The 288,358-nt window shown below is 44.5% G+C and overlaps 3 protein-coding genes across 4 annotated transcripts; 1 reads left to right on the forward strand and 2 right to left on the reverse strand.

Moving 5' to 3' along the window:
• Positions 1 to 3,871: 3,871 nt before the first annotated feature.
• On the forward strand, positions 3,872 to 40,556 carry MRAP2 (melanocortin 2 receptor accessory protein 2). The gene is made up of 3 exons (XM_040430052.1): positions 3,872 to 4,000; positions 9,983 to 10,082; positions 40,175 to 40,556. The coding sequence occupies exons 1-3, from the start codon at positions 3,874 to 3,876 to the stop codon at positions 40,554 to 40,556; spliced, it is 609 nt and encodes a 202-aa protein (XP_040285986.1). The 5' UTR covers positions 3,872 to 3,873.
• Positions 40,557 to 67,143: 26,587 nt separating this feature from the next.
• Positions 67,144 to 193,466, reverse strand: CEP162 (centrosomal protein 162). 2 transcript variants are annotated; one of them, XM_040428719.1, is made up of 26 exons: positions 193,174 to 193,466; positions 190,142 to 190,277; positions 169,007 to 169,156; positions 166,472 to 166,658; positions 165,886 to 165,947; positions 162,688 to 162,785; positions 156,693 to 156,732; positions 153,820 to 153,933; positions 149,722 to 149,913; positions 145,945 to 146,008; positions 145,571 to 145,847; positions 138,987 to 139,245; positions 138,284 to 138,408; positions 137,363 to 137,620; positions 124,522 to 124,659; positions 96,910 to 97,022; positions 95,076 to 95,169; positions 94,436 to 94,562; positions 86,565 to 86,728; positions 86,259 to 86,363; positions 83,628 to 83,849; positions 79,847 to 80,499; positions 77,808 to 77,949; positions 72,642 to 72,740; positions 70,658 to 70,792; positions 67,144 to 67,408 (listed from the first exon to the last, which is right to left on the reverse strand). In XM_040428719.1, exons 1-26 carry the CDS (start codon positions 193,231 to 193,233, stop codon positions 67,208 to 67,210), a joined length of 4,215 nt encoding a protein of 1,404 aa, XP_040284653.1. In that variant the 5' UTR covers positions 193,234 to 193,466; the 3' UTR covers positions 67,144 to 67,207. The 2 variants fall into 2 exon arrangements, with proteins under 2 accessions (XP_040284653.1, XP_040284655.1); XM_040428721.1 differs by lacking the exons at positions 190,142 to 190,277; positions 193,174 to 193,466 and adding an exon at positions 175,965 to 176,024.
• Positions 193,467 to 238,884: 45,418 nt separating this feature from the next.
• On the reverse strand, positions 238,885 to 262,964 carry LOC120999176 (speedy protein 1-A-like). Its single transcript, XM_040430053.1, has 6 exons — positions 262,945 to 262,964; positions 242,052 to 242,146; positions 239,817 to 239,875; positions 239,510 to 239,592; positions 239,200 to 239,377; positions 238,885 to 239,121 (listed from the first exon to the last, which is right to left on the reverse strand). The coding sequence occupies exons 2-6, from the start codon at positions 242,074 to 242,076 to the stop codon at positions 238,885 to 238,887; spliced, it is 582 nt and encodes a 193-aa protein (XP_040285987.1). The 5' UTR covers positions 242,077 to 242,146; positions 262,945 to 262,964.
• Between the last annotated feature and the right edge of the window lie 25,394 nt (positions 262,965 to 288,358).

The raw sequence follows: 288,358 nt of genomic DNA on the forward strand, positions 1-288,358 counted from the left end.
TGGAAACCTGGAGTAAAACTGTGTGTATGTGGAGACTAAGGGCCTGCGAGCTTCTGTATAAGGTACATGTGACTGTGTGTATGGCAGTTGGGATTTGAAGAGAGAGAGTTGCAGGCTTGTATTGGCTAATAGGGGTCATTTTTTGGGAATATCTCAGGAACGATACGTCCTAGAGAGCTGAGACCTTCCCGGACACCTGATGTACCTGTGTGCCAAATTTGGTGAAGATTGGTTCAGTTGTTTGGTCGCGCATAGAGAACAGAGAGAGACGTCAGGATAGACAAACTCATTTTTATATATATACTAGCAGAAGGACCCGGCTTCGCATGGGTATATTTAATCTATTTCATTTAATGTTTCCGTGTGTCGTAAAAAGATAGCAACAGTATCCCCCCATAATGGTGACCTCTACAGTACCCGCCCCTTTTAACAATGACCTCCACAGTGCCTGCCCCTTTAACATTGACCACCCCTTTAACAGTGACCTTCATAATGGCCGCCCCTTTTAACAGTGACCTCTACAGTGCCCGTCCCTTTAAGCAGTAAAGAAAAATGGCTGGGTTGTTATGGAAACCTGGCGTAAAACTGTGTTTATGGCAGTTGGGATTTGAAGAGAAAGACTTGCAGGCTTCTATTGGCTAATGTGGATCATTTTTGGGGAATATCTCAGGAATTGTACGTCCTAGAGAGCTGAGACATGGTCTAAAACCTTCCCGGACACCTGATGTACCGGTGTGCCAAATTTGGTGAAGATCGGTCCAGTCGTTTGGTCGCGCATTAAGAACGTACAGACAGACAGACAGAAACTCATTTTTATATATATATAAGAGATTAGCAGAAGGACCCAGCTTCGCATGGGTATATTTCATCTATTTCATTTTGTGTTGCCGTGTGTCATAAAAAGATATCGACAGTTTCCCCCATAACAGTGACCTCTACAGTACCCGACCCTTTAACACTGACCTCCACAGTGCCCGCCCCTTTAGCATTGACCACCCCTTTAACAGTGACCTTCACAGACCTCCACGATGCCCGCCCCTTTAACAGTGACTTTCACACTGACTGCCCCTTTAACAGTGACTTTCACAGTGTCCGCCCCTTTAACTGTGAATTTCACTGTGACCGCCCCTTTAACTTTGACTGCCCCTTTAACTGTGACCGCCCCTTTAACAGTTAAAGGGGCTGCCACTGTGAAATTCACAGTTAAAAGGGCTGCCACTGTGAAATTCACAGTTAAAGGGGCGGTCACTGTGAAATTCACAGTTAAAGGGGCGGTCACGGGTTCGATCTGAGTGCCACATTCAGTTTTTTATCACGCACGTGCTCTATGCATTGCACTCGCGCAACAACGCAATCACAGTCAAAACTGACTGAATTGCTTGTGCACTCGCATGGGTTTCCTGCAATGCACACTCAACGCATCCAGAGGAAATCTGGGATGACCGTGTGAAAGAGGCCTTAGTGTAAGTGTAGCGCTGACTATACAGTGCATTGACTATCTTCAAGATCCAGATGGGTCTTGACAAATAAAAAAGAAAAGTGTAAAATAAAAAAAATATAAATAAATTAACTGCTTCCCGACCGCCTAACGCACGGATGCGTCCTGGCGGCGGTCGATTCATTCCTCCTGGACGCATCCGTGCGTCATCTAGCGAGACGCGAGATTTCGGTCTGAGCCGGCCCGCGCATGCGCATTGCGGGCCGGCAAAAGTTAAAGAACAATTTCGTCACCAGCCTGTCAGCCAATGATCGTTGCTGGCAGGCTGGCGATTTTTAAAAAAACCGAATCAGAAGCCATATAACACCTCATATTTATAAATATAAGGTGTTAAATGGCTTCTGTGCTCCTCTGCTGGTCCTTTTCGTCGGTTGGTCCCAGCAGAGGAGCACACATCACAGTGAGTAGCCACCAAACACTACACTTAGCCCCAGATCACCCCCCATCACCCTAATTAACCCCTTGATCACCCCTTGATCGCCCCTGTCAATCACCTAGTGAAAGGGAAAAAAGTGATCAGTGTAAACTGTCACTTTTTTTTTTAACTGGTATTGACTGATAGTTTTAGGATAGTTTAGGCCCCTTGGTTAGGTAGTTAGCGATCGTTTAGCGCCCAGCCCACCGCACCGCAGTCACTGATTCGCTGATTAGTACTTTTATAGTATCTGTAAGTGATCAAAACTGATCACAGTCATATCTATAATAGTATTAGTGTCACCTTAGTTCGCCCTCCACCCAAAATGCAGTGTTTGCCCGATCAGGCCTGATCGGTCGCCCACACGTGCGTTGCCCCGCCGCAGTGACAAAAAATTATTATTTTTTTGATCACTGCACAATCACTTTACAAGCGCTGCGGCGATAAAAAAAATCTGTTTTGATATTTTTTATCAATCGCAGCGGCCTCCGGTACTTCGCTAGCCTCCCATTTGTAAGACAGGCTTGCTTATTTTTCTTGGGTATTCTCAGGGAATACCCCCTAAATTTAGTAGTCCAAATGTCAAACGTGGGGTATTCTTCTGAAGAGGCCTACAGGCTTCTGACCCAGTCGGATGAGGAATGGGAACCCTCATCTGACGAATCCAGCGGGTCAGAATATGAACCTGTAGAAAGCAGTGGCAGTCTGACCCAAAGTTCGGACGAGGAGGTTGAGGTCCCTGATAGCACCAGGCGTACCCGGCCCCGTGTTGCTAGACCACAGGTTGCGCAGGATCCGCTTCAAGGGCAGCAGAGTGGGGCTGGCGCTGTCGGATTACGTGGTGAGGCATACACCAGCAGCGCAGCCCATCCTGGACCTAGTACCAGCACTGCCGTACAACATGGTGAAGTGGCGAGCACCAGAAGGGCAGTTGAAGCTGGTACGGTGGCACGTGCAATAGTTACCCCGTCGCAGCCACTGCACAGACAGGCCCGTAGAGCCCCTGAGGTGCTGGCAAACCCTGATTGGCAGTCCCCAACTTCAGCCGCACCTGTAGTTCCCCCTTTCACCGCCCAGTCTGGAGTTCGGGTTGAGACAGCTCAGATCGGTTCGGCACTGGGGTTTTTTGAGCTGTTCTTTACTGCGGAGCTTTTGGACTTAGTCGTGGCAGAAACAAATCGGTATGCCACTCAATTTATAGCCGCCAACCCGGGAAGCTTTTATGCCCAGTCTTTCCGGTGGAAACCAGTCCAAGTTTCCAAAATTTAAAATTTTTCTGGGCCTTCTCCTCAACATGGGTCTAACCAAAAAGCATGAATTGCGGTCATGTTGGTCCACGAACCCAATTCATCACATGCCCATGTTCTCTGCTGCTATGTCCAGGACACGATTTGAGACCATCCTGCGTTTCCTGCACTTTAGCGACAACAGCACCTCTCGTCCCAGAGGCCACCCAGCTTTTGACCAGCTCATCAAAATTCGGCCCCTCATAGACCACTTCAACAACAAATTTGCAGATTTGTATACCCCTGAGCAAAACATCTGCGTAGACGAGTCCCTTATACATTTTACTGGGCGCCTTGGCTTCAAACAATACATCCCAAGCAAGCGCGCCCGGTATGGGGTCAAATTGTATAAGCTCTGTGAAAGGGCCACAGGCTATACCCACAAATTTCGGATCTATGAGGGCCCTAGGTTTGAATCCGACCAAGGGCAACACCCGCATGGAGTTTGTATGTTCTCCCTGTGTTTGCGTGGGTTTCCTCCCACACTCCAAAGACATACTGATAGGGACCTTCGATTGTGAGCCCCATTGTGGACAGCCTGATGCTAATGTCTGTAAAGCGCTGCGGAATATAGTAGCGCTATATAAGGGCATAAAATAAATAAGTATATAAATTCTGTTAACAGTACGTAATTCAATAAATAAAATGACCTTCCTTGTCTTCACAGGTAAGATATGTCTGAACAAAATGTTAATACCACTAAGATATTTCATAAACAACTATCCAACTCCGACTACAGGTGGGAGTATGAGTATTATGAATATACACCAGTTTCCTTTGAAGGACTGAAGGCTCACAAGTGTAAGTATTGGCTTTTACCTTTTGTGAATGCTGTAAAATAGTAACAAAGCAAGTATCTGTTTTTCTTGCACTTGCCAAACAGCCAAATGTTTTTTTTATTATGGAGATTGCCCTATGAAATATTTCTATATCATATATGTCATATAGCTGCTAGGGTATGCTATACATTCAGTTCAGTAGGGGTTCGACATCATTATTTCCAATGGTGGAAAAATCCATTTAATAAGCCATTATGATGTCTAATAAAATGCATCATGCTTTAGTTTAGTGCAGGGAATAGGTTGATAGGCCCATTTGATGCGTGTTGCATTGGTCTGCCCGTCTTCCCCAATGCTTAAGGCCTAGTTCACACAATAGCTTTTTTTGCGAGTGTACGGGCCATTTTTTTGTGTTCCGTATACGGAACCATTCATTTCAATGTGTTCCGTAAGCATTCCGTTTCCGTATTTCCGTTGCATTGAAAGATAGAAGATGTCCTATTATTGCCCGCAAATCACGTTCCGTGGCTCCATTCAAGTCAATGGGTCCGCAAAAAAAGCGGAACACATGCGGAAATGCATCCGTATGTGTTCCGTATCCGTTCCGTTTTTGCGGAACCATCTATTAAAAATGTTATGCCCAGCCCAATTTTTTCTATGTAATTACTGTATACTGTATATGGCATACGGAAAAACGGAACGGAAAAACGGAAAGGAAACCCAACGGAAACAAAAAACGGAACAACGGATCCGTGAATAACGGACCGCAAAAAACTATAAGGCTCCATTCACACGTCCGTGGTGTGTTGCGGACCCGCAACACACCCACCCGGCACCCCTATAGAAATGCCTATTCTTGTCCGCAAGCTGCGGACAAGAATAGGACATGTTCTATCTTTTGCGGAGCTGCGGACCCAAAGATCGGGGCCGCGCTCCGCAAATGCGGTTGCGGACAGCACACTGTGTGCTGTCCGCATCCATTCCGTCCCCATAGAAAATGAATGGGTCTGCCCCCGTTCCGCAAAATTGCGGAACGGATGCGGACCCATTTGCGGACGTGTGAATGTAGCCTAAAAGCCATATTGATGCATGTATCTTTACAGAGGAAGATGTTCTAAGTTTGCTGTCTAAGGTGAAGACAGATAAGTCACAGGGGCCTGATGAGATACACCCAAAATTATTAAAAGAGCTTAGTGGTGAGCTGGCAAAACCGTTAACAGATTTATTTAACCAATCATTAGTAACAGGAGTCGTCCCGGAAGATTGGAAATTGGCAAATGTCGTGCCTATTCACAAGAAAGGTAGTAGGGAGGAATCGAGCAACTATAGACCAGTGAGTCTAACATCAATAGTAGGCAAATTAATGGAAACCCTATTAAAGGATAGGATTGTGGAACATCTAAAATCCCATGGATTGCAAGATGAAAAACAACATGGGTTTACTTCAGGGAGATCATGTCAAACAAATCTTATAGATTTTTTTGACTGGGTGAATAAAATAATAGACGGTGGAGGTGCAGTAGACATCGCATATCTAGATTTTAGTAAGGCTTTTGACACTGTCCCACATAGAAGACTTATCAATAAACTGCAGTCATTGAGCATGGACTCCCATATTGTTGAGTGGATTAGGCAGTGGCTGAGTGACAGACAACAGAGGGTTGTAGTCAATGGAGAACATTCAAAACAAGGTAATGTTACCAGTGGGGTTCCACAGGGATCTGTACTGGGACCGATTTTGTTTAATATCTTCATAAGTGATATTGCAAAAGGCCTCGCTGGTAAGGTTTGTCTTTTTGCTGATGACACAAAGATATGTAACAGGGTTGATGTTCCTGGAGGGAAACGCCAAATGGAAAAGGATTTAGGAAAACTAGAAGAATGGTCAGAACTCTGGAAACTGAAATTTAATGTGGATAAGTGCAAGATAATGCACCTGGGGCGTAAAAACCCAAGGGCAGAATATAGAATATTTGACACAGTCCTGACCTCAGTATCTGAGGAAAGGGATTTAGGAGTAATTATTTTAGAAGACTTAAAGGTGGGAAGACAATGTAATAGAGCAGCACGAAATGCCAGCAGAATGCTTGGATGTATAGGGAGAGGTATAAGCAGTAGAAAGAGTGAAGTGCTTATGCCGCTGTACAGAACACTGGTGAGACCTCACTTGGAGTATTGTGCGCAGTACTGGAGGCCATATCTCCAGAAGGATATAGATACTCTAGAGAGAGTTCAGAGAAGAGCTACTAAACTAGTACATGGATTGCAGGATAAAACTTACCAGGAAAGGTTAAAGGACCTTAATATGTATAGCTTGGAAGAAAGAAGAGACAGAGGGGATATGATAGAAACTTTTAAATACATAAAGGGAATCAACTCGGTAAAGGAAGAGAGCATATTTAAAAGAAGAAAAACTACCACAAGAGGACACAGTTTTAAATTAGAGGGGCAAAGGTTTAAAAGTAATATAAGGAAGTATTACTTTACTGAGAGAGTAGTGGATGCATGGAATAGCCTTCCTGCAGAAGTGGTAGCTGCAAATACAGTGAAGGGGTTTAAGCATGCATGGGATAGGCATAAGGCCATCCTTCATATAAGATAGGGCCGGGGGCTATCCATAGTATTCAGTATATTGGGCAGACTAGATGGGCCAAATGGTTCTTATCTGCCGACACATTCTATGTTTCTATATGTTCGTGTGAACTAGGCTTAAAGCTGTATGTTGGCTGAATCTGCCAATTCCAGCAGGATAGGTCCATGTTCTAATGGCCTCCTGACTGTCACATAAACATGCATGTGTATATGGGGGGAGGATAAAGAGAGAGAATTGTTGGCGGGAGAAGCGACTTTAGAGTCAAGGTTGTGGGGCATTGTAACCCAGCACTTCTAACATTAAGATTTTTATTAATTTTCTATATATGTTAAAAAGAAAAGCAAGGTACAGCAACTGGATGACAGCAATGGAGTCTGATATCAAGCTGCATACATGTGACTGTGGAGTCTGTCAGCAGTTCTGACCATGCTAAACTGCTGACAACACTAGTTACTACCTGGAGAGCACAGTACAAACATACATTTTGTGAAGCTTTTATCATCAGGAGTAGTGAGGATATGAAATTTTTTTTCTACTAGATTTTCCTCCTCACGTGCTCTGGAGACAGAGCTTCACTGTGAAGTGCACACAAATCCGCAACACACCCGCCCGGCACCCCTACAGAAATGCCTATTCTTGTCCGCAAGCTGCGGACAAGAATAGGACATGTTCTATCTTTTGCGGAGCTGTGAAACGGAAAATCGGGGCCGCACTCCGCAAATGCGGACAGCACACTGTGTGCTGTCCGCATCCATTCCGTCCCCATAGAGAATGAATGAGTCTGCACCCGTTCCGCAAAATTGCAGAACGGATGCAGACCCATTTGCGGACGTGTGAGTGGAGCCTTAGACTGAGGAGAAAACCACTTTTGTTGGGAAAGGTTGCAACTCTAACAGCACCCCCGCTCAAGGACCTCTAATTAAAGGGTTGTCCCACGAAAAATATTCTACAGTTTTCAAACCAGCACCTAGATTTGAATACTTTTGTAATTGCATGTAATTTAAATTTTCCTATAGCCACTGAGTTATTCAATAAAATGTATCTGTATAGCGCCACCTGCTGCCACCCTTTAGCTGCCTCCTGAGCTGTGATAGGGAGAGCTGAGACACGCCTCCTTAACTGCAGCAGAAAAGACACTCCCCTTGAGCTGTCAGCTTGATATAAATCTAGCAGAGCAATGAATGGGGAGATTTATAGATCCATGTGAGGTACAGGGCTGGTTCTAGCTTTGTTAGAAAGAGATCACCGTGTACTACACTCACCTAAATAATTATTAGGAACACCATACTAATACGGCGTTGGACCCCCTTTTGCCTTCAGAACTGCCTTAATTCTACGTGGCATTGATTCAACAAGGTGCTGATAGCATTCTTTAGAAATGTTGGCCCATATTGATAGGATAGCATCTTGCAGTTGATGGAGATTTGAGGGATGCACATCCAGGGCACGAAGCTCCCGTTCCACCACATCCCAAAGATGCTCTATTGGGTTGAGATCTGGAGACTGTGGGGGCCATTTTAGTACAGTGAACTCATTGTCATGTTCAAGAAACCAATTTGAAATGATTCAAGCTTTGTGACATGGTGCATTATCCTGCTGGAAGTAGCCATCAGAGGATGGGTACATGGTGGTCATGAAGGGATGGTCATGGTCAGAAACAATGCTCAGGTAGCCCGTGGCATTTAAACGATGCCCAATTGGCACTAAGGGGCCTAAAGTGTGCCCAGAAAACATCCCCCACACCATTACACCACCACCAGCAGCCTGCACAGTGGTAACAAGGCATGATGGATACATGTTCTCATTCTGTTTACGCCAAATTCGGACTCTACCATTTGAATGTCTCAACAGAAATCGAGACTCATCAGACCAGGCAACATTTTTCCAGTCTTTAACAGTCTAATTTTGGTGAGCTCGTGCAAATTGTAGCCTCTTTTTCCTATTTGTAGTGGAGATGAGTGGTACCCGGTGGGGTCTTCTGCTGTTGTAGCCCATCCGCCTCAAGGTTGTGCGTGTTGTGGCTTCACAAATGCTTTGCTGCATACCTCGGTTGTAACGAGTGGTTATTTCAGTCAACGTTGCTCTTCTATCAGCTTGAATCAGTCGGCCCATTCTCCTCTGACCTCTAGCATCCACAAGGCATTTTTGCCCACAGGACTGCCGCATACTGGATGTTTTTCCCTTTTCACACCATTCTTTGTAAACTCTAGAAATGGTTGTGCGTGAAAATCCCAGTAACTGAGCAGATTATGAAGTACTCAGACCGGACCGTCTGGCACCAACAACCATGCCACGCTCAAAATTGCTTAAATCACCTTTCTTTCCCATTCTGACATTCAGTTTGGAGTTCAGGAGATTGTCTTGACCAGGACCACACCCCTAAATGCATTGAAGCAACTGCCATGTGATTGGTTGACTAGATAATTGCATTAATGAGAAATAGAACAGGTGTTCCTAATAATTCTTTAGGTGAGTGTATATGATGTGTGATTTTTTATTTTTTGCAATAATCATGGGATAACCCCTTTAAACTAATGAAGACAACACAGTTTAGTCGGCCATTAATAATGCAATCTGACTATATAGCAGGGATCAGCAACCTTCGGCACTACAGCTGCTGTGAAACTACAACTCCCAGCATGCACATGTACTTAGCTGAGAGTCAGGCAGGATGCAAAAGGACAGAGACTCAGCACTGGTGCAACCTTCAATATGTTGATATATGGTATTTCTATGACAGTACATTAGAAAATACATTACTATAAATAAATTCATTAATATCTTAAGTTATTCATAAACCATTCTCTTTTCTAGGAAGTAAACCCTAAAAGGTTTTTCTGAGATTTTAATACTGATGACCTATCCTCATATTTCATCAGTATCTGATCGGTGGGGGGTCCGACACCTGCTGTCTGAGAAGGCACCAGCTCCTCCTATGAGCGCTGCAGCCTTATCGCAGCTCACCAAGCACAGCGCTGTACATTGTATAGCGGCTGTGCTTGGTATTGCGCTCGGCTTCATTCACTTCAATGGTGCTCAGCTGCTCCTAGGCCACGTGACCAATGAACATGTTGCATTGACCTAGGGAAAGCTGTGAGAAGGCCACAGCCCTACTTCGAATGCCACTTCCTTCTCAAACAGCTGATCAGCGTGGGTCCCGGATGTCGGACCCCCACCAATCAGATACTGATGACTTATCCAGAAGATAGGTCATCAGTATTAAAATCTCTGAAAACCTCTTTAAGTTAATGGTGCTGCATTAATGCCAGCTTTGAGTTCTGTGGATATATTTAAAAGATCTTTTTAAAAAGGCATACATAGTTGCAGTTCTAGACTCGAATACATAAAGTGAAATATCAAATAGCTTGTTTTCAACCCACACATTAACTTCATTGTATATTTTTTTTACAGATTCTATTGTGATTGGATTCTGGGTTGGCCTAGCTGTCTTTGTTATTTTTATGTTTTTTGTTTTGACTTTGTTGATGAAGACAGGAGCTCCACACCAAGAGTAAGTCCATCTGTATATACTATATTTATTATGCTAATTTAAAATGTAGCATAAGATTTTCCATACTAATTTAAAACCTAATAATACTGAGCATCCCCTTCAGGACCAAGCCATTTTCAATTTTTTTTTTTTTTTTTACTCCCAGCCTTCTCAGAGCCTTAACTATTTTACTTTTCCATTCACATAGCCAAATGAGGGCTTGTTTTTGTGGGAGAAATTGTGCTTTCTAATGGCACTATTTACAGTTGCATACAATGTAATGGGAAGCGGGGCAAAAAATTCAAATGGGGTGGAATTATAAAAAAAAAACGAAAAAAAACCCCACAATTCTGCCACAGTTTTAATTGCTTTTGTTTTTACAGCATTTTCCATGCGTTAAGGCTACTTTCACACTTGCGTTAGGTGCGTATCCGTCTGGTATCTGCACAGACTGATCTGCACCTATAATGCAAACGCTTGCATCCGTTCAGAACGGATCCGTCTGCATAACAGCTTTTTCAGATCTGAGTTTTCACAATCGGGAAAACTCAGATCCGACAGTATATTCTAACACAGAGGCGTTCCCATGGTGATGGGGATGCTTCAAGTTAGAATATACTAAAAAACAATCAGACTGGCTCACAGTATTTTTGCATTTATTAAAATTATTGACCCAATACAATGTTACACATATCCTAGTTAATTGTCAACATAACAGCATATATAAATAGGTACTTTAAATGCGGAGCTCTCGCATATACCTAAATGACAGGAGTACTCCAAATATGACCTCGGGTTTTGCTATGTGGTGTCCGTCTGCTACGTATTGAGATAGAATATCTCTAATGTTCAGATAGTTTATCTGTTGATTTGCCTTGATCTAAACATAGATTGTTCAGCCACTATTCCGTTAGCGGTCGGTGATAGATAGTCTCAGCAACTATGTTGCTTAATATTGCGGTTAGTTTCCTACCTCCTGCCACGAGGTAGTCACTCTGCTCGTTCTTCGCGGCGTCTCACGTGATCCGACCAGAGAGTGGTTTGCTGGTCGGTGATGTTATCCACCTGCGCCGGTCGAAGTAGCGGAAGTTGATGTAGCAGAGCCGCGCCGGTGTATTCGGCAAAAACTTCAATATTAGCGCACCAATAAGTCAGTCCACTATAATAGTGTTAAACCGTTTGCACCGCTTGAGGTTATGGCTGATATCGTGCTCACCCTTTTCAAACTGCATCCAGATGAGATGGTCAAGGCAAAAATCTTTTTAAAAGAAGATGAAAGCAGAAGCAAAAATAACGCACCACTAGCTGGGTCAGGTTCACACTAGTTCGCACTAGACGCGTTTCGGAACCGTAGTTCCCTCCTCAGTAGGCAAATGTGTAATGCTGAATGTGGACAAACTAGACACGTCTTTATATCCCCTTGTTGGGTCAATTAGAAAATATGGTCTGGATTCCTGGTTTTGCAGCTGCCGGTCATTTGCAGACTGCACTCTCCTGAATCCCTCTTTAGACCAAAGGTGCTTATATAAATATATAATAATTTAATAAATCATGAATATAAACAATATATAATACGAAGATATATATAAAAATACATATAAAATACAAAATCTATAAAAATGATGTTATGCCTATTAAAAATGGATCTCAGGTTCATGGATCTGTATGTACTGATGGCGTGGATCTGTGAACATCAGCGGAATGGGGAGAGGGGAGGAGGGCCGCAGGGAAAGCCAGCGTGTCGCTGAATAGCCCAACACTGGCTATCCATGTGGACCTGCCCACCTCTCCTATAAGAAGCCGAAGATTTCAATCTCCGAGTTCAATCCTAGGGGCATTAGAGATCCAAATTCAAAAATCTTCTTGGATTCTTGTCTGGACATTTTTGCTAAAAAAATCACCCCCTCTCCAGTCTTGTTTGACTGATTGGATGGCACAGAAACTCATCTTACTGGGATCTCCTGTATGATGTAATTTAAAATGTTTTGACAGGGGATGTGTTTCTGACTGTTTTTTAATATTGTTGATATGTTCTGCGATCCTAGTTTTAAATACTCTTTTTGTACGCCCTATATATTGTTTTGGGCATGGGCATTGGATGACATAGATGACTGCTTTACTATTACATGACAGAATTTCTTTAATTTCCCACTTGAAATTATTGGACGTTGATGTTATAATATTTGTATTTCTATCAAAATGTGTCTGTCTGCAATTTTGACAGCAGCCACATCTGAAAAAACCTTTTAGGTTGGACCATGGAGTTATCATTGGTTCCATGATCTTCTTTCGTATTGTCGGAGCTACCTGGAGTCCTAAATTAGGAGCGCGGGTATAGACTATTGGGGGATTAGCTGGAAGTATGGGACCCAAAGTTTTATCACCTTTTAATGGATGCCAATGTTTATATATAATGTTATTCCCCATCCGATAGTCTTTATTGAATGGTAGAATAATTTTTGCCATTATATCATTTTCTTGGGTGGTATTGGATGTTTCCTTGGATTTAAAAAAGGAAGTTCTATCCAATTGTCTCACTTTTCCTATTGCATCCTCCAATAGTCCATTGGAATACTCTTTAGCCAGGAATTGCATTTTCATTTGTTCTGCCTCTACCTCAAACTGATCTTGTTCAGTACAATTACGTTTTAGGCGTCTGAACTGAGAAAAAGGGACATTCAGAAGCCACCTAGGGAGGTGGCAGCTTGTACTTAAAATAAAACTATTTTTGGCTACATCTTTTTGGTACGTACTACAAACAAAAGTTTCCTGTTTTTTGTGTATATGTAGGTCTAAAAATTCAACAGTTTGAGGATCGATATTTGCTGTAAACTTCAGATTGAACTCATTATCACTGATCTCTTGTATGAACTGTAATAATGTAGCGTGTGGACCTCTCCACACTAATAAAATGTCATCGATATAGCGCCGCCATAGGACCAGGTCCGCCCCGAGTCTGGGAGTGATGGTATCCTGTTCCCATGCTGCCATAAATAAATTGGCATAACTCGGGGTGAACCTGGTACCCATGGCGGTGCCAGTGGTCTGTAAATAATATCTGGACTCAAACTGGAAGTAATTGTGACTCAGCACAAAACTGATCCCATCCAGTATGAATTGCAATTGTTCTGCAGCTAGATTATCGTTCTGAGATAAAATTTTTGATATTGCTTGTATACCCTGACTGTGATTGCCTATATTTTATTGTATCCCCAAGATACATAAGGATTCGGTCAACCCTCCTGGAAGACCAATTGTCTCTGGCATAGGATCACTAACATCAAACTTGTCTCAATATTTAGACAGGTTCCTCCAGCCCTATGTCAGAGACACTCCTTCGTATCTTGGGGATACGTCAACAGTTGTTGCTCTTTTGGAAAATATGTATTGTCATCCAGATTGGCTACTCGCTATGCTAGACGTAAGTTCCCTGTACACTAGCATTAATCACAGTCAGGGTATACAAGCAATATCAAAATTTTTATCTCAGAACGATAATCTAGCTGCAGAACAATTGCAATTCATACTGGATGGGATCAGTTTTGTGCTGAGTCACAATTACTTCCAGTTTGAGTCCAGATATTATTTACAGACTACTGGCACCGCCATGGGTACCAGGTTCGCCCCGAGTTATGCCAATTTATTTATGGCAGCATGGGAACAGGATACCATCACTCCCAGACTCGGGGCGGACCTGGTCCTATGGCGGCGCTATATCGATGACATTTTATTAGTGTGGAGAGGTCCACACGCTACATTATTACAGTTCATACAAGAGATCAGTGATAATGAGTTCAATCTGAAGTTTACAGCAAATATCGATCCTCAAACTGTTGAATTTTTAGACCTACATATACACACAAAACAGGAAACTTTTGTTTGTAGTACGTACCAAAAAAATGTAGCCAAAAATAGTTTTATTTTAAGTACAAGCTGCCACCTCCCTAGGTGGCTTCTGAATGTCCCTTTTTCTCAGTTCAGACGCCTAAAACGTAATTGTACTGAACAAGATCAGTTTGAGGTAGAGGCAGAACAAATGAAAATGCAATTCCTGGCTAAAGAGTATTCCAATGGACTATTGGAGGATGCAATAGGAAAAGTGAGACAATTGGATAGAACTTCCTTTTTTAAATCCAAGGAAACATCCAATACCACCCAAGAAAATGATATAATGGCAAAAATTATTCTACCATTCAATAAAGACTATCGGATGGTGAATAACATTATATATAAACATTGGCATCTATTAAAAGGTGATAAAACTTTGGGTCCCATACTTCCAGCTAATCCCCCAATAGTCTATACCCGCGCTCCTAATTTAGGACTCCAGGTAGCTCCGACAATACGAAAGAAGATCATGGAACCAATGATAACTCCATGGTCCAACCTGAAAGTTTTTTTCAGATGTGGCTGCTGTCAAAATTGCAGACAGACACATTTTGATAGAAATACAAAAATTAATATCAACAATATTAAAAAACAGTCAGAAACACATCCCCTGTCAAAACATTTTAAATTACATCATACAGGAGATCCCAGTAAGATGAGTTTCTGTGCCATCCAATCAGTCAAACAAGACTGGAGAGGGGGTGATTTTTTAGCAAAAATGTCCAGACAAGAATCCAAGAAGATTTTTGAATTTGGATCTCTAATGCCCCTAGGATTGAACTCGGAGATTGAAATCTTCGGCTTCTTATAGGAGAGGTGGGCAGGTCCACATGGATAGCCAGTATTGGGCTATTCAGCGACACGCTGGCTTTCCCTGCGGCCCTCCCCCCCTCTCCCCATTCCGCTGATGTTCACAGATCCACGCCATCAGTACATACAGATCCATGAACCTGAGATCCATTTTTAATAGGCATAACATCATTTTTATAGATTTTGTATTTTATATGTATTTTTATATATATCTTCGTATTATATATTGTTTATATTCATGATTTATTAAATTATTATATATTTATATAAGCACCTTTGGTCTAAAGAGGGATTCAGGAGAGTGCAGTCTGCAAATGACCGGCAGCTGCAAAACCAGGAATCCAGACCATATTTTCTAATTGACCCAACAAGGGGATATAAAGACGTGTCTAGTTTGTCCACATTCAGCATTACACATTTGCCTACTGAGGAGGGAACTACGGTTCCGAAACGCGTCTAGTGCGAACTAGTGTGAACCTGACCCAGCTAGTGGTGCGTTATTTTTGCTTCTGCTTTCATCTTCTTTTAAAAAGATTTTTGCCTTGACCATCTCATCTGGATGCAGTTTGAAAAGGGTGAGCACGATATCAGCCATAACCTCAAGCGGTGCAAGCGGTTTAACACTATTATAGTGGACTGACTTATTGGTGCGCTAATATTGAAGTTTTTGCCGAATACACCGGCGCGTCTCTGCTACATCAACTTCCGCTACTTCGACCGGCGCAGGTGGATAACATCACCGACCAGCAAACCACTCTCTGGTCGGATCACGTGAGACGCCGCAAAGAACGAGCAGAGTGACTACCTCGTGGCAGGAGGTAGGAAACTAACCGCAATATTAAGCAACATAGTTGCTGAGACTATCTATCACCGACCGCTAACGGAATAGTGGCTGAACAATCTATGTTTAGATCAAGGCAAATCAACAGATAATATCTCTAATGTTCAGATAGTTTATCTCAATACGTAGCAGACGGACACCACATAGCAAAACCAGAGGTCATATTTGGAGTACTCCTGTCATTTAGGTATATGCGAGAGCTCCGCATTTAAAGTACCTATTTATATATGCTGTTATGTTGACAATTAACTAGGATATGTGTAACATTGTATTGGGTCAATAATTTCAATAAATGCAAAAATACTGTGAGCCAGTCTGATTGTTTTTTACGGATTTACAGTCAGGTCCAGAAATATTGGGACATCGACACAATTCTAACATTTTTGGCTCTATACACCACCACAATGGATTTGAAATGAAACAAACAAGATGTGCTTTACCTGCAGACTGTCAGCTTTAATTTGAGGGTATTTACATCCAAATCAGGTGAACGGTGCAGGAATTACAACAGTTTGCATATGTGCCTCCCACTTGTTAAGGGACCAAAAGTAATGGGACAGAATAATAATCATAAATCAAACTTTCACTTTTTAATACTTGGTTGCAAATCCTTTGCAGTCAATTACAGCCTGAAGTCTGGAACGCATAGACATCACCAGACGCTGGGTTTCATCCCTGGTGATGCTCTGCCAAGCCTCTACTGCAACTGTCTTCAGTTCCTGCTTGTTCTTGGGGCACTTTCCCTTCAGTTTTGTCTTCAGCAAGTTAAATGCATGCTCAATTGGATTCAGGTCCGGTGATTGACTTGGCCATTCCAGAACATTTCACTTCTTTCCCTTAAAAAACTCTTTGGTTGCTTTTGCAGTATGCTTTGGGTCATTGTCCATCTGCACCGTGAAGCGCCGTCCAATGAGTTCTGAAGCATTTGGCTGAATATGAGCCGATAATATTGTCCGAAACACTTCAGAATTCATCCTGCTGCTTTTGTCAGCAGTCACATCATCAATAAATACAAGAGAAGCAGTTCCATTGGCAGCCATACATGCCCACGCCATGACACTACCACCACCATGCTTCACTGATGAGGTGGTATGCTTAGGATCATGAGCAGTTCCTTTCCTTCTCTATACTCTTCTCTTACCATCACTCTGGTACAAGTTGATCTTGGTCTCATCTGTCCATAGGATGTTGTTCCAGAACTGTGAAGGCTTTTTTAGATGTTGTTTGGCAAACTCTAATCTGGCCTTCCTGTTTTTGAGGCTCACCAATGGTTTACATCTTGTGGTGAACCCTCTGTATTCACTCTGGTGAAGTCTTCTCTTGATTGTTGACTTTGACACACATACACCTACCTCCTCGAGAGTGTTCTTGATCTGGCCAACTGTTGTGGAGGGTGTTTTCTTCACCAGAGAGAGAATTCTTCGGTCAGCCACCACAGTTGTTTTCCGTGGTCTTCTGGGTCTTTTGGTGTTGCTGAGCTCACCGGTGCGTTCCTTCTTTTTAAGAATGTTCCAAACAGTTGTTTTGGCTGCGCCTAATGTTTTTGCTATCTCTCTGATGGGTTTGTTGTGTTTTTTCAGCCTAATGATAGCTTGCTTCACTGATAGTGACAGCTCTTTGGATCTCATCTTGTGAGTTGACAGCAACAGATTCCAAATGCAAATAGCAGACGTGAAATGACCTCTGGACCTTTTATCTGCTCATTGTAATTGGGATAATGAGGGAATAACACACACCTGGCCATGGAACAGCTGAGAAGCCAATTGTCCCATTACTTTTGGTCCCTTAACAAGTCGGAGGCACATATGCAAACTGTTGTAATTCCTGCACCGTTCACCTGATTTGGATGTAAATACCCTCAAATTAAAGCTGACAGTCTGCAGGTAAAGCACATCTTGTTCGTTTTATTTCAAATCCATTGTGGTGGTGTATAGAGCCAAAAATGTTAGAATTGTGTCAATGTCCCAATATTTATGGACCTGACTGTACTTGATTTTCAGTTGGTAACTGAAAGACTGGGCTCCAGTAGGTTGCTGGTGCAGCTTCTCTATATTGTTATAGAATATACTAAGCCTGAAGCCAACTACCTAAAACATAACTTTTAATATGGATATAATAAAAAGTCTCTGAGCCCCTCACATGGGGATTAATATACATACAGACAGATAGTAAGAGGCTATTGAGGACCAGGTAGGGAAGGGGAGGTGTTAACGGTGGTGGACAGGGGGCAAAACCATAGGGGTCCCTAGTATGTCCCTAGGGCAGTGATGGCGAACCTTTTACAGACAGAGTGCCCAAACTGCAACATAAACCCACTTATTTATCGCAAAGTGCCAACACAGCAATTTACCTTGAATACTACAGTCCAATATAGAATATCTTCCATGTACTTTATAATTTATTTACAATATCCCGCCTACATTCAGTGCGCTGCCTGTGCTGTTCATAGTGCGCCCTGCGCTGCTGAATGGCAGGAAAAGTCTAAGGCATATTGGTACACCATAGACTTTTTCCAGGGTGTGGGTGCCCACAGAGAGGGCTCTGAGTGCCGCCTCTGGCACCCGTGCCATAGGTTCGCCATCACTGCCCTAGGGTGTCCCTAACCTGTTCTCTGCCCAGAGATGCACCCAGATGGTAGGAGCACTCTGTCCCCGTACCTAACCTATCTGCCCTTAAAGCGTCCTTACAACAAAAATGGACCCATATGGATGCCTGGGTCGTTCAATATTATTCAAAATATATATGTTGATTGTCTGTCTTAATATGTGGTCCTCGTCTCGACGCGTTTTCCCTTATTAGCAAGGTTCGTCAGGAGACAACCAGTGGACAACCAAGTAGGTCGCTGCCAATACACAGCGAATACACATCAACAATCAAAAATGAAAAATCAAAATCAAACCAAAATACTGGAGCACCCCCAAGACGGTGTTCAGCTGTCAGACACAGAATGAACTTTGCAAAGATAATGCAGGTAGAAGAAACCAGTTCTATATTCATCTGGTGATGTACATCCCTTCTGGACAGCGGACTGCGGCTTGGGGTGCTCCAGGGGGCATTAAGATAGGGCTCTATACATCCCTTATGGACAGCCACAGGCTAACAACCCCCCCCCCTCGGAGTCCCAGTTTAATCGCTGGGGCTCCGATCGGTTACCATGGCAGCCAGGACGCTACTGCAGAATATATATAGAAACCACGGCACTCGATATATCGTTTTTCAAAGTTAATTCATTTATTTATTGTCCATCCCAAATAGGATCTTTTTTAGTTGCAAGTGGCCAATGTTTCGGTCAACTAGGACCTTGATCACGGCCTGGATGCAGGAGATCGGAGATCGTAGTGCATCCACTACAACCATTACAGGACGCTACTGCAGTCCTGGCTGCCATGGTTACTTAGCTTATACTTACCTGCGCTGTCTGTGGCCGGCCGGCGCTCCTCCTACTGGTAAGTGACAGGTCTGTGCGATGCGCCGCACCGACCTGTCACTTACCAGTAGGAGGAGCGCTGGCTGGCCACAGACAGCGCAGGTAAGAATATTTTTTGTGGTTCCCAGCTATTTGACAGTTTTTGGCTCTACTCCCTGTCGGACTTGTGGAGGGAAGCACACTTTTCTGCCTCACTGCAAAGTTTTGGCTCCTTCTATCCATTGCTACATTTGTCTCGCTCCTGTCCCTGCTTGTAAACTTCCGGCATGGACAGGGATCGCATGTAGCGATGTAGCCAAGGACTGGCCGCAGCGGTGATATGTGCCCCCAAGCGGTGGTACACAACTGGCTCATGTTCTGTTGTTTCTGGTGTCTTCTTATGTGGAAGAGGAAACTTTGGCCTTGAGGGGGAGCAGGGGGTGTAAAGGTTGGGGGGGGGGAGTTTACTCTTTCACATGGTTACTTAGCTTATACTTACCTGCGCTGTCTGTGGCCGGCCGGGCGCTCCTCCTACTGGTAAGGGACAGGTCTGTGCGATGCGCCGCACAGACCTGTCACTTACCAGTAGGAGGAGCCCCTGCCGGCCCCAGACAGCGCAGGTAAGTATAAGCTAAGTAACCATGGCAGCCAGGACTGCAGTAGCATCCTGGCTGCCATGGTAACCGGTCGGAGCCCCAGCGATTAAGCTGGGACTCCGATCGGAAATGCCGCTCCGCTGCCACCAATGATGGGGGGGAGGGGAGTTGTTAGCCTGTGGCCACTGACACCAATGCTTTTAATACTGGGGAGGGAGGGGGGGAGCTGCACTGGCCACCAATGCTTTTAATACTGGGGAGGGAGGGAGGGGGGATGGCCGCACTGGCCACAAATGCCTTTAATACTGGGGAGGGAGGGAGGGGGGGCCGCACTGGCCACCAATGCTTTAATACTGGGGAGGGAGGGGGATCTGGCCCCTGCTGCCTGGCAGCACCCGATCAGGGGGCTGAGATCCGCACAATTAACCCCTCAGGTGCGGCACCTGAGGGGTTAATTGTGCGGATCACAGCCCCTTGTAAGAGATCAGGTGCTGCCAGGCAGCAGGGGGCAGTTATGTACACAGTTCTTAGTATATTCTAACTTGAAGCGTCCCCATCACTATGGGAACGCCTCTGTCGGATCTGAGTTTTCACGATCTAACTCAAATCCGATAGTACAGTCGTGGCCAAAAGTTTTGAGAATTACATAAATATTGGAAATTGGAAAAGTTGCTGCTTAAGTTTTTATAATAGCAATTTGCATATACTCCAGAATGTTATGAAGAGTGATCAGATGAATTGCATAGTCCTTCTTTGCCATGAAAATTAACTTAATCCCCAAAAAAACTTTCCACTGCATTTCATTGCTGTCATTAAAGGACCTGCTGAGATCATTTCAGTAATAGTCTTGTTAACTCAGGTGAGAATGTTGACAAACACAAGGCTGGAGATCATTATGTCAGGCTGATTGGGTTAAAATGGCAGACTTGACATGTTAAAAGGAGGGTGATGCTTGAAATCATTGTTCTTCCATTGTTAACCATGGTGACCTGCAAAGAAACGCGTGCAGCCATCATTGCGTTGCATAAAAATGGCTTCACAGGCAAGGATATTGTGGCTACTAAGATTGCACCTCAATCAACAATTTATAGGATCATCAAGAACTTCAAGGAAAGAGGTTCATATCTTGTTAAGAAGGCTTCAGGGCGTCCAAGAAAGTCCAGCAAGCGCCAGGATCGTCTCCTAAAGAGGATTCAGCTGCGGGATCGGAGTGCCACCAGTGCAGAGCTTGCTCAGGAATTGCAGCAGGCAGGTGTGAGCGCATCTGCACGCACAGTGAGGCGAAGACTTTTGGAAGATGACCTGGTGTCAAGAAGGGCAGAAAAGAAGCCACTTCTCTCCAAAAAAAACATCAGGGACAGATTGATCTTCTGCAGAAAGTATGGTGAATGGACTGCTGAGGACTGGGGCAAAGTCATATTCTCCGATGAAGCCTCTTTCCGATTTGTTTGGGGCATCTGGAAAAAGGCTTGTCCGGAGAAGAAAAGGTGAGCGCTACCATCAGTCCTGTGTCATGCCAACAGTAAAGCATCCTGAGACCATTCATGTGTGGGGTCGCTTCTCATCCAAGGGAGTGGGCTCACTCACAATTTACCCCAAAAACACAACCATGAATAAAGAATGGTACCAAAACACCCTCCAACAGCAACTTCTTCCAACAATCCAACAACAGTTTGGTGAAGAACAATGCATTTTCCAGCACGATGGAGCACCGTGCCATAAGGCAAAAGTGATAACTAAGTGGCTCGGGGACCAAAACGTTGACATTTTGGGTCCATGGACTGGAAACTCCCCACATCTTAATCCCATTGAGAACTTGTGGTCAATCCTCAAGAGGCGGGTGGACAAACAAAAACCCACTAATTCTGACAAACTCCAAGAAGTGATTATGAAAGAATGGGTTGCTATCAGTCAGGAATTGGCCCAGAAGTTGATTTGAGAGCATGCCCAGTCGAATTGCAGAGGTCCTGAAAAAGGAGGGCCAACACTGCAAATACTGACTCTTTGCATAAATGTCATGTAATTGTCGATAAAAGCCTTTGAAACGTATGAAGTGCGTGTAATTATATTTCACTACATCACAGAAACAACTGAAACAAAGATCTAATAGCAGTTTAGCAGCAAACTTTGTGAAAACTAATATTTTTGTCATTCTCAAAACTTTTGGCCACGACTGTATATTCTAACATAGAGGCATTCCTATGGTGATGGGGACGCTTCAAGTTAAAATATACCATCGGATTGGAGAAAACTCCGATCCGATGGTATATTAATAGGGACTCCTGACTTAACATTTAAAGTCAATGGGGGACGGATCTGTTTGCAATTGCACCATATTGTGTCAACGTCAAACGGATCCGTCCCCATTGACTTGCATTGTGAGTCAGGACGGATCCGTTTGGCTCCGCACGGCCAGGCGAACACCAAAACGCTGCAAGCTGCGTTTTGGTGTCCACCTCCAGAGCGGAATGGAGGCGGAACGGAGCCGAACTGATGCATTCTGAACGGATCCTTATCCATTCAGAATGCATTGGGGATGAACGGATCCGTTCGGGGCCGCTTGTGAGAGCCCTCAAACGGATCTCACAAGCGGAACCCCAAATGCAAGTGTGAAAGTAGCCTAAAACTGACCTGTTACTTTCATTCTCCAGGTCAGAACAATTAGAGCGATACCACATTTATATTGTTTTTTTGCACTTTAACCACTTAAGGACCACAGGTTTATACCCCCCTAAAGACCAGGCCCTTTTTTACAAATCGGCACTACACTACTTTCACCGTTTATTGCTCGGTCATGCAACTTACCACCCAAATGAATTTTACCTCCTTTTCTTCTCACTAATAGAGCTTTCATTTGGTGGTATTTCATTGCTGCTGACATTTTTACTTTTTTTGTTATTAATCGAAATTTAACGATTTTTTTGCAAAAAAATGACATTTTTCACTTTCAGTTGTAAAATTTTGCAAAAAAAACGAGATCCATATAGAAATTTTGCACTAAATTTATAGTTCTACATGTCTTTGATAAAAAAAAAAATGTTTGGGTAAAAAAAAAAAATGGTTTGGGTAAAAGTTATAGCGTTTACAAACTATGGTACAAAAATGTGAATTTCCGCTTTTTGAAGCAGCTCTGACTTTCTGAGCATCTGTCATGTTTCCTGAGGTTCTACAATGGCCAGACAGTACAAACACCCCACAAATGACCCCATTTCGGAAAGTACACACCCTAAGGTATTCGCTGATGGGCATAGTGAGTTCATAGAACTTTTTATTTTTTGTCACAAGTTAGCGGAAAATGATGATTTTTATTTTTTTTTTTCTTACAAAGTCTCATATTCCACTAACTTGTGACAAAAAATAAAAACTTCTATGAACTCACTATGCCCATCACGAAATGCCTTGGGGTCTCTTCTTTCCAAAATGGGGTCACTTGTGGGGTAGTTATACTGCCCTGGCATTCTAGGGCCCCAAATGTGTGGTAAGGAGTTTGAAATCAAATTCTGTAAAAAATGACCTGTGAAATCCGAAAGGTGCTCTTTGGAATATGGGCCCCTTTGCCCACCTAGGCTGCAAAAAAGTGTCACACATCTGGTATCTCTGTATTCAGGAGAAGTTGAGGAATGTGTTTTGGGGTGTCATTTTACATATACCCATGCTGGGTGAGATAAATATCTTGGTCAAATGCCAACTTTGTATAAAAAAATGGGAAAAGTTGTCTTTTGCCAAGATATTTCTCTCACCCAGCATGGGTATATGTAAAATGACACCCCAAAACACATTCCCCACCTTCTCCTGAGTACGGCAATACCAGATGTGTGACACTTTTTTGCAGCCTAGGTGGGCAAAGGGGCCCATATTCCAAAGAGCACCTTTCGGATTTCACAGGTCATTTTTTACAGAATTTGATTTCAAACTCCTTACCACACATTTGGGCCCCTAGAATGCCAGGGCAGTATAACTACCCCACAAGTGACCCCATTTTGGAAAGAAGAGACCCCAAGGTATTCGCTGATGGGCATAGTGAGTTCATGGAAGTTTTTATTTTTTGTCACAAGTTAGTGGAATATGAGACTTTGTATGAAAAAAAAAACAAAAAAAAAACAGCATTTTCCACTAACTTGTGACAAAAAATAAAAAATTCTAGGAACTCGCCATGCCCCTCACGGAATACCTTGGGGTGTCTTCTTTCCAAAATGGGGTCACTTGTGGGGTAGTTATACTGCCCTGGCATTTTCCAGGGGCCCTAATGTGTGGTAAGTAGGTAAATGACCTGTGAAATCCTAAAGGTGCTCTTTGGAATATGGGCCCCTTTGCCCACCTAGGCTGCAAAAAAGTGTCACACATGTGGTATCGCCGTATTCTGGAGAAGTTGGGGAATGTGTTTTGGGGTGTCATTTTACATATACCCTTGCTGGGTGAGAGAAATATCTTGGCAAAAGACAACTTTTCCCATTTTTTTATACAAAGTTGGCATTTGACCAAGATATTTCTCTCACCCAGCATGGGTATATGTAAAATGACACCCCAAAACACATTCCCCAACTTCTCCTGAGTACGGCGATACCAGATGTGTGACACTTTTTTGCAGCCTAGATGCGCAAAGGTGCCCAAATTCCTTTTAGGAGGGCATTTTTAGACATTTGGATACCAGACTTCTTCTCACGCTTTGGGGCCCCTAGAATGCCAGGGCAGTATAAATACCCCACATGTGACCCCATTTTGGAAAGAAGACACCCCAAGGTATTCAATGAGGGGCATGGCGAGTTCATAGAAATTTTTTTTTTTTGGCACAAGTTAGCGGAAATTGATATTTTTAATTTTTTTCTCACAAAGTCTCCCGTTCCGCTAACTTGGGACAAAAATTTCAATCTTTCATGGACTCAATATGCCCCTCACGGAATACCTGGGGGTGTCTTCTTTCCGAAATGGGGTCACATGTGGGGTATTTATACTGCCCTGGCATTCTAGGGGCCCTAAAGCGTGAGAAGAAGTCTGGAATATAAATGTCTAAAAAATTTTACGCATTTGGATTCCGTGAGGGGTATGGTGAGTTCATGTGAGATTTTATTTTTTGACACAAGTTAGTGGAATATGAGACTTTGTAAGAAAAAAAAAAATAATTCCGCTAACTTGGGCCAAAAAAATGTCTGAATGGAGTCTTACAGGGGGGGTGATCAATGACAGGGGGGGTGATCAATGACAGGGGGGGTGATCAATGACAGGGGGGGTGATCAATGACAGGGGGGGTGATCAATGACAGGGGGGTGATCAATGACAGGGGGGTGATCAGGGAGTCTATATGGGGTGATCACCACAGTCATTGATCATGCCCCTGTAAGGCTTCATTCAGACGTCCGGATGCGTTTTGCGGATCCGATCCATCTATTAGTGGATCCGTAAAAATCATGCGGACGTCTGAATGGAGCTTTACAGGGGGGTAATCAATGACAGGGGGGTGATCAGGGAGTCTATATGGGGTGATCACCACAGTCATTGATCACGCCCCTGTAAGGCTTCATTCAGACGTCCGGATGCGTTTTGCGGATCCGATCAATCTATCAGTGCATCCGTAAAAATCATGCGGACATCTGAATGGAGCTTTACAGGGGGGTGATCAGGGAGTCTATATGGGGTGATCACCACAGTCATTGATCATGCCCCTGTAAGGCTTCATTCAGACGTCCGGATGCGTTTTGCGGATCCGATCCATCTATCAGTGGATCCGTAAAAATCATGCGGACGTCTGAATGGAGCTTTACAGGGGGGTAATCAATGACAGGGGGGTAATCAATGACAGGGGGGTGATCAGGGAGTCTATATGGGGTGATCACCACAGTCATTGATCACGCCCCTGTAAGGCTTCATTCAGACGTCCGGATGCGTTTTGCGGATCCGATCCATCTATCAGTGCATCCGTAAAAATCATGCGGACATCTGAATGGAGCTTTACAGGGGGGTGATCAGGGAGTCTATATGGGGTGATCACCACAGTCATTGATCATGCCCCTGTAAGGCTTCATTCAGACGTCCGGATGCGTTTTGCGGATCCGATCCATCTATCAGTGGATCCGTAAAAATCATGCGGACGTCTGAATGGAGCTTTACAGGGGGGTAATCAATGACAGGGGGGTGATCAGGGAGTCTATATGGGGTGATCACCACAGTCATTGATCACGCCCCTGTAAGGCTTCATTCAGACGTCCGGATGCGTTTTGCGGATCCGATCCATCTATCAGTGCATCCGTAAAAATCATGCGGACATCTGAATGGAGCTTTACAGGGGGGTGATCAGGGAGTCTATATGGGGTGATCACCACAGTCATTGATCATGCCCCTGTAAGGCTTCATTCAGACGTCCGGATGCGTTTTGCGGATCCGATCCATCTATCAGTGGATCCGTAAAAATCATGCGGACGTCTGAATGGAGCTTTACAGGGGGGTGATCAATGACAGGGGGGTAATCAATGACAGGGGGGTGATCAGGGAGTCTATATGGGGTGATCAGGGGCTAATAAGGGGTTAATAAGTGACGGGGGGGGGGGGGTGTAGTGTAGTGTAGTGGTGCTTGGTGCTACTTTACTGAGCTACCTGTGTCCTCTGGTGGTCGATCCAAACAAAGGGGACCACCAGAGGACCAGGTAGCAGGTATATTAGACGCTGTTATCAAAACAGCGTCTAATATACCTGTTAGGGGTTAAAAAAAAAACATCTCCAGCCTGCCAGCGGCGATCGTTCGCTGGCAGGCTGGAGATCAACTCTCTTACCTTCCGTTCCTGTGAGCGCGCGCGCCTGTGTGCGCGCGTTCACAGGAAATCTCGGCTCACGCGAGATGACGCCTATTGGCGTTAGCGTAGCCTGGGGGAGCCGCCGCAATGACGCCTTTCGGCGTTACAGTTGCGGGAAGTGGTTAATACTGGAAAAAAAAAAAAAAAGCTTTGGGAAAAACTATTTTGCATCAAAATTTTAAGACTCCCATACATTTTTGTATTTTTATGTGTACGGAGCTGTGTGAGGACTTCTTTTTTTCTCATTTCATTTCGCAGGACGAATTTTTTTGGGGAGTTGAAGTGCCAAACAAAATTGCCAATTGGCGTTTTTTAGTTTTTTTCCATTATCAATCAATCCCAGACATACTGTAGAAAACTTACCTCATTATATGCCACATACGGCCGTCAAAAGCCTTTTCTACGGTATGACTAGGATTGATTAAAAATACCACATTGATAATGTTTGCTCTTTGGGTTAGGGCTCATGCACACGACCGTTGTTGTTTGTTTTTCATGGGTCTATTGTTCCATATCTGAGGTTTTTTTGTTTCTGATTTAAGTCCTCTTCGGTTCCGTTATTCCACAAAACATATCCGTATGGGATCCATTTTTTGCGGCTTGGAAACGGGAGCAGTAACTTATTAATCACCAAACACATGAGCAATATGGGCTGGGCATAGCATTTCTACAGTATGGATCCGCAAAATACACATGGATGTGTTCTGTGTGCGTTACGTCTTTTTTGCGGACCCATTGACTTGAATGGGGCCTCGGACCGTGATTTGTGGACAATAATAGGACATCCACTACTTTTTTGCGGAACATAAATACGGAAACGGAATGCACACGGAGTAACTTCCGTTGTTTTTGCAGACCCATTGAAGTGAATGGTTCCGCATACGGTCCGCCAAAAAAAAAAACTGAACGGAAGCGGAAAGAAAATACGTTTGTGCTCGGATCGGCTCATGCTGAGAGGGTACCCTACCTAAGCCTATACTCCACCCCCCCAACCTAGAAGCAGCAGAGTTATGCTGGAACTGCTTATCGAAGGGTAGCCTAAAGGGGGTTACCCCAATGATGAGACCTGAAAGAAGAGAGGGCTCCTGGGTGGGTTGAAATCGTTCGAACCGACAAGTGGGGGGAGGAGGGCCAGGTTCAAATAGTGAACCCCTCACACAAATGCGGCACTCTTAATTGCCTACCACTTGTGCTCGGATCGGCTCATGCTGAGAGGGTACCCTACCTAAGCCTATACTCCACCCCCCCCAACCTAGAAGCAGCAGAGTTATGCCGGAACTGCTTATCGAAGGGTAGCCTAAAGGGGCCAAAAGAACCATGCATAGGAGTTTGAAAACTTGATAACAGAAACTACAGACCAAAACTCGAAAGCCAACGATATTTCGTATAAGGATCTGGGATATTACGCATGGAACACGCGGAACTGCGACGACCCAACCGTTTGATGACATGCACTGGCACCTTATGCATGGACACCGCCGCTGCCGCGCCCATGCGGAAGGAATGTCCTGTGATCCAGCGAGGACCGACCCGATAACCTGTCAACTAACCTGAATGTACGTAAGAAAGGCCGCGGTGGTTAGCCGGGCATTGCCTAGTTCGAGTACGGGAGAACCTGCCGCTTGGACTAAATACTACGCAGCCAAGCCTCCAAGGCCTGCACCGGACACCATCTGCTGTCCGTGGGAAAGTATCTGACCGCCACTGATTGCCCCGGCCGTGACGTCTTGGACGAGGCCAAGGTGAGGACATAGATGGACCCGCGCCGGATGAGCTGACCTTTCCGCAAGCACCCAGCCAGCGTATTGGTGCCCATGAGCTCGTCTGACCTGAGGAATCCATGGAAAGCCAGGTACAAGGCTGTTTCTACCAGAGCGCTAACCTGCGGCCCAAACGGTTTGCCCCTGCAGTTTGCCTGTCACGGCCTGAACAAGCTACCGGTAAATGGCTGACGCCCATGTCGTTTCACAACAGACATCTTGCGCAAACCCTTCAACGCCGCTTTGATCGGGTGGGCGGAGAAGAGTGACGGTAGGTCCGGATGTAGCCTGTACCAATGGTGCTGAATACCTGCCATGTACACTGCGTGCAGAATTATTAGGCAAATGAGTATTTTGACCACATCATCCTCTTTATGCATGTTGTCTTACTCCAAGCTGTATAGGCTCGAAAGCCTACTACCAATTAAGCATATTAGGTGATGTGCATCTCTGTAATGAGAAGGGGTGTGGTCTAATGACATCAACACCCTATATTAGGTGTGCATAATTATTAGGTAACTTCCTTTCCTTTGGCCAAATGGGTCAAAAGAAGGACTTGACAGGCTCAGAAAAGTCAAAAATAGTGAGATATCTTGCAGAGGGATGCAGCACTCTTAAAATTGCAAAGCTTCTGAAGCGTGATCATCGAACAATCAAGCGTTTCATTCAAAATAGTCAACAGGGTCGCAAGAAGCGTGTGGAAAAACCAAGGCGCAAAATAACTGCCCATGAACTGAGAAAAGTCAAGCGTGCAGCTGCCAAGATGCCACTTGCCACCAGTTTGGCCATATTTCAGAGCTGCAACATCACTGGAGTGCCCAAAAGCACAAGGTGTGCAATACTCAGAGACATGGCCAAGGTAAGAAAGGCTGAAAGACGACCACCACTGAACAAGACACACAAGCTGAAACGTCAAGACTGGGCCAAGAAATATCTCAAGACTGATTTTTCTAAGGTTTTATGGACTGATGAAATGAGAGTGAGTCTTGATGGGCCAGATGGATGGGCCCGTGGCTGGATTGGTAAAGGGCAGAGAGCTCCAGTCCGACTCAGACGCCAGCAAGGTGGAGGTGGAGTACTGGTTTGGGCTGGTATCATCAAAGATGAGCTTGTGGGGCCTTTTCAGGTTGAGGATGGAGTCAAGCTCAACTCCCAGTCCTACTGCCAGTTTCTGGAAGACACCTTCTTCAAGCAGTGGTACAGGAAGAAGTCTGCATCCTTCAAGAAAAACATGATTTTCATGCAGGACAATGCTCCATCACACGCGTCCAAGTACTCCACAGCGTGGCTGGCAAGAAAGGGTATAAAAGAAGAAATAGTTTGATACATAAAATTTAATTAAATCACAATAACAATAGTACACCGCGTATGTAATCAATAAAATCCACAAATACCTAAAAAGTACATAGACATAAAATACTGAATGCCATAAACGAAGTGGGGGTCCCTTAGTATCCGAAATCCTTAATGTACATATATCTAAACCACAATTGCAATATAAAACCTGGGGCTGCTAAGGATAGCAGATAGTGGCGCACTGGTAGTATACTTCCAAGTCCTATGCGTGTGTAGATATAGCAATCAGGTTGTAGATCTCAGATGGCTGCACTAAAGTCCAGTGCGCACACTGAGGTTGCTGGAAGTAACAAATACTAGTACGCTATTGATATCTTCCCAAGTTCAATATATATTAAATAACAATGAAATTGTACACTGTTGCGCACTGGTAGTTGGCGGTAGATTCAAACACGTTTCTACTTGCGCACACTGAGGTTGCTGGAAATAACAAATACTTGTACGCTATTGATATCTTCCCAAGTTCAAAATGTATTAAATACCAGTGAGATTGTACATTGTTGCGCACTGATAGTTGGCGGTAGATTCAAACACGTTTCTATTTGTGTGACAGTTCGTACCCTCAAGTACAGGTTTGTGCAATAGATATTTGCTTGTTCACATAGATTGCCCGTTACATAAGAGATCTCGACCTGAGTCTTCCTACCTTCCCATCGGTACGCCTCGGAAATACCTCTATGGATGTACACAGTAGATGGGCGGCGTGGGACGCTCTCAGGCTCTCGCTTGTGGTTCCTGTCGTTTGTTAGTCCCAAATCTCGCGGTATCTCAAACGTGATCTCTATCCGGGCGTCGGGGAGCAAAATTGGTAGATTCTATGCTCTGCGTGTTAGAAATCCAACTTCATCTGTTAAGATATAGTTTGCATGGCCATGCTTAAGGTGCGGAGGTGCTGTTTCAACAGGTGTGCGGTCCAGACGCGTTTCGGGAACCCTATTCCCTTCGTCAGTGGACTGTCCACTGACGAAGGGAATAGGGTTCCCGAAACGCGTCTGGGCCGCACACCTGTTGAAACAGCACCTCCGCACCTTAAGCATGGCCATGCAAACTATATCTTAACAGATGAAGTTGGATTTCTAACACGCAGAGCATAGAATCTACCAATTTTGCTCCCCGACGCCCGGATAGAGATCACGTTTGAGATACCGCGAGATTTGGGACTAACAAACGACAGGAACCACAAGCGAGAGCCTGAGAGCGTCCCACGCCGCCCATCTACTGTGTACATCCATAGAGGTATTTCCGAGGCGTACCGATGGGAAGGTAGGAAGACTCAGGTCGAGATCTCTTATGTAACGGGCAATCTATGTGAACAAGCAAATATCTATTGCACAAACCTGTACTTGAGGGCACGAACTGTCACACAAATAGAAACGTGTTTGAATCTACCGCCAACTATCAGTGCGCAACAATGTACAATCTCACTGGTATTTAATACATATTGAACTTGGGAAGATATCAATAGCGTACAAGTATTTGTTATTTCCAGCAACCTCAGTGTGCGCAAGTAGAAACGTGTTTGAATCTACCGCCAACTACCAGTGCGCAACAGTGTACAATTTCATTGTTATTTAATATATATTGAACTTGGGAAGATATCAATAGCGTACTAGTATTTGTTACTTCCAGCAACCTCAGTGTGCGCACTGGACTTTAGTGCAGCCATCTGAGATCTACAACCTGATTGCTATATCTACACACGCATAGGACTTGGAAGTATACTACCAGTGCGCCACTATCTGCTATCCTTAGCAGCCCCAGGTTTTATATTGCAATTGTGGTTTAGATATATGTACATTAAGGATTTCGGATACTAAGGGACCCCCACTTCGTTTATGGCATTCAGTATTTTATGTCTATGTACTTTTTAGGTATTTGTGGATTTTATTGATTACATACGCGGTGTACTATTGTTATTGTGATTTAATTAAATTTTATGTATCAAACTATTACGGTCCAGGTGTTGAGTGCTCGCCCTAACTTTGAATTTTGTTACAATCACTATTACTATTAGAGGTTGGGTGTTCCTCTTTTGGGGCTAGAAGCACCTGTTCCAGAACCCTGCTTGAAGTGAGCCACCATTTTTGAATTTGTGGATTATAAAAGAAGAAAATCTAATGACACGGCCTCCTTGTTCACCTGATCTGAACCCCATTGAGAACCTGTGGTCCATCATCAAATGTGAGATTTACAAGGAGGGAAAACAGTACACCTCTCTGAACAGTGTCTGGGAGGCTGTGGTTGCTGCTGCACGCAATGTTGATGGTGAACAGATCAAAACACTGACAGAATCCATGGATGGCAGGCTTTTGAGTGTCCTTGCAAAGAAAGGTGGCTATATTGGTCACTGATTTTGTTTTTGTTTTGTTTTTGAATGTCAGAAATGTATATTTGTGAATGTTGAGATGTTATATTGGTTTCACTGGTAAAAATAAATAATTGAAATGGGTATATATTTGTTTTTTGTTAAGTTGCCTAATAATTATGCACAATTATAGTCACCTGCACACACAGATATCCCCCTAAAATAGCTAAAACTAAAAACAAACTAAAAACTACTTCCAAAAATATTCAGCTTTTATATTAATGAGTTTTTTGGGTTCATTGAGAACATGGTTGTTGTTCAATAATAAAATTAATCCTCAAAAATACAACTTGCCTAATAATTCTGCACTCCCTGTATAGTTAACAATGCTATAGGACAGGTTTAATTAAGAGTGGCAAAAACCCAGACAAAGCCCAATAGGTGAGTGATAGGCCCCCAGCCAGCGGCCGGGTAGGTGTTCTCATATCTCTGAAACAGGCGCCAAGCTGTCTTGTAAGCCCTCAGAGTATTACTGGCCAAGGAATTGGCCATCAGTCTCTTAGCTATGGTGAGATGAGAGACTAGTCCCAGCGCAGCTGGGCCTGGTGAGGAATTTATTTTTTTTTTTTTTACCTCCATGCGTTAGAGACTCTAATGGCGGAGTCCTGTGTGTAAACCTAAAGCGGAGAAGCCATGCGCGAGAGACTAATGGCGGAGCCATGCGTGAGAGACTAATGGCGGAGTCATATGTGTAAAACTAAAACGGAGAAGCCATGCGTGAGAGACTCAGATGGCGGAGTCATATGTGTAACCTAAAACGGGGAAGCCATGCGTGAGACTCTAATGGCGGAGACATATGTGTGAACCTAAACGGAGAAGCCATGCGTGAGAGACTCTAATGGCGGAGTCATATGTGTAAACCTAAAACGGAGCAGCCATGCGTGAGAGATTCTAATGGCGGAGTCATATGTGCCAACCTAAAACGGAGAAGCCAGGCGTGAGAGACTAATGGCGGAGTCGTATGTGTAAAACTCACACGGAGAAGCCATGCTTGAGAGACTCTAATGGCGGAGTCATATGTGTAACCTAAAACGGGGAAGCCATGCGTGAGAGACTCTAATGGCGGAGTCATATGTGTAAACCTAAAACGGAGAAGCCATGCGTGAAAGACTCAGATGGCGGAGTCATATGTGTAACCTAAAACGGGGAAGCCATGCGTGAGACTCTAATGGCGGAGACATATGTGTGAACCTAAACGGAGAAGCCATGCGTGAGAGACTAATGGCGGAGTCATATGTGTAACCTAAAACGGAGAAGCCATGCGTGAGAGACTCTAATGGCAGAGTCATATGTGTAAACCTAAAACGGAGCAGCCATGCGTGAGAGATTCTAATGGCGGAGTCATATGGCCAACCTAAAACGGAAAAGCCAGGCGTGAGAGACTAATGGCGGAGTCGTATGTGTAAAACTCACACGGAGAAGCCATGCGTGAGAGACTCTAATGGCGGAGTCATATGTGTAACCTAAAACGGGGAAGCCATGCGTGAGAGACTCTAATGGCGGAGTCATATGTGTAACCTAAAACGGAGAAGCCATGTGTGAGAGACTCAAAAGTTTTTTTTTTTTTTTTTTTCACTAGCAACCACTTAAGCAGCTCCCGTATGGGCACAGCTCTGAGTACGAGCATGAAGAGCATGGTATAACGCAGATCACCTGCACGGACTAACTAACATCCTGTGCCTAAATAACCCCCTTGGAACCTTATGTACGGCCGGCAGCAGGAAGCCAGCCACCGCCTATGATCTGCTCCCTCTGACCGAGCCTAGTACTCCTTCCCCTGATCCCTGCCTACCTAACGGCACGGCGGCCCGTGCCAGACTTTATTGAAGATGAGGAGCCTTACCCCTCAGCCGCGTGGGGAGCTCACGCTGCTCCCTGGCAGAATGCACCAGTGCGGGGGAGCCCCCCTCAGCTAGGGCCGACCCACCGCCGGCTGGACACTCGTACCGCGTGGGGAGCAGCGCCACTCCCTGGCAATGTGCACCGGATCAGAGGGAGCCCTTCCTTTACCGTGGGCCCCGGCCCCCGCTGGTTTGAACCGTGTGCCGCGTGAGGAGCCGCACAGCTCCCTAGCATTGTGCGCCGGTGCGGGAGTGCCCCCCCCCCCCTCACCTAGGGGCTGGTTATTGTGACTGGAACCCTCTGGGAGACTGAAGCCTAACTGGACCTACCTGTGACCGTGAAGGCTGACCTCCCAGGCCGTGGCTGACCCACGTGTGTAGTCGTGGCGCAAGTACCCGTAGATGCCCACCCAGTGCCTGTAGTTAACGGGAGTGCGACCGAGTCTGTGGATGTGACCGACTAGCCCCTGTAGTCGTGAGGGGACCCTACATCGAGAGTAGCGGTAACGGACCATCGCCTGTAGACGTGGTAGTATTACCTCATGAGTCTGTTGACATGAGACTAATGCCTGCAGTCGTGGCCGGTCTTAATAATGAGTCTGTAGTCATAATGGATTTGTGCCTGCAGTCGTGGCAGGGCTTTAGAGCGGGTCTGTAGTCATGACAGACTGATGCCTGCAGTCGTGGCAGGACTTTATAACGAGTCTGTAGTTGTGACAGACTGATGCCTGCAGTCGTGGCAGGGCTTTATAACGGGTCTGTAGTCGTGACAGACTGATGCCTGCAGTCGTGGCAGGGCTTTATAACGGGTCTGTAGTCGTGACAGACTGATGCCTGCAGTCGTGGCAGGGCTTTATAACGGGTCTGTAGTCGTGACAGACTGTTGCCTGCAGTCGTGGCAGGGCTTTAGAGCGGGTCTGTAGTCGTGACAGACTGATGCCTGCAGTCGTGGCAGGGCTTTATAAGGAGTCTGTAGTCGTGACAGACCTGGCAAAGCAACATTCCTATCTATACCATTTTATTTTATTTTTTTATTATTATTATTATTTTATTTTTTTATTTGCCCCCCCACCAAAGGCCACGACTGTAGGCGCCACCCTGTAAGAGATGCGCCAGAGGCCTGGACATAATAGTCCACCATCCCCCGTCCCCCAAGCCTATGCAGGAGAAAAGAGGGGGTTGGCCCCCGCATGCACCACCCCTGACTCACCTGGCGGCCATGACAGCCACGAACCCCACAGTATCGTAAGTTAGCCCACCACCTGTGGACCTGAATAACCAAGTACAGACGAGTGAGTGAGCGCACGCCGGCTGGGCGACCCTTCACTCATGCCACCGCTCCCTAGCTAACCACCGGATTATTGTGACTGCGCCCGAACCAACCCCCTGACTGACCGTATGGGCTTACGGGCGGCCCGGCTGCGTGCGCAAAGTGACGTGGCCAGCCCCCCTCCTTGAAGCCCTCTTTATATTTGATCCTTGAACATATTCCAAATTTATTTAAATATTATTATTTTTTATTTTTTATTTTATACTCCTGCCTTAGTACCTAGCCACTGTGCCTGAGCAGAGGAGCCCTGCACCTGGACTGCAGTACCAGTATGGGCCTGTAGGTGTCGCCCTCTATCAAGCCAGGACCTGCTGGAGCGCAGCAAGCCAGTGATTCCCTTCTAGGTTAGAATTAACCATTGAAATCATAACTTGTTATACAGTGCACATGTCTGAGTATCTGCTTATCTTGTCTTGCCTGAGTTTGGCCCAGTAAAGAAGACGTTTGTTCTGCAGCGGATTCCTAGACATGACTGAAAGTCACATAAGCATGTCCACCTTCACTGCCTCACTAATTGTAATTACCAGGAGAACGTACATCAGGATCGGCTGTGAGGGATTTGCGCTCCGCCATGTGGAACATTGCCTCCCGTGCCCACCGCTATCGACTATTTGTACAGGGAAAGCCGCGGCGTATTAATCGCCTATAGGTTTCGGCTTCCGCCCCCTGATCCTGCAGCTGGACCTCCACTTACTGATTGCAGCTGATGAATAGATCCCTGTGTGAGCGGAGGCGTTTTACTCTACGGCGGAACGAATGTTTGTTCTGATACGGGAGTGAGTGATATATAACGCTGCGTCGTGGAGCCGACGGCCGGCGTGACCGATGCTCAGGGTATGCGAGCGGACGTCGTGACCCGTCGCTGCTGAGCCACAGGTGAGGGGTGCCCGCCTGGGGGACGCTGCATGTGGGAGCGGGGCTGCTTAGCGCAGGGCCTGGAGCGGATCCGGGTGCCTGTCTCGGGGTGCCGGAAGTGATCAGGAGTGCGGGCAGTCTCCAGCGCAGCTGGGGACCGGCGGCACGCTCGGCAGCCCCACATGTTATACATAGCGAGACGGGTGTGCAAGCCACCCTGCCTACCTAATCACCGTAGCGACGAGCCCGACGCAGCCGATCCTCCAGTGACGCACGCCCTTCTCTGGCACCAACCCACAAGCCGATTCGAAATAGTTCGAACCGACAAGTGGGGGGAGGAGGGCCAGGTTTAAATAGTGAACACCCCGCCTCCCCTCACACAAATGCGGCACTCTTAATTGCCTACCACTTGCGTGCATGAGCCCTTAAGCTGATAATTTTCAATTATTTTTCAGGACTTTTAAAGGGAACCTGTCATGTTGAACATGGTGTTTGAGCTGCAGGAGGAGCTGAGCAGATTGAGTCCCTCTATGACTGTGTATACAGGGATAGCTGTCAATCACTGACAGGACCTCCTCCATGACTTTAAAGCTCAGAATGAGCAGGAATGTAAATGTATTAAAATACAAGTTAGGGCTTATGCACACGATCGTATGACCTCCGAGACATATGGTCCGTGAGCGGGCCATATGTCCCGGAGCGGCATACATCGTGCGCATGGGAGCGCACAGCGTCATAGGTTAATATGATACTGTACACATCAGGCCGCCCGCTGGACTATTGTCCTGCACTCATATGAGTGCAGGACAATAGTCCGGCGGGCGGCCCGATGCACACAGTATCATAGTAACCTATGATGCTGTGCGCACGATGTATGCCACTCCAGGACATGGCCCGCTCACGGACAGTATGTCTCGGAGGGCATACGGTTGTGTGCATGAGCCTTTATACTGAATCTTTTCCCATAAACCTATATACCAATCTGATTAGCTCCTGCTTTCTAACATGCTGCTTGCAGATTACATAGCATTTTCATGGTGATAGGTTCCCGTTGTGTGTAGATTATTAAAATAATTTAGCATTTGAGTTCAAAGAGAGAGAGTGTCCTTATGACGTACCTCACTACTTTTCCCATATAAAGTAACTTGCTTTCATTACATATTTCATTAGTTGCTCATAATGGAGTATGAGTGAGGTGCCTATTATATAATGTCAAAACAATAAGAAAATATAATTCTAAACAGTTTAAGTAGAGAGGGCGCTGAGGAAAACCCCTGTGTATTTTAGTACTCACAAAAACTCACTGAAAAAAGTGGGCTAAACGGGTGAAAATGCTCCAAACCCAGACACTGTAGCGTGTCTATAACCTGGGGAGCAATTCCTCCGCATGCGGTCCGCAGACAGCGGCAATCCCCAGCAAAAAATGTGTACAATGGAGGATGCCGGGGCGGACCGCATGCACCACCAGAACATCTTACACAAAATGATACATTGTGCAGATGAAAAAATATACATACAGAAATCACTGCAAAAAGTGCACCAAAATGATACGCAACTTACAATACTAGCTAATTCCTCAGGCCGATGTTAAAAGCTGAGAACTTTGCCAATATCTTCCAGTCAGGAAGATATCGGAGCCCCTCATGCACCACGTCACGGTGTCTCAGCACGCATGGGGTCCTACCACTCAACTGCCGGTGGTGTGTGAACAGGGTCTGAACAGTGCTAGAAACCAACTCACAGGGTCTGGCTGTTCGTTGGTTACTAGCACTGTTCAGACCCTGTTCACACACCACGAGCAGTTGAGTGGTAGGACCCCATGCGTGCTGAGACACCGTGACGTGGTGCATGAGGGGCTCCGATATCTTCCTGACTGGAAGATATTGGCAAAGTTCTCAGCTTTTAACATCGGCCTGAGGAATTATCTAGTATTGTCAGTTGCGTATCATTTTGGTGCATTTTTTGCAGTGATTTGTGTATTTTAGTACTCAACCTAAAAGTGGCTATATACAATCAATAGCTGTCAGCCAAATGACTGTTTGGCCAATAGCTATGTCTTCAGACTGTCTCATACACACAGACATTCAAATAGAACATAATAGTTTTCACTTCTTCATGCTTCCGCTGTGCTCTATTGTTTACAACTTGAACTTCTAGGTTGTGGGCATAGACAAACAGCAGCCACGCTACTTCCCATAGTGCTGTAAGACCAGCCATAAATGTAATCTCCCACTGCACCCTTCCATGAGCCAAAAACTCCACACTTCATCATCCCTTTGCTGCCTCCTCCTAATGTTTGCTCCCTAACAGCCTCCATATGACAAGCAGTGGACCCTGCCCACCCTGCTTGTGGACAGAGGCTGTCGACCAGCCCAAGATCACATGGGTCTGACATCACAACCATTCTGGTCGGAATTCTGATGAAGGGCATCATGGGAGGTCTGGTCATGACATCAGAGGAAATACAGTCTCCACAGAAGGCACTGTCATCTGACCACTCTCCCTATGTCTGGAGTGAGTGCAAGTACATTAGTAAGTTGCAAAGCCTGGAAGCACAAGGACAATAATATATATTTTTTTTTACCCGGATAACCCCTTGGTGACCACCAACACACCTTTTTACGGCAGTCACCAAGAGGCCTTTGGTTGTGCCACCACCTTTTTACAGTCTAAGCTCTGCATGGGTCTCCTGTGCAGCAGTGAGCCAGGGCTCAGCTCTCCCATGTGAGCTCTAATGCCTGGACTAGCAGGAGCATTGATCCAGGCTGTTTAACCCCTTACATGCTGCAGGTAACAGAGACCGTGGCATGTAAGTGGTTACAGAGGGAGCAGACTCTAAATGACTGAACTCCCTCTATCTCCCATCAGCACCCCACAAATGAGATTGTGGGGTGCCGATAGTGAGTGCAGGAAGGCTAAGGCCTAGGGAAGGCCCGAAGCTTGCCTCCAGAGATTCCCAGCAGGCCGTGACTCTCCAGTCTGCTGGTGAATGTCGGTAATTGCATTGCATTTTAGAAGCAATCAAAATATCTCCTGTTATAGTCCCCTTGTGGGACTATTAAATGGTTAAAAAATGTAATAAACTTTAAATGAAAAAAATTTCAAGGAAAGAAAATACACTTTTGCAAATTGCAAAAATTAAATCTCCACATATTTGGCATTGCCGTGTCTGTACCAAAAAGTACTAGGCAATTATTGTGTCATTTATCGCGTACGGTGAACGCCGTTAAGAAAACAAAAAAAATTCCAGAATTGCTTCTTTTTGCTTATAATAAAAAAAGGAATAAAAAGTGATCAAAAATGTTATGTACCCAAAAATTATACCAATGACAATTTCAACGCTCCCTGCAAAAATCAAGCTCTCACGCAGCTCTGTAGAAAGAAAAATGAAGTTATGGTTCTTGGGATGCAGTGATGCAAAAACATTTTCTTAAAAAAAAGAAATAAAAAAATGGGTTTTTATTGCGCAAAAGTAGTTAAACGTAAAAAATAATATATGTATATATCACTGTAATTGTACTGACCCAGGAAATAAAGTTGTCATGTTATTTGTGCATAAGAAAATTTATAACGTAACAAATCTGTGGCAGTATTGCAGTTTTTTCCTATCCATCTCCCAGAAAGAGTTAATAAAAGTTAATCAGTAAGTTATATGTACCGCAAAATGGTGCCATTAAAAACTACAAGTTTTCCCACAAAAAACAAGCCCCCATATGGCTACATAGATGGAAAAATAAAAAGGTTATAGCTCGTAGGCTGTTTCACATTTGCGGTAAACAGATCTGGCAGAAACAGCCTTCCAGATGCATGAATGCCATTTACTAATCTATTTACTCCACTTTTCTGGCAAAAATAGGTTGTAAAATTTGTGACTTTTTTGGTGGTGAGAAAAGGGAGTGCAGCATGGATGGGGACTTTGGTAAGCCTGCAGGCCTGGTTCATTTTCCACGCTGGTTTTTGATGTGGAAAGTGGCTTAAATCTACACCAGCAAGAGGGCTGGCGTAGGGTTAAATCTGTTGCATGACCTGCCAGACAAAGCCCAAACTTGTGTAGAGGCCTGCGCTTCTACATAATTTTGGTGCTTCCTCCAACAGTGCAGAGGGACTTGAGACCTGCATTGAAAATGCCAGTCTTAATAAGTGAGCCCCTTAATATAAAGTTGTATGTGTGTTTAGAAGTCACTGAATGATGTGAAATGAAAGTATTAATATAATATTTATTCCACATGTACAAAACTGACACCTTATGGATCTTTTTTTTTTCTCCTCCTGAATATTAGAAATGTGGATCCATCTGAAAAGAGATTCCAAAAGAACAGCTTTAAAACAAATTTTGGTAGAACATTAGAAGATGATAGAATCTTCTCCCAGCAAGGAGTAGAAGACCCTAGGCCACTATTTCATTGCTTTACAAATGAAGTTGATCAGTCAGACAGAACAAAAACTAACCTATCAATGGACAACAGTATTCTCATTCATCAGACTGTTAGAAACTTGACAGTTGAGGAGGATCTGAACGGTCTAGCAAAATTCAGCATACCAAACTTTGTGAACACTGACCAAAACTCATCCTCAGCTGATGAGGAGCTCCTGATTTATGACCCACCAATTATTTTAGAAAATGAACCAGCTTGTTCAAACCAGCCTAACATCATAAACTGATCGGACTCCTCTTTCCGATACCAGTCTGGAAGTACTTGTCTAGCATTGGGAAATCAGCTTTTATAATCTGCATTTCATCCTCTTAAAATGTCCCTGAGAACATGAACAAAGGTCACTTTCTGTGATTTTTATTGAAGAAATAGGAGAAAAATCGGAACCTCTATATTGGCGCTGTCAGCAGGGATGCAGTACCAGGTGAGTATTGGTGAAAGCAGACTAGTTGGGCCAAATGGTTCTTATCTGCCGACACATTCTATGTTTCTATTTACAGTCAACGCATTTCAAGGGCAGAGTGCCCTATTCATCAGGACAGTAGTACAAGTGATATACACATACAGGGATTTAAAAAAACACTTTAGGCGCGTAGATTCAGACGTGAGAGGGAAGGGGAACAAACAGGGGTGTGTTTTTTTTTAATTATATATGTTAATCATATACTAAAATATTTTAAAGGGAGTCTGTCACCTCCATATGGCCATATACAGTGCTTACATGGCTCTTTAGCACACCTATACAGGATTGTAACAGTACCTTTGTCTTTGTCTTTAGACTTGCACCAGCAGGAAAAACGAAGTTTAATTCATATGCAAATGAGAACTCGCAAGTGCCCCAGGGTTCAGTGTGTAGGTGCCCAGGCTGCCCTGCCTTCTTTTCACTTTACTCCTCCCAGCCTCTGCCCGCCCTCCAAGTCCGAACCTATCGATGAGGCAAGAGACTTGGAGGGCGGTCAAAGGCAGAGGCTGGGGAGTAGTAAAGTGAAAAGAAGGCAGAGCAGCCTGGGCACCTACACACTGAACACCGCCCCTGGGCACTTGCGAGTGCTCATTTGCATATGAATTAAACTTCGTTTTTCCTGCTGGTGCAAGTCTAAAGACAAAGACAAAGGTACCGGTACAATCCTGTATAGGTGTGCTACAGAGCCATGTAAGCACTGTATATGGCCATATGGAGGTGACAGACTCCCTTTAACATGTTTAAAAATAACCTCATTTTGTCAGGGGTGCTTTATAAACATCCAACATAATCAGTTGGCTTTTCTATTTAGTTTTAAATTCGGCGGTATGCTCTCCTGAATGACAAGCGCGATACGTTGCCTCATTCATTCAGCAGGAGGCGTTTGAGATTGGCTGTGTGCCGGAGTTCTATTTTAATTGTTGGATTTGTGTTATGTTAGTATTTGTCTCAAGAACATTACTATGTTAAATAGAGCCGTATAAGAGAGGTCAAACTAAGCGCTGGATCTCTGGAGCGCTGGATTTAAATCGCTGGCGTTAAGCAGGCGGCTCTTAGATGAAAGCGGGACCTAGCTTATGAGATCTATGCGGGGGAGGGGGGGGAGGTCTATATAGAGAAAGTGGGGTAAGATATCCCCTTTTTATGGTGTGTATGTTTGGCATGTTAATATGAACCGAACTATAAAGGGACTTATGTGGCTATACCGCCGGCATCTGGGTAAAGCGAGTATGGATAGATAGGGATGTGGATGTTCGTGGAGGGGGAGTTAAATGTGAGATGTATGCATATATATAAGAATATATATAAAAAAAATTATTTGTTTTACATAGGAGCATTAAAATGTCACAAATTCCCTGTTATTAAAAATAATTATCAAAAAGAATAAAATGTATAAAGGAGCAAAGAATTAATTTAAAAGGCATAGTGGGTGGTAAACAACTGTGTGTGTGTGTGTGTGTGTGTGTGTGTGTGTGTGTGTGTGTGTGTGTGTGTCTATACATTAATTTTGGGTCAAATTTAAGATGTCTTAGGATTGGTTAAAATAGAAGCATCAGATATTATAGACAGTTCATATTTCAGTATGAATAATTATAGCATTCTTAGTTTCTCGGGCTAACATCAGACATAATTAAAAAAAATATTGATTTTCAGCTGGTAGGCACATCAGGTGATATAAAATAGTTCATATACAGTATGAATAATTATAACGTTATTCATCTTGGGCTCTCACCAACCATAATTGAAATTATTAGTAGATAATAGGTAATTAAAGAAATCAATTCATGGATGGATGAATGAATAAATAAATGGAAAAAAAAATTGGGGATAATCAAATGGCAACATTTGTATTAAAAGATAGTTTTGCTAATTTCCTTCAACCCGTGTGGTGTAAGGTTATCCAATTGATAGATCCAGTACACCTCTCGTTTTTGGAGGTTACTGAATCTATTAAAAAGGTTTTCGGGTATATAATCAATAGGGGTCATTTTTAATGGATGTCTCTCTTTTTAGGGCATGGACGCGGAGTGTCTGGAGAGGCTGTGTTTTTGGTAATGTCTCGGGATGTTGTACCTATGTTGGTTCACACGACAATGTAGTGCACTACATTGTCGTATGTTTGTTTTTTTTTTTTTATATATTCTTATATATATATGCATGCATCAATACATCTAACATCAGGGTGGATTTGATTTAAATCAAAATGATTTAAATCACGATTTAAATCACTAGTCAGTAAGGCTTGATTTAAATCATAGTTTTCTACATAAAGACTAATTCTTGCTGGTATAACTTATAATATGCAAGTAGATGAAGATTTTTAGAATAACAACTTTTCATATTAGTTTGATTAGGTTGATTCTGCATTCATAGGTTTGTAGAAGTTAGGATTAAGGTATTTTCCTCAACTGTTCATGTTATAAAATTTTTGCTGTGAAGAAGAGGCATGTGATCTCTGCTGAGTCAAATTCAGTTTTGAGAACTGCAAAAGTAAACCAAGCATCTGTGATAATATCTTGTAGGCAGAGAAACTGACCAATAATCTTACAAAAATCTCTGGAAGAGCATGACATTGTGAATGGATTAATGGAATTTGTTTACCAAAAAAATTACACATATAGAAACATAGAATGTGTCGGCAGATAAGAACCATTCGGCCCATCTAGTCTGCCCAATATACTGAATACTATGAATAGCCCTTGGCCCTATCTTATATGAAGGATGGCCTTATGCCTATCCCATGCATGCTTAAACTCCTCCACTGTATTTGCAGCTACCACTTCTGCAGGAAGGCTATTCCATGCATCCACTACTCTCTCAGTAAAGTAATACTTCCTGATATTACTTTTAAACCTTTGCCCCTCTAATTTAAAACAATGTCCTCTTGTAGCAGTTTTTCTTCTTTTAAATATTCTCTCCTCTTTTACCTTGTTGATTCCCTTTATGTATTTAAAAGTTTCTATCATATCCCCTCTGTCTCGTCTTTCTTCCAAGCTATACATATTAAGGTCCTTTAATCTTCCCTGGTAAGTTTTATCCTGCAATCCATGTACTAGTTTAGTAGCTCTTCTCTGAACTCTCTCCAAAGTATCAATATCCTTCTGGAGATATGGTCTCCAGTACTGAGCACAATACTCCAAATGAGGTCTCACTAGTGTTCTGTAGAGCGGCATGAGCACCTCCCTCTTTCTACTGGTAATGCCTCTCCCTATACACCCAAGCATTCTGCTAGCAATTCCTGCTGCTCTATGACATTGTCTGCCTACCTTTTAAGTCTTCGGAAATAATAACCCCTAAATCCCTTTCCTTAGATACTGAGGTTAGGACTGTATCACTGATTTTATATTCTGCTCTTGGGTTTTTACACCCCAGGTGCATTATCGTGCACTTATCAACATTAAATCTTAGTTGCCAGATTTTTCACCATTCCTCTAGTTTTCCTAAATCCTTTTCCATTTGGTGTATCCCTGCAGGAACATCAACCCTGTTACAAATCTTTGTGTCATCAGCAAAAAGACACACCTTACCATCGAGGCCTTCTGCAATTTCGCTGATAAAGATATTAAACAATATGGGTCCCAGAACAGATCCCTGAGGTACCCCACTGGTAACAAGACTATGGTCTGAATATACTCCATTGACTACAACCCTCTGTTGTCTGTCCCTCAGCCACTGCCTAATCCATTCAACAATATGGGAGTCCATGTACAGCCTTAGGCCTATTGCACACGACCGTATGGCTTTTTCAGTGTTTTGCGGTCCGTTTTAAACGGATCCGTTGTTCCGTTTTTTGTTTCCGTTGTGTTTCCGTTTCCGTTCCGTTTTTCCGTTCCGTTTTTCCGTATGGCAAATACAGTATACAGTAATTTCATAGCAAAAATTGGGCTGGGCATAACATTTTCACTAGATGGATCCGCAAAAAACGGAACGGATACGGAAGACATACGGATGCACTTCCGTATGCATTCCGTTTTTTTGCGGACCCATAGACTTTAATGGAGCCACGGAACGTGATTTGCGGCCAAATATAGGACATGTTCTATGTTAAAACGGAACGGAAAAACGGAAACGGAATGCATACGGAACACATTCCGTTTTTTTTGCGGACCCATTGAAATCAATGGTTCCGTATACGGACCGTATACGGACCGCAAAAAACGGCCAGTAAACGGGAAACAAAAAACGGCCGTGTGAAAGAGGCCTTATTCTACATAATTAAAAAACTAATCTTTATTTCATGATGGAATAACCTTTGAATGGTAATATATTTTCAGATTTTAATTTTTTTTTGATTTTTAAAAAAATCAGTTTTTTTATCCACCCTGTCTAATATTTAACTCCCCCTCCCCGAATGTTAAAATTTTAGTATATGATTAACATATATAATTATGCAAAAACACACCCCTGTTTGTTCCTCTCCCCTCTCACTTCTGAATCTTCGCGCTAAGTCTTTTTTTAAATCCCTGTATGTGTATGTCACTTGTACTACGGTCCTGATGAAGGAGGCGCTCCGCCCTTGAAATGCGTTGACTGTAAATAAACTCTCTGCTTTCACCAATACTCACCTGGTACTGCATCCCTGCTGACAGCGCCAATATAGGTTCCAATTTTTCTCCTATTTCTTCAATGACCACTTCACCCTGACAGCCGCATCCCTGGCACTGGTAGGAAACAAGGCAGCAGCGCAGAAACTCTGTGTGTTGGTCGGACAATACCAGCAGAGCGAGATATAGCTGTTGTGACTTCACAACAGTAGCGGGTAGGCACAACTATTTTAGATATATTCTAATATAAAATAGCACCACACATGAGGCGCTGCCTCCTGCCTTTTTTTCCTCTTTTGCTTTTTCTGTAATTTTCGTGACAGTAAATTCCCTAATTTATAAGTTTGTTATAATTTTTTACCTGACTGGCTTGTTTCCAGATTTGCATACTTTTGCAGTTTTTAGCATTTTGCAATTAGTTTTTTCGTCTTATGCAATGCTGCTGATTAAATGAGGAACAGTAAAACCTGGAGAAGTAAACACCGTGAGAATTACATTGAAAAACGGATGCAGAGTTTGACCATCATAGCTAATCAGATTTTAGCTTTTATTTTCCAGTGCAGATTAGTCCATGATCTGATTAGTCTCTACCACCAACTTCTCTTTAAAGGGAGTCCATCACCTACTTTGAGCATTTTAGACCGCTGATTGCATTCTAGAACATTCCCCCCCCTCCCATTAAAATAGTACCTCTCGTGTTATGTACCGTTATGTGCACAGATGACCATTTCCCCTTGCAGTCCCCTGGCCCACCCTCCTCTGCTACTTTGTCCTCCTCTGGCTTGGAGATCTCGTGTGAGCGCTGATCACCACCGGGCCCGCGCAGTGTTAAGATCAGTGCCTCTGCCCATAGTGGGCAGAGCAGTGCTCACGTGTGGGCCCGGCAGTGACTGGGGCTCACGTGAGATCTCTAAGCCATAGGAGGAGGACAAATTAGGAGAGGAGGGCGGGCCAGAGAACTGCAAGGGGGGGGGGGGGGGGTAGTTATCTGGGTATATAGCTGAGGGTCCTGGGCACTTGCGGCTGCTAATTTGCATAACTTTATAAAGTACCTTTTTTAGAATCTCTACGTGGGACAGACGAGAGATACTACTTTAATGGGGGGCAAACGTTCTATAATGCGATCTGAGCAGTCTAAAATGCTCAGAGTAGGCGACAGACTCCCTTTAAATGTGAAGCCTATCATGCTGCATTAAGGCCTCATGCACACAAATGTATTTTCTTTCAGTGTCCGTTCCGTTTTTTTTGCGGCCCGTATATTGAACCATTAATTTCAATGGGTCCGCAAAAAAAATAGAAGTTACTCCGTGTGCATTCCGTTTTCGTATGTCCGTATTTCTGTTCCTCAAAAAAATAGAACATGTCCTATTGTCCGCATTACGGACAAGGATAGTATTGTTCTATTAGGGGCCAGCTGTTCCATTCCACAAAATATGGAATGCACACTGACTTCATCCGTATTTTTTGCAGATCTATTTTTTGCGGACTGCAAAATACATACAGTCGTGTGCAAGAGGCATAAATGTGATGCCTTTCATGTTGTATTTGGTTGATGGACTAAATTTATACTGGTATTATCTGCCATTGTTTCACAGAAAAGGCCTCCATCCATCCAATACTCTGTGTAGACTGGCATATTTCCATTCTCATTTAATGCCACTTGGATTTACTACTTGTAACCCCTACTGTCTACAATAAGAACACTAGTTGCTTCACTACTATACATTACTTATCTCTGATACATACAACAATCATCATTTTTCCTTGTCCCCATTTGCATGCCTAGCCAAGGTTTGTTACAGGAATTGCTTGATGAAGTCAGGAAGAATGGAACCATTTATACGAAATTGGGTCGCCTTCCTTATAAACACCCAGTGACACCTGTATTCTATACCACCGTGTCTGCCAATTGTGGCATCGGTGGTTTTCATCCTCTTTCCCCAGCTGTCTTCTTGAAGAAAAGTGTTTACACATCTAGAGTGTAACGGTCATGTTTCCATAAAAAATCAATGTTAGCATATGTTACCGCTGCTGCAGCATTATGCATAAAGCAATCTTTAGTTTCTTCACATACTACTAGTTTCCGTGAGCTTTTCCCTTAGTTATGACTGTTTTGAACCCTACAATATGAGAATCTTCTCAAGATGGCTTCTCTGCCAGTTCTCTGAGGCCAAAACTGCCTTCCCTCACTTCATATACAAACTTGCTGTAGCCAGCAGCTCCCTGCCAGCCAATCAGATTGGTTGACTGAGAGACACGCCTCCTCACTCTGAAGCCTGATGCAGGCATGCAGTGTGAAGGACCGCCCCTCTGTCTTCTGTTTACACTAAAAGGAAGACCAGACAAGCCCTAGCAACGGTCTTTTAAGAAACCAGTGGAAAGGGACAGGGTACATAAATTAAAGCTGTTATTATAAGGTAATTACAGATCTTTTGACAATCATTGACAGATTGACTCAGATATGCATGCCTAGCTCTAATAAACTGGCAAAAAAATAAATAAAAATATGACAGTTACACTTAAACACCTTCATGTCTGCTAGGCATGGGGCATTTTCTTAATGAGTTAAAGTGGATTGGCCTAGAAGGGAATTGTTTATTGGCTACTTGTTTATAGCCTATATACATCTATACAGCATGAGATGGGAATTAGGACAGTAAGATGGTTATTAGAGCAGAGTACTGATGACGATAGAAAAATACTTTTTTTTTGTTTATTGACCATTGTTTTACAACAAAATTACGTTTAATTTCAAGATTTATTTAAAGGTTATGTACACCTTGTATTGTACTCATGCACTCGCATGAGATCTAAACCAGAGGAGGATAAATAAAAGGAGATGAGAGCGGGCCAAAGGAATCCAAGGGGAGCGGTTATCTGGGCACATCCGAGAGGGGCCTGGGTACTTACGGCCATAACGCCGCCAAGCCTTAGCATATGGTCATAAAGTGTTTTTTTTCCGTCTGGACATGTGAAAGACACAATACAGGTACTATTTATGTTGGGCAACTGTGCTAAATCGTAATATGAGTGGTCTAAAACGCTCAAAGTAGGTGACACTTCCTTTAAAGACACTTTTTCAGCAGCAATGTGGGAACGCAATGGGTTCGAATGTTGCACTGCCATACTCAAATTGCTGAATGGCTTGGTTTGGAAAGGAATTTATCTACTCCAATAAACTGTGTGTCACTTTATCGACGACATATTTTGCAAATGCCAGGACGACATTCGAACCCTATTGAAATTTTCTGACTTCCGGAACTCAATATGAGGGAAAACTACAATTCACTGGGGTAACAATAAGATCAACTTACTGGATACCTGGGTCATTAAGGATTATATCAGTGTTTATATGGATCTTTAGGTCAAGATAATGAATTATTAAATGATCAGACAGTTAAAATTAGGACAGCAAAATAAAACAATCATGGATCCCATTTAAAGGGGTTTTCTGAGATTGTTATACTGATGACTTATCCTCTGGATAGGTCATTAGTATCTGATTAGTGGAGGTCTCACACCGGGACCCCTGCCAATCAGCTGTTTGGGAAGGCAGCACGCTTCTGTGAGCAGCAGTGGCTCTGCTCAGGGCCGTCTTTTCCAATGGGCACGCTGGGCAGTTGCCCGGGGGCCCCACTTGCCTGGGGGCCCGCCTGCCCAGTGAACCCACCACCCGCGGGAACGGCCGCCTAACACACACAGGTTGCCCCCCCAGTTGAATACTAATGAGCGCTTCCATTATGGAAGCGCTCATTAGAACCGAGAGACCAGGAAGTGGTGAACGCTCTGTACTCACCACTTCCTGGTCCTCGGCTGTCGGCTGTGCAGGGCTGCGCACAGCGTGAGGGCGCTCTGTGACCTCACGCTGTGCGCGCCAGTTCAGAGCACAGAGTCGACTGAGGAGAGGCAGGCGGCGTCCAGGAGCAGGAGAGGTAAGTGATTTTTTATTTTATAAGAAAATGTGGCTGCTGGGGGCATAAGGGGGCTAATGGAGAGGCATATGGGGGCTAATGGAGAGGCATATGGGGGGCTAATGGAGAGGCATATGGGGGGCTAATGGAGAGAGGCATATGGGGGGCTAATGGAGAGAGGCATATGGGGGGCTAATGGAGAGGCATATGGGGGCTAATGGAGAGGCATATGGGGGCTAATGAGGCATATGGGGGCTAATGGAGAGGCATATGGGGGCTAATGGAGAGGCATATGGGGGCTAATGAGGCATATGGGGGCTAATGGAGAGGCATATGGGGGCTAATGGAGAGAGGCATATGGGGGCTAATGGAGAGGCATATGGGGGCTAATGGAGAGGCATATGGGGGCTAATGGAGAGGCATATGGGGGCTAATGAGGCATATGGGGGCTAATGGAGAGGCATATGGGGGCTAATGAGGCATATGGGGGCTAATGAGGCATATGGGGGCTAATGGAGAGGCATATGGGGGCTAATGAGGCATATGGGGGCTAATGGAGAGGCATATGGGGGCTAATGAGGCATATGGGGGCTAATGGAGAGGCATATGGGGGCTAATGGAGAGGCATATGGGGGCTAATGAGGCATATGGGGGCTAATGGAGAGGCATATGGGGGCTAATGGAGAGGCATATGGGGGCTAATGAGGCATATGGGGGCTAATGGAGAGGCATATGGGGGCTAATGGAGAGGCATATGGGGGCTAATGAGGCATATGGGGGCTAATGGAGAGGCATATGGGGGCTAATGGAGAGGCATATGGGGGCTAATGAGGCATATGGGGGCTAATGGAGAGGCATATGGGGGCTAATGGAGAGGCATATGGGGGCTAATGATGAGAGGCATATGGGGGCTAATGATGAGAGGCATATGGGGGCTAATGAGGCATATGGGGGCTAATGATGAGAGGCATATGGGGCTAATGATGAGAGGCATATGGGGCTAATGATGTGAGGCATATGGGGGCTAATGATGAGGCATATGGGGGCTAATGATGAGAGGCAGCATATGGGGGCTAATGATGAGAGGCAGCATATGGGGGCTAATGATGAGAGGCAGCATATGGGGGCTAATGATGAGAGGCAGCATATGGGGGCTAATGAGAGGCATAATAACACTGTCATCCACAGATGCCCCCATAACAGTGTGTCTTCCACAGATCCACCATAACAGTGCGCCTGCGCACTGACGAGAGACAGAAAGAAGGGGAAAGAATCCACGGAAGCAAGCAGAGGACGGCACAGCAGACGACTGAACAGCTTCTTTTGTAAGTAAATAGTTTTATTATAAATGTATCCCTGCATACCGCAATTCTCTCATATTTTGTAATCTTATTTATATATACTTATTTTGTTTTTGCCCCCCCATTTTTGACTGTGGTATCTTTGTGCCCCCCTATATATTATTCCTATATTAAACACTGATTTTGTTGAAAGTACCAATAAATATCGCCTTATTGATAATTTGCATTTTTATTCTAGTGCGTGATTGTGTAGACAGGGCCCCAGTGCACTGTATTGCCCGGGGGCCTATAATGCTCTTAAGATGGCACTGGCTCTGCTCTCTGCTTTTCCTATGCCGAGTGAACGTTCATCGACCATGTGGCCTAGGAAGAGCTCAGCCAAGCACAATTGCTATACAATGTATGGCACTGTGCTTGGTAAGCTGTGAGAAGGCAGCGACGCTCACACTCAAAACAGACCCCCCACCATTCACATACTGAATTTGGAAAGCCCTATTAAGCACCATCCTTGGGTCAACAAATTTAGGTTAGTGATTAACAATAATTGGAGAATTATAGCCAGGGTGTATCCAAAGACAGAATTTTAAAGGATAATGGGGGGCTTTGGAAGAGGTCAAAGAACATTAGTAACAAAATAGTGAGGGCAGACATTGTAAGAATAAAAGATAAAACAAACAGTGCTTTCTACAACTACAAGGCCCCTTGCAGCCGAGCGTGTGTCACGCTGCGAGTCAGCAGCTCAGCTCCCGGCCTGACCTCCTAGCACTGACGGGTTAAATAGCATTATATTGATTTATGATGCTACGTATTCCTCAGAGGTCTGGAATGTATCGGATAACACTGGCAGCATTATGTCAGTGTCATCTAATAAATTCCAGAACTGTAAGGGTCCATTTTACACGTCCGTAAGTGTTCTGCTGATCAGCAAATTACGGACGCTGGCAATGTGCATTCCGCAATTTGCGGACCGCACATCGCCGGCACTATAATAGAAAATAGGACATGTTCTATTTTTTTGCGGAAACTGAAGCACGGATGCGGAAGTGCGGATCCGGACAGCACATTCCGGCCCCATTGAAAATGAATGGGTCTGCACCCGTTCCGCAAAATTGCGGAACGGATGCTGATACATTTTGCGGACGTGTGAATGGACCCTAAGGGTTATATAGCATCATAAATCAATATAATGGTATGCGACCCCGGCAGTGCTAGGAGGTCAGGCCGGGAGCTGAGCTGCGGACTCGCAGTGTGACACACGCTCATCTGCAAGGGGCCTAAGGGTACTTTTCCCTGCCTAAAGGGCATTCATTGTTTAAAGCCGATCACCCACATGCAGGTGAAAAATTTCTGATACAAGGTTTCTTTACAGTAACTTACTAATATATATCTTGAACTGTGCATGCAGGCCATTATATGTGGAAGAAAGATCTATACATATGAAAGACAGGTTTTCCAAGCACAAGTCTACCATATGACATAAAAACTACTCCCTATCCTCACCATTTTAATCTGTTTAGACACACTGTAGCACAGCTACGTTTTCAAATAATAGAAAATATACTTCAACCACACAGAGGAAGAGATTGTATTAAACCTATAAAAAAAAAATACAAGAAGCCTATTGAATTTATAGGCTCCAAAACTTGATGATTTCATACATTAAGTTGGATTCTTACTCCTTGACCTGTGGATTTCAACAGTACTTTCTGTCCATTTGTTTATGTAGTTGCTATGACAACATGAAGTCATTACCTGGTGTTGGGTGGGCTATTTAAACACTGTTTGGCAATGGGGTTACACATGTTTTATTGCATAACTCCATCTAGTACGCATAACAATCATTTTTCCTGTCCCAGTCAAAGGCCTATCCTCCTGCAGAACCTGTCCACAGCCCCTCCCAGAAATCATCTATACGTTTGCTCATACTGTATGTCACACCAGCTGCCGTTACAGACAATGGACCTTTTGACCTCATAATACTTCTTGGGTTGTGTTCCTCTTACATGATCCTGTGTCTTCATTGTTTCCCCATTTCCTTGCTGAACCTTTAGGCCTCTTTCACATGAGTGTGACGGATTGGCTCAGTGAAACTCGCACCATTTTGCGAGCAAGTTCAGTCAGTTTTGTTTGCGATTGAGTTTAGTTGTTCAGTTTTCTCCTTGTGGGTGCAATGCATTTTGATGCGGTTTTCACGTGAGTGATAAAAAAAAACGGAAGGTTTACAAACATCTCTTAGCAACCATCAGTGAAAAACGCATTGCATCCTCACTTGCTTGCAGATACAATGCGTTTTTCACTGAAGCCCCATTCACTTCTATAGGGCCAGGGATGCGTGAAAAACGCTGAATATAGAACATGCTGCGTTTTTCACGCAACGCACGACTGATGCGTGAAAAAAAAAAAAAAACGCTCATGTACACGACCCATTGAAATTAATGGGTCAGGATTCGGTGTGGGTGCTATGCGTTCACGTCACGCATTGCACCCGTATAGAAAACTTGCTCGTGTTAAGGGGCCTTAGGCTAATTTCGCACTGGCATTTCACAGATCAGTTTAAAACAGATCTGTCTTAAGAATTGCAAAACTGAAGCATATAGGGACCTTTTAGACGGATCCGTTTAAACGGATCCGCCTGTAAATCGGATTCCTTCTTTCAGTTTGCCTTAGTTTTGGCTTCCGTTCAGCGGATCAGTTTTTTTATAAAAAGGTGCGTCTCAGAGTCCACCCACTTTTAAAGAGAATTAAAGCAGGTACACCTCTATTCAGGCTCATTGTAGTTTGGAAGCATGTTGCCTGCACACTTGCGTCTGCGATTGAGGTTTCTAATCCTGAAAGTGAGATGGAGAAGAGACCAGGAAAGAAGAAGACGTCTGTATTGGATCCACCCGATAACTTTCAAACGGATGACCAGAGTTTTTTTTTTTTTTTTTAAGTACTGTATTTGGAGCTATGTGCGAATCCAGAAAATGTTTTCAATTATATGCGCATGACGGTTGACAGTTATGACCAGCTCCTGCAGCGCATTTCATCTAGCATCGAAAGACAGGATACCTGCTACAGAAGGGCAATTTTCCCGGCAGAGCAGCAAATGGTGACAATAAGGTAAAAGGTTTGTCCTTTTTAGATTGCGTTTTATATATTATATAATTTATTATTATTATTTTTTAATTGTATTCTTTTTTAAAAGGTTTCTTGCTACTGGAGAAAGTCTGACATCGTCACATTACCAATATCGCATTGGAATTTCTACAATCTCCGGAGTAGTCAAAGATACTTGTCGTGCATTGTGGGCAATATTGCATGAGGATTTCATAACACAACCAACAACAGAAAGGTGGATTCAAATAGCAGACAAGTTCATGGAAACAATCCAATTCCCTAATTGTGTAGGAGCTGTGGATGGCAAACATATACGGATTGTAAAACCTTCCTTAAGTGGATCTGAATTTTTTAATTACAAAAAATATTTCTACAGATGCGGATTATCGATTTTGTTGCAGTTGACATCAGAGCGTATGGACGGACAAATGACTCGGTCTTTCAAATCCTCCTCTATGGAACGCCTCCTATATTCTAAGCAATTTGGATTACCACCTCTAAGACCATTGCCAGGTACAGATGGACCTCCCATGCCATTTGTGGTAGTAGGGGACGAGGCGTTCCAAATGTGCGAGAACCTAATCAAGCCGTACTCCAGCCGTGAATTGAACTCTACAAAGCGTATTTATAACTATAGACTGACACAAGCTAGAAGACTGGTGGAGTGCGCATTCTAGTTGCCAAATGGCGTATTATCAACAAAGCCATTAACCTCAAAATGGAAACCATAGACTATGTAGTGAAGGCTTGTGTAGTTCTACATAACTATCTTTTATCTGAAAAACCACTGCCCCTGGACCCGCAAGAGGTTGATTGTACACTCACCAGGATGCAACATTTGTCATATCGCTCAACCCTTGCCGTCGCCCGAATGAGGGACTGTTTTCCCGATTACTTTTTCTGTTGCGGGTAGAGTGAATTGGCAGAATAATGTTTTGTAAATGTTTTCTCGTATATTAAAAAAATTGTAATGTATTACACCTGTCTTCAACTTTATATAGTTAACCAGCCAGGGTATTGTCATTAGGGAGAAACACATACTGTGTGCTCCATAGTGCTGCCAGGCGTTGGCCTGCGTCCATTTGTGATTGCCGTGCGATCACCCGCACTATTGGGCCAGCTGTAGCCCTGCCATAGCCTGTCAAACTGCTATGACATGGCTACAGCTAGGCGTTCACAAACTATGAAATATACAAACACTGTTTGTAGGAATTCTCCGCCAAGCAGTGTGTTATTGTTAGCCCTTTCTCTGCGTGAGCCAACGCATAGCAAGGGAGAGCATTCCAGCTTGAACTGCTGAGTTCTTTGGCTGGGTGCAGTTCCATATTTGGCTCTGAACCCGGACAAAAACTGACAGCATTATGTTCCTTTCCTGTCCCTTGTGGTAATGACGCTACTTTCTGTGCCAGCTTCATCTTTGCTAAAGAGCAAAATATAATTTTTTTTGCTCTCTAGTAAATATAATTGTTGATAGGGCCGATTCACATGTACCGTGACTCCCACAAGGGTTCATGTGGATTTGCACCAGATTGGCTGATGAACATGCTTTTGCTTGTTCATGAGCCAATCAGCCAGAATATGATCAATAAGGAGCTTTATTGATCGTGCTACATCAAATATTTTCCTACCTTTGGGACTTCAGGAGTGGGGAAAATAAAATTCCTATAAAACAATATTTTTAGTTAAACTCTAATTATATTTTTCCTTGGAATTTTACATTCCCCACAGCTGGAGTGGACACAGTTGATATAGAAATAAAAAAAATTACACACAGTAATGTAAAGAAAACCTATTTTTTTACATAAAGAAATATTTTAATTTAACCAAAAAATAAGATTATAAAAATATAAATTTGAAAAACAGCGAGGGGAGGTGGAGCGTTGAGGGGTGGACGTATGCGAATCGGCAGCAGAACCCCTGTCTTTTGTTGAGGACTGAAAACGACGGGCCACAGGAAACTGGATTGTTCCCAAGCATGTGTAGAAGAAGGAGTAGGAAAAGAAGTTGGAGCCCGATAGTGAGGAGGAGAAGGTGAAGGTGTGGAAGTGAAAGATGGCAGATTGTACACATGCTCAAGGGGGTTGGCAAAGGGATGGATGGTGGAAATGGGAAGGTTGGCGGATGGGGTCAGGTTGAAAAGAGTGGGATGAGGGGGGGGGGGGGTTCAAAATTTCCCACAACCCGTTCATCAAATTTCTGAACTCATGCACCTGCTCAGAAGTCATTTGGTCCATTAGGGGGACAAAAGTTTGCAGGTAATGTTAGTTCGCTGTGAGTTGACGCACCAACTTCGCCCCCTCCACTCGGCGTGCCAAGTCATCTGATACCTGTAGGCTGTTCGGGCATACTGGGAGTGGTAGTTTTGCAACAGCTGGAGGGCCGTAGTTTATAGATGCCTGTTCTAGAGCAGCGGAAACGATCTCTACAAGGTCCCCATAGTCCTCCCGACAGCTCCTTGTATTACTGCTTACAGTATATGATATGGTCTATTTCATAATGTAGGGGGCTGCATGAAACAGAGGTGTCAAACCATCCTTTGTCTCAGACAGCTCTTTGCAGACAGAAGTGGAGAACAATTGTCCCTTCCGACCATAGGGGGCTGCATGAAACAAAGGTGTTAAACCATCCTTTGTCTCAGACAGCCCCTTGCAGACAGAGGGGCCAAATAATTTAAAAATTGAAAATAAAAATAAAAATTTACCTTCTAAGTGCCAGCGTTCGTCTTAACCCCTTAGGGAAAGGGCTCATTTTCACCTTAAGGACCAGGCCATTTTTTGCAAATCTGACCAGTGTCACTTTATGTGGTAATAACTTTAAAACGCTTTGACTTATCCAAGCCATTCTGAGATTGTTTTTTCGTCACATATTGTACTTCATGAAAATGCTAAAAATCCGCAGCACTCGCCAGTGTAGTAAATCCAGTGGTGATTTATTCACAGAACACCATGCTGTTGTGAATAAATCACCACTAGATTTACTACACTGGCGAGTGCTGCAGATTTTTTGCATTTTCTAGACGTTGGGACCATAAGCCAAGATCCCCATCTGCGTGCACCACCTCTACCTTAAAGGTACCTTTAATGGCCTTTCCTATCATGGGACCAGTAGTGCTGCCAAAATCTCTGACACTGGTAAAATGGAGTCAAAAAATCTAATTTTTATTTATAAAAAAATACCAAAATGACAATTTTTTTTAGAAAAATTAGCAAATTTTCAAAGTTTCCATTTCCCCATATGTCTACTTCAGGTTAGGATCATTTTGGGAATGACATTTTATTTTTGGGGGACGTTACAAGGCTTAGAAGTTTAGAAGTAAATCTTGAAATTTTTCAAAAACCCACTTTTTAAGGACCAGTTCAGGTCTGAAGTAAATTCGTGAGGGTTACATAATAGAAACCACCCAAAAATGACCCCATTCTAGAAACTACAACTTGCTGGACAGTTTTTTTTTTTTTAACACCATGTCCCATTTGAAGCCCCCCTGATGCACCCCTAGAGAAGAAACTCCATAAAAGTGACCCCATCTAAGAAACTACACCCCTCAAGGTATTCAAAACCGATTTTACAAACGTCGTTAACCCTTTGTGTTCCACAACAGTTAATGGCAAATGGAGATAACATTTCAGAATTTCGATATTTTTTGTTTTTGTGTGCAAATTTTCCAGTAACAAAGCAAGGGTTAACAGCCAGAAAAAACTCAATATTTATTGCCCTGATTTTGTAGTTTATAGAAACACCCCATATTTGGTTGTAAACTGCTGTACGGGCGCACGGCAAAGCGCACAAGGAAAGGAACGCCATATGGTTTCTGGAAGGCAGATTTTGATGGCCTTTTTTTTTGACACCATATCCCATTTGAAGAACCCCTGATGCACCCCTAGAGTAGAAATTCCATAAAAGTGACCACATCAAGAAACTACACCCCTCAAGGTATTCAAAACTGAGTTTACAAGCTTTATTAACCCTTTAGGCGTTCCATAAGATTTAATGGAAAATGGAGATAAAATTTCAGAATTTCACTTTTCTGGAAGATTTTCCATTTTAATAATTTTTTTCCAGTAACAAAGCAAGGGTTAACAGCCAAACAAAACTCAACATTTATTACTCTGATTCTGCAGTTTACAGAAACACCCCATATGTGGTCATAAACTGCAGTACGGGCACACAGCAGGGCGCAGAAGGAAAGGAACGCCATTTGGTTTTTGGAAGGCAGATTTCGCTGGATTGGTTTTTAGACACCATGTCCCATTTGTAGCCCCCTGATGCACCCCTAGAGTAGAAACGCCAAAAAAGTGACCCCATTTTGGAAACTACGGGACAAGGTGGCAGTTTTGTTGGTACTATTTTAGGGTACATATGATTTTTGGTTGCTATATATTACACTTCTTGTGAGGCAAAGTAACAAAAAATAGAAATTCTGAAATTTCATCTCCATTTGCCATTAACTCTTCCTTTCCTTCTGCGCCCTGCCATGTGACCATACAGCAGTTTACAACCACATATAGGGCATTTCTGTAAACTACAGAATCAGGGCAATAAATATTGAGTTTTGTTTGGCTGTTAACCCTTGCTTTGTTACGGGGAAAAAAATGGAATAAAATGGAAAATTTGCCAAAAAGTAGATATTTTGGAACCATTTTTATTTTTTATTATTTACAATATTCATCTGACAGGTTATATCATGTACTATTTTTATAGAGCAGTTTCTTACGGATGCGGCGATACCTAATATGTATACCTTTTTTTAAATTTTTTTATTTAGGTTTTACACAATAATATCATTTTTGAAACAAAAAAAAATTGATTTAGTGTCTCCATAGTCAGAGCAATAGTTTTTTTTATTTTTTGGGCGATTGTCTTATGAAGGGTATAATTTTTTGCGGGATGAGGTGACGGTTAGATTGGCACCATTGTGGGGGCATACGCCTTTTTGATTGCTTGGTGTTGGACTTTTAGTGACGTAAGGTGACAAAACAAATGGTTTTTTAGCACAGTTTATTTTTTACAGTGTTTACCTGAGGGGTTATGTCTTAGGATATTTTTATAGAGCCGGTCGTTACGGACGTGGCGATACCTAATATGTATACTTTCTTAATTTTTTTTTTTTAAGTTTTACACAATAATATCATTTTTAAACAAAAAAAAAAATCATGTTTTAGTGTCTCCATAGTCTAAAAGTCATAGTTTTTTCAGTTTTTGAGCGGTTGTCTTAGGTAGGGTATCATTTTTGTGGAATGATATGACTGTTAGATTGGCACTATTTTGGGGGGCATACGACTTTTTGAACGCTTGCTATTACACTTTTTGTGATGTAAGGTGAAAAAAAAATGGCTTTTTTGACACAGTTTTTATTTTTTACGGTGTTCACCTCAGGGTTTAGGTCATGTGGTATTTAAATAGAGCAGGTTTTTACGGACGCGGGGATACCTAATATGTCAACTTTTTTTTTTTTTTTACGTTTAACAAAGCATTTTTGAAATATAAAAAATCATGTTTTAGTCTGAGAGCCATAGTTTTATTTTTTATTTTTTTGGGCCATTGTCTCATGTAGGGGCTCATTTTTTGCAGGATGAGGTGACGGTTTTATTGGTACTATTTTAGCGTACATACAACTTTTTTGATCACTTTTATTACCTTTTTTGGGACGTAAGGTGGGCAAAATTTCAATGTCATCATAGTTTTTATTTTTTTATGGCGTTCACCATGCGGGGAAAGTAACATGACCGTTTTATAGATCAGGTAGTTAGGGACGCGGTGATATCAAACATGTGTAGGGAATTTTATTTTTTTAATCAGTGATAAATGTGTTTTTTTATTTTTACTTTTTTTTCTTGACCCAGACCCACTTGGTTCTTGAAGATCCAGTGGGTCTGGTGTCTGTATAATACAGTACACTATATAGTGTACTGTACTGTATTTTCACTTTACAAAGTCTGGTCAGACTTCCGCCTTTAGCAGAAGTCTAATCAGCACCATGGACAGCAGGAAGCCTGTGAAGGCGTCCGATTGCCATGGTAACCATCACTCGCTGCCACAACAGAGCAGCGGGGGATTGGGGGCCCCCTCCCTCTCCCATCGGGGGCTGAAAAGGTACAGCAGCCCCCAATGGGAGAGGGAGGGAGCTGCCTCCCTGTTAACCTCTTCCATAGAGCGGTCCCTATGGACCGCAGCATGGAAGGGGTTAAACGGCTGACATCTGTGCCAGCACAGATGTCAGCCGTGGGGGCGGGCGGATGATCGCACATCTGCCCGCCATCCCCAGCTCCTTAAGTACCAGGACATCATGATTTACCGTTACGTCATATGTCCCAAGAGGTTAAGCACCCCAAGGCCGCACTGTAGACATATTGCGGCCTTGAGGTTGCTCCAGATCAACTCTGGGCCTGAACTTCCTTGTTGTAGTCCCTCTTAAAGCGGTCCCGCATTGACCGCCGAGTGGTAACCTTGTCAACTGTGAAAAAAATATGAAAAAAGTAATTTAACAATATTATCATGGACTTAGGTGTACATTATAAATGAGGAAGTGCTGTACTTACCACATTCTTTTTGATCCGCCCGCATTAAGATCCTCCCAGCCACTGAACAAAGAGTCACAGATCTGCCTCCAGAGTCGCTGGGTCAGATGATGGTCTGCATGGTCCCATAATGCAAGAAGCGCCTCCACCAGCTGGATAAAGGAGTTCGTTGTCTATGAGGGACAACAAACTCCCTATCTTTCCCGGTGGAGACTCTGGAACCCTGGAAGAAAAAAGGAAAAGAAAAATTATAGAATGTACAAAAGAAAAATTCTAATTAAGACTAAGTATTCGATACTTACACGTCCCCGACTGCCTGGCGGATCTAGTAGAAGGTTCCTAATAAACCATTAAAAAAATGGTTAAAACTAAAAATATTTGTTTAATATAGATATATAGAAATATACTTATTGCTGTCGGTCTTGGTCCATGCTATCTCCACCTCCCCTCAGTGACTCAGAGGCCCCCCGATGACCGGGCCCCAGCAGATGATGGTGCTGGCGTGGCGGCAGAGCTGGTCGATGATGAAAAAATTAAAATAATATTTAATAAAAATAATGTAATTGCAATATAAATAACTATTGTTGCGTGTACTTACCGGTTCTTGGATGCGACGTTGCCTTCTTGGAGGCCAACGTCTACCATGTTCTGATTCGGACATCTGTAGAGATATAATACTAAAGTATAGTTTAACATGTGAAACAACATAATTGACATAGATATCCCAAATTTTTGTTACTTACTTTTGGATACTTTTCTGACAGATGTCACAATTTTTGTTTTGGCTTGTAGATGCTAAAAAAAAAATATTATAATAAACATATATATGAAATTGTTTTAGATTCCCCACCTCAATGCCATCTGCCATCTGCCCACCTCAGTGCCATTGGCTGCAGTGCATTGCCATCTGCCCCACTCCAAGTGCCATCCATCCCCCCCATACCATAAACTGCCCACATGCCGACAGACCCACCATTGCCATCTTCCCCCTTACCATAAACTGAAACCCCCCCTTCCATAATCTGCCCACATGAATCGTGCACCAAATCAGTGCCTCTTCCGCCCCCCCTGCGATTACCCACACCTGTCATCAATCTGCCCCCAATCGGTGCCGTATTTGACCCACCCCACACATGCAATAATCTGGCCCCTATTCAATGACCTAACCAAAGTGCGTTGTTCATGCCCCCAATTGCCATCAGCCCAAACTCTGAGCCATCTAACCTAGAGCACCCCCTCAACCTTGCAAAAAACAGCCCCCTATTCAATAACTGCACAAATAATAACCCCCCACCCCCGCGATTGGCCACACCTGTTGTCAATCTGCCCCCAATCGGTGCCATATTTGCCCCACCCCACACATGCAATAATCTGGCCCCTATTCACTGACTAAACCAAAGTGCGTTGTTCACGCCCAAAATTGCCATCAGCCTGACCCCTGAGCCATCTGCCCAACCCCCCCCCATCGCCTGTCAGCAATCGGCCCCCTATCCCATGACGGCATCGAAATTTCATAAACCACCCCCCGCACACCAAACCCCCCCCATCAGCTACACTGCTCTGAAATCTGACCCCTCTGACATCTTTCCCACCCCTGCAATAATCAGGCCAATGCTCAATGACACAAACACCCCCCCATCTTGCCATTACCCCCACACCACTTCGGTGACATCTGCCCAAGCACCCCCATCCAAGTGCCATTATATGCCCCCATGACAGATAGAAAGATTATAGGAAAATGTACAGAAAGAGAGAAAGAAAGAAAGATAGAAAAATAGAGAGAGAACTTTTCTATACATACCTGTTTGAGACTTGTGCATCCAAGATGGCCGCTGTGTTTGCAGGGGGAGGTTACATACATTCTGAGCATGGATCCGTCCTTATTGACTTCAATTGTGTGTTCGGACGGATCCATTTGCCTCCGCATCGTCATCGTCGTTTTGGTGTCCGCCTCTAGAGCAGAATGGAGGCGGAACGGAGGAAAACTGATGCATTCTGAGCGGATCCTTATCCATTTAGAATGCATTAGGGCAAAACTGATCCGTTTTGGACCGCTTGTGAGAGCCCTGAACGGATCTCACAAACGGAATTCAAAAAGCTAGTGTTAAAGTAGCCTTCGTCCTCAAGATCAAGATACTTTTCTTAACCAAAGATCTCACAAAACTCATTACTGGGAGATCACTTCACTCTAGTGTTTACTTGCCTAAGTACTAATAGAGAACAAGCTTAAAGCATAACTGTCATTCTATTTTTATTTTTGTAATGTGTTGGGGCAATGATACTGTCTATTTTGGTAATATACTTTAATTACTGAAATTATACATTTGTATTAGAAAAATAGCTCTAAAGTCGCCCATTCTGTTTAACAGAAGAGTATTGCGAAGGCTCAAAATGGGCCACTTTAGAGCTATTTTTCTAATAGAAATTAGTAATTAAAGTATATTACCAAAAAAGACAGTATCATTGCCCCAACACATTACAAAAATAAAAAAAGAATGACAGTTACACTTTAACCACCTCAGCTCCCCTAGCTTAAACCCCCTTAATGACCAGACCACTTTTTACAATTCTGCACTACACTACTTTCACGGTTTATTGCTCGGTCATACAACTTACCACCCAAATGAATTTTACCTAATAGAGCTTTCATTTGGTGGTATTTCATTGCTGCTGACATTTTAACTTTTTTTGTTATTAATCGAAATTGACCGAAATTTTTGCAAAAAAATGACATTTTTCACTTTCTGTTGTAAAATTTTCCAAACATTTCTACATAAATTTTTCTCTAAATTTATTGTTCTACATGTCTTTGATCAAAAAAAAATGCAATAAGTGTATATTTATTGGTTTGCGCAAAAGTTATAGCGTTTACAAACTATGGTACAAAAATGTGAATTTCCACATTTTGAAGCAGCTCTGACTTTCTGAGCACCTGTCATGTTTCCTGAGGTTCTACAATGCCCAGACAGTAGAAACACCCCACAAATGACCCCATTTCAGAAAGTAGACACCCTAAGGCAGGGGTACTCAACTGGCGGACCGCGGTCCAAATACGGACTGCGGCCGCCAGTTGTCCGGACCCCGGCCATCCTTTAGAGCGCTCCTCCTCTCCTGCACACTGTACCGTGCACGAGGAGGAGCTTACCGGCGCACTTCCTCCTGTCCCAGAGCGCAGTGAGACAGGGCTCCCTCCACATGTAGCGCTCCTCTTCTCCTGCACACTCTGGTACGTGCAGGAGGAGGAGCTTACCGGCGCACTTCCTCCTGTCCCAGGGGCGCAGTGAGAGACGGCTCCCTCCACATGCAGGCACCAGCGCTTTCATCCGGCACCTGCACATGGAGGGAGCTTTCTCCCTCAGTGCGCTCACAGGTCCTTCCTCCCCTGCAGCAGCGGCAGCACGTAAGGGAGCTTTAAGCTCCAAAGGACACTTACGTGCTGCTGGAGAGGGGAGGGACATCACCACTGCCACCAATGAAATAAATGTCACATTTGGGAAGGAAGGGGTGCGTGGAGAGGGCTACAGAGAGGCGGGAACACGTCACTGACTGCAGGAAAGGACTCCAGTCAGTGTCGTGTTCCCATCTCTCCTGGGTCATCTTCTGTAAAATTAAAGGTAACCTGGGGCATTGGATGCGGACCCCTTAGTTTCAATGGAGCGGAAAAAGATGCAGACAGCACACAGTGTGCTGTCTGCATCTCTTGTGGCCCCATTGTAATTAAGGGGTCCGCATCCAATCCCCCAATAATGGTAATTGGATGCGGAACAAAACTATCATATGTCTGTTCTGTGGCTTGGGTTGCCACCCGGCCAGTAGTTCACCAGCAAAGATGGTATTTTAGTTCCCCTGCCGGTGCCAGAATTTTCCTGTAAGGACTGTTAAGGTACTTTCACACTTGCAGTCCGGCGAAATAGCGGCAGGACGGATCTGACAGGGTGAACAGCCTGTCGGATCCGTCCTGCCGCAACTCCCCACTGACTATAGCGGATGTGGAGCTACAGCGCAGCATGGCAGTGCACGGCATGAGGCCGCCAGACGAAAAAGTCGGACATGTAGTACTTTTAGTCTGGCGGCCTCTCACCGTGCTGCGCCGTAGCTCTGCCCCCATCCCTATTATAGTGGATAGGCACAGAGCAGCGGCACGGCGAAGTAGTGGCAAGATGGATCTGACAGGGTGAGCAGCCTGTCGGATCCGTCCTGCTGCAAGTGTGAAAGTACCCTTACTAATGAACGCTTCCATCATGGAACGCCCATTAGTACAGCCTTTACCTCCACCGCTACTTGTGCTAGTAAAAAAATAAATAAAATTACAGTACCTCCACCTCCATTTGCTCACGCTGTGGAGAACACTCCCTGCTGACTAGAAGCTCAGGACAGGACCTACAAGACGTCATCACGTTGGAGCACCGGTCCTGAGCTTGCAGTCAGTAGCGAATGTTCACCGCAGCCAGGTGAATGCAAATTTTTTATTTTTTTTTTGCAAAAGCAGAGAAGGGGGGGCACTAATGGGGACATTATTCTTACTGGGGGCATTATTCTTACTGGCCACTAATGTGGCCATTACTAATTCTGGGACTTACCCGGGGCGCTCCACTATAACTTCAGAGCGCCCCACGCGCATGGATCACATGATGGCATGGCATCTTTACTGTTGGCATTCAGCTCGGACCTTCACCTGACTGCAGACCCAGGTATGTGGACCTTTAATAAAACTAGTTGAGTACCCCTGCCCTAAGGTATTCGCTGATGGGCATAGTGAGTTCATGGAAGTTTTTATTTTTTGTCACAAGTTAGCGGAAAATGATATTTTTTTTTTCTTACAAAGTCTCATATTCCACTAACTTGTGACAAAAAATAAAATTTTACATGAACTCACCATACCCCTTACGGAATACCTTGGGGTGTCTTCTTTCCAAAATGGGGTCACTTGTGGGGTATTTATACTGCCCTGGCATTTTAGGGGCCCTAAAGCGTGAGAAGAAGTCTGGAATATAAATGTCGCATTTGGATTCCGTGAGGGGTATGGTGAGTTCATGCCCCTCAAAAGTGATCTTTATAGCGCCGCAGCGATTTTACGGTGTTTTTGCAGTGATCAGAAAAAAAAAATTTCTGTCACTGCGGTGGGGCGGACTGAACGCAAGTGTGCGCACAAGATCAGGCCTGATCGGGCGAACACAACGTTTTTTGTAGAGCCTATAGAACATGTCCTATTCTTGTCCGCAATTGCGGACAAGAAAAGGAATTTTCTATATAGTTCTGGCAATGTGCGGATCCGCAAAATGCGGAAAGCACATTGCCGGTGTCCGTGTTTTGCGGATCCGCGGTGTCCGTATTTTGTGGATCCGCAAAACACATACGGATGTCTGAATGGAGCCTTACAGGGGGGTGATCAATGACAGGGGGGTGATCAGGGAGTCTAATATGGGGTGATCAGGGGTTAATAAGTGACTGGGGGGGGTGTAGTGTAGTGTAGTGGTGTTTGGTGCTACTTACAGAGCTGCCTGTGTCCTCTGGTGGTCAATCCAAGCAAAAGGGACCACCAGAGGACCAGGTATATTAGACGCTGTTAACAAAACAGCATCTAATATACCTTTTTGGGGTTAAAAAAAAAAATCGCATCTACAGCCTGCCAGCGAATGATCGCCGCTGGCAGGCTGTAGATCCACCCGTTTACCTTCCGATCCTGTGAACACGCGCGTTTACAGGAAATCTCGCGTCTAGCGAGATGACGCGCCGAAGCGTGAAGGAGGAACAAATCGACCGCCGCCGGAACGCAATCCTGCGTTAGGCGGTCCGGAGGCGGTTAAAGCCCACCCCCATTCAATAAAAAAATAAAATCTATATATTTTTTTTACATTACCTGGGGAACAAACAGACCACTTACCTGATGCCATTCTTTTCATCTGATGCCTGATGTATAATGTGCATTTGGTAGCCCAAGGCACTTCCTGTTCTTGGATTGGCCAGCACTGCTTAAAGGGGTTCTGCAGTTTGTTTAAACTGATGATCTATCCTCTGGATAGATCATCAGCATCTGGTCGGCGGGGGTCCGACACCTGGCGGGGGTCTGAACAGAGCTTAGCCCCGCCCAGGCCAGTTGATACTAGTCGTGACGTCACTGGGCCGGCGGTAAACAGTGAGAAGGCAGCGGCGCTCCTGGAATGCCGCTGCATTCTAAAACAGCTGATCGGCGGGCATCCCGGGTGTCGGACCCCATCGATCAGATGCTGATGATCTATCCAGAGGATAGATCATCAGTTTAAACAAACTGCAGAACCCCTTTAAGCAGTGCTGGCCAATCCAAGAGCATGACTGGACAAGTAGAAAGTGGTTTAGGCTAGCAATGTATAGCGTGCACCAGATAGTCTGGAAAGAAGTGTGGCCAATTAGGATGGCAGAAGAGGGTCTGAAAATTTCTGGAACTAAAAGGATGAAAAGGAGGTCACTATGTAAATGATGTGTCCGTTTCCCAGTTAAGGTCAATTATGTTTGTTGAACTGGAATTTTGTTTTAAGAGTAAAGAGAAATCTTCATTGCTATGGGCAAACCTTTCACAATAACTGCTCACAGGAGTCGACAAAATCTCAGACTCTCCTTACTGACTAGCCTGCCATAACCCTCTAAACTAGTTTCTTCATTAGATAAAACACTACCTCTATTTCATGCCTCTATAAAACAGCACTGGGTCAAATTACCACAAACTCCCAACAAATTGCAGAACTCTGCCAGGTGAGAATTAACATGTTGCTTTCTATGCTTCACTTTGTGTTGTACTTTTACTATAGTCATTTGATGTAATCAGATAATTGTGCTTGTTGTGATGTCAGGTTGCTACAGGAAAGCCTTATAAATAATGTCTGGGTGTCATTTCTGTTACACAATTTACATAAAAAGCATGAGTTGTACTATATTGAAATGTTAATATATAAAAACAGAAAACTTGTTTGTAATATTTTGTTTATTAAAAAATTTTTTTTTTTATAAATAAGCTATGTAATAAATTACAAGACACATTAAGAAATTCTCATTGTGCTGTTAAGTCACATTTTAGTAGATTTCAGATGCTTGTGATGCGGAAGTAGGTATAACAACTCCCTGCTTCTGTAACATTCGAAGGACATCTAATATTGCATCTAACTCTGTTCTAAACTTCTCCAGCTCCATGTTCTTTTGTTGCACAAGCCTCTTCCATTTCTCAACTTCTTTGACTTGTGCAGCTTCAGCCACGTGACGTGTTCGGTCAATTATCTGCAAACAGACAGCAGTAAATTTTTCCTACTGACAAATGGTGGCACCGTTTTATAATTTGATAAAGCTCACATACTAGTGAAAATGCTGTAGCTGAAAAGAAAGAGTGCAAGCCAGCCCACTAGATACTCAAGCGAATGGCGAGATGCTGTTGATTCCCAATATATAGTGGAACAGTGATGGACCTAATAACACACAAATAATTAAATGTTACCATGTTTTTATTGAACACACCATGTAAACATTCACAGTGCAGGTGGAAAAAGGTGAACCCTTGGATTTATAACTGGTTGAACCTCCTTTGGCAGCAATAACTTCAACCAAACGTTTCCTGTAGTTGCAGATCAGACGTGCACAACGGTCAGGAGTAATTCTGTTTCAGTTCAACTGTTTCAGTTCAGCAATATTCTTGGATAGTCTGGTGTGAATCACGTTCTTGAGGTCATGCCACAGCATCTCAATCGGGTTGAGGTCAGGACTCTGACGGCAACTCCAGAAGGCGTATTTTCTTCTGTTTAAGCCATTCTGTTGATTTACTTCTATGCTTTGGGTCGTTGTCCCGTTGCAAAACCCATCTTCTTTTGAGCTTCAGCTGGTGGACAGATGGCCTTAAGTTCTCCTGCAAAATGTCTTGATAAACTTGGGAATTCATTTTTCCTTCGATGATAGCAATCCGTTCAGGTCCTGACGTAGCAAAGCAGCCCCAAACCATGATGCCCCCTCCCCCCCCACCATACTTCACAGTTGGGATGAGGTTTTGATGTTGGTGTGCTGTGCCTCTTTTTCTCCACACATAGTATTGCGTGTTTCTTCCAAAAAACTCAACTTTGGTTTCATCTGTCCACAGAATATTTTGCCTGTACTGCTGTGGAACATCCAGGTGCTCTTGTGCAAACTGTAAACGTGCAGCAATGGTTTTTTTTGGAGAGCAGTGGCTTCCTCTGTGGTATCCTCCAATGAAATCCAATCTTGTTTAGTGTTTTACGTATCGTAGATTCGCTAACAGGGATGTTAGCATATGCCAGAGACATTTGTAAATCTTTAGCTGACACTCTAGGATTCTTCTTCACCTCATTGATCAGTCTGCACTGTGCTCTTGCAGTCATCTTTACAGGACAGCCACTCCTAGGGAGAGTAGCAGCAGTGCTGAACTTTCTCCATTTATAGACAATTTATCTTACCGTGGACTGATGAACAGCAAGGCTTTTGGAGATACTTTTATAACCCTTTCCAGCTTTATGCAAGTCAACAATTCTTAATCGTAGGTCTTCTGAGAGCTCTTTGTGCGAGGCATCATTCACATCAGGCAATGCTTCTTGTGAAAAGCAAACCCAGAACTGGTGTGTGTTTTTTATAGGGCAGGGCAGCTGTAACCAAGACCTCCAATATAATATCATTGATTGGACTCCAGTTGGCTGACACCTCACTCCAATTAGCTCTTGGAGATGTCATTAATCACATACTTTTTCCACCTGCACTGTGAATGTTTACATGGTGTGTTCAATAAAAACATGGTAACATTTAATTCTTTGTGTGTTATTAGTTTAAGCAGACTGCGATTGTCTATTGTTGTGACTTAGATGAAGATCAGATCACATTTTATGACCTTTTTTGTGCAGAAATCCATATGATTCCAAAGGGTTCACATACTTTCTTGCAACGGTAAGGTAAAAACCAAGAGAAAATATAATATAGCTCTCATTTTTCTTGCCTATGACTCCGGTCTCAGTAGCAAAAAATAAAAAATCTTCTGAGCTTGAAAATGGTGAACATATGCATATACATTTCTGAAGGTGTGTGAGAAATGTGACACATAAAACAAAGTTTTCAAGTATCTTCTGCATGCGTCATACAGTAACCAACAGATCTTATTTATGCATGTTAGAAAAAGATAGATGTCTCAAACCACTTGTATGCACACAGGGTACATACTGTATAGACGCCAGTTTTAGGTTACATTTACATCTGTGTCGGAGGCTCAGTTCGGGGCCTCAGTCACAGAGGTCGTTAAAAATAGTGGAGAGAAAAGTCCTGCATGCAGGACTTTTTTCTCTTCTAAAAAAAAACCTGTTTTCCCAAATGGAAACCTAACAGACCCCATTCCAGTCAGTGGGATCTGTTTGTGTTCAGGCACTTCCATTATGGTCATTCTTCTGCTCTTATAATAATGAAGGACAACAGTAATAAATAGCGCTGATGAAAACGGAGCCTTAAAAGACATTTCTCAACACAAACGTATGCATTTAAACTTGGCCTCCATGTCTTTCTGTGCTTTTTATGAATTAACTGTTAGGTCTCTTTCACGCGACCGTAGGCCGAATCCCGTATTATTGACTTGAATGGGTCCGCAATATACAGCACGGTGCAGAGCAGAGGCACAGATAGGAAGCACTACAAAGCGCTTCCGTGGGCTTTTGGGTCCGTGCCTCCACAAAACATAGGACATGTCCTATCTTTTTGCCAAATATTGCGGATTGCGGACACATTGAAATCAATGCAATATAGAATTCACACGGCCACTGCTTGTGCATTGCGGACCACAATTTGCAGTCCGCAGCACGGGCATGAATGGCCTACAGTTGTGTGAATGAGCCCTTAGTCTCATAATTGACATTGTGAGACTAGTGGAATCTACAACATTTAATGACTTAAATCATCCATACAATCCCCCACTTAGTCATCAGCTGAGACTTGTCAGCATCCTTCATGTCTTGCTAAAATTTACCTATTCATTAAATATTGTACGAGTGCTTCTAGAGAATGATTTGGTAAAAGTTAGATAATGAAAGCGTGAGTTGCTGTAAGAGAAGCTGCAAACATTCATGATGCTTCCAGTGTTAGACATGCATTAAAGGGAACCTGTCACCGGGATTTTGTGTATAGAGCTGAGGACATGGGTTGCTAGATGGCCGCTAGCACATCCGCAATACCCAAAGCTCTGTGTGCTTTTATTGTGTAAAATAAAACTATTTGATACATATGGAAATTAACCTGAGAGGAGTCCTGTACGTGAGATGAGTCAGGGACAGGACTCATCTCAGGTTAATTTGCATATGTATCAAATCAGTTTTTTTTACACAATAAAAGCACACAGAGCTATGGGGACTGGATATTGCGGATGTGCTAGCGGTCATCTAGCAACCCATGTCCTCAGCTCTATACACAAAATCCCGGTGACAGGTTCCCTTTAACACAAATCACTAGTATTAGCAAGTTAATATCGTTTCAGTTAGAAGTCTGCCAGTCTACCTGTTGGAGTTCTTGCTCCCTTTGCGAATGCCTGATTTCCATGTGTTTGATTTTACTTTCAAGTGTTAAAAAGTGCCTCATTTCTGGACTGTGACATTCCTTGGCCATCTTTAATTCCTCCAACAGGTTTGCCATCTTTTGGACAGAAAGTGGAAGTTATTTTGAGAGATTTTTAATAATATACCTAAGCCAAAAGTAACTGCTTTTAGAACTTTCGGAGGAGCGTAAGCTCTCTGCATAATATGCATACATTATTCTTCGTTAATCAAATATTACTACTTTTGGATAAAACAATGATTATACCAATGATTTACATTAAACCAGACATCCAGCTATCTTAGCTGCGACCAGTGACTCGAGAGAAGCTACAGCGACTATGAAGAAGTCTAAAATGCAACTCTTGTCTCATCAGAGCAGGGAGCGGCAACCTGCGGCAAGCATGCTAGGGTTGTGAGCTTAGGGAGATGGGGGAATGAGCACTGTGACCAGATTGAGGGGGGCGGGAGGTTGGTCAGCCCAAACAAGATTGCTGGGGGATAGGGGAGGCTGGTTATGAAGGGACTCATTTTGGGAATTTCGGGAGGGAGTGATGAGCCTGAAAATGATTTCTGGGGGGATGGGGAACAAGCTAACTGACTACTTTGGGTTGTACAGTGGGGATGGTCAGAATGTGATTAGTCTGTTTGGGGGGGGGGGGGATCTAAGTGTGATTGGTGCATCTCTGTGGGGGTCACAAGCATATGGGGTACTAATGTATGTAGGACAGTGGTGGGGGGAGGCCCTCAGTCACTTAATATGCGTGAGGGCTGCTCTTCCCCACTGTCAGTGTACGGTAGGTGAGGGGGGGGGGGAGTCCCCCATATATTGGTCCCTTAGGAGGATTCCGAGGAGCAGTGACAATCTTTACTATTTTTCTGAAAAGTTGCAAACCTCTTTAAGCCGTGCAGGTCAGGCAGTGTTGTTGAGAATTTTGGGACATAGCTAGTAAATACCTGGTTTATGTCACATATTTGTGTTATATTACATGGCTCGGCACACCGAGAGCTTCAGCGTGGATTTTTTATCGTACAGAAAACGTTGCTGACCCCTGCATCAGAGGCTTAAGTTGCTGTTCTGTTTCTCGCCCATGCTTTGCACTGCAGCTACTTCAGACTGGTTTGTATGTGTTGTGTAAGCACAAGAATTACAACAAGGAAAGAATGATTGGAATCTACAAACAACTATATACTGCTAGTCAAAAAACAGGTAATGGCCACATACATTTGGAGAAAAAGCTCTGTATTATTTGCCATCTTTGTAAAAGATCAGATCTAAACATTAGTAAACACAAAAAAAAAAATATTCTATCATCCTATGGATTTTTGTTAAAGGGGTTGTCTAGGTTCAGAGCTGAACCCGGACATACCCATAAATTTCACTAAGGCAGTCTCCCTGACTTGAGCATCGGAGAAATTCATGCTCCAATGCTCTCCCTTGCCCTGCGCAGGATCGCGCAGGGCAAGGGCTCTTTTATTTACAATAACACACTGCCGGGCAGAAGCTTCCGCCCAGCAGTGTGTTCAGTGACGTCATCGGCTCTGATGGGCGGGCTTTAGCGCTGCCCTAGCCGTTTTACAAAACTCCACAAAATGCCTTTCAGTGCAGGGCAAAGGAGAGCATCGGAGCATGAACTGCTCCGATGCTCAAGTCAGGGGGGCTGGAAATGGGTGAAAATGGGGGTATGTCCGGATTCAGCTCTGAACCCAGACAACCCCTTTAACTTTCGTCTGGTTGGTCTTTACATGCTTCTTGCTGAGCTATTAATTTCCTTTTAGCCCAAAGTAAACTACAACCAAAATTTTATTTATTTGATTAATACAAATTTGTAATGAACTAAGATTGTGTACAATGTGGTTCTTGATAAACGTCTTCCATAATTTCTACAAATTGATGCAAAAGGATGCACATGGCTAATTCTGGGTCAGGTCAAGCACGCGTCACATACCTCTTTTTGTAGAGTTTCCTCCCTGATTCGTGAAACAGCCAGAGTCTCTCTGTCCTTCTGTAGATCAACAACTTGCTTTTGAAGGTGCTTTATAATGATCTGCAGGAATACAGGGAAGTATTTTTTTTTACATTAGGGAAATAACTGGATTATACTTACCGGTAATTTCCTTTTCATGAGTCCTCCACAATGGCACTACACTGCCAGGTAGGGAAGAATACATTTGACCCTTTTCCTCAGTGTCTCGCTAGATGTGGACAGCCTACAAATTCAACAGCACTAGACGGCAAGCAGTGTAACTTATATGTCTTAGATTTTTTTATCCATGGGATCCTGAAATGAACCAATGTCCACAAAGGGCAGCCTGTTAGAATTCTTAACTAGCTTTGCCAGGGAAATGTCCCCCATAGGGCAAGCTGAAAGCACAGACTCATCATCATCATCACTGGAGACCAAAACGGTTCCTATTTGTGACCTTCCATTCCATTTTAATTAAGGCATGAAGGTTTTTATGTACAGGAAAACATGTCTGTTTTTCTGCTCTAGACCACTGAACATCTCATCTTAAACTTTTTTAGCAAGTAAATTTAGAGTTGCCCGTATAGCTTCAAAACCTGCTATGGCTGAACGCATCTCCAGCCTAATAATATCCACCGACTTCGTCTCTCAAAGATAGAACCAAATCTTTAGCTATATGAGGAGATTTCTAAAATATGAGAATATGAACTACTTTTCAATGTAATCCCCTTTGACTTCAACACACTTATTCTGCTTCGCCTCCAGTGATCAGATGCCCTCAGAAAAGAAGAAGACTTCTTGCTGCTGCAGGAATCCTATTACCACCTCTTTTATTTCATTATCATCAGGAAACTGTTGCTCGCGCAGAAATTTCTTCAGGTTCCAAGAGAGAAAGTAATCACTGGGAACCAGGTCTGGACTGTAGGGTGGATGGTTAAGCTCCCTGATAGCAGCTTGTGATTTGTGAGACTTGTAAGCTTGCTTGTTGAAGCACAGGTGTCTCCAGTAATTGTGTGGCATTAATTCTAGTAATAAAATGTCTCCTGTATCCCAAAAACCTGTTCCCATGATCTTTCCAGCTGACTGCTACACACACAGTTTCTTTGGAGTTGGTGACCCCTTGTGCTTCCATTGCATGTACTCTTGTTTCGTCTCAAGATCATGGTGGTGGACCCATGTTTCATCACCTGTAAAAATTTGGGAATAGAAGTCTCCTGGATTTCCTCTAAGCATGTGTAAATTCTTTTGGCTAAATAGATGGCGACAAGTTTTTTGCTCAGGCGTCAACGTTTGTGGTACCCACCAGAAACTGACCTTTGACATAATTAAAACTGAATGATACTGGAAACTGTGCCAACTGAAATGCCTAATTCATGAGCTATAACACCGACTTTGACCCGACGATCTTCCGAAATCATGGCCTTCACTTTATGGCACATTTCCTCTGCAGATGCTTTGACAGGTCGCCCTTTCAATTGATTCCCTACCCCATTTAAACTGCTTGACTCAAAACTTTACTTGGTAGTAAGAAGGTGCATCATCACCATATACAGCAATCATCCTTTCATGGATTTGTTTAGGCTTATTTTCTTCCTTTGCAAGGAATGTATTAACAGAACAAATCTCCAAATCCTTCACTTTCTTGTAGACCTGCACTGTGCTGCACTGGCCACCCTGTCATTACCAGTGCCTTCATCAGACTGAACTGTTACTGTGTGTTTTGCATGTCCAGACATGTCTCAGCCTGCACAGACAAGCTCAGCTCACTGACAGACCATGCATGGGTAGATAACTTATTGAACACCCCTCGTAATTTGTGTATAAAAGTCTCAGATACTTTAGCTAGACAGGCCACATGTTTTTAAAGGGGTTGTCTGGGTTCAGAGCACCCATAAGCAGAGTAGGCCACCGAGTAGAGCGCACTCTGCCTGGGGGCGCCGGCGCTCTGGAGTCCGAATCCCGATTCCCGACTAGCTGCCGCCCGCGCCACGCCCCCTACTTGTGATCCATCCATCTAAGTTCTAACATCTTCTCCTGATTCCTAGCCGCCGCCCCCGTGCCACGCCCCCTACCTGGCTGTCATCCATCTGACTCCTCCTGTTCGGCTGTTCCTGTACTTGCCGGCCGGCCGGTTCATGGTGGATTGTGCTGCCCCTACGAGCCTGCGCGGGCATGCGTTTGTTCAAATGACATAATGGAGCCTGCCTGGCTGGAGTGTGACTGTGCACAGTGTCAGTCTGTGGGGGCAGTTCAGTATTACTTAGTGGGGGCACTGGGGGGCAAATTACGTAATGGGCAGTGTGCAGTTGTGCACTGTCTGTGGGGGCAGTTAGTATTACTTTGTTGGTGCACTGGGGGGGCAAATTACGTAATGGGCAGTGCCCATTACGTAATTTGCCCCCCAGTGCCCCCACTAAGTAATACTGCCCCCACAGACAGTGCACAATGTTGCATGGAATAGGTGTCCGAAAAAGGGGGCGGGTAAAGGGGCGGCAAAATTTGCTTTCGCCTAGGGTGGCAAAAATCCTTGCACCAGCCCTGTGTCCAGACACCACGTACGCGATCACTGTCTGGTGTTACAGCAAATCAGAGGAAGGAGGAGTTATATACCATATCTAAGTAACTACACTGCCTGCATGTGGCAGTTTTCTATGTACACTGACAAACAAAAAGGTAACAATGTTTTGAACTTTTGGCTCTCAGGCTCTATATCTCACCATCCATTGCAGCTTCGAACGTGAGACTATCATCATTTTATAGACAATCATCTTGGCTATCTCATAATTAATTAGGACTTGCAACTATTTAGCATATGATTAGAGTCTTGTCATGTAACCGTATTGTTATTGTTTTGCTCCTAAAATTCAAAATAAAATTAAAATGTTTATTATTTTGTAAATCCATTTTTGGCTTTCAACACTGCCTGAATCCTTCTGGGCAGGCTCTTGATCAGATTCAAGCATGTCTCGACCGAAATCTGTTCCCAGGTCTCTTCTACAAGTTCCCAATGTTGGTGCATACTGGTTGATTCACTTGAGTACAAATAAAGCTTTTTCTTCAACGCTACCTACAAGTGTTCGATTGGGTTGAGGTCTGGGGACTGTGGGGGCTAATACAGCACCTCTACTTCATTGTCACTGAACCATTTCTTTGCCAATCTCGTTGTATGCTTTGGGTCTTTGTCCTGCTGGAACACTACAGGCGAAACTCGAAAAATTTGAATATCGAGCAAAAGTCCATTTATTTCAGTAATGCAAATTAAAAGGAATTGCATTAATGCAGCTTAAAATTAGAATTTTATGAAAAGGTTCAATATTCTAGGATCAAAGTGTCACACTCTAGTCAGCTAATTAATCCATACCCCCTGAGCAAAGGGTACCTCAAAATTGAGACTTTGGGGATTCATAAACTGTAAGCCATAATCATCCAAATTATAACGAATAAAGGCTTGAAATATCTCGCTTTGCATGTAATGAGTCTATCTGGGAGGGAAGAAATGCAAATGAGCTCTTAACAAGCTTTGCGATGCAGATTCCGCACCACAAATCCACTGCAATGGAAGAATACAATATGTGTGGATGGGGTATCCAAAATGCCATCCTTATGGATCAGAAAAATTCTCCATGGAAATATGAGCATATTGTTAATTTTCACTGTCCATTTCAATGTATAGGATCAAATCATCAGCACAACATGGACAATTTCACAATGTAAGTTCCGAAAAGTTCCACACATATGCTGAGGAATATTTTGCCCAACCAGTCATCTACTCTGCAGATACTACAGGAAGGGGAGCGGCATGCTGTAAGGTGCAGCATCCCCTGCCTGTTCCTGCTCCTAGGCAGCAGAGTTAAATGAGAATGCTGTCCGCCAGCAGTCACCACTAGGGGAAGCTTCTAGTATACAGAGTCATACAGCTATCACCGAGTTCAACTGGAGCTGTATAAATACACAGGTAGTGAGCTCCCCATGGTTGCAATATAGTAAAGAAAAAAAAAGAAAAATGTATATGAAATACAAAATTAAGAGGTTACTATGCACTTAGAGGACTGAAATTCTGTGCCTGCTATATCAAGGGGGTTGCCCAGGCTACAATGATTGACTACCTATCCTTAGGATAGATCATCAATATCAGATTGGTGAAGGTCTGAGAACAAGCACCCCTGGTGACCTTCAAGACATCCGCCATACATGTACGGTGGATTTTAAGTCTTTAAAGATGGCACCCGTTCCGAATCAATGCGCGCTCCTAGCTAGCGGGTGCCTGCTGTTTCATACAGCAGACACCCATGGCTAATGTTCGCGAGCGACAGTAATGCCTATTGCAGATATTTAACCTCTCAGATGCCGTGGTCACATTTGAGAACATGGAAACCTGGAAGCGCGTGCTTTACGGGCTTGAACACCTCCCTCCGGCGGAGATAGAGAGCGTTCATTCATAGTAATGAGCCTGTATTAGGCTTTCAGGCTCATTACTTGTATATTACAGTTCATGCCAGTAGGTGTCAGCACTGAACTATAATATACCAATTTCTGTATAGGATAATGGAGAAAATTCCATTACCCTATACAAATTGCATCTAATGATTGCATGTTGTGGTACACTTGGGGATCTAATAAAAAGTACTTTGTGACCCTGCGTCAGAGTCTTCTGCGCTCGTGCAAGCACTACACCTTCTTCATTGTTTACCTGCACGCTGTCTCCTTTGTAGCGGTGGTGAAGGGTAATTACAGCTGCTTATCCCATTGAACTGGATAGGAGAGGAAGCAGTAATTACACTGCACCACTGTAACAAAGGAGATGGTGTGCTGTTAAACACTTAAGAGAATGCAGCGTTTGCATGAGCGCCGTGACCTCTTCAAACATCTAATCAGTGGGGATGTCAGGCACTGGACGCCCATCTATCAGATATTGATGATCTATCTTGAGGATGGGTAATCAATATCTGTAGTCTGTGACAGCCCCTTTAACAAGAGATAAATATCTACAATGAAAATATGATATTTTTGTGACTGCTTTCTAATGTTAACTTGAGTGTTGTAAGCTATAGTCCTAAATGGAAACAAAACCCAACACTCAAATATATGTCATTATGTCAGTAAACTTGGTTTGCATGAATACATGTAAACGCTGCATTGAGCACTTACCTCTTGAGTTGAAATTTTACTGCTTAGCTCAGCCACCCTAGATGAAGAATGCTCTAATGCCTGCTGACAAATAAGTCTTTCCATCTCTCTCTGGTGCGACTGTTTAAGAGCTGCCACCTGTTCAGCCGCCTCTTCTTTTATCCTGCAAATCAACATGAAAATGTACTGGATGTTTTTAATGTCCAAACAGGAAGGTTGAAGGGTATCTTTCGGCAGATTTGTGCCTATGAAACAGGCTGATCTGTTACATGTGCGCTTGGCAGCTGAAGGCATATGTTTTGGCCCCATGTTCATGTGTGCCCCCATGGCTAAGAAAACTACTGGCTTTTCCAGTCTCCTTACTGGCAGAAGAAGGTTCCAGGCCTGAGCTGGTTTGCGGCTCAGTCATCTGCAGGACAACGGTGTCTCTTCTACTAAACACTGGTCACTATCTGCAGACACCTGTGGGCTCTGACTGCTCTACTTTTATACAGTTTGTAAATCATCCAGAACCTTCTAATGGGAGGGGTGGAGTGGAGCATCACAGCCTAACGGTCCATTCACACGTTCCTAAGTGTTACGCGGTCATCAAATTGCAGATCCGCAAAACACGGATACCGGCCATGTGCGTTCTGCATTTTGCGGACTGCAAATGGCCGGCGGTATGATAGAAATGCCTATTCTTCTCCATGATTGCGGTCGAGAATAGGACATGCTCTATCTTTTTTGCGGGGCCGCAGAATGGAACAACGTATGCGGACAGCACACGGTGTGTTGTCCACATCTTTTGAGGCCCCATTAAAATGAATGGGTAAGCAAAATTGCAGAACGGATGCGGACCCAGAAAAACGGACGTGTGAATGGACCCTAAAGGGCTCATGCACACAAAACTTATTTTTTATGAGTTTCTGTGCCATATTTTTTACTGCTCGTATGCAAATCTGTTCACTTCAATGGGTACACATAAAAAAAATGAATTTACTCCGTGGACATTCCGTTTATGTCCGCATGCCCATTCCGCGAAAATATTGAACATGTCCCATTATTGTCCGTATTATAGACATGGATAGGACAGTTCTATTATGGGCCGGACATTCCATTCCGCAAAATGTGGAACGCACACGGCCGGTATTCGTGTTTTACAGATCCATAATTTGCGAACCGCAAAACAGGCAACTGTGCATGAGCCCTAACACAAACAAAGTTGCAGTTCACAGCTGTCATAGACTTGTAGTGTGCCTCAATACAAATCAATGGGAATGAGCAAGCAGTTTCCAGGCGTAAACTAGAAGTTTTAATATGTGCAACTTAGCCTCTAGGAGAAATGGGGGCATTGTCATTACACCTAGAGGCTCCGCTTTCTCTGCAGCTGCCGTGCCCTCTCCACTTTGATTGACAGGGCCAGGCAGTGTAAATGTGATCACAACTGGTCCTAACTACTCAAGAAGTCAAAGTGCAGAGGGGGCAGCAGTTGCAGAGAGCTGAGCCTCTAGGTGCAATGGCAACACCCCCATTGCAACTAGAGGCTCATTTGCATATTTTAAAACTTTTTTTCAGCAATGCAGGCATATATGGGACCAACGCATGCCTTCAGCTGTTATGCACACATGCAACAGGTCAGCTAGTTTTATAGGTATAGATCTGCTGACAGATGCCCTTTGACAGTTTACTAAAACTAGTGTGCCTATTTGTTGTTCTTGAGGGTATCCATAGCTGAGATATCACATTGACGGCTGGGAACAAGTTCACGTGGACTAGGTGCCAGTTCATTTTAGAAAGTGACAAGTAATCCTGTACATGGTACTACTGCTGCCCTGTTTTTACTCCTAGTGTCATCTTTAATAGAATTGCCTTTTTTATCTATGAAAATACAGTAGTCCCACTTTATAAAATTATAGCTTACTAAAATTATAGCTTAAATCTATGAAAAGGTGTTCATTTGTTCAGAAGCATAAAAAAAAAAAAGCACAATTAGAGCTTCCCCACTTGTTTTCTTGGGTGGGTGGGGGTGTTTTTGTGCCAGGAGTAAATCATGAAAATATCAGACCTGGATTAATTACCTTTTTGAATTATATTCTGCATTAACCAGAGACGTTTTGTAATGTGTAATTTGTTGGGTCAGGTCTTGAGATAATTTGAGTACTTCAGCTTCAAGTCTCTTATTTTGCTGTTGCAGATCAGAAATATGAACGTCTGTAAATGTATATGGCTGATATAATTTATCTTCCAATATTGCTGGAAAATTTTCCTTCTCTGTTGTGCTGGGAGGGGGTAAAACACCAGCAGTCCTGCCATTCTCGTTTCGGTTACGAACTGTGCTTGAATGGGTTTTCAAAGAAAGCATCATCATCCTTTCCTTTTGAAGCCGCTCCACTGTTTTTGAAAGCTCCTGAATCTCCTTACTTTTAGAGACAAGTTCCTGGTTAAGTCTTGTCAACCTTGCTTGATCAGGAGTCTCCTCCACGTTACTATTTGACTCAATAGATCCTTCTTTGAGCATCAGTTTATGTTCCAAGACCAAGTTCTTCGCTTTGAGGACTTCAATTTCTTTTTGCAAATTTATTACTGTGGTGTGATGAGCATCCTTAAATATAGAAAGTTCTTGCTCAAGGGCTTTAACTTTTACGGTGTAGTCTCTACTCTTCTGGGGTTTATTTAGTGGTCCCTGAGCCAGTAATTCCTCAAGCTCATTTATTCTACTCTCATATTGTATCTAAATAGAAATGAAAACGGTTAGTCATCCTAAAATCCTGAAATGGTCACACTGGCCACTAAGCCTAATATATGGGACGACACTTTCTGATCTGTGAAGATTACTTTTTAGCAGTCAACTCATTATCATTACAGACAGGATTAAGACAATGACAGAAAAAAAGTTTTGCATAGATAACACAGGATCCACCGTTCACAATAAGCTAATTTACTCCCCCTCCCTGCACAATTACCTCTGCACAGTTCCCACAGAATGCTTAGAAAACTCTCCCATAGAAGTCAATAAGGTCATCTCCAGTTTATTGTGTCTATGGCCCATGTGTCTGTGTCCCCACCACCAGCCAGGGCCGTCTTTGCCGCAGGGCAAAAGGGGCAGCTGCCCCGGGCCCAGTTGCTCCTGGGGGCCCAAGGGAGCTCCGTTTCCCGACTCCCATCCACTAGGTTAAAACATTCGGGGCCTGGGCCCCGGATGTTTTGTCCCAGGCCCCGAATGTCCTGCCTGCCTGCTAGATACAACTGTATTGCCGTACACAGAACGGCAATACAATTGAATCTAATATACACTGTCTGGGAAGAGGTGAAGGACCTGTGGTGACATCACAGGTCATGTGATCAGCAAAACAGGCTGTGATAGGATGACCTGGATGATGTCACCATCATGTGACCAGTGCAGGATTGGACCGGAGTGAAAAGGAGAAGGAGCCTAATGCTGATGTCTGTACATGAGGAGAGGTAAGTAAAGGGAGAGGCAGAGCAATGCTGGGGGTTCTAGTTATTAACTAGGATGTATGTTAGGGCTGAAAGGGAGGGATGTTATTGACATGGAACTGTGTGCTTGAGGTGGCTGGGGGAGGGAGTGATGTTATTTATATGGGACTGTATGTTGAAAGTGGATGTGGCGGGGAATGATGTTTATGTACATGGGACTTATTGTTTAGGCTACGTTCACACTTGGGTTTGGGGATCCGCTTGTGAGATCCGTTTCAAGGCTCTCACAAGCAGCCCCAAATGCATCAGTTTAACCCCAATGCATTCTGAATGGATGTGGATCCATTCAGAATGCATTCGTTCAGCTCCGTACAGCCCCCCGTTCCGTTTTGGAGGCAGACCCCAAAATGCTGCAAGCAGCGTTTTTGTGTCCGCATGGCCTTGCGCAGCCAAACGGATCCGTCCTGACTTACAATGTAAGTAAATGGGGACGGATCCGTTTTCACTGACACAATATGGTGCAATTGTAAACGGATCCGTCCCCCATTGACTTTCAATGTAAGTCAGGACGGATCCGTATTGGGACTTAGAAATTCAAATCTAATACAAACGAATCGGTCCTGAACGGATGCATTCGTTTGTATTATCGGTGCGGATCCGTCCTGTACAAGTACAGGACAGATCCGCACGAACGCAAGTGTGAAAGTAGCCTTAGGGGGTGATGTTTACATAGGATTGTGCGTTGGAGGCGGCTGGGGAGGAGGTGATGTTATTTACATGGGACTGTATGGTGGAGGGAGGATTATAACTGCAGGGGGCACTACAGATCCAGGGGACATTATAGGCGGTCTTATAACTACTGGGGGCTCTATAGGAGGGTCTTATAGATCCGCCTTTTTTTCTACTAAGCGCACTATGGGGGCCTTATTACTACTGAGGGGTCTGTAGGGAGCTTTATTACCACTGGGGGAACAATAGGGGGCCTTATTTCTACTGGGGACTCTGTGAGGGTATTATTAATATGGGAGGGCTCTTCTAATAATGGGGGCATTGTTGAGGAGCATTATCACGGTTGGGGCAGTGTTACTAATGAGGGCATTCTAGAAGGGAATTACTATTGGTGGGACTATGAGGAGCACTATTACTATGGGGGGCAGTAATGTTTCTTCAGGATAGTATTTGGGGGTATTGGGGGGGGCAGGGGCGTAACTAAAGGCTCGTGGGCTCCGGTGCAAGAGTTCAGCTTGGGCCCCCCTTCCCTCAGTGCTTTGTGTGTCTTCTTATGCGGCACAAGTGTCTTTGGGCCCCTTCAGGCGACTGCTACCTCTGCACCCCTGGGGGGGTGGGTTACAGCAAGCAGCAGGATAACACTGTGGGGACTCCAGTTGGGGGATAATGATAGAATGTGAGGAAGCTAAGATGTCTGTGTGTCACACTCTGCAGAGACGAGGAGGCTGAGAGAAGTTGTCCAGACCGAGTGGAGAAGATGATGAGAGAGATCTACAGAGAAGATGAGACGTCACCTGGAGGCCCTGGACGTGACAGGTAAGTTCTGCTGTACAGCAAAGTGCGGGGGGGGGGGGGCCCCAAGTGAATTCTTGCCCAGGGTCCAATCAATATTAAAGACGGCCCTGCCACCAGCAATACAGTAGATGTGCAAGTGAATATTAATATGGGACATAAACTAAGCGTAAAATAAACTGTGACCAATCCACAGCTAAATCCGCCGAGTTACGAGTGGATTTGTTACAGTTTTCAGTGTGGCTTTTGCTCTATGCATTGCAAAATAAAATGACTGGCATGACAGGTTGGTTTTTTTGTCCACAGCGTGTGGGTGAGGCTTGATAACAGCCACTTTGCTGCTAATCTGATATGCGACCGATTTTCTGTCCACACACTGCAGACAGAAAACCCACAGCGTATATGCTCCACGTGAACACACCATTAAGGAGATTTCTAGGAATAAAATATTTGTCAAATACACAAACTTGCACCTTCCACCAAATTTTCCCAACCACCTCTGCAGATTTTACAAATGACAAGAGCCATAAGAGTGCTTAGTAATGACCACACATTGATAAAGGGGTGTTATTGCTGTGGGACACTGCAGTAATTCATAGGGGGTCATTTACTATTAGATATACACCAGTTTTCTGGCGTATATCTGTCCCAATAAATGACACCGATAGAGTCTATACAAGAAAATAGCTACTGTCTGCTCAGGCAATTACAGGCAGGTGGTTCCTAATTTTGCTACACCTTTGATAGCACCATTTCCCTGAAAAATACCTTTAAACTATAGTTTTTTTTTTTAAGCAATTGGCATTAGAAATGCTACCACTTACCTATACTGCAACAGTGCAAACAGGATTGGGTTTCTGTATTCAAAACCGATAGGAACCTGTGACAAAATGAGCTCACCTTGACCTTTTGAAAGTTCTGCTCCATGCTGCGCAGGCTTTTCTTGGCTTCCTCATCTTTGCTTTCAAGGTCATTTTCTAGTTTTTGTATTCTTCTTTCCAAGAAGCTTACTGTATTATTTTTTGATGGCTTGTCCGTTTCAGACACTGATGCAGCTGCAAACATGAGTGCAGGTATGGAGTTGGGGTGTCTTCTCCTAATAATTGCTTCCATTTCTTTAACCTGTTCGCAAACACAGAATTAGAGAAACAAAATGTTAAAATAGCACCGATATGTAGCAAACAAAAGAAAAAGAAAAGCTACAATGGGGTCTGACTTTCCCTGCTCGAGTAACCTGAATATGACATTAGGAGGACAGCGATTGAAGGACTATGGTTTCATTTAGACATACAAAGACCTTACTGTTAGGGAATGTTTTCACACATAAGCAGATTGCATTTCATTATGTCTTAAGGACCCTATTTACCCCTGATGTTGGGGCAGGACAAGCGCCATTTCAGGAAAAACATGGCGACCTATTGCACAGACTGATTGAAAGTGAATGGAGGAGGGCCAATTGCTACCACAGTCAGTTCTAATGATTATCAGCAGCAGCACATACCTGATTGCATAGGGAGATGTACTGCATCTTTCATCCCAATTATCGGGAACGACTTTTCCTATGAATGCTTGTTCCTGATAAAATCTCCAGTCTAAAAAGGGGCTTAAAGCTCATATAGCTTAGTTTATTTCTAGCAATTATCCGACAGTCTTCTTTATCTCGCATCCAATTTTAAAGGCTGCTTGTCATAAGGCAAAGCAGCCTCTCATCACACAAAGCTTCAGGAAGGACTGGAGCAGCAGCCACTGATGAGATAGGAGCTCTCCCTTACAGCTTACACTACCAGGCTGCTACGCTGCTGTCAGGTAAAGGGGTAGTCCCATCTCTGCCATCGTGTCTCAGATTGAAATACCTGTCATATATGACGGACAGAGGTGAGCGGTTTACTGAAACAGTGGAGGGGGATCTGCTACACAGTTTCAATAGCCCCCATAGAATAAAGTGGAGCAAGGGAAACAGCATCGCAAATCTGTTTCTAAAAATAGGACTAGTATTCAGATCTCATGCATGAATGGCTAGGATGAAACCATACCTTTGAAGGGAAGCTGTCACGCTGAATATAGTTTATGAGTTGAAGGCAGAATATTATAGAGCAGGAAGAGCTGAGCAGACTGATACAGGGCCTTGAACAAGTATTCATACCACTTTTCCACATTTTTTCACGTTACATCCACAAACTTAGGCCTCATGCACACGACCGTTGTTGTGGTCCGCACCCGAGCCACAGTTTTTGCAGCTCGGGTGCGGACCCATTCACTTCAATGGGGCCGCAAAAGATGCGGACAGCACTCCGTGTGCTGTCCGCATCCGTTGGTCCGTTCTGTGCCCCGCAAAAAAATAAATAAAATAGCATGTCTTATTCTTGTCCGTTTTGCGGACAAGAATAGGCATTTCTACAATGGGCTGCCCGTTCCGTAAATTGCGGAAGGCACACGGGCGGCTTCCGTTTTTTGCGGATCCACGCTTTGCGGACCGCAAAAAACGGAACGGTCGTGTGCATGAGGCCTAAATGTATTTTATTGGGATTTTATGTGATAGACCAACACAAAGTAGCAAGTATGTGTGAAGTGAAAAGAAAATGATACATTATTTTCAAAATTTGTAATAAATAAAAATCTGGAAAGTGTGGTGTGCATTTGTATTCAGCCCCCTGATTGGACGCAGAGAATCTGAACAGCAATTTTCATGTCTTTCCACAGATTCTCAATGGGTTTTAGGTCTAGACTGACTGGGCCATTCTAACACATGAATATGCTTGGATCTATTCTAAACCATTCCATTGTGACTCTGGCTGTATGTTTAGGGTGGTTGTCCTGATAAAAGGTGAACCTCCGCTCCAGTCTCAAGTCTTTTGCAGCCTCTACCAGGGTTTCCTCCAGGATTGCCCTGTATTTTCAAGGCACTGTATATAGTTTTGAAGGAAAGATTCAGTAAAACTTAAATTTTATTCATTTAAATTCCTGCTTATTCTGAGCTTTGAAGTGGTCTTATCAGTGACTGACAGCCTTCCCTCCATGACTGTGTATACACAAATAGCTGTCAATCTCTGATAGGACTTCAAAGCCCAGAATCAGCAGGAATTTGTATTTAAAATAGATTACAAGTTATACTGAATCTTTTCCCATAAAACTATACATCATTCTGCTCAGCTCCTCCTGCTCTATAACATGCTGCCTGCAGACTGCACCGTATTTTCATGGCGACAGGTTCCCTTTAATGATGTACAGCTAAAATACAATGAAGAATATAAAACACTGAAGAAAATAAATAGCAGGTAAGAATTGTTTAAGTACGGACTTCAATTTAATTTTGCCTTAACTCAAACTTTTTTCTAATCTGATCTAGGTATAAAGAACTCAGATTACAAGAAAAGTGGTAGTAAGATGGTTTCCAGAAATGCTAGTGACTGCAATTTCAAAGAATCATAAACACAGCAAACAGTGATAAAAACCATAACCAAGACAGATCAATTTACAGACACATAAAATGAATACATAAAAAATTGGCTTCCCCCAATAATAAAATCCCACCTGCCGCTCTAGATCTTGAATACGCTTTGCATCTGCAGCTCTGTCCTTTACTCGGTTCTGTTGTGGGACAGATTGACTTCCAGAATCATGTTGTAGCTTTTCAACCTTGAAGAAAAAAAAAAAAGGAGTATGCAATCTGAACAGCTTAGATTTATAGTATACTACTATCGCTGTCCATGTAATATAGTATGACTCCAGCTGGCTCCAGCGACAGCTGCTTCTTGTTGGGGATGTCTGCTCTGCCTCACTGAGCACTTCGCTGGACAGACCTCTTAGTAAATTAGATTTCTACTAAAAAGTAAATACCTGTATCTTCAAACTTTCTATTTGTTCGTATGCATCTTTAAGTCGTCCAGCATCTTTATCCATTATATCTTGGTTTTCTGCAAACCAATGTAATCTTTTATTCAATCGGGCGATTTCCTTCTTGTAGGTCTCTTCCATGATCTTAATTTCGTATGATTTATCATCTATAACAAATAGAGATCGTTACTGACATTTTTTCTGAATAACACAGTATAGTATGCACAAACAATTCAATAGTCAAAGGGTTTCTCCAGAATTTATGGCTTCCAGCAAGTTGTCCTAGAATGTGAATAGCTGCCTGGGGGGCAAGGGGAAGACAGGGCTTCCCTAAACACTGTGCTCCACACCGTTCCTGTCCGGCTGCTCAGCCATGACAGAGTATCTCACACAGTATGGCTCCATTACTGTCTACTGTATAGCAGGATCACAGGAAAGCAACTAAGTGCAGTGTGTAGCACCATCAATTACTTGCCAAGCAAACTCGGCAAATGGACGCAACCCATTCTATTCACATTCTAGGAGGGGTTGCAAGAGATCATCTTGTATACTTCCTGGAGAACTCCTTTTAAAAGGGTTTTCCAGGATTTTGATATTGATGGTCTCGCCTTAGAATAGGCCATCAATATCAAACACCCCTCACCCCCTGCGATAAGCTGTTCCTGAGTAGATCCCGAAACAGACACCAAAACCATACAGCTGTCCACTATATAGTGGACGGAGCTGGTTAGTGCACTGCTGCTCCACTGAAGTGAATGGGAGCACGCACCATTGCTGTAACTAGCTCCGTCCACTACATAATAGACTGAGTTGTATAGTTCCTGCAATACTGAAAAACATCTGATCATGGGGATGCAGGGGGACTGACCACACTGATCAGATATTGATGGCGTATCCTGAGGAGAGGCCATCCACATAAAAACAGGCAGGCATGTTATAGAAAAGCTGAGCAGATTAATATATAGCTTTGAGGGAAAGATTTATTCTAACTTGTAAGTTACTGGTAGAAATCCCTGCTTTTTCTATGCCTAGGGGTCCATTGAGTGGTTCTTTTTGTATGCACATTGATACATGACTTTATGTTTCTGTACAGCATCAAAATGTATTGGTTCCATGCAGCCAAAAGTCCGTATCGGCCTAAGTCGTGCAAGACTTTAGTGAATTACTACTGTACTCCTATCAGCGTATTTAAAAACAATTTTAAATAGGAATTCAAGAAGGGGCAGAGCTTGCCAATGGCCGAGTGAACAGCACACACTCTGAGCTCCTGACTGTCTCCGGCGCATATCCCCGATTCGGGACTCGTACAGCCTACCTACCCCTCATAGAGAACAGGAGGAAGAGGACCTTGTCCACACCGCCACCAGCGGAGAGAGATTTGGGGGCCATAGAGCGCTTCCTTGCCTCCAGCTATCAGCCGGCGAGAAGCGCCATGAGTTCCACGCTCCCCAAGAGGGCGGACGCTACCGGAGTTGAGGAGACCGCGGCACCAACCATCACAGCCGCCTGCCCGAATCCCAATGAATCACCGCTCATCCCGTCAGGGGCACCAACATATGCTGGGGCTGTTAGTAGCCCGTCTTCAGTGGCCCCCTCCTCTCCTGTACTGGCGGGCAGCAGACGCTCCACGCCAAGCTCCTCACCCCAGTCACATGGTTCTTCGGGCCTCCCTGCTAACACAGCCAAACTGGCGGCGTCGACCTCACCTGACGAGGACTGGGACTGGAAGGTCCACCTTAAGGCTCTCCCCACTAAACAGGAGCTGAATGCTCTCTTCTCAAGGCTAGAAGCCTCCCATAAGCAAGACATGGCGGCATTACAGTCGGATCTCAAACAAGTGGGACATAGAGTAGACGAAATTGAGGCCCTCCAAGAACAGACTCTCCAGTCACTTGATTCTCACCAGCAGGTCCTGCAAGATCACACCGAGCAAATTCAAGATATCCTGAATCATTTTGATGACATTGAAAACAGGCACAGAAGGAACAACCTCCGCATAAGAGGTGTACCCGAATCTGTCCTTCCACACGACCTGGAGCACTGGGCCCACAGTTTCTTTGGCAAGCTACTTAATAAAACCACAGACTCACCTGTCGAGGACAGGGTCCACAGAACCCTGGGCCCGAAACCCACGGATCTATCCCGACCACGCGACATTGTTTGCAGGGTCCATTTTTCAAAGAAAAAGAGGCGATCCTTAAAGCCGCGAGGAACCTGTCGCCAAGCCTCCCAGATTACCCTGGCTTACTTATCCTGCCAGACCTGGCCAGGCGCACACTTATGCTACGTAAAACTCTTAAACCCCTGCTGCTCCTTCTCAAGGACAATGACATCGTCTATCGCTGGGGTTACCCCTTCCAGTTATTTGCTAAAAAACACGGGAAATCCGCCTCCTTCAAAACCATCACCGACCTCCAGAGGATGTTGGACACCTTCGACCTTCCGCCTGGGAGCCTTCCTGACTGGCCTAGACAACAGGAGATGACCCCCACGCCGCACAGGGATTCCTGGCAGATGGCGCGTCCGAAACAGCAGAGGCCCTCCAGAAGTTCACACCCTTCCAAGGACTGAACTGTCCAACACTTGATGGGCGTTCGTTCCCAGTTCTCACCACATTTTTGCTATTCTCTTTACATTTACGTCCCCGTCCCCCCTCGTGTTCTTTTCCTTACGTGTAGTCCAGCTTTATAATCCAGCCTCACTCCACTTTTACCTGCCATGACAGGTCTTTTATCGTTTAGCACCTACAATGCTAGGGGCCAATGCAGCCAAATCCTATACCGATTTCATAAAAAAAGAATTATGATAGCTATGATACAGGAGACGCACTTTAAGCTCTCATCTATACCAAGCTGTGTGAACAGATACTACCCCACCTGGTACCACAGTCCCCACCGAGATAAAAAAGCAGGTGGAGTCTCCATAGCTTTCCACAAAGCTTTCCGACCTAAGGTCTTAGTTTCAGATATTGATTCAAATGGCCGATATATCTTCCTTAAGCTCTCGCTTAAGGATTCCATATTCACTGTGGCAAATGTTTATTTTCCCAACCAGGGCCAGACATCCTTTGGGACCAAAATCTTAAGAAGACTGGCAGGCTTCGCCGAGGGTTCCTGCATCATCCTAGGCGGAGATTTCAACATGGTCATGGACCCCGAGCTGGACTCCTCTGTGGGTAAGTCCTCGATCTCTCCCTCGTCACTGCGCATGTTTAAAGCAGCTCTCACATCTCTCAAATTGGTTGACCTCTGGAGGGTCTTGCTTCCGGGTGTCAGAGATTACAGCTTCTATTCTTCTGCCCACAACAGCTACAGCAGATTAGACCATCTCTTCGTGTCGCAGAGCCTCCTGGACCTTGACCCCCGATGCTTAATCGACTCCATGATTTAGTCTGATCATGCCCCGGTATTTGGCCTACTGTCTCCAACCCACACACTCTCCCGTATGTTCACCTGGAGATTAAATGATAATCTCTTGAACGACCCAGTCTGTGTTGCAGACGCGAAAAAAGCCATTGCAGACTTTATCACTGATCATAGGTCAGATAACACTGCTCCGCCTTTAAAATGGGAAGCCCTTAAATGTGTCCTTAGGGGTATCTTTTTGTCGCATGGGGCTAGGCTCAAAAAGGAAAGGGCGCATAAGCTCTCTACACTCCTTACGGAACTGGACGCTAAAGAGGCTAATAACAAGACCTCTTCTTCAGACTCCCTCAAAGCGGAGCTCTCCTCCATCCGACAACAGATCTTAAAAATACTTGACCAAAAATCCCTATGTGGTTATTACGAGTTTGGCGATAAATTCGGCAAATGGTTGGCGAAAGCCCTACACCCGCGTATACCTCTCACGCATATTCCCTCGCTAAACGTGAGCTCGAAAGGCCCGGTCCTCGAAATCGCGCACGAATTCCAGACGTATTACGCCAATTTATATAATCTCGACCAAACGCCTGTAGACCATCGCCACCCGACATACAAAATTACCTCTCCCAATTCGGACCCTCATGTCTTCCAGGTGACGCGTCTTCTGGTATGGAGGACGACTTCTCTGCTCCAGAACTTCTGTCCATCATTAAAGACCTTAAAAACGGGAAGAGCCCTGGTCCAGATGGCCTAACCTCCTGTTTTTACAAAACGCTCAGTGATGACCTGGCCCCCTTGCTCCTAGAGACATTCAACTCGATATCAGATACATGCCCCTTTCCATCTCAGTCCCTACAGGCACATATCACAGTCATTCCCAAGCCGGACAAAGATCATTCCCTTTGCTCAAACTACCGGCCTATCTCCCTCCTCAATATAGACTTAAAAATATTCGCTAAACTATTAGCCCTGAGACTGCTCCCCTACATTCTAAACTGTATTCATAGAGAACAGGTGGGATTCGTCCCAGGACGAGAGGCCCGCGACAACACCATCAAGTCTATTAGTTTGATATCTAAAGCTAAACAGTCAAAGAGCCCTTTATGCCTGCTATCGGTCGACACAGAAAAAGCCTTCGACTGGGTCAGTTGGCATTTCCTGGAGAGAACCTTAACCCATATTGGCCTGGGATCCAAAATGGTGCACAGAATTATGGCTCTGTACACCTGCCCCACTGCTCGAGTACGCGTCAATGGTACACTATCGGATCCCTTTCCTATTTCAAATGGAACGCGCCAGGGTTGCCCACTGTCCTCGTTCCTTTACATACTAGTCATGGTATCTTTAGCTAATGCCCTACGAGCTAACGAACCGATCAAAGGCCTCCGTTTTGGTGACGTAGAACATAAACTCTCACTGTTCGCCGACGATCTACTGTTATACCTAACCTCTCCTAGAATTGGCCTCCTCTCTGTGTTAAAAGAATTTGAGATTCTTGGCTCACTATCCAACTTCAAAGTTAATATCCAAAAATCTGAAATTCTAAATATCACTCTCCCTTCCAGAGAAGTCGCCACTCTCAAGAATTCCTTCCTGTTTAAATGGTCCCCACTCGCGCTTAAACACCTGGGAATACACATATCTCCGGATATTTCCCACCTGTTCAAACTCAACTATTTACCCTTAATCCATACCATCGAAAATAACCTTCGATCCTGGTCGAACTTAAATGTCTCCTGGTTCGGCAGGATCAACACCTTAAAGATGGACGTCCTGCCCAGGCTCCTATATTTATTTCAGACAATCCCTTGCCGGGTTCCCCTCTCTTATTTCACCCGACTCAGAAGAATAGCTTCTCGTTTAGTTTGGGGTAGGTCCAGGGCTAGACTGAACTACAACCTAATGATCCGATCAAAGACCCAGGGAGGCACGGGGTTGCCCAACTTTTTGGCATATTATAGAGCGGCGGTCGCCAATTGCGTAATTGACCTCACACACACAACTTCAACACAAAACTATGGGTCGAGTTAGAACATGCTCTGGCCCCAGGCTTGATTCCGGGTGTCTTCTGGTACCCGAAAGACACCTTAAACCAATTGTCCACCCAACAGTTCTCGCCTTTTCTGTCTTCCATAGTGGATACTTTGGATTGGGTTCGCCTCCAAGGCTAAATTGGCCACGATCCCTGGTCCTCTCACAAGCCTATCTGGTCACCCATCACTACCCCCCAAACTCAAGGCCCTACCCTCTTTTGGGCTACAAGCCAAGCCTCAGGTCAGAGTCAGAGACATACACTCCACTAAGGGGCTAATGGACCTCAAAGACTTGTTGCATCTCATACCTGATTCACCTGGACTTTGGTTCTTTTATTTCCAATTTCGCAACTTTACTAGATCTCTGGCACCTGGATCGCAACTTCAATCCTCCCTATCAGATTTTGAAAAACTGTGTGTTGCGACCTCTGCGCCTGGACACCCTATATCTCTCATATACGCCATACTGAACTCGGGAGAGATCGGGGACGACTCGGAGGAGCTCCCTGCTCCGGCTAAGAAACTCATACAATCCTGGGAGAGTAATCTGGGATGTTCCCTCACATCTGACCAGTGTAAGAGATCCTTACTGTTTGCCCACAAGTCCTCTATATCCTGTAAGATACAACTATAAGATTTGGTCTAGATGGTATAGGACCCCGGATAAGCTACACCAGTTTTACCCCTCCGTACCAGACACCTGTTGGCGCTGCCTGAGTTCAAGGGGCACCATGTTACACATCTGGTGGGACTGTCCCGGGGTTGCCTCTCTGTGGAGGGACATATTCAAGCTTCACGAGCATCCCTATAGGTCCTCCATCTCCCCATCTCCGCAGATAGCTCTCCTATCGGCCTTTCCAGATAGAATCAAATTGGCAGAGAAATGTATTCTTAGATTCTTTATTATAGCAATGCACCAAATCATTCCTCGGGCCTGGCGCTCAACGGAAAGTCTCCATAGAATCACATGGGTAACGGCCCTGGATCACTTGGCGCGAATGGAGGAGCTAGGCAATGAGGACCAGGGAAAGGGTCCTGCACATTCCAAACAATGGGAAGCTTGGTATCAATTCCGTGCATCGGCTAACTTTTCAGGCTGGTTGACCTCAGGTATTCTTGCTTAATCTGCTCGTATTAGACTTATTGCTCTGGATTCTTAATTGGGCTACTAGTCTCTCCTTCTTCCATTTTCCCTCCCTCCCCCTCCCTTCATCCCTATTTCTCTGTCTTGTCTCCCCTTTTTTCCTTTTATCACCTTTTACTAGATTGATGTTTATTGATCTTTACCTGTGTGGAAAATATTGTATATGAGAAACACAAACCTCTTATGTTTCACTGTATCTCCTGCATACTTTGGGTTTCAATAAACACAAATTGAACCATAAAATAGGAATTCAAAATGGGCTTGGTACTGGCTGGTACCTCAGTACCAAAGCCCACTTCGGATTGCAGTTTTAAATTGTCGTCAAGATTGGTCATAAATATCAGATATGTGGGAGGCCAACTCCCGTCACCCCCACTGATTGAAGAGAAAGCAGCGCTCGTATAAGCGCTACCTTCTATTCCTTGTTTACCTGCTCGTCGTGGACATTGCAGCGATGAGCAGTTGTAATTATATCTCAGCCATCCCATTAAGTTCTATGGGATGGCTCCTTCCTGTTCAAATAAATAGGAAGGAGCCGTCCATTTGAAGTGATTGGGATGGTATAGTTGTAATTACACCTACTCATCACTGCCGTTGTGATGGTGAGCAGGTAAACAATGAAGAGAAGGCAGCATTCATACGAGCGCTGCTTTCTCTTCAAACAGCTGACTGGCAGGGGTGCCTGGAATTGGCTCCCCGCTAATCTGATATTGATTAGTTGAAAAAACCACGACACTCAATAGATATTTTTAATTGAACACTTCTGGTTTGATTTATCCATCCAAATTGAGGTTATACAGTGGCCAACATTTCGGTCCTCTCCCAGGACCTTGTTCACGGCCAAAACATGATGTAGTATTCTGTGTTGTTGGATGGTTGCGTTTGAGGAATTAAAATAATCTATTGAGTGCCGTATTCATCCATTTTATCTGATCGACTATCTGATTCATGGGGTTCCAAATTATTCATTGGCCACAAGGTGTATACCCACCTATTGACTACACATATATTTCAGCTCATAACCATGTGTTCCTTATGCTGGAAAGAAACTTAGGCAACTGTATTTATTGATTAAATTTTATTCATTTACAGTATACAGTCCTGTACAGAGATAGTTTTTGCTCTGGGAGCAGGGACCCCAAAGGTGACATGTTAACATGTGTGATGTTGAAGTTTGGGAGAAAATTGAAGTACCCACAACCAATCTACATGAACATGAGGAGAACATAAAAACTACATGCATACTTTGCCCTTGGTACTATTTAAACCCATGACCCCACGTTCCACAAGGCAATGCAAAATGTCACAGCTGTACATTTAAAATGTAAAATCTACCTGAAATGTTGGCTAACTGGCCTTTCAGAAGATCTCGTTCTTTCTTCATCTGCAACAGGTCTACTTCCAACGCCTGTTTGTCCTTCTTGAACCTAGCTATATCTTCTAGCAAATTGCTCTCTCTTTTCTGTTTTAAAACAAAAGGCCAACACAATTTCACCTTAGTGACTAATCTGCAATTTGGGTTACATACAACATTTTGATTGCTTTTTATTCCTTTTTTGGTAGGGATAACAGCATTTCTGGCATTTTTTTTTTTTATGCATTCACCGCGCCGGATAAATTATGTGATAATTGCATAGTACTGGTCATTAAGGATGCGGCAGTACAACATAACTGTAGGGTATATTATTTTTTTCAATTTAAAAGCATGTTTTTGAATGGAAAAAGGCGTGCGTTTATTTTTGTTAATTCATTATTTTACACTTCATTTTACTAAATGAATAACCACTGCAGGAAGCATTAATGTAATGGGAAATGCTTTGGTACAAAGGGTCATTTACCTTGACCAGGGGATGTGCAAGGAAACAATCCATGAGAGACATTTTGTTTTATCTGAATTAGATTACCGTATATTCATGTGAATGTACTTTTCAGGACGGTAAAATAAATGTCTCCTAAGTAGCATGATTCTACTTACCTGTATAGCACTCAGTTCAGCAGCCAGATCTTTAGAACTGTTGGTATCAGTGCCAGCATACTGACCATGCAGTTTCACACTATTCACCTTTTCCCTACAAAGTCAAACATACTTATGAATAATGCCAAATATCCCTTTCACTGCTGTAGAAATGATTTTAAAATTGGCATACAGAAATTACGTTCCACTAGAATTTCCGATTTTTTTCTAGACATAAATATGTCTATTTTACAATTTGCATATGCTGATATCTTGTTTTCCAGATTATGAGGCAATATATTATGAATAGGTAACTTTAACAGTACTACTAAGTAATACATCGTCAGAAGACTTTGGTTGTGTTAAAGCAGTGGTTCTCAACCTTTCTAAAGCCGTGACCCCTTAATACAGTTCCTCATGTGGTGACCCCCAACCATTACATTTTTTTCCTTGCTACGTCATAACTAATTTTGCTACTGTTATGATGACCCACCAAAAACACGCAAATGTTAATTCAAATACACAAGTATTCATTCATAACCACAGAACTTTAGCATAAATACAAAATATTTGTAAACCAAATAAATAACTTTAAAATAAATAATAAACAACAAATAGCCCCTAAAAAATGAATCTGTGGTGCGCACAGTACCCCTCAAATAAATAACTCAGTGGTGCTCACAGTACCCCCCCCCCCCCCCAAAAAAAAACAAAAAAAAAAACAGTGGTGCGCAGGGTACCCCTCAAATAAATAAATCAGTGGTGCTTCAAGTCCCCCCCAAATAAATCAATCAGAAGTGCTCAGGGTCCCCAAATAAATAAATCAGTGGTGCATCAGGTTTCCCCCAAATAAATAAATCAATGGTGCTCAGGGTCCCCCAAATAAATAAATCAGAACTGCTCAGGGTCCCCCAAATAAATAAATCAGCGGTGCTTCATGTCCCCCCAAATAAATTAAGCCTAAATTAAAATAAAATTAGCCAGGCTCAATTAAATCATTGGGGGCAGTGGTGCTCAGCGGCGGTATCATTAACGAAAAAACTCGGACCTCAGCAGACATGGCGGCCCGACTTACCCGTCCAGACGTCAGGCTCCTTCAAGCACAGGCAGTGATAGGACATCACTTCCTGTGCGCGAGGATAAGGGGCCACTGCCGTTGTGCGGGCGACCCACAATAGGAAGCCTCAGACGACCCCCCGGAAAGGGCCGATCGACCCCCAAAAGGGTCGCGACTCCTAGGTTGAGAACCGCTGTGTTAAAGAATCAAGGCATGGCACTGAAAGGAATATGTTCCAGCTAACTGGATAACTGAACAATATTACACACATTTTGAACATGTGAAGATTAAAAAATAGACCTATAGTAGGTCTGCGTGGTGATAATCATTCTGTCTCCATGATTACAGACTACAAACAATTGCTGTGTGTAGTCAGATTCTGCATGTATGTGTTGCCCCCTTCTTGGTAACATACAAACATCAGAAAAGGGACTGACACATTTGGATTTGTTTGGAGTCCAACCATGGAGATGTAGGTCTGCACAGGAGATGGAGACACAAAAACAGAACTATATTTTTTAGCCATTTCTATTTCCAAAATGTATTCAATTTTTATCACCCTCCTACTTTTGTGTTACTGTGCTAATATGCTACATGTCTGTTGCTGCACTTCCATTAAAAATGAAGGTACATAAGATAATAACTGTCATGTTAATACAAGGTTATTTTAAAAATTAACAAGTAAAGTTTTTATTGTCAAACTGCACATAAAGAAAATGTATTAATATAACATGGATTACTGGTACATTTTTAATCGGTTTCATAATACTACACCTATTACTAGATTATGCAGTTTACCTTACTGAAATAAGTTCGGACTTCAAAGCCTGATTTTCTAGAAACATTTGCTCTTCATTTTGTTTGTTTTTAACTTGGAGCTCTTTAACTTGATTATAAAGCCTTTCATTTTCCTGGAAAAATTTACAATAAAATCAGTGAATAATGAAATACCTTAACCCTCCCCCCCTTGTATGCATTTAGTACTTAGTGACCAAGCAATTTTTGTTCATTTTTAATCGTCACGTTCCGATAACGAGCTATAACTTTAATTTTTTCGTCAATGCAGCAATATTTGGGTTTGTTTTTTGATGGACAAGTCGTAGTTTTTAAATGTCATTTTAGGGTACATATACCTTGACTGGAGAGTAAATTAACTGATTAACTTTTTAAAACTTTTTCAAGGGGGGTGGGATGGATAAAAAAAGATAATATTGTTTGTGTTCTAAATTTTGTGGTGTTCATTTTTTGACTTAACTTTCTCTGTGTCAGTATGATCACAGAGATATAAAAAAAAAATGTAGGTTTATTTTACATTTTACTACTATTGCACAATAAAAACCTCCATTTTTTAAAGATGTTTTTTGCATTGCCACATCCCAAAACTCATAACTTTTTTTTATTTTCTACAGAACTGTGTGAGGTTTTGTAAGGGCTGTGTGCAGGACACTTTCATTGGTATCATTTTGGCGTATAACAGTTTTTGATAGCTTTTTATTCATTTCTTTTTTCTGTCGAATAAATGAAAAATAAAAAAAAACAGCAATTGTGCCTTTTTTTTTTACGCCATACACAGTGCAGGATAAATTGCATGATAATTGTGTAGTGTGGATATGGTGATACCAAATATGTGGAGGTTTTTTTTGCAGCTTTTTTTCCTCATTGAAAACAATGCATTTTTAAATAAAAAAAAAACACTTTTTTATTTTTTTTTAACCATTTACAAGTTCCACAAGGGGACTTCAACAGGAGATCTTCTGATCGCTTCTATAATATGCAGTACTACTTATGCACTACAGTGCATTATACAGTTAGTGCTATACTGACTGGCATCATCAAGGTAAAAACATGTATTGGCTGTCATGACAGGGTTAATCTTCTGAAATATCATTATTTAATGCATCACAGAAAGTCTCTATATAATGATTAAATACAAAGAAAAAAAAAACCATTAAATAAAATGTTATGCATACAACTTATTCTTTATTGCACAGGTAAAGTTTTTATTTGAGGCAGGAGATGCAGCGTCGGACAGGGAGACTTGGTTGTTGAGCCAGCAGCACAATGCCCATTAATCATTCCTGCAGTGTGAATTTTATTTTTAATACATTATTGAAAAATCCATTTGTTAAGAGTTTTTTCTTGTTCTTTTACATCATCTTTAACATTACATATTGTTTGAATGAAGGTCAAATATTGATATGTCATAGCGCTTAGACCACCACAGTTCAAAACTTTTGATATGTCCCCGAGACCCCGACTGATGTCTAGAATGAGGGGATAGAATCACTTGGTTGGCGCCCTCTCTCCTCGCTACAGGATAGGAAGCGAGACCGACCCAATAAAAAAATCTATAGGCCCATCTCGCTCAGAGAGGAGAGAGAGTGTGCTAAGTGAGCTAAGAGATAGTGGGGGTCTCAGTGCTCAGACCCCCAGTGATCTAAACTTTTAATATGTCCCTTTGACATATCAAAAGTTTACTACAAAGTACAGTAAAGAGGAATCCCTAAAATGTACTGAATAAGTCAGGCATCCGATAGGTGGGAGGAATTCCACTTCTGGAAGTCCAACCAATCAGGGGAAAAGAAAGAAGAAGAGAATAGAGAGCTCCTGGACCCACACGGTACTAGATGAACATGATCAACGAATCAACATGGCAAATTCAGGGACTTCCCAAAAGTCTGTCACAGGTGCCAAATAGCCAGAAATGTAGACAAGCGCTTATAGACTTCAGCCACCAATTCTTTCATCTTCATAATGCCATGAAGCTCTGAAAGCCACACACTAATGCCGGGGATTACCAGTCAACTGGCAGCTAAAAAGTATCTTATGATGCCTTTCTTAATCTTAATCAATGAGACAGGAATCATAGAAAATAGAGCAATCTGAGGGGTTGAGATTTGTTTCCTGGAAAAAAAAACTTGATATATTCTAAAGACACGTATTCTACCCCACAGCGCCAGCATAACTCTGAAGCAGTAGGAAACATATGCTGGAGTTGAACAAGGCAATAATACCAGCATGAGATGAGATAGTAACATAGTAACATAGTATATAAGGTCAAAAAAAAGACATCTGTCCATCCAGTTCGGCCTGTTATCCTGCAAGTTGATCCAGAGGAAGGCAAAAAAAAAAACTGTGAGGTAGAAGCCAATTTTCCCCACTTAAGGGGAAAAAATTCCTTCCCGACTCCATTCAGGCAATCATAATAACTCCCTGGATCAACGACCCCTCTCTAGTAGCTATAGCCTGTAATATTATTACACTCCACAAATACATCCAGGGCCCTCTTGAACTCTTTTATTGTACTCACCATTATTACCTCCTCAGGCAGAGAGTTCCATAGTCTCACTGCTCTTACCGAAAAGAATCCTCTTCTATATTTGTGTACACGCCTTCTTTCCTCCAGACGCAGAGGATGTCCCCTTTTCACAGTCACAGTCCAGGGGATAAATAGATGATGGGAGAGATCTCTGTACTGACCCCCAATATATTTATACATAGTGATTAGATATCCCCTCAGTTGTCTTTTTTTCTAAAGTGAATAACCCTAATGTTGATAATCTTTCAGGGTACTGTAGTCCACCCATTACAGTTATTACTTTAGTTGCCCTCCTCTGAACCCTCTCCAGCTCTGCTATGTCTGCCTTGTTCACAGGAGCCCAGAACTGTACACAGTACTCCATGTGTGGTTTGACTAGTGATTTGGAAAGTGGTAGGACTATGTTACTATGTTCTCATCACAGGCATCTATGCCCCTTTTGATGCAACCCATTATCTTATTGGCCTTGGCAGCAGCTGCCTGACACTAGTTTTTACAGGTTAGTTTGCTGTTCACTAAAATTCCTAGGTCCTTTTCCATGTCTGTGTTACCCAGTGTTTTACCATTTAGTATGTACGGGTGACTTGCATTATTCCTTCCCATGTGCATACCCTTACATTTGTCAGTGTTAAACCTCATCTGCCATTTATCTGTCCAAGCCTCCACTCTATCCAGATCCATCTGTAGCAGTATACTGTCCTCTTCCGTGTTAATTACTTTACACAGTTTAGAGTCATCTGCAAAAATTAATATTTTACTGTGCAAGCCTTCTACAAGATCATTAATAAATATATTGAAGAGAATAGGGCCCAATACTGACCCCTGAGGTACTCCACTAGTGACAGTGACCCAATCTGAGTGTGTACCGTTAATAACCACCCTCTGTTTTCTATCACTGAGTTTTCTACCGCTACTTCCCCTGGAGGCAGAGACGTGTCACCGGCTGTCCACTAAGTCCCATGCCCAGCGGAAGTTCCAGGGAGGCTGCGGGAATGTGTAGCGTGAGCGGCTGTCCCGTGACTCCCACGCCCAGCCGGAGTTCCAGAGAAGCGATATGGAGACGGCAGAGAGATTGAGGCACCGACCGCTGCTTCCCCTGGAGGCAGAGAACTGTGAGCTGCTGTCCTGTGACTCCCATGCCCAGCGGGAGTTCCAGGGATGCGGCGGGGATGTGTAGGCACCCACCGCTGCTTTTCCTGGAGGCAGAGAAGTGTGAGCGACTGTCCACTAAGTCCCAAGCCCAGCGGGAGTTCCAGGGAGGTGGCGAGGATGTGTAGGCACCCACAGCTGCTTCCCCTGGAGTCAGAGAAGTGCGAGTGGCTGTCTACTAAATCTCATAATTCTTCTCTTTCACAGATTTTCAATATATTTGTATGAGCAAAAGTAATACCCAGATCTGCCTTTATTTTTGGAATTACGAAGCCCTGTCCCCATTACTGCATTTCAGAGGCAACTGATACATATAGGAAACTTTGTGGAACAGAGGAACAGAACAGCAGCTTGTCAAATCCTATTAAAGTAGAAGTGTAGGAAGATCCTGAAAATGTACTGTTAATAAAGGAACTAAGCTGTTGATATTCCAGCCAGGACAATATCCTGTCAAGATTCGGTGTCTGCAGAGCATGCAAGGATGAAGTTGGGCCGGAATCTGGATCTCCAAATAAGGGCTTATGCACACGACCGTATGTATTTTGTGATCCGCAAAAAATACGGATGACGCCTTTGTGCATTTCGTATTTTGCGGAACGAAACAGCTGGCCTCTAATATAACCGTCCTATCCTTGTCCGTAATGCAGACAATAATAGGACCTGTTCCATTTTTTTTTTAGCGGAACAGATGTACGGACATATGTAATGACCCAGAGTGCCATTACCACTTCCTTTTGCACCTTCACTATCTGTATTATGTGAGCCTGTGTCATCTCTCATATTTATTGCCATTTCCTGCAATGTGTGTATGCATTTCCTTACAAATGTAATGTTTACATGTAATGTGCCTGGTTCACCAGCTGGTGGCAGCAAATCTGTGCAGATATTGTTTCTCTGAAGAGGAACCTTCTAGTTCAGGCATGGCCAACTTGCGGCTCTCCAGCTGTTGTAAAACTACAACTCCCATCATGCCCTGCTGTAGGCTGGTAGCTGTAGGCAGTCTGGGCATGCTGGGAGTTGTAGTTTTGCAACAGCTGGAGAGCCTCAGGTTGATCTTCCCTGTTTTAGTTCCTTCCAGCCCTCTTTAGAGATAGAAGAGTTTAGTTAGTCAGTGAGTCAGTCTAGTCCACCCTCCTTAGGGAGAAGTTGTGTGCCGGCTAGCAGAGCACACTGCCTGCTCTGCTAGGCCCAGCCTCTGAAGTCTATATGGTTGCTTGTCCCTTCCTGGGCTTGCATTGCCTTCATCCAAGCTGAAGTTAGAGCTTGAAGTACTCAAAGCCAGGACAAGAAGTTCCTAGAATTAAAGTAAAAGACATACTACAGCTAACCTAAGTTCCAACAGAAGAGGAAAGAGTTTCCTATTTAAGCCAGCCAAGCATAGCAGAGCTGAGAGAGCTACCACATAGCGGAGCTGAGATTGTTGCAGAGAAGGGTTTGCCTGCCAGATAAGCCAATACCTGCTGATGACCAAGATAAAGTTTGGAAACTGTTTGGATTACCGTTTATGCTAAGTAAAACTGTGTTCAACATTACTACAAAGTCTGGACTCCATTTATTCTACTTATTCATCATCCAAGTTCAACTACCCTTTTTGCACTTGCTTCGGACCACATCACATCTCGGATCCACGGATATCCAGGTAGGAACACAGTGACACGTGTATATAACATCTACAGAGAATGTAGGCCACTCTACACCACTCTGGCAATCCTACCCTGGGTACCAACATTACCATCTACAAAGGGGACTCCATGCCCTCGCTGCTTAAGCGCAACTGGCGTCATGATTACTTGCTCTATAAGAGGGACATATTTCGTAGAAACCTCCTATGGGGCAAGGGATACCCCAGATGCTGGCAGTGGTCCGCTTAACATACGGAAACGGAAAGCACACAGTAATTTCCGTTTTTTTGCAGACCCATCGAAATTAATGTTTCCGCATACGGTCCGGAAAAAAAAAAAAAATTTTTAAAAAACAAAACAGAACGGACACTCTGGGTCTGCCACCAGAAAGAAAAATTATCCTGAAGAGAATGAAAAACTTGATCTGCTAAGGATACTTTTAAAGTCTTTGTTTTTGACCGGTTAGCCTTGAAATTGGTCAAACTGGCAAACCTATCGAATTCTCTGAGGGTGGATGGGAGGGAAATGAGGCGAAGTGACATATAGTAATAAATTATTAGTGTAAAACCCAAGCTTGTGGTGGGTCTCCCCAATCCAAACTCCTGTAATATCAGGATCCTTATGAAGTGCCACTGCCAGGTGTATTACTGTAAGTGTATATAGCAAGGTAGACAATGGACAACTGTGCAGAGTGCCATTATTAATGCAAAAAGTCTTGTAAAATGCCACCACTCTTTCCATGATGCTCAGACCCAGGCGAAAATATGTTTCATAGAGGCGGTTTCTTTTAGCCAGTGCACTGTGTCCAACGCTTTTTCAGCAGCGACCAACAGAACGCACATAGGGATTTTACCATGTTGCACATAAAAAATGAGTGAGATGGTCCTTATAGTATTGTCCCTTGCCTCCTTGTCAGCCAGCCTCAAACCTATCTGGTCCCTGTGCATGACTGTTGGAATAATTTGGCCTAGACAGTCAAAATTATGGAATACATTTTTATGTCACAACTGATCAAAGAAATAGGGCGGTAGTTAGAACAGATAGCTGGATCCTTATTGGGCTTGAGCAGAACCACCACATGAGCCTCCAGAGCATGCCTTGGAAATGGCCATGTGGGGGAGACGCTATTAAATACTTTGGTCAGATGAGGCAAGAGGTGTGTGTGAAACATCTTAAAGTCATAATAAGTCAATATCCAACCTTGAGACACGACTTGGATAACAACTAAGCCAGTATTTCATCTGCAGGTTGCTGTTTTGAAGTGATGGCCCCTCACACTGATTAGGCGCTCTCCATAAGGAGATATAGTATCCTCCGAATCCTGATCTAGGCCTCTCACCCAGTTAAGCCATACTCTCTGCTCTGAACAGATGAGGGACAATCATCCTAAAACAGCTGTCTGGAGAAGAGGTGTTGGATTAGTTGTTATCCTTGTCATGTCTCAAGGCATGTTAAAAATGTTAAAACATTGACTTATAGGATATCTGCCTTACATCTGATGGCATTAGAGGCAGAGCTTGCCAAGAGCTGATTTGCAAACCTACTTTGCTTGTCATCATTAACTCAAGCAGGACCTCTGGGGCCAATGATTGCCTAGGGGCCTTATCTAAATCTGTCAGTTTGAGGAGAAGTTGCTGAAAAGTAGTCACCCTTTAATAGGTCTCCTGTAATAGCATACTGAGAGATAAAACATATCCAATCTACTGTGTGATGTATGGGCCGGGGAATAATATGAGTAGCCATTGTCTCTAGGATGTAAAATTTGCCACATATCAACCAATTGATGGCCCCTGCAAAGGTTTTCTCAACCAATTGTATTGCAGAGCATGGGATTGAGGACCTACCAGAAGAGGAATCCAGGGAGGGATCCAAAGCCACGTTAAAGTTCCCTCCTAAAATAAACATCCTCTTAATGAAAGAGCCCACCTTCAGCAATACAGTATGTCCCTGAGAACTCTACCCTAATCTGCATTGGAAAGATAAATGTTACCGATCTTGTACACCTTCAGGTCAATTATGAGCTTCACAAAAGCGAACCTGCCTAAAAGATCAGTCATAGAATCCAGCACGATGTACAGCAGACACTTATGCAGTGCAATAAAGGTGCCTCTAGATTTAGAAGTAGGGTTCGTGCTAGACTTAAAGTGCGGGACACGTTCCTGCTTAAAGTGAGTTTACTCAACCAACTAAGGCCTCTTTCAGATGGGCGTTGCGAGAAAATGTGCGGGTGCGTTGCGGGAACATGCGCAATTTTTCCGCGCGAGTGCAAAACATTGTAATGCGTTTTGCACTCGCGTGATAAAAATCGCGCATGTTTGGTACCCAAACCCGAACTTCTTCACAGAAGTTCGGGCTTGGGATCGGTGTTCTGTAGATTGCTATTATTTTCCCTTATAACCATGTTATAAGGGAAAATAATACATTCTGAATACAGAATGCATAATAAAATAGCGCTGGAGGGGTTAAAATAAAATAAAATAATAATTTAACTCACCTTAATCCACTTGATCGCGAAGCCGGCATCTCTTCTGACTTCTTTCTTTGCTGTGTGCAGCAACAGGACCTGTGGTGACGTCACTCTGGTCATCACATGATCCATCACCATGGTAAAAAATCATGTGATGGACCATCTGATGACCGGAGTGACGTCACCACAGGTCCTGTTGCTGAACACAGCAAAGAAAGAAGTCAGAAGAGATGCCGGCTTCGCGATCAAGTGGATTAAGGTGAGTTAAATAAAACGTTTTTTTTTTTTTTTTTTTTTAACCCCTCCAGCGCTATTTTACTATGCATTCTGTATTCAGAATGCTATTATTTTCCCTTATAACCATGTTATAAAGGAAAATAATAATGATCGGGTCTCCACCCCGATCGTCTCCTAGCAACCGTGCGTGAAAATCGCACCGCATCCGCACTTGCTTGCGGATGCTTGCGATTTTAACGCAACCCCATTCATTTCTATGGGGCCTGCGTTACGTGAAAAACGCACAAAATAGAGCATGCTGCGATTTTCGCGCAAGGCACAAGTGATGCGTGAAAATCACCGCTCATGTGAACAGCCCCATAGAAATGAATGGGTCGGGATTCAGTGCGGGTGCAATGCGTTCAATCCGCGCGGAATACTCGCCCGTGTGAAAGGGGCCTAAGGCTTTCCCTGCAGGCACATGTGAGCCTAGTCATGTATGCATGCTGGGGAAGGGAGCAGCCTAGACAACAGACAAAAGTGTCCAGTTTTGGGCTTATCAAAGGCAGAGGATCGAAAGATCCTCTGCTTGCAGGGGAATGACAGGATGTCGGACTGCCTTACACGCTGTATCTATACCTGTGTGTTGGCACGTACGCAGGTTTGTTCGGCGACGTCATATCACCGTGCCATCCCATGTGAACGGCCTGCAGGTGTGCTCGCTCAGGAGCGCTCCGGGCTGGGTTTAAATAACCTGGCAGTGGAGCACTTGACAGTTGAGCTGAGCGGCCCCCACTGAGAATCATCCCCTGGGGAACGAGTAACCTCCTGGGAAAACGATTAACCCACTGGGAAAAAGAGCAATCCTTGGCTGAGTAGCATTCATTAGCCCTTTCCTTGCCTACATCCCCCCATACAATGAGCAGGTTAACCCTTTCCTTGCCTATTTTCCTCTATACAATGAGCGAGCTAACCTTTTCCTTGCTTACCTTCCCCTATACTACAAGCTAGCTGGTTAACCCTTTTCTCCCCCTATAAAAGAAGCATTAACCCCTACATTGCTATCCCATATTTATTCCTTGTTTTCCCCCTTAAAACAGTAGGAACAGTTAGTGCTAGGTGAAGGAAGGTCTTCCGGAATGTCTCTTGTAATATGTAGATGACTTACTCCTGCACACAGGCAAATTTGGCAAAGGCAACTTTCCTTGGAGGATTTAGCTGCTAAAGGGAAACCTCTCTATGAACTCTTCAGAGGGGAAGAACCTTTGTTCAAGGGCTGGTCAGAAGCACAGGAAGAGGCCTTTTCTATCCTGAAAAGAGACCTCTCCTCTGCCCCTGTATTGGCCACCCACCACCCTGAAGGGGAAATGGCTATTCAGGTGTACACTGGGACAGTCTATCTCAGCGGTACTTCTACAACAGAAAGGATACGAGAGTAGACCGCTGTAATACTTCCTCAGACTCCTGTCTTCTGTTGAACAAGGGTTCAATAAATATGTTAAACAACTGGCTGCCATACATTATGCTGTCAAAACCACTGAGCATATTGTAGGCTTCAGGCCCCTCTTCCTAGAGTCTCCCAGAAGTTCTGGAAGTGGATCATGGACCTCAATGGTCGGAATCTGAAAGTAAGCCACAAAGCAAAGTATGTTCAGTCCCAGTGGTTAAATATGACAGAGACCGAACATTATTGTGGACAACCAATGCAAGTCACTGTACCACATATGCCCAGGACCGACAGGCATCAAGAAGATAGGGTCATTTTCATTGATGGCTCTCGACTAATGCCTGGATGGCACCTATGTGACAGGGTTTGCGGCGTTGGATTAGACCACAGACACCCAGAATCTTGACAGGTTGCTTTGTCACAGGTCAGCACAATGGGCAGAACTGAAGGCCATAAAGGAGGCCCAATTCCTTCAACCCCAAGGGAAGTGAACTATGCTATAAAAAGTCTACACACCCCTGTTAAAATGTCAGGTTTCTGTGCTGTAAAAAAATGAGACAAAGATAAATCATTTCAGAACTTTGTCCACTTTTAATGTGACCTATAAACTGTACCACTCAATTGAAAAACAAACTGAAATCTTTTAGGTGGAGGGAAGAAAGAAAGAAAGAAAGAAAGAAACTGGGGATGTAGCTGCGTTCAGAATTAAGCAATCACATTCAAAATCATGTTAAATAGGAGTCAGCATACACCTGCCATCATTTAAAGTGCCTCTGATTAACCCCAAATAAAGTTCAGCTGCTCTAGTTGGTTTTTCCTGAAATTTTCTTAGTCGCATCCCACAGCAAAAGCCATAGTCCACAGAGAGCTTCCTAAGCATCAGAGTGATCTCATTGTTAAAAGGTATCAGCCAGGAGAAGGGTACAAAAGAGTTTCCAAGGCATTAGATATACCATGGAACACAGTGAAGAGATTAATCATCAAATAGAGAAAATATGGCACAACAGTGACATTACCAAGAACTGGACGTCCCTCCAAAATTGATGAAAAGACGAGAAGAAAACTGGTCTGGGAGGCTACCAAGAGGCTTACAGCAACATTAAAGGAGCTGCAGGAATATCTGGCAAGTACTGCCTATGTGGTACATGTGACAACAATCTCCCGTATTCTTCATATGTCTGGGATATGGGGTAGAGTGGCAAGACGAAAGCCTTTTCTTACGAAGAAAAACATCCAAGCCAGGCAACATTTTGCAAAAACACCTCTGAAGTCTCCCAAAAGCATGTGGGAAAAGGGGTTATGGTCTTATGAAACCAAGGTTGAACTTTTTGGCCATAATTCCAAAAGATATGTTTGGCGCAAAAACAACTCTGCACATAACCAAAAGAACATCATACCCACAGAGAAGCATGGTGGTGGTAGCATCATGCTTTGGGGCTGTTTTTCTTCAGCTGGAACTGGGGCCTTAGTTAAGCTAGAGGGAATTATGAACAGTTCCAAATACCAGTCAATATTGGCAAAAAACCTTCAGGCTTCTGCTAGAAAGCTGAACATGAAGAGGAACTTCATCTTTCAGCATGACAACGACCCAAAGCATACATCCAAATCAACAAAGGAATGGCTTCACCAGAAGAAGATTAAAGTTTTGGAATGGCCCAGCCAGAGCCCAGACCTGAATCAGATTGAAAATACATGGGGTGATCTGAAGAGGGCTGTGCACAGGAGATGCCCTCGCAATCTGACAGATTTTGAGTGTTTTTGCAAAGAAGAGTGGGCAATTCAAATGGTGCTTCAGCAAAGTATTAGTTTAAGGGTGTGCACACTTATGCAACCATATTTTTTTATTATTTTTCTTTCTTCCCTCTACCTAAAAGATTTCAGTTTGTTTTTCAATTGTGTTGTACAGTTTATAGGTCACATTAAAGGTGGAAAATGTTCTGAAATGATTTATAGGTTACAGTCCCCTTAACTGTGACCACCATTCTCAGCACCCTTAACAGATACCTCCACAGCGACTGCCCCTTTAACAGTGACCTCACAGTACCCAGCGGCCCTTTTAATAGTGGCCTCCACAATCCCCTCCATCCTTAACAGCGACCTCCACAGTGCCCGCCCCTTAACAGTGACATCACAGTGGCCGCCCCTTTAACAGTGACATCACAGCGGCCGCCCCTTTAATAGTGACATCACAGCGGCCGCCCCTTTAACAGTGAAATCACAGCGTCCGCCCCTTAACAGTGACATCACAGCGGCCGCCCCTTTAACAGTGACATCACAGCGGCCAACCCTTTAACAGTGACCTCCACAATACCCAGTCTCCTTAACAGTGATTTACACAATAACTTGCCCCCTTAACAGTGACCTCCACAGAGCTCAGTTCTCTTAAAATTTGACCTCCACAACACTCCACCCCCTTAACAGTGACCTCTACAGCACCCCTTCCCTTAACATTGACTTCCATAGCGAACCATCCCCTTAACTGAGACCTCCGCCGTTCCCTGCCCCCTTAACAGAGACCTCCACAGCGCCCACCCCTTTAACAGTGACCTCCATAGCCTCCTGTCCCCTTAACAGTGACCTCCACAACGGCAGCCCCTTTATTAGGGATCTCCACAGTACCTAGTCTCAACAGTGATTTACACTATGCCCCGCCCCCTTAACAGTGGCCTCTACAGCAATCTGCCCCTTAACAATGACCTCCACAGCGGACCACCGCCTTAATTGTGACCTCCACAGCAGCCTGCCCCAGGGTGGCCAGGGGTCCGGTTTTAGGCAGAACAGTCAAGCTTTCAGACTCCCTGTCCTCTATCTGGCACAGGGCATGGATGGACACAAGGATGTCCTTTTGAACAGCTCACTCTCAGACAGCAGCACTGTGCTGTGTGAGCTGCAGGGAGAAAGTCACCCTCCCTCCCACCCCTGCAGCTGACAGAAGTGGATTTTTACCTTTTTTTTTTTTCAATCCCCGTCGACTGTAGAGTGGGAGGGGCGTGTCCTAACCAGGTCAGAGGCGTGTCTTATCAGGACCCGAAGGCGGGGTTTTTAAGCCCATCTTTTGAGGGTGGCCTGAATGGCCACCCTACCTGCCCCCTGAACTGTGACCTCCACAGCACTCTGCTCCCTTAACAGTGTCATCCACAGCACCCTGCCCCTTTAAAGGAAATCTGTCACCAGGATAATCGCTATTGAAGTAAAGACAGGCCTAATAGCACTTAGTACCTTATTTCCAGATGTGCCTTTGTTTCAGCAATAGAGGTTTTCTATCTTCTGAAAATCTAGTTTATTTGGTATGCAAATTAGCCACTAAGGTGCCCAGAGGGGCGTCACTGTTGCAGGAAGGAGCCCTGGCATACCTCCTGCTAGTGCCCAAGCCTGCCCTCATGCTGGGAGCAGGGAAAGGGGGGCAGAGTTATGGCTTGAATGTGATGTAGGAGGGGTGGGTGGACACATTGTGGCAGGAGGTGTGCCTGGGCACCTTCCTGCAAGAATGACGCCCCCCTCTGGGCACCTGACTGCCTCATTTGCATACCAAATAAACTGGATTTTCAGAGGATAAAAAACATCTATTGCTGGAACAAAGGCACATCTGGAAATAAGGTACTAAGTGCTATTAGGCTATGGTTTTACTTCAATAGCGATTATCCTGGTGACAGATTTCCATTAAAGCTAACCTACAGCAGTGAAGATAAATGGCTGGGTGTAAAACTGTGTGTATGTGGAGACTAAGGGCCTGCGAGTTTCTATTGACTGATAAGGGTCATGGGACCAGGCTTCTATTGGCTAATGCATTTTTTGGGAATATCTCAGAAACGGTACGTGCTTGAGAGCAGAGACCTGGTCTAAAACCTTCCCGGACACCTGATGTACCTGTGTGCAAGTTTCGTTATTGTAAATGCGACGGTACAGATTCCTTTAGCGGATATACATACACACACACACACACACACATACACTCAGCTTTATATAATCTCTTTATCACTATAGATATATCTATATCACATATATATATATATATATATTATATAAATCTGAGTGTGTGAATGTGTGTATGTATGTGTGTATGTATGTGTATATGTATGTGTGTATGTATGTGTGAATGTGTGTATGTATGTATGTGTGAATGTGTGTATGTATGTATGTGTGAATGTGTGTATGTATGTATGTGTGAATGTGTGTATGTATGTATGTGTGAATGTGTGTATGTATGTATGTGTGAATGTGTGTATGTATGTATGTGTGAATGTGTGTATGTATGTATGTGTGAATGTGTGAAATGTAATGGTATGTATGTATGTATGTATGTATGTATGTATGTATGTATGTATATCTGCTAAAAGAATCCACACCGTCACATTTACAAACACTAAATTTGTCTCACAGGTACATTAGGTGTCTGGGAAGGTTTTAGACCGGGTCTCAGCTCTCTAGTATGTACAGTTCCTGAGATATTCCCAAAAAATGCAAATATGGCACCATCACATGACCTACATTAGCCAATAGAAGCCTGCAGGTCCCAACTGCCATACACACGGTCACATGACCCTTATCAGCCAATAGAAGGTCGCAGGCCCTTGGTCTACACAGTTTTACACCAGGTTTCCATAGCAACCCAGTCATTTTTCTTCACTGATGTAGGTCAGCTTTAAAGGGGCAGAGCGCTGTGGATGACACGGCAGAGTGCTGAGGAGGTCACATTTAAGGGGGCAGGCTGCTGTGGAAATCACAGTTAAAGGGACCATCCGCTGTGGAGGTCAATGTTAAGGGGCAAATTGCCGTAGAGGCCACTCTTAAGGGAGGGGTGTTGTGGATATCACTGTTAAGGAGATGGGGTACTGTGGAGGTCACTAATAAAAGGGGTGGGCCGCTGTGGAGGTCACTGCTAAGGGGGCAGAGAACAGTGGAGGTCACAGTTAAGGGGACGGTCCACTATGGAGGTCAGTGTTAAGGGGCGGAGTGCTGTAGAGGTCACTTAAGGTGGTGTAGTGTTGTGGAGGTCACATTTTGAGGGAACGGATCTCTGTCGAGGTCACTGTTAAGGCAGCGGGGTACTGTGAGGTAACTTAAGGCAACGGGGTTCTGTGAGGTTACTGTTAAAGGGGCAGTCTCTGTGGAGGTCTCTGTTAAGGGGGCTGAGAATGGTGGAGGTCACAATTAAGGGGACTGTAACCTATGGTCAGTGTTAAGGGGCGGGTGCTGTAGAGGTCACTTATAAGGGGGTGGGACTGTCAAGGGGTGAGCTGCTGTGGAGGTCCCATTTTAAGGAGGCAGGGTACTGTAGATGTCACTGTTATGGGGGATACTGTCGATATCTTTTAATGACACACACAAACATTAAATTAAATAGATTAAATATACCCGTGCGAAGCCTGGTCCTTCCGATATATATATATATATATATATATATATATATATATATATATATATATATATATATAAGAAAGAAAGACACCGCAGCACGTCCGTTGAAGTGAAAAAAGTGGGACCCTTTATTCACCTGTGCGACGTTTCAGTCCGCTTACTGGGACCATTTTCAAGCAATACAACATAGTGCAGACTGTGTGTATTTATGCAGTCAAAGTTAATTAACATACATAAGTGGCAATCAATAAAACATACAGAAATAAAGAATATGATGTGTGTCATAAAAGTACAAATGTGACAATCCCGGAAGGTAGCTAAAATCCGAACCAGAATCAGTATATAGAGCTTCCAGGTATACATATTCATTGGTAATACAATAAAAAGTACAGAAGTGGCAATTAGCTGTGAATCATTATCACCTGTAGATATGTGAAGAAGACAGGACCGAGCGTGGAGTTAGGCGTGCTCAATGGTGGAAGGATAAACTGTTGCGAGTTGCGCCGCATGGATACGGCGTCCCGGAACTGCAAGTGCGCATGTCAGTGACGTCACTATGGGTAACTCACGTGATCTCCCAGTGAGACGTCACATGACAATCGGCTGTACACATCGCTATTATGAGAATGAGTATAGAACCAGCATCGTAACAGAAAATACTAAATTAATTCAAGGATGAAACACCCAGGGTATATAGCCAGGTGACGTGCCATCTTGCGATGCACTATCATCGGACATCTACGAGAGCAAAAAGAGGGGGAGGAGACAGCGGCAGCCATCGACCTCCCACTGAGCTCATCATGATTCAACCCCTTAACGGGTGACAATCCTCCACAGTAGTGTTGCAGATACACTGGTAACAAACATGAATATGTATGATGAGCAATAATTCAGGGATAAGCCGCGCACGTCCAGAATGAGCATCTCGCCTTCCTTTGAGCAAAGCCCTTCCAACATAAGGTCCTGAATGTGAGACAATAAAAAAATATATTATCCAAATATATTCATTAAAAACTAAAAGACAGTTTTTTCAACAACATATACACCGGCAGAGACAGAACTGAAGAAAGTCATATGAAAAGCCAGGGTCTATATTCTACGTTTAAGCCCCTAGGTCGAATGGTTTGTAGTTTAAAGATCCATTCAGACTCGCGTTTCTTTAGCATTTTTATGCGATCATCACCAGTCCGCGGTAACGGAACATGATCAAGGATCATAAACTTGAGATCTCCTTCAGCATGATCCATGTCCGCGAAGTGGTGTGAGACCGGCAAGTCCTTGCGTTTTTTCCGTATGGAAAATCGATGTTGATTAAAGCGGGACTTGAAGTCACACGTGGTTTCGCCCACGTATAATAGTTTACAGGGACACCATAAAACATAAATCACAAAACATGAGTCACAGGTTAAATAAAATTTAAGAGGGTAAGAGATACCAGTTTGTGGGTGAATAAATGCCCGCCCCTTCACCATGTATTTGCAGTTTACACAGTGGAGGCACGGGTAACTGCCATTATTCTTGGGGGCCAAAAATAGTTGACGTGTGCTTTTTTGTGAGCCAATGTCGTTTTTGACTAATTTGTCTTTTATGTTACGGGCTCTCTTATAAGAGATAAGTGGTCTATTACTAAATTCAGGGATGTTTTTGTGTTCAGTTTTGAGAATAGTCCAGTGTTTGTTAAGTATTTTGTTAACATAAGGGCTTGCTTCACAAAAGGTAGAAACAAAGGGTATTCTTGGAGAATGCTCCCGTTGAGTACCTTTAAACAATTCACCTCTCTCTTTTTGATCAGTGCGTTTAAGTTGTTGCCGCAATACAGAGGCTGGATACTGCCTTTGTCTGAAATTTTGTGTCATAGTCTCTAGAGTCGCACTAAGCACCGAGGCAGTATCCAGCCTCTGTATTGCGGCAACAACTTAAACGCACTGATCAAAAAGAGAGAGGTGAATTGTTTAAAGGTACTCAACGGGAGCATTCTCCAAGAATACCCTTTGTTTCTACCTTTTGTGAAGCAAGCCCTTATGTTAACAAAATACTTAACAAACACTGGACTATTCTCAAAACTGAACACAAAAACATCCCTGAATTTAGTAATAGACCACTTATCTCTTATAAGAGAGCCCGTAACATAAAAGACAAATTAGTCAAAAACGACATTGGCTCACAAAAAAGCACACGTCAACTATTTTTGGCCCCCAAGAATAATGGCAGTTACCCGTGCCTCCACTGTGTAAACTGCAAATACATGGTGAAGGGGCGGGCATTTATTCACCCACAAACTGGTATCTCTTACCCTCTTAAATTTTATTTAACCTGTGACTCATGTTTTGTGATTTATGTTTTATGGTGTCCCTGTAAACTATTATACGTGGGCGAAACCACGTGTGACTTCAAGTCCCGCTTTAATCAACATCGATTTTCCATACGGAAAAAACGCAAGGACTTGCCGGTCTCACACCACTTCGCGGACATGGATCATGCTGAAGGAGATCTCAAGTTTATGATCCTTGATCATGTTCCGTTACCGCGGACTGGTGGTGATCGCATAAAAATGCTAAAGAAACGCGAGTCTGAATGGATCTTTAAACTACAAACCATTCGACCTAGGGGCTTAAACGTAGAATATAGACCCTGGCTTTTCAGATGACTTTCTTCAGTTCTGTCTCTGCCGGTGTATATGTTGTTGAAAAAACTGTCTTTTAGTTTTTAATGAATATATTTGGATAATATATTTTTTTATTGTCTCACATTCAGGACCTTATGTTGGAAGGGCTTTGCTCAAAGGAAGGCGAGATGCTTATTCTGGACGTGCGCGGCTTATCCCTGAATTATTGCTCATCATACATATTCATGTTTGTTACCAGTGTATCTGCAACACTACTGTGGAGGATTGTCACCCGTTAAGGGGTTGAATCATGATGAGCTCAGTGGGAGGTCGATGGCTGCCGCTGTCTCCTCCCCCTCTTTTTGCTCTCGTAGATGTCCGATGATAGTGCATCGCAAGATGGCACGTCACCTGGCTATATACCCTGGGTGTTTCATCCTTGAATTAATTTAGTATTTTCTGTTACGATGCTGGTTCTATACTCATTCTCATAATAGCGATGTGTACAGCCGATTGTCATGTGACGTCTCACTGGGAGATCACGTGAGTTACCCATAGTGACGTCACTGACATGCGCACTTGCAGTTCCGGGACGCCGTATCCATGCGGCGCAACTCGCAACAGTTTATCCTTCCACCATTGAGCACGCCTAACTCCACGCTCGGTCCTGTCTTCTTCACATATCTACAGGTGATAATGATTCACAGCTAATTGCCACTTCTGTACTTTTTATTGTATTACCAATGAATATGTATACCTGGAAGCTCTATATACTGATTCTGGTTCGGATTTTAGCTACCTTCCGGGATTGTCACATTTGTACTTTTATGACACACATCATATTCTTTATTTCTGTATGTTTTATTGATTGCCACTTATGTATGTTAATTAACTTTGACTGCATAAATACACACAGTCTGCACTATGTTGTATTGCTTGAAAATGGTCCCAGTAAGCGGACTGAAACGTCGCACAGGTGAATAAAGGGTCCCACTTTTTTCACTTCAACGGACGTGCTGCGGTGTCTTTCTTTCTTCTATATTGTACACCTTGGCAAGGTGTTGTCGCCGCTGGCACCCAACCAACTTTACTAGGAGTGCTGCCTTGACTTTTCCTCTATATATATATATATATATATATATATATATATATATATATATATATATATATATATATATATATATATATATATATCTCTATCTATGTATATACACTGCTCAAACAAATAAAGGGAACACAAAAATAACACATCCTAGATCTGAATTAATTAAATATTCTTCTGAAATACTTTGTTCTTTACATAGTTGAATGTGCTGACAACAAAATCACACAAAAATAAAAAAATCGAAATCAAATTTTTCAACCCATGGAGGTCTGGATTTGGAGTCACACTCGAAATTAAAGTGGAAAAACACACTACAGGCTGATCCAACTTTGATGTAATGTCCTTAAAACAACTCAAAATGAGGCTCAGTAGTGTGTGTGGCCTCCACGTGCCTGTATGACCTCCCTACAACGCCTGTGCATGCTCCTGGTGAGGTGGCGGACGGTCTCCTGAGGGATCTCCTCCCAGACCTGGACTAAAGCATCTGCCAACTCCTGGACAGTCTGTGGTGCAACGTGACGTTGGTGGATAGAGCGAGACATGATGTCCCAGATGTGCTCAATTGGATTCAGGTCTGGGGAACGGGCGGGCCAGTCCATAGCATCAATGCCTTCGTCTTGCAGGAACTGCTGACACACTCCAGCCACATGAGGTCTAGCATTGTCTTGCATTAGGAGGAACCCAGGGCCAACCGCACCAGCATATGGTCTCACAAGGGGTCTGAGGATCTCATCTCGGTACCTAATGGCAGTCAGGCTACCTCTGGCGAGCACATGGAGGGCTGTGCGGCCCTCCAAAGAAATGCCACCCCACACCATTACTGACCCAATGCAGGCAGCAGAACGTTCTCCACGGCGTCTCAAGACTCTGTCACGTCTGTCACATGTGCTCAGTGTGAACCTGCTTTCATCTGTGAAGAGCACAGGGCGCCAGTGGCGAATTTGCCAATCTTGGTGTTCTCTGGCAAATGCCAAACGTCCTGCACGGTGTTGGGCTGTAAGCACAACCCCCACCTGTGGACGTCGGGCCCTCATATCACCCTCATGGAGTCTGTTTCTGACCGTTTGAGCAGACACATGCACATTTGTGGCCTGCTGGAGGTCATTTTGCAGGGCTCTGGCAGTGCTCCTCCTGTTCCTCCTTGCACAAAGGCGGAAGTAGCGGTCCTGCTGCTGGGTTGTTGCCTTTCTACGGCCTCCTCCACGTCTCCTGATGTACTGGCCTGTCTCCTGGTAGCGCCTCCATGCTCTGGACACTACGCTGACAGACACAGCAAACCTTCTTGCCACAGCTCGCATTGATGTGCCATCCTGGATAAGCTGCACTACCTGAGCCACTTGTGTGGGAACTGAGAAGTGGTCTGTGGTCACCACCTGCAGAACCACTCCTTTATTGGGGGTGTCTTGCTAATTGCCTATAATTTCCACCTGTTGTCTATCCCATTTGCACAACAGCATGTGAAATTGACTGTCACTCAGTGTTGCTTCCTAAGTGGACAGTTTGATTTCACAGAAGTGTGATTGACTTGGAGTTACATTGTGTTGTTTAAGTGTTCCCTTTATTTTTTTGAGCAGTATGTATATGTATATATATATATATATATATATATATATATATATATATGTGTATGTATGTATTATATATATATATATATATATATATACACATACACACATACACAGTACAGACCAAAAGTTTGGACACACCTTCTCATTCAAAGAGTTTTCTTTATTTTCATGACTATGAAGGCATCAAAACTATGAATTAACACATGTGGAATTATATACATAACAAACATGTGTAAAACAACTGAAAATATGTCATATTCTAGGTTCTTCAAAGTAGCCACCTTTTGCTTTGATTACTGCTTTGCACACTGTTGGCATTCTCTTGATGAGCTTCAAGAGGTAGTCCCCTGAAATGGTCTTCCAACAGTCTTGAAGGAGTTCCCAGAGATGCTTAGCACTTGTTGGCCCTTTTGCCTTCACTCTGCGGTCCAGCTCACCCCAAACCATCTCGATTGGGTTCAGGTCCGGTGACTGTGGAGGCCAGGTCATATGGTACAGCACCCCATCACTCTCCTTCATGGTCAAATAGCCCTTACTTTCAAAGTTTTCCCAATTTTTCGGATGACTGACTGACCTTAATTTCTTAAAGTAATGATGGCCACTCGTTTTTCTTTACTTAGCTGCTTTTTTGTTGCCATAATACAAATTCTAACAGTCTATTCAGTAGGACTATGAGCTGTGTATCCACCTGACTTCTCCTCAACGCAACTGATGGTCCCAACCCCATTTATAAGGCAAGAAATCCCACTTATTAAACCTGACAGGGCACACCTGTGAAGTGAAAACCATTTCAGGGGACTACCTCTTGAAGCTCATCAAGAGAATGCCAAGAGTGTGCAAAGCAGTAATCAAAGCAAAAGGTGGCTACTTTGAAGAACCTAGAATATGACATATTTTCAGTTGTTTCACACTTTTTTGTTATGTATATAATTCCACATGTGTTAATTCATAGTTTTGATGCCTTCAGTGTGAATCTACAATTTTCATAGTCATGAAAATAAAGAAAACTCTTTGAATGAGAAGGTGTGTCCAAACTTTTGGTTTGTACTGTGTATATATATATATATATATATATATATATATATATATATATATATATATATATATATATATTATATTATATTATATTATATTATATTATATTATATTATATATATATATATATATATATATATATATATATATTATATATATATACACACACACACACACATACACACACACACACACACACACTCACCTAAAGAATTATTAGGAACACCATATTAATACGGTGTTGGACCCCCTTTTGCCTTCAGAACTGCCTTAATTCTACGTGGCATTGATTCAACAAGGTGCTGATAGCATTCTTTAGAAATGTTGGCCCATATTGATAGGATAGCATCTTGCAGTTGAAGGAGATTTGAGGGATGCACATCCAGGGCACGAAGCTCCCGTTCCACCACATCCCAAAGATGCTCTATTGGGTTGAGATCTGGTGATTGTGGGGGCCATTTTAGTACAGTGAACTCATTGTCATGTTCAAGAAACGAATTTGAAATGATTCGAGCTTTGTGACATGGTGCATTATCCTGCTGGAAGTAGCCATCAGAGGATGGGTACATGGTGGTCATGAAGGGATGGACATGGTCAGAAACAATGCTCAGGTAGCCTGTGGCATTTAAACGATGCCCAATTGGCACTAAGGGGCCTAAAGTGTGCCCAGAAAACATTCCCCACACCATTACACCACCACCACCAGCCTGCACAGTGGTAACAAGGCATGATGGATACATGTTCTCATTCTGTTTACGCCAAATTCGGACTCTACCATTTGAATGTCTCAACAGAAATCGAGATTTATCAGACCAGGCAACATTTTTCCAGTCTTCAACAGTCCAATTTTGGTGAGCTCGTGCAAATTGTAGCCTCTTTTTCCTATTTGTAGTGGAGATAAGTGGTACCCGGTGGGGTCTTCTGCTGTTGTAGCCCATCCGCCTCAAGGTTGTGCGTGTTGTGGCTTCACAAATGCTTTGCTGCATACCTCGGTTGTAACAAGTCGATATTTCAGTCAACGTTGCTCTTCTATCAGCTTGAATCAGTCGGCCCATTCTCCTATGACCTCTAGCATCCACAAGGCATTTTTGCCCACAGGACTGCCGCATACTGGATGTTTTTCCCTTTTCACACCATTCTTTGTAAACCCTAGAAATGGTTGTGTGAGAAAATCCCAGTAACTGAGCAGATTGTGAAATACTCAGACCGGCCCGTCTGGCACCAACAACCATGCCACGCTCAAAATTGCTTAAATCACCTTTCTTTCCCATTCTGACATTCTGTTTGGAGTTCAGGAGATTGTCTTGATCAGGACCACCCCCCTAAATGCATTGAAGCAACTGGCATGTGATTGGTTGACTAGATAATTGCATTAATGAGAAATAGAACAGGTGTTCCTAATAATTATTTAGGTGAGTGTGTATATATATATATATATATATATATATATATATATATATATATATATATATATATATATATATATATATATATATATATATATGTCAGGCTTTTGTGATGTAAAAAAATGAGACAAAGATAAATTATTTCAGAACTTTTTCCACCTTTAATGTGACCGATAAGGCTACTTTTACACGGGTGTTTCTGGGTGCGCCTGTGAGATCCGTTTCAAGGCTCTCACAAGCGGCCCAAAATGGATCAGTTCAGCCCCAATGCATTCTGAATGGATAAGGATCCGTTCAGAATGCATCAGTTTGCCTCAGTTCAGCCTCCATTCCGCTCTGGAGGCGGACACCAAAACGCTGCTTGCAGCGTTTTGATGTCCGTCTGAGGAAACTGAGCCAAACGGATCCGTCCTGACAATGTAAGTCAATGGGGACGGATATGTTTTTACTGACACAATATGGTGCAATTGAAAACGGATCCGCCTCCCATTGACTTTCAGTGTAAGTCAAAACGGATCCGTTTGCATTATCATGAACAAAAAATAAAATAAAAAATTAGATATATATTTTTTGTTCATGGTAATGCAAACTGATCCGTCTGTGCATATACCAGACCGATCTGCACCTAAACGCAGGTGTGAAAGTAGCCTAAACTGTACAACTCAATTGAAAAACAAACTGAAATCTTTTAGGTAGAGGGAAGAAAAATATAAAAAAAAATATTAAAAAAAACCAATATGGTTGCATAAGTGTGCACACCCTTAAGCTAATACTTTGTTGAAGCACTATTTGATTTTATTACATCACTGAGTCTTTTTGGGTATGAGTCTATCAGGATGGCACATTTTTACTTGGCAAGATTTGCCCACTCTTCTTTGCAAAAACACTCCAAATCTGTCAGATTGCGAGGGAATCTTCTGTGCACAGCCCTCTTCAGATCACCCCACAGATTTTCAAATCGGATTCAGGTCTGGGCTCTGGCTGGGCCATTCCAAAACTTTAATCTTCTTCTGGTGAAGCCATTCCTTTGTTGATTTGGATGAATGCTTTGGGTCGTTGTCATGCTGAAAGATGAAGTTCCTCTTCATGTTCAGCTTTCTAGCAGAAGCCTGAAGGTTTTGTGCCAATATTGACTGGTATCTGCGCTGATACAAAACGAATCCGCACCGAACGCGGGTGTGAAAGTAGCCTAACTAAGGTCCCAGTTCCAGCTGAAGAAAAACAGCCCCAAAGCATGATGTTGCCACCACCATTCTTCACTGTGGGTATGGTGTTCTTTTGGCGATGTGCAGTGTTGTTTTTGCGCCAAACATATCTTCTGGAATTATGGCCAAAAAGTTCAACCTTGGTTTCATCAGACCATAACACCTTTTCCCACATGCTTTTGGGAGACTTCAGATGTGTTTTTGCAAAAATGTTGCCTGGCTTGGATGTTTTTCTTCGTAAGAAAAGGCTTTCGTCTTGCCACTCTACCCCATAGCCCAGACATATGAAGAATACGGGAGATTGTTGTCACATGTACCACATAGGCAGTACTTGCCGGATATTCCTGCAGCTCCTTTAATGTTGCTATAGGCCTCTTTGTAGCCTCCCAGACCAGTTTTCTTCTCATATTTTCATCAATTTTGGAGGGACGTCCAGTTCTTGGTAATGTCACTGTTATGCCATATTTTCTCCACTTGATGATGACGGTCTTCACTGTGTTCCATGGTATATCTAATGCCTTGGAAATTCTTTTGTACCCTTCTCCTGACTGATACCTTTTAACAATGAGATCCCTCTGATGCTTTGGAAGCTCTCTGTGGACCATGGCTTTTGCTGTGGGATGCGACTAAGAAAATTTCAGGAAAGACCAACTAGAGCAGCTGAACTTTATTTGGGGTTAATCAGAGGCACTTTAAATGATGGCAGGTGTATGCTGACTCCTATTTAACATGATTTTGAATGTGATTGCTTAATTCTGAACACAGCTATATCTCCAGTTATAAGAGGGTGTGCACACTTATGCAACCACATTATTATTATTTATTTTTTTTCTTCCCTCCACCTAAAACAGTTTGTTTTTCAATTAAGTGGTACAGTTTATAGGTCACATTAAAAAGGTGGAAAAAGTTCTGAAATGATTTATCTTTGTCTCATTTTTTTACAGCACAGAAACCTGATATTTTAACAGGGATGTGTAGACTTTTTATATCCACTGTGTATATAATATATATATGTAAAGATGAGTGTATGTATGTATGTATGTATGTATGTATGTATGTCCACTAAAGGAATCTGCACCATCGCATTTACAGTCACAAAATTTTGCACAGCCGCCTTCTGTGACTCGAGGAACGTCACAGACTATGTTTGAGTGGAAATTTTCACCCCGCGATTTCCAATTATTTGCCCAAAAATACGCTTAGTAACCTAACCGCCAAACTACAGGAGCCATTGTCTGTTTGCTGTTGTAGCAGTTAGCCTAGATATTCATCAGGTTGCATATACCAATCACAGCTCAGCTTCCATTTTGCTACAGGTCATTAATATGAGCACTGATTGGTTGCTATAGGCAACAAAGGACATTCTTAGTATAAGACAGCTTAGGTGTTAGTTCATATGACAATAATGCCCCATAAGAAAAGGAATTGGACGATTGTTGTCAGACGCTAAGAGAAAAGCATTATAAGGCGGGTTATTATGGAAATCACTGTTAACGAGACGGGGTACTGTGGAGATTACTGTTAAAGGGGCGGGTGCTGTGGAGGTCTCTGTTAAGGGGTCAGGGAACGGTGGAGGTCACAGTTAAGGGGACGGTCTGCTATGGAGGTCAGTGTTAAGGGGCGGGGTGCTGCAAAGGTCAGTGTTAAGGGGAGGGGTGCTGTAGAGGTCACTGTTAAAGGGGCGGGCCCCTGCGGAGGTCACTGTCAAGGGGGTGTGGTGCTGTGGAACTCACTGTTAAAGGGGCGGGCTGATGTGAAGGTCAAAGATAAGGGGGTGGGCTGCTGAGGAGGTCCCATTTTAAGGAGGAAGGGCACTGTGGAGTTCACTGTTAACGGGGCGGGGTGCTGTAGATGTCACTGTTATGGGGGATACTTTTGATATCTTTTAACGACACACAGAAACATTAAATGAAATAGATGAAATATACCCGTGCGAAGCCGGGTCCTTATGCTAGTACAGGGATGGCCAACCTGCGGCTCTCCAGCTGTTGCAAAACTACAACTTCCAGTATGCCCAGTCTGCCCACAGCTATCAGCCTACAGCAGGGCATGGTATGAGTTGTAGTTTTACAACAACAAAAAAATCCATTACATTTCTGTGATTATTAAATTAGACTTTTGCTTTTATCCCAATCTCCTGGTATACGGAGATGCATCAGTAGATACCAGTGCATTTTACAGGACTACAGTAAAAGGTTTTTAGTTACAGAAATTCCATTGACAAAAAGCTGTGAAGCCTGAGGCTTCGCTAGTAAAGCTTTTGCCTCTGATACAGAAGGTCCCTGGTTCGAGATCCACCAGTGACAATTTGGATATAAGTTTTTAAATACACAGGGGGGTTCTCAATCATTATTATAATGCTCAAGGCCCTAGTTATATGGGTGAATGATTTATTTTAACACTTTCATGACCTCCGCTGTACATGCACAGTCTATTGGAGCAGCATCTTAAAGTTCCCTTAGGGTGACTTAAAACTGTGGCAGTTTTTTTTTGTTGTTATTTCATTTCCCAACAAACTCTATAAAAAAAGATCAAAAAGGCATGTCAAAATTGTTTCAATAAAAACTACCGATTGTCCCACAAAACAAAGCTGCCTACTTGGCTTGGCCACACCTTCTGCCAGTTTGTGTCCCCCCACAACATGGAGCCACTTCTACATTTTTATTCCAGGGTTCCCAATCTGCCCCTGTATAAGAGAATAACCCTCTATCACGTCTTCATCCCGTTAGTGGGGCAGCACAGGGCATTACAACTGTGCACCTGTTCTATGCCACTGCCTCTCCATTATATCAGCTTTGAGGCAGCCAGAGGCAAATACAGTTTACTATACACTCCTCCCAAAATAAAACCCCCCACAAAGCAACATAAGAACAGGAGAAAGCCGCCTCACCAAAGGAACTGGATGCTTAGGCGAGTTTCACACAAGCATGTACTAAAAGAACGCTCAAAAGATTTTTTTATGCTGCATTAATGATCGCATCACCGACAAATGTTTCTATGTCAACTGATCCCTGGCAAACTTATGTTAGTAAATTATTCGGAACGAGTATTTGTTAATAATTGTGCTGCTGATCCACTGAAAAACAAGTAAACTCTCGTTTGTTGACCGATTGGCATTTCTAATTTAGAATGAAAGATGCACAATTATCGGCAGCACGTGTCCTTGTGTAATCAGTGAGGCACTGCCGATTAGAACCGAATGAAGGAAGAATGATTGCAGTAGCAATTGTCCCCCCCTTCCCCATTCACTTTGTATCAGCCAATCTATGTGTCTATCACTGATCGGCGCTCATCCTGTCCAAACAGCAAGCAGTCTAATGGTCTTAGAGAACAGGTCTCAAGATACAACTGTTAATTAAGGAGCTCATAGAAATAAGAAAAAAGTTGGCCAAATCTGCTAATTTTATGGGATCGGCTCGCTGTCTTATGTGTAGGGGGTTGTCCCGACTCAACAGGAGATGTGGGGGGAAATAAGCTGGCTCTAGGTGTCTAGCACAAGCTTGTTCCTCCAATATGGAACAAAAATCATGCAAAAGCTACAAAAGCCCCTCTGACTCCACCTGCTTCCTTTGTCTCCCTGGCACGTCAATCAAAATGGAGAGGGAAGGGCTGCACAGAGTGGTTAGGGCCCACTCCTGATGCACTTAACTGCTCCTTTGCATACAGGTTAAAAAGATACCGTCTCTCTAGAATGAAGCAATAGTTCTCTAAGAGAAACGCATCGCTACAAAGCAGTGTGCCTGGTCTAACAGTGAATTTCCTGATGACAGACTCCCTTTAAGAAAAAAAATGTTTTAACATCTTCTATTTCATGAAAGAATCTAATACTTCCCAATACAGCTGGTATACAGGAGATCCAACAATCAGAAAAACAACCCAGAGGTTTACTGTGCTGCTTAATATAGTACCTGCTGATACCCATGAAGAAGTGTCTCTTGTTCCAAAATTTCTTGTCTTATTTGCTGAATTTTTTCTTCTGTTATAGGCGCATTCTGATCTCCAAGCAGATGGCTCCTTTTCTGGATTTTTCCTTCCCCTGCATGTAACTAAACGGCAAAAAAATAAAGAAATCAGACTGAAACATCAAGCAGATCAAACTGCTTTGAGAGCTCTTTCAAAATCCATCTGGTGGTATAGTGTGTACATTCTTATGTGCTTTTTTTCCCATGGTAGACTGATCCACGGGTGCATTTGGTGGACAATAAAATATATAGCAAAGCAGACAGAATAGGAACAATAACTCCATTTACTTCTGGAGTCATTTTTACTACTATCTCCGTTGTGCCATATATACATTGTGGGGGAAATTTATTGCTTGCTGGGTTTGTGTCAGTCATTAGTCTGCCTTATTTATGAAAAGTCATGCAGTATTAGGGTCCATTCACACATCCGTAATTTGGGTACGTATTTTCGGGATCCGCATCAGTTTTTTCAGAATCCGCAATTGCGGACCAGAAAAGGCATTTTCTATTTTAGTGTCTCTGATGTGCGGTCTGCAAATTGAGGATCGCACATGGCAGGAGTCCGTGTTTTGTTGATCCGCAAAACACTTACGGACGTGTGAATGGACCCTTAATGACTTTGGAGCAAATATGATGTAGTCTACGCCTGGCATGGAGTTGTGACATTTTTGTGACTTTTGAGAATGCCGCAGAAGAGACTTAAAAGTGGTCTAATCTATAAACTTGGCCTTAATCCCAGTCCGCCTTTTATAGTGGTGCGGGGTGGTGCAAATTTTGCAGGAAAAAAATGCAACATTTTAAAGCCAGAAACTGGGGTAAGGCTACTTTCACACTTGCGTTCAAGGCGGATCCGTCTGGTGTCTGCACAGACGGATCCGCTCCTATAATGCAAACGCTGGAATCCGTTCAGAACGGATCCGTCTGCATTATATTTCACAAAAAAATCTAAGTGTGAAAGTTAGTCCGACGGATCCGTCCAGAATTTGCATTGAAAGTCAATGGGGGACGGATCCGTTTGAAAATTGCACCATATTGTGTCAACGTCAAACGGATCCGTCCCCATTGACTTGCATCCGTCCCCATTGACTTGGTGTCCGCATGGCCAGGCGGACACCAAAACGACTTTTTCCTTCATGTCCGTGGATCCTCCAAAAATCAAGGAAGACCCACAGAAGAAAAAACTGACACGGATCACGGACCTACGGACCCCGTTTTTGCGGACCGCAAAAAAAAAAAACGGTCGTGTGCATGAGGCCATCATATAAAAATATGGGAGATATCGAGAAATGAAGAACTATTATTCATATGAAAGATTATTCAATAGAATACAAATACCGGTATCTTATCACCTAAAACAATAAAACTTATAAATTGAAAAGTGACCAAAAGACAACATAAAAAGATAGGATGGAGGATATTCAGATTACTAGGACATATGAGATTATTATATAAAAAAGAATTTAGAGGCATGATGTTTAACAATCAAAAACATGTAAAAAAAAAAATCAGCAAAATATATATAGATAAATCACTGTGAAATATATGAATTGAAAGAAGGATTAAAGTAAAATAAATGATAAATAAATAAAATGAACTAAGTGAATTATATATATATATATTCCACACTAATATAGGAATACATAATAACATTATTATGCACTAACAAACAAATAACCGATGAAGAGGGTATATGAATTGATAAAATGAGCAAAATAAAATGATGCATTAACATGATTATGTATTAGTAATCTGCATGATTTCTTTTCTGATATTATGATGTTAAAGGTATAAATTCATAATTTAATATGGTAGATAAGGCATATAATAAACTGATCCGCTTTATTAAGATATATATATATAGGCTTGAGAAAGGCTCAATTGTAGAGCTGAAACGTCACCACATTATGGGTGAATAAATCTTTTGGATTTTGTTTGATCCTATGCTGGAGTGCTGCTCTCTTTTTTACATATGATAATTGGGTAAGCTTTAACCCTTAGAGCGTGCACCCGGCTATTTCATATCGCATCGGTGCTGCCTCCTGTTTTTTTATATATATATATATATATATATATATATATATACATATACATATATACACACACATATATACACACACACATACATACATACATACATACATACATACATACACACACACACACACTGCTCAAAAAAATAAAGGGAACACAAAAATAACATCCTAGATCTGAGTTAATTAAATATTCTTCTGAAATACTTTGTTCTTTACATAGTTGAATGTGCTGACAACAAAATCACACAAAAATAAAAAAAATGGAAATCAAATTTTTCAACCCATGGAGGTCTGGATTTGGAGTCACACTCAAAATTAAAGTGGAAAAACACACTACAGGCTGATCCAACTTTGATGTAATGTCCTTAAAACAAGTCAAAATGAGGCTCAGTAGTGTGTGTGGCCTCCACGTGCCTGTATAACCTCCCTACAATGCCTGTGCATGCTCCTGATGAGGTGGCGGACGGTCTCCTGAGGGATCTCCTCCCAGACCTGGACTAAAGCATCTGCCAACTCCTGGACAGTCTGTGGTGCAACGTGACGTTGGTGGATAGAGCGAGACATGATGTCCCAGATGTGCTCAATTGGATTCAGGTCTGGGGAACGGGCGGGCCAGTCTATAGCATCAATGCCTTCGTCTTGCAGGAACTGCTGACACACTCCAGCCACATGAGGTCTAGCATTGTCTTGCATTAGGAGGAACCCAGGGCCAACAGCACCAGCATATGGTCTCACAAGGGGTCTGAGGATCTCATCTCGGTACCTAATGGCAGTCAGGCTACCTCTGGCGAGCACATGGAGGGCTGTGCGGCCCTCCAAAGAAATGCCACCCCACACCATTACTGACCCAATGCAGGCAGCAGAACGTTCTCCACGGCGTCTCAAGACTCTGTCACGTCTGTCACATGTGCTCAGTGTGAACCTGCTTTCATCTGTGAAGAGCACAGGGCGCCAGTGGCGAATTTGCCAATCTTGGTGTTCTCTGGCAAATGCCAAACGTCCTGCACGGTGTTGGGCTGTAAGCACAACCCCCACCTATGGACGTCGGGCCCTCATATCACCCTCATGGAGTCTGTTTCTGACCGTTTGAGCAGACACATGCACATTTGTTGCCTGCTGGAGGTCCTTTTGCAGGGCTCTGGCAATGCTCCTCTTGTTCCTCCTTGCACAAAGGCGGAGGTAGCGGTCCTGCTGCTGGGTTGTTGCCCTCCTACGGCCTCCTCCACGTCTCCCGATGTACTGGCCTGTCTCCTGGTAGCGCCTCCATGCTCTGGACACTACGCTGACAGACACAGCAAACCTTCTTGCCACAGCTCGCATTGATGTGCCATCCTGGATAAGCTGCACTACCTGAGCCACTTGTGTGGGTTGTAGACTCCGTCTCATGCTACCACTAGAGTGAAAGCACCGCCAGCAATCAAAAGTGACCAAAACATCAGCCAGGAAGCATAGGAACTGAGAAGTGGTCTGTGGTTACCACCTGCAGAACCACTCCTTTATTGGGGGTGTCTTGCTAATTGCCTATAATTTCCACCTGTTATTTATCCCATTTGCACAACAGCATGTGAAATTGATTGTCACTCAGTTTTGCTTCCTAAGTGGACAGTTTGATTTCACAGAAGTGTGATTGACTTGGAGTTACATTGTGTTGTTTAAGTGTTCCCTTTATTTTTTTGAGCAGTGTATATATATATATATATATATATATATTGCACATCATTTACAATCATATGTTTTTTGTGATCCTGTTTGTTGTAGATCATGTCTCGTTAGTTCCCCCCTTGCTCGGACACAGGCCTCCTACCCAGTTAAGCCAGTACTCTCTGCTCTGCACTGATGAGGAGCAATCACCCCAAAACATCTGTCTGCAGATGAGGTGCTGGCTTATTTAATATCCAAGTCATGTCTCAAGGCTTATTTTATGAGCTGAACATTGACTTATAGAATAGCTGCCTTACATCTGGTGGCGTTAGAGGCAAAGCTTGTTAAGAGCTCATTTGCATCCCTTCCCTCCCAGAATTCCAGAGGAGCATGTATGGCCTATAAGTCTCCTCACACTGATTAAGGTGCTCTCTCCCTAAGGAGAGTTAGTTCCCCCCTTGCTCTAAATTAATAATAACACTGATAACCGAGTTTTTAAAAACCACATAAAAAACATTGGACCCATAAATCTAAAATAAAATCAGAATCATCTCTAAATAAACATCATCACAGTACCCCTTTCCCATCCCTTGATCCTATTAGAAAGGAAAATAACATCAAAATGGAACTGAGGTTACTTTCACACCTGCGTTAGGTGCGGATCCGTCTTGTATCTGCACAGACGGATCCGCACCGATAATGCAAACGCTGGTATCTGTTCAGTACGGATCAGTTTTGTTTTTTTCATGATAATGCAAACGGGTCCGTTTTGACTTACATTGAAAGTCAATAGAGGCAGATCAGTTTTCAATTGCCCCATATTGTGTCAGTGAAAACGGATCCGTCCCCATTGACTTACATTGCAAGTCTGAATGAATCCGTTTGGCTCTGCATTCTCAGGCGGACATCAAAACGCTGCAAGCAGCGTTTTGGTGTCCGCCTCCAGAGCGGAATGGAGGCGAACGGAGCCAAACTGATGCATTCTGAACGGATCCTTTTCCATTCAGAATGCATTGGGGCTAAACTGATCCATTTTGGGCCACTTGTGAGAGCCCTGAACGGATCTCACAAGTGTACCCAGAAACGCCAGTGTGAAAGTAGCCTAAGTTTAATAATTATGCACAGTGAGAGTGGGGGATACAGCACAACATTAATGATAGTTCATTTTGCTTTGATCGTCAGCATTTGATCCCAAGTCCGTAAACATGCGCAGTTAAGAGGCAAGGGGAGAGAGTGGGGATGTTAGTAGAGAAAGAAGACGAAAGAGGACGCTTCTTTTTTCTAAGTCCCACACGCAGGCGCGGGCACTAACGGGGTATTGGTCTACTCAGTAGTGATATCAGGTAAAAATATGTATCCTATAAGTCTGGAAACCCTCGTGCCTCTATCCTAGTAGGTGACCGATATTGTCATTTTATGAATTGAGCGCTGTGAATGGATGAGACTGATAGAGGAGGGTTCTCTCCCCTTATAAAGATCTAACGAACCCAGCGCTCGTGTTACAAGCTCCTAACCCCTGAAGCCGCAATATACGTGGTGAAACATGTTGGGGGAGCTCTGATCTCTTTTCTTAAATACAAAAGCATTAGTGTTGTGAAACAAGGGGGGCGACCTGCAGGCGTCCCCCTGAATATAACTGTGAGAAATAGAATTGAGAACCATAATGGAGGATATTTAGGAAATAGACTGGAGAAAGCTAGCTCAAATCGAGCAGGGAACGAGTATTAGATTGGCAGCTGTGATAGTTAGAAAGTAAGCGAAATTAAGTGAGTTGAACAGTGTAACAAACTATCTTACTAATAAGAAATAATGTTGCCAACAGAGAGCAACTGATTATTAGAGCTTTCCAGTACACTCAGGAAATAAGCAGAAGGTTTAGATACAAAAAAAAGGTGTTCTAACAAAGCAGCTGCTAAAAAGAAACACAGAGAGATAGAAAGATATATTATCTTGTCTTTTTTTAAAAAAAGAATATAATAAAAAAGGTTTTATTTTTTAAAGAAAGAAAATAATTAATTAGGCCTAAAACAGAATAGGTATAGCCCCTGGCTATTGATTTATGTTCAAATGTAATTATAGTCACATTTTGTATATTAATCCATTTTTTTATCTTCACACACTGGTTTCCACCTTTGACAGTCAACATGCAATTATACCTTCCGACACAACAGCGTTCACAAGTCCCAACCTATGTATCCAATTATCTTTATATTCTATGTCTGTGCCACACATACCTCCTGTTGCGACTTTTCTGACCAGTGACTTATAGAAACTTTTGCACATACTGGCACATGCTTTACATTGGGATTATGTTACATAGACATGTTCATATTTGAAATCTCAACTTATGCATCCACTCATCTTTATATCCTCCAGTCATCCCACATATACCGCCCCATGCGGCTTTTCATGCTAGTGATAAAGAGTAACCCTTGCATATACCGTACTGACATATATATCGCTTGTGTGCTTTTCCATACTCATGTCAATAAATAAAATGCTGTAAATGATAGGACTAAATCAGTGTTTCAATGTCACAAATCATGTCACTAGACTGTTTATATCCAACAATCAGCATTGTGTTCATGAAATGTGTAAGCAGGAAGATGCCATATGGATTTTAACCATATTTGAATAAGTGTCAAATTTTATCCTATTAGTGGAGCTGGATTTACAAAGCTTTTTTTCTTGGAGAAATCTATGCTGCTCATCGCCTCCATAGGCAAGGTGCAGTGGAGTATTTTTTTTGTGTGTGTGTGCTTTCTTCATACATAAGGCTTAAATGTAGAAAAAGGAAGATATGTCCAGCTTGTCTTGATGGAAATCCAAAAGCACTTTATTTAATGTCATGAGTAAGGGCTAATATTTCCCTGCCCGAAACGCGTAGACTTTGCATTCTGTACCTGGATGATTTTATTTTGAACATTAAATAAAGTGCTTTTGGATTTCCATCAAGACAAGCTGCACATATCTTCCTTTTTCTACATATTGTCTATTGGCTCCTATTTCGGGTGAGGAGTTGTTCCGTGCTACATCATTGGAATCCTTGGCAGGTGAGAGCTGCTAGAATCACTTACTGCTATGAATAAGGCTTAAATGAAATAGCAAAAATTTGCCACATTTTGGCAAAAATTACACAAATTAAGATGCAGCCACAATAGTAAATGTGGGTCAGTGTCATCATCACATTGCATAATTTGCTCAAATTATACTTAAAAGGCCACATTGGATAATGGAAAGTTAAGATGCTCTGAGAGTCACTAAATGCTGCCATTACCTTCCTTTATACTGGCGGGGGGCAGGTAGCCCTTGGCCTATACATCCAGTCTTTGATTAGATGAACTTAGGGATTTTTAAATAGGATAATAATACCATTGAGTTTCAATAATTAGAAGACATAAAAGCAAGTATTGGCGCAAATCAAATAGCAAGAGCAAAATAACCTTTTACTGTACAATAAACTCAATAACCCTTTAAGTTGCTACAGAGAATTCAATTACCGACTGCATGCCTAGGCTTTCATTACTTGGATTTCTCACTTGCCGCTTACACATCACCCTGGCTATACACACAGCTGATTGTAGAAAAAGACTTCTAATTATGCTTTTAGACTATGCCTTTCAGTACGCTCTTCTGGAAAGTACAAGGTAAATAGAAGACAGCCCTGACTACATGGCAGCATTAATTAGGTGCTCCCTATGCAGCATACACTATGTTTTGCAAGTAATTTGTAATATTTTTGAACAGAAAATTATATTCTATACTACAATCTATAAATAGAACTTCATCATATTCATCACATGATGGGTAGCGACTAGGGATCGGCCGATTATCGGTTTTACCGATATTATCGGCCGATAATCAGGATTTTGAATGTTATCGGCATCTATTTTGCCGATAACATATGGGGAACAAGGATCGCGCTGCTGACAGCGCTCTCCATGTTCCCTCAGCAGCACAGGGGAGAAGGAAGCAGTGTCTCCCTCCCCCCTGTGCTGCCGCTGCCGCCAATGAGAGGAGGGAGGACAAGAGGAGAAGGGGGGCTGTGGCCACTGCACCACCAATGAAGATACCTCTCTCATTAATTCACATACAGGAGGCGGGAGCTGGTTGCAGAATCACATAGCCGGCTCCCGACCTCTATGAGCGGTAGCTGCGATCTGCGGTAGTTCACCCCTCAGGTGCCCCCCCCCCCCCAACCCCAGTATTAATCATTGGTGGCCAGAGCCCCCCCACCCAAGCGCCCCAGTATTAATCATTGGTGGCAGTGGCCGAAGGGTCCCCTCCTCCTCACTGGCAGTTCTGATCGGAGCCCCAGCAGATCTGTTAGCATGGCAGCCAGGACGCTATTGAAGCCCTGGCTGCCACGGTCAGCTCCCTTGCTGCTGTGTGCACAAAGCACAGAGCAGCAGGGACAGTGTGAGGTCCTATTCAGCCTGATAGATCTCTATCAGGGTGAATAGGACAAGGCTTCTAGTCCCTAAGGGGGCTAATAGTTAGTGTAAAAAACAAAACAAAAAACAAACAAAAAAAAAACAAAACACACCAACATATTAATTATAAATGAAAAAGAAAAATGTACAAAAAAAAAATACACGTTAACAATAAACATATTCATTTTCAGCAGATTTGTGTAGGAATTTTTTTTTTTTTTTCCTAAAATGAAAATTCACAGAATATCAGTATACATTATTGGCTATCGGCCTGAAAGTTCACAGATTATCGGTATCGGCCCTAAAAAATCAATATTGGCCGATCCCTAGTAGCGACTCCTATCATATTCCATAACTTTTTTACAAATTTGCTGGAAACCGTACTAGGAGCTCTGACCAATATACAGTTGTAAGACTACTTTCATACTCTCGTTTTGGCTTTCCATTTGCGAGATCTGTTCAGGGCTCTCACAAGTGGTCCAAAACGGATCAGTTTGCATTCTAATGTATTCTGAATGGAAAAGGATCCGCTCAGAATGCATCAGTTTGCCTCCATTCCGCTTTGTAGACTGACATCAAAACGCTGCTTGCAGTGTTTTGGTGTCCGTCTGATGAAACTGAGCCAAACGGATCCGTCCTGGCACACAATGAAAGTGCTCGTTCACACGACCGTTGGTGTCCCGTTCCCGTATTGTGGACTGCATTTGCGGATCCGCAATACACGGGCACCGTTCCGTTGTCATTCTGCATCACGGATGCTGACCTATTCATTTCAATGGGTCCGCAAATCTGGAGATGCTGAACGGAAGCACGGAACACTACGGAGTGCTTTCTGGGGTTCCGTTCCGTGTCTCCGCACCGCAAAAAGATAGAGCATGCTCTATCTTTTTGCGGAACGGAGGGATCGCGTCCCCATTCAAGTGAATGGGTCCGCGATCCCCATGCAGTTGCCCCAGCGACGGTGCCCGTGCATTGCGGACCGCAATTTGCGGTCCACAGGACAGGCACAGGCTTCACACATTCGTGTGAACGAACCCTAAGTCAATGGGGACGGATCAGTTTTCACTGACACAATCTGGCACAATAGAAAACGGATCCGTCCTCCATTGACTTTCAATAGTGTTCAAGACGGATCCGTCTTGGCTATGTTAAAGATAATACAAACGGATCCATTCTGAATGGATGCAGACGTTTGTATTATCTGAACTGATCCGTCCATGACGGATCTGCACAAAACACAAGTGTGAAAGTAGCTGACAATTGTTACCTATGACATGTGACACTCACATATTTACATGTCTCCATTAAAGGTGTTTTCCAGGTTAACAATATTGATGACCTATCCTCAGGATAGGTCATCAATATCAGATAGGGGTTGGTCCAACACCCGAGACCCCCAGCGATCAGCTATTCCCTGCAGCCTCTTCACCAGAGCTAGCACACTGATTGGAGCCAGAAGCAGAGCACATTGAATCGTGTTTCCAGCTCCATTCAAAGTGCTACTACTTCCAGTGACCATGGCATCTGAGAGGGCTTTCGGAGTGATGTGCTATCGGGGGCTCATATGCTATGGCAATCAAGGAAGCCATTTGGTTGGTATGGCAGCTTAGCCCCTCTGAAAGATCTGAGGCCTGCCACAGCTATGTTCCTATCAAGCCCTGGCAGTGGCATCTGTAGCTGGCCAGCTAAGACCTGTCCTAGGTTGCTAGTATAGCTTATATGTTTATACAGCTAAACCTGCCAATAGCCTTAATACAGTTCCTATGTTTGGGTGTTAAAGACAAAAGCAGAGTTATTTACTGTGACATCATGTTTGGATGTCATATAACTGTTATATATTGTATTCACAGAAGCAGAAAAGATAATATGCCTTTAAGATTCATTATATGGATGTGAGGTAAGCTCAATGACACAGCAGAATCAACAGAAAGCAGAGTTAAACTGTTGTTGCTGACCAATCCTAGCCAGCCTCACACAGCCCAGGAATTTGACCAATCACAGCCAGCCTCACACACAGCCTGTGTGGGAAATTCCCCTAGCAGGAGCTGCTAGAAATCATTATTCACCAGAGAGAGAAGCTGAGCAGACATTCACTCCACTAAGAGCTGTGTTTTATAGTAGCAGAGAGGCCAAAATAGGTATTTAAAACAGCTATATAATGTTCCTACTGTTAATATAGTGATTATACCTGTATACTGAACCAGTTATATGTTTGTTTACTTTCAGTTCCACCAATTGCAAACTACAAATACCATACAAACAATTGCAACCATTTAAATTCCATATTGCAATCCAAATTGCATACAACCATACCAGTTCATACTCAACCAATCTGCAAATAGTTACTGCCAACTGCATATTGCAAATTGCGACCAAATTCAGCAAGTGAACTATTTAGTTACACCTTAGATATACCTCTCAGAGAGATCATAGTGCTTAAATAACTTAAAGGGCTTCTGTCACCCCACTAAAGTGTTTTTTTTTTGGGCTAGTTAAATTAGTTATATTGCGATATATGAAAATATAATGCTCTTACTTACTTTGATTCAGCAGTTTCTTCTAAAAACGAAGTTTTATAATATGTAAATTAGGTCTCTACCAGCAAGTAGGGCGGCTACTTGCTGGTAGCAGCTGCAGAAAACCGCCCACTCGTCGTGTTGATTGACAGGGCCAGCCGGGATCTCCTCCTCCAGCTGGCCCTGTCGGCATTTCAAAAATCGCGCGCCTGTGTTCATTCGGCGCAGGCGCTCTGAGATGAGGAGGCTCACCTCCTCAGAACTCCCTCAGTGCGCCTGCGCCGCACTAGCCCAGGGCTGGCCCTGTCAATCAACGCGACGAAAGGGGGGGGGTTTTCTGCAGCTGCTACCAGCAAGTAGCCACCCTACTTGCTGGTAGAGACCTAATTTACATATTATAAAACTTCGTTTTTAGAAGAAACTGCTGAATCAAAGTAAGTAAGAGCATTATATTTTCATATATCGCAATATAACTAATTTAACTAGCCCAAAAAAAAGAAATCACTTTAGTGGGGTGACAGAAGCCCTTTAAAGGGGTTCTGCACTTTGTTTTAACTGATGATCTATCCTCCGCCGATCAGCTGTTTGAGAAGGCAGCGGCGCTACAGTAGCACCGCGGCCTTCTCACTGTTTACCGCCGGCCCACTGACGTCATGACTAGTATCAACTAGCGTGGGCGGGGCTAAGCTCTGTTCACTTAAATGGAGCTTAGCCGCGCCCACGCTAGTTGATACTAGTCGTGATGTCAGTGGGCCGGCGGTAAACCGTGAGAAGGCCGCGGCGCTACTGGAGCGCCGCTGCCTTCTCAAACAGCTGATCGGCGGGGGTCCCGGGTGTCGGACCCCCGCCGATCAGAAGCTGATAATCTATCCAGAGGATAGATCATCAGTTTAAACAAAGTGCAGAACCCCTTTAAAGTGAGAGTACAGATACTCGAGAGAAATATATCCACCATTATGTTGAATGACAAGATTGAACATTCGAACCACCATCTTATGCATACTGCCATCTTGTGATAGCTTTTCAACAAGTGTTATGTACATGGACTATATGTTATATATCAAGCAAAGTGGAAGTTAATAAAGAAGTTATTTCAAGCATTTGGTGTGCTCTTTAAACCTACTGTTTCCATAGAACGGCGCTAGAGGAATTACAGAGTAACAGACAGTCTGGTTAGACTAAAAGTCAGAGATATCAAAATTCTTCTAATGCCACAGTGCAAAAGGCACTTCATAGTGCTGCGCCTGCCAACATGCCTTTCTTGCATTCCCTAGAACTTAGTTATAAAGAGATAGAACCAGGAGGTAAACTGTTTCATGCTGCTGCCCAACTTTCAACTAGTGCTTCTCGCTGAACACCTAAAATATCGAGCCTAGTATAATTTGAAAAATCTAAGATCCAATCCAATTCTAAGCCTAATGTTCTTGCCATGGCATGTGTTTGAAGTCATGAAATATTACATCCATCCTTTGCAGTGAAAAGTTTTGATATGCAAGCTTCAAATGTATAATTTTTCTTGGAATACATTCTCCTTTCCTTACTTTCCTCTTAAAGGGGTTTTCCGAGACTTATATACTGATGACCTATCTGGATAGGTCATTAATATCTGATTGGTGGGGGTCCGACACCCAGAACCCTCGCCGATCAGCTGCTTGAGAAGGCACCGGCACTCACAGTAGCGCTGCGGCCTGTTCTCAGCTTTCCCTAGGCCAAACCTCAAGTTCATTGGTCACATGGCCGAGCCGCAGCTCAGCCCCATTGAAGTGAATGGGGGTTCCCCTGCAATACCAAGCACAGCTGCTAAAGAATTTATGGCGCTGTACTTTGAGAAGGCATCTGCGTTCCTGAGAATGCCACTGCCTTCTCCTTGCTCACAAACAGCTGACCGGCAGGGGTTACAGGTGTTGGACCTCCACTGATCAGATACCTATGACCTATCCAGAGAATATATCATCAGTATAAGTCCCAGAAAACCCTTTTAAAACCAATACTGTATGTATTCTCTCATCCTGTCTCTCTCTGCTTGCCCGCCCCCGCAGAGTTCGGCACATATTTCCCTGCCCTATACGCTGAACACAGCCACTGACCACAATGTGAACAGAGCCTAAAGTAAGCAAAACATGATCTGTTCCTTTCACAATATTCTAAAAACAAAACCAATTACCTTTGTTTGCAGAAGAAAGTTTTCGTGCTTTAACTCTTTTATTTCCTTCTCATAATTTATTTTCAGCTGTTCTATATCCTGCTTAAATTCCTGCTCTTTTCTTAAAGGGTCTTCTTTGACAGTTATTGTCTGCCCATGTGCTGCATTTATCTTCTCTTCGACATTCTGAAGTCTCTGGAGGATGGTCAGGTCGTTGCCACTGACATCTGAATAATGGATTTCTGAGGTTCTTCCATTTGGACCGACAGGAACACTCAACTGCATATAAAGAAATGTAAATGCTTTTAATTACTCAGTGTATGCCTTATCTTACATAGCCCCAGTAGCCATCAACATTTAAAGGGAACCTGTCACCAGTTTTATGGTGTCCTAACTAAGGGCAACATAAATAGGTGACTGATTCTCTTAGCACAATGCTGGGTCACTTTCTTTAATTGACCCAGTCAATCTGCCAACATCTTGTACTGAAAAGCTCCAGCTGATAATGATGAGTCATGAATATTCATGAGCTCCTGACTCTCCCCGCCCACCTGCTGCTGATTGACAGTTATTTTCTATATGAATCAGCAGCAGGTGGGCAGGGGAGTGGCTATAGCTCTGAATTAAAAAAACGCTGGACTCACTGACATCACGCTGGACTCAAATTAGCTCATTAGCATGCAGCATCTTTGTGTGTATATTATAAGGTAACCATCTGTCACACCAGTAAGTGAATACATCTAAGGTACTTTTTAGTAGTTAATCATTGTATATAATTAGGTAAATTATAATCAAATATCCACATGACAGGTTCCATTTAAATCCCCAAAAACCCTTTAACATTAAATCCCCTCCCTTTTCCCCCTGTAAACATCAAACTGTCTAGCCCTGTTGGGAGAACCCTGGTTAAACATTTGCAGACATTGCAATCTTCAGTCACACCTTTTCAGTGTCTTTAGCTTTTACTATATTGATTTGTGCAGCAGAGTCTTGATGTTCCACCTTATCCCTTGGAAATCTGATTGCGTTTTCTGCAAACCTTATGGACTTTGTGGCAGATAACACACCTAACAGAGAAAGACAGAATGGAATAAAACATGTGCTTAGCACACACATTACTAAAAGTACTTCAAACCTTCTTGACAAACCTAATTAGTGTAAATAACAATTCAATAGAATTTTTCAAATATATTTTGTGTATCAAAACAAGTTTCACGTTAAGAAGAGAAGAGACATACATAAAAAAACAATGCTTGCAAGAGATGCTTAACTACAGCATATAGACAAAGTATATGAATATGTAAATAAGTCCAAAATATTATTTTCTAGTATTTAAAAATACAATGTAAAATAACTAGTGGGGCTTTCATACAATAAACAAATCAAATATTCACGTTTGATTGACCACTAGTACAAAGGTCCCGATTCCCTTGTTCTTCCTTACCTACTGTGCATGACCGTTGTGAACAACATACTGTGCATGACCGTTGTGAACAACATACTGTGCATGACCGTTGTGAACAACATACTGTGCATGACCGTTGTGAACAACATACTGTGCATGACCGTTGTGAACAACATACTGTGCATGACCGTTGTGAAGAACATACATGTGGATAAGTGATCATGTTAATGACATCAATACCTTTTTGTTTCCGCTCAGTAGGTGACTTCCACTTTATGTCCGTATGTAACTCCTTGGATATTGAACTGTCGTCATCAGACATCCTTTTCATTTGTATGTTAATCTTTCCATAGCCAGAGCTTTTAACATAAGAATAATGATGGCTCTGACCTTTCTTTAAAGAGGACGGTGGACTCTTTACCATCTTGCTTGAATGCTTAATATAGAACGGAGCAGAAGAAGCTGCACTTACAGAAAGGTCACTTCCATATTTGTCAGCCTACGTTAAAAAAAAAACCATCCTTAGCAATTTAAGAAATTAAAGGGAACCTGTCACCTGGATTTTGGGTATAGAGCTGAGGACATGGGCTGCTAGATCGCCGCTAGCACATCCACAATACCCAGTCCCCATAGCTCTGCGTGCTTTTATTGTGTAAAAAAAGCCATTATATATATATATATATATATATATATATATATATATATATATATATATGTAAATGAGGCAAGCAAGAAGCCCAAGGAGCTGTTACTAATGTTTCCAGAGCCCAGCCACACCAACTGTAAATGAAGCCCAGCACCGTCCCGCATCCCCTGAATCTCCTCCTTGCTCCTCGACGTCGCAAAGCTAGAGCGCCGTAATCTCGCGATGCGCGAGCTAGCGCATGCGCAGTGTCGGCAAAGTATTCCTTCCCTGTGCTGGCATCGCGAGATTACGGCGCTCTAGCTTTGTGACGTCGGGGAGCAAGGAGGAGATTCGGAGGATGCAGCGGCGGTGCTCAGTCAGAGAACGCTGGACTCATCTCTGAAGCATGGAGGAGACAGGACTCATCTAAGGTTAATTTACATATATGGCGGGAACATTTATTTGAGGTTTTTCTCTGAACTGATAGCTACATAATGATCTATGAAAGTAATTTGTTGCTAAAGTACATTTAAAGAACAATGATCAAATGAAATAAAAATCCATTGTGGGGTAATATTTGTCATTCAAAATTGTATCCTATTTGTTTAAATTCTCACCCATTCTGGACTTTGAAGTCAAGGAGGCGGTCCTATTAGTGACTGACAGCCTGCCCTCTATGATTGTGTATATAGAGAGAGAGCTGTCAATCACTCATAGGACCGCCTCTTTGACTTCAAAGCCCAGAATAAGCACGAATTTTAATGAATAAAATACAAGTTTTACTAAATTTTTCCCCATATCAATCTGCTCAGCTCCTCCTGCTCTTTAACATGCTGCCTGCAGATTATTTTGCATTTTCATGGGGACAGGTTCCCTTTAACGATCTGTCATCGATATTCCTTTTTTTTTTTTTTGTGGGCTGCTAATTTCTTTAACACTGCCAATGGTGCACAATCTTTTCTCGTCCGTGTCATTGGTGGACGCAACAAAGACCTTGGGTATAGCTGCTGCCACTAGAAGGCGGACACGAAGCAAAAATTGTAAACTCCTCCCACCATCTATACCCCTCCAGCAGGCACTGAGCAGTTTTAGCTTAGGGCCCTTAGCAGGCAGACATCTGGTCTGCAGGTCTTCCCATTTTGAAACAAAATTGGGCCCAGGGTGGAATTAACCGCCGTTTACCCAACGTTGTCTACTGCGACTCCTACCTCACTACTTCTTTGTCGCTTTATCCCCCCTTCCACGGGTGGACTATTTGAGAGAGATGGTACCTACTATTGCCTTTAAATCTCAAAAGGTGGAATATGGGCACTACCACTGGATACTGTGACTACTATCACACTATCCCTTTAGTCGGGTAGTCCCTCTGTGTGTCGGTGTTGAGCGCCTCTGTGGTGACCTCTGCCTTCCCAGGGTGTGATCCCACAACATAATTCTCCTTGTGACTTGAGTCCATGTGAGGCAAACACACTACTATGTTAGTCGTGGTCACTGACACCTTCAACACGTGGAGCATCTGCTCGGGTTGCCAGCTTCCTCATTCTTAGGTGGAGTATTGATTTTCGTTAACTCTAGATACTGTGGTACTACGGTATGGCCTCCTTCACTAGATCACTTTGCTACTACTATTTCCGTGGCCACTAATGTATGATTCCTTCTCAGGTGGCGTATTGAGTGACCCCGAGTCACTGGGTAATGGATATGTAGTTTCTACCATATTACGTTTTTCCTCCATGGGAGTCTCAGCCCTGACATTGCGTGAGGTAGATGCTACATAGTCCCTCTACTATAGGAGAGCCTTTCTGATGGTCCTAGGTGTTGGACTTGGTCTCTAGATTTCCTTCCGCCACAGTTGGAACTTTTAGGCCTCTTTCAGACGGGCGTTGCGGGAAAATGCGCGAGTGCGTTGCGGGAAAATGCGCGAGTGCGTTGCGGGAAAATGCGCGAGTGCGTTGCGGGAACACCCGCGATTTTTCCGCGCAAGTGCAAAACATTGTAATGCGTTTTGCACTCGCGTGAGAAAAATCACGCATGTTTGGTACCCAAACCCGAACTTCTTCACAGAAGTTCGGGCTTGGGATCGGGGTTGTGTAGATTGTATTATTTTCCCTTATAACATGGTTATAAGGGAAAATAATAGCATTCTGAATACAGAATGCTTAGTAGGTGATCAATTGAGGGTTAAAAAAAAAAATATATATATTAACTCACCTTCTCCTCTTGTTCGCGTAGTTCCCGGTCTCTTCTTTACTTCTTTAATGATGAGCTGTGGGCTAAAGGACCTTTGGTGATGTCAGATCACATGCTCCAATCACATGGTCCATCACCGTGGTGATGGACCATGTGATTGGAGCATGTGATCTGACGTCACCACAGGTCCTAGCCGGTAGTTCATCTTTTAAGAGGTAAAGAAGAGACCGGGAACTACGCGAACAAGAGCGTAGCTTTTTTTAACCCTCAATTGATCACCTACTAAGCATTCTGTATTCAGAATGCTATTATTTTCCCTTATAACCATGTTATAAGGGAAAATAATACAGTGAATAGACTGTCACCTAGCAACCATGCGTGAAAATCGCACCGCATCCGCACTTGCTTGTGGATGCTTGCGATTTTCACGCAACCCCATTCACTGCTATGGGGCCTGCGTTGCGTGAGAAACACAGAATATAGAGCATGTGAACAGCCCCATAGAAATGAATGGGCCGGTATTCAGTGCGGGTGCAATGCATTCAACTCACGCATCGCATCCGCGCGGAATACTCGCCCGTGTGAAAGGGGCCTTACTCATGTTCTACTAGCAATGGGTGCTGTGGCTCCCACACGTTGTGTGTTTATGCTAGCTCTTGATACGGTTGCTGATAAGTCCAATCACTTCATTCTGGATTGGCCCAGATGGTCATGGCACTCTGTTCTGGTGGCTCTGCTAGCAGATGTTCCATGGCCATTATCCTCCAGGGAAGATCTCCTCTCCAAAGGTCCATTCTTCCACTTGCATTCAGACATGCTTTGTTTGTTGCCATGGTGATTGGAACAATTTTACGGGATCGTGATTTTTTTCAGACCCAGTGATCCAAACACTGCTACTTCCTCCAATATATGCTATAGCACATGGAGGTCTTTCTTTTGCTGTTAGGAGAGTAACCACCTTCATCCTTTTAGTTTTTTCTATTCCTCACATTCTCGTTTTTTTCCAAGAAGGCCTTGATATGGAGTCCACCCTAAGCTCACTCAAAGTCCAGTTATTGTCCTTTTCCATTTTCTTCAACACCCCTTAGCTGACATCTTGGCAGTGCATACAGGTCCTTCTAAAAAAATTAGCATATTGTGATAAAGTTCATTATTTTCTGTAATGTACTGATAAACATTAGACTTTCATATATTTTAGATTCATTACACACAACTGAAGTAGTTCAAGCCTTTTCTTGTTTTAATATTAATGATTTTGGCATACAGCTCATGAAAACCCAAAATTCATATCTCAAAAAATTAGCATATTTCATCCAACCAATAAAACAAAAAAGTGTTTTTAATACAAAAAAAGTCAACCTTCAAATAATTAAGTTCAGTTATGCACTCAATACTTGGTCGGGAATCCTTTTGCAGAAATGACTGCTTCAATGCGGCGTGGCATGGAGGCAATCAGCCTGTGGCACTGCTGAGGTGTTATGGAGGCCCAGGATGCTTCGATAGCGGCCTTAAGCTCACCCAGAGTGTTGGGTCTTGCGTCTCTCAACTTTCTCTTCCCAATATCCCACAGATTCTCTATGGGGTTCAGGTCAGGAGAGTTGGCAGGCCAATTGAGCACAGTAATACCATGGTGAGTAAACCATTTACCAGTGGTTTTGGCACTGTCAGCAGGTGCCAGGTCGTGCTGAAAAATGAAATCTTCATCTCCATAAAGCTTTTCAGCAGATGGAAGCATGAAGTGCTCCAAAATCTCCTGATAGCTAGCTGCATTGACCCTGCCCTTGATAAAACACAGTGGACCAACACCAGTCCAGACTGTGGGTACTTGACACTGGACTTCAGGCATTTTGGCATTTCCCTCTCCCCAGTCTTCCACCAGACTCTGGCACCTTGATTTCCGAATGACATGCAAAATTTGCTTTCATCCGAAAAAAGTACTTTGGACCACTGAGCAACAGTCCAGTGCTGCTTCTCTGTAGCCCAGGTCAGGCGCTTCTGCCGCCGTTTCTGGTTCAAAAGTGGCTTGACCTGGGGAATGCGGCACCTGTAGCCCATTTCCTGCACACGCTTGTACACGGTGGCTCTGGATGTTTCTACTCCAGACTCAGTCCACTGCTTCCGCAGGTCCCCCAAGGTCTGGAATCGGTCCTTCTCCACAATCTTCCTCAGGGTCCGGTCACCTCTTCTCGTTGTGCAGCGTTTTCTGCCACACTTTTTCCTTCCCACAGACTTCCCACTGAGGTGCCTTGATACAGCACTCTGGGAACAGCCTATTCGTTCAGAAATTTCTTTCTGTGTCTTACCCTCTTGCTTGAGGGTGTCAATGATGGCCTTCTGGACAGCAGTCAGGTCGGCAGTCTTACCCATGATTGCGGTTTTGAGTAATGAACCAGGCTGGGAGTTTTTAAAAGCCTCAGGAATCTTTTGCAGGTGTTTAGAGTTAATTAGTTGATTCAGATGATTAGGTTAATAGCTCGTTTAGAGAACCTTTTCATGATATGCTAATTTTTTGAGATAGGAATTTTGGGTTTTCATGAGCTGTATGCCAAAATCATCAATATTAAAACAAGAAAAGGCTTGAACTACTTCAGTTGTGTGTAATGAATCTAAAATATATGAAAGTCTAATGTTTATCAGTACATTACAGAAAATAATGAACTTTATCACAATATGCAATTTTTTTTAGAAGGACCTGTACATCTTCCCAGGGAGTTACGCGACTGGTACCCCCGTACACTAACTTGAGACCTCACTTTAGTTCTGGACACACTGCAGCTGTTCCTCTTTGAACCCCTTGGGGAGATTCCTCTCAGCCTCCTCTATTGGTAAGTCACCTTTCTCGTGGCCATAACACCCATACGGTGAGTGCCTGAGCTTGCGGCCCTCTCAACTAGGCCTCCTTTTCTGATTCTGCATTCCCTCCTTTCTGCCCAAGGTGGTCTCCTCGTTTCATCTGAACAAGGAGATAGTCCTTTCTTCTGTCTGTCCAGTCTCGTTCACTGGGGGACACAGCACCCACCCCTCTTGTGTATTATGGTTTATTGTATATAAACTGTGATGATATCGATATCCCTTTTTTTTTTTTTTTTTACTTTTTATCTGTACTGTCATTGTAATGCCTTTATTTTGGCGTTTTTTGTACTTTCTGTGCTACTGTAACACTGAATTTCCCCACGGAGGGACTATTACAGGATTATCTTATGAAAATTTTGAAAAAGCTTGATCCAGTGTACATAAAAAAAAACAATAGTTTATTGATTAAATATTAAAATACCCGTCATGATAAGGAATAAAATCTATCAGCATTTTACGTACGGTGGTACAAGCTTTATATATACCTGTTCACCTCTCTAACAAGCTGCCTGCAGATGGCACTGCATTTTGTGGCAACAGGTTCTCTTTAAAGGGAATCTGTCACCAGTGACCATCCTATCCAACTGTGTGTATAGACAGATAGCCATGGTTCATCTGAATAAAACACTGGTATTCTTCTGTTGATCTGATCAGATCAACAAAAGAAAAACAGCGTTTTTAATAAGGTGAACCATAGCTATGCGTCTACGCGGCCAGTTGGATAGGGAAGTCGCTGGTGACAGATTCCCTTTAAGTGCACCTTTGCAGTTTATGAGAGTTGCAGATGCAGCCAAGTGTTTTAAAGCTTTAACAAACTACAATTCAGAGAGCCACATCCATGCACAGCTACCTCATCTCTTCCTATATACTGCAGTTATAGTTACATAGTTAGTAGAGTTGACAAAATATGAACATCAAGTTCAACTAGAGGATAGCACAGGATGTGGAGTGAAATACAGAACAGAGGGGAGTCCTGAATATGGAGGTGTCGGGGAGGTTTGGGGGCCAAACAGAATAGCATACAAGGGCACATGGAGCCCCTGGGCCACAGGTTGTGCACCTCTGGACTGCACTTGCCATATATTTGAAAAACAAAAAAATAACTAAGCGAATGCATGCCTTGCACAACAATTAAAGCACATAGTATCATTCTTACTTGCCCACTTCTTTCACCAGAGTACATAACATTTATTTCTGAACGATTTGGCTCTGTAGATGGCCCTCGACTTTCCAAGTCCTTCGGTAATATCTTTTGTTTGCCTTTAAAATGATTATCAAATTCATGTGCAAGAAAGACCTCACTTGTTTTTTCGCCATGCGAATTATGCAAGTTCTGTGAAACTTGCTCTTCTGGTAATGACTGACTTGGATCTTTTCCGACTGCTTTATGCAGAGTATATGGAAGCACACCCTTGTCCACGTGCATGTTGACACTAGAGAACATATTAAAAGCATTTAAAATTATTAATTTGTACAGAAAATAGTAAAAAAAAAAAAAAAAACATTTATTGACAATTCATTTTGCCTTACCTCGACAAAGTAAAACCTTCTTCTCCTCGAATACGTTGCATTAATTCATCCACAGTGGATAGGTCTATTGCACAATAAGATTAGGTTACAAATTACTTTTTAATTTTAAACAAACATTTTTTAAGTTTGAGATAAATCTACATAAACTTACTTATCTAGTACTGATCCTGTACGTAAACTGTGAAACTGTATTAATTACAGTCCACAGCTAAAAATTAATTATCCCGCTGGTTACTATGGAAAAAAGCTTGACACCCGCATTCTGATCTTCTATAATGCAGTGGCACAATTAGTGTTTAGCACTATATAGTACATGGGGCAAAGAAGACAAGTCCCTGAATAATATCACCAAAGTGGGGAAGAGAGGATCGATTCTATTCTTCTCCTGTGAGGGGCTGTACTCACAAGTGAAGAAGTTCCCACAGATACTGCGGTCGCTACTGACCGTGGCAGCTGAGGGGTTACATGACCCATTGGCTTGTGCAGGAATTGTTCAATGCAGATTTTAGCAATTCAAGAAAAGGGACCCAGAGTTTTCCAAGGGGTTTCTGTGACCAGTTTATGTTGCCTCTCCTTTAATAAACATTGCATAGATATTGGAGTGTCATTATCTAGGAGAAGTGCTTCCTTCAGAACATTTAGTGACCAAAGGTCCAGTGACAGATAAAGAATATGAAATATAAGCCTTTGCCAATTGTAGGACCAGAGGTTTGGTTTATCTGGCGGCTTGCCCCAGCCCTCATGTATGTCAGCAAGGTAATTGGGCATATCTCCAGACACAATCATAGAACTTGCAGGGGATTCCTCAGTACTAGAAGTTTACGTGGTGGAGGTTATTTGCTGCACTAAAACAGGCAGTGACACTGACAGATGTATTGTGCAGAAGAAGACCCAGTGGACGTATTGTACTGCGGGGAAGACAGGGACGAGTATAAAGGCGTTTTTTTTTTGTTTTGTTATTTTAAAAGGGGTTATTTCACTTCAGAAAATGGCACTTCTCATGTAGACAAAGGTAATACAAGGCACTTCCTAATGTATTGTATTGTGATTGTCCACATTGCCTCCTTTGCTGGCTTGATTCATTTTTCCAAACACTACTCGTTCCTAAGGTTTAGAGCCCCCAAGCAATCCAGTAGTGGTGGCCGTGCTTGTACACAACAGGAAAAAGTGTCAGACCCTCTGGTGGCCAGGACCACTGGAGTGCAAATCGCCAGGCATGCGCAGCAGCATTTCCCGTTCTGGCCACCACAGTGTATATAATGCGATGGATAAATGTATGAAGCCAGCAAAGGAGGCAATATGGACAATCACAACACATTAGTAAGTGCCTTGTACTAACTTTCTATACATGATAAATGCCATTTGCTGAAGTGACACAACCCCTTTAAGCTATTGCAGGGCTTGTCCCAAGATTTTTCACTGTCTGGGACAACCTTTTTGATGTTCCCATACAGCTGTTTTCATCGGCACATTTGATGAATTCCATATAATAAGGGACATTACCAGGGTGTCCAATATCTGGATATTATGGCATCAGATGCACTGCTGACATGTCTTCCCAGAGAACAAGCAGTTTCATCTGCCAGCACCGTGTTACAGAGCAGGAGCTATACACAGACTAATTGTATTTTATTCATTTCAATCTCCTTCAGTACCAAGCCACTTTTCACCTTAGGGCCCAGGCCGATTCCTGCAGATCTGAAATGTGTTACTTTATGTGGGAATAACTTTGGAATGCTTTTACTTATCTGACATTCTGAGGCTGTTTTATCAGGACACATTGTACTCCATGTTAGTGGTAAATGTATTTAAAAAAAAATATATAAAAATCCCAAATTTACAGAAAATTTTCAAGACAGATTTTTAACCCCTTTTAAGACCGGGCCTATTTCTATTTTTACATTTTTCCTCACCACGTTCCAATAGCCATACCTTTTTTATTTTTCCATTCACATAGCTACATCAGGGCTTATTTTTTTACAGGACAAGATGCATTTTTTAATGCCACCAATGTTTTGTATTAGAAAACGGGGAAAAAATTCGGTGTGGGGCAAAATAAAAATAAAAATAAAAATAAAATAAAAAAAAAATAAAAAAAAGAATTCCGCCAAGGTTTTTGGCGTTTTGACATCACAGGGTTCACAATGTACTAAAAATGACCTGACATTATTCTGTGGCTCAATACAAATGCGGCGATACCAAACTTGAATATTATTTTTTTTTTATACTTCAAAAAAATTAAAACCTTTGGAAAAAAAATCTACATTTCTTTGCATTGCTATATTCTGACAACCATAACTTTTTTATATTTCGGTCTACAGAGCTATATGAGGCCTTGTTTTTTGCGTAACAAACTGTCGTTTTTATTGGTACCATTTTTGTAGTAGGTAAGACTTTTTGATCACCGTTATTTAAATTTTGGGGGACAAGATGAGAACAAAATGGCAAATGGCGTGTTTCTTTTTTCCCCCCGTTCCATTCTTTCACTGCACAGGAATTTTTATTTTATTTTAATAGTTCAGACATTTTCGGATGCGGCAATACCCAATACGTTTATTTTTTTATTGTTTATATATTTTTATATGTGAAAATGGGGAAAGGAGGGTTATTTAAACTTTTAATATATTGGTGTTTTTTTTCTTTTATTTTTTACTTTTTTTCATTAATTTTTTTTTAATAACTATTAGCCCCCATAGGGTGCTAGTACATGGGATCTTTCAATCCGCTCTCCTATTCACCCTAATAGAGATCTATCAGGCCTCATGCACACGACTGTATGTATTTTGCGGTCCACTAAAAAAAGGATCCGTAAAAAAATACAGATGACATCCATGTGCATTCCGTATTTTGCAGAACGGAACAGCTGGCCCCTAATAGAACAGTACTATCCTTGTCCGTAATGTTTTTTGCGGAACGGAAATATGGACATACGGAAACGGAATGCACACGGAGTAACTTCCGTTTTTTTTTTGCGGACCTATTGAAATGAATGGTTCTGTATACGATCCGCAAAAAAAAGGGTTGATCGCGGCACTTGAGGGGTTAAATATCAGGGGTGGCGCGATCACTGCTTCCTGTCAGTGCGGGCGGGTGCTGGCTATGATGCAGGCCAGCACCCGGCGTGTATGGAGCAGGCCCGCTGCAGAGGCCCACTCCATACACATGCAAATATTGCTTTTCAGTGCCCATTATGCTGTGCCCAGCTTTTGCCATCTAAGACGCAACACACCCTTTAATTTGTTAGGTGGATTCTACAGGGTACTGAAATGCCCAAAATTTGAGCAGCCTCCGGGGACCAGTACTGCTATTCCCTCAGAGTCAGACGTTTATTTTTCTCTCGATGGAGCTGCATGAAGGCTTATCATTTGGGGGATGAGTTGCCATCATCATTGGTTTTATTTTGGGGTACATACACCTTTTTATTTAGCTTTTTTGGGTTTTGCTATTGCAATGAGCTGTGTGCGGGAAAAAGGACATGTTATCTTTATTCTGCTGGTCAGTACGATTACAGAGATACCAGCATAATAGTTTTTTTACATTTTGCTACTTTTACACAAAGTCTTGTTTTTGCAACGCCATTTTCTGACAGCCACATTTTTTTCTATTTTTGTGCAGATGGTCTTGTCTGGGAGCTCGTTTTTAATGGGATGAGCTAATGTTTTCATTGGCTCCACTTTGGAGTACTTCAAAGTGTATGAATTTCTGCTCGTTCATTGTCTTGATATGAGCTCTGTTCAGACCTCTATGTCATACACTTTTATTTAAAGTAAGCATTACCTGAATCGCCAGCAAGGGCTTTGTTGAGGCTATTTTTCTGTGAATCGATTCCATGGTGATATAGTGTCACTGTGTTACCAATGATATTTGGATAAGTGTTCCGCACCTCTGTTCCTTTTATTGATGCCTCAAGGTTTTGGTACGCCTGATGCAAAGCTTCCATGTCACTGTTTGTGTACTGATTTGAAATGCCTTCAATATACACAAAAGAGAACAAAAATAAGATTCTAAACAATGGTAGATCACTGGTGACATAAATAAATGGTATCAGCAGAGTTCAAAAAGTTTGTCAATTTATTGTATCAAGGACGAAATGAAAATAATAAAACTAAAAAGTAAGCAGACACATTATTATTAACCCTTAGGATACCGGAGGTTTTTTTTGCTTCAGAGAGATCCAGGGTATTGAGTTTAATAACTGGCATCCTCATTGGCCCGGAAGTGAGAGTTTTTCACCCTTTAGAGACTGATCAAGTGAGATCAAGGCTTTAATGACCGCAATCGGAATTATTGCCAGTCGCGGTCACTAGTCAGGGGTCTATGCGGTTTGAAACGTGTCTGGTGCACGTGCGAGCGGGCACCATGTTTACACTTTGTCCAAGTCTAAGTACAGGACTGTTTGTTATATTGCCCTACACGAACCTAATCCTGTTTTTAAAGCTTTACACTTCTTCCACACAAATATGTAACACTAAGGCCCCTTTCACACGGGCGAGATTTCCGCGCGGGTGCAATGCGTGAGGTGAACGCATTGCACCCGCACTGAATCCGGACCCATTCATTTCTATGGGGCTGTGCACATGAGCGGTGATTTTCACGCATCACTTGTGCGTTGCGTGAAAATCGCAGCATGCTCTATATTGTGCGTTTTTCACGCAATGCAGGCCCCATAGAAATGAATGGGTCTGTGTGAAAATCGCAAGCATCCGCAAGCAAGTGCGGATGCCGTGCGATTTTCACGCACGGTTGCTAGGCGACGATCGGGATGGGGACCCGATCATTATTATTTTCCCTTATAACATGGTTATAAAGGGAAAATAATAGCATTCTGAATACAGAATGCAAAGTACAATAGGGCTGGAGGGGTTAAAAAAAAATAAAAAATTTAACTCTCCTTAATCCACTTGTTCGCGCAGCCGGCATCTATTCTGTCTTCTTTTGTGAGGAAAAGGACCTTTGATGACGTCACTACGCTCATCACATGGTCCGTCACATGATCCATCATGGTGATGGACCATGTGATGTTACAGTTCAAATAGCCAGAGGCTAATATGTTCCCGTTTAAGGTCTATTTTAAAACTTAACATTTACTTCTTTATTAAAACATCTATGGGAAGAAAAAAGAAATAAATTATAATTATATCATTGTTACTGCTTATATTTGCAGTCTCTTTTCCTGTATTTTTCTTTTCCCTATCTTTGGGGATCAGATATAACTCTATTTTTTCCTCTGTTAATATGGTGAGATATCTGCTCTCTGTCTCCATATACCTGTCTAGGATTATTTTCCTATGATATCCTTTTCCTCCCTAGTTTGCTGCTAGGTTAGAGTTTCCCCTGCCGTTTGTGTCCATGTGCTCCGTGCCTGCAGTACACTAACACATGGATACAGAGTCACAGCTGCACTTGCCTAAAACCTAAATGGCAGCTCCCGCAGTGACATCATCAAAGGTCCTATTCCTCCCAAAAGAAGACAGAATAGATGCTGGCTGCGCGAACAAGTGGATTAAGGAGAGCTAATTTTTTATTTTATTTTTCTCTAACCCGTCCAGCCCTATTGTACTAAGCATCCTGTATTCAGAATGCCATTATTTTCCCTTATAACCATGTTATAAGGGAAAATAATACAATCTACACAACCTTGAACCCAAACCTGAACTTCTGCGAAGAAGTTCGGGTCTGGGTACCACATTCAGTTTTTTATCACGCGCGTGCAAAACGCATTGCACCCGCGCGATAAAAACTGAACAACGGAACGCAATCGCAGTCAAAACTGACTGCAATTGCGTACCTACTCGCGCGGGTTTGCCGCAATGCACCGTGACGCATCCGGACACGCTCGTCTGCAAGGGGCCTAACATCTGACATGCAGTTGTGAAACAATAGGATTGTCCACTTTGGAAAACCATTAACTTTCTGAAAGGTCACAGCTCATTTGCTGCTGGAGTAAAAGTACACTCATTGGCTGCTTAACATGGCAATAACAGCCGACCTCGGGAAGGGTCCTTGCAGCAATATCCCCCTGTGATCATCAAAATGTTAGGGAGATTCTGCTGCAAGGGTCTCCCACAATCAGCTGTTATTGTCAGCAACTGTTCAGCTCCCAAGCAGAGGAGAGGACAGTCTGAGTTCTCCATAAGGGTGCCTTCACACAATCGTATGTATTTAGCGGTCCACAAAATGTGGATCCGCAAAAAATACGGATGACATCTATGTGACGTGTGAGTTGCATCCCTTTTTTTGCGGATCCATTGTAACAATACCTATTCTTGTCCGCCAAATGGACAAGAATAGGACATATTCAATTTTTTTGCGAGACTGCAGAACGGACATACGAATGTGGACAGTGCACGGTGGGCTGTTTGTGGATTGGATGAGGACCCATTCTTTTCAATAGGTCCGCAAAAATTGCAAACAATGTGGATCAGATGCAGACCAAAAAATTGTCGTGTGAATGGGGCCTTAGGCACTCTGCGCTACTGTGTCCACATAACTCAAGTGAACTAAACAGTCACCTGACATACTGTACTCAACAAAACTACAGTCATGGCCAAAGGTTGAGACTGACACAAATTTTGGTTTTCACAATATTTCAAGTGTTGACCCTTCTTTTTCCAAGACTTCTGCAGTTCACTCTGGCATGATGGGTATCAGCTTCTGGGTAAATCCTGACTGATGACAACCCATTGTTGCCTAATCAGTGCATGGAATTTTTGTTTGTCCACCCACTTTTTGAGGACTGACGACAGGTTCTCAATGGGATTGAGATGTGGGGAGTTTCCTGGAGATGGACCCAAAATGTAAATGTTTTGTTCACTGAACCACTTGGTTAGCACTTTTTTGCCTTGTGACATGGTGCTCCATCAAGCTGGAAAAAGCATTGTTCCTCACCAAATTGTGCCTGGATCACTGGGAGAAATTGCTGTTGGAGGATGTTTCGATACCATTCTTACGCAAAATTGTGAGTGAGCCCGCTACTTTTGATGAGAAGCAACCCCACACATGAATGGTCTCAGGAAGCTTTACTGTTGGCATGATAGAGGACTCATGGCATTGCTCACCTTTTCTTCTCTGTACAATCATCTTTCCACATATCCCAGACAGTCTGAATGGGGATTCATCAGCGCAAATAAGTTTGACCCGGTCCTCTGCAGTTCAATTCCTGTACTTCGTGCATAAGGTCAGTCTGTCCTTGTGTTTTTCTTGGAGGGAAGTGGCTTCTTTGCGGTCCTTCTTATAGGTTTTCTGGTTATATTGATTTTTAAGCAAGTGCCTGCAGCCTGCCTGCTCCACAACGCTCCGGTCCTCCGCTGTCTCCATCTTCCAGTCCCTGCACTGCTTACATCTAGTAGTGATCTGGCCACAAGTAGCAAGTCATCACTGAAGCCAGCCTTTGGCGGGAGTGGTGCATGTGACCCTGCTCATGCACTGCCGGATGTATACCGTGTGGTGTTCGGAAAATAGAGACAGTGGGGGCAGTGTGGAGGACCGGAGCAACATGGAGCAGGTAAGGATGAATCTTCTGTTTCAGCAGGCAGGCTGTGGGCACTTGCTTAAAAGTCATTACACAGTGACTGGAAAACTGCTAATATTCTGCCAGATCCAACAAACCACAATGACTACCCACTTACAATGGCTTCCTTCTGGGTTCCGTCATGGTGTCTGTTATTTTCATAGGAAGAATAGCGCTGCATGCAGCTCCAGGTCAACTCAAACCGTATTAGCAACTCAACCTTCAGAGCAACAGTGAACAGGGCCTTACTAACAGGATATGAGTCTAACTAACCATCACCATTGATTTCCCAAACAAGGCTCCCCTAAACGGTGACATATGCTGACAATGCTAGATCTATCAGTTTAGAAAAGACTGTAACCCACCTGAACCAATTGCTTCGTGTGTCCCATGGGGCATAACGGATTCAATTTCTTCTTGTGTTTGCGGCAAAATCTTTTGAGTATCAATTGTCGAGTCCATTGAGTCAATCAGCACGACTAAAAAGGAATTTATTTACATTAAAATAAAACTGTTCAGTTCTTAAAGGTTGTCCAAGTGTTTTTCATTTTAACAAAGTGATGGGGGGCATGGAAAATAATAATGGAAAAAAAATAATAGTACTTTTCCTTCTTGTGCCTGCTCCGATTACGCCACTGCAGCCAATCACTGGCCTCACTGGTGTCACCCCGTATACTGACGAGACCAACAGCTGGCTGCAGTGGTATACAGAACAAACAATATGTCACTGGCTGCAGCCCCAGAAGATGACAGAGGAAAGGATCAGAGTGGGCACAAGAAGGGAAGTTTTTTTAAATTATTATTTTACCAGGCCGCCCCATCACTTTGGTAAAGTAAATTAAGGTAAATTAAACTCGGCCAATCTATCAGTCTATCTAAGGGGTTATCCATACCCCAAACCAATTTTAGTTAAAGGGAACCTGCCACCATGAAAATGCAGTGCAATTTGCAACCAGCATGTTCTAGAGCAGGAGGAGCTGAGTAGATTGATATATAGTCCTGTGGGAAAAGATTTCGTATAAGGCTACTTTCACACCTGCGTTAGGTGCGGATCCGTCTGGTATCTGCACAGACGGATCCGCACCTATAATGCAAACGCTTGTATCCGTTCAGAATGCATTGGGGCTAAACTGATCCGTTTTGGGCCGCTTGTGAGAGCCTTGAAACGGATCTCACAGGCGGACCCAGAAACGCCAGTGTGAAAGTATCCTAAGTTGTATTTTACTTATCTAAATCTCTGCTCATTCTGAGCTAAGGATTCATTTGGGCAATCCTAATGAGTGACTGACGGCCATGTGTGTATGCACACTCACACAGGAAAGGCTGTCTGTCAATGAGTAGGGTGGTCCACATGAATTCTTAGCTCATTATGAGTGGAGATAAATTACAAGCTTTACTGAATCTTTTTTCACAAAACTATATAGGAATCTGCTCAGCTCCTCCTGCTCCATATAACATGATGTCTGAAAATGACACTTCATTTTCATGACGACCGGTTCTAATGGCCCTGAAAGTGTTTAGCACAAAGAAAAAAAAGCCACTCACCATTCTGATGCAGGGGATCCCATCCTCACCACTTCCAGTCCCTTGTGAACCAGAGGTGAAATCCTATTAGTGCCCACGTGCAACGCTGCAGCCATTCACTGACCACAGTGCTGACGTGTCCTCATGCTGCTCACGGTCACAGAAGTTCCGTAGTTATGTGCTTCTCGGAGACACGTCACTGTTCTGGCCAGTGAATGGTTGCAGTGGTACATGTTATCACAGATTGGACATCACAGGGAACCAGAAGCAGCAGGGACTGGACCCGTTTATTTTTTCCTTTATGCTAAAAACTTTCAGAGCATAACTAAAATTTGTTTTAGGGTTCAGAAACCCCTTTTAAAGGCAACGTGCATAACATAAATCTAGCTTTACTCTTTTTTTGTAAGAATTTTAACCCTTTGTATATACATGGATGCATTTCAATATGCTGCAGGGTCACATGTCAGACAGCGGAATGGAAAGTTTGACAAAGGCAGCTAGTAGAAGGTTGAAAGCTGCTATATCTACAAACAGGAATCAACATCAAACAGATTTACCCAAGAAAAGACGGCTGGGGAATATCTATCTAATCTGTCTGTCTAGCACAAATGTACTATATTATTCTTTTTATGGATCCCAAAAAATGGTTCACTGCCTAGAGTTAAATGAGGTGCAATTTGGTCAAAAATTTCAGAAGCACCAGTTTACTGTCTGAACTGTAAAGTTACAGAACATGACCCAGTTAAGCCCGTACTCTCTGCTCCGCACTATTGAGGGGCAATCACCCCAAAACAGCTGTCTGCAGATGAGGTGCTGGTTTATTTAATATCGCGGTCATGTCTGAAGGTACAGTTTAAGGGTTGAACACTGACTTATAGCAGTGATGGCGAACCGATGGCGGCACTCAAAGCCCTCTCTGTGGGCACCCGTACCCTGGAAAAAGTCTATGGTGTACTAATATGCCTTCGACTTTTCCTCCTATTCGTCAGCGCAGGGCGCACTATGAACAGCATAGGCAGCGCACTGAATGTAGGCAGGGTATTATAGCTAAGTGATAAAGTACATGGAAGATATACTATATTGGACTGTAGTATTCAGGTAAATCACTGTTTTGGCACTTTGCTATAAATAAGTGGGTTTTGTGTTGCAGTTTGGGCACTGGATCTCCTGCCTTACATCTGGTGGCATTAGAGGCAGAGCTTGCTAAGGGCTCATTTGCATCCCTTTCTTCCCAAATAGGATATGGTATTTGCTAAAAGCATGGAAAGCATCCGAAAATTACCTATTGTTTAAATCACATTTTTTTTGTTAAAGTGTACCTAAACCTTTAGGTAAACTTTATTAAATTCTATTCTACATGTGAAGGAAATAATATTTGTAATATACTTTAATAATTATTATAATTTTTTTTTTTACATCATGTCAGTTTTATCCAGTACATTCCAGACCTCTAAGGGTTACATAGCATCATAAATCAATATAATGCTATGCAACCCCGGCAGTGCTGGGAGTTCAGGATGGGTGCTACGCTGCGAGTCCGCAGCGTGACACTCGCTCGTCTAAAAAGGAGCCCCAAGTCTTTTTTAACCTGTAATAAAATATGAAATACAAAGTACTATATTTATGCATCTTTTTATGTTGTCACTATTAGGATGTTTTATTCATATTTACACTCATTCGTTGTTAAAGCCTATTTTTATAGAACAGGGCTCACCTTTAGCAAGCATCCCATGCTTTTCTTCTTCTGGACGAATCTTTAAATAAGAGAAAATTACTCATTTAAAAGAAATATTAACTAAAAATAGCTCAAATAAGCCCAAATTTCTACTCCTACAGAAAAAGGTAAACATAATATTGTATTGCAGTAACCTAGTACATTACACAGTATAGTCCAGGGGGATCATATCTCGTTACTTTCCATAAAGTGAATGGGTGATAAACAGTTGAGTGACCATGCAGAGCTATTACCAGATTTTTCCACTTTGATCCTTTCATGAATTTGGGGCCTTGAAGCCAAAGCAAAATGTCACCTTTTAGAATCCTGCATGGTAGTAAAGAGGTTTATTTCTCCGTCTCCCTTAAGGGATGTTCACACAACAGATTTAGAAAATGCGCTGAAAGGTTCAGCACTGATTTTCTGCATTTTTTCAGCTTCCTATTTTTTCAACTTCTCATTCGTTTTAATGTTGCATCTTTTTTCCCACACTTTCTTTTTCAGCATGGAGGAAAAAAAGCAAGTTCTACCTCCCATTGAAATGAACGGGGGGCTTTTTAGAGGCGTTTTTTTTGGTGCATCAAAAAACATCATGATCTATAAGGATCTCTTGGGTAAAATTGGAGATTAAATTTAAATTTAGGTTTCAATTAGAAAGCAAAAATAAAATATATATTACATTACTTGAATTGTTTTTGTGCTCGGTTTAACCACTTTAACCCCTTAAGGACCGGGCTCATTTTCACCTTAAGGACCAGGCCATTTTTTGGAAATCTGACCAGTGTCACTTTAAGTGCTAATAACTTTAAAACGCTTTGACTTATCCAGGCCATTCTGAGATTGTTTTTTCGTCACATATTGTACTTCATGACACTGGTAAAATGAAGTCAAAAAAATTATTTTTTTTTGCACAAAAAAATACCTAATTTACCAAAAATTTGGAAAAATTTGCAAATTTCAAAGTTTCAGTTTCTCTACTTCTGTAATACATAGTAATACCCCAAAAAATTGTGATGACTTTACATTCCCCATATGTCTACTTCATGCTTGAATTGTTTTGGGAATGATATTTTATTTTTTGGGGATGTTATAAGGCTTAGAAGCAAATCTTGAAATTTTTCCGAAATTTACAAAAACTCAATTTTTAGGGACCAGTTCAGGTTTGAAGTCACTTTGCGAGGCTTACATAATAGAAACCACCCAAAAATGACCCCATCTAAGAAACTACACCCCTCAAGGTATTCAAAACTGATTTTGCATACATTGTTAACCCTTTAGGTGTTGCACAAGAGTTATTGGCAAATGGGGAGGAAATTTGAGAATTTGATTTTTTTGTCTAATTTTTCATTTTAACCCATTTTTTCCACTAACAAAGCAAGGGTTAACAGCCAAACAAGACTGTATCTTTATTGCCCTGACTCTGCTGTTTACAGAAATACCCAATATGTGGCCGTAAACTACTGTACGGCCTCACAGCGGGGCGTAGAGTGAAAGGTGCGCCGTATGGTTTTTGGAAGGCTGATTTTTATGGACTGGTTTATTTACACCATGTCCCATTTGAAGCCCCCTGATGCACCCCTAGAGGAGAAACTCCCTAAAAGTGACCCCATCTAAGAAACTACACCCCTCAAGGTATTCAAAACTGATTTTACATACGTCGTTAACCCTTTAGGTGTTGCACAAGAGTTATTGGCAAATGGAGATGAAATTTGAGAATTTCATTTTTTTGCCTAATTTTCAATTTTAACCCATTTTTCTCACTAACAAAGCAAGGGTTAACAGCCAAACAAAACTGTATCTTTATTGCCCTGACTCTGCTGTTCACAGAAACACCTCATATGTGGCTGTAAACTACTGTACGGCCACACAGCGGGGCGTAGAGTGAAAGGTGCGCCGACTGTTTTTTTGACACCATGTCCCATTTGAAGCCCCCCTGATGCACCTTTAGAGTAGAAACTCCATAAAAGTGACCCCATCTAAGAAACTACACCCCTCAAGGTATTCAAAACTGATTTTACAAACTTTGTTAACCCTTTAGGTGTTGCACAAGATTTAATGGAAAATAGAGACACAATTTCAAAATTTCACATTTTTGGCAGATTTTCCATTTTAATATTTTTTTTCCAGTTACAAAGCAAGGGTTAACAGCCAAACAAAACTCATTATTTATGGCCCTGATTCTGTAGTTTACAGAAACACCCCATATGTGGTCGTAAACCGCTGTACGGGCACACGGCAGGGCGCAGAAGGAAAGGAATGCCATACGGTTTTTGGAAGGCAGGTTTTGCTGGACTGTTTTTTTGACACCATGTCCCATTTGAAGCCCCCCTTATGCACCCCTAGAGTAGAAACTCCAGAAAAGTGACCCCATTTTAGAAACTACGGGATAGGGTGGCAGTATTGTTGGTACTAGTTTAGGGTACATATGATTTTTGGTTGCTCTATATTACACTTTTTGTGCGGCAAGGTAACAAGAATTAGCTTTTTTGGCACCGTTTTTTTTTTTTTTGTTATTTACAACATTCATCTGACAGGTTAGATCATGTGGTAATTTCATAGAGCAGGTTGTCACGGACGCGGCGATACCTAATATGTATTACATTTTTTTTATTTATGTAAGTTTTACCCAATGATTTCATTTTTAAAACAAAAAAAAGTTTTAGTGTCTCCATAGTCTAAGAGTCATAGTTTTTTCAGTTTTTGGGCGATTATCTTAAGTAGGGTCTCATTTTTTTGCGGGAGGAGATGACGGTTTGATTGGCACTATTTTGGGGTGCATATGACTTTTTGATCGCTTGCTATTACACTTTTTGTGACGTAAGATGACAAAAAATTGCTTTTTTTACACAGTTTTTTTTTTTTTTTTTTTTTTACGGTGGTCACCTGGGGGGTTAGGTCATGTGATATTTTTATAGAGTCGGTCGATACGGACGCGGCAATACCTAATATGTATCCTTTTTTTTATTTATGTAAGTTTTACACAATGATTTCATTTTTGAAACAAAAAAAATTATGTTTTAGTGTCTCCATAGTCTAAGAGCCATAGTTTTTTCAGTTTTTGGGTGATTATCTTAAGTAGGGTCTCATTTTTTGCGGGATGAGATGACGATTTGATTGTTACAATTTTGGCAGACATGCGACTTTTTTGATCACTTTTATTACCTTTTTTTGGGAAGTAAGGTGAGCAAAATTTCAATTTCATCATAGTTTTTTATTTTTTATTTTTATGGCGTTCACCGTTCGGGTAAAGTAACATGACCGTTTTATAGATCAGGTCGTTACGGACGCGGCGATACCAAACATGTGTAGGGAATGTTATTTTTTTAATTTTTAATCAGTGATAAATGTGTTTTTTGATTTTTACTTTTTTTTCACTTTTTTTTTTACCCAGACCCACTTGGTTCTTGAAGATCCAGTGGGTCTGATGTCTGTATAATACAGTACAGTACAATATATATTGTTCTGTACTGTATTTTACTTACACTGAACAGATCTATGCTTTCAGCACAGATCTGTTCAGCACCATGGACAGCAGGACGCCTGAGAGGCGTCCTGTTGCCATGGGAACCTTCCCCGTCTGCTCAGAATTGCGCAGACGGGGAAGGGTAAGGATGGGATCTGGCGGGGGGCTGTCTGGGAGCTCTCTCCCTCTCCATCGGGGGGCTGCAAAGGCACAGCAGCCCCCCGATCGGAGAGGGAGGGAGCTCCCTCTTACTGTTAACTTTTTCCATACAGCGGTCCGTACGGACCGCTGTATGGAAAGGGTTAAACGGCTGACATCGCATCACCGATGTCAGCCGTTTATACCAGGGTGCCAACAATGTCCTGGCACCCTGGTATACCCACTCTACACCAACGATTATTCAATGGGAGGCGGGCGGGGGATCGCGATCCCGCCTGCCGCACCTCCCGCCTGCCGCACCGCCCGCCTCCCGCACCGCCCCCACCGCCCGCAACACCCCCCTGCACCTCCCACCGGGCTAAAATCATTCAGAGGTGCAGGGGGGGTGATAAAAATATATTTTCGGCACACTAAAGTTTCTGATCGCCGCGGTCTGGGACCGCAGCGATCAGAAACTGCAGAAAGCGCAACAAACCGCAGGTCTGAATTGACCTGCGGTTTGTTGCGATCGCGGACATGGGGGGGTCACGGGACCCCCCCACGCATTTAGCCGAGGTGCCTGCTCAATGATTTGAGCAGGCACCTTGTTCCGATCACAGCTGGCCGGGCGGCAGTGATCGGAACAACACATGACGTACCGGTACGTCATGTGTCCTTAAGGACTCGGGAAACATGCCGTACCGATACGTCATGTGTCCTTAAGGGGTTAAGAAAGCAGACCACTTTGGGCCCTAAAGAGGACCTGTCTACTCAACTAACTTGTCTGTTATAGTAACTACGTACTTGAATTCTGGAGCATATATTCCTAGATCTCAGAGCTCTCCGATTCCTCCAGATTATGTATGATTGACAGACTGACAATTGGTCGTTACCATTTCCCTTATCAAAGTCTCCCTACACAGCTTGGCACAGTCAGCAGCTTAGAATGTACAATTACAGAGATACCAAGATTACATTATATACTTTAGATTTTACTACTTCTGCACAATAAAAACACGTTTAGATATAAAGAAAAATCTCCGTCAATACATTCCAAAAGCCACAACATTTTTAAAGGGTATTCCCATCGTGGACATTGGGTGCATATTGCCAGGATATGCCACCAATGTCTGATAGGTGGGAGTCCCACCTCTGGGACCCGCACCTATACTTAGAACAGAGCTTGCAAAGAGCCAGAGGGCGCACCGCACATGCCCGCCGTTCATGGGTCTGCCAAAAATAGCCAAGTGCTGGCTCAGCTATTTCCGTAAGCCTCATAGAAGTTAATGGAGCTGTGGCCGCGTTTGCGCAGTGCACTTCCCATTCATTTCAATAGGCCTTCCGAAAATCGCTCAGCTGTTTTCGGCAGTCCCACAGAAATGAATGGAGGGCGGCCACGCATGTGCGGTGCATCTTCCTGAACTTTGCAGGCTCCGTTCTAAGTATAGGTGTGGGTCCCAGAGGTGGGACATATCCTAGCGATATGCCCCCAATGTCCAAGATGGGAATACCTTTTTAATTAGCTTTATATGGGCTTGTTCTTTACGGGGACAAGTTGTTGTACAGTAGTTTGCATTAGTAAGATCTTGGGTTACATAGGACTACTGACTGATTAACTTTTATCTCAGAGGGGAATGAAGAAAAAGGCAATCCTAACTTTCTTTATCAAGGTTTATACATAGGTTAGATTTAAAGTATGGAATGGTACAGTTGCGATAACAATTAAAATTTTTATTCTTTTTCCTAACATCATAAAACATTTTGTAAGGATTTTTTTTTTTTTTACTTTGGCCCTTCAAAACAGCTATTTAGCAGGGGTGCCAAGAATCAGACCTCACTGATTAGATATTCACCATGAATATGCACATAACACAAGCACTTGACATTTGGCACACAGGTCTATTACTAATTAGTCTGGGTTCAGAGAGGTGCAGATCTTGTGGTTTTTTTGTGCGTCTTTAACCCTATGATGCAATGCAGTGTGCTGACAACATTAATCCAGAAGCAACATAGGGCATATAAAATTTATACATATTACTGTATATATATGTAATATATATATTAATGGAATACGCATCAACATTGCATGTCTTTTCTCCAGTTTTTTTAAGCGGTTCTCCATTTGAAGCAGTGTTTGGTGCGGATTTGAAGCCGTGTTTGGTGAACCTTTTTTTTTTTGCCTTCGACGTGGACTACAACCAACACAGAGGGGGAAAAAAAATAAAACTCTGTAAGAAGTGAAGTCTTGGTTTCCCGGCGAAAACAATGGGAGGCAGACTGACAACAGATTCCACACAGATTGTGGTGCGGAACATGTGCCAAAATCTGCATGGAAAATCTGCCGTGTGAACATCGCCTACAACGAAAAAAAAAAAACAAGTAGAAAAGTCTAACCTGACTTTTAATCTCCATAAGATCACCATTTTCTTCTGATTTTTGGACCAAATGACTGTTGGCTTCCGGCTCATCTTCAAAGTCTTCACTATAATTAACTGGTAATGTAAGAATATAGACTTTTTATGCATAGTGTTAAAAGAGGTTATGCCATGATTGATGTAAAAAAAAAAAAAAATGAAAAAAAATGAAACTCATACACAATCTAGTACATGACAATCTATGGCCTCTTTCACACGGTCAGTATTTGTAAGCCAAAACCAGAAGTGGAACCTACAGAAAAAGGTATAATAGAAATGGGAATAGAAGATAAAGAAATTCGTGCCTCTTCTGTGTTTTGGACCCGCTCCTGGTTTTGGCTCACAAATACTGATGCAAAATACTGACCAAATACTGACTGTGTGAGAGAGGCCTATTTCTAACAAAGCTAGAACCAGCCCTGTAGCTCACATGGATCCAGAGATCTCATCATTCATTTCTCCAATTATTCTGCCAGATTTATTTCAGGCTGGCAACTTGGGGGTGGGGGGGGGGGGGGAATGGTGGAGGGGGTCCTTTCTGCCTTTTCCTTCTGTCACAGCTTATAACAGAAAATATCTAGTCTTAACCCGAGTGCATATGACCTCCTCGGTGAGATGGACAGAGAAATAAAGATATGGCTATACACATTTTTTATTACTTTAATAAATTAGGTAACTGACCCTAAAAAACTTCTTTCTCCCAAAAAAAAACAATTCCCGACGCGTTTCCTCTGTCACAGGTGTTGTGGCAGAATCATCAGGGGATAAACAGATGAAAAATGGCCTAATAGCCACTAGCTAGATAGCCTATGCTGGTCCTCCCAGATGTAAACAATGCAGGACTGAGAAAGAAGTTTTTTAGGGTCAGTTACCTAAGGTCAGCCACCGATAAGTGGGGTCGCTCTATTAGGGGGTGATTCTCCCGCAGTTAGGCAGGGGATTTCTCCACTTTTAGGCAGGGCCACTATAGCATTATAGGGCTATTCTCTCCCCATTTTCCTGTTTTCATCCTAAACTTCTTTGGAATATGCTCTGCAGTGGAAGGACCATGCCTACAGCTTGTTAAAGGAAGTAGCAGCCTTGGAATCCGTGACCGTGGATCCAGCACAGACATCCTAATTATTGAGCATCAAAACCGTGAGTGGTTATAAGCAAACTAGTGTGGTAACTACATGTCCTTAGGTGCTGTATACTCTATAAAAACACTCCGCTAGATAATTATCTGCAGTCATCTGAAACATATATTTTGTTCTGTGGGATTTATTTTATTGAATATCCTATATAAAAGTTAAGTTTTAAAGTAGGTTTAATTTTCCAGTGATTTACAGACAATATACCTACCCAATATGTATCAATACTACTGTAAATTGCTACAAAATATTATGCTTGAAATATAATTGGAGGTAGATAATCAGAGACACAAACAGAATAAGTGTTCAGCCTCTGGGGGTAAACAAGAACATTGCCATTCTCCGAAAGAGAGAACAGATTTCTAATAATACTGAGAAATTTCCATTCTTTTATGCCCTTGTATAGGGGCAGAATCCTTGGCTGTGACTTATGTGGGCACTTCATGCACTGAACTAAACTTATACCATTACATAATGTAGGGACTGCCACAGTGTAGTAGTAGACAGATTACTAGGTAGATGGGACCCAGTGAACCCCATACTTCATCTTCGGGCGGCCTTTCTGCCAGAACCCCCACCATGTGGCTGGACCTGCAGAGGAAAGCATGCTTCAGCTGGGTTCACAAGACCCAGTGATGTGACACATGAGGGACACGTCATTTATACGCTCAGTCATTGGCTTCAGTGGACACGTGATCCAGGTCAAACAAGACGTTGACACTCGGAGACAGTAGTGAACAGCTGGGGAGCAAAGGAGCCAGAAACCAGCGATGGGGATCAGGTAAGTATACTTTCCTTCACAAGTCATGCCATATAGGGAGAGGGCCCTGGAAGAGGTTTCGGTCATCCAAGGACAAAATAAGTCAAGTGAAACATGTTAAAAAAAAAGGGAAATCAGAGTTAAGAGCCCTAAAATAAACTTCCTTATGAGAACTTCTCATTCTGATAATAATTGTATTGAATTTGTTGCCCAATTATAAAGAGAACTGCTCTAGAAAACCCAAACATGGTAAAATTATAAAAGATCATACACACACCATTTAGGCCTCCGCTTTCTGCTTATAGGCTGGGGGTGACAATAAGAGTGCCAGCACTCGTAACAGCAGGGTACAAAATGTTGAGTAGGTGTTCATTTATTATTTTATGGTGTTTGGGGGCACTGGGGAGGTTTTCTATTAACAAAAACACTCAATCTTAGTGAAGAGAGGAAAATAATATTAAAGGGATTTTCAGAGCGCTTAATACTGGTGACCAACCTCACAATAGGTCATGTGACCAGTGGGTGACCCTGTTATGCGCAGAAGCCTCGGCGCAGCTTCCCAAGCATAGTGCTGTCCATTAGATAGTGTCTGTGCTTGGTTTTGTAGCTCAGCCCCATTCACTTGAATGGGACTGAGCTGTGCCTAGACCATGTGACAGACGAATGTGACGTCACTGGCCTGAGTGCTTGTTTTTAATATATACTTATCGCTCCGGATCCCCCCCGCATAGCCACCTCTGCATCATGGGCGACGCTAGGGAGGCTCTTCCCCGTTGCGGCCTGCTATTGGCAGCTCCCCCAGTCATTGGATGTTTTGATCTGCGCGGGAAATGCTGTGGCAGCTGTGCAGGGATGAGGAGTGACACGGGTGCCGGGGAGCAGGGTTAGTATAATCTATATGAGGGGCATGTTTTATACTTTGGATAACCCCTTTAATTTAATTTACCATGTCTTGTATTGAAAAACTGGAGAAAAAAAAAATGTGTGGGGGTTAAAGGGGATCTGCAGTTTTTTTAAACTGATGATCTAGATCATCAGCATCTGATCGGCAGTGGTCCGATACCCGGGACCCCTGACGATCAGCTGTTTGAGAAGGCAGCAGCGCTGGCAGTAGTGCCGCGGCCTTCTCGCTGTTTACCGCAGGCCCAGTGACGTCACGACGACTAGTATCACCGGCCTGGGCGGGGCTAAGCTCCATTCAAGTGAACAGAGCTTAGCCCCTTGAGGATAGGTCATCAGTGGAAAACCCCTTTAATAAAACCTCAAAACAAGTACTAAAAAAATGTACCTGACACATCTTTACTTTCATCTTTATGTTCATCCTCATCTGCTTGAGCATGGTCTTTATTGCTAAAAATAAATGAAAATATAATACACATGATTCTATACAAACATCAGGGCAGTGTTCGTCCATATACACAGGTGCCAGACTCCTCTCTTACAGCATCAACCTCAAGAGTCATTTGGATGCATCTCTTACATTTTACATGTTAAACCACTAGTGATTAATAAAAATAGGTGTGGAAATGTTCTAGAGATGCCCCCCAGTATGGCACATTTTACAAAGGCAAATTTGCCCAAAAAGATAACTCAGTTTGTGAATAAAAGTGACTATCTTTTGTCTAGATGCACAAATGTATCATACAGCAGGAGCCACTGCGATTAATTTGGCCCCACTTTAGACTGCCTGGTTCAGTAAACCGCCTTATTGAGTGGAAATGTTAGTTGTTGGACTCCTAAAGATCACAAATGTATGGCATAGCAATTTAATATGTAATAGATCGTTTTTCCCTGCAGTAGTTGCCATATAGTATCTCAAGGATCTGCATTTGTAAAGGGACCAGAAGAAACATACCGCAAAAAAAAGCCCTTACCGCATATAAGTCGTAAGTTGAGTTGAATCAGTAGAATCCAGTTCCTTAATTAACTTTGAATAGTCAATTGTAGATGAAGCACCTTTTTCAAGCCTGGCGAAAAATCTTTCTTTCTCTTCTTGTTCTTCTAAAGTATCAAGTCCGACCCCATGAAAGGCTTGATTTGGTCCAGAAGCCACTACTGAATCTAAAGTACATCATTCATTTATTTTCAGTGTTTTACTACTAAAGTCCTGTTCACACTTGCGCTTCGCTCTGTGTTATTCTGTTCTGTCATTATTATAGACACACAAAGGGAAAGGTGTCTATTAATGTTCCCATTTTTCTGGTGTGCAGGTTTATTACTACTGAAATCAACAGCATTTGTTTGGCGTGTTAAAAAAAAAAAAAATCAATCCGGAGTCTTGAAGCAAGTGTGAACAAAGCTTGAGATCCATGGCAATAAGTGGACATTAGGCTTTGTTCCCATCTGCGTACTTCATTTCTGTTTCCCAGTTCCATCATAACAACCCAAAAAATAATTATGGCATCAACAGATTCATCACACGGTGGGTAGCGACTCCTATCATATTCCATAACTTTTTTACAAATGTGCTGGAAACAGCATTAGGAGCACTGACCAATACAGTTGTAAGCCCATCAGCATCATTGTCTCCCACTGACTCACGCTCCCTTCTTGTAGTACGGCCAGTCCAGCCCCAAAATGGTCAGTGAAGGAGGGACATATGACCAGATGCATCCATCAGCAGTCTCCAACACTGCACGGTACTCTGAGTATGTGCCATGCCACTATGCCGTGAACAGCGTTACTCAATGAAGATCACAGAGGGATGGGTCTGGTCACATGCTCCTGCATCGGTGACCATTTTGGCGCTGGGGTGCAGGGAAAATGGAAAGTCGGCTGTACTACAACAAGTGGCTGCTGCTCAGAGGGAGACAAGGCCGCTGATGGACTTACAACTGTCTACTAGTAAGTGCTCCTAGTGCTGCTCCCAGCAAATATGCAAACGTTGCAGTAGGGAAGCCATCTCCCTTAAACAAACCCTGTTAATTCAATTTCAGAGTAGAATTGAGTGTAGTAGTCAACAAAGATACCAAGAAATAACTGGAATGTGGTTGTCAGTTTAGACTTGCATAAAACTCTGTTTTGCGGACAACAGGCATTGTTACAAAGAGTCCGCAAAAGCAAAAAAATAAATAAAAAAGTCACAAGGAAACTAAACTGAAAAGTGGAGTTGACAAATTTATAAAACAAAACTTAAAGAGTAACTAAACCTTTGAATGAAATGTTAATATGATGTCCCTAATGCCCTAAAAAAAAAAAAAAAAAAAACCCTTTTCCAATATACGTTATTAATTTTGTATTTTTCTTAGTGCTTTCCCAACCTAAGGCTTCATTCACACGTCCGTGGAACACGGTCCATGAGATACCGGACTGGCATCCTGCTCAGTGCAGGAGCGCACTGCGTCATTAGTTTCTATGATGCCGTGCGTTTTGTGCCGGCGCAGTACAGTAATACACTTGTATACGAGTGTATTACTGTACTGCGGCGGCACAAAACGCACGGCATCATAGAAACTAATGATGCCGTGCACTCCTGCACTGAGCAGGATGCCAGCCTGGTATCTCACGGACGTGTGAATGAAGCCTAAGGCGCACCATTCACTGTGCACTTAAAACTCAGTTCTCTGTACACCACTGTATGGAGTATAAAGTGTGAAATTTATGAATGGGGCGGCAGCAGCGCTGTGAGTACGGGCAGAAGCGCATATTGCTGCTCCTACCCGTGCTCCTCGGAGGATTACTAAACCACATGGGTGCTCTGCCAGGAGTTAGTAATCCTCCAGGGAGCATGGGGCCCCATACATAGATTTCACACTCCGTACACCGCTGAGCTGTCAGAGGTGTACAGAGAACTGAGTTTTAAGCGAACAGTAAATGGTGCACTTTAGGGAGGGAAAATACAAAATTAATAAATAAAGTATATTGGAAAAAGGTTTTTTAGGGCATTAGGGACATCATATTAAAATTGTATTCAAAGGTTTAGTTACTCTTTAAACAAGCTGTTTATTTAAACTCATGTTAACTTACCATGCTTTGTCTATGTTCTAATTACGATAGGTACCTTAAAGGCTATGTACACCTTTGGGGGGCATTTTTTATTATTGCACTGTAGTCATTTCAAACCAGCATCCATATCTGAATACCTTTGTAATTGCATGCATGCCTAAAAGAGCCTAAGGCAATGCAATACACCGCCCATTTATACTAGTGGTACCCACAGCTAAAACAGCCTAGAGCAGCGCTATACACCGCCTAATTGTGCCAGTGACGTCACCGGGCTCACTGTTAGGCGGAAGTCTCCACCTAGCACATGGTTTTGTGAAGCCTGGTACATCACCAGCTCACAACAAACAGTGGCTCGCGATGCAGCGGGACTAAGGGGAGCATCCAAGCAAGGAAATGTTCCGATGCTTCTCTTATACAAGGACAACTCCTTTAATACACATGCCAAATCCACAGTGACCACCCACCATCAATCTCCAAGCTGTCCTTTTCTATTGATGCAATCAGAGGATCAATCGATTTCTGCATTTCTTCAACATGCTCCTCTTCTTCTACTTCCTCAATGGGCTGTGACATACTTTGAGGTTTTACAAAGTTGCGGCTTGTCCTAGCCAGTTCTAAAGAAAAGAACAATATGTACATTTTACCTTTATTTATATTGCTTTTATGCTCTGCTTTAGTACAGAATGATGCCCCAATATTGTGTATCAATGGCAAATAAAAAATATTGATTGGTTAGCTGTGTGCGTGTATTCACTCTAACACTATCTTCAGAAAATGTGTACTATCACATGTTTTAAAATAGTTGCAGACTGCAAATCCTGCATCTATAAAACAGACCTAAAATATGACAATCTCATCCAGCTAGCTTCAATCATTGCTACACTTAAAGGGGTAATCTGGTTATGTCAAGTTATCTCATATACGCAGGATCAGTGGGGTCCTACCACCAGGGCTCCCACCGATCACGAGAACGGGGACCCTGTACCTCGTGGAGCCCCCCAAAATTATTGGAGAGGCTGGTTGGGCATGCGCGCAGACATTCCATTCATTTTGATGAGAGTTACTGAGATTGCTGAGTACAGTGCCCGGCTATCTGTGGAGCTCTCAGCCCTGTTCACCACCCCCAGCGCTGCAATAGTGTTTTAGAGAAGCATCCCAGGCACCTTTCACTCATTCAAATGTATTGAATTATATAGCTAACTCTCTTTACAGTAGAGAAGGAAATTACAGGGGCATTGCATACCATGCGTATCTCTGGGGCTCTATGTGTGGGACTATTTTTATATGCTGGTGGCGGAAGGGGTCAACAAGAACTAAATCCAGTGCATCTCTCCTCCGGACAGTGACCCCTTTAACAAGTCTGCACTTATGTCAGATCTTGGCACCACATGGAAGGGGTCCCAAATTCGTTAAATGGTACAATATGAACACCAGATAATATACACGTAGTCAGTACTGGATGCTCAAAAGGAAGTGAATTTCATTCTAAAGGAACAGGTAACCACAGACAGATTCGACGTTTTGCTCCATCTGGATCTGTGAAAGAGTCTGAAGAGCAAGCAGTGCTCTGAAACTGAAAATCTAGTTTACACAATGATCATCTAGAGTGCAGTGCGGTATTATATTGTACCTTCTCAGAATACGTTGTTGTTTGTGTTCATAAAGAGTAGCACTATATCTCACCATCACATGACTTGTGCTAATGGGTGGAGACTAGCTGCTATGTCATCTCCCATGTGTGAGGATGAGCTCCTGCTCCTATCTCTCTCTGTAGCATACTTTCAGAGGCAGCAGCATCATGGAGGATATTATATTGGTGCAGTACTGAGCAGTGTAGCTGTGAATACAGCACTGGGGCGAGACAGATAACTTACTACAACCAGCAGCAGTGTGTCTCTCTGCCTCTTTCCTAGGCTAGGGCTACACGGCGATACTGGTCGTGGCCAAGTTTGCTGAGTAGCGGTGATCCTATAGAAATGAATGGGATTGTGGTGCTACTATGCAATAACATTGTAATATACTAGTACATACCACAAATATATTGGGAGAGATTTATCAAACTGCCTGGCTTAGTTGCCATTAGCAACCAATCACATTTCACCTTTTATTTTCCAAAGGAGCTATGGGCAACTAGGCCAGTTTCCCTTTACACCAGTTTGATAAATCTCCCCCATATTTTTCCTTCTCTCTGATAGCTCCCCTGATGTTTCTCCTGTGGCTGAAATTCTGGTCCATCTTCTGCATTGAGTAAAGAACAACATGCTCTGTAGGTTCCCTGCTCTTTTCCTCTTCTCAGTGCTGGCGTAGTAATCTCATCCTGAAGCAGATGGCATGACCCAGACTGTATTCATTTATCCCCATTTATAAGTTTATAGAAATATGTAGCTATATCGCTCTAGACAGTGGAGATGGAAATTCAGGGATGGGGGCATTACATACCATAGTGCTATTTATTAATAGAACAGATGGGCCTGTCTGTGAGGGACTATATGTAGGGAAAGAAGACAGAAAATAGGGAAAAAGCTGACCGCAATGCACTCCTAGGAGATGCAGGTGCTTTATGGTCAAATGAGCTGAGCTGCTGCTGCCTACAGAGACCAGGGCTGCAGAAGGGTGAGTAAATAAGCTAAAAATGGAAAATTATACTGGAGAGCAGTTTTGTTTTGCATGAGTATAGTTAAAAGAATAGCGTTTATCACTTCAGACTTTTTTTTTTTTTTTTGTGGCATAACCCCTTTAAGACAATTTTAAATAGGACTATGAAGCTTTTATCCTCCTTTTCTAATCACTATTTCTCAAAAGGAGGTTACTGTATTCACACATATTTCACCTTGGAAAAGCTATTTTTTCAAGACCAGTGGAGTACCTTCAATGGAGGCAAACCACACAACTGCTATGGGGCCCAGGGGGGAGGAAAAAAAAAACAACAGCAATTTTCATGCAGCGGCCACTGGGGGAAACGCAATGCAAACAGATTATTACAGCTTCCTTGGCAATTGTTTAACCCCTTAAGGACCCGCGCCGTACATGTACGGCGGGATAATCGGTCGGGTGCAGGGCAGTCACTGATAGCCAGGCCCCTGCTGCATACGCCGACATTGTTGAAAACACTGATGCCGGCGAGTTAACCACCTGCATGCTGCGGTCAAAGCTGACCACGGCATGCAGAGGGTTCGCGGAGGGTACGGGTGTCCTCCGCTTCCCCATCAGGTCCCCGCAGCTGCAGTGGCGTGGACCCGATGGCAGAGAAGGCAAGCCCGATGCCTTCCATAGGCATCGGAGCTTGCCTTCTATGGAAGCCTGTGAGATCCAACCCTTAGGCCTCTTGCTCACGAACATTAGGGCTGTTAACCCTTGCTTTGTTATAAAAATAGAAAATCTGCCCAAAAAAATTGGAATTAGCCTTACCGGTAATTCGGTTTCTAGAGATTCCCTCATGACAGCACTACAGGAGGCTGTTCCCCTTTGACCTTCTTGGAACAGGAAACAGAGGTTAAAAGGTCCCTCCCACCTCCACCCACCAGTGTTTTTCCAGATTACTACACCAGGATGGCCATGAGGCTGCACGCCAGGCACCGTGGCCATGAGGCTGCACGCCAGGCACCGTGGCCATGAGGCTGAACGGGTAATAAATAGAGTTTTGTTCTGCCGTTAACCCTTGCTTTGTTAGGCTGAGTTGACATCAGTGTTCAGCCTTTCCGTTCTCCTGCTCCATTATAGGAGCAGGAGAACGGAAAGGACGGATTCGGCACACAACTGAGCCGAACTGAGCCTACGGACCCCTGCGCGCAGAACTTTTGTCTCCGGTCCAAAATCATCTTCTGAGCGGAAACCTAACGGACCCCATTATAGGCTCCGTTCAGGTCAGTTATGTGCCGAATCCGTCCTTTCCGTTCTCCTTCTCCTATAACGGAGCAGGAGAACGGAAAGGCTGAACGCTGATGTGAACTCAGCCTTACTGGAAAAAATTTAAAATCTGTGAAAAAAGTGAAATTCTGAAATGTCATCTCCATTTTCCTTTAATTCTTGTGGAACACCTAAAGGGTTGAATACCTTGAGGGGTGTAGTTTCTAAAATGGGGCCATTTATGGGTGGTTTCTATTATGTAAACCACACAAAGTGAACAAATTGGGTTTTGGAAATTTTCTTAAAAATTTTAAGATTTGCTTCTAAACTTCTAAGCCTTCTAACGTCCCAAAAAAAGAAAATGGCATTTACAAAATAATCCAAACATGAAGTAGACATATGGGAAATATAAAGTAATAACTATTTTAGGAGGCATCACTATCTGTTTTAAAAGCAGAGAAATTGAAATTTTGAAAATTGCGAATTTTTCAACACTTTTGGTAGATGTGGCTTTTTTCTAATAAATAAAAATGAAATATTTTGACAAAAATTTACAACTGTCATGAAGTACAATATGTGATGGGAAAACAATCTCAGAATGGCTTGGATAAGTAAAAACGTTTTAAAGTTATCACCACTTAAAGTGACACATGTCAGATTTGCAAAAAATGGCCTGGTCCTTAAAGGGGTTATCGCATCTTAGACAATGGGGGCATATCGCTAGGATATGCCCCCATTGTTTGATAGGTGCGGGTCCTACCTCTGGGACCCGCACCTGCAAGGAGAACAGAGCGGAGAAACTTGAGGCGGGCGCACTGTGCATGCGCAGCCGCCCTCCATTAATTTCTATGGAGCCGCCGAAAATAGCCGAGCGCTGGCTCGGCTATTTCTGTCGGCCCCATAGAAATGATTGGGAGCAGTGGCCGCGCACGCGCGGTGCGCTCCCATTCACTTCAATGGGAGAGGCGGGGAGCTGCGCCTGGTGGTGGACGGACCCCGGGAAATCCGGGGTCCTCCAGCCACAACTCTCCCCGGCTCTGTTCTCCTTGTAGGTGCGGGTCCCATAGGTGGAAACGCACCTATCAGACAATGGGGGCATATCCTAGCGATATGCCCCCATTGTCTAAGATGGGATAACCCCATTAAGGTGAAATATGGCAGGGTCTTTAAGGGGTTAAATTTGTATGCGCCGAGCTGCCCCTAGTGGTGGCTGCAGGCAACCAGCTTTGCTAATAGAAAGGAAGCAGATTTATCTATGTACTTTGTCAGTTGCTTGGAAGAAATACATAGAAAAATAAGGTGCTCCAAATGAGTGTCATATTTATGAAGGACCTATTCTAATTTTCCTAACATAGCAGTCAAATAAAGTGGTCAAGGTGGGGGACTTTTTTTAATAAAAAAAGTTACCGGTAGTTTAAATTCAAATTTCTTGTGCTTAATAAAAATTTAAAAAAATTGGCAGAAATCTGACGCGTTGCCCGAGAGTGTTTGCTGCATGTGTAATGGAAAACTGGGTGAAGCCAGACTAAATTTTGCTATGGGGCCCTATGAACTTCAAATGAGAAAATTACTTACCCTTTATTTTACTAAACCTTGTCATGCCATTGCGATCAGTGATTCCAATCATAAAACTACATTATCCATTTTATATACTGTAAAATGTACTTCTGCAACAATATCGAATACATGAAGTGATATTTTACCATTAGGGCTTTCAGAACTGTCAGAAGAAAGAGAGTCCTCTTGTTCATCAAAGCCGAATTTCTGTTTTGACTTGTAATAGTTTTCCAATTTCATGGATTTATCCAGTATCCTGTTAAGAGATGAACTACGGGGACTCTGTTCTAGTGTATGGTAAGGGGCAGGAAATATGACAGGATAGGAAAAAGAAAGATCAGGAGGAAATCTGATTATGGAATAACATAAGAGAGAGTTATTAAATGTGCAAAATAAGAGGAAAAAGGCGAAAGAAAGCAATACCTAATCCTGGATCCCACGTTCCCTAGATATCAGAGCTTTTTTTTTTTAATTAGCCCCAGTAGATTGTGGTACCTAATGAAAGAATCATACTTGTGAGCTACAAACTGATCTGGTTTAATTTGGTGATATTCTAGTTCCTCTGCTTGGGGACACATCACCACTGATTATCAGCACATGACCTTGGAAACTTAAAGTGGCCCTGGGAAAAAAAAAAAAAATTATATATATATATATATATATATATATATATATATATATTAGGCCCAGATGTTGTAGGTGGATCCAAACGGACAGAAGGCTGGGCAGCACAAGTTGATGTTGGCAGGATCAGTAATACCATAGTGCAGCACAGAATACCATCTGCTGCCATGTTCTGTCCTCCTTCTCCAGTTGTCTCTAATGAAACAGGAGCTTAGGCTCCATTCAGACGTCCGTAGTGCATTGTGGATCCGCAATACACTCAGCCGGCACCCCCATAGAAATGCCTATCGCGGACAAGAATAGGACATGCTTTATTTTATTTTTCAGAGCTGCTCCAGAAACACGGATGCGGACAGCACACTGTGTGATGTCTCCATCTCTTCCGGCCCCATAGAGAATGAACGGGTCCGCACCAGTTCCGCATAATTGCGGAACGGATGCGGACACATTCTACGGACATGTGAATGGACCCTTAGGAGGTGAGATGTGGGCCCAAGCACCAAGCCAGCCATACTTTTACATGCTGCCTGGACTTCCTCTTATAAGGAGCCCTATAGTTCCCCCAGTTGTATGTACCTAGCCAGCAGCAGTGAGGAGGGCACGGGACATCGGCCCACCAGGAACATTCCCTGAAGGGTCTATGGCTGGTCTGCCCCTGTTGTCTATACCCCAGATGGAAGCAAACAAGCAAGGGACCAGGAGTTTGCCAAACAGAGATAGGTCACCGGAATGGAGCAGTGGGGACTGGGCGAGTATGATTCTTTCAACAGGTACCATGTGCTATGGGGGCTAATTAAAAATCCTGGAAAACACCTTTAAGTATTGTGTCACACGATTTAGCAGATTATTGAATTCTGACTGCTCCCGGGTTTACAGAGCAGTACAGAATTATTTTTTTTTCATGTATTTGTGCAAAATACAAGGAATACTAAGCTTCACATGTAGCAAATGTGTGTGATCTAGCGTCGGCATTCTCCTCTACATCCACTAGTTTGACGCTCATCAAGTTATGATGCAATTGCTGTAATTTTAAAATGTGTAATCTTTTGATAAATAAAAACTATACTTTCTGATATAATCTTTATGCTTATTTTGCACTACTTTCTGGTTCTCTGAATATAGACAGCGAGTTAAACAATGGATGCATTCACCCTGCAGGCCACTACTCTATAGTAACTCCCTATAGGAAGAGACCTGTCCATCAAGCCGAGCTGGGAAGGTAGAAGCCAGCCAGTCACTCAGTGGACAATTCTTCCAGAGCGGCATGGACCTGCTAACAGGTTCCCTTTAAAGAGGGCCTGCTCGCTAACATGCCGCCTGCAGATTGCACTGCACTTGGTGGAGACAGGTCCTTGGAATGTCTACTATTAATGCACTAGCCCTAAATAAAAGTACCAGTCTGGAAGCCTGGAGCAGATCTCTCTCTATCATCCAATCCAGAATGATCTCTGTCTGCCATCACCTGGCTCTTTTGCTTCTTCTTTTTTAAATATGATCTTGGTTGATGTGCTTAAAGAACAAAAGACAGAAAGTAAGATAACAAAAAGAAAGCCAAGTAAGTAAAAAGATGAAGATAGACAGAAAGTTGAATAAAGATGGCGGCCACTGTATATTACTACTGTACATGTGCTGGGAGTACATACAAACATGCAGCTAGTAACAGGCGTTATTAGGCCTTTGGTGCCGATGCACAATGGCTTAATATGGCTAATTCGTGTTTATTAGCAAGCCCTCTTACCTGCTTTTTGGCACTGTGTTCGCAAAATGGCCACCGATGGAGGATCAATGACCAGTCTGGTCCATCAGAGGCCTAAATTCACTTACACTATGGATGGACTGCGCATGTTCTAGTTCCCCTGTCCATTCACAGGGTAAGCAAATGGTCACACGATCCTCCATCAGCGGCAATTTTGGGACCACAGCGCCAGCAAGCAGGTAAGAGGACCAGCTAATAAACATGAATTAGGAGTATTAAACCAGCGCTGATGGTACAGTATATTAACGCCTGTTACTACCAGCATGTGTGTGTTGTTCCCAGCACATATACAGCTAATAAGATATAGTGGTCAGCCCCTTTACAGGTGAAGGAAACCCCACCCAGTAATGATGTGTTGCTGAGGCCAGTCATTGGCTGCACTGGCACATGTGACTCTGTCCATACGGAAGATGACAGACAGACAGGGAAGTGATGACCAGTGAAGGGAGCTGGGGAAGAGCAACAGGTTGCAGACCTGTTATGTATGTTTTTGAAAAAAAAGAAAAGAAAAAAAAAAAAACAAGCTTGATAATCCCTTTAACCCCTTCACGAATTTGGAAATTACTGCATGTCCAAATTGCAAGTAATTTACGGCATTTGGATGTACAGTCATGTCCAAACTGCTTACCGGGGCTGTGACACTATAAAGTGTCAGAGTGCTGGAGTCTCCCCAAGAGCAGAGACACCGGGGAAGCCGACAATCAGAGTGGTCCCTTGCTGGCAAGCACTCCGATTGGTTAGTCTGCAGAGACAAACCATTCGGAGCGCTTTAGTGTAAAAAATGCAGGTTTCAGGCTGATCTCCATGCTGGAGTTCACAGCCTGAAACCAGGCATGACTGCCACTGTGCCCCCATTGATATAATGACCCCAGTGTCCCTAGTAATTGAATTGCCCCCATAATGTCCCCCAGATGCCCCCATTGCCTCCTGCCAGCCGGCCTCAGTCTGATGGCAGCGGCTCAGAAACAGAGCCACTGCCATCAGCGGAGAGTGATGGTTGCCATGGCAACCGGACGCCTTACAAAGGTGTCCGGGCTGCCATGTACCTAAGGCTGATCAGATGTAACTGTAATAGACACTATACAGTGCATTGCAATAGATTATTATTGCAATGCACTTTATAGCCATCAGGCCCACTGGATATTCAAGATCCAGATGGGTCTTGATTAGGCATGAGCGAATCGACTTTGGATGAAACATCCGAAGTCTATTCGCATTAAACTTCATTTCAATACTTGGAACCGAACCAGAGTTTGGCAAATGTTTTTTTACAGTATAAATCAAATTTCTGAAGGTATTATGCGAAGTCTCGCGAGACTTCACAAAGTAATAACTACGGCTCATCGGTGCCAATACATTCTAATACTGTACGGAGCGCTCGCTCCATACAGTATTGAAACAAAGTTTTATGCGAATTGACTTCGGATGTTTCCGAAAAAAATAAAATAAATAAATACAAATTTAAATAAAAATAGTCTTCTCATATCCGTTCATTTATGTAATAAAAAAAAAAAAAAAAAAAAAAAATAAAAAAACATAATTGGTATCGCCGCGTCCGTAACGACCTGATCTATAAAAGTATCATATTACTAATCCCGTGCGGTGAACAGCGTAAAAAATTAGGTAGAAAAAAAAAAAAAAGGATGGAAATTGTTGTTTTTGTCACCTTACGTCCACAAAAAAAAAAAAACAAGTGATCAAAAAGACATCGGTACCCCAAAATGATACCAATAAAAACTACAGCCCATCACGCAAAAAACAAGCCCCCTCGCAGCTACATTGGTGAAAAAAATAAAAATAAAAAGTTATGGACTTATATGACGATGCAAAATATAATTTATTTTTAACACTAAACTGAGTTTAAAAAAAACTACATAAATTTAGTATCGCCATAACTATCAACCCACAGAATAATAATAAAATAATATTTACCACAAGAGGAGCCCCATAAAAATAATAAAAAACACTGACAGAATTGCCATTTTTGCCCATATCATCTCCACAAAAAATGGTATTCAAAAGTGATCAAAGGTATATGTACCTCAAAATGATACCAATAAAAACTACAGCCCGTCCCGCAAAAAACAAGTCCCCACACAGCTACATTGATGAAAAAATACAAATGGTAAAGACCCTAAACAAATTTCAGCAAATTACAGGTTAGAAAATCCCGAGGCCGCTCCTTCCCTTCTGAATGCTGCCGTGTCCCCCAAACAGTGGTTTATGACCACGTATGCGGTGTTGCCGTATTCAGGAAAAAATGCATAACAAATTGTGGGGTGCATTTTCTCCTGTTACACCTTGTGAAAATGAAAAATTTGGGTCTAAAGCAACTTTATATTGGAAATAAAAGGTAATTTTTTCATCTGTTTCTAAATTCTATGAAACGCTTGTTGAGTCAAAGCATTCACTTCACCACTAAATTTATTCCTTAAAGGGAACCTGTCACCAGGATTTTGTGCATAGAGCTGGGGACATGGGCTTCTAGATGGCCGCTAGCACATCTGCAATACCCAGTCCCCATAGCTCTCTGTGCTTTTATTGTGTTAAAAAAACTTTTTGATCCATATGCAAATGAACCTGATACGAGTCCTGTGTCCGGAGATGAGTCCAGCGGAAAGGAGCCCAGCACCGCCCCGCGTCCTCCGAATCTCCTCCTTGCTGGCTGACGTCACAGAGCTGGAGCGCCGAAATCTTGCGATACGCGAGCTAGCGCATGCGTAGAATGAATGATGCCGACACTGCGCATGATGCCGACACTGCGCATGCGCTAGCTCGCGCATGGCGAAATTTCGGCGCTCCAGCTCTGTGACGTCAGCCAGCAAGGAGGAGATTCGGAGGACGCGGGGCGGTGCTGCGCTCAGAAAATTGGACTCATCTCCGGACACAGGACTCATATCAGGTTCATTTGCATATGGATCAAAACGGTTTTTTAACCACCTCAGCCCCCTTAGCTTAGGGCTCTTTCACACTTGCGTTGTCCGGATCCGGCATGTACTCCACTTGCCGGAATTACACTCCGGATCCGGAAAAACGCAAGTGTACTGAAAGCATTTGAAGATGGAACCGTCTTCCAAATGCTTTCAGTGTTACTATGGCACCCAGGACGCTATTAAAGTCCTGGTTGCCATAGTAGGAGCGGGGAGCGGGGGAGCAGTATACTTACAGTCCGTGCGGCTCCCGGGGCGCTCCAGAATGACGTCAGAGCGCCCCATGCGCATGGATGACGTGATCCATGCGATCACGTGATCCATGCGCTTGGGGCGCCCTGACGTCACTCTGGAGCGCCCGGGGAGCCGCACGGACGGTAAGTACACTGCTCCCCCGCTCCCCACTACACTTACCATGGCTGTCAGGACTTTAGCGTCCCGGCAGCCATGGTAACCACTCTGAAAAAGCTAAATGTCGGCTCCGGCAATGCGCCGAAACGACGTTTAGCTTAAGGCCGGATCCGGATCAATGCCTTCCAATGGGCATTAATTCCGGATCCGGCCTTGCGGCAAGTGTTCCGGATTTTTGGCCGGAGCAAAAAGCGCAGCATGCTGCAGTATTTTCTCCGGCCAACAAACGTTCCGTACCGGAACTGAAGACATCCTGATGCATCCTGAACGGATTACTCTCCATTCAGAATGCATTAGGATAATCCTGATCAGGATTCTTCCGGCATAGAGCCCCGACGACGGAACTCTATGCCGGAAGACAATAACGCAGGTGTGAAAGAGCCCTTAAACACCCTTAATGACCAGGCCACTTTTTACACTTCTGCACTACACTAGTTTCACGGTTTATTGCTCGGTCATGCAACTTACCACCCAAATTAATTTTACCTCCTTTTCTTCTCACTAATAGAGCTTTCATTTGGTGGTATTTCATTGCTGCTGACATTTTTACTTTTTTTGTTATTAATCGAAATTTAACGATTTTTTTGCAAAAAAAATGACATTTTTCACTTTCAGTTGTAAAATTTTGCAAAAAAAAACGACATCCATATATACCTTTTTCTCTAAATTTATTGTTCTACATGTCTTTGATAAAAAAAAAATGTTTGGGTAAAAAAAAAAATGGTTTGGGTAAAAGTTATAGCGTTTACAAACTATGGTACAAAAATGTGAATTTCCGCTTTTTGAAGCAGCTCTGACTTTCTGAGCACCTGTCATGTTTCCTGAGGTTCTACAATGCCCAGACAGTAGAAAAACCCCACAAATGACCCCATTTCGGAAAGTAGACACCCTAAGGTATTCGCTGATGGGCATAGTGAGTTCCTAGAACTTTTTATTTTTTGTCACAAGTTAGCGGAAAATGATGATTTTTTATTTATTTTTTCTTACAAAGTCTCATATTCCACTAACTTGTGACAAAAAAGACCGTAATTAGACTTACCGGTAATTCTGTTTCCTTGAGTCCACCATGACGGCTCTACTATGAGATTGACCCTTGACCTCTGTAGGGGCAGGAACACACAGAGTTTAAAAGGCCACCACCCACACTCACCCTCAGTGCTTTCCAAATTACCAAGTGGGTGTAGCCTTAACCTAGGCAAGTATATGAATATATACATTTTTTTTTTTTTATATAATATATATATATATATATATATATATATATATATATATATTTTTTTTTATTTTTTTTTTGAGTATTAATTCATACTCAACCCCTCCTTAAATCTCAGGGGGGGAAATCTGGGCCGTCATGGTGGACTCAAGGAAACAGAATTACCGGTAAGTCTAATTACGGTCTTTCCATTTCGTCCACCATGACGGCTCTACTATGAGAACTACCAGATTATTAAACAGGGTGGGTAACTGCTTGTAGAACCTTCTGACCGAAGGTTAAATCCGCAGAAGCTGACACATTAATCCGGTAATGTTTGATAAAAGTACTTATATTCGACCAGGTGGCTGCTTTACAAATCCTGTCAAGGGAGACACCTCCTCTTTCTGCCCATGAAGACGCCATAGCTCTTGTAGAGTGAGCTTTTATATTCGTGGGGCTATCTAGACCCGACTTCTGGTAGCAGCAAATAATAGTAGATCTGATCCATCTTCCGATCGTGGCTTTGGATGCCTTTTTCCCCCTGTTTGGACCCCCATACTGAACGAAAAGGTTATCATCTTTCCTAAATTCTTTTGTTAAGTCCAGGTATTGTATGATGGTATCCCGGACGTCCAGGAGCTGGAACTGATCTTGTGATGGGTCGTCCTTGGGAAAAGATGGAAGGATGATCTCTTGGTCTCTGTGAAAGTCCGACACCACTTTTGGGAGAAAACCTGGATCTAAACGTAAAACTATTCTGTCCGGGAAGATCGTGAGGTATGGTTCCCTGCAGGACAGCGCCTGGATTTCACCCAGACGTCTGGCTGAAGTGATTGCCACTAGGAAGGCTGCTTTTAAAGATAGGTGTTTGAGAGATATATCCTGCGTAGGAGAAAAAGGCGAATTCGTAAGGTTTTTTAGGACCAAGTTTAGATCCCATTGAGGCGTCCTAGGGGTTAGGGAAGGTCTCAATCTTGAGGCAGCTTTTATGAACCTCCTTATCCACCTGTGACTGGCCAGGTCCGTATCATAACAAGCCCCCAAAGCAGAGATCTGTACTTTGAGAGTACTTGGTCTAAGGCCCAGATCTAACCCTCGTTGGAGGAAGTCTAGCACTTTTTTAATATTGGGAGAAGAGTTTACGGGAGGAGTCTGGCCAAGCCAACTACAATATTTTTTCCATATCTTAAGATATATTGCAGAAGTAACTTCTTTCCTGCTGGACTTAAGGGTGTTTATGACTTTCTCTGATATCCCTCTGCTTTTTAGGATTTCGCGTTCAGGATCCAGACCGATAGTCTGAAAAGACCTGGATTCTGGTGAAGAATTGGACCCTGAGAGATAATGTCCTCCCGTGGGGGATTATCCAGGGTTCTTCCAGAGCTAGTTCTTTTAACACTGGGAACCAATTCCTTTTTGTCCAGTACGGGACAACCAGTATTACTGTTACTGGGTCCGATATTATTTTCTGCAGCACCCTGGGTATTAATGGCCAAGGGGGGAAGGCATAGGCTAGATCCCAAGACCACCTGACTGAAAATGCGTCTGTCGCCCAAGGGTTGTCTCTTGGGTTTAGGGAGCAAAAGGGATGGACCTTTGCGTTCTTTTTTGATGCAAACAGGTCTATCTTGGGGGTCCCCCACCTCCTGGTAATCTGCTCGAATACGATTGAGTTTAGGGCCCATTCCCCCAGATCTATGGTTACTCTGCTGAGAAAATCCGCCTGTATGTTTTCTGTACCCTTTAGATGGATAGCAGTGATGGATAGAACGTTCTTTTCCGCCCAGGAGAATATTTTTTCCGCCAATTCCTTTAAGCCTGATGATCGTGTGCCCCCCTGATGTTTCAGGTATGCTACGGCTGTTACGTTGTCCGAGAGGATTTTTAGGTGTTTTCCGGAGACCCTGTCCTGTGACACCTTCAGCACCTCCCAAATCGCCCTCAATTCTCTGTGATTTGAGGAACATTTTTTCATGGCGTCCGACCAAGTGCCCTGGTAATTTATCGAGCCTATTTTTGCTCCCCATCCTGTACCACTTGCATCCGTGTTTATTTGAATCTCCGGATCTTTTACCCAGGGTACATCCTTTTGCAGGTTTTCCTCTTTCATCCACCATTTTAAATCTGTTTTTACCTGACTCGGGATGGGGATTTTTTTCTCTAGAGAGCACTGTCTCTTGTCCCAAATTCTCAGGATCCAAGATTGGAGAATCCTGGTGTGGGCCTGAGACCAAGACACCGCTGTTATGCAGGAGGTCATTGTGCCTAGGAGGCTCATGGCATTGCGAATGGAGCACTGGGATTGACTTCGGAATTTTTGTGTTTTTTCCATAAACGACGTAACTTTTTCCCGAGGTAGGGATGTCACCTGGGAGACCGAGTCCAGTATTACCCCCAGAAATTTCATTTTGGTTGAGGGGACTAAACTTGATTTTTTCATGTTTATTACCCACCCCAGGTCTGAAAACCTGTGCATCAGGTCTCTGGTAATGCTGGTTGTCTCCTGCTCCGAGGGTCCCAGGACCAGAAAGTCGTCCAAGTATGGGAAAATTTTTATCCCTTCTGCTCTCAGAGGGGATATCATTTCTACTACTAGTTTTGTGAATACCCTTGGAGCAGATGAGATTCCAAAGGGTAACACGGTGAACTGGAAGTGTCTTACAACTCCTGAGCTGTCCACTAGGGCAAACCTGAGGAATTTTTGCGATGATCTGTTTATGGGGACGTGATAGTACGCGTCTTTTAAATCTATGGACGTCATGAAGTCTCCTGTTCTGATCAGGGGAATGATGGATGTTACAGATTCCATCCTGAATTTCCTGTATGCGACCGCTTTGTTTAATCCTTTTAGATTTATAATAGTGCGGAAGGTACCATCTGGTTTTTGTACCAGAAATAGACTGGAATAATAACCCCTTCCTCTTTCTGTACTTGGGACTTCTGTCACAACGCCTGAGTCTATAAGTTGCAGGATACCCTGCCAGATTTTTTCTATTATTTTTGGGCTGTGAGAGGTTATTTTGAACCTCTTTGGAGGGACTGAGGAAAATTCTATCCGGTAGCCATCCCGAATTATATTTAGGGCCCATGGATTTTTTGTAATGGACTCCCACTGGGACAGAAAATTCTGCAGTCTTCCCCCTACTCTGGCGTCATTGTTTATCTTTATTTTGGGGGTTAAGAAGGAAACCTCTGCCTTTTCCCCCCTTCTGGTAACTCCACCTACCCCCCTTTCCTTTGCCCCTATAGGGTCTAGTTTGGGAGTTGGAGGAACGAAAGGGCTTCTTTTTGGTCTCTTCCGGGAACCCCTTTTTTTTGTCTGCAGCCTTTTCCAGGATAGAGTCTAATACGGGTCCAAAAACGTATTCCCCAGAAAACGCTATGGAGCATAGTTTTGCTTTTGATGCTCTATCCCCTCCCCAGGCTTTCATCCACAAAGCTCTCCTTGCGGAATTGGTGAGGGCCGCATCCTTAGCGGCGAACCTCACCGATTCCGCCGAGGCATCCGCCAAGAAGGCCGTGGCAGATTTGGGGAGTGGGATAGAGTTCAATATTTCCTCCCTAGGAGTCTTGTTTTTGATATGTTCTTCTAGTTCGTTAAGCCAAAAACACATAGATCTTGCGACCGATGTTGCGGCTATGTTGGTTTTGACCCCAAACATAGCCGTCTCCCAGGATTTCTTTAGGAGAGAGTCGGCTTTCCTTTCCATTGGGTCCTGTAGTTGTGAAGAGTCCTCAAATGGGAGGGAAGTCTTCTTAACTACTTTCGCCACCTGGATATCAATTTTGGGGGTCTCGTTAAATAATTTGACGTCCGCTGGATCAAACAACAACCGGTTTCTGAATTCCCGAGATACCCCTAGTCTCCTCTCGGGGTCAGTCCACTCGTCTAAGATCATGTCCTAAATTTTCATTCATTGGGAAAACTTTTAACTTTTTTGCTCTGAGTCCCCCGAACATCTCATCTAAGACGGATCTTGGTTTTTTCACCTCCTCAATCCCCATGGTTGCTCTGACAGCTCCCAATAGCTCCTCCATATCCTTGGAAGAAAAGAAATATTTTTTATTATCTTCCATTATCTCCCCCTCTGATAGAACGTCAAAGTCCACATTCTGTCCAGAGGTGGAGGCCCCCTCGTCCATAATCTCCGAAACAGAGGAGGATGGGGCGGATAATCTAGGTTTTTTTGCAGCAGGAGGTGTAGACGGGGCTGATCTGAGGGAGGCCAAAGAGGACTTAATTTCGTTCTGAATAAGCGTTTTGACCTCAGACAAAATTGACGGCTGCTCCTCTTTTATAAGGTCTTTTATGCAGCTCTGGCAGAGCTTCTTTTTATAATTCTCGGGAAGCTTCTTATTACAAGTTGCACATCTTTGAACTTTAGACCTTGTTCTGGGCTCTTTAACTCCCTATAAAAGAGAGGAGCAGCCAGGTATCACTAGACGAACAGCAAGTAAGTCAAAAAAGGATACATCATTTTGTCTTTCCCCACAGGGGAACTCACTGTTGGAGTAGCCGAGGGAGTTTCAGAGTCCATCTGGGCTGTAGAGGCGTCCGGGGCTTCAGGAGCAGACATTAGTGCTGTATGCGCCAGGAGGAAGATCGGTGCCACTGCCTGTTTGAATCTGCCGCCAAAAGTAGTCAGTCCGGCGTCTGACGTCACTGCCGTGCGGCCGATCTAAGCCCCGCCCCTTCCGGTCTAAGCTCCGCCCCTTTCGCCTCCAGCCGCCGGGAGCAGAGAGTAATGCTGAGGCTTCCTGTCGGCGTTCAGCATGCTGCTTCCCTGCGGTCAGCTTCCTCAACATAGGGAAGGGGGACCGCACTGTGGGGAGGGATACAGGCTCCTGGTACAGAAGCGAGATCGGCTCCATATGAATCCCCTGCCCAGCTTTGGACCAGACCGCAGGAGGGCAGGGGACGAGGACGAATCCTCAGGTATTTTATAAAATAATAAACTTTTTCTTCACCTCCACCAGGAGGGCTCTCTGTGTGGTTGACCCCGTAGGGACAGGAAACACTGAGGGTGAGTGTGGGTGGTGGCCTTTTAAACTCTGTGTGTTCCTGCCCCTACAGAGGTCAAGGGTCAATCTCATAGTAGAGCCGTCATGGTGGACGAAATGGAAATAAAAACTTCCATGAACGCACTATGCCCATCACGAAATACCTTGGGGTGTCTTCTTTCCAAAATGGGGTCACTTGTGGGGTAGTTATACTGCCCTGGCATTTTAGGGGCCCGAATGCGTGAGAAGTGGTTTGAAATCAAAATCTGTAAAAAATGGCCGGTGAAATCCGAAAGGTGCTCTTTGGAATGTGGGCCCCTTTGCCCACCTAGGCTGCAAAAAAGTGTCACACATCTAGTATCACCGTACTCAGGAGAAGTTGGGCAATGTGTTTTGGGGTGTCATTTTACATATACTCATGCTGGGTGAGAGAAATATCTCGGCAAAAGACAACTTTTCCCATTTTTTTATACAAAGTTGGCATTTGACCGAGATATTTATCTCACCCAGCATGGGTATATGTAAAATGACACCCCAAAACACATTGCCCAACTTCTCCTGAGTACGGCGATACCACGTGTGACACTTTTTTGCAGCCTAGGTGGGCAAAGGGGCCCACATTCCAAAGAGCACCTTTAGGATTTCACAGGTCATTTTTTACACATTTTGATTTCAAACTACTTACCACACATTAGGGCCCCTAGAATGCCAGGGCAGTATAACTACCCCACAAGTGACCCCATTTTGGAAAGAAGACACCCCAAGGTATTCCGTGAGGGGCATGGCGAGTTCCTAGAATTTTTTATTTTTTGTCACAAGTTAGCGGAAAATGATGATTTTTTATTTATTTTTTCTTACAAAGTCTCATATTCCACTAACTTGTGACAAAAAATAAAAACTTCCATGAACTCACTATGCCCATCACGAAATACCTTGGGGTGTCTTCTTTCCAAAATGGGGTCACTTGTGGGGTAGTTATACTGCCCTGGCATTCTAGGGGCCCTAATGTGTGGCAAGTAGGTAAATGACCTGTGAAATCCTAAAGGTGCTCTTTGGAATGTGGGCCCCTTTGCCCACCTAGGCTGCAAAAAAGTGTCATACATGTGGTATCGCCGTATTCAGAAGTTGGGCAATGTGTTTTGGGGTGTCTTTTTACATATACTCATGCTGGGTGAGAGAAATATCTCGGCAAAAGACAACTTTTCCCATTTTTTATACAAAGTTGGCATTTGACCAAGATATTTATCTCACCCAGCATGGGTATATGTAAAATGACACCCCAAAACACATTGCCCAACTTCTCCTGAGTACGGCGATACCACATGTGTGACACTTTTTTGCAGCCTAGATGCGCAAAGGGGCCCACATTCCTTTTATGAGGGCATTTTTTGACATTTGGATCCCAGACTTCTTCTCACGCTTTAGGGCCCCTAAAATGCCAGGGCAGTATAAATACCCCACATGTGACCCCATTTTGGAAAGAAGACACCCCAAGGTATTCAATGAGAGGCATGGCGAGTTCATAGAATTTTTTTTTTTTTGGCACAAGTTAGCGGAAATTGATTTTTATTTTTTTTTCTCACAAAGTCTCCCTTTCCGCTAACTTGGGACAAAAATTTCAATCTTTCATGGACTCAATATGCCCCTCACGGAATACCTTGGGGTGTCTTCTTTCCGAAATGGGGTCACATGTGGGGTATTTATACTGCCCTGGCATTCTAGGGGCCCTAAAGCGTGAGAAGAAGTCTGGAATATAAATGTCTAAAAAATTTTACGCATTTGGATTCCGTGAGGGGTATGGTGAGTTCATGTGAGATTTTATTTTTTGACACAAGTTAGTGGAATATAAGACTTTGTAAGAAAAAAAAAAAATAATTTCCGCTAACTTGGGCCAAAAAAATGTCTGAATGGAGCCTTACAGGGGGGTGATCAATGACAGGGGGTGATCAGGGAGTCTATATGGGGTGATCACCCCCGTCATTGATCACCCCCCTATAAGGCTCCATTCAGATGTCCGTACGTGTTTTGCGGATCCGATCCATGTATCAGTGGATCCGTAAAAATCATTTGGACGTCTGAATGGAGCCTAACAGGGGGGTGATCAATGACAGGGGGGTGATCAATGACAGGGGGGTGATCAGGAAGTCTATATGGGGTGATCACCCCCGTCATTGATCACCCCCCTGTAAGGCTCCATTCAGACGTCCGTATGTGTTTTGCGGATCCGATCCATGTATCAGTGGATCCGTAAAAATCATACGGACGTCTGAATGGAGCCTTACAAGGGGGTGATCAATGACAGGGGGGTGATCAGGGAGTCTATATGGGGTGATCAGGGGTTAATAAGTGACGGGGGGGGGGGGGTGTAGTGTAGTGGTGTTTGGTGCTACTTATTACAGAGCTGCCTGTGTCCTCTGGTGGTCGATCCAAGCAAAAGGGACCACCAGAGGACCAGGTAGCAGGTATATTAGACGTTGTTATCAAAACAGCGTCTAATATACCTGTTAGGGGTTAAAAAAAAATCGCTTCTCCAGCCTGCCAGCGAACGATCGCCGCTAGCAGGCTGGAGATCCACTCGCTTACCTTCCGATCCTGTGAATGCGCGCGCCTGTGTGCGCGCGTTCACAGGAAATCTCACGTCTCGCGAGAGGACGCGTACATGCGTCCAGGAGGAATGAATCAACCACCTCCAGGACGCGTCGCTGCGTTCGGCGGTCCGGAGGTGGTTAACAGAATAAAAGCACAGAGAGCTATGGGGACTGGGTATTGCAGCGGCCATCTAGCAGCCCATGTCCCCAGCTCTATGCACAAAATCCTGGTGACAGGTTCCCTTTAAGGGGGGTAGTTTCCAAAATGGGGTCAATTTTGGGGTTCTCTTTCTAGGGTCTCTTCAAACGTGACACCTGGAAACCATTCCAGCAAAAATCTGCCCTCCGTTAACAATTTAGCGCTCCTTTCCTTCTGAGCCCTGCTGTGTGCCCATACAGCAGATTACAACCACATATGTGGGGTTTCTGTAAACTACAGAATCAGGGTGATAAATATTGAGGTTTATTTGGCTTTTAACCCTTGATGTGTTACAGGAAAATTGGATTTAAATGGATAATCTGCCCCAAAGAATAGAAATTTTAAAATTTTCCCCTCCATTTTGCTTTAATTCTTGTGGAACACCTAAAGGGTTAATAAAGTTTGTAGTGTCAGTTTTGAAAAACTTGAGGGGTGCAGCTTCTAAAATGTGGCCATTTATGGGTGGTTTCTACTATGTAAGCCTCCACAAAGTGACTTCATAACTGAAAGGGTCCTTAAAAAAGTGAGTTTTGGCTTTCACACTAGCGGCAAGGAACTCCGGCAGGCTGTTCTGGCGGCAGCACGGCAAACATGCCGAGAGGTGGCCGGAATAAAACTACAACATGTCGTAGTTTTATTCCGGCTGCCTCTTGGCATGTTTGTGGTGCTGCCGCCGGAACTCCGGCCCACCCTCATAAATGGGGCCGGAGCGGTAGTCTGGGGGCACGCGTGCACTAGCGGCAGCACGGATCCGACAGGCTGTTCACCCACCGGAACAGCCTGCCGGAGTTCCTTGCCGCTAGTGTGAAACTAGCCTAAGCCTTCTAACTTCCTAAAAAAATAAAATGACATTTACAAAATGATGTCAACATAAAGTAGACATATGGGGAATGTAAAGTAATAACTATTTTATGAAGTATCACTATTCATCTTAATAGCAAAGAAATTTTCTGCAATTTTTTATTTTTTTATGCATAAAGATAAAACGTATCAACTCGAATTCACCACTATCATGAAGTACAATGTGTCACGAGAATGGCTTGGATAAGTAAAAGTGTTACAAAATTATTACCACATAAAGTGACACATGTCAGATTAGAAAAATGGGGCTCCGGCATTTGGTCCAAACAGGCTGTCGCTTGAAGGGGTTAAGAGGAAAGTATATCAGAAAATTGTACATGTTTTCATTAGCCCCACAGATGTGAGCCCATGTTGTTCGGCATTCTCAAACTTATTTGGCCTCATTTATCAAACTGGTGTAAAGTAGAAGTGGATTAGTTACCCACAGCACCCAATCAGATTCCATCTTTCATTTTGGACAGCTCCTTTGGAAAATGAGAGGTGGAATCTGATTGGTTGTTATTGGACAACTAGGCCATTTTTCCTTTACACCAGTTTATAAATGACCTTAATTGTGTCACATGGATGGAAAAATTTAAATACTGGTCCCTCAACCAGTATAATATCTGCGGAAAAGCTCCCTTTAACATACCTCCATCATCAGAGTCATCTTCAGTGATCCACCAAGGAGAAGCGGTTTTCTTTTTTGTTTTTGTAACTTTAGGCTTTCCAAGATTTTCAAGAACAACTGATTTTTTGTTACTGTCAAATGAGTCATCTGAAAGAGACTAAGGGAATTCAAATAGTGAGACTGTAAATATATAGGGTGGGGGGGTCATTTACTATTCTGAAAGACGACTAAATGAAGCGTATTTCAGATGCACATGGTAGCGCAATGGTTAATTGCGCCACTATCTGCGACTTCGCCCTGCTCACGCCAAGTCTAAATAAAGGGGGCGTGGCATGGGCGGAGAAAGGAACGGGCCTGGTTTAGGCGTAGAAAATGGTTTAAGTGTAAGTTAGCTAGGAAGATGTCTTACATTTACAACTGACGCTGGATGCCTCTTCATAACTTCAGCGGAACCACCACCGCCGGTCTTAATAAATGTGCCCCATAGTGTACATAGTATGCAAGAAGACAAAAGAATAAAGTCTCCATCCCCAAACTGGCACTCATAACTAGAGCTCTGCTATGTGGATGACCTTCCAGACGATCCCTACCCTGAGACCCTATTAGGTCATAATGTAAAGTCACCGACTACCCAATTCTAAAAAATAGTGCTGTACCTTGGTGGAACAGGAGGGAAACTATTTTAAGTTAGTGGGGTCTGCTGGGTACCACAGGTGTCAGTCATGTGTCAGACACAACACAGCATTGCGTCTTCCTATATAAAAAGAAGCCACAAAGCGGATGAGTCTTAAACAGTCTATAAAAGTATTCTCATATAACTACAAATTTAAGCAAACAGCTCTCTCTAGTGGTAAGTAGAGAAAATGCAACAACTGACCTCAAAGTGAAAAGATGAAAAAAAAATAATTAGGCTACTTTCACACTAGCGTTCGGAGCGGATCCGTCTGATGTTTCATCAGACGGATCCGCTCCGATAATGCAGACGTTTGCATCCGTTCAGAACGGATCCGTCTGCATTATTACTTAGAAAATTTTCTAAGTCTGAAAGTAGCCTGAGCGGATCCGTTCAGACTTTACATTGAAAGTCAATGGGGAACGGATCCGCTTGAAGATTGAGCCATATAGTGTCATCTTCAAGCGGATCCGTCCCCATTGACTTCCATTATAAGTCTGGACGGCCAGGCGGACACCCGAACGCTGCAAGCAGCGTTCAGGTGTCCGCTCACTGAGCGGAGCGGAGGCTGAGCGCTGGCAGGCGGATGCATTCTCAGTGGATCCGCCTCCACTGAGAATGCATTAGGGCCAGACGGATGCGTTCGGGGCCGCTCGTGAGCCCCTTCAAACGGAGCGCACGAGCGGACACCCGAACGCTAGTGTGAAAGTAGCCTAAGGCTACATGCACACAACTGTATGTGTTTTGCGGACCGCAAATTGCGGATCCGGAAAAAAAAAAAAAAAACACACGGATGACATCCGTATGCCATAATTTTTTTATTTTTTTGGGCGGATTCATTGTAACAATGCCTAAAACAGACAAGAATAGGACATGTTCTATTTTTTTTTTGCGGGGCTACGGAACGGACATACTGATGCGGAGAGCACACGGTGTGCTGACCGCATTTTTGCGGACCCATTGAAAGTAACGGGTGCGCATCCTATCTGCAAAAAGAAAATAAAAAAAAAAATGGAATGGACACGGAAACAAACAACGTTTGTGTGCATGTAGCCTAAAAGTGAATTTAACCGGTAGAGGTAAGGCACAGAGGGAGGCGACTTAAGGACTAGCGCAGTATGGCGCTGCAGTGGGGGGCGGGTCATGTGGAGGTGACTGGTGCTGAACTAGCCAGGTCAGGCAGGGGACTCCAGTGATTGGCTGGAACAACACCAATGGCAGCGCTACAGCATCAGAGGGAACCGGAAGAATCCCTCTGCATACAACCATTCTAGCTGACGACTGCATGCAGAGTGGACCTTTGTCTTAACACTCAAAATAGGTGCAAATAGCTCCAAAACAGGCGCAAAAACGGTTGATAAATGAGACTTAAAAACAACAGTTCAGTAAAATGTGCCCCAGCAGAGGAGGAACGTGGGGGAAGGGGGCAGTAGGAAAATCCTTATGTGGTAGTAATACTAAGGCTACTTTCACACTGCCGTTTCTGGGTCCGCTTGTCAGATCCGTTCAGGGCTCTCACAAGCGGCCCAAAACGGATCAATTCAGCCCCAATGCATTCTGAATGGATGAGGATCCGCTCAGAATGCATCAGTTTGCCTCCGTTCAGTCTCCACTCTGGAGGCGGACACCTGCTTGCAGCGTTTTGATGTCCGCCTGACGATGCGGAGCCAAACGGATCCGTCCTGACTTTTACAATGTGTGTTAGGGCTCTTTCACACTTGCGTTGTTGGGTTCCGGCATAGAGTTCCGTCATCGGGGCTCTATGCCGGAAGAATCCTGATCAGGATTATCCTAATGCATTCTGAATGGAGAGAAATCCGTTCAGGATGCATCAGGATGTCTTCAGTTCCGGACCGGAACGTTTTTTGGACGGAGAAAATACCGCAGCATGCTGCGCTTTTTGCTCCGGCCAAAAATCCTGAACACTTGCCGCAAGGCCGGATCCGGAATTAATGCCCATTGAAAGGCATTGATCCGGATCCGGCCTTAAGCTAAACGTCGTTTCGGCGCATTACCGGATCCGACGTTTAGCTTTTTCTGAATGGTTACCATGGCTGCCGGGACGCTAAAGTCCTGGTTGCCATGGTAAAGTGTAGTGGGGAGCGGGGGAGTCATAGAATGCCGATATGGTCCGTGGTAGCGGAATCCATGACGGGATTCTTAGATTACCAGAACTTTGGACGCCAAACTTAAAACACACGTTCGCTCACCACTATGTGCGCCACAATATGCAACTACTGGTGTATAATGTTAGTACACAGCAGGTGGAGGTGCCTGACCCCCCCATATGTATACATCATCAGGTGGCATACTGTGTGGGGCGGAACATGTGACACAAGTGACAATGACACAAAGTAATACTGGATACACGGTGGATTACCTCTTTTAAGAACTGTTCAAACTGTTCATCCAGCTCCTCCTTAGACACCCGGAGAGCCATGGCTCCTGCAGGCAGACTACACTATAGACCAGCTACTACTACGCATCTCACAGGAAGCCATGGGACAGGCTGGGAGCTGGTAACCGGGACAACACGTCGCTGCCGCCTGCATTCCCGCCCACTGTAGTTTATCAGCATCCAATCACATGTCTCCACTCAACCACCGACGAGGGCTTCACAGACTCCCCACAAGCAAGAAGAAGAGCCGCGAGACGTGATTGGCTGGAAGCTGTAGCGCTCGGAGGAGACGGTTGGCGAGTTTCTTATCACTTTTTCCTTTACCCTGCAAGGACCTTACAGAGGTCACATGGTATTGACTAGAATGGATTTGCTCCTTGTAGGGATGATGTCATAGGAGAAGGCGGAGTCTGGTCGGAGCGTCAAGATTTTTGGAGAGAGGATCTGGTGTTGCAGGTTGGTGTGTGGGTGGGCCCTTCTTTTTTATTTTTTATTATTATTATTTTATTATTTTATTTTTTTTAAAATAGGTGGCTGAACTGAGGGGAGTGGTGTTTTTTTTTTTTTTTTTACATGGGGATGAAGAGAGGAGTGATGTTTTTATTTTATTTTTTTACATGGGACTGTATGTTGGAGGGGATGAAGGCGGAATGTGATGCCTTTTTTTTACATGGGTCTGTATGTTGCAAGTGGCAGGAGAAAGGGGGTAATGTTTTTTTTCTACTTGGGATTGTATATTGGAAGGGCAGGGGAGTAATTTTTACATGGGACTGTATATTTGAGGGGCTGTAGGTAGGGCGGAGACGCTATCTACATGGGACTGTATTTTAAGGGGGTGGTGTTGAAGGAAGAGGAGCAATATATATGTTGAAGGCAGGGGAATGATTTTATTTACATGGGACTGTATGTTGGAGGGGACTAAAGCAAGGCCATTGAGATTTACCTGGGACTATATGTTGGAGGGGAATGACATTATTGACATAGGACTGTACATTGGAGGTAGAGCTGTTTTGCATAATAGGACTCTTTGTTGGGGGCCCATAAAATGGAGTTGCTCCAGTTAGGTATAAGGCCTCATTTACACTGGCGTGTGCGGGCCGTTGCCGTATTGGGAACCGCATTTGAGGATCCGCAATACACGGGTGCCGTTCCGTGGGCATTCCGCATCACGGAAGCGGACCCATTCACTTCAATGGGTCCGCAAATCCGGAGATGCGGAATCGTGCGGAACGGAACCCTACGGAAGCACTACGGAGTGCTTCCGTGGGGTTTCGTCCCGTACTTCCGTTCCGCAAAAAGATAGAACATGTCCTATCTTTTTGCGGAACGGCCGTATCTGAATGGGTCCGCGATCCGCTGCGGCTGCCCCACGGACTGTGTTCGTGTATTGCGGCCCGCATTTTGCAACGGCAACGGGCCGCACACTCCAGTGTGAAAGAGGCCTAAAGCTGTGTTTATAGGGATGTTAATGTTTGTGTAACTTTTTTTTTTGTTTTCTCTTTATTAATTAATTTATTTTCCTCCCTGTTTTATGAACACTCAGCGTTGTTTCAGAACTGCGCAGGAACTTGGAGAAGTGGTCGGTGAATCTGATGGTGCCTGACGTGTAACACTGAACAGCAGCCCCAGCTTCCCTCCCCAATGTATTAATGCCAGCGTTGTCCCCCTCCCCCATATTAGTAATGTCACTAATTTACAAAGTGTCTTCAGTTTACAGATTTATACTGTCAAAGAGCATCTGTCACTGAATGAATAACGGACTGCCTCTAAAGGCATTCCGGCATGGAATTGCGTTATAGTCCTTGGTAACGGAATCCATAACGCAATTCAGTAAATACCACAACACGACCCTGCACACGAACTCAAAAATATGAAATTCGCTCATCCCTAGTCACTATGGTCAGCCTTATTAAAGCTAGTATTACAGTCCTGGCTGTGTATTTCAGTGCAGTTTTGAGCGCTGACAGTGGGGTAATGTGGGGCATTAGGAAAAAAATGGTGATCTGGACTCCGTGTCTGTAGTGCTGCATATAAACGTCCAAGATCATGCTGACAGATTCCCTTTAAGGCAGCCATACTGCCTAATATGGTTGATCAAGTTTAATTAAATGAGCCCTCTATTACTGCAATCTGATGTATGGTTGCAGCAAAATCTTTACTTTTGTAATTGAGGTGCTCGGAGCACTGGGGAGCAGGCCTAGCCCTTTGGAGCACCACTTTACCTCCTCCTCTCCCCCCATTGCTATTCCTGTATGGTCCGGTTCACAGGGTTGAGCATCCTCACTATTAGAATCCCGGCCCTGAATTCTCATGCTTGCACTGGTGAGTAGAGATGAGCGAACTTCTGTTTTAAGTTCGGCGTCTAAAGTTCGGCTTCCGGTTAGCGGAGAATCCCGATATGGATTCCGAATTCCGTTGTGGTCCGTGGTAGCGGAATCAATAATGGCCATATCGGTATCCTCCGCTAACCGGAAGCCGAACTTTAGACGCCGAACTTAAAACAGAAGTTCGCTGATCTCTACTGGTGAGACTTCGGCGCATGTGCGGTTCATGAGGCTTTCCCCCTGCTGAGATCTGCACTCCTTAAAGGGGTTATCTGAGCCTGGAAATGCCCCCCCCCCCCCCCCCCCCCCCATATGCCTAGGCCCCTCACACTGATTGTACTTACCCCGCTTCCTGCACCACTCCTGGTCCCCTCACTGACCCTTCTACCTGTGCGCAGATGAAAACATCCGTCACCTACGATGCTAGGGAGGCTGGTCCCCGTCACCGCCTGCCATTGGCTGACTGCTCCCCCCCGACACCGGATGTTTTCATTGGCGCATAGGGAGAGGCAGCAGCGCCTGTGCAGAGACCAGGAACAGCGCAAGGAGCTAGGTAAGTAGAATCAATGTGAGGGGGCATTTCCAGGCTCGGATAACCCCTTTAAGCGCTGATGATGTCCGTTTACTCCCGAAGGAGAAGATGCTTCTGGGAGCAGACTGACATCATAGACCAGGTCTCAGCAACCTTCGGGACTCCACACTTGCTTGGCTGTTCTCAGAACTCCCATAGAAGTGAATAGAGCATGCTGGGATTTGTAGTTTCACAACAGCTGGAGTGCCGGAGGTTGCTGACCCCTGTCATAAACGCTTACACAGTGCAAACATGAGATTTCAGGGCCAGGCATCCGAACAGTGAGGGTCCCTGACCCTGGGAAACAGGCCGTGAGGGGTGAGTCACTGTGATCAATTCTACCAGGTGGTATGCCTACTTTAAATATGGTCTCAGGTGACAGATGCTCTTTAAGTTTTATATTTAAACATATTTCTGTCTTCCAATATATGGTTTATAATAAAACTGTTGGACAATAAAGTTTAGATTTTTTTTTTATTACAACAATAAAGCTGGAATAAAACTAGAATGAAAATTTACTTTCTTATTATTGATAGACTCCTTTCCTACACCCATAAAGTTTTTTGTTTTTTTTGGTTTTTTTTTACACCTAAATACGCCAACCTGCATGGTTTAGTTTTTTTTTCTGCCAATTTCATACAATGTGCCTTACCACTGGCATTTTCTTCATGACATTTTTCTCCTACATAGAAGGTAATGTGAAAACACCTGAAAAAACTGACCAGATATCCAGCATGCTGCTTTTGAAAAGAAGACAGACAAAAAAATCTTATTGAAAAAAAGCCGCGTGTGTGCGGTATTTTATATTTTACCATAGACCAGGGCTGGCCAACCTGCGGCTCTCCAGCTGTTGCAAAACTACAACTCCCAGCATGCCCAGTCTGCCTACAGCTATCAGCCTGCAGCAGGGAATAGTGGGAGTTGTAGTTTTACAACAGCTGGAGAGCCACAGGTTGGCCAGCCATGCCATAGACCTTCAGCTAACATCTGGGCCTGGAGGTTTTATCACAAAAAATGCAGGTGCAAAAAACACAAAAGTGCATTCTAGGGAAGGATCTAAACTGACAAATAACTGCAGTTTATTACCAGGTTTGCAGAAAATACCAATAGTTTCTACACCATTTTAAAAGGGTTGATGGGGGGAGGGGGGTTACATACTGATGAGCTATCCTCAGGATAGGTGATCAGTGGGGGTCCAACTCCTGGCATCCCTGCCAATCTGCTGTTTGAATAGGCTGTGGCCTCCTTGCAGGTCATCAATCACAGTGCTATTCATTAGATAGGGGCTGTGCTTGGTATTGCAGCTGAACCCCATTCACTTGTATGTGACTGAGCGGCACCTAGGCCACAGGACTTTATGAACGTGATGTTACTGGCCTAGGTATAGGCTGTGGCGCTCACTTCAAACAACTGATTGGAAGTTGGATCCTGTAAGGAAATATTCTTATCTTTCCCTTATTTTGTACCCCAGGTACAAGACTTCGGTATTCAGCTTGATTTGATTCTTTCTGACGTCAGAGAGAGTGATAATGAAGCAAGACAGACTGCTGTGTAGTTTCAAAATGACTCTAAGAATTTATTGATTTCGTGAGACTTATATAGTCCTAAATGACATGATGTTTAAGTTAAACAGTAACACATGTTTTTAGCCAGCTACACATTTATCTTATCTCTTTACCAGAGTCCAAGGCTATCTATACCATGTAAGCAAAAACCTCTTAGTAATGGCTTTTTCTATGGACTTTGACCTGCTACATGTCCCTGCGTGCGTATAGATCACAATGTAATATAAGCTTATATAAAAATAGGTTTGGGACTGTAATAGAATCCTTCAACCCCCTCTTAAAAACAATTTCTATAGAATGTGTTTTTTTTTTTCAGCTTGTTCCTTTCTAGTTTTTCATATACCCTTCAGGAGTATAATCCTGAGGTTCTGTTGAGGTTGTGTTTGCCTCTTCTACCTTTACCGGAGTATAGAGGAATGTTGAGTGTACCCCTCTTTCGGCCACTTTTTTACATATGGTAAGAAGGGAGGGCACACACTGCAGACAACAGCAGAGACACACTATTGCAGCGACCACGTCAAGTGCCACTCCTAAAACATATCTTATTTGACCAAAGTCAGGTATCCAGCCAAAAAGCCAGTCCCACCATCCTTGGTCAACATCTTGTTTTATATGTTTTCTCATCTCCTCTAGTTGGCCTATTTTATCTTTTATTCCACGGGAGTGGTCTGATGAATTGAAACACCACATCCCTGGAATGCTGAGCATCCTACACCATGTTGGAGCAATAAATAGTCAATAGTCGCCCTATTCTGCAAGATAGCCTTTTTATACGATTGTATATCCAGCAGCATATCTTGCAGAACTGCACTAGTGACATGTATCTGTTTTACCATACAACAGGCAAGTTTTGATATTGTCCTGTGGTTATATATGGCCAACCCTGGTACTCCTACCAAAGACATACCTAAACTTATGTATTCTGATCTAGAGAGGAGATTCACATTATAATCACAATTTTCTAGTAACTGTAGGGAAGTGTCTCTCGTGTGTCGTATCTGCATTGCTGGAAATAGTGGTATCATTGCTAATGTCAACCTAGCTATTGTACAGGGTCCCTCTGTAATATTGGCCTGTATATATGTGTGACTAGTATTTCCACAGGCCAATACCCATCCTGTTGGTAGAGGTACATGTTTGTCTAGGGATGGTACTGTTTTTGTAATATTACATTGCATATTTTTTCTGATACTATCTTTTTACAACTTTCTAGATTTCTATCATATTACTTTGCAGAGTCTCATATGTAGGACAGTTATAACGAGCATGATAAGGATTTACATATCCATATTTAACATCATGATCCTGCAAATCTGTGTCATTCGATTGGGAACGTAGGAGCCCTGTCCATACATCTACTGGGGTGGGGACTGCAATTATCAAGGCACTACATTTCAGTCATCTCGAGGAATTTCCCGACTGCATCATCTCGTTGGGGGTCAAGGCTGTCTGCCTCCGTTAGTACCCCTTCTGTATCTTCTTCGAGGTCAAGGCTGTCTGCCTCCGTTAGTACCTCTGGGCCTCGTTGGAGGTCAGGGCTGTCTGCCCCCGTTAGTACCTCCTGTCCTTAAAGGCCAAGGCTGTCTGCCTCCGTTCCTGCCTCCTCTCTTTCTCTCACAAGCTTCACTCGGGTGGCGTGGATTCAAATTGGAGATTGTTCAGTCAGCACAGCTGTTCTGGTTACTGCAACCACGGTAGTAGGTGGGCCATAATCACCTTGAGCTCTTCTTTTCTTCAGTGTTTTGACCACCATCTCATCCCCCACCCTGTATGGGTGGGTGGGTTCCTGTGGAAAAAAGGGAGACTTACAAGCAACTTTGTCCTCAGTTTTGTTAAGTACCTGTATCAATTTGGTGACATAGTCTTCCCTAATCTGGTCTATGTCGCCTTCCTGTACCACTAGGGGGTGACTTGCCCAAGGAGTTGGAAAGGGCCTACCCATAAGGATTTTAATGCTGTTATGTCCTACTCCGTGGAAATGTGCTATTAAGATGGAAGCACTGTGTTGGGGGAATGCATAACTTCCCCTCTTTGCAGACTAATTCTAATCCTGTCTAAGGATTTTTCTGCAATACTGGATAACACCAGTCTTGCTGTTCCTGTTCAGTGGCATACCACTGAAGATCAGTAAGTATTTGCAACATCTCAGGGGTTGGAGGTGCCAGACATGGCATCTCCCAATGGTTACACAAACCTGTGGGGTTGCATTTGGCCACTCGTTTCGCCACCTTATCTGCCAGCGCATTGCCCTGTGAGACATGATCCTTACCATCTGCTGCCGTGAATCCTCTCCTCTGCCAAATCATACCATGGTCCCACACTACCCCATGTGTGTACCTACTCTCAGTATAAATGGTGACAGGTCTATCAGTATGTAGAATACATGTCCTAGTGAGTGGAATGAGCTCAGCTGCCTGCTGTGTTGAGTGTGGATGTCCTTGAGTAGGTCTACAACATCATGAGTGGTGTGCAAAATGGTGTAATGTCACATTGTGAAAGGAGTTGCCAACTCTACCATCATAGCACAGGCTGCAAGAGAACACAGACATGCCGGCATCCCTTGAACAGGGGTGGGCATTACCTTTGAGAAAAATACACAAGGACGCAACTTGCCTCCGTTTTCTTGTGTCAGTACACCCGCCATGGTTTTACAATTTTGGCGTGCAAACATGTGGAAGGGCATATTATAGTCAGGGAGGCCCAGCTCTAGACTCGACATGAGTAAACATTTCAGATAATCAAATGCATTGTACATTTCAGAAGACCATTTAATCAAATCTGGATTTCCATCCAGAGTGGCTTGCCTCAAAACATTGTCATAATAAAAGCAATCAGGAATCCATTGTCTACAGTAATTTATCATACCAAGGAAAGATAACATTTCTTTCTTGTTGTGCGGGGCGACCAAACCCGCAATAGACTGGACTCTTTCTGCGCTGATTCTCCGTTCACCTTTTGTGAGGACAAAGCCCAAGTATTCAACCTGCATTTTACACCATGGCATTTTCTTAAGTGCCACTTTGTGACCACATCCTGACAACCATTTTAACAGTGATAAACCATCCTGAATGCTGGCCTCCGCTGACATGCTACACAGTAACAAATCATCGACATATTGCAGCAGCACAGAACCTTGGGGGGATGTACCATGGTTTTAACATCGCTTGGAGGACTATGCTGTACACTACAGGTGAATCAGCATACCCCTGGGGTCTGCACCAGGTCAGTTGAAGTCTGTCAAAGGAAAAAGCAAAAATTAGTCTGGTCTTCTTGTCAACTGGGATAGAAAAGAATGCATTTTTCAGATCTATCACACTGAACCAAACAGCGTCTGCTGGAATGGCAGATAATAATTAAGTGACATCAGGTACAACAGGGGCTATAGGCACAATGATGTTGTTGATGGCCCCTAAATCCTGTACAAAGCGGGTAGCACCATCTGCCTTTGTCACTGGATTCACGGGCGTGCTGTAGGGTGAAATCACCTCTGCCAGGATTCCCTTTTGTAGGAATTCTTCTATCATTGGTCTAAGTCCATCAAGTTTCTCTTTTAACAACGGGTATTGTTTCTGGAACACTGAGATGACACCTGGTTTCGCAGTAGCTGTGTAAAGTGTGCAATCTATGAATCCTGTGTCATATTCATTTGAAGACCATAATGCAGGGTTAATGTTGTTAAGTTCTGGGTGGTCCTGTATGTTTGCAAGAATCAGTGGCACTGGTGTAGAGACTGGAATGAGATCTGAGTGTACTCTTATGTCCTGATTCTTCGCTGATACCTGCAAGTCAAGCTTAATGAACAAATCTCTCCCTAACAGGCTGACTGGGCAATCTAGTATAATGCTGAATACATGATCTGTGATGTATTCCCTGTCCATGGTCTTGAGTGGTAGTGAGTCAGTTTTGAAAGGTTTTGTCAAAACCCCATTAATTCACATAGAAGGCTCCCACTTCCTTCCTCCCACTCTTAGTCATCTAAGTCCACCCCTTTTAGTCGGACGCTGTGGTCCTCCTTTTTGTCTGTCAGTAGTATGCCAGCTGTCCATAAGAACAGAGCTCAGATGTTTAGCACACACAGCTCTGCTAAAAAAAACATCTCTCAGGCTTCTTATATTTTTTAACTCCACTACAACTCAAAGCCACACGCATTCACATTCCACTGAATCATGTATCTTCCAACACAGTCAAAAAATTTCTTTGTTTCATTTCAAAACTTGCAGCACAGACAAACACAGCTTTCCTGGAAACAGATATCCACACCACACACAGTTTGTTGCTGCGTTTTCCAATGTCTTCTGGTTTTCAATCTGTGATTAATCAACTCTTATAAGAAGACAATATACATGTTATAATCATACAGTCATTTTGTTAAAAGCTGGATTCCCTCATTACACTGCTTGGGGAAGAAAATGACCGAACAATTCTTCATCTTGTATAATATATTACACATTACTCACTCTGCATGATTCCCTGGCCGCTTCCCTTATCTCAGGAATGTGTTTGTGTGAAGGCGGGGGAAGTGGATCTCTATAGCTCACACTAGATACATACAATTCTTATCCATTAACTGATGCTGTCTGAAGTCCACGTGGAGACGTTCTTTTTTTACTGTAAGCATTAGTCTATCAGATTGTTAATAAATGTGGAAATAATTAGACTGTCATTCTGGAGAACCAGTAGCCCTGCCTCCAATTTCCAGCAATCCACAAATCTCAAGAAATCAATAACGCTTTCTGAGGGTTTTTTGCTTACATGCTACGGCTACTGGGAGTGAAGACTTTTGTTTAAATACCTCTATCATGTGTTCTTCTATCTCTTTCCATATTAACTGTTGTCCGTGCTTAGTGTTACAGATATAGTCCTTTGCGTTAGTATTGGGGTCTATCGCTTCCATTGCCCCTGTCCACTCTGCCAAATTATCTATCCATGAGTTAACAAGGTAATACTTTGTAGGACTGACTCGGGCAACATATTGTTTACATGTTTCTCCTGGTTTTGGTTTAGGGTATTCTATCTTAGATTTTTGACTACCCATTATTAAAACTTATTTTCTTACAAAAATAATTCAAAACACAGAATGTTAGTCTTGGGACGACAGCTGTACACTTATGACCCAGCTTGTCACTTCACCTTATATAACCATTAGACAAAACAAGTTATCATGCAAAACTTCTGCAATTATCAAACAACTTATCATGCAAAACTTCTACAATTATCTTATTAAGAATCAAATCAAGCTGTTAAACCTTCTGTTCCTTGAACAGATCTTTTACGGGACTCCCTGAGCCCTCTGAAGTGCACTTTCCTGGTTACTGGATTCCATGAATCCTTTCTGTTCCCGGAACAGATTTGGGGCTCCCTGAGCCCTCTGAAGTGCACTTGTCTTGTTACTGGATTCCCTGAATCCTAAGGCAAAAACTCCCTGAGTTATGCTTACTGTATCCCTGACACAGTACTTTGAAGTCTATCTAAGGGTCCCTTATGTACTTACTTGAATCGAGACGTGGTCAGTGCCCCTGGAATGGCCTAAAGGACAAAAATCAGTGTCTCTTCTTACCAAACATCAGGGATGACCTTCCCAATTCCGGACGAAAGCCCCCAAATTGTAAGGAAATATTCTTATCTTTCCCTTATTTTGTACCCCAGGTACAAGACTTCGGTATTCAGCTTGATTTGATTCTTTTTTACGTCAGAGAGAGTGATAATGAAGCAAGACAGACTGCTGTGTAGTTTCAAAATGACTCTAAGAATTTATTGATTTCGTGAGACTTATATAATCCTAAATGACATGATGTTTAAGTTAAACAGTAACACATGTTTTTAGCCAGCTACACATTTATCTTATCTCTTTACCAGAGTCCAAGGCTATCTATACCATTTAAGCAAAAACCTCTTAGTAATGGCTTTTTCTATGGACCTTGACCTGCTACATGTCCCTGCGTGCGTATAGATCACAATGTAATATAAGCTTATATAAAAATAGGTTTGGGACTGTAATAGAATCCTTCAGATCCCTAATGATCAAATTCTGATGACCTTTACTGAAGACAGATCATCATTATAAAACATTCAGACAACCCCTTAAATGCTGTCAAACAGGCAAGAAGGCCAATTTCTGACGGCCAGGTTCTCAATAGCCGAGGCAAATAGGGATTTTGTTTCCCATTATAGGAATGAAAGGGACAGAATGCTATTTACAAAGACACTTCAACTTAGGGATGTGCATTAGCAATTCTCCCAAAAAATTTTAAAATGATGTAGAAAACCATTCACCCTTAAAATATTCCATACCTTAGCTTCATTGTCCATGACCCTGATGGCAGTTGGACTTGTACTGATGACGTCATGTTTATTGGTCCCGTGACCACTAGTGATGGACGAACATCGGCCGGGACAGTTTAGCAAACCGCAAGTTCGCAGCGGGCCCAATTCACTTTAATGCAGGGTTTCTCAACTCCAGTCCTCGAGACCCACCTACTGGTAAGGATTTGAGAATATCCCACAGAATGAATACCTGTGGTAAGTCCTGATGCATGGACTCTAATTATATCACCTGCTCAATAGTAAGGAAATCCTGAAAACATGAGTGGTAGGTGGGTCCCGAGGACCGGAGTTGAGAAACCCTGCTTTAATGGCAGGCGAACCTGAAAAACCTTCAGCTCATATTTGCAGCCACCAAATAATTACAAGGAGTGCACAAATCGTCACACAACATGGTGTGGTAATGTGAACAGTGCTGGAAGGTGTGTTGTCCCACTTCAGGTACCTCAGATGGGTGAGACAGATAAAATCCAGAGAGTGGCAGTAGTATCAGCAAAGCATAGTTTGCTGAGACATTTCTGTATACATTTTCTGGGCTGGATTTTACTTGGACTGGTGGCTAGGCTTGGTAGAGGGAGTTCCCAGTCCACACCCTTCCAGTACTGGTTTTCCTTTCTACCTGAGGTGATCGCAGGTGAGGCCTGCTGTAATCAGGCTGGCATAAAGTGCCTCAGAGTAGGTCAGTCTGGGGGAGGGAGAGCGAGAGCTTTGTGAAGCAGAGGCTCTGTGTGTGGTCTCAGTCAGGAGGACTGAGGGGCCACAAGGCTTTGAATAGCCTGAGGTTTGGAGGACCTAGCAACACCTAGAGAACGAGGGTTGCACGCCCAGCGTCTGGAGGACTACTGGGCCACACTCCCCCAAAAGGTACTGGAGTTGCCACAGCCTGGAGGCTGCAGTATTGATGTTGGCTGAGGAAAGCAGCATATAATGTCCATGTGTGAACTGTGCTCTATGAGTGAGGTAGGGACGTATTTTGTTTAGGTAGCGCCTAGACGGGCAGGAGTTTATTTGTGTTTTAAGTGTTGGCGGTGCGGGAACCTCACCCCATCCAGTGATGTATAACTGGACTATCCTTTATAAGAAGACTGTCAAAATAAATGCACAGTTTGGACATGAAAATCCGTTGTCTGGTGAGATATCTGAGTGTGACCCCCTGAAAAGAGACGATCCCTTACAATGGACAGTGACATACCAGAGGGGGATCAATAGCAAAAAATCCCACCAAAAATATGTATTTTAATCAGGGGCCATTTTTATGCGTCTTAAATTGAAACTCTCAAAAATGTGCCATGTTGGAGCCTTGAAAATTTTTATTTTAGGCCACGAGAGTACATTAGGCATCCTACGGACAGAAAACATCTAGTGATTATGGACCTGGCTGTATATTAGACAGTCTTTAGATATCAATTTTGCTGCAGGCCAGTGGAGTACAGGCCCCAAAAATTATTCATTCAATGTACAGAAAAGAACAAGCTTTGTCTTCTTCTCATTGTCTGTCGCTAGTAGAGGCCTAAGCCTGGCATGCAGGTTCCCCCAAAAGTATCTTGCTGGATGAGCAGCCAATACCGCACTTGGATCAATCTTGACAGGATTCGGCTCCAGGTGGGAAATAATTATTTTTTTAAAATCCTTTCTCCATCGCATCACCACGTCGTTGAATAAACAGAAGATTGGCCGATTCTCTCCTGTCTTACGCAACATTTTAATTTTTATTATTACATTTATTAAATATTTTAACATTAATTTTATTAAACAAAAACTTGATTAAAATTATAAGAAAGTATACTTAAATTTGCCAAAACTGGCCTAATAACTCAAGTATGAACTCTGACTTATAGGTCGATGTTAGTGTCCAGAAGACGTGCACTCCTTTTACACCCTTTTCAGCTGATTCCACATAGATGTTTACAGAACCTGTTCTATTACACACTTATACAAGTAGAGCCCCCCAACAGAGTGTAGAGGATGTCAGCAGTAAGTTTGTGTTGACGTCACTAATTAATTTGCCCTTCCTATGAGAACAGAGCAATAACCCACAAAAACGGATCCTGTCTTTGGAGCATACGCCTTCACCCAGTCAGCATTTGCTCAGTATTGCTTATGCCAATAAAAACAGGAGTGGATCTAAAACAGAGATGACACGTGAATGGAATATTTGCATGTCTTCTGTGTTTTGTACCCATTTTGCGTCTCATTTTTCCTTCCTTCTGACAGATCAGAAGAAAGGTCAAATAAATGATGTCAGCCAGGCCGAAAGCCAAAATAGTGGCCCAGTCATAAAGTGGGGAGGGTGTGAACAGCATGAAGTCCACAGAGTGTCCCTATGTCAGAGTGGTGAGGTGGAAGCAGCATGAGGAGACCACACAGTGACCCAATGACAAAGTCTGGAGGTGGCGGCAGCATCAGAAGGCCACCGAGTGGCACAATCACAGAGTATCTAGTTGGCAGCAGTATGTGGAGGCCAGCAAGTGACCAGGTTACATAGTGTGGAGATGGCAGCAGCCGCATGATACAACCGAGTGGCACTGTGACATAGTGTGGACATGGCAGCAGCATGATACAACAGAGTGGCACAGTGACCTAGTGTAGATATGGCAGCACCAAGGGGCCACAGAGTGGCAAGGTGAAATAGTGTGGACATGGCAGCATCAGTAGGCCACAGAGTGGCAAGGTGACAGTGTGGAGGTGGGTGGCAATACTAGTACTCGCTGAAGATGGTGGGTGAAAGAAGCACTTGGCATCAGATGTTTAGCATCAGGCGGGTAACAGCATCAGAATAGTAGCTGAGGCAGGTGGCCAGAAGAAAACTGTCTCTTTTGTCAAAATGTTGGTGTGGCACCATGGATGATCTAGTCTGATGCATCAGGCATTAGTGTGTTGAAATCCTGGCTGATCCTCGCCTGATTCATCTTGATGCAGTGTCCCACTATGTGCTATATGTGGGCAGTTTAAACTCTTGCTAAATGTCATATCAAATGTATTGTGGTATCATGCTGTAATTCCCTTTAACAGGCAGGCAGGATCATTTACCTTTATTCGCCACTAGGTGGTGCAGGAACTATATATATATATATATATATATGTAAAGTTAGTGTGTCTGATGTTCATGAAGAGATGAGGAAGTTAATAGAGGAGGTGGAAATTTTTATTTCCACTGAAATAATTCACAAAAGATTTTACCGCATATTAGTGCAGCGCTTAACGCTGAATACAAGATTTTTTGCCAACCCAATATTTTTATAGAGATTTTAGCGCAGATCAGTGCAGCGCTTAACGCCGAATACAAGTTTTTTTTTAACAACCGAAATATAAAAAAAAATAGATTTTAGCGCATATCAGTGCAATGCTTAACGCTGAATACAATATTCTTTGCACCCAAATATTTGTAAAGAAAGTTTAGCGCATATCAGTGCAGCGGTTAACACAGAATACAAGATCTTTTCTGAAGTGAACGGGACGTAGCGGAGGAAGTAGGTCCGCGCTGGAAGAGCGAGACACAGACCTCGTGAGGTTTCTGTGCTGCAGAAAAGTCCCCGTAGTGTCCAGTAAGCAATACCGTAGATAGATGCGGGCTGGTGTGAATTATTTTGCATTTTTGTGCAGGGTTAGTGCATAGTGTATTCACCTGTATTGGTGCGCCGCTCTTATGGACGTCGTAACGTAAGCACGTAGTGTGTGAAACGTGAATACAAAATTTTAACACATTTTAATTCAGTCCATACCGCAAAAAGGACTTTCCCACATATAACTGCAGCGCTGAACGCTGAATATATCTTGATTTTTGTACAGAAATACGCCACTAAAGGCTTTGCCTCATATAACTGCAACAGTGAAAGCTGAATATATTATTATTTTTCTACTAATAAACGTCAATAAATGTGAATGGTGAATGTATATTTCTTTTTCTACTGCTATACGCCAGTAAAGGCTTTACCAGATATAACTGCAACAGTGAACTGAGAATATATTTTTCTTGTAATACTGAAATACGCCCCTATACGCTTTCACCAGAAATAACTGCAGAAATGAACTGAAAGTATTTTTCCTTTTGGGCTAAAATAGGCCACTTTACGCTTTCACCAGCGTATGTATTTTTATTTTCTTAATAAAATAAGCCCCTATACTCTTTCACCAGAAATCAATGCAACCGTGCAGTGCGTTTAAAGGTTTTGTGTATTACTGAAATACTGCCCTATGCTCTTTCACAAGAAATGACTGCAAATGATTTTAGCATAAAGAACACCCCTACTTCAATCAATTTTTTGGGGGGGCAACTGGTATATCACACTAGTAGAAATTATTTGTTTCAATGGCGTTTGTCACTCTGTGTAGCTGAGGTAACGCAGATAAACCGCAGACAAATGCTGCACTAACTAAATGCACTATATAGAAAGTATATTATTGGTATATAACACCCCTGCCTCGATCAGTTTTTTTGGGGGGGCAACTGGTAAATCACACCATAAGAAATTATTTGTTCCAATAGCATTTGGCACTCTGTGTGGCTGCAGTAACACAGCAGAACCGCACACAACTGCTACACAATACAATTGCACTATAATATACTTTCTATGTTAGAAATGAATATTATAAGTATATTACACCCCTCAGTATGTCACACCTATTGATAGCACACCTATACCAGTCCTTAAAAGGACTTTAGTGGCCCTATTTGATAGCGTTTTGTGTCCCTAACAGTCTGTCCCTGCTCCACAGAGCAACCTCTCCCTACACTGGCAAAAGACTGAATGTAAAATGGTGACCAGATCAGGTTTATTTATAAAGTAGGAGGTATGTCCATGTGCTGAAACGTCTCAATTGGCTGTCCTGTACCACCTGATGGATGTGTCACGGGTCAAAGTTCTTCACAATGTAAAATAATATGGCAGGCGCGAATATCGCCATATGTTCGCCCATTCGGCGAACAAGCAAAGTTCGCCGCGAAACAACCGTCGGGTGAACCGCAAGGCAATCTCTAGTGACCACAACAGCCATTAACTGGCTTTAGCAGGCATGTCAATGCTATTGGTTGTCTATTGTGTCCCGTGACTGACGAACAAGACATGACTGCTGTAGGCCCAGCAAGAATTGGAGTGGAATGGAACATTTCATAGTGTTGTGCCTTTTCATAGGTGTATAACATTTATATCAAAATATCCTAATTATAATGGATTTGATATATTCACGGTGGCTCAGTGGTTAGCACTAGGTAATGTCACTGCAGTATTTAGGATTTGGAAACGTTAGCCAGGAGAGGCCCTGCTGCCGCTTTGTTGACTCTAGATAACTTCTGCCTGATCGCACGTCCCTGTGACATCCACCATCCTTTTGGATATCTTCTCTATCAACTTTCGATGTTCTTTTCTGAGCCTACCATGTTGATCACGGTTATCGGCGAATCAGGGTTCCACGCCGGAGAGGGAGCGTGAGAAAGAGAGACCACATCCAAGGGAGATAAATGGATGAAATGTTATTTTAATCGAGCGGAAATATGGGAAAACTTGTTAAAGTTTAAGCATTAAATGAAAGGAGGTGGCGCGCATCAAGTAAAGAAGAATTTCTGAAATTTTATTCCCTGTCACCTATGCAGAGCAGGGGTTTATTCATGTCCAAAATTGTAAAATGTTAACCCAAGAATGTAACAGAAAAATTTGTTACATTTATTAACCTGTCTACTTGGTAGAGCAGGGGTCTATGACAAAAAAAAAATTGTTTAATGTCACCCGAAAATGTAAAAGAAAAATTTGTGAAATTTATTAAGCTGTCAACTAGGTAGAGGAGGGGTATATTACGCCCAAAAATTTGAATTTCACCTGAAAATGTAACAGACAAAGTAGTGAAATGACATGAAATAAAATTAAATACGTAAAAAAATAAATGAGGTGGAGGTCCATATGGAGTAGGAGTTTGAGGAGGCGGTGGACGTAGCGGTAGGGGTGGAAGCAGTGTTGGAGGAGGATGAGGTAGCCAACACTGGTTTAGGGTACACTCCAAAAGAGTGTGAAATATCTAAAATACAAGAGTGAGCAATTGCGCTGTAGTATAACAATGGCTGTTAAGGCCGGTTTAAATGTCTATTCTGCACAAGGTACGGACAAGTCCTATGGGATCCATGCCTGGTTCATTTTAATGAACGTACGCTTGTGCACATTGGCTGTGGACAGGCGGCTGGGCTTGTCTGTGATAACGCCCCCTGCCGTGCTAAACACACGTTCAGATAATGCACTGGCTGCAGGGCAGGTCAGCACCTCCAAGGCGTAAATGGCAAGCTCAGGCCATGTTCCCAATTTGGAGACCCAGAAGTTGAAGGGGGCAGACCCGTCATTCAGTACGTGTAGGCGTGTGCACACATACTGCTCCACCATGTTGGTGAAATGCTGTCTCCTGCAAAGACGTTCCATATCAGCTGGTGGTGCTGGTTGTTGTGGCGTGCTGCTTTTCCACATTTCGGCCATGCTAACCCTGCCTTCTGAGGTGCTGGCGGTGCCCCAGCTGCGTTGGTGACCTCTTCCTCCTCCTCTGCCTTCGCCTTGTGCTTCCACTGTGCCCCCGCTGTCAGGTGGGAATGCCACCAACAGCGCGTCTACCAGCGTGCGCTTGTACTCGCGCATCTTATGATCACACTGCAGTGAAGGAATTAAGGACAGTACGTTGTCCTTGTAACGGGGATCCAGCAGCGTGGCCACCCAGTAATCAGCACAAGTTAGAATGTGGGCAACTCGGCGGTCGTTGCGGAGACACTGCAGCATGTAATCGCTCATGTGTGCCAGGCTGCCCAGAGGCAACGAAAAGCTGTCCTCTGTCTGAGGTATATCGTCTGTGTCCTCTGTATCCCCCCAGCCACGCACCAGTGATGGCCATGAGCTGGTCTGGGTGCCACTCTGCTGTGAACATGGTTCCTCCTCCTCCATCTCCTCATCCTCCACCTCGTCTTCCTCCAGAACTGTGCCTAGCTGGACAATAGTGCACCTGGCCTTTGTGGGTGCAGGAACCCACCCTCGGAGCCACTCGTGAATGACTGGCCGGAAACCCTATGAAATGATCCCTCTTCCTTCTCCTCCTGCTCCTCCTCCTGTGCCACATCCTCTTCCATCATCGCCAGCAGCGTTTTTTCAAGGAGGCATAAAAGTGGCCATGTTGGTGGAATACTTGAAACAGAGCAACAAGGAACACAGGTCTTGAATGGAGGCCCAGTCATTGGTGGTGAAGTGGTGCTGTTCCGCAGAGCGACTCTTCCGTGCGTGCTGCAACTGAAAATCCACTATCGCCTGCTGCTGCACGCACAGTCTGGCCAGCATGTGCAAGGTGGAGTTCCACCTTGTGGGCACATGGCATATGAGGCGGTGAGCGGGAAGGCCGAAGTTGCGCTGCATCGCTGACAGGCGAGCAGCAGCAGGGTGAGAACGCCGAAAGCGCGCACAGACGGCCCGCACTTTATGCAGCAGCTCTGACATATCGGGGTTTTTAAGGAATCTCTGCACCACCAAATTCAGCACATGCGCCAGGCAAGGGATGTGCGTCAAACCGGCTAGTCCCAGACCTGCTATGAGATTTCGCCCATTATCGCACACCACCAGGCCGGGCTTGAGGGTCACTGGCACCAACCACTCATCGGTCTGTTGTTCAAGGCCCGTCCACAGCTCCTGCGCGGTGTGGGGTTTGTACCCCAAACAGATACGTTTTAAAACTGCCTGCTGTTGTTTACCCCTGGCTGTGCTGAAGTTGGTGGTGAAGGTGTTACGCTGACCGGATGAGGAGCCGGTAGAGAATGAGGAAGCAACAGGAGGCAAACTGAAGCGCCCTGCAATCCTCGGTGGTGGAAGGACATGCACCAAACTACTATCCGCCTCAGGCCCAGCCGCCACTGCATTTACCCAGTGTGCTGTTATGGAGATATAACGGCCCTGACCGTGCTTACTGGTCCACGTATCCGTAGTGAGGTGCACCTTGCCACAGATGGCGTTGCGCAGTGCACACCTGATTTTGTCTCCCACTTGGTTGTGCAGGAAAGGGATGGCACGCCTGGAAAAGTAGTGGCGACTGGGCATGACATACTGTGGGACAGCCACCGCCATAAGGCTTTTAAAACTCTGTCTCCACCAGATGAAATGACAGCATTTCAAAGGACAGTAATTTTGAAATGCTGGCATTCAGGGCCAGGGATCGCGGGTGGGTAGGGCGGCGGGGGGTACTTCCTCTTCTGCTCCAGTGTTTGGGAGATAGAGAGCTGAACGCTTCTGTGGGACATTGTGGAGATGCTTGGTGACCCAGGTGGTGGTGTTGCTGGCAGATTCTCTGTTTGCGGGGTGGCAGGTGGCACTGTCATTACAGAGGTGGATGAAGAGGCCGAGACGGAAGCAGGAGGAGCCAGAGACCTTTCTTGGATTTTGAGGTGTCTACTCCACTGCAGCTTGTGCTTTGCATTTAAATGCCTGGTCACGCAGGTTGTGCTCAGGTTGAGAACGTTTATGCCTTGCTTCAGGTTCTGATTGCACAGCGTGCAAACCACTCGTGTCTTGTCGTCAGCACATTCTCTGAAGAACTGCCGCGCCAGGGAACTCCTTGGAGCTTGCTTTGGTGTGCTCGGTCCCTTGCTGCGGTGGGCAGTAGCAGGCGTACTGTCTAGGGGACTGCAGCTCCACTTTTGTACCCTGCTCCCTCTTCTGCTGTAGTGGTGGCTCTGTGCGACCACTGCCTCTTCCTCCGAACTGCACAGGTCACTTGCATGACCTTGATTCCATGTGGGGTCGAGGACCTCATCGTCCTCCACATCATCTTCCACCCAGTCTTCACCCCTGCCCTCCTTGTCAGTCTGCACACTTTAGAAAGCCCCAGCAGTTGGCACCTGTGTTTCGTCATCATCCGAGACGTGCTGCGATGGTCCTCCCATGTACTCCTCTTGAAACATAAGTGGTCGGGCATCAGTGTATTCAATCTCTTCCACTTCTGGGGCAGGGCTATGTGGATGGCCCTGGGAAACCCTGCTAGCAGAGTCCTCAAAAAGCAGAAGAGACTGCTGCATGACTGATTTGCAAGGGGGTGAGGTGAAAGACTGATGGACATCGGCTGGAGGTTGCCAACTCTGATCTTTCAGCAGGAGACTGGGTGGGGAGACAATGTGAAAGAACTGGAGGCACTGTCAGCAACCCAATCTACTATCGCCTGTACTTGTTCTGGCCTCACCATTCGTAGAGCTGCATTAGCCTGACCAAATACGCTGCAGGTTCTGTCGCCCTAATCGCACCTGAGGAAGGGATTTCAGTCATGCGTGGCACAGATTGACCACGTCCTCTCCCTGCAACAGGAGCTCCACCAGCAGCACCACGACCTGGGACACGTCCCTTATTTGACGCTCTCCTCATATTTCTCAAATTAGGATCTTGCCCTAAATGGGTGTTTAATAGCAGAATAGAATGACATACAGGGAGTGCAGAATTATTAGGCAAGTTGTATTTTTGAGGATTAATTTTATTATTGACCAACCATGTTCTCAATGAACCCAAAAAACTCATTAATATCAAAGCTGAATATTTTTGGAAGTAGTTTTTTAGTTTGTTTTTAGTTTTAGGCTATTTTAGGGGGATATCTGTGTGTGCAGGTGACTATTATTGTGCATAATTATTAGGCAACTTAACAAAAAACAAATATATACCCATTTCAATTATTTATTTTTACCAGTGAAACCAATATAACATCTCAACATTCACAAATATAAATTTCTGACATTCAAAACAAAACAAAAACAAATCAGTGACCAATATAGCCACCTTTCTTTGCAAGGACACTCAAAAGCCTGCCATCCATGGATTCTGTCAGTGTTTTGATCTGTTCACCATCAACATTGCGTGCAGCAGCAACCACAGCCTCCCAGACACTGTTCAGAGAGGTGTACTGTTTTCCCTCCTTGTAAATCTCACATTTGATGATGGACCACAGGTTCTCAATGGGGTTCAGATCAGGTGAACAAGGAGGCCATGTCATTGATTTTCTTCTATTATACCCTTTCTTGCCAGCCACGCTGTGGAGTACATGGACGCGTTGGTGATGGAGCATTGTCCTGCATGAAAATCATGTTTTTCTTGAAGGATGCAGACTTCTTCCTGTACCACTGCTTGAAGAAGGTGTCTTCCAGAAACTGGCAGTAGGACTGGGAGTTGAGCTTGACTCCATCCTCAACCCGAAAAGGCCCCACAAGCTCATCTTTGATGATACCACCCAAACCAGTACTCCACCTCCACCTTGCTGGCGTCTGCTGAGTCGGACTGGAGCTCTCTGCCCTTACCAATCCAGCCACAGGCCCATCCATCTGGCCCATCAAGACTCACTCTCATTTCATCAGTCATAAAACCTTAGAAAAATACAGTCTTGGAGATATTTCCTTGGCCCAGGTCTCGACGTTTCACGCTTGTGTGGTCTTGTTCAGTGGTGGTCGTCATTCACGCCTTTACTTACCTTGGCCATGTCTCTGGAGTATTGCAACACCTTGTGCTTTGTGGGCATCCAGTGAGGTTGCCAGCTCTGAAAATGGCCAAAACTGGTGGCCAAGTTGGCATCTTGGCAGCTGCACGCTTGACTTTCTCCAGTTACATGGGCAGGTTATTTTGCGCCCCTTGGTTTTTCCCAACACGCTTCTTGCGACCTAGTTGACTATTTTGAATGAAACGCTGATTGTTCGATGATCACACTCAGAAGCTTTGCCAATTTTAAGAGTGCTGCATCCCTCTGCAAGATATCTCACTTTTTTTGACTTTTCTGAGCCTGTCAAGTCTTCTTTTGACCCATTTTGCCAAAGGAAAGGAAGTTGCCTAATAATTATGCACACCTAATATAGGGTGTTGATGTCATTAGACCACACCCCTTCTCATTACAGAGATGCCACACCTAATATGCTTAATTGGTAGTAGGCTTTTCGAGCCTATACAGCTAGGAGTAAGGACAACATGCATAAAGAGGATGATGTGGTCAAAATCACTCATTTGCCTAATAATTCTGCACTCCCTGTATGTACCCGGGACAGGGCATCTTAGCCCACTGGTCACGGGGTAGCTTTTCCCTGATGGCCACTTCCTCGTACATCGCCAGGTAGGTTTCAATGTCGTCTGCGGGGGTCATCTTAGACTGCGGTGGTCTGGGCATCGTAGACGCTCGGGGTTGCTCCTGCTGTCTGCAAAGCCATCATGTATTGTCGCAGCAACTGGTTAGAATCCTGCTGCTGCTTATTAGCCTTGCATTGCTGCAGGTTTGTCTCTCGCTGCTGCAGATTAGCCTCCATGAGGACCTTCACAACAGCCTCCATTTTGTCGTGGTGCACTAGTTATAATACAGCTGGTTTAATGTACAACATACAACCGTGCCTGAAAAATGCAGAAACCAAAAATATCAGCGATCACGCCAGCCTCACTGCTGATGCATGCATCCTCCACCAATTGTGGTGACTCGCTCTAGTAGACAGGATTAGCAGATGCAGTATAGAGGCAACAACAAGTTCTTTGGATCAACCAGTTCAGTGTTTTATTCACACGTAGGCCTCATGCACACGACCGTTGTGTGCATCCGTGGCCGTTGTGCCGTTTTCCGTTTTTTTTTTCAAAAAATGCACCGTTTTGCAGCCGCATCCATGATCCGTGTTTCCTGTCCGTCAAAAAAATATGACCTGTCCTATTTTTTTGACGGACAAAGGTTCACGGACCCATTCAAGTCAATGGGTCCGTGAAAGAACACTGATGCACACAAGATTGGCATCCGCGTCCGTGATCCGTGGCCGTAGGTTACTTTCATACAGACGGATCCGAAGATCCGTTTGCATAAAAGCTTTTTCAGAGATGAGTTTTCACTTCGTGAAAACTTATATCCGACAGTATATTCTAACACAGAGGCGTTCCCATAGTGATGGGGACGCTTCCAGTTAGAATATACTACGAACTGTGTACATGACTGCCCCCTGCTGCCTGTCAGCACCCGATCTCTTACAGGGGGCTGTGATCCGCACAATTAACCCCTTAAGGTGCAGCACCTGAGGGGTTAATTGTGCATATCATAGCCCCCTATAAGAGATCAGGGGCTGCCAGGCAGACCCCCCTCCCTCCCCAGTTTGAATAGCATTGGTGGCCAGTGTGCGGCCCCACCGCCCCCCTCCCTCTATTGTAATATCATTGGTGGCCAGTGTGCGGCCTCCCTCGCCCCCCCCCTCTATTGTAATTTCATTGGTGGCCAGTGTGCGTCAGCCCCCCCTCCCTCCCTTTATTGTAATATCATTGGTGGCCAGCGTGCGCCCCCCCCTCCCTCTATTGTAATATCATTAGTGGCCAGTGTGCGGCCCTCCCCCGGGCCCCCCTCTATTGTATTAATATTACTGGTGGGCAGTGTGCGGCCTCCCCTCTCCCCCCCCCGATCATTGGTGGCAGCGGAGATTCCGATCGGAGTCCCAGTTTAATCACTCTGGGGCTCCGATCGGTAACCATGGCAACCAGGACGCTACTGCCGGGAGCTCCTCCTACTGGTAAGTGACAGATCATTAAGCAATGCGCCGCACAGACCTGTCACTTACCAGTAGGAGGAGCTCCCGGCCGGTCACAGACAGCGCAGCAGGTAAGTATGATGCTTCCAATATTGTAATATTGCTAAGTAACCATAGCAACCAGGCCTGCAGTAGCGTCCTGGTTGCCATGGTTACCGATCGGAGCCCCAGAGCAAATAAACTGGGACTCCGATCGGAATCTCCGCTGCCACCAATGATCGGGGGGGGGGGGGGGGGAGAGGGGAGGCCGCACACTGGCCACCAATGATATTAATACAATATCACCAATGATATTACAATAAAGGGAGGGACGGGGGACCGACGGAGGCCGCACACTGGCTACCAATAAAATTACAATAGAGGGAGGGGGGGGGCGACGGAGGCCGCACACTGGCCACCAATGATATTACAATAGAGGGGGGGGCGGGGGGGCCGCACACTGGCCACCAATGATATTCAAACTTGGGAGGGAGAGGGGTCTGCCCCCTGCTGCCTGGCAGCCCCTGATCTCTTACAGGGGGCTATGATACGCACAATTAACCCCTTCAGGTGCGGCACCTGAAGGGTTAATTGTGCTGATCACAGCCCCCTGTAAAAGATCGGGTGCTGCCAGGCAGCAGGGGGCAGTCATGTACACAGTTCGTAGTATATTCTAACTAGAAGCGTCCCCATCACTATGGGAAAGCCTCTGTGTTAGAATATATTGTCGGATCTGAGTTTCACGATGTAACTCAAATCCGATGGTATATTCTAACATAGAGGCGTTCCCATGGTGATGGGGACGCTTCAAGTTAAAATATACCATCGGATTGGAGAAAACTCAGATCCTATGGTATATTAACTCCTGACTTTACATTGAAAGTCAATGGGGGACGGATCCGTTTGAAATTGCACCATATTGTGTCAACGTCAAATGGATCCGTCCCCATTGACTTGCATTGTAATTCAGGACGGATCCGTTTGGCTCCGCGCGGCCAGGCGGACACCAAAACAACTTTTTTTTCATGTCTGTGGATCCTCCAAAAATCAAGGAAGACCCACGGACGAAAAAAACTGTCACGGATCACGGACCAACGGAACCCCCGTTTTGCGGACCGTGAAAAAATACGGTCGTGTGCATGAGGCCTTAGGCAAGTGACAAAACAAGCAGTCATATTCAAACAAAAAGTCACCTTGCGGTGTTGGTGGTAATTCACACTATGCGGCAATTCTGCCTCAGAGTCCTTGCTCATAGCAGCACCAACTTGTTTTCACGCCAAACAGGTAGCAAGCCTTCATCCAGACACAAGGCTCCCAGATCCCAACACAAAGACATGGCTTCTGAGCCCAGCTACCTATTAAGGATAACCAGGTGCTGCCAAAACGCTGACCGGCACATAAAATCCCGTCCAGTATTTGACCTCACCTGGCTATAAATCAGCCCAGCAGCACATGCTGGGAGGAAAATACCTGTTTTTCCAGACCAAATCTCTCACTGTGTCACAAATCGTAGCCAAGGACATCCGCATATTTAGTTATCATATTGTGCAGGATGTTTTGTATTTTTTTCTGTGATTTTTAAGATATATTCACAAATGAATAATAAAGGAAAGACACAACATAGATTCATAAGAATAGATGCCAGAGTCATAAGAATTGTCATTGAATATGAGTAGTTACTAAAACAGACCTGTCAGGAGAGGTTATGGGTCCTTTTTAAGATCAGGACAGGTTTATCTTGGTACTGCGAGCCACGGAATTACTAAGTTTAACAAGATCCTTTTTGACCAAATCTTGTAAGCAACCTCGTTCTGGAAATTCAGAATGAATTGTGTGTGAAGAATATTATACACTGAGCAAAAATATAAACGCAACACTTTTGGTTTTGCTCCCATTTTGCATGAGCTGAACTCAAAGATCTGAAACATTTTGTACCTACACAAAAGACCCATTACTCTCAAATATTGTTCACAAATCTGTCTAAATCTGTGTTAGTGAGCACTTCTCCTTTGCCCAGATAATCTACCCCACCTCACAGGTGCGGCATATCAAGGTGCTGATTAGACAGCATGAATATTGCACAGGTGGGCCTTAGACTTCCCACAACAAAAGGGCACTCTGAAATGTGCACAGTTTTGCCTTACTGGGGGGGTCAGAAAACCAGTCAGTATCTGATGTGGCCACCATTTACCTCACGCAGTGCAACACATCTCCGTCATCTAGAGTTGATCAGGTTGTTGATTGTGGCCTGTGGAATGTTGGTCCACTCCTCTTCAATAGCCGTGCGAAGTTGCAGAATATTGGCAGGAACTGGAACACGCTGTGGTATACACCGATCCAGAGCATCCCAAACATGCTGAATGGGTGACCAGTGAGTATGCTGGCCATGCAAGAACTGGGATATTTTCAGCTTCCAGGAATTGTGTACAGATCCTTGCAATATGGGGCTGTACATTATCATGCTGCAACATGAGGTGATGGTAGTGGATGAATGGCACAACAATGGGCCTCAGGATCTCGTCACGGTATCTCTGTACATTCAAAATGCCATCAATAAAATGCACCTATTTTCGTTGTCCATAACATACACCTGCACATACCATAACCCCACCTCCACCATGGGCCACTCGATCCACAAAGTTGACGTCAGCAAACCGCTCACCCACACGACGCCACACACACTGTCTGCCATCTGCCCTGAACAGTGAAAAACGAGACTCATCTGTTACCAGAACTTCTCTCCAACGTGCCAGATGTCATCGAACGTGAGCATTTGTCCACTCAAGATGAACTGCAGTCAGGTCCAGACCCCAATGAGGACGACGAGACTGCAGATGAGCTTCCCTGAGACGGTTTCTGTGCAGAAATTCTTTCGTTAGGCAAACTGATTGTTGCTGCTGCTGTTCGGGTGGCTGGTCTCAGACGATCATGGAGGTGAACATGCTGGATGTGGAGGTCCTGGGCTGGTGTGGTTACACCTGGTCTGCAGTTGTGAGGCCGGTTGGATGTGCAGCGTACTCAAGTTGTGTGTAGAAATGTGTTCCTGGGTGTAGTAGTGCAATGACACTAACCTGAGATGGCTGACTCTCTGCATAGGCAGGTGATGGTAGGAAAATGTTCGTGACGCCAGTGCCAATTAAACGGTGGCACGCCGTTTGCTGATAGCAGGAATAACTGAGGAACCACGTGATGTTAAAACAAAACTCCAACTTTAGTAGTTTCCATGTAGAGACATTAATGGAAGCACAGTTCCTTTGCATACAGTTGATTTTTCAATACGGTCGATGCAGGCAATACAGATTAAGCAAGGTAACTTCAGAGTGTGAAACACAGGACTTGCAGTACAGGAGCTTGCACTCTATTCCTGACTGATCCTGGGACATAGAAAATCTTCTCCAAGGCCCAATACCTTAACTCTGGCTTATATCCTTGGTTTTAGCTTTATAAAGTACCTCCTCTGTTATCTTGAGTACCTCTTGCTTTCTTGAGTTTTGCCTCTGTCTCCCTCTCAGCTTCCTCAGGCTCTAGAAACTTCTGAGCTCTAAACTAGACTGACTTTTGCTTCCCTGACTGGGCCTTATATAAACTAGGGCTCTCTAGCTCCCTCTAGTGACTAGAAGCTGGAATGACACCCCTAGCAGGCCTGTACATGCAAGTGTCATAGTAACAGGGAAATACATAGCATTACATTACATGACAATTTATAAAAATGACATATACCAACTTCCCCATAAATAAGGGGGGGGGGGGACGACAGCACACCAAGTGACACTTTTGTAGTGACGGGCATTACAGTCCCCGTACACTACATACCCCACTGCTTTAAGCTGAGTACGGCCTCGTACTCCATCAGGGCTCGCCCAACTGGAATCTCTACCTGAAACAGAAAAAAGAGACATGCAGGCATACATACATGTAATTCATCTGCATTTACATTCATATCAGGTCCAATTGGCAAAGATGAAGGGTGGTGACAAGGGGCGTCGTTCTCTTCTCCTCAGGATAGTGAATGGAACTGGGGCGCTGACCTGGCACAGCGTAACATTATAACCAGGATAGTCCATGACAATGAATAAGTCCATAATAGAACAGCAAAATAGATAAAACAGTATAAAAACGGAACTACCCAGGAGTTTCCTGTGGGTGTATCACAGGCAAGGGCTCACGTGGAGGAGTCCATTCTTGCGCACAAATGTCAAGTAAGGTATTGCCAGTGGCAACTGTTTGGGAGGAGACACCACCAGAATAATCAAAGTCTCCTAAACGGACTGGCGGGCGTCCCCTGGTCATCCGGGTAGACCTTCTCAAAACAGGGGTCTCCTCTTCCCTTAGCAACGAGGTAGAAGAGAGAGGAGCAACAGGAGGGTCTCCCTCAGGGAGATCTTGGTCAGGAACAACTGGAACAATTAGATCCACTAGAGGGGGAACTGGATCCGGGGCATCTTGAACCAGCTCTTCCGGAGGTGAAGCTACAGTAGGTGCCGGAGCAGGCACCAGCAAGTTCAACCAAGGTGTCAGAAGCCAATGCATGGGATCAGCGTCATACCTCAGATTACTAACAGCCTGCATAGGATCCTCGGGCTGTATTGCTGACTCTGACACAGGATATTCAGATCCAGAACTCTCGGCACTAGGTTCTGGTGTCAGGCAGAGCTTTAACCGGTTTCGGTGTACAATTTGGGATCCCTTGTCTTTCCGGGTGATCTCATAAGTGTGAGTTCCAACATTTGGGATTGCCGTGACAACATAGGGACTTCGCTCCCATTTACTGTCCAATTTACTGGTACGGCGGTTATTCTTTAACCATACCACGGCCCCTATTGTCAAGGGTTCTGCATGGGCTGCTTGATCATAGTCTCTCTGCTGTCGGTCCCTAGCATAGTCCATACGCTCCTGAACAATGGCTTTGGCTGTATTCAATCGCCTTTGATGTTCAGCAACCCAGTCGGTGTTAGGTAATGGGTTAATGCAATCAGGTACGTGTATGTCCAATGAATGATCAGCAGGCAATGTCCCTTGGCGCCCAAACATCAAGTAAAAAGGGGTATACCCGGTGGAACAATGTATGGTATGATTGTATGTGAACATGAGCTTGTCATGGTCTTACCTGCTTGCTGCTCTCCTTCGTTTGACATGTGCTGGCGGCCATCTTGGGTCCTGGGTTTCTTGTAGCCTTCCACCCTGCGGCTCCTCCTTCCCCTGGGAGGAGCTGGATGCCTAGCTCATATATATAGGAGGTCTGTGGCTTCAGTTCCTTGCTTGGTCCTCTTGTGTTCACATGCTTCTAAGACTGCTGCTGCTTCTGGTTCCTGATCCTGGCTTCGTCTGACTACCCTGCTGGTTCCTGATCCTGGCTTCGTCTGACTACCCTGCTGGTTCCTGATCCTGGCTTCGTCTGACTACCCTGCTGGTTCCTGATCCTGGCTTCGTCTGACTACCCTTCTGGTTCCTGACCTCTGGCTTCGCAAAGACTCTGCTCGGTTTCACCATCCGTTTGGACTTTTGCTTTACAGCTTTATTTTCAATAAAGCCTTCTTATTTTCACTTATCTCTTGTTGTACGTCTGGTTCATGGTTCCGTGACATTAGGACCAAGCCATGAATTCTGACGGTACAGGGCCATCCTCGCTACCCACGCTGGTTGCCAGACTTGATCAGCAGGATCACCTGTTGGGTCGGTTCGCTGTGGCGTTGCAAACCCTGCTTGAACGCACGGCTCATTTCGCTCCCGTTGCCGATGGGTCGGTTGTCGCTCCTGGGCTCGCTCCTACTGCCGCTCCGGTTGTTGCGCCAGAGTCTACCCCGACACCTGTTGTTGCGCCTGCGGTGTTTCGGGGTATGACCGGTTCTGCCCCTCTTCCACAGCGCTTTGGGGGAGAGCCAACTCAGTGCCGAGGTTTCCTTAACCAGGTGGGCATTTATTTCGAGTTGCTGCCACATGCCTTTCCTACTGAGAGATCAAAGGTGGGCTTCTTGATCTCGCTGCTCTCGGACAAGGCCTTGGCCTGGGCCAGCCCTTTATGGGAGAACAACAATCCGGTGGTTGCCGAGTTTTCCGGTTTTGTTGCTTCTCTTCGGAAGGTATTCGATGTGCCGGCTCGTGCTGCCTCTGCTGCGAAGCTCCTTATGTCCATCAGACAGGGTTCACGATCCGTAGCTGAATACGCCATTGAGTTTCGTACCCTGGCAGCAGAGGTGGGCTGGAATAATGAGGCTCTGGTCGCTGCTTTCTCTCATGGTCTCTCGGATGCCTTGAAGGATGAGGTTGCAGCTAAGGACCTACCAGTTGAGCTCGAGTCTCTTATTTCTTTCCTGATTTTGATTGACACCAGACTCAGGGAGAGACCTTCCTTTAAGGAGAACCTGCGGAGGTCTTCTAACAGATTGGTGCCTACGTTTGCTGTCCCACCCGTGCCTCCCTCTCCTCCCACGCCTCCTGGGGATGACTTGTCTGGGGGTGAACCCATGCAGCTGGGGTTTGCGCGCCTGTCCGAGGGGGAGAGGGCACTCCGGAGACGCGAGGGCCGATGCATGTACTGTGGTCTCGGTGGGCATTTTCGGTTGGCATGTCCGAACCGTCCGGGAAACGCTCGTACCCTGAGATCCTGTCGGGGGCAGATCTTGGGTGGAGTCTCCTCGTCCCCGGTTTCCCATGTTGACAAACCACTGATCACTGTTGTCCTCTCCTGGGTCGGGGGCTCGGTGACGACCCAGGCGTTGGTGGACTCTGGTGCTGGTGGTTTGTTCATTGATAGTGTGTTCGCTGCCGCCAATTCCATTCCTCTGCAGGCTCGAGGTTCCCCACTGGCTCTTGAGGCGATAGACGGCAGACCCCTTCTGCCGCCACACGTGACTCATGAGACCCTTCCAGTGGGGATAGCCATTGGTGCCGTTCACAGAGAGTCGGTCTGCCTCCAGGTTATTTCGTCTCCACACTACTCGGTGGTCTTGGGGTACCCCTGGCTCCAGAAGCATAATCCGACTTTCGATTGGAGATCGGTCGAGATCCTCTCGTGGTCACCGCAGTGTGGGGCTAGTTGCATCCATGGGTCTGTCAAGTTGCTGTGTACTTCCTCGGACTCTCTGTTGCCTCCTGAATACGAGGAGTACCGGGATGTATTCGATAAGGTGCGCGCGGTTGCCCTACCTCCGCACCGCCCATACGATTGTGCCATAGAGTTACAATCTGGTGCCGTTCCTCCTCGTGGCAAAGTCTATCCACTGTCGGTAGCGGAGAATGAGGCCATGGAGGAGTACGTGAGGGAGGCGCTTTCACGCGGACACATTCGCAAATCTTCGTCCCCGGCAGGGGCTGGATTTTTCTTTGTGAAAAAGAAGGGCGGTGAGTTGAGGCCTTGCATCGATTACAGGGGTCTCAATCGCATCACGATCAAGAACGCTTACCCGATACCCTTGATTTCCGAGCTGTTCGATCGCCTTAAAGGGGCCACGGTCTTTACCAAACTCGACCTGAGGGCGGCATATAACCTGGTAAGGATCAAGGCGGGCGATGAGTGGAAGACCGCGTTTAACACCAGGACCGGTCATTACGAATCCTTGGTTATGCCCTTTGGGTTGTGCAATGCGCCCGCAGTCTTTCAGGAATTCATCAACGATGTTTTCCGTGACCTGTTGCAGCAGTGTGTGGTAGTCTATTTGGATGACATCTTGGTATATTCTGAATCCATGGAGGCCCACATTCTGGATGTCAGACGAGTGTTGCAACGGTTACGAGAGAACAAGCTGTTCGGTAAGCTTGAGAAATGCGAATTTCACCGATCCCAGGTAACCTTCTTAGGTTACATCATTTCCGCTGAGGGGTTCTCCATGGATCCTGAGAAGGTTTCGGCTGTCTTACAGTGGCCCCAGCCCAGTGGTCTTCGTTCCCTGCAGCGCTTTTTGGGCTTCGCCAATTATTATCGGAAGTTCATCAGGGACTTTTCCATGCTGGCCAAGCCTCTCACGGATCTGACCAGGAAGGGCAGTAATTCCCAGGTCTGGCCGCTCAAGGCCATCCGAGCTTTTGAGGCCCTAAAGTCCGCCTTTGTGTCGGCTCCGATTCTGTCGCATCCCAACCCTGGGTTGCCCTTTGTCCTCGAGGTGGACGCGTCTGAGACGGGAGTAGGCGCCCTTCTGTCTCAGCGTAGAACACCAGAGGGTCCTCTGCTTCCTTGTGGGTTTTACTCCCGGAAACTGTCTTCCGCGGAGTGCAACTATCAGATTGGTGACAGGGAGTTATTGGCCATCGTGCAGGCCCTTAAAGAATGGAGGCACTTGCTCGAGGGTTCGGTGGTTCCGGTTCTCATCCTGACGGACCACAAGAATCTGACCTACCTTTCTGAGGCCAAGAGATTGACACCACGTCAGGCCAGATGGGCTCTGTTCTTGTCACGTTTTAATTACGTGGTCTCCTACCTACCCGGTTCCAAGAACATCAGGGCGGATGCCTTATCACGGCAGTACTCCGAGCTGTCCAGGGAGGAGTCGATTCCGACTTCGGTCATACCTCCGAATCAGATCCTGGCCGCCATTCGCACCAGCCTGACCTCTCCCCTGGGTGAGCAGATTTTGGCGGCTCAATCTGGTGCTCCCTCTGGGAGACCCAACGGCAGATGTTTTGTGCCTGAGGAGTTGCGCACTCGGTTGTTGCGAACCTACCATAACTCCAAGACCGCGGGGCATCCTGGAAAGAATCAGCTGTCCTGGGCTGTTTCACGTCTGTTCTGGTGGCCTTCCCTACGTTCCGACATCGCCGCATATGTAGCGGCATGCTCCGTTTGTGCCCAGAGTAAGTCCCCTCGGCACCTTCCGTTGGGCCTTCTGCAACCCATAGCCACCGGGGAGCGCCCATGGTCACACCTGGGGATGGATTTCATTGTGGACCTCCCTGCATCCCGAGGCCATACGGTCATTCTCATGATTGTGGATCGGTTTTCCAAAATGTGCCACTGTGTTCCTCTCAAGAAGTTACCCTCTGCACAAGAGTTGGCCACGATTTTTGCCAGGGAGGTCTTCCGGTTGCACGGTTTGCCTAAGGAGATTGTGTCGGATCGGGGGAGTCAGTTTGTGTCCAGGTTCTGGCGCGCCTTTTGCTCCCAGTTGGGGATTCATCTCTCCTTCTCCTCGGCCTACCACCCTCAGTCCAATGGGGCCGCAGAACGATCCAATCAGGCCTTGGAGCAATTCCTTCGTTGCTATGTCTCCGATCACCAAGACAATTGGGTTGACCTCCTGCCTTGGGCTGAGTTTGCCAGGAACACGGCGGTGAACTCTTCCTCTGGGACGTCTCCCTTCATGGCCAATTATGGGTTCCAACCTGCCGTGTTACCGGAGGTATTCTCTCCCCAGGATATTCCGGCTGTGGAGGATCACCTTTCCGTCCTACGTGCTTCTTGGGTACAGATCCAGAAGTCCCTTGAGGTCTCTGCGCAGCGCCAGAGATTCCAGGCTGATCGCAGACGAGCGCCTGCTCCTTCCTACCAGGTCGGAGACCGTGTATGGTTGTCCACCCGCAACCTCAACCTTCGAGTGCCCACTCCCAAGCTGGCGCCTCGCTTTGTTGGTCCCTTCCGAGTGCTTCGCAGGGTAAACCCGGTAGCCTATGCCCTTGCGCTTCCTCCTGGCATGCGGATCTCCAACGTGTTTCATGTCTCCCTGTTGAAGCCACTGGTGTGTAATCGTTTCACTTCCTCGGTTCCTCGGCCTCGTCCGGTCCAAGTGGGCAATCGTGAGGAATATGAGGTGAGCAATATCCTGGACTCACGCCTGGTCCGCGGTCGGTTGCAGTTTTTGGTCCATTGGCGTGGTTATGGTCCAGAGGAGCGTTCCTGGGTTCCCTCCGCAGATGTCCATGCTCCTGCCTTGCTCCGAGCCTTCCACGCACGCTTCCCTCAGAAACCGTTTTGTGCTCCGCGGAGGAGGGGCCCTTGAGGGGGAGGTACTGTCATGGTCTTACCTGCTTGCTGCTCTCCTTCGTTTGACATGTGCTGGCGGCCATCTTGGGTCCTGGGTTTCTTGTAGCCTTCCACCCTGCGGCTCCTCCTTCCCCTGGGAGGAGCTGGATGCCTAGCTCATATATATAGGAGGTCTGTGGCTTCAGTTCCTTGCTTGGTCCTCTTGTGTTCACATGCTTCTAAGACTGCTGCTGCTTCTGGTTCCTGATCCTGGCTTCGTCTGACTACCCTGCTGGTTCCTGATCCTGGCTTCGTCTGACTACCCTGCTGGTTCCTGATCCTGGCTTCGTCTGACTACCCTGCTGGTTCCTGATCCTGGCTTCGTCTGACTACCCTTCTGGTTCCTGACCTCTGGCTTCGCAAAGACTCTGCTCGGTTTCACCATCCGTTTGGACTTTTGCTTTACAGCTTTATTTTCAATAAAGCCTTCTTATTTTCACTTATCTCTTGTTGTACGTCTGGTTCATGGTTCCGTGACAGAGCTGTGGCAACAGACTGGGCCAATCTCCTCTGTTCTCAGGAGGCACGGCCCTCAGCATCTCTATCAAGGTCTGATTCATTTTTTCACATAATCCGTTACCTTGAGGATGGTAGGCCGTTGTCCGGATCTTCTTACAGTTGTGTAAGCAGCACAGTTCATGGAACAGATGGGACTCAAAAGCAGGTCCTTGATCGGTGAGGATCTTTTCTGGACATCCATAGGGCAGGAGGAAGTGCTTCCAGAACATTTCGGCTGTAGTCTTGGCTGTCTGGTCTCTCACAGGCACTGCTACAACAAACTTTGTGAAATGGTCAATAATAGTCATGGCATAAGCATACCCTGAGCGACTAGGCTCCAGTTTCACATGGTCGATGGCGACAAGTTCAAGAGGACGGGTACTTACAATGGGTCTCAATGGTGCCCTCTGATCATGGTGCTCACTTTGTTTTAAGGCACAGGCTACACACTCCCGACACCACTTCTCCATGTCTTCTCTCATGCCCACCCAGTAAAACCGCTGGCGGATAGTAGCCTCAGTCTTTTGGACCCCAAAGTGACCGGATTGATTGTGGTACATCTCCAACACCATACCTGCATCTCGTCGGGGTATGAGAATCTGGTGCACTCTCTCGTTGGACACTGGGTCTAGGCTTCTCCGTAGCAATAGGCCCTTTTGTATGAAGAGTTGATGGCGCTGTCTCCACAGTTTGATGAGCTCAGGATCTGCACTCTTACGCCGAATCCTCTCAGGGGCTCTGCCACTAGTAATGAAGTCCAACAACTCACCCAGCACTCTACTTTCAGACTGTAGTTTCACCCACCTTTCTACTTTAGGATCAGGCCTACTGGAGGGTGAAGGAACTGCAGCTCTGTTATTGGTAGCTCGAGCCTGATCCTGTTGAGCAAATTTGTTATAGAAAGCCGGCATCTCTACATCTTCCCAAGCATCTCGCACATCATCAGGAGCTGTCTCTGTGGGAAGCCTGGATAAAGCATCAGCATTATCATTAGTACGTCCAGCACGATACTTTACAGAGAAATTATAGTTGGCAAGGCGAGAGGCCCATCTCTGCTCCAAGGCCCCCAATTTAGCTGTATTTAGATGTGCCAGAGGGTTATTGTCAGTGAATGCAATGAACGGGGTGGCGGCTAGATAATCCTTGAATTTTTCTGTCACCGCCCACACTAATGCCAGGAACTCTAGTTTGAAGGAACTATAATTCTGGTCATTTTTCTCAGCTCCTTTCAGGGAGCGGCTTGCATATGCTATCACTCTCTCTTTTCCCTCTTGGATCTGGGCTAACACAGCTCCCAGGCCTCGCTTGCTAGCATCAGTATAGAGATGGAAGGGCTTGCTATAATCTGGATAACCTAACACTGGAGGCTCGGTCAGTTTCTTTTTTAGCAATTGGAACGCTATCTCTCTTTCCTCATTCCACTCAATTGGCACAGGAGTTCTAGGACTTTTCTTGGGTTGCCCCCTCAAGAGTTCCTGGATAGGATCAGCTATTTGAGCAAAATGGGGGATAAAACGTCTATAGTAGCCGGCAAAACCAAGGAAACTCCTCACCTCTTTGACGGTAGTAGGAACCGGCCAATTACGGACAGCTGCTAATTTATCAGGGTCAGGTTGCACTCCCTCTCCGCTTACTACATGCCCCAGGTATCTTACTGCAGGTTTGAGCAGGTGACACTTGGATGGCTTTACCTTCAAGCCATATTTGATAAGGATTTCAAATACTTCTGCCAAATGTTTCAGATGGTCTTCATATGTTTTTGAGTACACAATGACGTCATCTAGATACAGCAGCACTGTTTCGAAGTTTTTGTGACCCAAACACCGTTCCATTAGTCTCTGGAAAGTTCCTGGGGCATTACACAGCCCGAACGGCATACAATTGAATTCATACTGGCCCATGGGAGTGGTGAAAGCAGTCTTTTCCCTATCTGCAGGGGCCATGGGTACTTGCTAGTAGCCACTGGTCAAGTCCAAGGTGGAGAAATAGGCAGAGGAGCCCAGAGCAGTTAGTGACTCCTCGATGCGAGGCAGTGGGTATGCATCTTTGTGGGTTATTTGATTAATTTTCCTATAATCCACACAGAAACGGATACCACCGTCCTTCTTCTTTACAAGGACCAGGGGTGCAGCCCACGGACTACGGCTGTCCCGGATTACATTAGAGTCTTTCATCTCTTGGATCATTTCTTTTACAGTCTGATATGAAGTAGGTGGTAAGGGTCTGTATCTCTCCTTGATAGGAGGATGAGAGCCAGTAGGTATGGTGTGTTGTATGGCACTCACCTCCCCATAATCAGTAGCATGCTTACTGAACGCCTGGTGGTACTCTTTGACCAGCTGTAGGATCCCTTCTTGTTGATGTTGGGGGGTAGTCTCGTCCCCCACATGGAGCTCTTCCCACCAGGGCACTGGTGGCTGGGTCACCGGCGAACATCCGCTGTCTGCAGCTGGCGGCTTCTCTGTCACTGGAAGACGAATGATGTCTTGGAAGGACACCTGGGACAGCTGGGCAACACGGCAATGCTTAGTAAGCGCACAAACAGGATGATCACTCAGGTTAATCAGACGGACAGGTACTTTACCTTGGGAGACGTTCACCAGGCACTTGGCAGCTCTCACATAAGGGTAATCCTCCATCTGGATTGGTTCCACCAGGGCTGGATAATCTCGGCCTTGGACTCCCAGGACAGCACGACACCATAAAAGAGTTTGAGAATTAGGAGGCAAAGTCACAGGCTTAATATCACTAATCCTGGCAGTACAAATTTCTCCTTTCCCATTAGCGCGCTGGGCACTTAACACAGTAATAGTCTTTTGAATCACCCTCCTGGATGCAGAGGAAGCAGTGGGCAAAGTCTGATGTAATACAGCAAGTATTTCTGAATAACAGTTTTTGAAGACATTGGTGCCTAGAATGACAGGATGTCCTCCTCTGTCACCGGCCTGTACTACGATCACTCCCTGTTGAGGCAGGGTTACTTCTCCCACCTGCAGGGTGGGTTCCCAGTATCCATGAATCTTTACTGGTTTGCCATTGCTGGCGATAATTTCCACCCAGGATTCAGGCGGTTGGGTCAACTGGTTGGTGTCCCAGAACTTTTCAAATGCAGGCAGCTGAATAGTAGTGACCTGAGACCCAGTATCTAATAGGGCTTCAAAGGGGACCCCGTTGATCTCTATATTGATTTTAGGATGGGATCCTACATAACGTGGCATCCAATTTGGATCCTCTGGACCTAGTGTTCTACCTCCCGAGGGTTGGTCCTCAGCCTCAGGGGTTGCCCGTTTAACTGCCAGCACGTGGATTCTGTGTGTCCCAGCTTTTTGCAGTATGTACACACGGGCCGCTTGCGATCTCTATTACGCCTCCCAGGATCCCTGGGGTGAGTCTCTTGGTAAGGAGGTGGGAACGGCCTAGGAGGTGACAGGAATTCTTCTTCTAGCATTATGGGTTTTTCCCATTCCTCTATTTTTCTGCACACTTTCTCTAGACTTTTAGTGAGGTGATTTACTTGCTCTGTCAGCATGGCAATAGTATCGGTAGCTGACACTTGAACAGCTTGGCCGGCCTGAGCTTGGTTAGAGATAAGCGGTTTCACCCTGCAGGCTGATGACTCAGGTGGGGTGCTCAACTCAGGAGATACTGCGGACCCCAGAATTTTTATAGCCAGTTCATTAAAGTCCAGAAAGGCACTGTTAGGGTGCTGGGCGGATAGCATCTTTAATTGGGTCCTTATTTGCTCACTAGACACCCCGTTGATAAATTGTTCCCTCAGGGTCTGGTCCTGGTTATCAGCCTCTTTGGGATCTATCTGAATTACAGCCCCTAAAGCCTCCTGAAGTGATAGGGCATAGTCACGGAGGGACTCACCGGACTTCTGTTTCTTGCCAAAGAAGTGCATCTTTATCTCTGAGGCAGTCCTAGTTTCAAAAGTGGCTCTGAGGCGGGTGAATATCTGTTCTAGAGTACTCCGCTCAGTAGCAGGCCAGGATAACACTTCTCTACGGGCCGCTCCCTCCAGTTGTGCCAGCAGGATTTCCATTTGCTGGTCGGCATTTATAGGGTACAATCGTAATAGTGCCAGCAACTTTTCTTTAAAGTCCCTTAGGGTATGGGTCTCTCCCCTGTAGCGAGGGAACCATGGGGCCCCAAAGTAGTAAGGCATGGTAAAGGGCATCATGCTGGGGGCTGTAGGATGATTAGGAGCCGCGAACTCTCCCGGGGCCGGCTGCTCAGGCACTCCTGGCTCTGACATGGTAGTCTATTGAGAGGTGGCCACTGGCGACTAAAGGGGCCGGAACACTCCCCTTCCCTCCGGTTACAAGTGCTTACCGGTATCGCCGGGCTTGCGCAGGCCAAGTCTCGCGAGATTCCGGACGTCCTGAGTACGCGGTGACGTAGAAGAAGCAGGGCCGCGGCGGTGCGATGATGACGAGGGGCGGGATTCTCTGTGTCTTTGCAGGGATCCGCCCACGAAGGTCCTCAGCAGCGCGGGAAACTTTACTCCAGGCGGCCGGTGGCCATCTTTAGCAAAACGCTGTCCATTCACTGACAGCAAGCAGGATTGTAAAAAGTCCACAAAACCACACTCCAATGTGGCGATTTTCTTCCTCTTGGTAGCGCAACACTGCACAGCGCTTTTTGGAGGTTTTAGGAACACTTTGGGTATGATTTTCAGTTCACAAAGTCCACTTTAAATAAACAGGCAATTTGTCACTTTGGTCACAGGGCAACTGTATAAGGCACAAAGTTCACGCTCCTTGCACTAGAAAGCGTGCGTATCCTGTTCGTGACGCCAAAAGAGAGGTGCAGCGTACTCAAGTTGTGTGTAGAAATGTGTTCCTGGGTGTAGTAGTGCAATGACACTAACCTGAGACGGCTGACTCTCTGCATAGGCAGGTGATGGTAGGAAAATGTTCGTGACGCCAGTGCCAATTAAACGGTGGCACGCCGTTTGCTGATAGCAGGAATAACTGAGGAACCACGTGATGTTAAAACAAAACTCCAACTTTAGTAGTTTCCATGTAGAGACATTAATGGAAGCACAGTTCCTTTGCATACAGTTGATTTTTCAATACGGTCGATGCAGGCAATACAGATTAAGCAAGGTAACTTCAGAGTGTGAAACACAGGACTTGCAGTACAGGAGCTTGCACTCTATTCCTGACTGATCCTGGGACATAGAAAATCTTCTCCAAGGCCCAATACCTTAACTCTGGCTTATATCCTTGGTTTTAGCTTTATAAAGTACCTCCTCTGTTATCTTGAGTACCTCTTGCTTTCTTGAGTTTTGCCTCTGTCTCCCTCTCAGCTTCCTCAGGCTCTAGAAACTTCTGAGCTCTAAACTAGACTGACTTTTGCTTCCCTGACTGGGCCTTATATAAACTAGGGCTCTCTAGCTCCCTCTAGTGACTAGAAGCTGGAATGACACCCCTAGCAGGCCTGTACATGCAAGTGTCATAGTAACAGGGAAATACATAGCATTACATTACATGACAATTTATAAAAATGACATATACCAACTTCCCCATAAATAAGGGGGGGGACGACAGCACACCAAGTGACACTTTTGTAGTGACGGGCATTACAGTCCCCGTACACTACAGATGTACTGCCAAATTCTCTGAAACGCCTTTTGAGATGGCTTATGGTAGAGAGATAAACATTCATTGCATGGGCAACAGCTCTGGTAGACATTCCTGCAGTCAGCATGCCAATTGCACGCTCCCTCAAACGTTGCGACATCTGTGCCATTGTGCTGTGTGATCAAACTGCACATTTCAGAGTGGACTTTTATTGTGGGCAGTCTAAGGCACATCTGTGCAATATTCATCCTGTCTAATCACCTTGATATGCCACACCTGTGAGGTGGGATGAATTATCTCGGCAAAGGAGAAGTGCTTACTAACACAGATTTAGACAGATTTGTGAACAATATTTGAGAGTAATGGGTCTTTTGTGTATGTAGAAAATATTTCAGCTCATGCAAAATGGGAGCAAAACCGAAAGTGTTGCATTTATATTTTTGCTTAGTGTATGTAGAGTAATATCAGATGTTTCACAAACATTTCTTAAAACTGCGCTTTCTATATTCAACTGATCATACTTGATGGTAAGTTTGCATTGAACATTTTATATACTGACACAGCGTAGTACATTGCTTTCATAATGCACCAGGCATGGATAACTTGTGCGCTGTTCTATATACTTTCTATCAGAATGGTGCACAAGTTTATATTTTAGTCGTGCTATGGTCCATTATTAATAGTGCAGTGGAGATAACACCTGCCAAATCTGAATTTGGTCACCTTTTTTTTGTTAAGGGCCTCTTTAACTGAAGCTGCATGTTTTGACCAGATCATGGCCACTGCATTTCCAGCCCACATGATCATACTTCAATATCACTTGTTCCACTTCTTCTTTGGTGGATATGTTATCAGGGGCATCATCCACTTGTCTGCTTTTTTTGTTTTGTCTGAACTTCAGATCCTGCATACGCCTTATGGATATATTACTAAAGATGATTACATTTTATACGTCATCATTAGAGTTATGCTGTGTAGCTGGCCAGCTAAGACCTGTCCTAGGTTGCTAATATAGCTTGTATGTTTATGCAGCTGGACCTGCCAATAGCCTTATAACAGTTCCTATGTTTATGTGTTAAAGACAAAAGCAGAGTTATTTACTGTGACATCATGTTTTGGATGTCATATAACTGTTATATTTTGTGTTCACTGAAGCAGAAAAAGATAATATGCCTTTAAGATTAATTTTATAGCGTAAGGTAAGCTCAGTGACACAGCAAAAACAACAGAAAGCATAGTGTTAATCTGTTGTTGCTGGGCAGAAGTCTAGACCAATCACAGCTAGCTTCTCACACAGCAAGAGTTTTCACCAATTACAGCCACCCTCACAGACACCCTCATTATTCACCAGAGACAGGAGCTGAAGAGACATTCACTCCACTGAGAGCTGAGTTTTATGGGAACAAAAGGCCAATATAGGTATTTAAAACAGTTATATAATGTAATGTTCATATTGTTAGTATTGTGTTTAGAACTGTATACTGAACTAGATATATATATGTGTTTACTTACAGTTCCACCAATTGCAACCATACAATTGCAAATACAAATTGCAAGCATACAAACCAGATTCCATACAAATTGCATACAAACTGCGAACTGCGAATACCAGATCATAAGCAATTGCATACTGCAAACTGCAAACCAAGTTAAGCAAGCAGAACTATTAGTTAGACCTCAGATATACCTCTCAGAGAGATCATAAAGTGCTTAAATAACTTGAAGTGAGAGTACAGATACTTAAGAGAGAAATATATCCACTATTTTGTGTTGAATGACAAGATTGAACAGTTAAACCACCATCTTAATCATACCGCCATTTTGTGATATCTTTTCAACACGTGTTATGTACATGGACTATCTGCTGCGGAGGCGGCAGTGTTATATGAAGAAAAGTTGAAGTTAATAAAGAAGTTATTTCAAGCAATAGACAGTCTGGTTAGACTAAAAGTCAGAGATATCAAAATTCTTCTAATGCCACAGTGCAAAAGGCACTTCATAGTGCTGCGCCTGCCACATGCTGGCTTTTCATTATGTCTTTTCTCTGTTATTTATTTATTTTTTAGGATTCTAATTGGTTTGTGATCTTATTTCATATATAGTTTTAGATATAGAAAAAAATATGTTTAATATTTCAGTAGTTTTATACTAGTACATATTAACTGTTTCTATTAGAATATCACTAGAAACCAATCAATGACACTACCACACTTGTAAGAACAAGAAATATGTATATTTTATTTAAATAAGAGCATTTAACAATGTTGAGGATAAATAGTACCTGGCCGCTTTAGACTTATAACATATCACCCAACCTGTAAACTGCTTAAAGGGGCTGACATATCCACAATTGTCTTAATATATGCATATATATATATATATATATATATATATCAGGGGCGGACATACCGCCTGTGCAGCCGGTTCAGCTGCACAGGGGCCCAGCGTGGGAGGGGGCCCTCCAATTAAGCTGTCTATGCATCTACAGGACGCACAGACAGCTGATTGTAATGGTGCAGCAGAGAGCCGCACACTTCACCATTCATCATCACACCATCCCGCATGTAGAAGGGCCCACCTTACTATCTGACTTCAATCTCAGGATGTTCTGCATCCGCAGCTCTGAGGAGCAGGGCCAGGGCAGCACATCCTGAGCTGCATCTGCGATCGCCCCCCCATCCTCCATACAGCTCAGTCCTGCTGTGTAGTGGGTACTAGCGTCAGCCAGGTCTGTGCTGAGCCACTTCACTGTGTGTAGCTCCGCCTCCCATCTGGTAATATCAGTAGCTCCGCCCCCTGGCAGGAACTTAGGAGGAAGTGAGGAGCGGAGGCTGCCCCCCAGTGACCACTGTCTCTGCCAGACACTGAACTTTGCTTGGTATGTTGTTCTTTTTTACCCCACCTGTCCCCCTCTGGCCCTCCTGTGACTGTCCCTTACCCACATACGGTGAGGCTACATTAACAATGTATTTTGCGGTCCGCGGATCTGCAAGATATGTATACCGTCCATATGTGATTTGTATATTTTTGCAAACCCATTAACTTAAATGGGTCTGCAGTCCGCATTTTGTAGAGAAATATAGGACACGTAACATTTTCCATCTTGTGCAGAACGGACATACAGATGCAGAAAGCACATGGAAGTCATTTGCTTTCCGCATCCGTATGTCTGTTCCGCAAAGGATAGGAAATGTGACATGTCCTATACTGGTCCGCAACATGCAGGCTAGTTAATAGCTCTGCAAAAAAATGCAGATGGCACATGGGCGTCATCCGTAATTAGCAGATCATAAAATACATATGGTCCGTGTCGTGTAAATGGGTTAAAAGTGTTGCCCAGACATGCAGGGGGTCATTTATTAAGACTGGTGTTTTAGACACTGGTCCTAATAACCCCTAAACTGGAAGTGGTTCTGCTGATGTTATGAAGAGGCGCCGGCCAGTGTAAATGTATATCATCCAGACTGAATCCTGAATCCGTTCATTTCAATAGGTCTGTGTAAGGAGCATATGTCTGGCCATAACTACTGTGAGGGGCACATATCTGGCCATAACTACTGTGAGGGGCACATAATCTGGCATAACTACTGTGAGGGGGGCACATATCTGGCATAACTACTGTGAAGTTGGCACATATCTGGGCATAAATACTGTGAGGGGGCACATAATCTGTCACAATTACTTTGAGGGGCACATAATCTGGCATAACTACTGTGAGGGGGGCACATATCTGGCATAACTACTGTGAAGTTGGCACATATCTGGGCATAAATACTGTGAGGGGGCACATAATCTGTCACAATTACTTTGAGGGAGCACATAATCTGGCATAACTACTGTGAGGGGGCACATATCTGGCATAACTACTGTGAAGGACACAATCTAGCATAACTACTGTGATGGGCAAATAATCTGGCATAACTACTGTGGTGGGCACGTATCTGGGCATTACTACTGTGAGGGGCACATATCTGGGCATAATTACTGTGAGGGGGCAGATATCTGGCATAACTACTGTGAGGGGTACATATCTGTCCATAGCTACTGTGGAGGGGGCACAATGTGGATATTACTACTGTGTGCTGGCACAAAGGGGCAAAAATTACTATGTAGGAGCATTAAGAGGACATTAATACGCACCACAGTATCTAAAGGGTCTCCACTATCTTTGATGCGACTGATCACCCCTTCCTCTCCCTGTAGGATTAGGGGAAGATGACAAATTGGGGTCCCTTCTGCTGCCACACCTCATTGTATTAATCTTTACCTATGTCCTATGTTTATTTCTATATGTGTGGTTGGGGGGCCCAGGCACATTCTTTGCACAGGGGTCCTCTGCTGCCAGTGTCCGCCCCGGATATATATATATATATATACATACACAAAGTGGTGATGAATATGGCAGATACAAAGACAAGGAAGAGACCTCAGAATATATCCAGCCATGTCCCAGGTCACAGCTCTTGGAACAAAGCTGATCAGTCCCCCAGTAAAATGTCCCCATGACTGATGATCTTGTGATTGGAGATAAGTGGCAGAATGACAGATTATGACTTGAGATCTTCTTCCTACAGTTCTGTCTTCTTCTGTATCACATGCAGGTCTCGCCGTGGAGTAGTGTTCCTTATACTGGTAGGACTAGGAGTGTAAGAAGGGGAAATGTAAACCACACATGAAAAATCACATTTTACCAGAGTTTAAGAATCTGTGCTAGACTAATACAAATTGATGACAGATCACTAGGATATGTTATTAGTATATGATCAGGTTGGGTCTGAACTGTGACATCTTCATTCAAGTGAATGGGGATGAGCTGAAACTGAGATATAATGAGATATAAAGCAAGAGAAAGGACTGCAATGGACCAACAATTGCAGCAGACCCTGCATTCTCCTGATTAGCGTTGAGCATGAATATTCGAAAAGCGAATTTTTATCTCGAATATCGCCACTTCGAGAATTCGCGAATATTTCGAATATAGTGCTATATATTCGTATTTTAGAATAGTCGTCATTTTTTTCCATCTGAAGTGAACACTTAACACTATATTCTATAGTGCTATATATTCATTTTTAACACACGCCTGAATTGATCACGTAATATTCGCATATTACGCGATCATTACCTTGCCGATTTTCGAGGAAAAAAAAAGTGTGTGGAATATAACGAATATTCGAATTCGGGAATATTCGACAAATATTCTACAAAATATTCGCGAAATATCACGAATTCAAATATGACCCCTGCCGCTCATCACTACTCCTGATCAGTGGTGGTCCCAGTGTCCAGACCTGCATCATATTGATTGAATATCCTAGATATATGCCATTGATTAGTATTTACAGAGGCTTAGGCTTATTTGCTTTGGCTTTCACACACAGAAATAAAAGAAATGAGTCAGACACAGTATAAGGTGTAAAAAAAAGTGATATTTATTATATGTATATCTATTATATGTGTGTGTATATGTTGTTACCTCCCATCACTCACGAAGAGTGTAGAGCGACACTCAGGACAGGAAAAACCCCCTGTGGAGGAAACCTGTGGGAAGCCATGGCCGCTGTACTGCCCTTCCTCCAGGCATACTAAGGGAGGTGACCGCTATACAAATGTGTGTAGTGCAGGTGTGTGTGACTACCTCTAGTGTCTGCATGTGACTACCTACAGTGATTGTGTCTGTTATTATGTGCTGGGACTGTGTGTGTAACGATGAGTGGATGTTCCTATATGAGTATGTTTCATGAGTGTGTGACGTCTATGTGCATGTGTGTGACCAATAAAAGGATATATTGGTGGTCTTCATCCATCTGGTCTTGGAGATCTCTTCTTCGATGGTCTTGAAGTTGTTGTCTTCCATCTTGGCAGCAGTACAGCTTGGTAATAAATAGAGAAATAAAGAAAGTGGATGAAAATATTTATTCTAAGCACCAGAACATGAATATTACCAAACCCAAAGAGAGAAGTGATAGATGTGATAGTACATGTAAAACAAGGAAACCAAGTGCCCAGCAAGCCATTTTAAATCTTTCAAAGAGCCCAAATCAGCCACTTTTCTTGGTCCCAGTTCCTCTCCTTGCACTTCCAGTTCCATCTCCTGTGCCATCGATGTCACTGATCCCCCTCCCCACTGCCTATGATGTCATTGAGCCTCTGTGTGCAGACTATAAGTCTGCCTGCACTTGTGCATTACAGTACATACATCAGCCTCACAGTGTGTACAGGGCAAATGCCGCACTGCTAAGGTCTTCAAGTATGGTTTTAATGATGTTTAGTGCATACCAGTAATTTAACATTAATTATATATGTTAAATATACTGTAGGTGACAGACTCCATTTAAATCTCGTGTTCCACACCAGCCTTTTTCTTACCAGAGATGACTATGACTGTGAGGTTCCAGGTTGGTCCTCTGTGTCTGCCTGGCACATGATGTTTTCAGCCTCTTTCGCACATGGATGGAGAAGGATGGTCTCACAGATGGGGCAGGATGGAGGGATGCTCCATGGGCCATAGATGGTGAACTCCTCATCATTTCTCCTGAATGAGCGAACAGCCGCACCATGATGGATCTGCCTCTCCCTTGTCCATGCCCAGTGCAGAGGGTCTTGTGCCATGATCTGCAATTAAAGAGTAGTAAATTAATATTATCTACAGACACTCTTCATCGAATACCAGAGTATTTTATTTTTACTAACCAGATCACAGGATTCCTTGTCCACCCAAGCCTTGAATCCCATCCGGAGGAACAGCAGGTTGCGTCGATGGAACAGACGTTTCCTCTCCTTCATCAGGTACCAAGATCGTCCTAAGGCCCAGGGGTAGATCTCTCGTCGAAATCGGCCTTCTTCCTCCTCAAATTGGTTGGCTAAGAACCTGGCAGAAATAAATTATAAGGTATAAATTCATTAATATGGTATGATCTGCACGTGCATGTATTTTAGTGTTCATTTTAATATTTTTTCAGCTGCATATATACAAATATCAGTTATAATAAAGGAAACTCACAGAGCTGGAAAGAAGTTCTTTCTGTATTTGTCAGGATGTAGTCTTCCTCTCCTGAAGTAGATGAAGACCATTGCCAGGAGGTACTAGTGCGAGGAGAAGTACAGTTAGAGATAGGTTGTAGATCCTTATAAACAACTAATATCTTATTATTTATGTGGTCAATATCTCCCTCTGACCACGAAGACAACAATGTATCAACACTGTAAGTTATAGATTGCAGCTTGTCTCATGCCGATCACATTAGCATAAACCCCTTCTATAATCTGGAAGAGTTTATTTTCTATTCCTCAATATTACAGTATATTACCTTGTCTGAAATCCTCCTGCAGCTGTCCCTAGCCAGAAACAGCCTGATGTTTTCATCCTCTAGGAAGACAGTAGAAATATCAGTATTTCAATGTTATCAATTCAGTCAACAGATTTACAATCTACAGAAGGGAAATACAGTAAAATTTTAAGAAATGAAAGTTTTTTTCCAGGTTCCAGGATATAGCAGTTTGAATGGAGCAGGAAGCAAAGCTCTGTTCAAAGTGTTATCTCCATGCTAGGTTATGAGGCTAAGCTCCCATTGAAGTGAACGGGAGATGAGCTGCAGTAACCCGGCACGGCCACTACACATTGAGCGGAGCTCTATTCCCTGTCATTTAAAGGGTTTCTATCACTTCGTTTCACATATTTAGCTGTCAGACACTAGCGATCCGCTAGTGTCTGCTCTACCAAACCATCCTAATATAATTGCTTTTAGGGCAGCCGTTTTGCTAAAAAAAGAACTTTTATTATTATGCTAATGAGCCTCTAGGTGCTATGGGGGCGTCATTAGCACCCAGAGGCTCGGTCTACCTTCACAAACTGCCGCCACCCAGCGCGTCCCTCCAGCCCGCCCATCTCCTCCGGAATGCGATGCTCACTGTGAGCGCCTGTATTCGGCGCATGCGCAGTGAATGTCTGACCGCTTCCCTGCTCAGACATCTCCACTGCGCCTGTTCCTCGGAGCACTATGGCGCAGTGGAGATGTCTGAGCAGGGAAGCGGTCAGACATTCACTGCGCATGCGCCGAATACAGGCGCTCACAGGGAGCATCGCATTCCGGAGGAGATGGGCGGGCTGGAGGGACGCGCTGGGCGGCGGCAGTTTGTGAAGGTAGACCGAGCCTCTGGGTGCTAATGACGCCCCCATAGCACCTAGAGGCTCATTAGCATATTAATAAAAGTTCTTTTTTTAGCAAAACGGCTGCCCCAAAAGCAATTATATTAGGATGGTTTGGTAGAGCAGACACTAGCGGATCGCTAGTGTCTGACAGCTAAATATGTGAAACGAAGTGATAGATACCCTTTAAAGTGCTTGTTCCAGAGCCGAAGACTGCAGAGAACTGATTTTATATAGTGTTACTTTAGATTAAATATTATGTGTGTAATTGAGGAATATAGCTCAGTTTGATGATCTACTTGATGGAAGAGCATGGCCCATTTGTGATTATGTACATGATTGAGGAGGACAGCTCCACATGATTATGTACATGATGGAAGATGGCTCCATATGATTATGTACATGATTGAGGAGTACAGCTCCACATGATTATGTATATGATAGAGGAGGACGGCTCCATATGATTATGTGAATGATAGAGGAGGATAGCTCCATGTGATTATGTACATGATAGAGGAGGACGGGTCCACATGATTATGTACATGATGGTGGAGGATAGCTCCATATGATTATGTGCATGATGGAGGAGGACGGCTCCATATGATTATGTACATGATAGAGGAGGACGGCTCCATGTCATTATGTACATAATGGAGGAGGACGGCTCCATATGATTATGTACATGATGGAGAAGGACAGCTCCATGTGATTATGTACATGATGGAAGAGGATGGCTCCATGTCATTATGTACATAATGGAGGAGGACGGCACCATGTGATTATGTACATGATAGAGGAGGATGCTCCATGTGATTATGTACATGATGGAGGAGGACAGCTCCATGTGATTATGTACATGATAGAGGAGGACGGCTCCATGTTATTATGTACATTATAAAGGAGGAAGCGCCATATGATTATGTACATGATAGAGGAGGATGGCTCCATGTCATTATGTACATAATGGAGGAGGACGGCTCCATGTGATTATGTACATGATAGAGGAGGACGGCTCCATGTGGTTATGTACATGATAGAGGAGGACGGCTCCATGTCATTATGTACATTATAAAGGAGGACGGCTCCATATGATTATGTACATGATAGAGGAGGATGGCTCCATGTGATTATGTACATGATAGAGGAGGATAGCTCCATGTGGTTATGTACATGATAGAGGAGGACGGCTCTACATGATTATGTACATGATAGAGGAGGACGGCTCCATGTGGTTATGTACATAATATAGTACTGTGGATCAATGTGCTTATCTACATAATATGTGAGTGTAGATCCATGTGATTGTGTACATAATGGTGGCGTTCGGCTCCATGTGATTATGTTACTGTACACCCTATTTAACACTAGAAGCAATGGTTTGAACAATGAGCCTTACCAAGGAGACTGAAGAAAGCAGCCATGTCCTTTGGCTGCTGGGTCGGGTCATCCTTCCTTTTCTTTGCAGTCTCTTCTTGAGTGGCAGATAGTGAACTATAGGAGAAGTTTGGGATATTACAGTATTACAAGTCTGATATTAAACCACTACAGACAAGTGTTACAAAAAAACAACAACTATGAATTTTTATGAGGGTTTCTGGCAATTTTCAAAGCTTTAAATCAAATCAGCCTTGGTCATCTTTGAGAAACAGATGACAGAAATCTGTACCTATAAGACAGTATTCTTATAAAATTCTAATCTACAGTACAGACCAAATGTTTGGACACACCTTCTCATTCAAAGAGTTTTCTTTATTTTCATGACTATGAAAATTGTAGATTCACACTGAAGGCATCAAAACTATGAATTAACACATGTGGAATTATATACATAACAAACAAGTGTGAAACAACAAAAAATATGTCATATTCTAGGTTCTTCAAAGTTGCCACCTTTTGCTTTGATTACTGCTTTGCGCACTCTTGGCATTCTCTTGATGAGCTTCAAGAGGTAGTACCCTGAAATGGTTTTCACTTCACAGGTGTGCCCTGTCAGGTTTAATAAGTGGGATTTCTTGCCTTATAAATGGGGTTGGGACCATCAGTTGCGTTGAGGAGAAGTCAGGTGGATACACAGCTGATAGTCCTACTGAATAGACTGTTAGAATTTGTATTATGGCAAGAAAAATGCAGCTAAGTAAAGAAAAACGAGTGGCCATCATTACTTTAAGAAATGAAGGTCAGTCAGTCAGCCGAAAAATTGGGAAAACTTTGAAAGTAAGGGCTATTTGACCATGAAGGAGAGTGATGGGGTGCTGCGCCAGATGACCTGGCCTCCACAGTCACCGGACCTGAACCCAATCGAGATGGTTTGGGGTGAGCTGGACCACAGAGTGAAGGCAAAAGGGCCAACAAGTGCTAAGCATCTCTGGGAACTCCTTCAAGACTGTTGGAAGACCATTTCGGGGGACTACCTCTTGAAGCTCATCAAGAGAATGCCAAGAGTGTGCAAAGCAGTAATCAAAGCAAAAGGTGGCTACTTTGAAGAACCTAGAATATGACATATTTTCAGTTGTTTTACACTTGTTTGTTATGTATATAATTCAACATGTGTTAATTCATAGTTTTTGATGCCTTTGAATGAGAAGGTGTGTCCAAACTTTTGGTCTGTACTGTATATATTCTTAATAATATATTGCTAACCTACAATTCTTAGAAAATGTAGACAATCTCTATACTGCATTATTTACTGCACCCATGGAAGCTGTATATGTGGGCTTCTGTTTTTTATTCCATTTGTCACTTAAAGGCAGGTCTATACCACAGCTGGTGATTGGCTGCGGTGGTCATATGCCATTGTCACCAGGAAGCAGAGACCTGGTAATGCTTATACATTAGCGGTGGGGGATCTACTTATTTAAACAGGATACTTAGCACCTTAAAAATGTTAGTTTTTTTATTTATAGAATACCCCTATAATCCTTATACCCAGGGGTGTAACTAGATGCCTATGGGCCCAGGGCAAGTTTTGGATTTGGTGTCTCTCAATGGTAGTTTCTAAGGTTGTAATAATGTCCTAGAGAGTGAACATACTCCCCTTTTGTGCTGCTCACAGCTATAGTGTTCTCCAAAATGGTAATAGTATCCAAAAAGCCCAATACTAAAATAATGTCCTCTGACTCCCATGGATCCAACATTTATCTCCTATCCTGAGGATATCTCAGTCCTGGAAAATCCTTTAGGGTGCATTCATATGACCATATGCATTTTGATTTTCGCAAAACGTGGATCTGCAAAAACTTTAGATGACATAATTGTTGCACCCATTTTGTTTTTTGCATGCCCATTGTAACAATGTCTACTCTTGCCCACAAAATGGTCAAGAATGGGACATGTTCTATCTCTTTTGCGGGACTGCAGAACGGACATATGGATGGAGACAGATGTCTGCCTTTATTGCCTCCCCTTTAAAATGTATGTCCCAGCACAGGTAACACAATGACTTCACTGCATTGCACCCCCTGGCCATGAAACCAATGTTATTGGAGTGCTCCCAACCTCTAATAGTCCACAGAGCTAAAGAAGGCTGTAACTTTGACATACTTTTCAACAGGGTATGTGTGAACAGGATGCAGATTCAGTTGAAAAAGGTGCTGGACACCAGTGAACCCCACTCCCCTGTGGACCAGTCTTAGTCACACCCCCTGCGACTGCAATCGTTACACCACTGCCCATGCATCTTGTGATCCTTGAAATTCAGAAACCAACACGGAATAATGACATGGCTGTATAATACAGATAGATGAACAGGAATTATGCCATTTTGTAAATATATATATATATATATATATATATAATTGGTAAAGAGGTTTCCCCATAATTGACAGGATAGGTGATAAGTGTCTGATTGCTGTGGGTCCCACTGCAGGAACCTTCATTGATCACAATAAGAGGTGATTTTATCTCAAGACACGGAGGCTCCTATTGCTTTAACCCTTCCTTTACTGTACCACACAGCAGCAAAGAAAAAAGGAACATAAGTACCAAAATTAGGTAATAGCCCCTCCCCATAGTCCCAGTATAAAGGGACCTCCCCCAACCAGATCTTCCTCTTTCTTTGCTGCTGCCACCTCAGCTAAATATTACTCTCATGCCTGTTCTGCAGGCTCTTGTGGTTTCTTTTGTCAAGCTAATTGCTTAATTTTGTGGGAGTGCTTATTCTCTGCCATCTTAACTGTCTGTTTCCCTACTTATGCTTAGGTAGTATTTACTGTTTTTCCTGTATCCTATCATTATATATATATATTTATTTTTTCTGCTTTCTGCGCTGTCCCCTGCTATACCGCGGGGGGTATTCTGCCTGGCGTCCTTTCGGTCCGTGCCTCCCACCGCCGCCTGCCGGGGTTTTTTGTTACAGGTGTTCGTGCTCACTCACCCTGCCTCTCGGGCTGACAGCGTCCGCTTCGGAGCCATTGCCTCTCCGGCGCTTCTTCTCCCTGTTCGGCTCTGCGCCCGAGATCTCGCGGCTTTTCGCGGGATCTTGGACTCCATCTTAGTTCAGCGCTGCCGTCCTTTTGCCGCCGTCTCTTCAAACCGGGCGTCCGAAATTTCACGAGATTTTGGATGCCATCTTTTCACCGCATCGGCCGCACCACTGAGAGTGTATTCAGCGAGCGGCCCCTGCACTGCACAGTCGTATCTCCTCAGCTCCCGGTCCTTTCTTAGTTTGGGGTGACTAACCCCTGTTCGGTACACCCCATCATGTCCTCTGCGCCCCCCCATAGGCCCTCTACACCGGCTCTAGTGATGCAGGAATATCCTGCTCAAGAGACCAACCCCCCTCCTTCTAGGCAGGGGGTCATGCCTGCATCTGTGGGAATATTACCTGTCGCTTCTGAGGCACAGGATCTGGCCCTTCAACAGTCAATCTCCAACGCTATCATGACTGCCATGGGCTCCATGTCCTCGGTGCTGACACATTCCATATCCCAAGTGCTTATTGCCAACCCGTCCACTAGCCAGGGCTCCAATCCACTTCCGTTGCCGGTCCCAGATGCCTACAGAATTAACAGCATTGATGGCATTGTCCCATCACATGATGGCGCGCAAACGAGCCTGTCCGCACCAGGCAGAACGTGCACGGAATTGGAAATCGTCTCGGTTGCAGCCCGAGGCTGATCAGCCTTTGTTTAATCCAGACTCCCTCCACCACCCTAGGTCCACGGAATGGCTTCCGGCTACCCATGTGGCCAGTTATCTAGAGCCCATGGTCCGTAAGCATCTTAGCAAAGAGACACGGAATACGCTACGTGCCGAGTGCCCACGACCGGCTATCCCGAATAAGGTCTGTGAGAGGCCTGTGGTAGACCCTAAGATGGTCCAGTTTTTATCTAAATCGGGTTTAATCCCCGTAGAGGTCTGGATTCGGCCCTACGAGCCTGCCAAGACAAATTGCTGGATATCTTGGGGCCACTAGTAAAAATCTTCGATCTGGCAGAGTCTGCCAAGACAGAAGGATGACAGATCGACCCGGAGGAACTCCGAGGTTGGGTCCAAAGAGCAATTTGTATGGCAGGAAATGCAAACACATCGCTTGCCATTGAGCGGCGCAAGGCCATTTTGATTAAAATAGAGCCCAAACTAGCCAATATGGCCCTGACTGAATCTGGAAAGAAGGCCCAGGGGTTTCTCTTCGGAGACCCATTTATAAAAGACCACGGGAAATTTGTAGGAACCTTCACCGCCCTAGATAAAGCGCAAGCGTCCATGCGCAGGGTCTTCCACGGTAGGGTTTCCTCCAGGGCCCCATGATCTGGTCCCAATCGGCGCGATCCCTCATAGACGCGGAATTGGAGGCTTTATACCAAAAGGGAGCCGTGGAGCGGGCTCCTCATGCTCACGGAGGTGTAATCAGCAACATATTTCTAGTCGAAAAGAAAGGGGGTCAACAGCGACCTGTCATCAACCTCAAGGCTCTGAATGCTTTCATCAGGTACCGCCATTTCAAAATGGAGGGCATCCACCTTCTCAGGGACATGCTTCTGCCAGACGATTGGATGGTGAAGTTGGAACTCAAAGATGCGTACCTAACGGTCCCGATCGCATCCTCATCCAGGGATCTGCTCCAGTTTCACTGGAAGAGGAGCATTTGGTGCTTCATGTGCCTTCAATTCGGCCTGTCCTCCGCCCCCTGGTGCTTTACCAAGCTCATGCGCCCAGTGGTGGCGTGGCTCCGCAGCCGAGGGGTGAGACTCATAATTTACCTGGACGACATTCTGATCATGACCAGGGATTGTTCCACCCTCCTGGTCCATCTGCAGATGTCTATGACCCTCCTGTCCGACTTAGGTTTCATCATCAACCACGAGAAGTCGTGCCTAACCCCGTACAGAACCATGGAATTTCTAGGCTTTATGGTAGATTCATCATCAATGACGCTCAGTCTCCCTTCAGCGAAGGTACGGGCGATTCGCAAGGAGTTGCGCCACACTCTGGCACTGCCCCAAGTATCTCTCCGTCATCTAGATCGAGTGATAGGTCTTTTATCTTCATCTATTCAGGCGATCTTCCCGGCACCTCTGCATTATCGCGCCCTCCAGCGTCTCAAGATCGCCCACCTGCAGGCGGGAGCGTCGTATGCGGACCTGATCTCGCTGGATCCGGAGACCCGAGACGAGCTAACATGGTGGATCGGCAACCTCTCCGCATGGAACGGCAGGACGATCGTCGGTCCCCAACCGGATTTGATTGTGGAGTCGGATGCCAGTCTTCATGGCTGGGGGACCCACTGCGAGGGAGTATCCACTGGAGGCCCATGGTCGACGGACGAGTCGCACCTACGCATCAATGCCCTAGAGCTCCTGGCAGGTTCCTTCGTGATTCGCAGGGCATGCATCCGTCTCCGAATGGACAATGTCTCGGCTGCCCGCTACATCAATTCCATGGGGGGCACCCACTCCACCATGCTGACCCACTTGGCGAAAGAGTTCTGGGATTATTGTCTGGCCGACAACGTCTCTGTGGTGGCGGAGTACCTTCCGGGACTCCACAACACCCTCGCTGACTGGAGCTGACGTTACATTTCCGATGCTAGTGATTGGAGATTAGACGTGACGGTGTTCTCCACCATCTCATCACATTGGGGGCCGTTCTCCATCGACCTTTTTGCGTCCCACTGACGCTCAGCTTCCCAGATATTGCAGTTGGAGGCCGGGGCCCAGCCGCGGAGGCGGTGGACGCTTTTCTTTAGCAGTGGTTTGGTGCCCTGATGTATGCCTTCCTGCCGTTCTCTCTGATTCCTTGAGTCCTGGCCAACGTCTGTCACCAAGCATCAGAGCTCACCCTAATATTACCCTTTGGGTAGGCTGAGTCCATTAACCACTAAGAAGAGGTTGTTTTCCATCCTACTCACGAAGCTCGTTGCAGTTGGTGTTGTCAGCCGGCCAGTTGTTTATCTTGCCGGATCAGTTGGGTTTTCCAAGTTGGTTCGTCATCCATTGAAGTTGGTTCCTCCTCCAGTTGACAGCTGTTCCGGTTCCGTTGATGAGGGTGTCAAGTCGACAAAGAAAGAGGAAGATCTGGTTGGGGGAGGTCCCTTTATACTAGGACTATGGGGAGGGGCTATTACCTCATTTTGGTAGTTATGTTCCTTTTTTCTTTGCTGCTGTGTGGTACAGTAAAGGAAGGGTTAAAGCAATACTCGCCTCCGTGTCTTTCATAAAATCATGACATTACGTCATAAACTAGGAAAATCATGCAATTGTCTGCCCCACGGGTTGTATCTTAGAGATTGGGGGCATATCGCTAGGATATGCCCCCAATGTGTCATAGGAGCAGGTCCCAGAAATGAAACCCACACCTATCCTTAGAACTGAACCCACAAAATAAAGGAGGGTGCACCGCACATGCACAGCCACCCTCCATTAATTTATATGGGAGTACCTAAAATAACTGAGCGCTGGCTCGGCTATTTCTATAAGCCTCATAGAAATGAATGGTGTTATGACAGCGTTTGGGCAGTATATTGCCCATTCATTTCAATGGGACTTCTGAAAATAGAGAATCAAGGACAGGTATGCATGCGCGGTGTACCCTCTGTCACTTTGCAGGCTCTATTGGACCCGCACCTATCAAAGATTGGGGTTGTATCCTAGCGATATGCTCCCAATGTCCAAAATGAGTTAACCCTTTTAAGTGTATGGGACTGATGGGGATAGTCCAGTCCAGTGGTGGATAGGTGAGAAGTGTTGATTCTAAGAAAACCCCTTTAACTGTATGTTAGAGGTCCCATGGCGCTTGGAAGTCACCTGACAGATGCCATATTTAATCGTGTTCATCTCTTCCATTTTTGAGCTTCACTGGACTGATACATGTGCTGTACCATTAGACTGCACAGAGACAGGAGTCTACAGAACCGCAGTGGTATAATAGAGGCATGTGTGCAGTATTATAAGATTTATTACAATACAGCAGGGGTACTCAACTAGTTTTATTAACCACCTCCGGACCGCCTAACGCAGGATCGCGTTCCGGAGGTGGCAGCGCTGCGCACAGTCACGCATATACGCGTCATCTCGCGATGGCCGAGATTTCCTGTGAACGCGCGCACACAGGCGCGCGCGCTCACAGGAACGGACGGTAAGAGAGTTGATCTCCAGCCTGCCAGCGGCGATCGTTCGCTGGCAGGCTGGAGATGTGTTTTTTTTAACCCCTAACAGGTATATTAGACGCTGTTTTGATAACAGCGTCTAATATACCTGCTACCTGGTCCTCTGGTGGTCCCCTTTGTTTGGATCGACCACCAGAGGACACAGGTAGCTCAGTAAAGTAGCACCAAGCACCACTACACTACACTACACCCCCCCCCCCCGTCACTTATTAACCCCTTATTAGCCCCTGATCACCCCATATAGACTCCCTGATCACCCCCCTGTCATTGATCACCCCCCTGTAAAGCTCCATTCAGATGTCCGCATGATTTTTACGGATCCACTGATAGATGGATCGGATCCGCAAAACGCATCCGGACGTCTGAATGAAGCCTTACAGGGGCGTGATCAATGACTGTGGTGATCACCCCATATAGACTCCCTGATCACCCCCCTGTCATTGATTACCCCCCTGTCATTGATCACCCCCCTGTAAAGCTCCATTCAGATGTCCGCATGATTTTTACGGATCCACTGATAGATGGATCGGATCCGCAAAACGCATCCGGACGTCTGAATGAAGCCTTACAGGGGCGTGATCAATGACTGTGGTGATTACCCCATATAGACTCCCTGATCACCCCCCTGTCATTGATTACCCCCCTGTCATTGATGACCTCCCTGTAAAGCTCCATTCAGACGTCCGCATGATTTTTACGGATCCACTGATAGATGGATCGGATCCGCAAAACGCATCCGGACGTCTGAATGAAGCCTTACAGGGGCATGATCAATGACTGTGGTGATCACCCCATATAGACTCCCTGATCACCCCCCTGTAAAGCTCCATTCAGATGTCCGCATGATTTTTACGGATGCACTGATAGATGGATCCGATCCGCAAAACGCATCCGGACGTCTGAATGAAGCCTTACAGGGGCGTGATCAATGACTGTGGTGATCACCCCATATAGACTCCCTGATCACCCCCCTGTCATTGATTACCCCCCTGTCATTGATTACCCCCCTGTAAAGCTCCATTCAGACGTCCGCATGATTTTTACGGATCCACTGATAGATGGATCGGATCCGCAAAACGCATCCGGACGTCTGAATGAAGCCTTACAGGGGCATGATCAATGACTGTGGTGATCACCCCATATAGACTCCCTGATCACCCCCCTGTAAAGCTCCATTCAGATGTCCGCATGATTTTTACGGATGCACTGATAGATGGATCCGATCCGCAAAACGCATCCGGACGTCTGAATGAAGCCTTACAGGGGCATGATCAATGACTGTGGTGATCACCCCCCTGTCATTGATTACCCCCCTGTAAAGCTCCATTCAGATGTCCGCATGATTTTTACGGATGCACTGATAGATGGATCCGATCCGCAAAACGCATCCGGACGTCTGAATGAAGCCTTACAGGGGCATGATCAATGACTGTGGTGATCACCCCCCTGTCATTGATCAACCCCCTGTAAAGCTCCATTCAGATGTCCGCATGATTTTTACGGATGCACTGATAGATGGATCGGATCCGCAAAACGCATCCGGACGTCTGAATGAAGCCTTACAGGGGCGTGATCAATGACTGTGGTGATCACCCCATATAGACTCCCTGATCACCCCCCTGTCATTGATTACCCCCCTGTCATTGATTACCCCCCTGTAAAGCTCCATTCAGACGTCCGCATGATTTTTACGGATCCACTGATAGATGGATCGGATCCGCAAAACGCATCCGGACGTCTGAATGAAGCCTTACAGGGGCGTGATCAATGACTGTGGTGATCACCCCATATAGACTCCCTGATCACCCCCCTGTCATTGATTACCCCCCTGTCATTGATGACCTCCCTGTAAAGCTCCATTCAGACGTCCGCATGATTTTTACGGATCCACTGATAGATGGATCGGATCCGCAAAACGCATCCGGACGTCTGAATGAAGCCTTACAGGGGCATGATCAATGACTGTGGTGATCACCCCATATAGACTCCCTGATCACCCCCCTGTAAAGCTCCATTCAGATGTCCGCATGATTTTTACGGATGCACTGATAGATGGATCCGATCCGCAAAACGCATCCGGACGTCTGAATGAAGCCTTACAGGGGCGTGATCAATGACTGTGGTGATCACCCCATATAGACTCCCTGATCACCCCCCTGTCATTGATTACCCCCCTGTCATTGATTACCCCCCTGTAAAGCTCCATTCAGACGTCCGCATGATTTTTACGGATCCACTGATAGATGGATCGGATCCGCAAAACGCATCCGGACGTCTGAATGAAGCCTTACAGGGGCATGATCAATGACTGTGGTGATCACCCCATATAGACTCCCTGATCACCCCCCTGTAAAGCTCCATTCAGATGTCCGCATGATTTTTACGGATGCACTGATAGATGGATCCGATCCGCAAAACGCATCCGGACGTCTGAATGAAGCCTTACAGGGGCATGATCAATGACTGTGGTGATCACCCCCCTGTCATTGATTACCCCCCTGTAAAGCTCCATTCAGATGTCCGCATGATTTTTACGGATGCACTGATAGATGGATCCGATCCGCAAAACGCATCCGGACGTCTGAATGAAGCCTTACAGGGGCATGATCAATGACTGTGGTGATCACCCCCCTGTCATTGATCAACCCCCTGTAAAGCTCCATTCAGATGTCCGCATGATTTTTACGGATGCACTGATAGATGGATCGGATCCGCAAAACGCATCCGGACGTCTGAATGAAGCCTTACAGGGGCGTGATCAATGACTGTGGTGATCACCCCATATAGACTCCCTGATCACCCCCCTGTCATTGATTACCCCCCTGTCATTGATTACCCCCCTGTAAAGCTCCATTCAGACGTCCGCATGATTTTTACGGATCCACTGATAGATGGATCGGATCCGCAAAACGCATCCGGACGTCTGAATGAAGCCTTACAGGGGCGTGATCAATGACTGTGGTGATCACCCCATATAGACTCCCTGATCACCCCCCTGTCATTGATTACCCCCCTGTAAAGCTCCATTCAGATGTCCGCATGATTTTTACGGATGCACTGATAGATGGATCGGATCCGCAAAACGCATCCGGACGTCTGAATGAAGCCTTACAGGGGCGTGATCAATGACTGTGGTGATCACCCCATATAGAATCCCTGATCACCCCCCTGTCATTGATTACCCCCCTGTAAAGCTCCATTCAGACGTCCGCATGATTTTTACGGATCCACTGATAGATGGATCGGATCCGCAAAACGCATCCGGACGTCTGAATGAAGCCTTACAGGGGCGTGATCAATGACTGTGGTTATCACCCCATATAGACTCCCTGATCACCCCCCTGTCATTGATCACCCCCCTGTCATTGATCACCCCCCTGTCATTGATCACCCCCCTGTCATTGATCACCCCCCTGTCATTGATCACCCCTCTGTAAGGCTCCATTCAGACATTTTTTTGGCCCAAGTTAGCGGAATTTATTTTTTTTTTTCTTACAAAGTCTCATATTCCACTAACTTGTGTCAAAAAATAAAATCTCACATGAACTCCCCATACCCCTCACGGAAACCAAATGCGTAAAAATTTTTAGACATTTATATTCCAGACTTCTTCTCACGCTTTAGGGCCCCTAGAATGCCAGGGCAGTATAAATACCCCACATGTGACCCCATTTCGGAAAGAAGACACCCCCAGGTATTCCGTGAGGGGCATATTGAGTCCATGAAAGATTGAAATTTTTGTCCCAAGTTAGCGGAACGGGAGACTTTGTGAGAAAAAAATTTAAAATATCAATTTCCGCTAACTTGTGCCAAAAAAAAAAAATTTCTATGAACTCGCCATGCCCCTCATTGAATACCTTGGGGTGTCTTCTTTCCAAAATGGGGTCACATGTGGGGTATTTATACTGCCCTGGCATTCTAGGGGCCCCAAAGCGTGAGAAGAAGTCTGGTATCCAAATGTCTAAAAATGCCCTCCTAAAAGGAATTTGGGCCCCTTTGCGCATCTAGGCTGCAAAAAAGTGTCACACATCTGGTATCGCCGTACTCACGAGAAGGTGGGGAATGTGTTTTGGGGTGTCATTTTACATATACCCATGCTGGGTGAGAGAAATATCTTGGTCAAATGCCAACTTTGTATAAAAAAAATGGGAAAAGTTGTCTTTTGCCAAGATATTTCTCTCACCCAGCAAGGGTATATGTAAAATGACACCCCAAAACACATTCCCCAACTTCTCCTGAATACGGCGATACCACATGTGTGACACTTTTTTGCAGCCTAGGTGGGCAAAGGGGCCCACATTCCAAAGAGCACCTTTAGGATTTCACAGGTCATTTACCTACTTACCACACATTAGGGCCCCTGGAAAATGCCAGGGCAGTATAACTACCCCACAAGTGACCCCATTTTGGAAAGAAGACACCCCAAGGTATTCCGTGAGGGGCATGGCGAGTTCCTAGAATTTTTTATTTTTTGTCACAAGTTAGTGGAAAATGCTGATTTTTTTTTTTTTTTTTTTTTTTCATACAAAGTCTCATATTCCACTAACTTGTGACAAAAAATAAAAACTTCCATGAACTCACTATGCCCATCAGCGAATACCTTGGGGTCTCTTCTTTCCAAAATGGGGTCACTTGTGGGGTAGTTATACTGCCCTGGCATTCTAGAGGCCCAAATGTGTGGTAAGGAGTTTGAAATCAAATTCTGTAAAAAATGACCTGTGAAATCCGAAAGGTGCTCTTTGGAATATGGGCCCCTTTGCCCACCTAGGCTGCAAAAAAGTGTCACACATCTGGTATCTCCGTACTCAGGAGAAGGTGGGGAATGTGTTTTGGGGTGTCATTTTACATATACCCATGCTGGATGAGAGAAGTACTGACCAAGATATTTATCTCACCCAGCATGGGTATATGTAAAATGACACCCCAAAACACATTCCCCACCTTCTCCTGAGTACGGAGATACCAGATGTGTGACACTTTTTTGCAGCCTAGGTGGGCAAAGGGGCCCATATTCCAAAGAGCACCTTTCGGATTTCACAGGTCATTTTTTACAGAATTTGATTTCAAACTCCTTACCACACATTTGGGCCCCTAGAATGCCAGGGCAGTATAACTACCCCACAAGTGACCCCATTTTGGAAAGAAGAGACCCCAAGGTATTCGCTGATGGGCATAGTGAGTTCATGGAAGTTTTTATTTTTTGTCACAAGTTAGTGGAATATGAGACTTTGTAAGAAAAAAAAAAAAAAAAAAATCATCATTTTCCGCTAACTTGTGACAAAAAATAAAAAGTTCTATGAACTCACTATGCCCATCAGCGAATACCTTAGGGTGTGTACTTTCCGAAATGGGGTCATTTGTGGGGTGTTTGTACTGTCTGGCCATTGTAGAACCTCAGGAAACATGACAGGTGCTCAGAAAGTCAGAGCTGCTTCAAAAAGCGGAAATTCACATTTTTGTACCATAGTTTGTAAACGCTATAACTTTTACCCAAAACATTTTTTTTTTATCAAAGACATGTAGAACTATAAATTTAGAGCAAAATTTCTATATGGATCTCGTTTTTTTTGCAAAATTTTACAACTGAAAGTGAAAAATGTCATTTTTTTGCAAAAAAATCGTTAAATTTCGATTAATAACAAAAAAAGTAAAAATGTCAGCAGCAATGAAATACCACCAAATGAAAGCTCTATTAGTGAGAAGAAAAGGAGGTAAAATTCATTTGGGTGGTAAGTTGCATGACCGAGCAATAAACGGTGAAAGTAGTGTAGGTCAGAAGTGTAAAAAGTGGCCTGGTCTTTCAGGGTGTTTAAGCACTGGGGGCTGAGGTGGTTAAAGGTCCACATACCTGGGTCTGCAGTCAGGTGAAGGTCCGAGCTGAACGCCAACAGTAAAGATGCCATGCGATCATGTGATCCATGCGCGTGGGGCGCTCTGACGTTAGTGGAGCGCCCCGGGTAAGTCCCAGAATTAGTAATGGCCACATTAGTGCCCCAGTAAGAATAATGTCCCCATTAGTGCCCCCCCCGTAAGAGTAATGCCCCCATTAGTGCCCCCCTTCTCTGCTTTTGCAAAAAAATAAAATAAAATTTGCATTCACCTGACTGCGGTGAACATTCGCTGCTGACTGCAAGCTCAGGACCGGTGCTCCAACGTGATGACGTCTTGTAGGTCCTGTCTTGAGCTTCTAGTCAGCAGGGAGTGCTCTCCACAGCGTGAGCAAATGGAGGTGGAGGTACCGTAATTTTATTTATTTTTTTACTAGCACAAGTTGCGGTGGAGGTAACGGCTGTACTAATGGGCGTTCCATGATGGAAGCGCTCATTAGTAAGGGTACTTTCACACTTGCAGAAGGACGGATCCGACAGGCTTCTCTCCCTGTCAGATCCATTTTGCCACTACTTCGCCGTGCCGCTGCTCTGTGCCCATCGACTATAATGGGGATGGGGGCAGAGCTACGGCGCAGCACGGTGAGAGGCCGCCAGACTAAAAGTACTACATGTTCGACTTTTTCGTCTGGCGGCCTCACGCCCTGCACTGCCATGCTGCACCGTAGCTCCACTCCCGCTATAGTCAATGGGGAGTGGCAGTCCGGCGAAATAGCGGCAGGACGGATCTGACAGGGTGAACAGCCTGTCGGATCCGTCCTGCCGCAAGTGTGAAAGTACCTTAACAGTCCCTACAGGAAAATTCTGGCACCGGCAGGGGAACTAAAGTACCAGCCTTGCTGGTGAACTACTGGCCGGGTGGCAACCCAAGCCACAGAACAGACATATGATAGTTTTGTTCCGCATCCAATTCCCATTATTGGGGGATTGGATGCGGCCCCTTAATTACAATGGGGCCCCAAGAGATGCAGACAGCACACTGTGTGCTGTCTGCATCTTTTTCCGCTCCATTGAAACTAAGGGGTCCGCATCCAATGCCCCAATAATGGGAATTGGATGCGGAACAAAACTATCATGGTTTGATGGGGCTTAATCACTTTATTTAATCAGGTTACCTAAAGAAGATGGCCCAGGAGAGATGGGAACATGACACTGGAGTCAGTGACGTGTTCCCGCCTCTCTGTAGCCCTCTCCACGCACCCCTTACTTTCCAAATGTGACATTTATTTCATTGGTGGCAGTGGTGATGTCCCTCCCCTCTCCAGCAGCACGTAAGTGTCCTTTGGAGCTTGAAGCTCCCTTATGTGCTGCCGCTGCTGCAGGGGAGGAGGGACCTGTGAGCGCACTGAGGGAGAAAGCGCTGGTGCCTGCATGTGGAGGGAGCCGTCTCTCACTGCGCCCCTGGGAAGGAGGAAGTTTGCCGGTAAGCTCCGCCTCTTGCACGTACCAGAGTGTGCAGGAGGAGGAGCGCTATATGGGGAGGGAGCCGGCCTGTCTCACTGCGCTCTGGGACAGGAGGAAGTGCGCCGGTAAGCTCCTCCTCCTGCACGGCACAGTGTGCAGGAGATAGTGATGGGAAGTTCGGATCTTTTAGGTGAATCGGTTCATTTGAATCAGCTCATTCGGATCAGAATCGGATCTTCGGTTCACTTGGCAAGTCAGACTGCTGAGCTGACTCGCAAGTGAACTGAAGACTCTAGGTGCCGCTGCGCATGCGCAGCTGCTGACTCAGTCAGTGACACTGCAGTGAGTCGGCTCTTCAGCTCTCTGAAGTTGAACTCGTCTCTGATTAGTATTGAGTGAGTCAGGAAGAGTGATTTTTTTATAGTAAAGGGAAGCTGAGGCTGACGTTGGACAGGCGGACAGGAGGAAGCTGTCACTGTGGTGTGCAATGTGAATTGTTGTCTGTTGTGCATTGTTCCCCACAGTGACAACAGTCTGACACTGACAGTAGTACAACGAACCAAGTGATGTGAAATGTGAATGCACAGGGAAAACTATGTGCTGAACTGTGTCATCTGTCCCTTCTCTTATCTCTCTGCTCCTTATCACTGCTGCGCTGAGAGCCGACAGCCTCAGTGTAACCTGTTCTACAGTCTGACTCACAGCCTCAGTGTAACCTGTTCTACAGTCTGACTCACAGCCTCAGTGTAACCTGTTCTACAGGCTGACTCGCGGCTCTTCTAACTCAATGAATCGAATGAGTCACTGACTGAGTCGGATCTTTAGGTTCTTGTGACTCATTCCATTCATTTAGACTCCCTGACCCTGCACTACTCCGAGGACTCGAGTCAGAGCTGCAGTGTGCTGTGCTTGCCTCGCCCCCTCAGCTCTGGTCGGTGATTGGTTGGTGGGCGTGGAGGGGTGGGGCTGGCAGAAGCCAGCTTCCACTCTAAGATCATATTACGCTCCTCCCGAGTCCCTCCCTCAGGCTCCTGCTCCAGCGTGAGGTGAGCTGAGCGTCTCTGTCAGCATTGCTGTGTGCTGTGACTGAGCTGAGCCGGTTCAAACGGATCGGATCACTCTGAACTGAATCGATTGGAGGAGCGCTCTGAAGGATGGCCGGGGTCCGGACAACTGGCGGCCGCGGTCCGTATTTGGACCGCGGTCCGCCAGTTGAGTACCCCTGGAATACAGTATGGTTTTATATTTTATAATTAAATACATTCTAGAACACCCCATTAAAATGTTACACAAAAAGTTTAATATTTGCTTCACCCCTGATAGTTGAAAGGGGTTTTCACTACTGGACAGGGGCATTCAGAACACTTAATATGGACCCCACCCAAATTCAAAGATCTCGTGCATCAAACACTCCAAAGAAATATAAAATACAAAGCTCAACAATTTTGATTAAAAGATTGTAATAAACGACTTTACTTTAAAAATATGGGGGTCATTTATCAAACTGGTGTAAAGTAGAACCGGTTTAGTTGCCCATAGCAACCAATCTTATTCCTCCTTTCATTTTCCAAAGGAACTGTCCAAAATAAAAGGTGGATTCTGTGGACAACTAAGTCAGTTCTACTTTACACCAGTTTGATAAATGACCCCCATGGTGCCTATTCTGAACAGGGGCGGATTAAGTGCATGATAGGCCCGGGGCTGTCTAATCAACTTGGGCCCCCCCCTTTTTTGTATGAAGAGGATGCAGTGCTTCGTGAGCGCCACAGTCTCTTCTTAGGCCATATGACATCTTCAGACAAAAAAAACAAAAAACAAATTGGGTCCTAAACTGAAAAATTTGGTCGCCAAATTTAAAATACATATAATTATAATAAAAAAGACATGGAGGAGAATACAGCACCACATACCTCTTACATCCAGGGACATCTCCTGTCATGTAGACCTTCTCTTTCCTCTTCTCCTCCATTTGACCCAGACCGCCATGGCAAATTCTTTCAGCCGCATCTCGTCTCTACAGTTTGTAGCACAGACACGTTAGATTTCTCAATTCCTCCTCATCCTGGTGTCCCCACAGTGTCATCCTGCTGCCACTCCCAATACTGTGCCCGTTGTGCCCCCCAATGCCCCAGGTACTATACTGCTGAAAAAATAGTGACCCTAATAGACATAATTGGAGTCATTTATCAAACTGGTATAAAGTAGAACTGGATTTCCAAAAGAACTGTCAAATATGAAAGGTGGAATCTGATTGGTTGCTATGGGCAACTAAGCCAGTTCTACTTTACACCAGTTTGATAAATTACCCCAAATGTCCCTATAGTGTCCACAGCAATTATAATGTCCCCTAGAGACCCCCAGTAATAATAACACCCTATATTGTGCTCCAGGTAATAATCCCTGTATAGTGTCCCCAAAAATAATAGAATTGCCCCTACAGTGCCTCCCCAATAGCAACACCCCCATACAGTAATTTCCACCACACTGCCCCCGCATAGTAATTCCCCCATTGTAATTTGCCCCCACACACCCCCAAACTGCCCCCATATAGTAGTTTGCCCCCACACAGTAATTTGCCCCACACTGCCCCCACACAGTAATTTGCCCCACACTGCCCCTACATAGTAATTTCCCCCACATAGTAATTTCCCCCACATAGTAATTTGCCCCCACATAGTAATGTGCCCCCACACTGCCCCATATAGTAATTTGCCCCCACATAGTAGTCCGGCTCCCATAATAATTTGCCCCCACATAGTAGTCCTCCCATAAAAATTTAGCCCCACACAGCCCCACATTCCCCCTCCCATGTACTCGAGGTCCCTTCCCTAATATGTCCTCCTCTGTGTCTCGTCCCCCACATGTCCCCCAAGGTAGGCACATGAAATAAAAAAATTAAAATTGGAAAAAAAAATGAAAAGCTAAATACTTACCGTCCAGGGCCAGGCACTTGATCGCAGACGAAGGTGGGATGAGGCAGGCACACGTCAATGTGCTGTGTCCCGGCACAGGCGCGTGATGATGTCATCACGCACACCTGCCACCGGGATTTCACTACCGCATAGGCCTCAGGCCTACTAGGCCTGAAGCCTATGGCGGTGATAGGCGACGGGACAGGGAGCTATGCGCAGGGCCGGACTGGGGATAAAAACCAGCCCTGGAAAAAGTTGCATACCAGCCCCACAGCATTGTGTCCTTATTTACTTGTTTATAATAGGAGAAAGCATTCATTTTAAAACACGTGTGTAAACACGAATATGAATTTTGCCCTACAATAGCTCTTTTGTAGAACCCCTATTGTTTATATTATCACAGTAGACCAGCTTTTCCCAAACAGGATGCGATAACGATATGCGATGCGATATTTTAAGGGAATTGTGGTAGAGGTCTATTTGCAGTGTTATGGGGGATCTGTGGATGGCACTGTTATGGGGGATCTGTGGATGACACTGTTATGGAGGGGATCTGTGGATGACACTGTTATGGAGGGGATCTATGGATGACACTGTTATGGAGGGGATCTATGGATGACACTGTTATGGAGGGGATCTGTGGATGGCACTGTTATGGAGGGGATCTATGGATGGCACTGTTATCGAGGGGATCTGTGGATGACACTGTTATAGAGGGGATCTATGGATGGCACTGTTATGGAGGGGATCTGTGGATGGCACTGTTATGGAGGGGATCTATGGATGGCACTGTTATCGAGGGGATCTGTGGATGACACTGTTATGGAGGGGATCTATGGATGACACTGTTATGGAGGGGATCTGTGGATGGCACTGTTATGGGGGATCTGTGGATGGCACTGTTATGGAGGGGATCTAAGGATGGCACTGTTATCGAGGGGATCTGTGGATGACACTGTTATAGAGGGGATCTAAGGATGGCACTGTTATCGAGGGGATCTGTGGATGACACTGTTATAGAGGGGATCTATGGATGACACTGTTATGGAGGGGATCTGTGGATGGCACTGTTATGGAGGGGATCTATGGATGGCACTGTTATCGAGGGGATCTGTGGATGACACTGTTATGGAGAGGATCTGTGGATGACACTGTTATGGAGGGGATCTGTGGATGACACTGTTATGGAGGGGATCTGTGGATGGCACTGTTATGGGGGATCTGTGGATGGCACTGTTATGGAGGGGATCTATGGATGACACTGTTATGGAGGGGATCTGTGGATGGCACTGTTATGGAGGGGATCTATGGATGGCACTGTTATCGAGGGGATCTGTGGATGACACTGTTATAGAGGGGATCTATGGATGGCACTGTTATGGAGGGGATCTGTGGATGGCACTGTTATGGAGGGGATCTATGGATGGCACTGTTATCGAGGGGATCTGTGGATGACACTGTTATGGAGGGGATCTATGGATGACACTGTTATGGAGGGGATCTGTGGATGGCACTGTTATGGGGGATCTGTGGATGGCACTGTTATGGAGGGGATCTAAGGATGGCACTGTTATCGAGGGGATCTGTGGATGACACTGTTATAGAGGGGATCTAAGGATGGCACTGTTATCGAGGGGATCTGTGGATGACACTGTTATAGAGGGGATCTATGGATGACACTGTTATGGAGGGGATCTGTGGATGGCACTGTTATGGAGGGGATCTATGGATGGCACTGTTATCGAGGGGATCTGTGGATGACACTGTTATGGAGAGGATCTGTGGATGACACTGTTATGGAGGGGATCTGTGGATGACACTGTTATGGAGGGGATCTGTGGATGGCACTGTTATGGGGGATCTGTGGATGGCACTGTTATGGAGGGGATCTATGGATGACACTGTTATGGAGGGGATCTGTGGATGGCACTGTTATGGAGGGGATCTATGGATGGCACTGTTATCGAGGGGATCTGTGGATGACACTGTTATAGAGGGGATCTATGGATGGCACTGTTATGGAGGGGATCTGTGGATGGCACTGTTATGGAGGGGATCTATGGATGGCACTGTTATCGAGGGGATCTGTGGATGACACTGTTATGGAGGGGATCTATGGATGACACTGTTATGGAGGGGATCTGTGGATGGCACTGTTATGGGGGATCTGTGGATGGCACTGTTATGGAGGGGATCTAAGGATGGCACTGTTATCGAGGGGATCTGTGGATGACACTGTTATAGAGGGGATCTAAGGATGGCACTGTTATCGAGGGGATCTGTGGATGACACTGTTATAGAGGGGATCTATGGATGACACTGTTATGGAGGGGATCTGTGGATGGCACTGTTATGGAGGGGATCTATGGATGGCACTGTTATCGAGGGGATCTGTGGATGACACTGTTATGGAGAGGATCTGTGGATGACACTGTTATGGAGGGGATCTGTGGATGACACTGTTATGGAGGGGATCTGTGGATGGCACTGTTATGGGGGATCTGTGGATGGCACTGTTATGGAGGGGATCTATGGATGACACTGTTATGGAGGGGATCTGTGGATGGCACTGTTATGGAGGGGATCTATGGATGGCACTGTTATCGAGGGGATCTGTGGATGACACTGTTATAGAGGGGATCTATGGATGGCACTGTTATGGAGGGGATCTATGGATGGCACTGTTATGGAGGGGATCTATGGATGGCACTGTTATCGAGGGGATCTGTGGATGACACTGTTATGGAGGGGATCTATGGATGACACTGTTATGGAGGGGATCTGTGGATGGCACTGTTATGGGGGATCTGTGGATGGCACTGTTATGGAGGGGATCTAAGGATGGCACTGTTATCGAGGGGATCTGTGGATGACACTGTTATAGAGGGGATCTAAGGATGGCACTGTTATCGAGGGGATCTGTGGATGGCACTGTTATGGGGGATCTGTGGATGGCACTGTTATGGAGGGGATCTGTGGATGACACTGTTATGGAGGGGATCTGTGGATGGCACTGTTATGGAGGGGATCTGTGGATGGCACTGTTATGGGGGATCTGTGGATGACACTGTTATGGAGGGGATCTGTGGATGACACTGTTATGGAGGGGATCTGTGGATGACACTGTTATGGAGGGGATCTGTGGATGACACTGTTATGGAGGGGATCTGTGGATGGCACTGTTATGGGGGACCTATGGATGATGCACTGTTATAGGGGATGTGTGCTATGACACATAGGGCCATGAGGGGGGCCTGCATAAGATGCTATATGTGTGAATGACACACATATAGCATATTATGCTGGCCCCTCTCATGGCCCTATGTGTCACAGCATTACTTTATTAATGTCCCCTCGTGTCCTAAACCACTCACATAACTGTCTTTGTATGCAAAGTCTTTCTTTACTGCTGAAACAATCGCTCTCCTATTGATAAACTCTTATTGATAAAATCACCAGCCTCTGTACTCAGCCTCCTACCTGACACACAGCCCTGAACAGCCGATGACAGCTCTGCACAAGCAGCAGCTAGAAGGCTAAAGGACCTTCCGTGATGTCATGTCCATGTGATCAGTCACATGTGTGGGAGGAGTCAGGCTCCGGGCAATGTCTGTGCTGGAGCCTGCTGTTGGGGGCGGGGCCGGGGCCGGGGGATGGGCTCCTCTCTCTGTCAGTCACTCTATGTAATATACTGCACCAGCCAAGGAGCCTCCTCGCTGCCGGCACGGCCGGCTGTATGTGGGCGTTCGGGTCGGCGCTGGGCCCCCCAGCGGTGCTGGGCCCGGGGCTGCCGACCCGAACGTCCCTATTGTAATCCGCCACTGATTCTGAACACCATTTTTCTCAATATATTTACACCAAACTGACCTCAATACATTGATAAATCTCCTACTTCTCTTTACACAGTGTATTATGAAAGTGGCTGCCTTAAGCCACCACTAGGGGGGGCTCAGTACATAAGACTTTATATGCACTCTGAGCTCCCCCTATTGGTGGCTGTTGGAAAATACACTGAATCTATGTCAGAAATGGGACAAGCAGTTCTCATAGCCTTGGTCTGCTTCTCTGGTAGTCATATCACTGCCACTGGACTTCTCTTCTTAGTGATCACTGTCAAATATATAACCCTAATAACACCAATTTAATGTTATTACTGTGAAATCTTACTAAACAGAAGCTCACATGGTGAATAACTGATCATTGTAGGTATATATTTTCTAACCCCAGATGTTATTGGCAGGGAAACCTTGTCTGGCCATACATTTCCCTCACATCATTATATGCCGATGATTCAGATGAATGGCCAACCATGTAATATATGGACAGAGCGGCCTCAGTTCTGGAGCACAGAAGGGAGTACCAAGCACCCCCCTCTATGATGTCCATATGTCCTTTAAAGGGATTGTCCTCTTCATCTAAACCCACCCTAGTGATAGGCTTCATGTCAGTGAATGGCAGACCATGTAATGCATTGTTATACTTACCTCTCTGCCTCATAAAGATGGATGAGCTCTCTCTTCCTCTTCCTGATGTTACTTCCTCCTCCTTCTGGGAATCTTACATTAGAGAAAGAAATATTAATATGTGAGGATATGGTACCTTCAGAAGAAGATATATATCATGCTAAATCCACCGCTAACTGACTCTGAACACCTTAAAGGGAACCTGTCACCTCCAACAAACATCCCGGCCGGCAGCAGTACCTCAGAGTGGCCAGCAGCATGCTTGTAATGATCATTTTCTTCCTGCAGGCAGATGAAGCAAAAGCTGTAAAAACGTTCTTTAATCCCCTGCCGGCGCTTCTCTAGTCAGGCTTGAAGTGACGGAGGCAGCGGCCTACTTGCTTCAGGTCACGGTAACCACGCCCCCTTCCCTGCCCCTTCGCTGTGACTGACAGCTGGCAGTTCGGCAAAGCCAGCCGAACTTTCGTGCATAAGCGCTGTCAATCATAGCGAAGGGGCAGGGAGGGGGGCCGTGGTAACCGTGACTTCAAGCAAGTAGGCCGCTGCCTCCGTGACTTCAAGCCTGACTAGAGAAGCGCCGGCAGGGGATTAAAGAACGTTTTTACAGCTTTTGCTTCATCTGCCTGCAGGAAGAAAATGATCATTACAAGCATGCTGCTGGCCACTCTGAGGTACTGCTGCCGGCTTAGGATGTTTGTTGGAGGTGACAGGTTCCCTTTAATACCTTAAACTATACATAATATATTCTACTAAATTGTGGACTTTATGTGACAAAAATGCCGGTAAATGCCGTTCTCCTAATAAGTCTTCTATGGCGCCCATCAGTGTAAATAGGGGATATGTATAGGGATTATTCAGCTAGGACACACACTTTCTAGGTTTCTTGTCCAGTATAAGTGAATTGCAGGTGTCTATGTGATAAGATGTCCCCGTCAGGTATGGGCCCTGGCATTATATGTACAGGACGTGTCCTGCCCCTCCCTGAATAGTAAGAAGCATGGCTTACCTGGAGCTCATGTTGAGTCTAAACAGAAGAGAAGAAATAGAGAAAATGTTAATAAAAATCCATCATTTAAATCTCATACAGACATAATTACCCAGGTTTTCCCATATTTTGGCTATTTTGGTGAAACCAGGGATCAATCTCAGCTTCCCACTAAGGGCTCTTTCACACTTGCGTTATTGTCTTCCGGCATAGAGTTCCGTCGTCGGGGCTCTATGCCGGAAGAATCCTGATCAGGATTATCCTAATGCATTCTGAATGGAGAGAAATCCGTCCAGGATGCATCAGGATGTATTCAGTTCCGGAACGGAACGTTTTTTGGCCGGAGAAAATACCGCAGCATGCTGCGCTTTTTGCTCCGGCCAAAAATCCGGAACACTTACCGCAAGGCCGGATCCGGAATTAATGCCCATTGGAAGGCATTGATCCGGATCCGGCCTTAAGCTAAACGTCGTTTCGGCGCATTGCCGGAGCCGACATTTAGCTTTTTCAGAGTGGTTACCATGGCTGCCGGGATGCTAAAGTCCTGACAGCCATGGTAAAGTGTAGTGGGGAGCGGGGGAGCAGTATACTTACCGTCCGTGCGGCTCCCCGGGCGCTCCAGAGTGACGTCAGGGCGCCCCAAGCGCATGGATCATGTGATCGCATGGATCACGTCATCCATGCGCATGGGGCGCTCTGACGTCATTCTGGAGCGCCCCGGGAGCCGCACGGACTGTAAGTATACCGCTCCCCCGATCCCCGCTCCTGCTATGGCAACCAGGACTTTAATAGCGTCCTGGGTGCTATAGTAACACTGAAAGCATTTGGAAGACGGTTCCGTCTTCAAATGCTTTCAGTACACTTGCGTTTTTCCGGATCCGGCGGGCACCTCCGGCAACGGAAGTGCATGCCGGATCCCAACAACGCAAGTGTGAAAGAGGCCTAATACAGAGTGAGCAGCTGTCACTGGTGGGGGTGACACAAGTCAGTAATTCCATCCATCAGATTTAGGTATTTTACCTCTCTTGACTCACAGTTAGAGATGAATCTCCCAACGCGCTGATGTAGATCCGGATCGCAGTCGAAAACAAAATCCAGAAATCTCTTCAAAAGCGAAGAAATGAGCCGGTCCTTTCTCTGTAAAGAGCAATCGCAGACTGGCACCAACTGACTTTTTTTTTTTCTATTTCAAATCAAATCCTGCGTTTCTATTGGCCGATGCTTGTTGTTGTTGTTTATGGCACTTGCCATGACGATTCATACAGCATCAAATTTAACCCCTTAATAACACAAGTATATAGCGCTTAATGACCACAGCCATTTACATAGTTCTGCAATGCCACATATAATGCCATAAATCTTCATATTTTATGTATCCATGTGAATTTCACCCTGTTTGTTGGGCATAAATATGGCAGTATTTAGAGTTAGTGCATTTTTTATACTTATGGAAAAATGTAATTTTCTGAATTGAATCTAAAATAAAATTGAAGTAAAGGTATAACTTTATGAAGAAAAGATAAAAAATTATTTTTCAAAGTAAACCAACCAGTAGTTGGTATAGTGTTTGACAAAAGTGTCTATCCTGCACCAGATTAAGGTCGCATTTACACACCCATGTGACGGCTGTTTCCGTTTTGCAGACCGCAAACCACGGATCCGCAAAACATGTGCATCGGCCATATGCACCCCATATCGCAGTGCGGACCCATTGACTTCAAGGCGTCCACAATCTGTAAGATGTGGCCAAAGATAGGAAATATCAAATCTTTTGTGGCGCGGAGGTGTAGTACCCAAGACCTGGGGTGGTTCTACAATGTTGTATATAGTTGTGTATTATTTGATATTGTAATTTTATGTATTTTGTACTGTATTATATAGCCGTTGTTACCAGTAGGGAATGGATGGCAAAGGTTAACAAGGAACAGGGCTAACCACCCTAATCCTCTCCTCTTGCATCCTGCCAGGAGGGGGAGTTCATGTGTAGCTAAGGAGGAGTGAGGAAGAACAAGTGAGAGCTCCTGCTCCTGTTATATTTTCTCAAGAATGATCACTTCTGCCTCAAGTGAAGATTCGAGAAGTTTGATAGCAGCATGAACTGCTGTAACCAGCGTCTCCAGACACTGCTACAAGTTGAGGGGCTACAGCAAAGACAACCATCATCCAGAACGTTACTAGGCCATTATGACCTGAGTGCAAAATTGCCGCCATTGAAGCTGCCTCTATAATCCTTACTGGTGCCAGAGAAGTTTTGCACTTCGAACCTGATGCTATTGATTGTATTTGAAGTTCTATGTTGCACTTAGTAAATAGACTTTGTTGCTTTAATTCTGGCCTCATTCTCCTTATATTTCCACTGCACCCGTCCCCATGGAGCAACGGCCTGAGGGAGTACACCATGACACAACACTTCTTCAGGGCTACTACCACACTTCCACATCCACTACCATATCCATCCTCTGCATCGGTTCCTCTGGGGCTCGCTGTAGAGGAACGGAGTCAGAAGTACGTGTAAACGGAAGCTACTCTGTGTACTTTTTGGTCTGAGTACATGTGGCAAAAGATAGGACATGTCCTATATTTGGCCATATCTTGAAGTGAATGGGTCCACTGCTCGATGTGTGATTCACACAGCCATTGCCCATGTGTTGCAGTAAACAGAACTGACATGGCCGTCACATGGTCGAATAACCGCAGCCTAACTATGCAGCATGAGGCTCTATGATAAATTGGGTGTATGTCTAGACAGGCTGTCAATGTTTATGCTGCCTACAGGCTCTGTAAATCTTTGTAAATCTCCCTAATTTTGTATATGTGATCTATGGGTGCTATATGTGTACTGTATGTGGGTGCTGTATGAGCATCATTTGTGTGATATATTGATGCTGTATATGTACTGTATATATATTGTATGTTTGCGTTAAAGTATTCCAGTATTGAGTTCCGTCCTAGGGGCTCAATACCGGAAAAAAAACACTTCAGTTTTGTCCTAATGCATTCTGAATGGAAAGCATTCCGTTCAGTATGCATCAGGATGTCTTCAGTTCAGTCACTTTTACCGTATTTGGCCCGAGAAAATACCGCAGCATGCGGATCCGGCATTATATTAAAATGTATTAATGCCAGACCCGGTAGCAAGTGTTCCGGAAAAACGGATCTGGTCTTCCGGTCTGCGCATGCTCAGATCCTTAAAAATTTGAAAAAAATAAGTACTCTATCCGTTTTTCCAGATGACACCGGAGAGTCGGATCCGGTATTTGAATGCAATACCGGAAAAAAAAACACTTCAGTTTTGTCCTAATGCATTCTGAATGGAAAGCATTCCGTTCAGTATGCATCAGGATGTCTTCAGTTCAGTCACTTTTACCGTATTTGGCCAGAGAAAATACTGCAGCATGCGGATCCGGCATTATATTAAAATGTATTAATGCCAGATCCGGTAGTAAGTGTTCTGGAAAAACGGATCTGGTCTTCCGGTCTGCGCATGCGCAGATCCTTAAAAATGTGAAAAAAATAAGTACCCTATCCGTTTTTCCAGATGACACCGGAGAGTCGGATCCGGTATTTAAATACATTTGTCAAACGGATCCGGAAACAAATGGTATCCGTTTGCACACGGATTTCCGGATCCGGCAGGCAGTTCCGGCAAAGGAACTGCCTGCTGGATTCCTCTAACACTAGTGTGAAAGCACCCTTATGTATGTACAGGAGGATTCTCCAGTGAAATTCAGCTTTTACATAATAATGGGCCCCAGAAGTCCATCAGAAGACAACTCTATTTGATGTTGATCTGGCCTCATCCACTTGCTATCATGGACATTTCTTGATGTTAGACCGTAATGTCCTCTGGTGTGCAAAGTTATCTGCAGTGCTGACATGTCTCAACATGGCAGGAATCATGGTCAGTTATGCCTGGGGCCATAATGGAGGAGCAGAAACACAAAAAGGATAAGCTAGGGCTGCACATGGTTTAAGAATTTTAAGAAATAATTGAGCCCCGACCTTGTGATGAAGTGAAATAGCAGATTTACTTTGTGTCTGATCAACATTTACCAATCTTTAAAATTTGTCTTGGTCCCAGCAGGCTTTGGCATTAAAACTCTGGCAGGCAAACTCAACTTTGCTACATCTTTTGCTCTCTGGCTCTGCTGTGCTGACAGGCTTTCTGTATAACTTAGCTTTTTCTTTGCGCTGCAACTTCTCTCATTGTAGTCTGTCTCTTAATTATGCCAGGGAACTCTCCTCCTGACTCCTGAGGCTTTAAGCTGTGGCCTCCACATCCAGCAAAGCTGAAGGTGCTTTTGCTGGCTTGGCTTGGGCACGTCCAGCAGAGATGTGCCCAGCACACCCACCTTCCCCTAGCAGGGGGTAAGCTAGACTGCTCTAGAAACTGGTCCCCACCCTTCTTGCAGGAAGTGGGACTCGCCCACTCCTCCACAGAGGGGGTGTTAGAAGGGAATGGAAGGTTCCATTCTAGCTAAGTACAGCTCTGCCATGTTTGCTGCCACCTGCTGGTGAACCAGGCATATTACACGTGAACATAACAGTTACATTAGAAATAGGAATGCAAATTATAGTGGACCTGAAATAAATACACTAGATGACATGATATTAGCCCAATAAAGACAGTAGCGGGTTGAAGAAGTGGCAATTACACTCTGGGGTGTTACATTCCCCCTTACTTAAAACCAAACCGCCCTCGGCTTGTGCTTAGGGTATGCTCTAAGGGTACCAAGAAAAAATTATAGTGCTGCATGAGAATCTAATGCAAAGAGAGAAAAAATTAAAGAGAGGACAGTGCCTCATGTGTGGAAACCAGTGGCGCACCTACAGGGGGGGTCCAGCGGGTCTGGACCCCCCCTAGAACAACCAGACATTTTTATTTATTTTTATCCCTCAGGGCCGCACCGCCGATCACCACAGGCGGCGCGGCCCTGGATGTAATTGCGGCAGCGGTGGGGGGGGGGGCGGGCGGGCAGTAGGAGATGAGCGCTTCCATTGTGGAAACGCTCATCTCCATATCCATCCTGTGCTGCGGCAGGGGAGGGAGAGGTGTGTCCCTCCCCTGTTCTTCTGATAGGCCGCAGGCACTAATGCCTGCAGCCTATCAGAGGCCAGCTCAGGTGGCGCGATGACGTCATCACCGCGCCACCTGAGCCGGGCAGCACACAGCAGGGACACAGGCCGGAAGAGGCTGCATCACACCGCTGCTGATGGAGGTAAGTATCAGTGTTTTCAATAATTTTTTTTTTTTTGGAGAGTTGGCGGGGGGGGGAGCTGGCATTATGGGGGCATCTGACAATTTTTACAGCCCAATTTTTTTTGGGGGTGGCACTCTGGGGGCATTTCTTACTGGCACATTATGGGGGGGGCACAATGGGGGAGAGGAGCACTATGGGGGGCATCTGGGGGCCCTAAAGGGGCTTTTTTTTATTAACACATTATGTGAGGCACTTTAGGAGAAAACGGCACTATGGGGCATCTGGTGGCACTATAGGGGCATTATTTGGGGGCACTATGGGGGAAGTGGGGGTTCTAAAGGGGACTTTTTTTTATTGGCACATTATGGGGGGCATTATGGCATCTGGTGGCACTAAGGGGGCATTTTTTACTGGCACATTATGGGGGGGGGGCATGGGAGAGAGGAGCACTATGGGGGCATCTGGGGGGTCTAAAGGGGCTTTTTTTTTATTGACACATTATGGGAGGCACTATAGGAGAAAACGGCACTATGGGGCATCTGGTGGCACTATAGGGGCATTATTTGGGGGAAGTGGGGGTTCTAAAGGGGACTTTTTTCTTATTGGCACAATATGGGGGTATTATGGCATCTGGTGGCACTAAGGGGGCATTTTTTACTGGCACTATAGGGGAGAGCGGCACTATGCGGCATTATTTGTGGGCACTATGGGGGAGTGGAGCACTATTGGGGCATATGGTGGCACTTAGAAGGGGCATTTTTTACTGGCATATTATGGGGGGGGGGCACCATGGGGGAGAGGAGCACTATGGGGGCATCTGGGGGGTCTAAAGGGGCTTTTTTTTATTGACACATTATGGGGGGCACTATAGGGGAGAACGGCACTATAGGGGCATTATTTGGGGGCACTATGGGGGCATTATTTGGGGGTACTATGGGGAAGTGGGGGCTCTAAAGGGGCCTTTTTTCTTATTGGCACATTATGGGGGGCATTATGGCATCTGGTGGCACTAAGGGGGCATTTTTTACTGGCACTATGGGGCATTATTTGGGGGCACTATGGGGGAGTGCAGCACTATTGGGGCATATGGTGGCACTTAGAAGGGGCATTTTTTACTGGCATATTATGGGGGACACTATGGGAAAGGGCAAGAGGAGCACTATGAGGGCATTTACTGGGGCACTATATAGGGGTATTTTATACTGGCATACATTATGGGAACATTAGCTCAACTGCGGGCACTAAGCGGGGGTATTTCATGTACTGTCATATTATAGGGAGAATTATTACTACTAGGGGGTATTAGCTTTTCTACTACTGGGGGTCTATGAGGAACATGATTACTAGTAAGGGCACTATAGGGGCATTATTACTAGTAAGTGTGCTCTGGGAGAGAATTATTTCTATTGGTGGGATTTTGGGGAGCATTATTGTAAGTTTGTAGTTCGCTTACCAGATCATGTTGTGAGGGAGTCACAACAGCTTTACAGGCTCCTGCTAGTATATATCCCAACCATTATTCGGGGGCTTGGATGCAGCCTGGGTTCCTGCCTGCGCCTAAAGAGCGGGTGCTGGTATTGAAATCAGACATAAGTTGTGAAAACCAAAAGAACCTCTTCTGCAGGCGCTGCCAAGGATCACATCAACATGGGGTGTATGGTTCCAATAGCTTTATAGTCTACGCGTTTCAGGGTGGATAACACTTTGCTCAAGACATTAATACATATATAACGGTTGCTAATGGTTATATATGTATTACTGTGTATCCATGTATGTATATGTATCCACCCCTGAAACACGTTGACAAAAAAGCTATTGGAACCATACACCCCATATTGATGTGATCCTTGGCAGCGCCCGCAGAAGAAGTTCTTTTGGTTTTTACAACTTACGCATGAGAATCTAAACTATTTTTGTTACTACAGACATACACATAGCAACAGCTACCACTAGGTTCCTGCCCTTATGAGTAGGGTTTCTATTCACAGTTTGCCCTCTCGGTAATAACCAGTGAACCAAAATGTCTGGACAAAGCGCTCAAATACTCCACGATGTAGCCATAGTCATGTATGGAGCCTGGCGGTGTCATGTACTGTAATCCCTCCACGATGCTATGAGACACCCGCAAATAGAAGGGTGGCTTCATTCTGTATTCTCTTCCAAGCAACAAGTTCTATAAATAGCTTTTCACACGGTCACCTTGATGACTGACAGGTAGCTACAAAATTTTCTTTAAGGCGGCATGCAAGGCCTTAGGACACACTAAATTAGGAGGAGGAGGCGCTGCTCTCCAAAATCTCCATGAGGGCTAATCCTTCTAAACAGTTTAGACAGAGTAAGGTGCTAACTATCTGGCTAATAAGGTTAAGTGCAAAGATCCAATTAAAGTGCATACAATCACACTGCAGTACCTGTAAAGGAATACACACAATGGGCACAAAACATTAAACGTTGCTGAAAACTTGAAAAACCCATCTAAATACATAATGCAATTAAATAGTGCAATAAAATCACATTAGAGTCCTTTTCTTCAGTGCTGCCGGATGGAATGCACCAACCTGGAACCTCTAATACGAAAAGCCCTTTGTAATCCACGGGAAATAGTAATGTCATTATTTGTAATCCACAAAAGGCACAATGTGATTTGTAATCCACATGGAATAGTAATATGAAGTAGCAGCAAAGGTGATGAGAAGCCTTTTAAGCAAAGGGGGGCTCCCAATTAACCTGAGAAGGGGAGAAAAAGGAATTTTGGCGCAGACGTGCTCTACTTGGAGGTAGTTTCCAAGTAGGGGGAGTAATAACAGACATGTCTATCTAGGTGATGACAAACGGGGCAACCAAAACAAATAAAATGCCAACAAGTCCTCATCCATCAGGAGTTGTCCATGCCGTGGCTCCCATTAGTTCGATGAAAAGTGCAGTAAAACAACTCCTCAGAGGAAGGACCTGACGTCATCCTCACTGCTGCTGCTGAAGCTGATCAAAGGCCTCTCCTGCCTCTTGTAATCCAGACGTGCAGCAATGGTGGTGCTCTGGCGACTCCTGCTGGCAGACCTCGGTAGTGACCTGGTGGTCACACTTTTCATTGCTGCTGCAACTCTCTGCTTGATGGGTCTGGAACCTCCTACCATAAGAAATTGGTTCGGAATCTCTGGCTGCTAGAGAGCTGGTAGGCAATCCTCCTCTCTTGGTGGTGAATCCTGGAAGGCTCTCTCCATTGCCGTGGCCATTTTCCATGGTAACTGAAAGGTTACCACCTTGGGACTGTAGGTAAAGGTAGAGGCTGATACACATCCCATCTGGAAAATTGGTGGTGATGGCAATCCAGGGATAAGTAACTCCGTTTTTAGTTGGGGTTTTCCTTGAAAGCGCAGCACTCCGTCTGCAGATTCCTGAAGACAGCATACTCGTTCCACCTCAGCTAAGTCTTCCTGCCATAACGCCAGGGGTTTCTCTAAAAGGGTCAGTGCTGTGGCGAAGGGCCCCTGGAGGGACTCGATAGGTGTGTATTCCACCCGATCCCTTTTGTAGAGGCTGTGCCGGGCCTGGGGGAGATAAGGGCGCTGCACGGAGCGACGTCCCACAAAGAGCTTGTGACCTGTTTCGTCGTCCCCTCTCGATAGAAAACTACACTACGGACCTTCTTCTCTGTTCCAGGATCGGATCTCTGGGCTGCGGTCGGTCCCACACATGGATGGCCTAATCTTTTATGGCCCGCTTGTATTCCCACATATCATAGGCCTGAGCTGTGTCTTCTTTTGGGACCATGAGATTGAGTCCTTCAAATGGGCCTGTCTTTTTGGCAGCACCAGCCGGCATGAGGAATGGTCTGGACCCCTTCTTAGGTCTCCGCACAAGTTGCGATACCCGGATCTCCGGTACTGCAGCGTACATCTCGGGCATGACGTCGTCATACAGCATCATTCCCGAGTTCGGCTTAGGGAGCGCCATCTTGCTTTCCCTCTGACTGCAACGAACTGATGACGAGGGGGGAGCTTTAGGAGAGGAGTCTTTACTTCCGTCCTTTAGACTGAGCTGTTCCCAGTGGGCAGGGCTGTATTTTCTAGGGCTGGCTGTTCCTTGGTTTTCCCTCTCTAGGGGTGCAAGAAGAAGATACGCCATAACAGGCAAAGATTGCGGATTAACCCCTCGGATGCCGGTGCACACTTTTCTGCGCCTGTCTCTCCCCAGTAAATGTAATAAAGTCATTTTTAAAGGGTGTCTTGACAATTCTATAGGCTTTGTAGTATAAGGACACACAAAAATTCTGTTTGTGACGCCAGTTGCAAACCCCGGCAACGGCCTGGACCCCTTTTGTAATTGGTGGTGGTACCCAAGTGTAGGAATGGCCAAGTGCTATAGGGTGGCCTAAAATTCCCTTAATGTTTTGTGTCACGGTGCTCCTACCTGGATACTGCTGGACCCTAGGCGTTGACTCTGAAGCAGAAAAATAGGGGGGAAGAGTTGAAAAATTTTAAGAAATAATTGAGTCCTGACCTTGTGATGAAGTTGAATAGCAGCTTTACTTTGGTAAATGTTCATCAGACACAATCTTCAAACTTTGTCTTGGTCCCAGCAGGCTTTGGCATTAAAACTCTGGCAGGCAAACTCAACTCTGCTACATCTGTTGCTCTCTGGCTCTGCTGTGCTGACAGGCTTACTATATAACTTAGCTTCTTCTTTGCGCTGCAAATCTCTCTTTGTGGTCTGTCTCTTAATTATGCCAGGGAACTCTCCTCCTGACTCCTGAGGCTTTAAGCTGTGCCCTCCACATCCAGCAGAACTGAAGGTGCTCTGGCTGGCTTGGCTTGGCCTGGGCACATCCAGAAGAGACGTGCCCAGCATACCCTCCTTCCCCTATCAGGGGATAAGCTAGATGTCACGACCATGGTTGTGGTCGCGACTCCTTGGTTCGCATGCTGTTGTCAGCAGTTTGTTTTATGTTGTCAACCACAGGTGTGGGCTCTGTATCTTGCCTCACGTGTGGTTGCCGTTGGCAACATTAAGTTGTTGGCAGTGGAGCGACCTAGGCGCTCGCTGTCACGGCATGCGGTTGCCTCTGGTAATGTGTGGTTTTAGTGTTCACTTTCTATGTCTGGTGTGCACGAGGTTTATGTAGGTGTGCACTGTGACACTTCCCTTCACTTGTGGCTGCCTGTGGCAACGTGTGGTATTGTGTACATGTTGTGGCAGTGTCTCGGCCTTCGGGCTGACTCCCAGGACATGGTTGCCACGCATGTCGTTGCCTGCGGTAACAGCTGCAGTGTAATTGTTTATTGTACACTTCCCCTTTAAGTGACACTTACCTTGTTTGTTGATGCAAGGGTTAACCCCTTTCCTAGTGTGTGTGTGGGTGTGGCCGCTTGGGTTATTTAGCTTCCTGCTGGAAGGCAGTTGCTGAGGGGTACTTCAGCCATGCGTTTTTCTGGAGTCATCCTCCTGGTTCATATACCATCTTTCCAGTAAGGGCCACCCTTGCGGTCATAAAAAGAATGTCTGATGTTAAGTTGATGTTTTTATGCTCTTGATATTTATTGCAGCTATGGATGTCCTGGTTACCTGTGTGTTTTGATGTGTGTGCTGTCTCCCTTGTGTTTGTGTGGACAGCTTATTTGAGCACGGGTTCGAGTCAGCAAGGCTGTGGCAGGTTAGTGTGGAACTGCTTGGTTCACCTGTCATATCCATATGTCTATGTTCCCCATCTCCTTGCAGCTTGGCCAGTGAGACTCCTGATCGTCCGTGCCTAGGAGGAACAGGTTGTCTTATCCTGCTCCTAGTTCAGGGCCACCCTGAGGGCAAGTAGGGACCCCAAGGTTCCGGAGTATGAGCCCTCCTACCATCAGGGTCAGCTCATACAGCTAGGAGTCAGGGTCAGTATTAGGGACGCGATAGGAGGTGACCTGCTACCTGATCCTGTGGTCCTGGCCGAGCAGCGACCAAACATCTTCTGGCATCGCACGGCTGAGGGTTTTCCCCATCCTCAGACGTGACACTAGACTTCTCTAGAAACTGGTCCCCACCCTTCCTGCAGGAAGTGGGACTCGCCCACTTCTCCACAGAGGGGGTGTTAGAAACAAATGGAAGGTTCCATTCTAGCTAAGTACAGCTCTGCCGTGTTTGCTGCCACCTGCTGGTGAACCAGGCATATTACACGAGAACATAACAGTTACATTAGAAATAGGAATGCACATTATAGTGGACCTGAAATAAATACACAAGATGACATGATATTAGCCCATTAAAGACAGTAGCGGGGGGAAGAAGTACTAATGCCACTCTGGGGCGTTACACTTTTCCAAACAATTTGAAAGCTTGACTGCTTGCTGGTGCCGTTTCTATCTGTGCTGTGGCCCCTACATGAGATCTTACCATTAACAAGATATGCCATAAAGGTGATCTCTGTATTCTAAGCTAGAGTCCAGCAGATGCCACCCACCACTTTCACATATGTTAGTGGAGACATGGCTCATTCTCTTTGAAGTTTTTGGGGATTACAGTGGCCACAAATTTGCATCTTAGGTCTTGCAAATTGCATCTTAATGAACAGTGAGCCCCCAGAATGTATTTTATTGGTGGGCTCTAAGCATCCCTGTGCAGCACTGTTTCTCATGGCCAATATCCGCTAGCATGTATCTGCCTTCAAAACCTATACGAGAACACAAATTTACAAAAATCACAGATTTAACTAGTGGAGGTGTGAAAGGTCCGATACATGTACAGTATATGTACAGTTCGAAAATAATAATAATTCTACATATAAGTATATCCATGAATTAATATAAGCCGTACAATAATTGCTTTATTATGAGAAAACTATAACCATCTTTCAGAATAATAACAAGTAAATATACAGTATCTAGCAAATGCTGGTGGAAATCAGTAATGTAATATGAGATCTTGGCACAGATTCAGGCCTTCTGGTTATCTAGGGTACGGTAGGAACATCCGAAAATGTACAGTAGGTCTAAAAACATATTTAATTTCTAAAGGAACCGAAGATGTATCTCCTGCATGTTTATGTGTAATGTGTTTTGAAATCACTGATATATTGGTATTATTAGATGATGAGACAGATTAAGGGGACAAAATATATGTCAAACATATTGTATTTTACTATTTTTCCAGACTACCAAATGTACTATATTACTAGTGTTATGGTTAATGTAGGCACAAACATTTTACGTTACTAATGGTATATAGGATGTGAAGGTACTGCCTAGGTCCACAGTATATAGTGTAGGAAGGCGCAAGGGTCCGTCGTTGATGGAAGGTATGTGTCACCAAGGTTCCTGGTCTCGGTGAAGTAAGAGCCGGTAATTTCAGGTGTCAGCGGCAGCTAGTGCTAGCGCTGTCAGTCTCTGTGTTTGGGATCTGAATCTTTGTGCCATGCTGGAGGGCTGAGAGCCGCACGCTGGGAAACAGGCCCCCTAAAGCCTGCTGTGGACCGCTGGAGATAAAACTGCAAACAAGGTGATTTTTTGTTCTGTGGACTTTCCATTGTGTGAACTAACACAAAGACTGAAAAGTGTCGTTTTGTTTTGGCCTTATGTGTGAATAAACACTGAAGTTTTGATTTACAAACTGTTTTTTTTTGCCTCTGTACTGCATCCGCTAACTGCCTACCTGAGCGAATTCCCACAATAGCTACAGTATACAGCTTATATTCCCACAGAGAAACTCTACTGTTATAGGAAAGCAAGGTAGTTGTATGATGCCTCTCATCTGAGTATAGTCTAGGAGACAATGAGGTGGCATGCATGCCCATTTTAAGAAAAACTTAAACCCTGGTTGTCATATGTTCTACCACATTATTCTGTGAACTTGAAGATGCTTCTTGATTATATTAAGAATAATGTATAATTATATTAAAGGGGTTCTCTGGGCTTTTAATATTGGTGACCTATCCTCAAGATAGATCATCAATATCATATTGGGGGGTCTGACACCCCTGCTAATCAGCTAGATGAGGGGAAGGCTATTGCAGCATACGGGTAGGTTACCCGACACTGCTAGAATGTAATGTGTGTTTCCTTTAAGCCAGTTAGGCCTGGTGCAGGCAATCTTTATTCCAGCCAGCAGAGGGAGCCCCCCAGTTCAGTATAAATAGGCTAGGGCCTAGCCAGGAAGGGAGTTCAGAAGTTTCTAGAGTCTGAGGAAACTGAGAGAGAGACAGAGGCAAGTCAAGAAAAGCAAGAGGTACTCAAGACAACAGAGGAGGTACTTGATAGAGATAAAACCAAGGATATACGCCAGAGCTAGGGCATTGGACCGTGGAGAAGAGTTTCTATGTTCCAGGATCAGTCAGGAATAGAGTGCAAGCTGCCTGTACTGCAAGTCCTGTGTTTAACACTCTAAAGTCACCTTGCTATATATATATATATTGCCTGCATCAACTGTATTGAAAATCAACTGTCTTCAAAGGAACTGCGCTTCCGTCAATGTCCCTAAATGATGACTACTAAAGTTTGAATTCTGTTTTAACATCACGTGGTTCCTCAGTTATTCCTGCTATCAGCAAACGGCGTGCCACCGTTTAATTGGCACTGGCGTCACGAACATTTCTCATCATCACCTGCCCTTGCAGAGAGTCAGCCGTCTCAGGTTAGTGTCTATTGCACTACAACACCCAGGAACATTTCTAAACCTAACTTGAGTACGCTGCACCTCTCTTTTGGCGTCACGAACAGGATACGCACGCTTTCTAGTGCAAGAAGCGTGAACTTTGTGCCTTATACAGTTGCCCTGTGACCAAAGTGACAAATTGCCTGTTTTATTAAAGTGGACTTTGTGGACTGAAAAACATACCCAAAGTGTGCCTAAAACCTCTAAAAAGCGCTGTGCAGTGTTGCGCTAACAAGAGGAAGAAAATCGCTACACCGGAGTGTGGTTTTATGGACTTTTCAACAACCCTGCTTGCTGTCAGGGAATGGGGACCAAGATGGCCACCGGCCGCCTGGAGTAAAGTTTCCCGCGCTGCTGAGGACCTTCGTGGGCGGATCCCTGCAAAGACACAGAGAATCCCGCCCCTCGTCGTCATCGCACCGCCGCGGCCCTGTTTCTTCTACGTCACCGCGTACTCTGGACGTCCGGAGTCTCTCGAGACTTGGCCTGCGCAAGCCCGGCGATACCGGTAAGAACTTGTAACCGGAGGGAAGGGGATTGTTCCGGCCCCTTTAGTCACCAGCGGCCACATCGCAATAAGCTAACATGTCAGAACCGGGAGTTCCCGAGCAGCCGGCCCCGGGAGAGCTTGCGGCTCCTAATCATTCTATAGCCCCCAGCATGATGCCCTTTACCATGCCTTACTATTTCGGGGCCCCATGGTTTCCCCGCTATAAAGGAGAGACCCATACCCTAAGAGACTTTAAAGAAAAGTTGCTGGCATTATTCAAACTGTACCCCATAAATGCCGATCAGCAAATGGAAATCCTGCTAGCGCAACTGGAGGGAGCTGCCCGCAGGGAGGTATTATCCTGGCCTGCTACTGAGCGGAGTACTCTAGAGCAGATATTCACCCGCCTCAGGGCCACTTTTGAAACTAGGACTGCCTCAGAGATAAAGATGCACTTCTTTGGCAAGAAACAGAAGTCCGGTGAGTCCCTCCGTGACTATGCCCTATCACTTCAGGAGGCTTTAGGGGCTGTAATTCAGATAGATCCCAAAGAGGCTGATAACCAGGACCAGACCCTGAGGGAACAATTTATCACCGGGGTGTCTAGTGAGCAAATAAGGACCCAATTAAAGATGCTGTCCGCCCAGCACCCTAACAGTGCCTTTCTGGACTTTAAAGAACTGGCTATAAAAATTCTGGGGTCAGCAGTATCTACGGAGTTGAGCACCCCACTTGAGTCATCAGCCTGCAGGGTGAAACCGCTTATCTCTAACCAAGCTCAGGCCGGTCAAGCTGTTCAAGTGTCAGCTACCGATACTATTGCCATGCTGACAGAGCAAGTAAATCACCTCACTAAAAGTCTAGAGAAAGTGTGCAGAAAAATAGAGGAATGGGAAAAACCCATAATGACAGAAGAAGAATTCCTGTCACCTCCTAGGCCGTTCCCACCTCCATACCAAGAGACTCACCCCAGGGATCCTGGGAGGCATAATAGAGGTCGCAAGAGGCCCGTGTGTACATACTGCAAAAAGCTGGGACACACAGAATCCACGTGCTGGCAGTTAAACGGGCAACCCCTGAGGCTGAGGACCACCCCTCGGGAGGTAGAACACTAGGTCCAGAGGATCCAAATTGGATGCCACGTTATGTAGGATCCCATCCTAAAATCAATATAGAGATCAACGGGGTCCCCTTTGAAGCCCTATTAGATACTGGGTCTCAGGTCACAGCTATTCAGCTGCCCGCCTTTGAAAGATTCTGGGACACCAACCAATTGACCCAGCCGCCTGAATCCTGGGTGGAAATTATCGCCAGCAATGGCAAACCAGTAAAGATTCATGGATACTGGGAACCCACCCTGCAGGTGGGAGAAGTAACCTTACCACAACAGGGGGTGATAGTAGTACAGGCCGGCGACAGAGGAGGACATCCTGTCATTCTAGGCACCAATGTCTTCAAAAACTGTTATTCAGAAGTACTTGCCGTATTACACCAGACTTTGCCCACTGCTTCCTCTGCATCCAAGAGGGTGATTCAAAAGACTATTACGGTGTTAAGTGCCCAGCAGAGGTTTGCTAATGGGAAAGGAGAAATTTGTACTGCCAGGATTAGTGATATTAAGCCTGTGACTTTGCCTCCTAATTCTCAAACTCTTTTATGGTGTCGTGCTGTCCTGGGAGTCCAAGGCCGAGATTATCCAGCCCTGGTAGAACCAATCCAGATGGAGGATTACCCTTATGTGAGAGCTGCCAAGTGCCTGGTGACCGTCTCCCAAGGTAAAGTACCTGTCCGTCTGATTAACCTGAGTGATCATCCTGTTGCGCTTACTAAGCATTGCCGTGTTGCCCAGCTGTCCCAGGTGTCCTTCCAAGACGTCATTCGTCTTCCAGTGACAGAAAAGCCGCCAGCTGCAGTCAGCGGACGTCCGTCGGTGACCCAGCCACAAGTGCCCTGGTGGGAAGAGCTCCATGTGGGGGACGAGACTACCCCCGAACAACAACAAGAAGGGATTATACAGCTTGCCAAAGAGTACCACCAGGCCTTCAGTAAGCATGCTACTGATTATGGAGAGGTGAGTGCCATACAACACACCATACCTACTGGCTCTCATCCTCCTATCAAGGAGAGATACAGACCTTTACCACCTACTTCATATCAGACTGTAAAAGAAATGATCCAAGAGATGAAAGACTCTAATGTAATCCGGGACAGCCGTAGTCCGTGGGCTGCACCCCTGGTCCTTGTAAAGAAGAAGGACGGTGGTATCCGTTTCTGTGTGGATTATAGGAAAATTAATCAAATAACCCACAAAGATGCATACACACTGCCCCGCATTGAGGAGTCACTAACTGCTCTGGGCTCCTCTGCCTATTTCTCTACATTGGACTTGACCAGTGGCTACTGGCAAGTACCCATGGCCCCTGCAGATAGGGAAAAGACTGCTTTCACTACTCCCATGGGCCTGTTCGAATTCAATTGTATGCCGTTCGGGCTATGTAATGCCCCAGGAACTTTCCAGAGACTAATGGAACGGTGTTTGGGTCACAAAAACTTCGAAACAGTGCTGCTGTATCTAGATGACGTCATTGTGTACTCAAAAACATATGAAGACCATCTGAAACATTTGGCAGAAGTATTTGAAATCCTTATCAAATATGGCTTGAAGGTAAAGCCATCCAAGTGTCACCTGCTCAAACCTGCAGTAAGATACCTGGGGCATGTGGTCAGCGGAGAGGGCGTGCAACCTGACCCTGATAAGCTAGCGGCTGTCCGTAATTGGCCGGTTCCTACTATCGTCAAGGAAGTGAGGGGTTTCCTTGGTTTTGCCGGCTACTATAGACGTTTTATCCCCCATTTTGCTCAAATAGCTGATCCTATCCAGGAGCTCTTGAGGGGGCAACCCAAGAAAAGCCCTAGAACTCCGGTGCCCATTGAGTGGAATGAGGAAAGAGAGATAGCGTTCCAATTGCTAAAAAAGAAACTGACCGAGCCTCCTGTGTTAGGTTATCCAGACTACAGCAAGCCCTTCCATCTGTATACTGATGCTAGCAAGCGAGGCCTGGGAGCTGTGTTAGCCCAGATCCAAGAGGGAAAAGAAAGAGTGATAGCTTATGCAAGCCGCTCCCTGAAAGGAGCTGAGAAAAATGACCAGAATTATAGTTCCTTCAAACTAGAGTTCCTGGCATTAGTGTGGGCAGTGACAGAAAAATTCAAGGATTATCTAGCCGCCACCCCGTTCATTGCATTCACTGACAATAACCCTCTGGCACATCTAAATACAGCTAAATTAGGGGCCTTGGAGCAGAGATGGGCCTCTCGCCTCGCCAACTATGATTTCTCAGTAAAATATCGTGCTGGACGTACTAATGATAATGCTGATGCTTTATCCAGGCTTCCCACAGAGACAGCTCCTGATGATGTGTGAGATGCTTGGGAAGATGTAGAGATGCCGGCTTTCTATAACAAATTTGCTCAACAGGATCAGGCTCGAGCTACCAATGACAGAGCTGCAGTTCCTTAACCCTCCAGTAGGCCTGATCCTAAGGAAGAAAGGTGGGTGAAACTACAGTCTGAAAGTAGAGTGCTGGGTGAGTTGTTGGACTTCATTACTAGTGGCAGAGCCCCTGAGAGGATTCGGCGTAAGAGTGCAGATCCTGAGCTCATCAAACTGTGGAGACAGCGCCATCAACTCTTCATACAAAAGGGCCTATTGCTACGGAGAAGCCTAGACCCAGTGTCCAACGAAAGAGTACACCAGATTCTCATACCCCGACGAGATGCAGGTATGGTGTTGGAGATGTACCACAATCAATCCGGTCACTTTGGGGTCCAAAAGACTGAGGCTAATATCCGCCAGCGGTTTTACTGGGTGGGCATGAGAGAAGACATTGAGAAGTGGTGTCGGGAGTGTGTAGCCTGTGCCTTAAAACGAAGTGAGCACCATGATCAGAGGGCACCACTGAGACCCATTGTAAGTACCCGTCCTCTTGAACTTGTCGCCATCGACCATGTGAAACTGGAGCCTAGTTGCTCAGGGTATGCTTATGCCATGACTATTATTGACCATTTCACTAAGTTTGTTGTAGCGGTGCCTGTGAGAGACCAGACAGCCAAGACTACAGCCGAACTGTTCTGGAAGCATTTCCTCCTGCCCTACGGATGTCCAGAAAAGATCCTCACCGATCAAGGACCTGCTTTTGAGTCCCATCTGTTCCATGAACTGTGCCGCTTACACAACTGTAAGAAGATCCGGACAACGGCCTACCATCCTCAAGGTAATGGATTATGTGAAAAAATGAATCAGACCTTGATAGAGATGCTGAGGGCCGTACCTCCTGAAACCAGAGGAGATTGGCCTAATCTGTTGCCACAGCTCATGTTCACGTACAATCATACCATCCATTGTTCCACTGGGTATACCCCTTTTTATTTGATGTTTGGGCGCCAAGGGACATTGCCTGCTGATCACTCCTTGGACATACATGTACCTGATTGCATCAACCCATTACCTAATACCGACTGGGTTGCTGAGCACCAAAGGCGATTGAATGCAGCCAAAGCCATTGTTCAGGAACGGATGGACAATGTTAGAGACCGACAGCAGAGAGACTATGATCAAGCAGCCCATGCAGAACCCTTGACAATAGGGGCCGTGGTATGGTTAAAGAATAACCGCCGTACCAGTAAACTGGACAGTAAATGGGAGCGAAGTCCCTATGTTGTCACTGCAATCCCAAATGTTGGAACTCACACTTATGAGATCACCCGGGAAGGCAAGGGATCCCAAATTGTACACCGAAACCGGTTAAAGCTCTGCCTGACACCAGAACCCAGTGCCGAGAGTTCTGGATCTGAATATCCTGTGTCAGAGTCAGCAATACAGCCCGAGGATCCTATGCAGGCTGTCAGTAATCTAAGATATGACGCTGATCCCATGCATTGGCTTCTGACACCGTGGCTGAACTTGTTGGTGCCCGCTCCAGCACCTACTGTATCTTCACCTCCAGAAGAGCCGGTTCGAGATGCCCCGGATCCAGTTCCCCCTGTAGTGGATATTGTTGTTCCTGTTGTTCCTGACCAAGATCTCACTGATGGAGACCCTCCTGTTGTTTCTCTCTCTTCTACCTCGTTGCTAAGGGAAGAAGAGACCCCTATATTGAGAAGGTCTACCCGGATGACCAGGGGACGCCCGCCAGTCCGTTTAGGAGACTTTGACTATTCTGGTGGTGTCTCCTCCCAAACAGTTGCTACTGGTAATGCCTTGCTGGACATTTGTGCGCAAGAATGGACTCCCCCACGTGAGCCCTTGCCTGTGATACACCCACAAGAAACTCCTGGGTAGTTCTGTTATTATACTGTCACCAAAGACAATGGACTAACCTGGTTCACCCTAAGTCCGCTGTGCCAGGTCAGCGGCCGTGCCTAAGAAGCAAGAAGACGCCCCTTTCCCTTGTGTCATTTGTTCATTGAGTTACAAATGTTAAATAATTATTTATTGTATTTATAATGGAATGCATATGTTATGTACCATGTTATGCCGGTTCAGGAAGGTGTGTGAGTACGAGGCCTTACTCACGTTAAAGTCTGGGGGTGTGCAGCATACGGGTAGGTTACCCGACACTGCTAGAATGTAATGTGTGTTTCCCTTTAAGCCAGTTAGGCCTGGTGCAGGCAATCTTTATTCCAGCCAGCAGAGGGAGCCCACCAGTTCAGTATAAATAGGCTAGGGCCTAGCCAGGAAGGGAGTTCAGAAGTTTCTAGAGCCTGAGGAAACTGAGAGAGAGACAGAGGCAAGTCAAGAAAAGCAAGAGGTACTCAAGACAACAGAGGAGGTACTTGATAGAGATAAAACCAAGGATATACGCCAGAGCTAGGGCATTGGACCTTGGAGAAGAGTTTCTATGTTCCAGGATCAGTCAGGAATAGAGTGCAAGCTGCCTGTACTGCAAGTCCTGTGTTTAACACTCTAAAGTCACCTTGCTATATATATATATATTGCCTGCATCAACTGTATTGAAAATCAACTGTCTTCAAAGGAACTGCGCTTCCGTCAATGTCCCTAAATGATGACTACTAAAGTTTGAATTCTGTTTTAACATCACGTGGTTCCTCAGTTATTCCTGCTATCAGCAAACGGCGTGCCACCGTTTAATTGGCACTGGCGTCACGAACATTTCTCATCATCACCTGCCCTTGCAGAGAGTCAGCCGTCTCAGGTTAGTGTCTATTGCACTACAACACCCAGGAACATTTCTAAACCTAACTTGAGTACGCTGCACCATATGAGGATAGGTCATCAATATAAAAAGCCCGGAGAACCCCTTTAATTATATTCTTTGCTATATACACTGCCTGTCCAAAAAAAAAGTCTCCACCAAAAAAAAGGTCACACACACTAGTTTTCGTTACAGCACGCATTCGCTGTGGCATTGTTTCGATAAGCTTCTGCAATGTCACAAGATTTATTTCCATCCAGTGTTGCATTAATTTTTCACCAAGATCTTGCATTGTTGATGGTAGAGTCTGACTGCTGCGCAAAGCCTTCTCCAGCACATCCCAAATATTCTGAATAGGGTTAAGGTCTGGACTCTGTGGTGGCCAATCCATGTGTGAAAATGATGTCTCATGCTCCCTGAACCACTCTTTCACAATTTGAGCCCGATGAATCCTGGCATTGTCATCTTGGAATATTCCCGTGCCATCAGGGAAGAAAAAACCCATTGATGGAATAACCTGGTCATTCAGTATGTTCAGGTAGTCAGCTGACCTCATTCTTGCAGCACATACTGTTGCTGAACCTAGACCTGACCAACTGCAGCAACCCCAGATCATAGCACTGCCCCCACAGGCTTGTACAGTAGGCACTAGGCATGACGGGTGCATCACTTCATCTGCCTCTCTTCTTACCCTGATGTGCCCATCACTCTGGAACAGGGTAAATCTGGACTCATCAGACCACATGACCTTCTTCCATTGCTCCAGAGTCCAATCTTTATGCTCCCTAGCAAATTGAAGCCTTTTTTTCTGGTTTGCCTCACTGATTAGTGGTTTTCTTACGGCTACACAGCTGTTCAGTCCCAATCCCTTGAGTTCCCTTCGCATTGTGTGTGTGGAAATGCTCTTACTTTCACTATTAAACATAGCCCTGAGTTCTACTGTTTTTCTTTGATTTGATATCACCAAACGTTTAGGTGATCGCCGATCACCATCATTCAGGATTTTTTTCCCGCCACATTTCTTCCTCGAATACGATGGGTCTCCACTATTCTTCCAGTTTTTAATAATGCGTTGGACAGTTCTTAACCCAATTTTAGTAGTTTCTGCAATCTCCTTAGATGTTTTCTCTGCTTGATGCATGCCAATGATTTGACCCTTCTCAAACAGACTAACATCTTTTCCACGACCATGAGATGTGTCTTTCGACATGGTTGTTTAAGAAATGAGAAGCAACTCATTGCACCAGTTGGGGTTAAATAACTTGTTGCCAGCTGAAAGATAATCGCCCGTGCAGTAATTATCCAATAGGAGGCTCATAACTATTTGCTTAGTTAAATCCAGGTGGCAAATTTTTTTGGGGATAGGCAGTGTATTTGATCAAACACAAGATTTCTCTGTTATCAGTTCATATCTGAAATTACTGTATAATGACGATATAATAGTAGATCATCATGATAACAAGCTTAAAATCCTGTCTATCATATAAATATCCGGTCTACTTTTGAAAAATTGCATTATCTGGACAGTTCCTACTAGTTCTAACCAATTTCCCTAATGGAATGTTGTGGATTACATGTTTGGTGACATGAAGAAGCAAGGAGGGTGGAGTTTCCTGCAGATTGTTTCTGATAAGTCATTGTATCTACCTTTGAACCCAGATTTCCAATTATACCCCAAAAAGTTATTTGATTTCTTTTGTAACATGTGCTAAAAGACAAATTAAGGCTGTTATCATTCATGTATCTAGCAACCTCATGGAATTCACTCTCAGTACCATTCTATCTTAGATAAAGATTGTCAATATATCTGGAGGACCACTTAATTCATGAAAAATCTGCTTTATTTAGTGTCTAAATGTATATTTCTTTCTATACACACCTATAGAGGTTAGAAAACTATGGGGTTAATCTCCCCTTTCCCACCGTGCGAAAATAATATTGTTCATTAAAAATGAAGAAATATTATAAACATTCAAAGGATATCCGAATTAACTTCTTGACTGAAAATCCTTAAGTGCACCCAAAATGTTCATAGTTTTCACTTTATAAGACACACCTGATGGTAAGACGCACCTAGGTTTTAGGGGGGGAAATAAAAAAAAAAATATTTTACATCAGATATTAAATCAGACCCCCATAACAGATCCTCAGATCAGACCCCATATCAAAACCCAAATCAGACCCCCATATCAGACCTCAAATCAAACCCCCATATCAGATCCTCAGATCAGAAGCCCATATCATATCTTCAGATCAGACTCCCATATCAGACTTCAGATAAGACCCCCATATCAGATCCTCAGATCAGACCTCTATATCATATCCTCAGATCAGAAGCCCATATCATATCTTCAGATCAGACCCCCATATCAGACCTCAGATAAGACCCCCATATCAGATCCTCAGATCAGACCTTCATATCACATCCCCATATCAAACTTCAGATCAGACCACCATAAGACCTCCATATTAGACCTCCTCCATATGAGACCTCAGATAAGACCCCGTTTAGATGTCCCTGCGAGACCCCCATATCATTTTTCACATCAGACCCCCATCAGAGCTAAAATATATAAATTAAACTTACCTCTTCTGCTCCGCCACTACTCTGCTCGCACTATGTCCTGTTGCTGTAAGCAGTCAGCACAGTGCAGCGCAGGCCCAGAGAAGACCAGAGAGTGGTGAGTACAGGCAGCACTTGAAGCGCATCACTTACCGCTCCCTGCGACTCTTGCATAATAGTGAGCGAAACTATAATAGAAGTAGTAGTATTTGCTTTATAATATGCACTGACATTTTCCCTCCACTTTTGGGGGGAAAAAGTGTATCATAAAGCGAAATATATGGTACCTGGTTTCATGGACTCAACACAGTATAGCCTTTACCAAAGTCTGTAGATGAAGATCCACCTATGC

Source organism: Bufo bufo, chromosome 4, assembly GCF_905171765.1.
Source record: "Bufo bufo chromosome 4, aBufBuf1.1, whole genome shotgun sequence".
Taxonomy (NCBI): Eukaryota; Metazoa; Chordata; class Amphibia; order Anura; family Bufonidae; genus Bufo; species Bufo bufo.

Excerpts from the sequence above, each read along its gene's own strand:
- LOC120999176 (XM_040430053.1), bottom strand. The coding sequence starts at position 242,076 with ATGGCTGCTTTCTTCAGTCTCCTTG. Across the intron at positions 239,876-242,051 it reads TGCTTTCTTCAGTCTCCTTG|AGGATGAAAACATCAGGCTG; the intron begins GTAAGGCTCATT and ends CTGTCTTCCTAG. Across the intron at positions 239,378-239,509 it reads AAGAACTTCTTTCCAGCTCT|GTTCTTAGCCAACCAATTTG; the intron begins GTGAGTTTCCTT and ends TATTTCTGCCAG.
- MRAP2 (XM_040430052.1), top strand. The coding sequence starts at position 3,874 with ATGTCTGAACAAAATGTTAATACCACTAAGATATTTCATAAACAACTA. Across the intron at positions 4,001-9,982 it reads AGGACTGAAGGCTCACAAGT|ATTCTATTGTGATTGGATTC; the intron begins GTAAGTATTGGC and ends TTTTTTTTACAG. Across the intron at positions 10,083-40,174 it reads ACAGGAGCTCCACACCAAGA|AAATGTGGATCCATCTGAAA; the intron begins GTAAGTCCATCT and ends CCTGAATATTAG.
- CEP162 (XM_040428719.1), bottom strand. The coding sequence starts at position 193,233 with ATGGCTCTCCGGGTGTCTAAGGAGGAGCTGGATGAACAGTTTGAACAG. Across the intron at positions 149,914-153,819 it reads ACACGAAGCAATTGGTTCAG|GCATTTCAAATCAGTACACA; the intron begins GTGGGTTACAGT and ends TGTATATTGAAG. Across the intron at positions 138,409-138,986 it reads TACTGAGCGGAAACAAAAAG|GTGTGTTATCTGCCACAAAG; the intron begins GTATTGATGTCA and ends TTTCTCTGTTAG.